This window comes from Centropristis striata, chromosome 9 (genome assembly GCF_030273125.1).
Source record: "Centropristis striata isolate RG_2023a ecotype Rhode Island chromosome 9, C.striata_1.0, whole genome shotgun sequence".
Taxonomy (NCBI): domain Eukaryota; kingdom Metazoa; phylum Chordata; class Actinopteri; order Perciformes; family Serranidae; genus Centropristis; species Centropristis striata.
The window spans coordinates 20,645,769-20,881,961 of NC_081525.1; the positions used below are offsets into that span (position 1 = coordinate 20,645,769).

At 39.0% G+C, this 236,193-nt stretch overlaps 14 protein-coding genes and 1 long non-coding RNA gene across 18 annotated transcripts in view; 6 read left to right on the top strand and 9 right to left on the bottom strand.

Moving 5' to 3' along the window:
- LOC131977156 (uncharacterized) overlaps window positions 1-1,255 on the top strand; it is a 25,413-nt gene extending 24,158 nt beyond the window's left edge. Inside the window, exons 30-31 of the mRNA XM_059340359.1 lie at window positions 1-11; window positions 414-1,255. The exon at window positions 1-11 is cut by the window's left edge and continues 55 nt beyond it. Coding sequence (XP_059196342.1) covers window positions 1-11; window positions 414-718 — 316 coding nt within the window. The 3' untranslated portion in view covers window positions 719-1,255. The remainder of the gene's footprint in view (window positions 12-413) is intronic.
- A 32,462-nt stretch (window positions 1,256-33,717) lies between these two features.
- Window positions 33,718-35,640, bottom strand: LOC131977157 (uncharacterized). The gene is made up of 2 exons (XM_059340361.1): window positions 34,621-35,640; window positions 33,718-33,986 (listed from the first exon to the last, which is right to left on the bottom strand). Exons 1-2 carry the CDS (start codon window positions 35,638-35,640, stop codon window positions 33,789-33,791), a joined length of 1,218 nt encoding a protein of 405 aa, XP_059196344.1. The 3' UTR covers window positions 33,718-33,788.
- Window positions 35,641-56,232: 20,592 nt separating this feature from the next.
- On the bottom strand, window positions 56,233-57,986 carry LOC131977158 (trace amine-associated receptor 13c-like). Its single transcript, XM_059340362.1, has 2 exons — window positions 57,817-57,986; window positions 56,233-57,354 (listed from the first exon to the last, which is right to left on the bottom strand). The coding sequence occupies exons 1-2, from the start codon at window positions 57,984-57,986 to the stop codon at window positions 56,550-56,552; spliced, it is 975 nt and encodes a 324-aa protein (XP_059196345.1). The 3' UTR covers window positions 56,233-56,549.
- Window positions 57,987-66,808: 8,822 nt separating this feature from the next.
- LOC131977159 (trace amine-associated receptor 1-like) lies at window positions 66,809-74,269 on the bottom strand. Its single transcript, XM_059340363.1, has 3 exons — window positions 74,036-74,269; window positions 72,800-73,607; window positions 66,809-66,991 (listed from the first exon to the last, which is right to left on the bottom strand). Exons 1-3 carry the CDS (start codon window positions 74,203-74,205, stop codon window positions 66,809-66,811), a joined length of 1,161 nt encoding a protein of 386 aa, XP_059196346.1. The 5' UTR covers window positions 74,206-74,269.
- Window positions 74,270-80,189: 5,920 nt separating this feature from the next.
- LOC131977160 (trace amine-associated receptor 13c-like) lies at window positions 80,190-82,704 on the bottom strand. The gene is made up of 2 exons (XM_059340364.1): window positions 82,535-82,704; window positions 80,190-82,098 (listed from the first exon to the last, which is right to left on the bottom strand). Exons 1-2 carry the CDS (start codon window positions 82,702-82,704, stop codon window positions 81,294-81,296), a joined length of 975 nt encoding a protein of 324 aa, XP_059196347.1. The 3' UTR covers window positions 80,190-81,293.
- A 13,556-nt stretch (window positions 82,705-96,260) lies between these two features.
- On the bottom strand, window positions 96,261-99,110 carry LOC131977161 (trace amine-associated receptor 1-like). Its single transcript, XM_059340365.1, has 4 exons — window positions 98,985-99,110; window positions 98,832-98,915; window positions 98,259-98,383; window positions 96,261-97,783 (listed from the first exon to the last, which is right to left on the bottom strand). The coding sequence occupies exons 1-4, from the start codon at window positions 99,108-99,110 to the stop codon at window positions 96,979-96,981; spliced, it is 1,140 nt and encodes a 379-aa protein (XP_059196348.1). The 3' UTR covers window positions 96,261-96,978.
- A 221-nt stretch (window positions 99,111-99,331) lies between these two features.
- Window positions 99,332-106,601, bottom strand: LOC131977517 (uncharacterized). Its single transcript, XR_009394896.1, has 3 exons — window positions 106,483-106,601; window positions 104,961-105,017; window positions 99,332-100,491 (listed from the first exon to the last, which is right to left on the bottom strand). It is a non-coding gene; the product is annotated as an uncharacterized LOC131977517 (long non-coding RNA).
- On the top strand, window positions 106,096-113,561 carry henmt1 (HEN methyltransferase 1). Of its 3 annotated transcripts, none has more exons than XM_059340856.1 (9): window positions 106,096-106,183; window positions 108,027-108,139; window positions 108,245-108,379; window positions 108,549-108,731; window positions 108,806-108,992; window positions 110,687-110,906; window positions 111,281-111,389; window positions 111,945-112,102; window positions 113,238-113,561. In XM_059340856.1, exons 1-9 carry the CDS (start codon window positions 106,100-106,102, stop codon window positions 113,348-113,350), a joined length of 1,302 nt encoding a protein of 433 aa, XP_059196839.1. In that variant the 5' UTR covers window positions 106,096-106,099; the 3' UTR covers window positions 113,351-113,561. The 3 variants fall into 3 exon arrangements, with proteins under 3 accessions (XP_059196839.1, XP_059196840.1, XP_059196841.1); XM_059340857.1 differs by lacking the exon at window positions 106,096-106,183 and adding an exon at window positions 106,333-106,383; XM_059340858.1 differs by lacking the exon at window positions 106,096-106,183 and adding an exon at window positions 107,341-107,359.
- Window positions 113,562-113,615: 54 nt separating this feature from the next.
- Window positions 113,616-136,936, bottom strand: fam102bb (family with sequence similarity 102 member Bb). Of its 2 annotated transcripts, none has more exons than XM_059340859.1 (11): window positions 136,679-136,936; window positions 131,723-131,843; window positions 130,754-130,783; window positions 130,201-130,317; window positions 129,798-129,844; window positions 127,969-128,063; window positions 124,694-124,795; window positions 123,092-123,323; window positions 121,563-121,699; window positions 118,805-118,874; window positions 113,616-116,598 (listed from the first exon to the last, which is right to left on the bottom strand). In XM_059340859.1, the coding sequence occupies exons 1-11, from the start codon at window positions 136,822-136,824 to the stop codon at window positions 116,556-116,558; spliced, it is 1,140 nt and encodes a 379-aa protein (XP_059196842.1). In that variant the 5' UTR covers window positions 136,825-136,936; the 3' UTR covers window positions 113,616-116,555. The 2 variants fall into 2 exon arrangements, with proteins under 2 accessions (XP_059196842.1, XP_059196843.1); XM_059340860.1 differs by having other exon boundaries at window positions 124,694-124,792; window positions 136,679-136,935.
- Window positions 136,937-139,971: 3,035 nt separating this feature from the next.
- slc25a24 (solute carrier family 25 member 24) lies at window positions 139,972-158,776 on the top strand. Its single transcript, XM_059341897.1, has 10 exons — window positions 139,972-140,435; window positions 142,508-142,634; window positions 142,739-142,826; window positions 146,491-146,602; window positions 151,800-151,958; window positions 153,019-153,171; window positions 153,310-153,417; window positions 155,569-155,736; window positions 155,868-156,018; window positions 157,278-158,776. Exons 1-10 carry the CDS (start codon window positions 140,259-140,261, stop codon window positions 157,457-157,459), a joined length of 1,425 nt encoding a protein of 474 aa, XP_059197880.1. The 5' UTR covers window positions 139,972-140,258; the 3' UTR covers window positions 157,460-158,776.
- Window positions 158,777-160,084: 1,308 nt separating this feature from the next.
- On the bottom strand, window positions 160,085-164,737 carry LOC131978438 (transmembrane protein 69-like). Its single transcript, XM_059342128.1, has 3 exons — window positions 164,468-164,737; window positions 162,441-162,485; window positions 160,085-161,631 (listed from the first exon to the last, which is right to left on the bottom strand). The coding sequence occupies exons 2-3, from the start codon at window positions 162,483-162,485 to the stop codon at window positions 160,867-160,869; spliced, it is 810 nt and encodes a 269-aa protein (XP_059198111.1). The 5' UTR covers window positions 164,468-164,737; the 3' UTR covers window positions 160,085-160,866.
- A 3,881-nt stretch (window positions 164,738-168,618) lies between these two features.
- On the bottom strand, window positions 168,619-174,446 carry tm4sf4 (transmembrane 4 L six family member 4). The gene is made up of 5 exons (XM_059341363.1): window positions 173,949-174,446; window positions 173,100-173,189; window positions 171,645-171,793; window positions 170,101-170,287; window positions 168,619-169,321 (listed from the first exon to the last, which is right to left on the bottom strand). Exons 1-5 carry the CDS (start codon window positions 174,117-174,119, stop codon window positions 169,304-169,306), a joined length of 615 nt encoding a protein of 204 aa, XP_059197346.1. The 5' UTR covers window positions 174,120-174,446; the 3' UTR covers window positions 168,619-169,303.
- A 2,126-nt stretch (window positions 174,447-176,572) lies between these two features.
- Window positions 176,573-188,031, top strand: LOC131977133 (glutathione hydrolase-like YwrD proenzyme). The gene is made up of 12 exons (XM_059340324.1): window positions 176,573-176,799; window positions 178,118-178,271; window positions 178,349-178,502; window positions 179,316-179,522; window positions 181,534-181,686; window positions 181,771-181,858; window positions 182,732-182,903; window positions 184,343-184,499; window positions 185,512-185,694; window positions 185,898-185,982; window positions 186,267-186,362; window positions 187,468-188,031. Exons 1-12 carry the CDS (start codon window positions 176,700-176,702, stop codon window positions 187,611-187,613), a joined length of 1,695 nt encoding a protein of 564 aa, XP_059196307.1. The 5' UTR covers window positions 176,573-176,699; the 3' UTR covers window positions 187,614-188,031.
- A 2,982-nt stretch (window positions 188,032-191,013) lies between these two features.
- tm4sf18 (transmembrane 4 L six family member 18) lies at window positions 191,014-198,489 on the top strand. Its single transcript, XM_059340348.1, has 4 exons — window positions 191,014-191,338; window positions 196,002-196,070; window positions 196,782-196,924; window positions 197,390-198,489. The coding sequence occupies exons 1-4, from the start codon at window positions 191,159-191,161 to the stop codon at window positions 197,586-197,588; spliced, it is 591 nt and encodes a 196-aa protein (XP_059196331.1). The 5' UTR covers window positions 191,014-191,158; the 3' UTR covers window positions 197,589-198,489.
- Window positions 198,490-199,912: 1,423 nt separating this feature from the next.
- Window positions 199,913-213,098, top strand: cp (ceruloplasmin). The gene is made up of 24 exons (XM_059341554.1): window positions 199,913-200,200; window positions 201,565-201,809; window positions 201,906-202,118; window positions 203,088-203,261; window positions 203,345-203,436; window positions 204,326-204,488; window positions 204,611-204,749; window positions 204,849-204,988; window positions 205,642-205,782; window positions 205,874-205,918; window positions 206,024-206,238; window positions 206,324-206,474; window positions 206,568-206,780; window positions 207,882-208,086; window positions 208,182-208,321; window positions 208,450-208,578; window positions 208,756-208,862; window positions 208,954-209,009; window positions 209,129-209,200; window positions 211,389-211,480; window positions 211,639-211,778; window positions 211,868-211,924; window positions 212,238-212,343; window positions 212,445-213,098. The coding sequence occupies exons 1-24, from the start codon at window positions 200,037-200,039 to the stop codon at window positions 212,468-212,470; spliced, it is 3,225 nt and encodes a 1,074-aa protein (XP_059197537.1). The 5' UTR covers window positions 199,913-200,036; the 3' UTR covers window positions 212,471-213,098.
- Window positions 213,099-236,193: the final 23,095 nt, after the last annotated feature.

Consider the following 236,193-nt stretch of genomic DNA (forward strand, 5'->3'; position numbering starts at 1 on the left):
TATTGGCAAAAGTAAGTGTAATTATATTGCATAACCAAGAAATAATGTGATACAAAGTAATGAATCATGAATCTGAGTGGGCTGCCCCTCTTCATCGATTAATCAACTAATCGTTTTGGTCTCAGTTGACTTAGATTTATTAAGTCAATTAGTTAATTTTTAATGATTTTTTCACAATGAGTGACTCATTTCCAAGAAATGTATGAGACATCTCTGGTAGACAAAGATTTAAAGGGGTGCTTTTGTAATTTGTGGGGAGGAATTCAGTTTTACAGATCTGTCGATTAAGCAACTAATTTATTGCATAAATGTTGACTAAGACTTTCTTTAGATCAGAACAGCCCTAGAATCTGAAATCATAATAGGCCTTTACAATGAAATAAATTCTAATTTATCACATATCTCTTTCTCAGATCTTGAAACCCCAAATAAGCCGAATGTCACAGTGTGTGGAGTTTCAATGCATGTGAGGTGGAACGCAGTAAAGGATGCAACTGGGTACATAGTTGTGATTGAGGAGAAAATGCAAGACCACCAGACCAATCCAACACCTATAGTGAGAACCGTGGAGAAAAATGTTTACTTCGAGACTCAACTCAAGGCGGGCACCACCTACTCCATCAGGGTGGCAGCCAGAAACAACATCAACCAAAGCAACTACTCCGAGCCAACAATAAAAGCCACCTTCAAATCATATGCCACAGATACACTTAAATAGACACTGGACTCAGCAGAAATACCATCATAAGAGTTATATTTTTGTTTTCTTCACTCTATAGCATCAATAACAGTTTTTAAGAGTTCAATCTCAAAGGACTTACGGGGGAAAACTGTAAAAAGCAACTAATTACAACTACAAAGCTACAGCAAATTTCTTCTTTTGGGGTATATCTTAATGTTTCAGAAAAACATGATCAAACCTGAGGAGAACCTTTAGATTCGAATGCTTATGAATCTTAGCAATAGCGTATATACATTTTTCAGAATTGTGGCTGGTATCATAGCATAACAAAGTATTGCTGAAATTCTATTTATCAAAATGGTTTCATTTTCAAGATAGGTTATCATATAATATTCTCTGGATGATTGTTAAACTAAAAAAGTAGTGTAAACAAATAAAGTGATAATTTATCATGCAATATTTTTTAAAACCATGCAGTATATTTTCTTTATGATGTACTATGTGACCTTTCATTTTGTGAACACTTTGACGGATCTTTTTTAACAATCCCAGAAATTAAGGAATAAAAGAATCTGTGAAACATAAACACCCTCTGTGTAAATATAAGTGTTGAAAATGTTTTGTTTAAAGCTGCAACTAATTATTGCTACCCTAGATAGATACACAGGTACTTAGTGGAAAAGGTTCTTTCAAAAGTACAATGGCAAGGTAAGTTTATTTCTATAGCACACTTAGGCCTAAGTTACTTTAATATTTAATATTTACTTCCACTCTTTTGGGCCATTTAATTAATTGATGTCTCATCATTCATACACATTCCTTATGTTGCAAATGTTATCAAATATTTAACACACTGACAGCTTTTCTACAGTAAATTATGGGTGTTGAAACTATTATCTATAGTAGCACCATTTATATAAAAAGGTCATTCAAAGTGCTTTACAGAGGCATAAAAATAAAAAATACAAGGGACATTAAAACATGTCAAAAGAATTAGAAGCTACATTAAAAACACAAATAAAATATAATGCTGAGACAGTAAACATATTTAGAAGGTTTTGAAAACAACTGAAACATGCTATTAAAATGATTAATTATGTATTGTATTGATGAGAAAGCAGAAAAATATTGTTTAAAGCTCTGCTTTAAATGAGCCGATAGTATGAGCAGACCTCAGGGACTCAGGGAGCTTGTTTCACAGGTGAGGAGTGTGGACACTAAATGCAACTTTACCTTGCTTAGTTTTGTTCCTGGGAACAGTGAGTAAACCTGTCTACGATGACCTTGTGTGGTTTACATCTTGAATATTACTTTTTGGTGTCCTACTTAGGGAAATGCAAAGGTCAAAACATTGTACTTTCACTCAAATGTATTTAAACATCAATTAGACTTACTTCATCTTGACAAAGTCAGTTTATATATAAATATATTTATCATCTCTACATGATATTGGCATTACAGGAATAATAATAATACATTTCATTTATAGAGCGCTTTACAAGTACTCAAAGAGGCTTTACAGTTAAAACACAGTAAAAATGCAATTACAAATAACAAACAATTAAAATCAGCAACATTGCTCATACATTAAAAGCAGTTTTGAACAGGTGGGTTTTGACAAGTTTTTTGAAGGTGAGTGGATGTGAGCAATATGTTTTTTGGGAGAGAGGAGTGGAGTTGTCAATGATGCTCGCTCGCGACACTTTATGTGACATTTTGCAAACATTCAAGTCAAGACAATTTAATTCACATAGCACCAAATCACAATACGTTATTCAGGCATTCAGGGCTGTGTGGTTTGTCCCGTTTGTCCTTGTGGTACTGCCTTACCTTGCTGTCTAATTGGGGAAGTTGCTCAACCAATTATATTCGGTACAATGGTAATTGGCACGCCCCCCCCAGGCCCGCCCATCCATTTCCGACTGTGAGTTTAGTTGCACACGGCCTCCACCCACAGGGTTTGTAACAAGAGTCTCCAGAAGAACTAAGTTGTGATCTGACCTACCAAGTGGTGGTAAGGCAGTAGCTCTGTAAGCTTCTTTGACATTAGCATACAGCAGATCAAGGGTTTCATTTTCTTTGGTGGGACAATTAACAAACTGTAAATCCAGTTTGAGGATTAGAGATAGGTAGAGAGGGAAACACGATTGAAGTCTCCTGATATTATCAAAAGTGCTTCAGGATGTTTAGTCTGTATCTTAGCAACAAGGTCATGTACACCTTCACATGGAACTTCAGCAGTTGCCTTGAGCGGAATGTACACAAGTATTGTTATGTTATGACTGAATTTTCTTGGTACATAATCTCATACTAACTGCCAATAACTCAATGTCTGGACAGCACATCTTCTCCTCTACAGAAACATGTGCAGGACTGAAGCATCTTTGGTACACAAATAAAGCCAAGCCCCCACCTTTTTCTTGCCACTAGCTTTAGCATCTTTCAACAGGTAGATCCACGTTGGAGTCTGATATGTTTTGATTCAACCACGCTAAACACATATGACTACACTCATGGTATTCTTTCTGAGTTTTCACCAAGATCTCCAGTTCATCAGTCTTGTTGGGCAGAGAATTGACATTCCCCATGATGACTGACGGCAGTAAGGGTTATATCTCCATTTCTGAGCCTTCACTTTAGCACCAGCCCGACAACCACGAAAACTGCTCTTCAACTCAGCTGGAAGAGGGTGATGTTGTCCTCCAGACTTGCTCCGTTTCAATGTAAAAAGCTCTTCTCTTGAATAAACTCTTCTCCCCACAGAAGTATCCATCAAAAATATGACAAAAAATATGATAAAAATACGTAAAAATTGTGCAAAATCAGAGAGCTACCAGACTATGCTGCTCCGAGATGAAGCGCATTCAGGGCAGAAAAAAGTCAGAACCACATCTACTGCCCCTGAAATGTAGCTTATGATAACAGCCCACTGTTGATAGCAGAGGTGAGCTGAGGTAATAAACCAAGTGAGAAGTTTTCTTATTTTGTATTGAAATTAATGGGCGCAAATGCTTCTGCATCCGCAGTCAGCACCCCCTGTTGGAATTTTTGCTAGAATGCAGCTTAAAGCACTTCCTGGTTTGCCTTTCTGCTCAGACCCAAAGATTGCCGCACATTCAAGACCCACAATCAAGTCAGACACAACCAGGGATAGAAGGATGACATTGATGGGAGTGTGGAGTTGTCTGTAGAGGAGATTAAGATGAGAGTCTCATATTCAGTGTAAAAGTGATTGAATTAAAGTAATTATTGAGAATTCAGACAGAATATAGACATTTTACATCTAGAGACCTAGTAATATGAGAAACAAATTCCCAAGCTGCAGAAGAAAAGTTGTATAATAGCTCTTGCTAATAGCTGCTGCTAATAGCTGCTTTTTAAAAGAGAAAAGAAAAAAGTAGTACAATAGATCCATATTATTTGAACAAATCATAACAGTGGCTTGGTTGTATAATTAAGTTAATATTTATCCTGATTAATGCCATAGAGACACATACAGAACAACATACTGAAAATGACTGTTTCATTTACATTGTGTTGAGATCTCTGAGCAGTCAAAACCTTGTATGAAGGGTAGACTAAAAGCTGAAATCTGTCTTTTTTTGCATAGAATAGCAGAGGATAAATAAAGCCTTCATCAATAAATAAAAGTCATACACACTATTATATTAACATTGATATTTCAAGAAAAGTGTCTGTGCCTGAAGTGGGAGATAGAGATGATGACCAATAAGTTGAGCGTCACAGTGAGCAGAGAGATGCAGCACAGCAGTGTTTGGATTAGCATAGCCTGGGGAGTAACAGACAACGACCAACAAGAGGTGTTCAGGGGAGGGATACAGAGGTCAGCTGCTTCCAATGTCTCCAACACTTTCTTTCACAAATTCCCATTACCACTTAATCAGCTGTACTTTGGCTCATTGCCAAACTTTCCACAAAATCTTGTGCAATTCTGAATTCATTTGGAAGTAAGGCATCTTTTTGTGATAGGGCACTCACATTACCACGCCCCTTTTAAGAAATTGGCTTAAAAAAATTATCACGAACCACCAACACATACTTGACCTTCACAACAAATTTTTGCACCCGAGGGCAACAAACTGTGCCCACTAAAGGATTTTGGAGATCTTTGCAGACCAACTGACCAATCGACTTAATATTCCATTGAGCTGAAGGTTGCAGCTAAAAAGCAAAGTAAAGAAACACTTTTCACAGTGAACACTGGCACCCCACTGTGTTAACGTGTTAATAACTGAAAACTGTGTGTTTATGTTGGTCGATGCCTATCTAGATCTGCAACTAATGATAATTTCTACCACCTAAATAACCACTGGCTGCATTACTTATCTCAGAAGTGGACACAACATGATTGAATATTTCTCTCAGGGAGGAATCATTTTGCTGTTCCTTCAACAACTCAGTTTGAGACACAGACAACAGAAAATCTGACAGTGACTGACGTCATCACACCTGTCAGGCAACACCTCCGACTTCGCCATTGCGCGTGTGACCGCACAGGCTGAAAGAACATCGGAGCTCTTGTCAGAGACAGCATCAACCGGACAGAGGGTAACCACAGGTGAGGGAGGAGTATCAGGCCACACCCAGCTACCAGCCAAGCCGTTGCCCAAAATTAAGTCAACGCCATCAATCTGCAACGCCGGCCGCACTCCTACAGCAACTTTACCCTTCACAAGCTCACAGTCAATAACCATTTTTTGTAAAGGAATAGGCAAAACTGTTAAACCCATCCCACAACTGAGTAAACTGTCACCAGTGTCTGTTTCAGACGATAACGGCAAAACAGAGTCCACAATATAAGAGTCATAAGCACCTGTATCCCTCAGTATTTTTTTTTTTAATGACTTTCTTTATTGGAAGCAATTCCACAGGTAATAACAGAGAGAAGACATAGAGAATACTTCCATTCTGTCCTTTTTCCCCATTTTTTATCCCACCCACAATCCCAACCCACTCAAAGGTGAACAGTTCTATGAATCCAATAACATGTAAACAGTACAGAGCACATACAACAAATACATGAATAAGGAAAATGATAAAGTAGACAAGCAAATGAAATACAAATATTAAAAAAAAATAATAAAAAAATAAAATTTAAATAAATAAACAAATAAATAAGGGGGGCTCAGTCGTCACAGTCAGGCAGAGATGTCAAAGATTCAATATAATTTAAGAGAGGTTTCCAAGTCTTTTCAAAATGACCTAAGGAACCATTGAGAAAACATCTAAGCTTTTCAAGTTTAATGGACAGTAACACTTCTTTCACCCATCTACTGTGAGATGGAGGTTGAGGGTGTTTCCAATTAAGAAGTACGAGTCGCCTAGCCAACAGGGTGGCAAAGGCAAGAACAGTGCGCAAAGCTTTAGAGGCAAGAGGCTGCAGGGGGGAACCAAGCAGGGCCAAGTGAGGGTCAGGAGATATATTAGTGTTATATGCTGTGCTAAGAGTATGAAAAATTTCAGACCAAAATGTGGCAAGCTTGGGACAGAACCAAAACATATGGGAATGGTCAGCTGGAGATTGTTTGCATCTATTACATGAATCAGTTACATTGGGATAAATCCGAGATAGCCTGAAATTGGTGTAGTGAACTTTGTGTACAACTTTACACTGTAGGAGGCCGTGCCTCGCACAGATTGAAGAGGAGTGAACCAACTGTAAAACTTGCTGCCAATAATCATCGGGCAGTGTGGTCCCAAGCTCTTGCTCCCAGGACTCTTTGGGACCGGAAGCCGGTGTGTCAATAGCAGAGTTAATGAGGCTGTAAATGTTAGAAATTAGCCGCTTTTGTTGAGGATCAAGAGCCAATAGTGAGTCAACCAAAGTTTCAGGGGGACGGCTAGGGAATTTGGGGTTCTGATTCTGAATAAAATGCCTTGCCTGGAAGAAACGAAAAAGGTGTGATTTAGGCAGGTCAAATTTTGTTGAGAGCTCAGAAAAAGACATAAGGGTCCCTTGGTTGTAAAGGTCCCTAAATTTAGTTATCCCTTTGTCGAACCAAGTTCTAAAAGCCAAATCGGTGCAGGAGGGCTGAAATAGGTGATTGTTTACAATGGGGGAGAGGTCTGAGGCTCTATGGAGGCCTAGGCTTTTCCTAAATTGGATCCAGATTCTAAAGGAGTTAGTTACTACTGGGTTTGAGGTAAAATTGGAGGCAGTCAAAGGGAGTTGGGAGCAAGCCAGGGAATGAAGGGAAAGTTTAGAGGATGCTAGTTCCATATCTACCCAAGCAGGGCGCTCTTCAAGTGCTGTGTTGGTAATCCAGTATAAGAGTTTATTAACATTACAGGACCAGTAATAGTGTAAGAAATTGGGCAACGCTAAGCCACCTAGAGCCTTTGAGAGCTGCAGGATTGATCTTCTAATGCGTGGATTTTTATTGCCCCAGAGGAATGAGCGAATTAATTGATCGAGCGATCTAAAAAAAGACTTTTTAATAAAGACAGGGATATGTGAAAATAAATATAAAAATTTGGGTAAAACAACCATTTTAACTAAACTAGCACGACCTACTAAGGATAGAGGGAGACCAGACCATCTTTCAAAGTCTTGTTTACACCTCTCAAGGAGAGGAGCAAAATTTTTGGAGAAAAGTTGATTGATTGTATTAGTAACATACACCCCCAAGTATTTAAATCCATCAGTAGTATATTTGAAAGGGAAAAAATTGGGGGGTATATTTCTGGCCAGATAGTTGATGGGGAGAAGCTCGCTCTTGTGGAGGTTAAGCTTATAACCTGAATAGGACCCAAATTTGTCTAAAATATTTAGCACCACAGGGAAAGAGGCAGCTGGATTGGACATGTACAAAAGGAGGTCATCGGCATACAATGATAATTTATGGACTGAACCGGCTCTGGTGATGCCCTCAAACCCACCCTCCTGACGCAGCCAGATGGCTAGGGGCTCAATAGCTATGCCCCCCTCAGTATTTTTATCGGTACTTTAGCATCACTTCCTTTCAAAGATACAAAACCATCTCTGATAAACGGAGCATATGCAGCCAAAACATCCGGCTCACAAGAATCAGTGGAAAGAGCATCAGGTAAACCAACAGGTGCAGCAAGCGCCACAGGTTTAACATATGATTTTATTCCCTTACCCTTCGAATGCAACACAGGACAATCGTTTTCCAGTGCCCTAACTCATGGCAATAGTTACAGGGTCCAGTTTTATCAAACTTGTTTCGTGGTGTTTTTTGATCAAACTTAAACACATTATTTTCCCACGGCCGTGTGTTTTCAAATGGAGCAGCAACAGATCTTTTATCCCAACAACCCGCGTCATCACCAGGTCATCACGCACAGTGCGCTCTCTGAAATTGCTCTTATGAAGCAGCACATATTCATTGGCTGACACCGCAGTGCGTTCAAACAAAAGAAAGAAGGTCTCTGGATCTCTTTCATTAAACGGTGGCAGTAACCGCAAATTACTCAAGTCAAAGTGATGCGCACTCGGTTCAGAATAAGACCCACTTTCCCCTCTACTTTTGGACAGACATGACGCTAACTTCGCCTTCTCAGTCTGCTGGCGGATCACATCTAATTCTAGTTGGTTTTTTTACCTCCATCTTGCTTCCACTTCTCATGATCCATCTGTAACATGAGAAGTTCTTTCCGCTGTTCAAAGGTCAGTCCTTATGTCTGAATAGATACTGCTGGGAGAAGCTCTTCCTAATGTTCTATCATAATCCCTTTTTCCACTGCTGATTTCAAAGTCAATTTAACATTTTCTTTGAGGCGTTTATCCCCCACTGCTACAGAATAGTGCTCAGCAATCTTAAGCAACTGGTCTTTAGTACATGTATCCAATATCTCCTCAGAAGGAGCAGCAATAAAGGCCTCAATTTCTGACATTTCGACTTACCATAAACACGCTGAAACAGGGCGAGGCAAGCAGTGATACGTCACTGTGCGTAATGTGAGGGAGGACCCTCAGCCGGCTTAGATTTTCCCACTATCTACACACAAAGAAACCCACTAACTAAGCTCCCACCTAGTCCCCCCTTCATGCAGCTACTTGCAGAGGGTAATTATGCACTGAAGCCCGATGGATCAGCTAAGCGACTAGCAAGCTAGCAGCCTATCTGGATTCCACGGATGTGCTCCCAAGCAAATGCTTCAACCGCTTTGGCCACAGCACTACACAGATCTCCCGACGAATCCACAGGAAACACAGCTACAGCCTACAAGGGAAAATCTGCACCACTGTATAACGAGTTACACACAAAAAAACACCTCAGTCCACTTTCCTACCTGTTTCCAGCACGAAACAGCGTCTGGCGTTTAACATTAAACTTGTCGGGGGTTTCCAGCAAATCTTAGTTATATTCACTTCATTTTGTTTTCATGCCATATCATTAACTCCCCTGTCATTTCAGATCCTGCCACTCCCACTTGCCAGGCAATCAGTTAATTCCCTTCACCTTGGTTTCCATGCTCATCTCCTCACCTGCAGGCCATTCCCTCGTTAGTTCCCCTGTATCTATACTGGTCCACTTCCACTTGTTCTCTGCCAGATGGTCTTGTGTTTTCACCAAGCCTTCCAGCATACCCTAGTCTGTTTTTTGCCTGATCTACCTGTTCTGAACCTGCCTGTTTATTGGATTTTGGATACCTGCCTGCCCCTTGTCGGATTTGTTTGCCTGTTTGGACTGATCTCCCGGTTTTGACCTTTTTGCCTGAACATTTAAGTAAGAGTTTTCCTGCTGATCTGCTGTCTCTGTGTCGTGCTTTTGGGTTCTACTCTGCCAGTACTGGTGATCTTTACAAAACTCACCATTCAGCCCCAATAACAAAACACAAAACTAATTTTTACAAACTCGAACCATCAAAGTGAATCCACTAACTCACACTGTTCAGTCAGCCCAAAGCATCGCCCTCTTCCCCTCAGTCACAACGTTAATGACTGAGCAAAACAATGTTTACCGCTGAAACAATCGAACAAAGAAACCGGATGCGTGCACCGGCGCGTAACGGCAACTTTACGCATCGGCTCACCAGCCGGTTACTGTGCCAATTCACTGAAAACCCGACAGTAAACAATTATAGCCAAGCAAATACATTCAAAAGATTGGTTAAGTTCAAATACTCACATTTACCAAAGGTTGCTATTAGAAACACCCCCCAAATGTTTGAATTAAATTTACATGGCACAAATGGGATCAAAAAGCCAAACGAGCCCCCACTTTGTCATAAACCTGGCTCTAGGTCATGACAAAAACTGGGAAGAGACACAAAATGCCAATAAGTTAGGTGGTTTATTGCCAAAAGTATAAAGTAAACTAAATACAAGTATGAGGTGTGAAAATCAGTAACATCAGTAGTGTAAATGTGGATGTGTGTAAATGTGTATGTGGTGTTGTGATGCACAAATAAACAGCAAACAAAACTACCATAAAATAGCAGGGCTTCTGGTGCAGGGCAGAGAGAGAGAGAGAGAGAGAGAGAGAGAGAGAGAGAGAGAGAGAGATCTGAAGGATCATACTAATACATAACAATAACTAACTAATACAAAACATAATAATAATATTAATAATACATAAATAAAATCATGTAAAATATCACATTTTTAATTTCATGTGGTTTGATTTTAATGCAGAGCATTAAAAGAGATCAGTCAGACGTATGATTTTGAATTCCCCTTTAAGATAAATCAAAGATATGTCCTACAGCAGACCTTGTTTGGGTTTGTCGTGGCAATTCTGGTCAATTGCACTACGTTAGTGGGTGAGCTGGCCAAAAACAAAGCACTCAATACTCTGTTCAGCAAGATTTATTAGCACATTCGTATTCCATACATCGCACAATTCCGAATGGCCATTTTACAATACAACAAAGTCCCATACACCGCTCGACTTATGACTGTTGCACTTTTCAGCATTGGCTTTTCAACAAGACTCAATGCGGCCCTATCTTCCTGCCCTAAACATCACATCAGGACAGAGCCCACTGGTCAACACGTTCCCCTCAGTCATGGTGTTAGAATTGTTAAGTTCACAGAGTCAGTTCCCACAATGCCTTGTGTCTTGAATACCAAGTAGGTCGACGCCTACTTCCCACCATGTGGGAACTGTCCCACCATGCAGGAGACCCCAAATTTCCTTCACACTTCCCTCCTTTTGACTAACATAGTCAATTTCAAAAGCTAAAAATTTGGTTGCAGGCCACGGGAGAACTATATCACTGATTGTTAACCTGGTTACAATATGACTGAGTGGAAACTGTGTGACAATGTTACATTTTCAAAAACATAGAATATAAAATTCAAAAAAACAGTGTACATAAGAAAATCTAAAAAATGCATTAAAGAAAAAAAAAAACACGAACACTTCTAAATAACACAATGAAATTTATCAATAAGATATGGGAATACTAAATGTAATGTGTACAGCGCATCATGCCAATGTTTGTGAAGCATACTGACCACCCCTCCTTTAGACACATGGTCAATACCATGTGCTAACTTAGCACAGTAAAAGATTTCCATTCATTCCATATCAAACCCCTCCTTTTATGAACACTTCCAGCGTTCTCGCTCTTGTGGCCTTGCTTATTGCTGGTTTTCATTGAATTCTGAAAAAGGAGACTGGTCTGGCTGGTGTTCCTGTCTCCTCCGTGAGTCAAAATTCATGAGGCTGTTGTGACCCCTGGACCTTGGGTTCCTGACAATTAATCCAGTAGGAGGGCTGTTTGACCATCCTGCAGTGTGCGAGCTGGCCTGCCATTGTCCATGGTGCTGTTCATCTGGGCAGTCAACTGCCCAGTGGTCAGGTGTCTCACAAGTGTGGCAGCCACCAACAGGATCGCGAAAGTCTCTTGCCCAGTGGCCTTGTTGTCCACAGACAAAACATGTGTCTATTGTATGTCCTCTACTGCTTGAAGTCTGACCTCGACCTCGAAAAACTCTTCTTTTATAGTTGTTTGCTGTTCTCTCATGGAAATTATTCCTTGAATAGGCCTGTAGCTGAGCCATCTGTAAGCGTTCCTGAAGTTTTTGTTTTTTATTTTGTTCATTCTGCTGGTCCTCACATGCCAATTTCTCAGCATGTCTGGCATATATCATCATGTCCTGTAAGGTGTTTGTGGCCAGAGCAATGCACAGTGTTTTCACTCTGGTTTTTACATCAGGTCTTAATCCTTGCACAATTGCATTTTTTAACTGTTGCCAATATGGAGAGTCGTTCTGGTTATCCGGTTCCTCTTGGCCACTATGATCTCTGAAGATTTCAGTCATCCTCATGGAAAAATCATTGACACTCTCATCTGGTTGCTGTCGTGTACTGTGGATTATTCCCCAATCCATTTTCTTTTGGAAATGGGTAGAGATGTGATCTGTCAGCTCAGTGATGGCAATCCTGTAGGGATGACCAACAGTCCAGTTGTATTCCACTTTGTTACCTCTCCAGTCACCCCTGATCATTCCCCATTTCAGGTGCAGTTTCCCTCGAATTATGGTTTCTAATTCTTGGGTATTGGGCCGGTATTGTTCAACCAGTTGGAGCAGGGCTTTTGAAAACTTTTGCCCCCCCTCTCTGGCTGGATCAGGGAGGTCTGCAATAATTCCATGCCGTTCTTCCGGACTCCATGTTCTGAATACATATGCCGGTTGGCCTTCATGGTTCAGCACCTGTACCATGGGTGCTTGTACTGTAATTCCCATGTCGTCATTAGGCTGCTCGCATGAAGTGCATCCATCAAGGGGTGTGTTTTGTGCCTGTGGCAACAGTGGTTCACAGCAAAGAGTAGGTGTGGGGGGAGTTGCAAATAAATCCTTTTGTGTGTGGCTGCGGGTGCTGTGGGCTGGTGCAGTCAGTGGAGGTGTGTTGAGGTCACGCAGTAGGACAGATTTTGGTGAGGTCGCATCCTTCTGGTCAGCCTGGCTGTTGTATGGTGGCGGGCATTCTGGGTCAGGGGTTGCAGCTGTATGACTGCTCGGGAGACGGTCTAGGTCTGTCTCCAGGCTTGTTGTCACTGGAACAGCTGTAACAGCTTGGAAAACATTAGATGTTCTCTCTTTCTTTTTCTGTTCATCCCTCATCTCTGCTTCATTTTCCCACAACTCAAAAGCCTCCCAGTCAATTCTAGCCCTTTTATGTTTCCTTTCATATTTTTGTAGTCGGAATTTTAGAATTGCCAGCTGATTGGTGCTTTAACTACCTTCAGTTGGAAATCCTAAATATTCCCACAGGTTAAGCTGTTTACAAGACCGCTCACCATTTTTTTCAATCATGATTTGTACCGGTCTTGTGAGTGGAAGTGATGGGGTTGTCTTTTTTGCCAATGCACAACCCATGTTTATAAAGTATTAAGTTAAAACTCACTAAAAAAGGATAAATGTTAACTTAAAGGAAAGGCAATTAAAAAGGATCACTAATAAAAGGAATGATGAGAACACAGGATCAATGGCAACAGCTTTCACACCTAAGATTGAGAACAATTGTGAACGGTTGACACCTCCCTTCCAGTCTGCTTCACCTCGTTCTATTGTATAAGGTGACAATGATTGAGTCACAGTTTATTCAATTGTGGCTAACTTTAACTTAATCATGAGTATTTAACTTAATCATGAGTTCCACTCCAGCCCTCTACCATGAATTATGAAAAAATAAATAGATAAACTATGAAAGCCAAATAAACGCCTTGGTGTTTTTCCCATGCACTAAGTCAGCACAACTACAATATTTTATGAGTCATTTGCGGCGGCTTGATAGAAACAACAGCTTCTTCTTTTTTTTTTTTTTTTATATTAACGAAGAAACAAAGAAAAGAACAGTGGATTACTTATTAGGAGCCACAATATGAAAACAAAACGCTAAAACACAATTCTAGACAACAAAGACTCAGGAACATATTTACAAATTAGACAATGTACACACAAATAACATACAAAGAATAATATAAAGGATAACCACAACAACAAAAAATGAAAACAACGATACACCAGTACAAAGCCACACGGCAAAAACAGACAGGCAACCAAAAAAAACAAAAAACAACACACACAACAACATAAATTTAGCCCAAACAGAAATACAGAGAGACTGGTAATATACACAAATTCCAGGATAAAAAGAGAATCATATGAAACGTTAATTAAATTCAAAGTAACCCTTGGACCACAGCGATAGCTTTAGACCAATTAATTATAGTTTCAGGTCTAGCATTATTAATCCTGGCTGTTGACCTCTCAAGAAGACAGACATCAAAAAACAATAAAAGCCAGGTTCTCTTGACATTCGTGACAGGTTCAAACCAGTTCTTTATAATGGTTTTCTTGGCAGCCGTAGAAGCTGCTAATATTATTCTTTTCTGCTGAAATGAAACTAAAATGTTGGGATTAGATCCAATAAGATATAGAATAGCACATAAGGGAAAAACTTTATCTATAATAGTGTTAGTAATATAATTTATATATTTCCAAAGAGGTTTGACAACTGAACAGGACCAAAACATATGTAGCAAGTCTCCCTTCAAAGCCTCGGTGCATTTAGTGCAACATTCACTGTCAGTTAGTTTCATTTTAAATCTGCGCTCTGGAGTGAAATAAAATCTATGTGCAAATTTATAATGAATGATCTGGTGGGCTAAATTTTTAGATGAAGAGAAAATTGTGTTCCAAATGATAGACCACCTCCACTCTATATTGTAGGATTAAAGGCATTTTCCCAGCTTTTGATTATTGGAAGTGGTTTTAAATTATGTAAGGAGAGTTTCTTATATGTTGAAGCCACCAGTTTGGTTCTGTTTGTAAGAATAGTTACCAAGGGATGCTGAATTAAAGGAGCAGTCCAAGGAACACCATATGTTTTGAGTACAGTGCGAAGCCGCAGATAAAAAAACCAAGAAGTGCCTGGAAGTGAGTAGCTATCCTTCAGATCCTGAAAGGAAAAAAGTCCTTGATGGTTAAAAATGTCGCCTAATACATGTATACCTTGTTTAGACCATTGTGGAAATTCCAAAGGTACAGACCCAGACAGCAAGGCATTATTATGCCAGATAGGTGAAAGTTCATGAAATTTACATTTTATTGAAAAATGTTTTTCTATGCAACGCCAGACATATAATGTGTTTGAGATAATAGGACCCATATAGCGATCTACATTTTTTTGTTTGATAACGGAGAATGGCAAGTCTTGAATTCTGATTGGGGCAGACAAAGCATTTTCTAACGTACGCCATGATGCATCTGATGAGGTATCCATCCACGTGTTAATGGCTCTTAATTGGAAGGACCAGTAATAATATTTAAAGTTAGGAAGGGAGAGGCCACCTAAAGATTTGGGACGAGAAAGAGTGGATAAGCTAATCCTGGGAGGTTTATCCCTCCATATAAATTTCCTGCATAAAAAATTAAGTTCTTTGAAAAAATGGGCGGGTGGGGAGTGGTAACATAGAGAATAAAAAAATTAATTTGTGGGAGTATGTTCATTTTTATAACTGAGACACGGCCATGTAGGCCGGCATTCAAAACAGACCAGGAACTGAGATCTTTCTTAACTTTGGAAAGAGCAGAATTGAAATTATCTTTAATTAATTGTGATACAGTAGGTCTGATATGGATACCCAGGTAAGTGAAGCCCAGAGGTTGCAAGGAAATTGGTATGTGGGATAAATCCAAAATTGTTCTTGGTTTAAACAATGGCATAAGTGTGGATTTTGACCAATTTATTTTATAACCAGAGAAGGAGCCAAACTTACTAAAGAGAGTAAAGACATTAGGGACCGAGCTAACAATGTCGGACAAGTACAATAAAATATCGTCCGCGTACAAAGAAATATGATGTGGTGTTCCTTTAATTGTAATAGGGAGGATGTCTTGACTTTCCCTGACTGCCTGGGCTAATGGTTCCAAAGCCAGGGCAAAAAGGCCCGGAGAAAGAGGGCAACCTTGCCTGGTTCCTCTTGATAGAGTGAAGTTAGAGGAGCCAGGGTGACCCGTTTGAACACGTGCAGAAGGAGAGGAGTAAAGTATACGAACCATCTTTATGAAGATGGGACCAAAACCAAAATGATGCAACACTGCCTGCAAATAGTTCCATTCTACGCGATCAAAGGCCTTCTCTGCGTCTAAAGATAATACAGCCCATGGGGGGTCGTCAGTTGATGCCTCGATTATGTGTAATAAACGGCGGATGTTGTCAGAAGCCAGACGGCTCTTAACAAACCCAGTCTGGTCTGGATGGATTAGAGATGTGATGCATGAATCTAACCTCCTTGAAAGCACTTTAGCAAATAATTTGAGATCACAGTTAAGAAGCGATAAAGGACGATAACTAGCACACTCCATTGGATCCTTATCCTTTTTTAAAAGAAGAGAAATTAAAGCTATTTTTTGATCTCTGTGAAAAGAGCCAACCAAGAAAGAATAGTTAATAGAGTCAAGGAGGATAGGACCTATTATATGCCAAAGCTCAGAAAGCAATTCAGGAGGAATTCCATCCAGGCCAGGCGATTTGTTTTTTGGCATCGCATCTAGAGCATCCTTGAGCTCTTTTTGAGTAATAGGAGCATCTAGATGACAAGCCTGCGTAGGTGAAAGAGACGGTAGGTTCAGAGAGTTAAGAAACTCTACCATTTCATGGCTCTCATTTGATGTCTCAGAAGAGTACAAAGTAGAGTAAAAAGAAGTAAAAGCATAATTTATATCAGATGGATGAGTGCACAACCTACCATTTCCATCTCTAACACACTCTATAGAGGCCAACTGTTCAGATTTTTTTTAATTTTAAAGCCAGGAGCCTACTGGGTCTTTCAGCATATTCATAATGCCTTTGTCGAGTTCTCATATGAAGAAATTCAGCCTGTGCAGTGGTAAGTGACTTATATGCTGATTTAGCTGAAGATAGCAATGTCTGCCTGTGCTCGCTATAGTTTGACTTTTGTTGGGATTCAAGAAAGGCTATTTCAGAGACACTTTTCTCAATTTTTTCATGACGACATTTATTCAGGTACGAAGAAAAAGAGGTGCACGCTCCTCTTATGTGACACTTAATTACTTCCCATAGGTCATGAGGATTTACATCTGAATCAGAGTTAAGAGACAAGAAATCACTCACACTCTGAGTAATATACGCTAAGAAATTCTTATTAAACAATAGAGTTGTATTGAATCGCCATCTCTTAACTTTAGCCGGTCCTAGGACGTTATCCAGAGAAAGTATGATTGGGGAGTGATCAGAAAGTAACATGGAAAGTATGGATACACAGGACGTGCACTTTAATAAAATGGGAGAAATAAAGAATTCGGGACGAGAAAGAGTGGATAAGCTAATCCTGGGAGGTTTGTCCCTCCATATAAATTTCCTGCATAAAAAATTAAGTTCTTTGAAAAAATGGGCGGGGGGGGAGTGGTAACATAGAGAATAAAAAAATTAATTCGTGGGAGTATGTTCATTTTATATGATTTTATTTTATATATTTTATATATTTATATATGAAATAAAGAAGTAATCGATACGAGAGAATGAATGATGTCGTGATGAAAAAAAAGTATAATCCTTGGCAGTTGGATTTAACATACGCCAGATATCAACTATGTTTAAATCTCTTAGAAAAGATGTTATATAGGCGGATGAGGCTCTTTATGAAGCTGATACAGAACTGGAAGAGTCCATATCAGGATCAACTAACAAATTAAAGTCGCCTGCCAGGATCAGAGTAGCATCAGGAAATGACAACAAAGTGGATTTTATGGAATCAAAAAAATCAGGATTCAAGACATTAGGAGCATAGATTGAGGCCAAACAAATTTTAGTATTGTTAAGGGTCACTATTGCATAACAAAATCTTCCTTCACGGTCATAACCAGAGGATTTTAAAGACAATTTTAATTTTCTTCTAGTCAATATTAGCACTCCCTTTGTCTTATTGAAGGCAGAGGAAGAAACTAACACTTTGAACTGTTTATTCTGTAATCGGTTGACATCAACAGACTTCAAGTGAGTTTCTTGCATTAAGGCGATATCCACATTTTTCTGCTTTAAATATTGCAGGCACTTCAGTCTTTTTACTGGAGAGTTTAACCCTCGCACATTTAAAGTCAAAAGATTAAGACCAGACATAATTCTCTTTAAGTAATGAAATTTGCCAGTGCAACACAATTTCTGAAGGGCATGTAGACAAGTAAGACAAGACAATACATTGAACACTGAGTGAGGCTCCTAAAATAAAGAAAAAAAACCTATAGGGTAGCGACCTAAGCACAGATAGATAATCCACTGAAGAAAGATGCAACAAACAAAACAAAAGGCAACATGAAGTTGCAGTAAAAAGTAATCCAAAGTAGAAAATTAGAGAGATACACAGAAATGGGCAAAATAAAATAAGTGCACATAAGTAGCTGATTATTAGCTGTGGAGAACAAACAAAAAAAGACCGGTATGCCAGGGGACAGCACTGAGAAACCCCTGTGAAGGCACCGGTAGATGAGAGCATATAAGAGCTTCTTTGGGGCTGCTGACACATCAATGAGGAGCCATCTACAAACCAATATAAAACAAATAATTTCTTTACAGTGTTTAATCTTAAATTTTATTTTATTTCATTTCATTTTTATTCCTTTATTTGATTATTAATAGTTATATATATACACATTTTTTTTAAACTTTAAATTAACATGCAAAAAAAAAACCAAAAAAAAAAAGGGAAAATATATAGCCAGTAAAGTATTAATTATTTTCCTTTTCCCCTTCTATTTCCTCCTTCTCCCCCCCCCCCCCCCCCCCCCCCTTTTTTCTTTTTTAAATACCATCTTGCAATTATAAATCAAATGACCAAGCAAAATTAAGTAAATAAGCATCAGAAGGAAACGGTCCCCCTTTTAATGGACCCATTAATACTTCATATGAGAAAAAAGAAAAGAAAAATCTATTCATGAATCAAAAATAAAATGAACACTTGATTCAAACAGATTAAGCCAAGATGAACGTAGATAGGGGAAGGGATAAATGTACAATATAAGCGTTAGTCCCACTGTGACAGCGCGGGCCTGGCCCATGTCCGTAACCGTCCGTGTGTGTGTGTGTGAGCGTGCGTGCGTGTGTGTGTGTCAATCTGTGCATGTTAGTTGTGAGGCTAGCACTTGTGAGAGGAGAAAAATTTAAAATAAGTTAAATAAAGTTCACCTCACATAGAAGGGATTCGAACTGCATGTTGTTCAGCTCATTCCAGTTCAGCCAGGAATTTCTCCGCATCCTCCGGAGTTTCATACAGGTACTGCTTGCTGTCATGGGTTACCTTCAGCTTCGCTGGATAGATGAGGAAGTGCTGGATGCCTTTCTTACGCAAACTGGACATTACTTGGGCGAAAGCTTTCCTCAGCCTGGAGGTGGAAGGAGAGTAGTCGGCAAATAAGAGTAGCTTGTGACCCCCATGTGAGAGAGACGATCCAGCAGCTCTGTAGGCGTCCATGATAGCGGAGAAGTTTGAAGATCAGTGTCCTATTGAGACTCTTGCCGTCCGACTTTGCAGCCGTATAGATCCGATGCGCTCTTTCAATCTCAATTTTCCCACGGGCTGAGAGACTGGGCAGCCAGACAGGTAACTGCCGCTGGAGAAATGCAATGGCATCACCCCTCTCCGCCCCCTCAGGTAAAAAAGTTAATCTCAAATTGGATCGGCGGTGTAATCCTCCATTTCTGCCAAGCGATCTGTAAGATTTTTTATTTTTTCCGTATTGGATCCAATTGTGTCCCTTTGTTTGCGCACGTCAGCCTGAATTAGATCAGTGCGGCTTGAAAGAGTTGTGATGAACTTGTTAAAGGTGATAAACTCCGTTTCAATCTGGGAAGTCTTAGTTTTCATGCACAACAAATCTGCTTGCATCACAGAAACTGTCGCGCTGGTGTTACTGACCTCCTTGCGGATGTTTTCCAGAGAGTGCTTGATTTCGGTTATTGACGTGGAGATTCCGAGAACAATAGATAATATTGAGAAGCCATCTGCGGCAGTTGAATCAGCTGTGTGCTGAGATACATTTGTTTGGAGGGCGCCGTCAAAAGCTGTTTTTGGCTTCTTATCCTCTTGGTAAGAGGTGGGCGATGGAGTTGAAGGCTCCATATTGTCGTTGTTTCTTTTGGTAGAGGTTGACATTGATTTGTGTGCCAGATAATAAAGTGAGGCACTGTAAAAGGCGTTGTAAAAGTTTGTAGCGGCAAGAGCTGCGCTCCTACACCACCATGCTGCTCAGCGACCCGGAAGCCCCATAACTTAAAATAATGAGGTTGACATTTGGTTTCACAGGGATACAAACAGTCAACAACAGCTTCTTCTATGCATAATTCCCAACTATACATATATCAAATTGCTTTAGTTGAATAGAGTATTGGCTCATCATTCGGTCCGATCGCGCATTGAGTAGTTCCAGGTCATCCAGCAGGCGCTCATGCGTCTCGCCCCCTTCGGCGTCCAAAAGCTTTTCCCCGGGGGGAGGTAAATGAGTTTCAGGGTCAGTTCCTCACCTGCAGATTTATCCTGGTCCAACTCAAGTGGTGATCCCGGACGAGCCCCCAAAACTGTCGTGGCAATTCTGGTCAATTGCACTAAGTTAGTGGGTGAGCTGGCCAAAAACAAAGCACTCAATACTCTGTTCAGCAAGATTTATTAGCACATTCGTATTCCATACATCGCACAATTCCGAATGGCCATTTTACAATACAACAAAGTCCCATACACCGCTCGACTTATGACTGTTGCACTTTTCAGCATTGGCTTTTCAACAAGACTCAATGCGGCCCTATCTTCCTGCCCTAAACATCACATCAGGACAGAGCCCACTGGTCAACACGTTCCCCTCAGTCATGGTGTTAGAATTGTTAAGTTCACAGAGTCAGTTCCCACAATGCCTTGTGTCTTGAATACCAAGTAGGTCGACGCCTACTTCCCACCATGTGGGAACTGTCCCACCATGCAGGAGACCCCAAATTTCCTTCACAGGTTACAATGAAGCTGTTATAGAACATGCCTGTGAGTCTTCCTATGTGTGGAAATGTGGCACCTAAATGTTTTGTTCTTGCTTAATATTGAACACAGGGTCTTTTTTGTAGTCATAGCTGAGGTTAAAAATCCAGATACAAAATGGATAGCACAGAGTCCACGATACATAAAGGTTAAAACACTCAAAAAGTATATATATAGTAAACAAAGAAAATAAAAAATAATAGAAAGTACCTCAAATACACAGGAAAAAAACCCAGTACTAATTATGGACATAAAGTTAGCAAAGAATGTATACCCTTGGCTCATTAAATTAGAGTAAAACAGTAAAACGAATTCCCAAAAATTAGAATTAAAAGACTGACACAATAATACATTATTATCTTCGGAAATCAGTCAGTGTAAATATACAATATATTTCTCATCTCTACATGACCTTGGCCTTACAGGAATCTGGCTGCAGTATCTGAAGGCTGACAATAACTTTAACTGCTTTTCTAAACCAGGGGTAGAAAAAGGCATAGATCAGAGGATTAAAAGTGGAGTTACAGTAATACAACCAACTTTGAGCTGATGAACCAGCAACTATCGTGTCCTGTCCTGTTATAGAGGGAATGTAATATGGACAGAGACAAAGTACAAACACAACAATGGTAATACCAAGAGTTCGAGCAGCTCTCATCTCAGATTTCTTAACAGTCACAGTATTTGATTCGGCAGCTGAAATTTGAGACCGCATGACACGTGCCTGTGACACAGCCACCACAAACACTCTCGTATAGAGAACTATGATCACAGTAACAGGACAGAAAAAAGTCAGAACCATGTCTACTGCCCCTGAAATGTAGCTTATAAAAACAACACACTCTTGACGAGTGCAGGAATTAGACAAATCTTTTAGTGAAAAGTTATCTTTCAGTAATATGACGTTGTAAACAACAGAACATAACCAACACAGAGACACACCAACTTTAACTCTGCTTAGTGTTACCATGGAAGAATAGCGCAGAGGGTCACAAATAGCCACATAACGGTCAACTGATATGAGAACCATGTTCCCAAAAGAGGCAGAGGTGATGATGAAGCCAATCAGGTAGAAAAAAACACATGTGATTTTACCCATAGACCTACAGGACTGCAAGCTGTGAATTGCAGCTGGCATCACTTCAAGACCCACAATCAAGTCAGACACAGCCAGGGAGAGGAGGATGACATTGGTTGGAGTGTGGAGTTGTCTGGAGAGGATATTAAGATGAGAGTGTCATATTCAGTGTAAAAGTGATTAAATTGAAGCAATTATACAGAATACAGACAGACATTTTAATTGGCTTACTAGACACCTAGTAATATGAAAACCAAATTCCCAATCTGCAGAAAAAAGTCGTACAATAGATCCATATTATTTGAACAAATCATAACAGCAGCTTGGTTGTATAATTAAGTTAATATTTATCCGGATTAATGCCACAGAGACACATACAGAACAACATACTAAAAATGAATGAAGGGTAGACTATGAAGGGTAGACTAAAAGCTGAAGTTTGTCTTTTTTGCATAGAATACCACAGGATAAACAAAGCCTAATAAAAGTCATACACACTATTATATTAACATTGATATTTCAAGAAAAGTGTCTGTGCCTGAAGTGGGAGATAGAGATGATGACCAATAAGTTGAGCAGAACAGTAAGCAGAGAGATGCAGCACTGCAGTGTTTCGATGAACATAACTTGGGGAGTAACAGACATCGACCTACAGGAGGTGTTCTGAGGAGGGACACAGAGGTCAGCTGCTTCCAATGTCTCCACCATCATCAAAGATGTGATTATGGACTGAGAGCTGCTGTTGTCTGAGCCCTCTGACTAACTTTTTCTTGAGATTATTTATCTCTTAACCTTAACCTCATCATTCCTGTTGCCCTCCCTCTCTCTCCTCCTCTTGTTGCTCTCCAGACACTTCCTCCCATCAACTTGTTTTTTCCCACAACTCCTTATCAACTCTTCCATTACATCATTCACACCCCCACTCCATTTTGTGCCGGCATACCTATTTCAAAGTACCACTGTGCACTGATCTTCATTCCACCTTGTTTTCCCTCCTTTTGATTTAGGCTTGGGTATATGATCGATGTAATTGACCAGCTTTGATGCTGTGAATCAATTGGCAACGGCCATCTAGCTTTTGATGCTTTGGCGATTTGTTTTTGACAGAAAATACACTGCCATGGTGAATTCCAAGGTGTACATACACCCTTAATTAGACCAAGACAGTTCAGGGGCTGGTTCGGAGCCAGTGCCTAATGTCGATCCAGATCTTTGTGTTTTGACAGCCAAAGAACCGGCTCTCGGGCAGGAAAACTGTTTCCAGAGGGGCGCTAACTCTTTGCTGGTCTCCAACCATGAATTGCTTTGGTCAGGGGCTGAGGCCGGAATTATCTTGATCAACCAGACTAACGAAAACATGTATAACTTATTTTATTTTATTTGTTTAACTGCAATGTAATCAATGCCAGGTAATCATTGCTAGGTAGCTAGTTAAGCCTAGCTGGCTGGTGTTAGCTAACAACAAAGATTAACATTAACATTTTACGTTCAGCTTTAACAAGAACGTAATCCCCCATCCATAGCAATCAAGACGTGCAGCACAAATTCGTTGTACAAGTCATTTTGATGCCAATGTAGGCTCACAAAGCCCAGGGCAAAATTTGCAGAGAGACGATGTAGTCTGCCATTGTTATTATGCTTGAAGTTGGCAAAAGCATTTCTGTGAAAGCAAAGACATATACATTCTGTACAGTCCCTCCCGCCACCTGTCAGAGAATAGAATCAACTATTGATGTTGCTTAGAGGGGTCGACGGGACGATGCAGTTATGCACGCAATGACCAGATCCTATTATAATTATTTATCTAGTTATTGTTTGTGTCGTATCTTCGGAACATCTTATCTTCGAGACATCTTATTGACCAAGATGAACATTTATCCATCGAATCATCTATCCATATATATAGTGCTTCAAATGTTGATGATTAGAAACCAGTCAGCTGGCAGAGTTCTGCTACCTGGAAGGCGGGGGATCAATCCAATAGATAGCATGCACACACACTGGTGTGAATGATGTTGAAATTCAGCAAAACAGCTCTTTCACAAGACAGGATTAAAACATTTCAAAAACTATGTTGAATACGGAAGTCAAGAAGGGTTTGGCTTTCAATTTTTTTTTTTCATGCCATAATGTTGAGATCACAAATTAATTAATTAATTTTGAGATAAATGTATTTTGTCACGATAACAGGTTACTGTATGTCAATTCTCAGGAATTCATAAGGTCAATATGTACAGAAAACTAAATAATTTATCATTATTAAATAACCTTTTCTCTCAAAATACCGTGTTAATTGTGAGAAAATGTATTTGATTGCATGTGGTTGGAGGCTTCAAGTTCACTATCATGAACAGAAGCCACAGGGCCTTCAACAGTTTTGCATTTATGTGATTGGATGTGTTATGTTCGATCAAAAATAGTCCTGTTCCACAGAGATAGGACCCCCAATAATATACTGAAGTGGACGGGACTACACAGGTGGTGGCTTTATACATCATCACGCCATCGAGGAACAACAGTGATGTGTCGCAAACACTTTGCATTCATGCCAACTCTTAGCCACCTTGGGTCAAAACTGGCCGTCAAAGGGTGCAGAAACCTTTAACAGACCAAATAACTGACAGTGTTCTATAGAGTTGGGGCTAACACATACCAACCAAAGAGGAACTCTCCGCTGAGTACAATAATGCAACACACCAGAGTTTACAAAACACTCTTTGTGAGTTTGACCATGCAACGTGGATCTGTTTAAAAGTAGTTTGACTTTTAGTTATTGACTACGCCCACTGCCACACCCCTGTTCACAAATTGCCATTAACAGTAAATCAGTTGAACTTTGGCTCATTGCAAAACTTTCCACAAAGACTTGTGCAATTCTGAATTCATATGGATGTAAGGCATCTTTTTGTGATAGGGCACTTCCGTTACGATGCCCCTTTTAGAATGTTGGGATGAAAAAATGTAAAAAAACAAAACAACCAACACATACTTGAACTTCATGCCATATTTCAGCTACCTAGGTAAAGAAAAAGGCGATCTTTGGGATTTGGACATTTTTTTGCAGACCAACTAACCAATTGACTTTGCTACCCATGGAGCTGATGGTTGCAGCTAAAAAAGTAACCTAGACAAACACTTTTGACAGTGAACACTGACACCCCAATCTGTTAAGGTGTTAATAACTGAAAACTGTGTGTTTGTGTTGGTCGATGTATATCTAGGTCTGCAACCAATTATCATTTTCATATCAGATTAATGTTCCAATTTTTTTGCTACATTACATGATATTACGAGGGCATGTAACAAGGGTTGTGTTGCCTGCTTATTCTAATCTTCCTAACAATGTATAGAGAAAATCAACACGCTCAGGCAACTGAATCAGGAATCAGCAGGAATCCATGGGATTCAGCCGCGGAGCTCGTCTTCGGCCACACTCCTCGCGGTCCGTTAAAGTCTCTCCTGGAGCAGTTTCTGGCATGTGAGTGTTCCGCAGAGGGAGGTGTGCTAGATTATTTTGTTAACTCCTTGAAAGATTGCATTGTACTAATAAATTGGCAAAAGAGACTCTGTCCTCCTCTCAGAATGTCATGAAGCGTCGATATGATCGTTCCGCTGTTCTCCGGCGATTCCTAGTGGGTGAAAAAGTTTTGGTTCTGTTGCCCGTGCCCCGTTCTGCTCTCTCTCCCAAATTCACCGGCCCTTATGAATTTCACCGGCCCTTATGAATTTTGTGAGTGTCTGAGTGACTGAGTGATTATGTTATTCGCACCCCAGAGAGGAAGGGTAAGACTCGCGTGTCACATCAATATGTGACACGTTCCATCAAAATGAGTCGGAAGTTGAGCCGCCCGTTCTTATAAAAACATGTTTTAACATGAAAAAAGTGATTTTGGGCTGTATTGGAGTTTTATGTGTTTCTGAATAAGTAAAGTCTCAGCTTTAAGACAATGTTAACATTAATATGAAATTCAAATGATAAGTACAGTTTTTAGGCTCTTAAACTTAACGTTGTTTGAACATGATCCTTTTTTTCTCTGTTAACAAGGGCTATTTAAAATCACGAGAGCAGGCTAAGAAAGCAGCTAGCATAATAATGCTGTGTGATAAGTCAGTGTGTGTAACGTTAGCCCAGGTGTTGGTGTGTCAGGTGTGTGTCTCAGGTGTCTCCTATAAATTACATTCATTAACATAATGAGGAAAAGCAGTGTTTCATTCACTCAAAAAAGTGTTGTCTCTGAACATAATCCAGGCAGTGATTACCTTATCACCACACAACCGAGGCTGATTATTAAACAGTAATATACAAACATAATTTTCAAAGGTGAAAAGATATTTAGGCTCTAACAAAATAAACAGCCAAATGTATGGTAAAAGTATAGTAAAAGTATTGTTAAAAAGATCTGATATGGTGAATCATAAACTGGATGGTGAATATGTTATGTTTTTGAATATGGGGCTGTATTAAACCCTGTGCAGTCTGCCTATTGGTGAATACTGCAGTGATCATATTGAAGCAATGAAAGTGAAATAATCAGGACTCATTCAACCATGATTCAATGTGATTTAGCCAGCCCAAAAGGTTTGTGATGACTGAATTTTTCATTTATACTATCTTATTTTGTAGATGAAAAACATTTGGTCCATCTTGGGAAGCTCCCATATGAGTGTCAGAGAATACAGTGTGAGAAGCAGCAGCACCAGAGGACTGCCTACTTCCTTGATGCAAGTGACAGTTTAATTATGAAATAATAATTATAAAAAAGAAATATAAAATATATTCTGTATTCATATTATATTAAAAGGGCCATTGTCTGTATATATATCTTTAATTGTAAGGATATGCACTTGTAAGTAAGTGTAAGTACCTGCACTGATAAAAATATTGAGCTCGATCTACTTAGAAAAGGTAAGGCAACTTTTTGCATCAGATTATTATGTAGATAAAACAAGGCCAGTCTTTGTATAGGCTAATTAATTTCTTGTGTGTAAGGAATGAGTTTTTCAAGTAAAGTCAATTTTAATTTATCAAGTAAAGTCAACTTAACTTTGCAAGTAAAGTCAATTTTAATTTATCAAGTAAAGTCAACTTAATTTTTATAAGTAAAGTCTATTTAATTAAGCTAAGTTGATTTTACTTGCAAAAATAAAATTGACTTTACTTGCAAAGTTAAGTAGACTTTACTTACTAAATCAAATAGACTTTACTTAATACATTAAATAGACTTTACTTACTAAATGAAATAGACTTTACTTAATACATTAAATAGACTTTACTTAATACATTAAATAGACTTTACTTAATACATTAAATAGACTTTACTTACTAAATTAAATAGACTTTACTTAGTAAACGAAGTAGACTTTACAAAGACTGACCTTGCTTTATCTACATAATAATCTGATGCAAAAAGTTGCCTTACCTTTTTTAAGTAGATAAGACACAATATTTTGTATCACGCTTGGTCTACTTAAAAAGTTAAGTAAGTGTCTCTATGTGTTGGAAATGACAATCCTGCTGCCATGGAGCCAAGTGTTGACCACACTGATAAATAGACAGGAGCTGCAATGATAAGTTGATTAATCAATTAGTTGCTAACAACTGAATTAGCTGTCAACAATTTTGATAATTTTCTGAGTCATTAAAAAAAAAGAAAAAGAAAAATCCCAGATTCTCTGATGTGAATGTTTTAAATTGTGGACTGTCGATCAGGACAAAACAAGACATACTAGGTTGCTTCTTGGATTTGGGAAACAGTGATGGATTTCTCAACAATTTCTTACGTTGTATAGACCAAACTACAAATCGAGTTATCACACTGTGTACTATGAACAACACCCACAAGACATGGAGGTCTTTTAGCTCAAATAAACAAATTTATTCGACAATAAAATATGAACTCCATTCTGCATAAGACATGCTATCAGAACCCCAATGACAGTCTTTCTTAGAGGTCAGAACACCATAAATAATTTAAATCCTGGCTGTCAAAACAGCTGCATTTAAATACATTGATAAGGCAAAAAATCAAACCAAAATCCAGCAGTGTTCAAAATGTAAAAATTGAGTAAAGACATTTCCACTTCTGCATGGTTTCTATGCCTCTTGTGGCAGTACATGAAAAGCTAATTGAAAAATAGCATTCAGGTTACTTTAAATGGCACACATAATTCAGCTCCAGCTCAAGTAAAGCATTTAAAGTGCAGAGATATATTTCCCAATACATTACAAAATAAAGCATGTGCCAGCATAATCAAATTCAAACAAATTCAAATTATTTTCCAGCAACCTGAGAGAGTGCATTGAAAGAACCTCAGAATGTGCCCTGTAAAACTAACTGTAAATCTTGATAAGAGTGAGCTCACTCAAATCCTTAAACGCCATCTGTATGGCTTTTAAGCATGCAAACAGACCTTGAGATCATGGACTTTGGAGGACATTTTTTTGCTCGCATCCTCCAGCTCTAGAAAGATCTTCTGAAAGACCTCAAATGTGTATTTCAGTTTATTAGGGTACCTTAGTTCCAAGGCATAGATAAGGCCCATCAGATAGGTGCAAGCATGTGCCACATCTGGGATACCAAAAAGGACTTCTGCTCCCTCGATGGCAATTCCAGCTTGCTTGGGGAGACCATCCTTGGCTTTGCTGACCACAAAGATGCCGAGGACAAACGTTGTAATGGCTTCTTGGACAGCTGCAGCGCCGTCGTCATCAAAAACCTGTGAAATACAACAGAGAGAATAATACTTATTTATTGTATAGTAATGTGAAGGATAAACAATAAACAAACATAGTTCAATTAAATGCCATTTAAGCCAATTTTAAGACCTTATTGTTGGAGAAATCATCTTTTGCTCATTCAATATAGAAATGCAGCGTTATATATTTAAAAAATCATATTTGGTTCTGTTAGCTACATAATTCTATAAGTGGCTATACATTAGTCATCAGTCACTTTCTTGTTCTTTTTTTAAAAATAATCATATAGCTAAGCAAAATCCTATTTCAATAGATTCCAATCTTCTAAATTCCATAAAATAATCAAATTGTTAGCAGCAGTATACCAATAATAATACCTGAATTATGGTGCTGAAAATCACTATCACAAATTTGTCTTAACGTGTGTTCTGAAGGCGTATTAGTACTCTGAAGGTAATTTCAGTTAACAATATATATATATTTTTTTATATATATACGTTTCCACTTTATGATGAGGCTGTATAATGACTCAGGTAGGCACATGAAAAAAACGCACACACTAAGATACGTTGGGCTTTTGAACATGCATGTTAAACGTAAAATACATTTGATTTGTGGGGCATGCTTAATAAATAAAAAAACCGTTTGTTGTAGATTAAAAATAAACACGCCACTTATGTTGCAGGCGAGTGTTAATTACTGTTATAATATAACGGCAGAGTTGTTGTTTTTTCTAGTTTATTTTTCGGCTAAGGATAATTGAGTGGTTTGACTGATCCTCATTAAGTGTGGAACAGACGACAGCGATATCGGGAGTCAAGATGCTTTCAGGGGGGCTCTCACGAAAGTGGGAAAGGGGAAGTAATACATGTTCAGTGTGTTGGATTCGTGTTCAAGAATCCGTGTTTGTTATGCTCCTCCGTAAGTTTTCTTTTATATTGCAAGGTAATCTATCATTGTCTCTTATTAAAGACGTCTCAAGGAGTAAACCTTAATTTTGTCTCTTGGAACTGCAGAGGTCTACAACAATTTAGAAAAGTTAAACAAGTCATAAATAAAATAAAGGAAATGGACTCCAAAATAGTGTTTCTACAAGAAACGCATCTCTTAGAAAAGGATACTATTAGGATACGGAGGAGATGGCAGGGTAGTGTATATACAGCATCATTCTCATCTCAGGCCAGAGGAGTTATGACCCTCATCCATAAGACTGTCCCATTTCAAGTTAAAAATGTTATTAAGGATACATTTGGAAGACATTTAATTATCCAGGGCTCTCTACTGTCAGAAAACTTAAACTTGGTAAATTTATATGGCCCTAATACTGACGATCCTAGTTATTTTGTAAACCTGTTCCTCACTCTCTCAACATTTGCAGGACATTATGTAATAGCAGGGGATTTTAACTGTGCTTTGAATCCTAGTATGGACAGGTCTACAGGAGTAGATCCATCTCACAATCGGTGTAGAGCAGTTATTCATCGCTTTATTAAAGAATATAGCCTGTTAGATATTTGGAAAGAACTGAAACCACATGCCAAAACGTACTCTTGTTACTCAAACACATTTAAATCATATTCTCGTATTGATTATTTTTTAGTGTCTTCACAATTGCGGCCCAAAATTCATGACAGCTTCTATGATAATATTGTGATCTCAGATCACGCCCCTTGTTGTATAGTATATGTTGATAAAAAATTGACAAAAGACCCAGCTAGATGGCACTTTCATCACAAATGGTTGCAAGATGAAGAATTTGTGAAATATATAGGAAAACAGATAGAAAAGTTTTTTGAACACAACACTACACAAACTTCTGCTAGTATAAAGTGGGAAGCATTTAAAGCTTTCCTAAGAGGACATATTATCAGTTATACAGGTTCAAAATCAAAAAAGGCACGTGAGGAGAGAGTACAATTGGAATATAAAATAAAGACTCTCCAGGAAAAAGTTTATGAGAAAAGTGACCCACAAACGGAAAGCGAATTACTGATTTTGAGGGCTGAATATGATAAGCTGTCTGCTTCCAGAGCTGCCTCTAGTCTTCTAAGACTAAAGCAATCCTTCTTTGAACACGGTGACAAATCGGGTAAACTATTGGCATGGCAGATTAGACAACTGGAAACCAAAACATCAATTACAACCATTATATCTAATGGGGAAGATATAGTGGACCCTATAGAAATAAATGATGCCTTTAGAGGTTACTATAAAGAATTATATGATACTAAAAACAAGATTAATGTGCAAAATCTGAATCGTTTTTTGGATGAACTATCTATACCTAATTTACCTAACGAAGATAAAGAAGATCTGGAGAGGGAAATTACTAAAGAGGAAATAGGGCATGCCATTGATAATATGAAGTCAGGAAAAAGTGCAGGACCAGATGGTCTCCCAATTGATCTATATAAAAAATTCAAAAATAAGTTGCTAATACCTCTTTTCGAAATGTTTCTGGAGGCATTTCAGAAAGGCAGTTTTCCACCCTCTATGAATAGTGCTTTGATTACTTTATTGCCAAAACCAGGTAAACCTTCTAACAAGTGTGAAAACATGAGACCAATAAGTTTGTTAAACTCTGACCTTAAGATATTATGTAAACTGTTGGCAACACGCTTACAAAAGTTATTGCCAAATATTATTAATAGAGATCAAAATGGTTTTATAACAGGAAGGCAAGGTTTTCATAATGTAAGAAGAGTATTGAACATTATTCATACAAACAAAGAAATGTCGGATGCAGCACTCTTATCATTAGATGCGGAAAAGGCCTTCGATAGGGTCGAATGGCCTTATCTTTTCAATGTTTTAGAAAGGTTTGGAATTGGAAGTAATTTCATAAAATGGGTTAGGGTGTTATATAAAAATTCTACTGCAGAAATCTTGACAAATAGAAATATTTCAAAACCAATAAAAATAAGTAATGGGTGCCGGCAAGGTTGCCCACTATCTCCTCTATTGTTCATACTAGCAATTGAACCTCTCGCAATCGGAGTGCGTTCACATCAGCAATTTTGTGGTATAACAGTGGGGCCGACAGAACATAGAATATCCTTATATGCTGATGATGTTATTTTATTCATATCAAATTTAAATCAATCGATACCGGCAGTGTTACAGCTAATCAAATCGTTTGGAGATGTTTCGGGATATAAGGTGAATAACACAAAATCTTCTATATTACTACTCAACTCAAATGAAAGAAAGAATCCAATTCCAAGCGTAATTCAATTTAATGTTGTAGATCAGTTTAAGTATCTGGGAGTACAGATTTTGCCAAGATTGGAAAACATGGTTGAAGCTAATTACGAACCTTTGATGATGGAAATTAATGAATCAATCGATAGATGGATGTCACTACCAGTATCTATGATTGGGAGAATTCATATTCTAAAAATGAATATACTGCCAAAGCTACTCTATTTATTTCAAAATATTCCTCTGCCACCTCCTCCAGATTTTTTCTCAAAAACTAAAAATATGTTTGTGAGATTTATATGGAAGAATAGGAGGGCAAGACTTCGTTTGTCTTTGTTATATTTGCCGTATGACAGAGGGGGCTTAAAGTGTCCAAACCTATTGTGGTATTACTGGGCTGCGCAGCTGAGGTCTGTTATGTTCTACTTTTCAACAAATGAGCCTCCACATTGGACTGAAATGGAGTCTCACGGTCTAGCATTGCCTCTTCCCTCATACATGTACTCAGATACAGTAAAAAGATTAAAGAAACAAACAAAAAACCCAATTGTAAAGCATATGTTAAAGATATGGTATGATGTTCAAAAATACTTAAAGGAACAGCATACATTATCTCAATATAGTCCAGTATGGGGTAATAGTTTTTTTGTACCAGGGAGAGCGGATGCAGCGTTTAAATTGTGGCACTCTAAGGGACTTAAAATGGTCCAAGATCTTTACTTGACAGACTCAGATAATATGATGTCATTCGAGGAGTTGTGCTTTAAATTTGGCCTCAACAGGAAACATTTTTTCAAGTACCTTCAGCTTAGAAGCTTTGTTAAAGTAAATCAAAATAATTCACTTACTAGACCCCCACATTCATCCTTGGAGAAAATTATGATAAAGAACAGTTTAAAAAAGGGTATCATATCAGAAATTTATAGGTTGCTGACATCTTATTCATCAGAAAATGCACAGTATAAATTGAATGCATGGAAGGAAGACTTGCAATTAGAAGTTTCGGATGGGGATTGGGAAGCAGCCTGTGCTAAGGCTCACACTGTGTCCATAAGTACACATCTTAAACTTATACAGTACAAATGGTTAATGCGGACATATGTGACACCGATGGATTTAAATAGATATAATAAAAATATACCAGATGTATGCACGAAATGTATGGAATCCAGAGGAACTTTGTTCCACTGCATTTGGCAATGCAGAAAGATTAAAATATTCTGGGAAGAGGTAAGAGCTATAGTCGAGAAGATTATTTCAAAACAAATTTTACTGGACCCTAAACTTTTTTTGTTTGGCTTATACCCAGAGAAACATAACTATAGTAGGAATGAGCGGACATTTATAGACCTCAGCTTGCTTTATGCTAAGAAATGTGTTGCATTATTGTGGATAAAGATTTATAGACCAAGTACAACTCAATGGATAAGACAGATGTTAGCAAGCCTTCCTTTAGAGAGAATAACTTACATATTAAAGGCTAAACGGCATGTATTTGAGGACATATGGGGCCCTTTCATTAACTACATTAAAGATTTAGATTTAACGGATGAAGAAGTGGATAACTAGTCTTTGTGGACAATGCAGATTCCGGTCTTGTCAGATTCATATTGCTTTTCTATATATGTGTTTTAATTCGCACCAATAACAAACGATACTCAATTGTATATAGATTGCCATTTTCTTTAACAGGAGGAGCAAACATGTTCGAAGTGTTATGTTTTGTTTGTTTTTATTTTTCTGTCTATGTAAATACAGCTATCTTAAAATATGGAAGCTGAATGACAATACATGAATGTAAAAGCTGTATGTCAAAGTGTTATAAACTGAAAATAAAATAAAAATATTGTGGAAAAAAAAAAAAAATTATCATCAGCAAAACAGCTATTTTACACAAACTTGTATCATATTGACAGGGCTTTGAATCAGAGTTATATATATATATATATATGTATTTTTTTTCTTTACCTGGTAGTCCTTAACTAACTCTCCAGTGTTTTCACCAAGGTAGAGAGTGAGGCCTCTGATCACAACTTCTCTTCGGGACTCAATGTTGCTGTCCTACAAAAACATGAAATGAGATTACTCATTAATATGAGAAATATGAGCTTAATTTAAAAAAAAAGAGATAACAGACGTCAGAAAAGCAACTACATATAACTAACTACTACTACACTGTTGTAAATACATGCCTCATTTAACATGTCAAGGGTCTCATCAAGTTTCTTCCCAACGGCTCCACCCTTCCTCCTGTACAGGCTCAACAGCTTGGGTGTGTATTGGTCCAACTTGCCCAGGAATGTGGACTGCAGTGGCTTCAGTGTGATCCTGCGGAATTCCTCCTGGATCTGAGAGAGACCAAGAGAGGAACATGCAGATGTAGAAACATAATGCGATACAGAGAGAAAAGAATTACAGACACACATGGGCAAGAGAAACAGAATAACACACATTAAAATTACTCTAAAGACTACACTGAAATTGACATTTAAGTGGGTAAGGGAAGCTTCACTGGAAGTGCAAGAATACTGCAAAATGTTTCCAAAGATAATCAGGTAACAATAACTTTGATTCCTGCAGCCCCATCAGGTAAATATATTGCTCACCCCCACAGTTAATCAGGTAAATTTAGCTTTTATTCTCAGAGCTTCAGGAGCTTAGCACTGTGGTCATTTGTGTTCACAGATGATGGAATAAGCAACGTTTTTGTTTTCAGCTTAACCTCTGACACAGAAGGAAGCCCTCACTGTTCAGCCAGGTATATGCTAAAACTCAGAATTAAAAGCACACCCAAAACACTGTGAAATCTTAAAAAACAGGAAGATTTGTGACTTTCACTTCAGAAAGTGTCACAAGGTTACATGAAAATGGCAGTGATACTGGCAAACAAGGAAATAATGATTAATTCAAAATATCGTTATTTGAAACTTTGACACAGAACACCCTGTATTGGAGAAGACATGATTGAAATGTTTAGCATACCTGGGAAAACTCAAATAAGGCCGGCCATCGAGCTTTGAAGTCAGTCACAGGTGGTTTGTTGAGGATCACATCATTTCGACGCAGTGAGAAGGTTTTTGCCATCTTCTCATTTATGAGTTTGTTATTGTCTCTCTTCTTGTACTCATAGAGAAGATCCACTCGCTCCTTCTCAAGCGTTACATCAGTTTCTCCTTGAGGATGCGGTGAAAGGTAGTTAACCTCAGATTTCTTCGCCTTTTTCAAGTTTCTATCTGGAGTGCTGGAGTCTGCAGCCGATTTTCTCTTTCGAGAGTTAACATTTAGCTCTGGGAGTCCAAGGTGTCTCACCTTTGCTCTGAAATTGCCAAGCTTATACTTCAAGCTGTTGTGCCAACTATATAAACCATTGAAGGACACTGGATCCCTCAAACATGGGTACTTCGCAACTAGGGCCTCAGCAACCTGCTCCCTTTGTGCTTGTGAAGGATAGGCAGTGTAGACAAAGATGCTATCTGCTAGTTTGTCCAGAATGTTGGATTTTACTGCAGGAATGTTGAGTAAGGTCCCGTCCTTTCTGTAAGCTTCATTTGCAGCTTGTAGAATGAGTTCAGTGTCAAAGGAGAAGGTAGGTATCTCAAACTGAGCTGGCCAGGACTCAGAACGAAGGGAGGAGGTGCTCTCTGGAGAAGACAGAATTATGGTGGATGCAGTGGAACAGGCATCTTCTGATGACTCTGCATAACTGCCATCAATGCTCTCTTGGAGTCCTTTAGCATTCAAAGAATCCTCAAATGTTAGTGTGATCACTGGTTCAATAAGAACCACCTTGATAGTGTCTTTGTCTTTTAGGTCCTTAGTTTCAAGAAGACTAAAAAACTGTCCATCAAATTCTTGGTCCTGGAAATGAATATTAAAATCTTGCTCAATTGCAAATGTCTCTTGTAAAACATCCTTCAATTCCCCCACAGTCTGAGGGATTCCTGAGGGCAAGGAAAGCTTGCGAACTTCTTCTTGCAGTATGACTCGAAGTCTGACAGACATGTTGACTCTGTAGTAGGAAAAAAAAAGACAAAAAGTCCAAAAAGTTATGTTGAATTTAGGCATGCAAACAATGAATTTACATCTTATAACATATATTTAGAGCATTTTAGAGCTGCAATCACAATAATTTTGCTTAAGGTTATCATACCATCAGAATTTCATACCGGCCCATGCCTACTTGTAATGTAAACAAAACTCATACAAGAAAGGCATGTACAGGAAAACAACTGGGGGTATTTTTAAAGTGGGACAATGCAGGAAATCTAAAAGTCTACTGGGTGACAATTTGGAATAGTTTTGCACATTTTCTCATGTCCTGGGAAATGTGAAAACCATTTGAAACAGTGACAGTACTGCAGATACAAGAACAATTTTAAACATGTCAATTAGGGGTGTGCCATATCATATCGTTCACGATTATACCGGTATATATTTTTTATGGGTAAAAAAATGCATATCATGATATCGGCAACATTCCTACTTCTTTAGGTAGTGGTGTAAGGATTTCCCACTAATTATCTAGACTGTGGTGGCCCGCTATAGTCTCATGTGCTGCGCTAACGTCACATTTCAAGCTACTGAAAGTATATCTACACTATTCATAATATCAAGTTATTTTGCGTTTTGTCTCTGCTCAACCCGCACATCTCCATCCTCCTTCGAGACATGCGCGCGCATTCACACATTTAAACACACGCACTGAATACAGCAAGCTGCCGTGCCTACCTAGTACCTACTCTCCGTGTATCTGCGTGTACCTGTCCGATCTTGTCAGAGGTCCAAACGGCCCAAACACACTGTTGCATTATGCCGTTCGTTAACCACAAGCTAACATTAGCTAACAATTAAAGTTGTTTTGGTTTTAATCACAAAAAGCTACTATTACTTCCTGTCGCTAAACAATGCCGCTTTCTAAATAAAAGCACAGAATCCACCTCTGAATTTACAAGAAGACTGTCAAAATAAGATGCCTTAAATAAATCATAGAAGAACCATTATTCTCCTTCCCAATAATTAATTAAAATAGGCAATGATTTCAAATTTCAAAATTGAAAAAGTAAACTAATAAGCATTTTTAGCATATGTAGTGTTTTTTAAACATTAATTAATAGCAAACTCTCCAGCTAGAGACACACACATGTTGCAAATACATTTAGAATAAAGTTCTAATAAATCACACTATTCTAGATACGGGTGAATTACACACATAAAATAGATATAACCAACGTTAATTAAGTAAATAGTGAATCTAATTTTTGCCCCACATTCGATACTACAATTAACCGAGTGTTTGTATAAACAAACCTTCATCAAGTGTAGTTGTAGAAACAGCTGGTAAAGATATGTCATAGTTAGTAACTGACCAAGGCAGTTAACCAAAATTACACAATAATAAACGTCCAAAATAAAATGCATGAACACTAGTAACTCAACTTTTTAGATTTGCTTTGTCCTAAACATCTTCATTTTACCTTGTTCACATCTATCATTTGTCTAATGTTCATTTTACCTCTTTGCAGATTATTTTTGTTTCTTGCATGCCTTCACATCTTTCCTGAAGCACATTGTATATTTATTCAGCTGTTACTTAATCAGCAGTTGTTAGAATAAATCAGCTCTTTAATAGGAGACGCACATTTAAAACAAAACACAAGTTATATCTTCCTTTATAGCTTTACACTCTTCATGAAACTGAGTCTGATGCTTGAATGTCTGATATGACAGCAGTGTTTCCACATTACTTTTAATGACATATGGCCACTGCTTGAACAAAATAACAGTTATCCTGGTCATACATTAATAAATGCAAGTCGCTTTTTGAGCAAGTTTTTTTTCTTTCTGCAACATTGGAATCTGGCGTCCCAACAGGCTGGCGCCGTCTAATTTCTGCCGATCTCGTTAGCGCACCGGTGACAGTCGCTCATTTCGGTCTTTCGTCATGCACTCCAGCCACACACTGTATATCTCCCGCATGATAATGTATTGTGTGACGTCAACCAAGCTACACCGCCGCCATATATGCAGTAGAACACGTAGCAAGACGCGATGAGCATCGTAGAGCTCAACTACCCGTCATAGACGAGTCCTTGTGTGTGACGTTAACTTGCAAGCCACTTGCTAACGCTCATCTTCAAATAAAAAAAAAAAGACTACTAAGTGATGAAAACTAGAAACTAGCGTCCTAACGGTCTGGCGCCGTCTAATTTCTCGCGGTCCTGTTGGCTGCCGTTCCGAACCACAACCAGGGCCGGGTCTAGGCAGGGGCAAGAGGGGGCCTGGCCCCCACAAATAAATGTTGTGCCCCCTCAAACTAAATCCCCCAAAATATATTATATTTCATATATTTTTATTATCTCATGCCTCTCTCCTCCGCTCCACTTCTTAATGTCTTAATGTCTTGCTTGCCCCCTCAAATATAAAATATATCAAGTTGTTTCTTGTGTCATGTTTCCCGCCTCCGCTCCATCTCCCCTTTTCGCTCTGCTCAGTGTATCGGCCTGCTGCCGGCTCGCTGTGAGGGATAGCTGTCTGCCCAACTTCCAATCACCCTTCAGTATGCAAATGAGACAGTGTAAGGTTTATAATAGCAGCTTGCAGCAGTAAACTGCGAATGCGAAGCAAAGGAGCTCTGTTAAACTCGTTCATAGTGTTTTGTGTAGTGACATACTTAACCCTTGTGTTCTGTTCATATTTTTGTTACTCAGCCAGTGTTTGCGGGTCTGGTGGACCCGCTGCATTTTTTGGTTTTTAATTCAACACAATCAAACAATTTTATGTTAAAATACTCTACAGATGTGTACTTCATCCCAATTACAAGCAATATAAACAGCATACATGATTAATATTTGCCCCTTACCTTTGTTAGATCACATTTATGTATTAAAGTGCTACTCGTTTTTTTTTTTTTTTTTTTAAGAAAAATATAATTTAAAAAAGAGAGTTGAAAACATTCAACAAATTTACAATTTTATTTGAGTTATATTACAGATTTAACCCTTTCAGGTCATGTCAAATGTCCTGCACGAGTAATTGCCATCTGTGTTGGCTGTTTTTGCATTCTTCTCACATTGGAAGCCATGCATGGTGGATCATTTCTTGGGCAAAAACCATTCCATTTTTTGACATCCAAATTTCTTCACTTGCTAGCTGCTGACTGGGGCTCACCACTGCTCACTGTTTGGTGCCGGGGTTGCTAGCCCTGTGGTTTGTCTTCATTTTGCAACTAGCTGATGCTAAATCTCATCATCTTCTTCAAAATCACTGTCCGACTCTGAATTTTCAGAAATGTGATCCTCATATTCTGTATCCTCTTCCTCTACATCATCATGAAAAGCTTCTCTGGCCTCCTGTACGGAGAATCTTTTGCCCATTTTGAGCAATTGTATTGTATCAGTTGTCACTGGCAAAGCTCCATTTATTGTGCCCCAGCCCAAATTTGCAGCTAGGATAGAGTAGCCTATGTGGAAAAAAGTAATGCAAGAAAGAGCGGGAAAAATGTGCGGGAATGTGAGTGCAGGTGCAAGTGCTTGAATGATGCTTTGACACACACACATGCAGACAGGCACGCACACGCACGCACGCATGCACACAGTACTGTGAATGAGAGGGATGTTGTGTTCACTCTGACTGGTTTCAACAACTGGAAAGTTGCACTGGAAAGTGACAAAGGGCTGCAGAGGCATGTGTCCTCCCACAACCATGTGCATGCTTCTACTCTCTGGGCTGAGCACCAGAAGAGAGAGACTACTGGGGGGAATGTTGACACATTATTGGTTGGCAAGACACAGGTAGAGAAAAACCGGTACTATGTCAAGAGTGTGGGCAACGCTGTAAAGTTCCTCTGTGTCAATGAGTTGGGTCTACGCGGAACAACGGAACACAGGCGTGATGCTTCTGGTCATGATGATGATGATATTGCTTCTGGGCTTTTTCTTAAGTTAATGGAATATACCCTTGAGAAAGATGAAAAACTAGCCAGCATCGCCAAGGGTATCCCAAGGAATGCATCATATACATCAAATCATATACAAAATGAAAAAATTGAAACACTGGCAAACATGGTGCTCGGAGAGATAAAAAACAAATATGAAAATGCTGATGCTGTGGGGTTTTGCCTCAAGAGTGATGGGAGCAGGGACAGGTGTAATGTAGAAAACCTGTCAGTTATGATAAGGTTTGTCAGTGCTTCCCTACCCGAGGAGCATCTCATTGGGTTGCTTGACCTCGACCAACTAGATGCACAGTACATAACCTCTGAGATCCTGAAGTGCCTCTCTGATGCTGGTTACAGTGCTGACAACATTCTGAGCCAGTGTTATGATGGGGCTTCAGCGATGAGTGGGGCGAGAGGAGGTGTTCAAGCTCTGCTCCAACAGAAGCTGGGAAAGTATATACCCTACATTCACTGCTACAACCACCAACTGCACCTGGTAGTTGTGCATGCCATGCAGAGCGAACAATGTACTAAAAGATTTTTTGATCTGTCTTCTTCCTTGTACAACTTTTTTCAGCACCACTACATCACTAGAAAATATGATGCTCCTAATCTTAGGAGGCTAATTCAAATCCGATGGACTAGCCACTATGAGGTGACAAGATGCATAACTGAGAATGAAGATCAAATAATCACTGTTCTGTCTGAGGTGACAAAGGATGATGATGCTGCAGTGGATCTGTGCACTGAAGCATCAGGCCTGCTCTGTCAGATTAAGAGGCAGCACTTCTTTGAAATTGGCAAGTTTCTGGTGCAAGTGCTTGGTCTACTGAAACCAGCAAATGCCAAACTACAGTCTCAGTCTGTGGATATGTGCAGAGCCTCAAACATGGTTGGTACAGCACTGGATTCTTTGAGGGCCATGAGGGATCACAGTGATGAGTGGGGATAGGGAGATCACACAGCAGCTGGGGATGACGTTCCTGCAAAGAGAAGGGGAACAATGAATAGGCACCTCAGTGACAGTGTTGTAATTACAACAGTGGGCCACACAGACAGAGATGACAGTGTCCCCCCCCCCCATCAGTCACTTAAAAGACCTCTGCTAAACATTCTGGACCGGGCAATTACCGAGTTGGAGACAAGATTCTGCCAGAAGAATTTGGAGCTGATGAAGGCCACGTCCAGCCTTGTGCCTACATCTGACACATTCCTCCACGGAGCTCTGTTGCATCCTTTGGTTGAGCTGGCTGGCACTGATGCAGGATGTCTGAAAAATGAAATCCTGGTGGCAAAGCCCATGTTGCTAAAGGAATGCCCCAATGAACCAGATCTATCTACTGTCTGCAAAACCGTACAGCACTACAAGGCAGCATTTCCCTCGCTGTACAAGTTGTACATTACAGCACTGGTCATTGGGGTTTCTTCAGCTGCATGTGAGAGCTCTTTCTCTACACTGTCCCGTGTCTTAACCCCCTTTCGCAGAACTATGCTGCATCACAGAAAGAGGAACCTGGTTATCTTGGCCCATGAAAAGTCCCTTACAAACAAGCTGGACATGGACGAATTTGTGAGAGAGTTTGCCAAGGGAAACAGGAGGCTGACGTTGACCTAGAGACCTAGGAGAACATAATTAAAATTAGTGGCCAGCAAAAATGCCGTAGTTAGCCAACGTTAAAATAACCGTCACCTTAAAAGACGTTGACGTTAAGCTTACACTAGCGAACGCTAACTGGTGAATTTCCCAGTAAAGTTTATATGGAAATTGTTATATAGCCTCTATGTAATTATTTTTATTACTTATTAATTATTCAATCTGATTAAAAATTGAAAGACGGTGTACTTACCATTTTAATAGCAGGAAGAAACACAACATCGCTGATAAAATCTGCCGAGTCACAGCTGGTCAAAGCCACAGCTTCTTCTTCTTCTTCTTCTTTGTTGTTTAATGGCAGTGGGCATCCTTAGTGTTGCAATTTACCGCCATCTGCTGGATTTTATTTCCTTCTCATTTTCCTTCTATTATAATCGTCGAATTAATCTCATTATCTCATTATCTCATTAATTAATTAATGAGATAATGACCCCCACAGTTACACTGACCCGTTGGATGTTTTCCTATTATACTAAGTGTATTATTCAGTTTACTATGTCCTATTCGTACTCTACTCATGATTACTTGCTCTGTTCTATTGTCTTATTATTTTCATCTTATAAAAAAATAATAATAAATATATATATATATATATATATATATATATATATATATAAAAACTTTACAAAAATGTTCACCAGCTATTCTAGCCTAGGCAATATCTGTTCTATTTGTTGGTGTTGACAAAATGCTGGGTATTTTTTCAGTTGATTACAGGATACCAGGATGCCTGGGCCTTTGTTTTGTTATGTTTTTGAAATGTCTAATGGTCTCATCCAGTAGGCCTAAGTAACTGTTAAGTTGTTTGTTTTTTCTAGGCTAATAGCCTTTGTTTTATTTCTTTAATTTTAATTAAAAAAAAAAAAAAAAAAACATCCTCCTAAGGGTATTGTAAAAATAAAAAAATACAAAAAAATACAAAAAAAATACAAAAACATCCTCCTGAGGGATTGCCACCTTATCGTGGTCAGGAGGTTTGAGTGCCTCAGTGACCCTAAGAGCTATAACAACAGAAGCTAGTCTTCATAGGGACACCCAAGTTGGGCAGGTCTTAGGGTAGAGGCCTGACAAAGTGCAGTCAGTTTAGGTTGAGGGTAGGACATACAACTAACAGCAACCCAAGTTCATATATGGTTAGTGTAACAACAATAACTACAATAAAATAAGTGTGTTAAGCATTTGAGACCACAGTACTTTACAAGGCACTTGTTCAGTGTACCTGCATCCGAGTGAGTGAATTTGTCAGTTAGACATGGTAAAAGGTGCTGGAGCACAATGCCCCCTCAAGATTTGTGGCTGCCCCCTCATACATGCCTGTCTAGACCCGGCCCTGACCACAACACAGAAAAACCACATTCATAACATTATGAAAACGGAGAATACAGTAATATCTAATCTAATCAACTAATTGGCAGAGTAGCCGTCTACTTGGCAAAAAACTTTATTCTTACCTTAAAGTTCAGTCGGTTCAACCCAGTTCAGCCTCTGTAAATGTGGCCCTCCGCTGTTTTCAGGCATGAATTACCCAGAATGCATGTCAGTTGACGGGTTTACAGAACAACGTAAATGAAACAAGTTTATTGTTTGTTGAGTGTTTGTACTTGAGGAGATCAATTGGGATAACTTAGTAAACGCTTGTAAATGAAAAAACCCACAATATATTGTATTTTGAACAAATGCATAATGATTTCAAACGATACTTTTTCATGTAAAGATACAAACTGAGATTTGTATTGTTAATTTTACAAATTCTGTTTATGTTACATCTACAAATGCTCAGAATCATTTTTATCAGTGTGTGTGCACGTGGCTCGATATTTAACATTTTGTTAATATTCTTTATATTATTATATTTAAAATATTATATTTAAATACCCCTGATATATTCTGTATATTCTGTATTACATCATATGTACAGTATATTTGTTCATATTTTATCATTATTTTTCCATGTTTGGATACTTGTCGACATGTGCTTCTAGGCCTGTACTGTATTGTGTATGTGCTCTTGCACAAGGTCACGTGCACGTGGTCACGTGCATGTGTATGTGTGACAGTATGAGTAGACTACACAGATGTGGGATATCACTTTTGACCCAAAAATATTATGAGTCTAGTCTTAATGTGTTTTAATCCATGTGAAACATGGCGGAATCTGTATCATTTTCTTTAAAGCCCTTTTTCTCAAAACTAACGTTTGATAACAGTCAAACTTTGGATGAGTGTATCTCATGGAATATTTAGCATAGAAACATAATGTCCCCTTTTTACAGACACATCAAAATCTCAAAATGTGTGGAGCAGGTCACATATGATCAAGAAGTATCACTCAAGAAACTAATCCGCGGACGTGAAAAAAACTGAGCCTGCCTTGGTACTCGGTCCGTGCGCCCTGATTGTGGCAGACTTCCAGAGTCCTCCCGAGCACTTAGTTATGCGTCATTCGGCACTTCACAGCCCTCGCTTGCCAAATTCTGAGATGTTACAACAGCTTCCTAGCCTGGGTATACCCATACTGCCTTGCACCTCGAATTTCATTTTGAACCTCCAGGCAGTCTGGCAACCAGGGCCATTTCTTAACCCTGTTTTAGGGATCCAATCACAGAACGGGGAGGGACGGCAAGACGATGACACGTACTACTCGGCAGACGGAAGCTTGTAGTTTTGTAGTTTTCTTACGGATCCAACATGGCTGCAGCAGACTCCTGTTTCACCACGAAAAAGGATGTTTTAGCCTTGCTTCCGACAGGATTTGGGAAAAGTCTAATCTACTAATCTACCAACTAGCGCCGCTACTAGCCCCGCTACCGTAACGCCGGTGATCTCGCTACGAGCCGGGGGACATCGGAGCCGCTGAGAGACCTGCAGCAGCTTGTTTATTGCCCATAAAATCAGTGGATGTGTGTGGCTGAATGTGAACATGCTGCAGAAAAACGTTGCAGAAGCAGAATTGAGCATTTTAGCCTCAAAGTAGAGATGGGTTGTAGTCTGGCTATGTAAACCATAGATGTAAGCATCAATTTCTGTCGCTCTACATACGTCATCTGGTATAACTGATACGATTGGCTAAGAGTTACCTACAGACGCTTTTGATAGACATTCTAAGCGCCCAATAAATGGCTCTGGAGGATCGTAAACCACGCCTCCTCTACAGAGAAATGAACGGTTGGTTTCCAGACTAATGTCATTTGTGATTAGTCTGGTGTTAGCCAGGCTAGCAGCTTCCCTCAGTGTTGAATCATCTGACGCCTGACCAGCTGCATGCAGGGCTTGAAGCAGAAAAAAAATCCTGTGCCTGAATTTTTTTTATGCATGGGGGGGGGCAATCAATCAATCAATCAATCAAAGGGTCTCAGAGGGTCGGAGACATGGACGACAAGAGTCGGATTGTTGAAGTGGAACAGCATCAATCATTTATGACATACAGTGGAGGACTCAAACTGTTAGAAGGGCAGGGGCGAAAAAATAAAAAGGGCCCATTCTGCACAACATGGCTCTGATGCATCATGTATGATGAAATATTAGCATTAAGTTAAAAGGAGATCCAGATCAAAGTAATTAATAATATGGTACTGACAATTAAAAGTATCGAACCAAACCATCTAGGGGGGTCCGGGGGCATGCCGCCCGGGAAAAAATTTGAACATTTTTAAGTGAAATGCATCTATTTTGTGCACTTTGAGAGCTAAATGAGAGCAAACATCTCACGTAACATTTTTCAGTTCAGTGATACTGTATTATAGAATCTCTAGAGAGCACATCATAATTTATTGTATAAAGGGGAACCCTAGAGGGCAATCAATAAGTTTTTTCATGTGTAAAGGGCAGCCAATAAGGCACTTTCTCTCATTTTCACCCCGAGTCCGCCACTGATGACATAACATATTCTTTCTATAAAGATAGATGGTCAGATCAACAGATCTTCCACGTCGGAGAAGCAAAGTAAGCTGTTTGTTATTGTTGTTTACCTTATACACAGTTTATCACGGGATCTCGCGGTCTCCGTATTGTCAGGATTATCGCGTGTTCTCGTTACCTCGCGTGTATACGGCTGGCTCCCTACGCTGCCGTTCCGCACCCGGTGGGAACTGACGCCGGGCAGAGGATGGAGCAAACCCGCGGCGGAGCCGTTCCGCGCCCGGTGGAAATCCCCAGTAAGGTTGACGTGTGGGAGGGCGCACGCACAGACCGTATAGCCGTGTTTCGACTACCACCGGGAAAGTCTCATGCCACACCCTCTCAAAAGTCCGGTCACTCTGCGTGCCTCCACTACAAGTTAGCCCCCAGAGCGATTTAGAGACTCTGGAGGTGACGTATGGTTTTCGCCGTTGTTAACTGTGCACAGCAAATGATCATAAACAAAGCAGCATGGCTAATTATTATGCGATATAGTATATATATATATATATATATAGTGATCGTGAATTAACGGTACGCGCTAACTGCGCAGAGTGTCTGGTGCTTGTTGTAAACAAACAGATCGCTGTTTCTCCTGCAGCAGCAGCATGTACACACTGTACTGCTACAGAGCTAACTGCCGCTAATGGCGGCTCTTCTTAACGAGCCGGCCTCCGGCTCGATAGCGGGTCATTAAAAAGAGAGTAAGAAGGAGTCGCTGGATTTGTCTCCAGTCACTTTCTTGACAAATAGTAATGACTTGGGTCTAAAGCACGCTCGCCGATGAGCCGCCTTCTTCTTCTCCGGCAGGCTGTACGTTATCCACCGTAATGCTGCCCTCCCCGGTCATATCCAGATCTAACTAACTAAGAGTTTTTGGTGGGTTTTTGTTTTTTTAAACATGATTAAAAAAAAAAAAAAAACACCAAAAAAAATCCCGAGCCGGATTTCCGGCACCGTGCTGGAGGTCTTCAAGCCCTGAGCATGATGTCAGCGGTCTAGTAAATGGTTTTCGCTGCTTGTTTAATGATGTGGCCACTAAAACCAACATACTTAATCATGATATAGACGTAAGAGATGCTCGGCCCATCAAACAACACCCTTACCGCGTAAAACCCAGTTAAACGTGAGATGATGAAGAAAGAGACAGAGTAACGGCTTAGCTAAGCCTAGTTCGAGTTTGTGGAGTTCTCCATGCCTTTTAGAGGCAAAATCAGACAGATCGGCACCATTTATTACTGACTTTAGAAAAGTAAATGCCGTCACTGTTCCGGACTCTTACCCTCTTCCTCAGGTGGACGATTGTGTGGATAATTTAGGGAGAGCGAAATTTGTGACGAAGCTAGATTTGCTTAAAGGCTACTGGCACGTGCCGTTGACCAAGCGTGCCTCAAAGATCTCTGCTTTTGTGACTCCTGACCAGTTTTTGGAGTACAACGTTATGGCGTTTGGCATGTGTAATACACTGGCAACATTTCAAAGGTTGGTAAATATTGTGTTGGCTGGGATTAATAATTGTAATGCCTATTTAGATGATCTCAGTGTGTACACCGTAACCTGGGAGGAACACATGCAGGTCCTTGAGAAAGTGTTTCACAGGCTCGCCGACGCAGTGCTCGATCTAAACTTGGCAAAATGTGAGTTTGGTAAAGCTACTGTGACCTATCTTCGCCGACAGGTAGACCAGGGCCAGGTACGACCCATAGAGGCAAAGATAGCTGCTCCTGATGTTGCTCGCCCGTTTAAGTTGGAGATTGATGCAAGCGCAGTCGGAGCCAGGGATGTCCTGCTGCAAGAGGATGTTTGTGGGATTGACCACCTGGTGTGCTACTTCTTCAGGAAATTTAACACCAGGTAAATTATTCCACCATCGAGAAAGGGACTCTTGCTCTGTTGTTGGCACTCCAACATTTTGAAGTGTATGTTGGGTCCCATCCTTTGCCAGTTGTTGTCTTCACAGACCATGACCCGCTCAGATTCCTTGTGCGCATGTATAACCATAACCAAAGGCTGATGTGGTGGGCGTTGATTGTGCAGGACTCCAACCTAGTAATCCTTAAGGGGAGGGATGTTACGGCCCCAGCTGTATAGTTTGCTGTGCATCGGTGTGTCTGGGTGAGTTTGTACGCATATGTGCGCGCATGTGTTTCCTCCCTCCCCTCAGGCTGCTGGTGAAGGAGAATTGGAGCTTCCGGCGACCATGGGAGCCAATCAGATTAAGCAATTAAGCAGCTGCAAGTTTGAAAAGGCTGGCTTGAGCTTCAGTCAAGCCAGCTAGATTTGATGTGAACCGTCGCCCAAACCTTTGTCTGTGCTCAGCCTATTTGTGATTAGTTATTGTTGTTCTTTTGTCTGTGTTAAACTGAACCTGGAAATTGTTATTTTATTTTGTTAAACCTTTAACTTGGAGAGTCTTTTGTTTGTAAATCTATCTTGCTATTTTCATTTCTTATTAAAACACCTCTGTTAAAATCCATTACATCTGCATTATGTTACCTCATTTCACCCCTTTAAGAGCTGGTGGACGTAACACATACCAATCAAAGAGGAACTATCCACTGAGTACAATAATGCAACACACCAGAGTTCACAAAACACTGTGAGTTTGACCATGTTACGTATTCTGTTTAAAAGTTGTTTGACTTTTTGTTATTGACTAGGACCACTACCATACCCCTTTTCAAAAATTCCCCTTAACACTTAATCAGCTGTACTTTTGCTCATTGCCAAACTTTCCACAAAATCTTGTGCAATTCTGAATTCATATGGAAATAAGGCATCTTTTTGTGATAGGGCACTCACATTACCACACCCCTTTTAGGAAATTGGCATGAAAAAAAAAAACACAAACCAAAACCAACTCAAACTGCCAAATTTTTGCACCCAAGGGCAATAAACTGTAACCACTAAAGGATTTTGGAGACTTTTACAGACAACTAACCAGTCGACTTAGCGACCTATGGAGCTGGTGGTTGCAGCTAAAAAAGTAACCTAGACAAATCCCCAATCCGTTAACATGTGTTAATAACTGAAAACTGTATGTTTGTGTTGGTCGATGCCTACATTGGTCTGCAACTAATGATAATTTCCACTTCAGATTGATCTTCCAATTTGTTGCTCAATTACGTGATAAAATGAGGGCATGTTCCAAGAGTTGTGTTGCATGCTTAGTCACATAGGGTCTAATCTTCCTGATGTTGTATAGAGAAAATCAACATAATGGGGAAATTGAGGCCACATTGGTCATCATCAAACATTAGACGGGTTTGATGATGCAAGGTTTGTGCAGAACTTGTGGGCACAAGTTGGGGTTGATCCAAGCTGAATATTAAGTATATTCTCAAATAATAATTTGGGCTTCAAAACACAAGTGAAAGATAGACAAATTCCAAAGAGAGTTAGTTTATTTCAAGACAAACCAGTTAATATTCAAATTTGAGAAGTATCACATTTTGGGCATTCTTACTTGAAAAAATACTTAACCAAATAATCAATGATCAAAGTAGTTAAGCCTTATTTTCAATTAAACCAATCAAATAATCAAATAATCAGAATTACTGCGTACACCAGTGTGACTACAAATACAAGCATGTAATATGTCAATTTTTTTTTTTTTTTTTAACTCTTTATTTATAGATCGTTTTCATTTTTCAGTACAGGAAAGTAAAACAAAAGACAAATACAAAACACTGAACAAAACCCATATTCAAGGTCCGGGGGTGATCAGTAAAATCCAGAAGATAGTAGTATAATACCCAATACACGCATACAGTCTCACTCATTAGCCAAATAGGCTTGCCATTTCTGCCAACGTTTTTCCCCTAAATCTTTTTGAAGTCTGACTGAGTAAGTCATTTGCTCTAATACATGTAATTGATTTACAATATTAACGAAGGAATCTATAGTGGGGGCATTTTTCTGGAGCCAACATTTTGTGATGGCCTTTTTACCTGCAGCCAGCAAGACCTTAAGTAGGTGCATGTCAGCTTTGCTCAGCCCATCTGGCATATTCCCAAGATAAAGAGTTGTAAATAATATATTCATATTAAAACATAAAACTTTTGAAATAATTTTTGCCACTTCCCTCCAGAAGAACTGAATGGAGGGGCAAGTCCAAAAAACATGAGCATGATCAACCAATACCTCTCCACATTCTCTCCAGCAGGCCAGTTGTGTACCAGTCTGTTTTGACTTCTGCTTGGGAGTTATAAAAAAACGAATTAAGTTTTTCCAACAAAAGTCTCTCCAAGACCAGGAGTTGGTGGAGGATGACTGAGTCTCCCAGGCGTTCAGCCACATGTCCTCTGAAATCACAATGTTCAACTCTTTTTCCCATCGTTGTTTCACATAGTCCGTAGAATCCTCCTTCAATGAAGTGATGCTGTGATATAACTTGCTTATAAGTCCTTTAATATTCCCAGAGTTGTATGCATCCATAAATATATGAATAATTGCTGGTGGCTCTGCTGGGTTACAACCTCTCAGCTTTTTACAAAAATAATCCCGGAGCTGTAAGTACCTGTAAAAGTCATGCCCACCTAGTCCATATATTTGACATAAATTGTCAAAGCTGTTTATCTCCCATTTTTTAACAATTTTGCATACAGCAGTTACACCATAATAGGTCCATTGTTTAAATCTATGATCTAGTAACGCTGGTGCGAATTCGGGGTCATATGCTGGCCATCGAAGTAGTTTTATCTGTTTTTGGAGTTCAAATTTTTTAACCACCTCCCCCCATACCTTCAATGAGCAGTTCACCCATTGGCTCTCCACATGTAATATTTTTTTCTTCATTCCCACACAACCAAGCAGTGATTGTATTGGTGCATCTGTTAATGATAACTCCATTGTTTTCCATTTAGCTACATAAAAGGGGTTACACCAATATATTAGGGGTCTCAGTTGGGCTGCCAAATAGTAGTCCCTTAAAGATGGGAGGGCCTTACCGCCCCTCTCCTCCGGGAGCTGAAGAGTGGAAAATTTAACCCTTGGTCTCTGTTTATTCCAGATGAATCATGAAATATGTTTATTCCACTCTCTAAATTGTTTCAGAGGGATTTCCACTGGCAGTGATAAAAAAAGATATAACAATCTAGGGAGGATATTCATTTTTATTGATCTAATTCTGCTACCAAAGTCAAGAGGCAGCAGGCTCCACCCATCAAGGTCATCATATATTTTTTTGTTAATACAGTTATAGTTAATATTGAATAATTGTGACATGTCTTTAGGTAAGCTTACTCCCAGATATTTAATAAAAGGTGTGTTCCAATTAAAACTATACATGACGTTGAGTTCTTCTGTAGGTGTGTAATTAAATGTCAAGACCTGTGTTTTATGTACATTTAGGGCATATCCTGAATATTCCCCATATGTCTTTAGCATTTTCATTAATAGAGGCAGGCCTGAATTAGGATTTTTTATTGTGATCAATACATCGTCCGCATACAGACTTATTTTATATTCCTCTCCTCCCATGGAAATACCTTCTATTTCTGTCTGCTGGCGAATTGCTTGGGCTAAAGGTTCGATGAATAAATTAAATAAGTTGGGGCTGAGAGGGCAGCCCTGCCTGCAACCACGTTGTTAAGTTATAGAATCAGACAGACTGCCATTAACTTTAATTCTCGCAGTGGGGGAGGTATAAAGTGCCTGGATACAGTGTATAAAATCCTTACTAAAGTTAAACCTCTTCATAACTAAATACAGAAATTCCCACACGACTGAATCAAAAGCTTTTTCAGCGTCTAAGCTGAGAAAGATGGCACTAATTTGGTTTTTGTTAATCTGTTCGATGGTATGTAAGGCTCTTCTTATGTTGTCCTGCGTCTGTCTATTCTTTATGAATCCTGTTTGGTCCTCATATTAGCAATGGCATTACAGGTTCCATTCTTTTTGCTAAAATGGTGGCATACAATTTATAATCTGAATTTAAAACACTAATAGGTCTGTACCCTTTACAGTCCATTCTGTTCTTACCTTCTTTTGGGATCACAGATATGAAGGCCTCTCTCCAGGAGGGAGGGAGGGAGCCTCCTTTTAGAATATAATTAAAACTGGACTCCAAATAAGGGAGCAGGTGATATTTCATTGACTTATACCATTCTGGAGGAAAGCCATCCGTGCCAGGTGATTTGTTAGTATTCAAACTTGAGATAGCTTTACTTATTTCCTCCTTTGTTATTGGTGAGATGAGTTTATCATTAGCTTCTTTACCCAGTATGGGGAGATCTAAGGAGCTCAGAAACTCAGCAGCTGAATGGTTATTACCCTGTTCTGATTGAGAGTATAAAGATTTATAATATCTTTCAAATGCTTTTTGTATGCCATCCAAATTGTTAGTAATTTTATTTGTAGTAGGGTCTCTAATCTTGTGGATAGTGTTTTCTGCCTGTTGTTTTTTGAGCCTCCAAGCCAACAATTTTGTAGCCTGGGTATACCCAGACTGCCTTGCGCGCTCAAATTTAATTTCGAACCTCCAGGCAGTCTGGCAACTAGGCGATTTTCGTAGCCCTGTTTTAGGGATCCAATCACAGAGCGGGGAGGGACGGTGAGACGATGACGCGTACTACTCGGCACTTGGAAGCTTTCCGGATCCAACATGGCTGCTGCAGACGCGAAACTCTCTTTAGCTGTAGATGGTGTTTTAAATAGTTTAGAGCGAAAGTTGAAAGGCGAAAGGTCTCTCGGCAGCTCCGCTGTCCCCCGGCTGGTAGCCAGATCACCGGTAGCGGGGCTATTAGCGCCGCACGGGCGGTTTCTGCGGCTCGTTGCGCCGAGCCGGTGAGACCGCCGGTCACCGCCGGTGATCTCGCTCCGAATCGGGGGACAGCAGTTTTTCCTGTAAACCAATTAATTTTTGGGTTTTCGCCTTTTTAAGTGCAGCTGTCCTGGCTATAATCTTCCCCCTGAGAACAGCTTTAGCTGCATCCCATAATATACTGGGGTTTACTTCTCCATTATTATTATCCTGCATGTATAATGCTAAGTCCTTCTCCATTGAATTTCTAAAGGTATGGTCATTTAGCAAACCAGTATTAAGTCGCCACAAAGTTTTTCGCTGTCTGCCACCTAAATGTAAATTTAGAAAAATCCCTGAGTGGTCTGAAAGATCCCTCTGACCTATTCTGCAATATTTCAGCCTATGTAGATCTTTGTTGTACATGAAAAAATAGTCAATCCTTGAGTAGGCTGTGTGTCTTGCAGAATAAAAAGTATATCCTGGAGTTGAACCATTCAGAGCCCGCCATACATCAATAAGTCCCAGGTCTTTAAGTACTTTGTTTATACGTTTTTCAATCAAATTCCTTCTTCTTATTCTATTAGTTGTATCTAAAGAAGGGTTCAGAAGTATATTAAAATCTCCTGCACAAATAAGAGTCCCATAGGTTTGTGATGTAATTAGTTCAAATATCCTTCTGAAAAAGGTTATATTGCTCCCAGGGGGAGCATAGACTTTAAATAATGTTACTTCTTTCTGGTCTATTTTTCCTTTTACCAAAACAAATCTACCTTCTCTATCATTAATTTGAGATATCAATTCGAATTTGACCGCATTTGAAATCAATATAGCTACCCCCCTTCTTTCTTCTTTCTTATATGATGAGAAGAAGGTATTTCTAAACCCCATCTTTTTAAGTTTTTCATGTTCAGCACCTGAAAGGTGCGTCTCCTGCCAAAATGCCACATTTATCTTTTCCCTTTTTATTTTTGCTATCATTTTGCTTCTTTTTATCGGGTTATTCAGCCCATTTACATTCAGAGACAGTATATTATAATGTTGATAATACATCAACCTTACATTTGAAACTTTATTGTAATAAACAGTACAAAATAGAACAGAACTTTGTAGAACAGTGAACTGAACTTCCATCAGAAAAGCTGTCGTGTCGCTTTAGACAGTGAGGGGGCTGGCCACAAGGTGGGGCCCTCAGTAGTGGAAAGAAAAGAGTTTGGTGGCTCTCTCTTTTGCCCGTGGGCATCAGCCTATGTTTTAACTAAACATCATTAAAATAAAATAATGGGGAAATTATGATTAAATGTCTCACTCATCCCTTACTGTGGCTCCTGGTTCCGTTTTGCGGTGCTACTTCAACTTCTCCCGAGCGTACTTCTGGGACCGGTGCTTTTCTCCGCCGGGTCGGGCCTCCGTTGTCTCCCAGGGTAGAAGTCGAGCCAGCGTCTCCTCCGAGATATCTTTGCTCTTGGTCCTGCCGCGGGGGATCTCGCCCACCGTGTATCCTCTCCTCCGCAGGTCTTCTGCTGCTTGTGCAGCGCTGTTGTACGTTACAGGGCCCGTTTAAAAAAAAGCACGCATTCTTGTTAGTGGGGTCTGGAAACGTACGCCATTATCCCGTAGTATTTTCTTGATGGGTATATATTCCTTCCTTTTGTTCTGCACCTCCGTTGCATAATCATGATCGAAATACACCCGTTTGTTTTGGACACGGAGCTCTTTTTTCCAGGTGGCGTGAAGGATCTTTTCTTTAACAGAAAACTGAAGGAAACGAACCACCATAGAGCGTGGCGGGGCACTCGGTGGCGGTTTCGGTGTCAAGGCGCGGTGTGCGCGCTCAATCCCCACTCCACGGCCGAGCTCGTCCCCCAGCTCCGTCCTGATGAGGTTTTCAATAAAAGTCACTGCTGACCAGTGTTGCCACAGTTACCTTGAAAAAGTAATCCGATTACTGATTACTCCTTTAAAAAGTAACTTAGTTACTTTACTGATTACTTGATTTTAAAAGTAACTAAGTTAGATTACAAGTTACTTTATTAGTTACATTCAGCAGCTGCCGACAACAACCCCTCGCCGCCTCAACATAAAAATGACAACCAATACAATTGCCAATACTCATTTTATTGGAAGTGTATTTTTAACAGTAACGTACAAACTTAAAAACAATTTCCTGAAAAAAATACATGTTTTTATAAAAAATAAAATAAAGACAGTCTTTCTTGACTTCACTTAAAAACAAATACTCTTTTTTAAATAAAAAATAAAATAAAGACAGTCTTTCTTGACTTTACTTAAAAATAAATACTCTCTTTTTTTTTTTAATAAAAAATAAAATAAAGACAGTCTTTCTTGACTTTACTTAAAAATAAATACTCTCTTTTTTTTAAATAAAAAATAAAATAAAGACAGTCTTTCTTGACTTCACTTAAAAATAAATACTCTTTTTTAAATAAAAAATAAAATAAAGACAGTCTTTCTTGACTAGTTTTGCCTTGTTTCTCATGTACACAGTGAACTAGAACGGCCAAGACAGTCTCACAGACCGTTTGGGTTTTTCTTTTATAAATAACTTTGTTTACATTAAAACTACATGTCTCTCAGTCGGCGACTTTTCCTAAATATATGTGTTTGATGGTTTCTGAAGCTTACAACTTATATATAATAATATATTAAAATGAAACAAACTCTGAGCATTTATACCCCGGACTGCCAATAGCGATCATATTGACTGCTGCATATAAACGGCAGTTATAGACCATTTTGTCCAGCTGTGCTGTGTGAATCGCAAGAGAGAAAGAGATGAGATACCGGGCGCGTACGGGCAAAAACTGAAAGAGGAGGATCGGATGGTGGCTCAGGTAGCGATGAGGAAACTGTCACTGTAAGCTGCACACCTGTCAGCTGCACACCTGTAAGCAGCTGTGCTCCATGCAGACATTTCTCAAACTTTATTTTGTAGGCTAAGGACAGACTAGATCATGATTGTGTTGGATATAAAGCGCCATATAGTCATCCTTACTGATTGACTTAACGTAGCCTGAAGGTAGTGGGAGTGTCTGTTGTGAGTTTAGGGGGCACGTCAGCCAGAGCTGTAGTGTGTGTGTGAGTGAATGAGTGAGTGAGACTGCTGCCTGCTGAACAGAGGGTCGCAGAAAAAGGATCTGAAGTGCCCGTGTTTCGGCTTCAAAAACCCGCAGAACTGATCCGAAAACAGCCCAATTTTATCCACCCACCCAAACCCATTTTTACCCGCAAAATAGATTGCAAAACCGCCGATCGACGTCGCTCCCCGAGTCGCAAGAAGAAAGCAAATATATCGTTTTACTAAGGAAAATGACAAAAAATAGTAACGCACACAGTGACTTGGATAAGTAACTTTAATCTGATTACTGGTTTGGAAATAGTAACGCGTTAGATTACTTGTTACTGAAAAAAGTGGTCATATTAGAGTAACGCGTTACTAATTAACGCGTTACCGGCATCACTGCTGCTGACGTGCCCTCGGCGTCCTCGGGGATAGCATAAATCCTGATATTATTATGCCTAGAGCGCCCCTCCAGATCGGTCACTTTTTCCTGTAGCGCCCGCTGTTTAGTGAGCAGCTGGGTGAGAGTATCTTTGACTCCGATGTCCCATCTTTCCATGTCGAGCATGTTTTCCTCCATCTGACTCACGCGTTTCTCTGCCCCGTCAATTTGGCCCGTCACGTCTTGTATTTTCCGGTTTACTTCTGATACAAATTCGTCCATTTGTTTTTTAATATCTTCTCTGAACCACGTGCGGAAGTCTGAGAGGTCTTTTTTCAATTCGGCCCGGAGCGCTGCCATTCCCGTAGTCATAACTTCACTCACCACTGTGCGTATTGAGTCCAAAGTTTCAGTCTCTCTGCGGCCGCCATGACCTTGTTTCGCAGTTTCGCTAGCTTCGGCCTCCGTCTCGAATTCTCTTTCCAAGTTACTACGTAGCTCATATCCTCCTTTCTTGACTCTGTCCCCTTCCATCGTCGAAGCAAAGTGTAATTTGTTTGTTTGTGTGTAGTATTAATGAGTAAAGAAGACTGAATTTAAGGCTGGTGCCCGGAGCTCAGTTACTATGCTGCCATGCCATGTAGCGCGCCACCGGAAGTCTCCATGTCAAATTTTTAATTCCATGTGGTTTCATTTTCATGCAGAGCACGAAAAGAAATCAGTCAGATGTATGATTTTTAATTCCCTTTTTTAGATGATTCAAAGATATGGACTACAGCAGAAAGTGTTTGGGTTACAATAAAGCTATTATAGAACATGTCTGTGATTCTTCCTGTGTGTGAAAATGTGGCACCAGAATGTTTTGCCCTTGCTTTAAATTGAACACTGGGTCTTTGTTGTATTCATAGCTGAGATTTAAATCCAGACACAAAATGGATAGAACAGAGTCTACTATATATAAAGGCTAAGAACACTAAAAAGTGATACATTTTACATTATACTTCAACTGGACAAGGAAAATAAAAAATAACAGAAAATACTCAAATATATAGAAAAAGCCCCAGTACTGATTATGGACATGAAATTGGCAAATAATTAATATCCCTGGCTCATAAATTAGAGTAAAACAATAAAACTAATTCCCAAAAGTTAGAGTATGTATGACTGACACAAAAATACATTGTTAGTTTCTGTTTCGTTACAATATATCTCTCATCTCTACATGACCTTGGCCTTACAGGAACCTGGCTGCAGTATCTGAAGACTGACAATAACTTTAACTGCTTTTCTAAACCAGGGGTAGAAAAGGGCATAGATCAGAGGATTAAAAGTGGAGTTACAATAAAACAAAAAAAGTTGAGCTGATGAAACACCACCTATTGTTTCCTGTCCTGTTATAGAGGGAATGTAATATGGACAGAGACAAAGTACAAACACAACAATGGTAATACCAAGAGTTCGAGCGGCCCTCAACTCAGATTTCTTAACAGTCACAGTATTTGATTTGACAGTTGAAATTTGAGACCGCATGACACGTGCCTGTGACACAGCCACCACAAACACTCTCGTATAGAGAACTATGATCACAGTAACAGGGCCAAAAAAAGTCAGAACCAAGTCTACTGCCCCTGAAGTGTAGCTTATGATAACAGCACACTCTTGATAGCAGGAATTAGATAAATCTATTTGTGAAAAGTAATCTTTCAATATTATGACGTTGTAAACAACAGAGGAGCACCAACACAGAGACACACCAACTTTAACTCTGCTTAGTGTTACCATGGGAGAATAGCGCAGAGGGTCACAAATAGCCACATAACGGTCCACTGATATGAGAACCATGTTCCCAACAGAGGCAGAGTTGATGGTGAAGCCTATCAGGTATATAAAAACACATGTGATTTTACTAATAAAACAACAAGACCTCCAACTGTGAATTGCATTTGGCATCACTTCAAGACCCATAATCAAGTCAGACACAGCCAGGGAGAGGAGGATGACATTGGTGGGAGTGTGGAGTTGTCTGTGGAGGAAATTAAGATGAGAGTCAGTGTTAAAGTGATTAAATTAAATCAATAATTGAGAATACAGACAAAATATAGACATTCTACATCTAGAGGCCTAGTAATATGAGAACCAAACTCCCAATCAGCAGAATAAAGCTGTATAATAGCTCCACATTATTTGAACAAATTATTACAGCGGCTTGATTGTATTATCACGTTCATATTTATCATGACTGCTATATAGACACATACAGAAAAACATACTGAAAATGACTGTTTCATTTACACTGTGCTGAGATCTCTGTCCTGTCTGAGCTTTTTAAAAACAAATATAAAAACCTTGTATGATGGGGAAACTAAAAGCTGAAGTATGTATGTTATTACATAGAATAGCACAGGATAAACAAAGCCTCCATCAATAAATAAAAGTCATACACGCTAATATATTAACTGTGACATTTCAAGAAAAGTGTCTGTGCCTGAAGTGGGAGATGGAGATGATGACCAATAAGTTGAGCAGCACCGTGAGCAGAGTGATGCAGCACAGCAGTGTTTTGATTAGCATAGTCTGGGGAGTAACAGACATCGACACACAGGAGGTGTTCAGAGGAGGGATACAGAGGTCAGCTGCTTCCAATGTCTCCACCATCATCAAAGATGGTGATTATGGAGAGCTGCTGCTGTCTGAGCCCTCTGACTAACTTTTTCTTGAGATGAATATTTATCTCTTAAATCTAACCTCATCATTCCTATTCCCCTCACTCTCTCCTCCTCTTGCTACTCTCCAGACACTATTGCCCATCAACTTGGGAAAAGAAAAAAGAAAAGGTTCAACTCCTTATCAACTCTTCCATTACACCATTCACTCCCCCACTCCATTTTGTGCTCCATACATATTTCAAACTTCCACTATCCACTAAGCATTGATCTTCATCCCACCTTGTTTTCCCTCCTTATAATGTAGTCTTGGGCTGATGATTCATTGACCAGCGATGATGGTTTGAATCAATTGGCAATTCCTATCTAGTGCATATATAAAATATATATATCTCTCCTCCACTTGTTACTCTCCAGACAGTTCCTCTCATCAACTACTTTTTTTCCCACAACTCTTTATCAATTCTTCCATTACATCATTCACTCACCCACTCCGTTTAGTGCTCCATACATATTTCAATCTACCACTATCCACTGTCCTCTCCAAAAATCGCTGTGCTGTCGGGGTCAATAGCTTCTGGTAAGGCCTCCCAAGGGTAAATGATCCAAGGGGAGGGGCCAGACTAAGTCTGATTCAAAGACTTCAATGTTGCGGACAATGAGAAATCAGTGTACCTCGTCCAGCACAGGTAAACCGGGGCCGCCAGACCCGGGAGGGGAGCATGCTGGCGAGCTTCTGGTGGCTTGGGTTCACCTCCACGCATGGCTTGGGTTCTGGAACCAAACTCCTGGAGAGGGGCTGGACTTCTTTTCCAGAGTTGCCCAGGGTGAGAGGTGCCGGACGGGTGTGAGGATACTCACATGCCCATCGCTAAGCACTGCTATGTTGAAGTTCTCCCCGAGGAACAAGAGGGTAGTCTCTATGCAACTGCAAGTCATGGAGAGTCATTTTTACTTCGAGGCTCAACTCAAGGCGGGTACCACCTACTCCATCAGGGTGGCAGCCAGAACATCAACCAAATAACTACGAGCCAACAACAAAAGCCACTGGAGACTTCAAATCATATGCCACAGATCCACTTAAATAGACACTGGACTCAGCAGAAATACCATTAACCAGAGTAATATTTTTGTTTTCTTCACTCTATAGCATCAATAACAGTTTTTAACAGTTCAATCTCTAATAACTTATGAAGGAAAACTGTAAAAAGTAACTAATTACAACTACAAAGGTACAGCAAATTTCTTCTATTTGGGGTATATCTTAAATGTCACAGGAAAAAAACATGATCAAACCTTAAGAGAACCTTTAGATTTGAATGCTTATGAATCTTAGAAATAGTGTATACATTTCCAGAGTTGTGGCTAGTATCATAGCATAACAAACTATTGCTGAAATTCTATTTATCAAAATGGTTTTATTTTCAAGATGGATTATCATATAAGATTAACTAGATGCTTGTTAAACTAAAGAAGTAGTGTAAACAAATAAAGTGACAATTTATCATGCAATATTTTTTCAAGCCATGTATATTTTCTACATGATGTACTATGTGACCTTTCATTTTGTGAACTCTTTGACGGATCTTTTTTAACACTTAAGTAACACAATTAAGGAATAAAAGAAATCTGTGAAACGTAAACGACCCCTCTATGTAAGTGTTTAAAATTTTGTTTTGTTTTTAAATCAACACGTGTTCGTCTAAGGCTGCAACTAATTATTGCTGCCCTAGATAGATACACAGGTACTTAGTGGCAAAGGTTCTTTCAAAAGTCTAGTGGCAAGGCAAGTTCATTTGTATAGCGTAGTGGACACTGGACATTGTGAAGGAAATTTGGTGCTTCCTGTCATGGTAGGACAAGAATTAGGCAGCAACCTACTTGATATTCGAGAACTCAAACTGTGAACCTAACTTTGATAACCGTACGAGAGAGGGGTACGTGTAAATGAGTGACCTCTGACCTTATATTATGTATGAACGCAGGAAGTTAGGGCCGCATTGACTCTTGCTGTAGAGCCAATGTTGAGAATCACAACAGTCACAAGTCGAGCGATGTATGGGACTTTTTTGTATTATGAATTGTGCAGTGTATGGAATACGAATGTGCTAATAGAACCTGCTGAACTGAGTATTGTGTGCTTTGTGTTCTGCCAGCTCACCCATTAACTTCACACTGGGGGAGATTAGCGCAGACACCACCAAATACTATTATGTAGTGTCGGCCCTCGGCAGCTCAACAGTGCCGAGAATGGTTAGTCTCCTGAAAAATCCCCCCCGCAGAGCATAAGTATGCAGTATGCATACATTTTAACTTTTTGATGCTAGCTGGCCATTTTCTCTGCATGGCTTGGGTGACAGCAAACCCTCTGAACTTATGGACAGGATGTTGGATCTGCTTGGGGAGCACAAGCCTGTTTTCCTTTTCCCAGCTCTTCTTGCGACAACTCCCTTCTCGGGTACGAGCTGCTCTGGCCTACTTCTCCCACACCACTGCCCTGCTCCTTGGGGAGGTCAATCAATTAATCAATCAAACTTTATTTGTATAGCACTTTTCAAAAAAGAGAGATGCAACACAAAGTGCTTTACATAAAAAAGGAGAAAGTAATAATAATAATAACTAGAAAATTTCCTCTGGGGAAATTCTGAAAGGGCCACGGGGGCTACTGCCGGTGTGTGTACACTATGATGAGATTTTTCAGAGATTTCAAACAATTAATACTAGTAATGTTATGATACTATATAATATACAAGGAGCACACCTACAACAAGCATTCCTCTTCAAGTATTTATTTATACAGCAACCTATGCCCTTTAACCTCAAAATGTGTGTGTGTGAAACATTTGTATCTGGAGGAGTGTGCGCGCTTACGCCCGCATGTGTGTGTGTGTGTGTGTGTGTATCTTTAACTGTTATTACATTAAATGACCAGTGTGTGTGTGCGTGCGTGTATCTTTAACTGTTATTACATTAAATGACCAGTGTGTGTGTGCGTGCCTGTATCTTTAACTGTTATTACATTAAATGACCAGTGTGTGTGTGTGTGTGTGTGTGTGTGTGTGTGTGTGTGTGTGTGTGCGTGCGTGTATCTGTAACTGTAACTGTAATCACATCAAAGCATCAAAGGCGTTGGGGTCGACCAATCAGAGCAGAGCAATCAATGGAATTAACAGCTGTGGAATCTTCTAGCACAGTGACAGCAGCCAGAGTGGAATTTCTGGCCTCGAACAGAAAGCATTTTTGGCAAAACCATAATACCTATCATTGATCCGACTTCACTTTGAGCGTCCTGAGTTCTTCCTGAACGTCTACATATGTTTGTTTTTTTTAAGAAAAATGAAAAAATAGCTTTGTTGGAGCGATCAAAAAAGCTGCTACATCTCCCCTTTTCCGAAATCTCCCTGCGTTTTTAATATGGGACCCAATGAGGCTGTTGGTGCGTGTTGGTGGCGCATCTGTGCGTCCTACGCCCAAACTATAACTCTGACAGCTTTACCAGAGGATTGTGAGTGAGAAGACAAATTTTCCTACGTTTCTATGTATAAATTATTTCTGTAGAGTGGAATTTGTGGCCTGGAGTGTAGCTTTCAAATTTATTTTTTGACAGTTTTTTCTCTCCCTCTACACTCTGACGATGATGTCACACACTGTGACACGAACATTCCGTGCAATACACTCCCATTATAATCTCAGAATTTCTCCAGAAATGATCATGGTCATTGAACAGGGATTGATAAAAAACGATATGACCTATCGAAACGTGGATTAATACACCGATACACAAGACTTGTGTCTACTGTTTAAAGTTTAAATGAAGTCTCTAGGTTAAATTATGCCAGAGAAGTGGACGTTTGAAAATCTCCAATTATTGTTCTTTTTCGCTCATTTTCTTTCGGCCGTCCCATTCATTTCAATGCAAAATTTAGAAGAGAGACAGACCATCATAACACTTAAAAATGTAGGTCTTTCCTACGGAGAAATAGTACAGTGAGTGCAGTTTCCTTTACCATCAAAAGGCACTCACAAACTGACAGGCAGAGGTCTGGCAGACCCAAAGCCACAACAGCATCAGAAGACAAGTTTCCGAGAGTCAACAGCTTGCGTGATAGGCGGCTCACAGGACAACAGCTTCAAGCACAGCTTAATAGTGGTCGCAGTAAGCAAGTCTCAGTTTCAACTGTGGTCTGGCAGACCCAAAGTCACAACAGCATCAGAAGACAAGTTTCCAAGAGTCAACAGCTTGCGTGATAGGCGGCTCACAGGACAACAGCTTCAAGCACAGCTTAATAGTGGTCGCAGTAAGCAAGTCTCAGTTTCAACTGTGAAGAGAAGACTTCACGTTGCAGGTTTGATGGGTCGAGTTGACGCAAGAAAGCCATTGCTGAGACTTCAGAATAAGAAAAAGAGGCTTGCCTGGGCCATGAAACACCACCAATGGACTACTGAGACTGGAAGAAGGTGTTATGGACTGATGAATCAAAATTTGAAATCTTCGGTTCATCACGCAGGATTTTTTGTACACCGTCGAGTAGGCGAAAGGATGGTTCCTCAGTGTGTGACATCAACTGTCAAACATGGAGGAGGAAGTGTGATGGTCTGGGGCTGTTTTACTGGATCCAGGGTCGGTGACTTGTACAGAGTGAAAGGCACCCTGAACCAAAACGGCTACCACAGCATTCTGCAGCGCCATGCAGTACCCTCTGGGATGCGCCTAGTTGGTCAGGGGTTCATCCTACAGCAAGATAATGACCCAAAACATAAGTCCAAGCTATGCCAGAACTACCTTAAGAAAAAAGAACAAGATGGTAAGCTTGAAAACTTGGAGTGGCCAGTACAGTCTCCTTAAAACCCATTGAGCTGGTTTGGGATGAACTGGACAGAAGAGTGAAAGCAAAGCAACCTACAAGTGCTACACATTAATGGGAACTTCTGCAACAGAGTTGGGAAGAACTTTCTGAAGAATATTTGATTTCCATTGTAGAAAGAATGCCACGAGTGTGTTCAGCTGTTATATCTGCCAAAGGTGGCTACTTTGATGAGTCAAAAGTTTAGAATATATTATACTGGACTCCCTGTACTCCCTCTGTGTCCCGGCGAGTGCTTTTGTGTGTGCGAGTGCAGTTTGTCTACTTTATTTGCCAACGATCTCACATTTCCAGTGATGACTGCAGGGATGTAGGGCTTAAACTTCCTCTTCCCCATCCTATGTTTAACCCCTGCTCTGCAGCCTCGCCTTCTCCTCTTAAGCTCCTCCGGTATGGTGTGTCTCTTTTCGGCCGTGCTGTGCCTCAGGGCCATCAGCTGGTCGTGGGCGTAAACAATGCTGACGAGTGGTGTCGGCGTTGGCTTCCAGTGATCCAGAGAGAGTGTGATTAAAAGCTTATTCCAATGGTATCAGAGCAGCCAGTCAAGAGCTTGGGGCAATGGTACAACCAAAATCTCAATGACCCAGCCCAGAGTAACCAACTGAGGGAGGAAACCATCGAAGGCCCTGGAACTGCCTGTTTCCAGTCTCGATGAAGAATACAAGTGCACAAAAGAGAGGCTGGACATGACTGTGACTGAGTCGCAAGATCCAACAATACGACCAGCTGTCCCGAAACTGGCAACTGGGAGGAAATGGACTCCATCAAAGGCTATACAGCAGGCAAAATCTGCTCTAGGGCATGGACACATAATGGGACATGTCCAACAGGGCAGAGCAGGGTTTGAATGCTCAACAACAGAGAGAAGGAAATTGGTAGTTGAGGAGGTTTTGCGCCAAGAGGAGTTGGAAACATGCACAAAGGCAGGCTCACAGTCCAAACAGGGACAGTGGACCAGCTGTGAAAACCTGAAACATCGCAAGTTCACCTGGAAGGATCTTTGGCAGATCAATCAGACTTCATTTGTCCAGCACTTTTCATACAAGATGCAAGGAAGCAGACTTAGCTTCATCGTCAGAGCCACCTACGATGTTCTCCCAACACTCAAAAACCTGCACCAGTGGATAGGAGAGGATCCCACATGTGCACTCTGCCAAACACTTGCAACGCTGAGGCACATCTTCGTCTCAAAGGCCGATACACCTGGAGGCACAGCCAGGTCCTTCGGCAGCTGGCGATCATCTTAGAAGAAAGAAGAAACACCACCAATGCCCCGAACTTCTCTCACTTTCTCTTTCCACCAGAGATAATAACAGCTACCCCAATCTCATCATGTGGTCAACTTCCCTGAGACTGCTTTAGGAGGCATACAAACGAAAAACCTGAAAGTACGTGGAAATAGCAGCCCAGGCTGAAAAATGCAGCTGGAGAACCAAGGTGTTCCCTGTCAAAGTTGGGTGCATAGGGTTTGTTGTCCAAGACTACAACCCGGCTACTGAAGATGATGGGAGTGAAAGGCCAGGCCTTCCAACAAGCAGTGAAGTCACTCTCAGAGGCTGCAGAGCCTAGGAAGGACACAAAATGGGCTTCAAAAGGACCACGGAGGGGTAAAAATGGAGGGGGGCACACCAGTGATGCCAGGTGTTGCCGTTGAGCCCCCCGACCGTGTTGTGGGCTTAAATCAATGAAACATTGATGATGGAAGGTGCCCACCTGATGACCCTGATGAAGTTTTTAACCCTCTCCCACTCAAGAAAGAAGCTGTGCTGATTATTCAAGGGATTGTACCACAAAGTTCGCTAAGCTCTACTGTGTTTAATAACTACATGTAATAAATAAAATAAAGCTAGAGATGGGGCTATAGGCCAAGCCTCTAATATGTAGTAAATCACACAGTTATAGCCAGAGGTATATGGGTAGCAATGGCGTTTTGAAGAGCGCACGATTAAAAATCAGACAAGGACTATGGCTAGGGCTGGGGTAGCGATTGTGTAAGGAAGCTGGAGTAAGAACTGGGCAATGATTCTCTGATGCTTCGCCAAGGAAGAACTGAGTGACAATCCTTTTGGGAAATAACACATGCAGGCCTCAGCAGAAATTTTGGTGTCGCTCTGTGAAGAGTTCGGGAGTTCAGTGGGGGGTTCAAGAGGAGAGTGTTATGACACAAGTAAAAATCATAGCCAGGCAACTGAATGGCCAATAGGGGGAAGATGAAATGACACCATTATTTCCGGAGAGTATAAGTTGTTCTTTTTTGGAAGAGTGAGCAAGAAGTAGTCCACCAATGAGGAATTGTGTAGGAGGAGTCTGTATGGTATATAAAGGGCTGCGCAACAGAGAATTCTCCAGTCAGCTTTGGACCGGACAATAGACTCAGGTTTATTGTCTTCTCTATGAGAATAAACTGAACTGCATCAAACTGATCATCTCCTGAGTACTTTTTACGCCTGCACTTTGTAAGTTTTCAGGGAAAAGAATTGGTCCATATGTTGCTGTAATCATGGTCCAGTGCCCTCATCTGGCCCAGGATTGGTCCACTAAAATTTTACATGACACTAGCTGTTGATGCTTTGGCGATTTTTTTTGCCAGAAAAAAACACTGCCACGGTGAATTCTAAGGTGTACATATAGCCCTTATTTGACCAAGACGGTTCGAGGGCCGGTTTGGAGCAGGTGCATAATCTCGAACAAGATCTTCCTGTTTCAACAGCCAAAGAACCAGCTCTTGGCGTCAACTCTTCGCTGGTCTCCAACCACGAATTGCTTACTTCAGTGGCTGGGGCCGAAATTATCTTGATCAACAAGACTACCTAAAACATGCATAACTAATGTTATTTTATTTGTGAAACTGCAATGTGATCAATACCAGGTAATCTTTGCTAGGTAGCTAGTTAAGCCTGGAGGGCTGGTGTTAGCTTACAACAAAGACATTAACATCTTACGGAAAACAAAATAATTTATTACTATTAAACACCGTTTTCTCTCAATATCACAGGATAATTGTGAAAAACATTCACTTGATTACATCTGGTTTCAGCCTCAAGTTCACTATCATGAACAGGAGCCTAATCGGCACCACAGGGCCTTCAACAGCTTTGCTTCAGTCTAACAAAGGTTAATATATTTATGGGTTAAATACTTTTGGCCGATACAGAGTATCAACCAAAAAACAGAAGGATAAACCCTTGCTTGTTATAAAAGAATATGATTACTTCTAGGGTAAATAATGATAATGAATAAATAAAATCTTTTCATGACTGATTTCAGTGTCTTACTTTTATGTGTTTGGATGTGTTATGCTTGATCAAGAAAAGTCCTGTTCCACAGAGATAGAACCCCCAATAATACTAAAGTGGACGTACTTCACAGGTGGTGGCTTTACACATCATCACGCTATCAAGGAACAACAGTTAGGTCTGCAAACACTTGACATCCATGCCAACTCTTAGCCTCCTTGGACCAAAACTGGCAGCAAAAAGGTGCAGAAAGCTTTTACGGACCAACCAACCGACAGTGTGCTATAGAGCTGGGGCTAACACATACCAATCAAAAAGGGACTCTCCGCTGAGTACAATAATGCAACACACCATACTTTACAAAACACTCTTTGTGAGTTTGACCATGTAACGTGTATCTGTTTAAAAGTTGTTTGACTTTTAGTTATTGACTACGCCCACTGCCACATCCCTTTTACATGCCATTAATAGTTAATCATCTGAACTTTGGCTCATTGCCAAACTTTCCACAAAAACTTGAGCAATTCTGAATTGAAGGTTAAAAATCCAGATACAAAATGGATAGCACAGAGTCTACTATACATGAAGGTTAAAACACTCAAAAAGTGTACATGAATAGAAAATAATAGAAAATATCTCAAATATACAGAAAACAACCCAGTACAAATTATGGACAAAAAGTCGGTAAAAAATGTATATCCCCAACTCATAAATTAGAGTAAAACTGTCAGGGCGGGGTTGGCGGACTCAGGAGCAGGGAAGGAGTCAGAGGCAGAGGTCAGGTAACAAGTCTTTATTGTAAAGAGTGGTAAGTCAGGGAGACTGGCGTCGGCAGATGGAGGATTGGCAGGCTGGCAGAGAATGTGATCAGGCTGGAGACCAGACGGAGGGTGTAGCTGGGGTGCAGAAGAGGGAAAAGGGTTAGGTTTCAAAAAGGCAGGACAAAAACTAGAATGCAGGCAGATAATGTGTAGAGAGCTAGAGACTAACTGGTAGTAGAGTGTATAATCCAGCGCTGACTGATTGTGGCCCAGGATCTTAAGTAGTGTGGTTGATGACCAGGGGCCGGTATTTCAAAATTTGTAATCTGGATCAGGATAATCCGGATAACGAAATCCTCCTTTTCTCAGTCATGGATCAAGGTGATCCCGCTGACTTTATCTGAGTATTTCAAAACATTGGCAGAGTAGATCACCGTGACATCGATGTGGGCGGATCTGGATTTCCAAATCTCGTCGTGTCTCAGCCTCTGGGATCGAAACATGGCAGACTACCTGACGAAAGGAGCAGGGAGCACGACTTTCACGTCAAAAGTGTAAGTTTACCGTTGTCTAATGTGTAGCGGTTTTAAGACCATACGAACGCCAACCAACATATCCCGCTAGCTAACTTCTTGAATTGTCACCTAATTAAAACCAGGCCGCAGCGACCTCTAATTGAGACGAGGCCATGCTAACAGTAGCTAACTCCGCTTCATTGACTTGTGTGTTAAGCAGCTAGCGAGGTAGCTGCTTGGTTGGTTAATTTTAGTCTATGGCTTAACTTATAAAGGAACTAATCGGACATACATCATACCTTAACTCTTTAAACTAACACCAACGTGTTCAATGTTTATTAGCGTTACATCATTGGCAACACAGCAGACTTAAAAAAAAATCTGCCACATGTGTACAGAGCAGACTGCTGCAGTACTTAGGAAACATAAGGTTACGAGTATGAACTATACGATTCATTCAGAAGTGTCAGAATGCTCCAGTAATGTTGGTGATGATGTCATGCTTTGTGTACATAAAGACATACTCATACACCTTCTCATTCTTTTCTTTCAGCCATGGACTTTCCATGGACCTCTCAGCTACTAATAACGACCGGGTCCCTGTGAGTGCTGGGAATCCTTGGAAACGTTTTAATTATATTGATCCATTCAAGGTTTAAGTTATTGGATTCTGAATAAAGTGGTTGAAACGGCTTGAAATTGTAATTCCATTACTTTCATGCTATATAGTTTATACATTTTACTATGCTTTAAATTTCTTTCAATTAGGCTACTTTAATTATCAAAAATAAAACACTGACACTTGATTAAGTGTAATGAACATCTTGAGTAAAAATATCTAGGAGAAGTGGAGCTGAGACTTTGTCAATCTAAGTGAAATCCACCTCTGAGGTGGGATCAAAATGATCCTGAAATTTTGGTATCAAGTTGATCCTGATATCTGCCTTAAGTTTTGAAATACCCAAATCCAGCCTTTTATCTGGATTCAAGGGAGGATTGGATTACCGGAGCGGAATCCTGATCTTCAGGATCAGGATAATATGGATCCTTGTTTGAAGTACCCAGTTTTCAGATCAGATCTAGATTTAATCCTATCCGACCAGGATAATCCTATCTGATCACTTTTGAAATACCGGCCCCAGATGAGCAGCAGCTGAGAGGCCCTGGCTCCAGCACAGCAGTCTCCCATCTGCAATCAGGCTTGAACACACAGACTAGGGAGCAGGGGGATGGGGCATGACAAAAACAATAAAAACCATTGCCGGAAAGTTAGATTACATATGACTGAAACAAAAATGCATCATTATCTTGGGTTTTGTATTGAGTCCATTAGGTCTTTGACTGATTTTTATAAAGGTGAAAACATAAAAGCATCCAGTGTATATATACAATATATTTCTCATCTCTACATGACCTTGGCCTTACAGGAACCTGGCTGCAGTATCTGAAGGCTGACAATAACTTTAACCGCTTTTCTAAACCAGGGGTAGAAAAAGGCATAGATAAGAGGATTAAAAGTGGAGTTACAATAAAACAGAAAAAGTTGAGCTGATGAAGGACCACCTATTGTGTCCTGTCCTGTTAAAGAATGAATGTAATATGGACAGAAACAAAGTACAAACACAACAATGGTAATACCAAGAGTTCGAGCGGCCCTCAACTCAGATTTCTTAACAGTCACAGTATTTGATTTGACAGTTGAAATTTGAGACCGCATGACATGTGCCTGTGACACAGCCACCACAAACACTCTCGTATAGAGAACTATGATCACAGTAACAGGGCAGAAAAAAGTCAGAACCAAGTCTACTGCCCCTGAAATGTAGCTTATGATAACAACACACTCTTGATAGCAGGAATTAGACAAATCTATTTGTGAAAAGTAATCTTTCAGTATTATGACGTTGTAAACAACAGAGCAGAACCAACACAGAGACACACCAACTTTAACTCTGCTTAGTGTTACCATGGGAGAATAGCGCAGAGGGTCACAAATAGCCACATAACGGTCAACTGATATGAGAACCATGTTCCCAACAGAGGCAGAGGTGATGATGAAGGCAATCAGGTATAAAAAAACACATGTGATTTTACTAATAAACCAACAGGACCTCAAACTGTGAATTGCAGTTGGCATCACTTCAAGACCCACAATCAAGTCAGACACAGCCAGGGAGAGGAGGATGACATTGGTGGGAGTGTGGAGTTGTCTGGGGAGGAAATTAAGATGAGAGTCAGTGTTAAAGTGATGAAATTAAATCAATAATTGAGAATACAGACAGAATACATCTAGAGACCTAGTAATATGAGAACCAAACTCCCAATCAGCAGAATAAAGTCAAATAATAGCTCCACATTATTTGAACAAAATATTACAGCGGCTTGATTGTATTATTACATTCATATTTATCATGACAAATGCCATATAGACACATACAGAAAAACATACTGAAAATGACTGTTTCATTTACATTGTGTTGAGATCTCTGTCCTGTCTGAGCTTTTTAAAAACAAATATAAAAACCTTGTATGAAGGGTAAACTAAAAGCTCAAGTCTGTCTTTATTGCATAGAATAGCACAGGATAAACAAAGCCTCCATCAATAAATAAAAGTCATACACACTAATATATTAACTGTGATATTTCAAGAAAAGTGTCTGTGCCTGAAGTGGGAGATGGAGATGATGACCAATAAGTTGAGCAGCACAGTGAGCAGAGAGATACAGTACAGCAGAGCTGCTGCTGTCTGAGCCCTCCGACTAACTTTTTCTTGAGATGAATATTTGTCTCTTAACCTTAACCTCATCATTCCTGTTGCCCTCCCTCTCTCTCCTCCTCTTTTTGCTCTCCAGACACTTCTTCCCATCAACTTGTTTTTTCCCACAACTCCTTATCAACTCTTCCATTACACCATTCACACCCCCACTCCGTTTAGTGCTCCATACATATTTCAATCTACCACTATCCACTGTCCACTCCAAAAATCGCCACCTTAACGTAGTGGAGGTGTGCCTCAGTGACCCTGGGAGCTGTGTTGTCAGGGGCAATAGCTTCTGGTAAGGCCTCCCAAGGGTAAGTGATCCAAGGGGAGGGGCCAGACTAAGTGTGATTCAAAGACTCCAATGTAGCGGACAATGAGAAATGAGTGTACCTTGTCCAGCACAGGTTAACCGGGGCCCCTTCCTTCCTTCCCATTTCGACCTTTAGGTGCAGCAACCACGATCTTGTGGTATTTACGACTCTTTGTCTTGGGACATGTAGCCACACACACACACACACACACACACACACACACACACACACACACACACACTTTTTCTCTCTTTTGTAAGCCTACACTGTAGATAATCTTAGATTAGACATTGGAGCTCTCTATACTCAATAGATTGTGATTTTTAGTTTGCTTTACTTGTTCATTTAGAATAAATACCTTTTTGAAATACACATGCTGTCTATTTAATTTTGTACACTGAGAACAATATGTCAACCTCTTCTATGAAAAAGATTACAAATTCCTTCAATCACTACTAAATATAAATATATAGTTTAATAACTTTATCAGACTGATTTAGGTGAATTGGCTATATTTTTCTCTGTTTTACAGAGTGGTGCCCCATTTCAAGGTGACTTAGAGTAAATCAAATCATATAATTTATTATAATTATTATTATCAAATATTCATGGTAATTATTAATAATTCTAATAGCCATCTAACCACACTTTTGTACCGTGAGATCCACGCAAGTGTTGTTCAGGTTCATCCTTACATATTTGATATCCATACGGGAGGGATAGCATTTATGATAGCACCCTTTTATTTTTTTTATACATATTTAATGCCCCGTGCAAGGCATCATTTATTCATGAAAGAGGCTTCCTAAATTCCCAACAAACATTACCACACCCCTTTTAGGAAATTGGTATGAAAGAAGAAACACAAACCACCAACACATACTAGAACTTCATGCCAAATTTTTGCACCCGAGGGCACTAAATTGACCGCTAAAGGATTTTGAAGATCTTTCGCAAACCAACTGACCGATCGACTTTCCTACCTGTAGAGCTGGTGGTTGCAGTTAAAAAAGTAACATGACCAAACATTTTTGACAGTGAACACTGACACCCCAATGTATAAACATGTGTTAATAACTGAAAACTGTGTGTTTTTGTTGGTAGATGTCTATCTCTGTCTGCAACTAATTATCATTTTCATTACAGATTAATCTTCCAATTTTTTGCTCAATTACGTGATATCACGAGGGCATGTACCAAGGATTGTGTTGCATGCTTGCAAAGGGTCTAATCTTCCTGATGTTGTATAGAGAAAATCAACACGCTCGGACAATTGAGGCAATGTTGGTAATCATCCAACATGAGACCCAAGGTTTGTGCAGAACAGATTAATCATTTGGCCTTTAAAATGATAAGAAAGATAGTCCAAATTCCAATGAGATTCAGTTTATTTTCAGATCAACCAGCAAATCTATAAATTTGAGAAGTATCACATTTTTGGCATTCTTGCATGAAAAAATAACCGAATAATCAATGATGAAAGTAGTTAAGCCTTATTTTTCCCTTTTTAAAACAAATTAATTAATCAAATACTCCAAATCATTGCGTACACCAGTGTATATAATATGAATAATAATAATAACAATGATAATATATGAATGCAATCATGTTACATGCCAAATTTTTAATTCCATGTGGTTTGTTTTTTATCCAGAGAACTAAAGCGATCAGTGAGATGTTTGATTTGGAATTCCCTTTTAAGAGAAATCAAAGCTATGGCCAACAGACCTTGTTTGGGTTACAATAAAGTTGTTATAGAGTAGAGAATTATTGCATATACATGTGTGTCTATAATAATAATAAAAATAATAGCGAAAATATATAAATGCAAAATTTCTAATTCCAGGTGGTTTGATTTTCATTAAGATAATTAAAGTGATCAGTGAGATGTATGATTTGGAATTCTTTTCATTCCTCTCAAAGCCATGGCCTACAGCAGACCTTGTTTGGGTTACAATAAAGCTGTTGTAGAACATGCCTGTAATTCTTCCTGTATGTGAAAATGTGGCACCTAAATGTTTTGTTCTTGATTTAAATTGAACACAGGGTCTTTGTTGTAGTCGCAGTTGAAGTTAAAAATCCAGATCCAAAATGGATAGCAATGAGTCTGCTATACAAAAAGGTTAAGAACACTCAAAAAGTATACATCAAGCAAAAATAAATCAATAAAAATAATAGAAAATACCTCAAATATAAACAACTAATCCCCCAACATAAGAAATATAAGACTGAGAAAAAATACATTATATTCTTCTGTTTTGTATTGAGCCAATTAGGTCTTTGGATGCTTTATGTTTTCACCTTTATAAAAAATAAGTCAATGTATATATTTATACAATATATTTCTCATCTCTACAGGACTTCTCATCTTAGCCTTAAAGGAACCTGGCTGCAGTATCTGAAGGCTGACAATAACTTTAACTGCTTTTCTAAACCAGGGGTAGAAAAAAGCATAGATAAGAGGATTAAAAGTGGAGTTACAATAATACAACCAATTTTGAGCTGATGAACCACCAACTATCGTGTCCTGTCCTGTTATAGAGGGAATGTAATATGGACAGAGACAAAGTACAAACACAACAATGGTAACACCAAGAGTTCGAGCAGCCCTCATCTCAGATTTCTTGACAGTCACAGTATTTGATTTGACAGTTGAAATTTGAGACCGCATGACACGTGCCTGTGACACAGCCACCACAAACACTCTCGTATAGAGAACTATGATCACAGTAACAGGGCAGAAAAAAGTCAGAACCATGTCTACTGCCCCTGAAATATAGCTTATGATAACAGCACACTCTTGATAGCAGGAATTAGATAAATCTATTTGTGAAAAGTAATCTTTCAGTATTATGACGTTGTAAACAACAGAGCAGCACCAACACAGAGACACACCAACTTTAACTCTGCTTAGTGTTACCATGGGAGAATAGCGCAGAGGGTCACAAATAGCCACATAACGGTAAACTGATATGAGAACCATGTTCCCAAAAGAGGCAGAGGTGATGATGAAGGCAATCAGGTATCCAATACCACATATGATTTTACCCATAAACCAACAGTACGGCCATCTGAGAATTGCAGCTGGCATCACTCCAAGACCCACAATCAAGTCAGAAACAGCCAGGGAGAGGAGGATGACATTGGTGGGAGTGTGGAGTTGTCTGGAGAGGAAATTAAGATGAGAGTCTCATATTCAGTGTAAAAGTTAATAAATTAAAGTAATTACTGGAAATACAGACAGACATTTTGCTTGACTGACTATTCACATGAAAACCAAACTCCCAATCTGCAGAATAGAGCCTTAAAATTGCTCCACATTATTTGAACAAATTATTACAGCGGCTTGGTTGTATTATTAAGTTCATATTTATCCTAATTAATGCTATATAGACAAATACAGAAGAACATACTGAAAATGACTGTTTCATTTACATTGTGCTGAGATCTCTGGCCTGTCTGAGCTTTTTAAAAACACAGTCAAAAACCTTGTATGAAGGCTAGACTAAAAGCAAAACAAAGCCTTCTTCAATAAATACAAGTCATACACACTATTATATTAGCTGTGATATTTCAAGAAAAGTGTCTGTGCCTGAAGTGGGAGATGGAGATGATGACCAATAAGTTGAGCAGCACAGTGAGCAGAGAGATGCAGTACAGCAGTGTTTCGATTAGCATAGTCTGGGGAGTAACAGACAACGACCTACAGGAGGTGTTCAGGGGAGGGATACAGAGGTCAACTGATTCCAATGTCTCCACCATTATCAAAGATGGTGATCACAGACTGAGAGTTGCTGCTGTCTGAGCCCTCTGACTAACTTTTTCTTGAGATGAATATTCATCTCTTAACCTTAACCTCATCATTCCTGTTGCCCTCCCTCTCTCTCCTCCTCTTGTTACTCTCCAGACACTTCCTCCCATCAACTTTTACCACAACTGCTTTTCAACTCTTCCGTTACATCATTCACACCCCCACTCCATTTTGTGCTCCATGCATATATTTCAAACTACCACTATTCACTGAGCATTGATCTTCATTCCACCTTGTTTTCCCTCCTTTTAATTTAGGCTTGGGCCGATGATCGATTTACTTGACCATCGATGATGGTTTGAATCATCTGGCAATGCCTATCTAGCTTTTGATGCCTTGGCGATTTGTTTTTGACAGAAAAAACACTGCTATGTTGACATCTAAGGTGTACATATACCCCTTATTAGACCAAGAAAGTTTGAGGGTCGGTTCCGAGCCGGCGCCTAATCTTGAAGCAGATCTTTGTGTTTTGACATCCAAAGAAGCAGGCAGGAAAGGTGTTCCCAGAGGGGCGCCAACTCTTTGCTGGTCTCGAACCACGAATTACTCACTTCAGGGGCTGGGGCCGGAATTATCTTGATCAACAAGACTAACTAAAACAACTAAACTCATTTCATTTTATTTGTTTAACTGTAATGTAATCAATACCAGGTTATCAGTGGTAAGTAGCTAGTTATGCCTGGCGGGCTGGTGTTAGCTTACAACAAAGACTAACGTTCAGCGTTAAGAATGCAATCCCCGTCCATAAGAATCAAGACGAGCACAACAAATGCGTTGTACAAGTCATGTTTGATGCCAATGTAGGCTCACAAAGCCCAGAGCAACATGTAGTCCGCCATTGTTATTATGCTTGAAGTTGGCACGAGCATTTCTGGTAAAGCGGAGACATATACAGTTGTATCTTCGAGACATCTTATTGCCCAAGACGAACATCTATCCATCTAATCATCTATCCATATCTATAGTGTGGCAAATGTTGATGATTGAAAACCCTTCAGCTAGTCGGAGTTCTGCTACCTGGAAGGCGTTGGGATCAAGACAATAGATAGCATCCACACTAGGGCTGTCAAAATGCTCCAAAATTATGTTTGAATATTCACTCTAAAAACACAAAGGTTTCAAACCAATCGAATACATGCGCATGCACATCATGTCAATAATAGGAGGACAAACTAATACAGCCCAAAACTGCGAGAATGCATGAAAAAACGCCTTGTTTCTCATGTACACAGTACACTCGAACGGCCAAGACAATCTCACAGATGTTTGGTTAGGGTTGTCACGATACTAAAATTTTCAACTCGATACCGATACTCAGGAAAATGTTCGATACTCGATTACATTTTCGATACCACAAGGATAAAAACAAAGACCCCAAAATTTAACAGAAATATTTTTATTAACATGAAAAATGCAACATGTAAAAATTTAACAGTGAATCAGGAGCGCGTCCAAGCAAACGAGAGAAAGAGAGGAGACACCGGGCATGGTCACGTCTCACTTTCAGCATTGAGTGACGCTGTGCAAGTGCAACTCCTGTTACCTGTAACTACAGTTCTATGAATTCTGGATGACTGCCAGAGCCGGTGCTTAAGCACTGGATATTTCTGTCTTGCACATCTTACACGAGTAGTTATACCAACAAAGTCACCTGTGACCCCTGAATGACCCAGGAACATCTAAGTTCGGGTGTCAGAGGATCTGTTTAAACTGGATCTTCTCGCAAAACTGAGAAACCCGAGTGACAGAGAACTCTGGTGGTTATTCAGAATTCATAGAACCATAGGTTCAAACGTAACTCTTCTATTTCATTCTTACAGAGCCCCAAGGCGGTGCTTAAGCACTGGATGACTTATACCAAAAAGGTCACGAGGATACTGACCAGCTAATGGTTGGAAGCTGTCGACAGGACAGTCGTCGCAACAGGATGAGGAACAGCAACACTGTAGCTTCAAGCAAATGTGCATGATGAAGACCAGGTAGCAGCAGCACAGATGTCTTGAAGAGGAAGCCACTGCAATGACGTCATGACATGATGCAGCAATACTCCTGGTTGAATGGAGAAGGATGGAGAAGGATGGATTGGGCCATAGAACAACTCCTGACCCATCTGCATGCAAGTGCATACACGTCTGGCTCACTGACAAGGCATGGAGTTCCCTCACACACTTTGCTGACACAATGGCAAGAAGAAATGCCGTCTTCACCAACAGCCACTTCAAGTACAACTCATTCAGTGGCTTGAATGGCAGTCAACACAAGGACCTCAGGACTATTTGCAAGGCACCATGGCACTCCATTGAGGAGCCTGAGCAACACTGGAAACCATGGCCTTCCCAGCCAATGTGGGGCCACCAGGAGTAGGCTGTGGCCACCATGTTGGACTCTGTCCAGCTTCGCCAGTAACAGGGGAATTGGAGGGAATGCATAAACCAGGCTGTCTGGCCAAGCATGGACCAGAGCGTCCTGACATAGGGGGCTGGTCCTCTCTATCAAGGAGAACCAAAGGCAACAGTGTGTCGTCTCTTCGGAAGCAAAGAGATCCACCACTGCCCTACTATACCTAGTCCCAAATCATGGCTACCACCTCCGGGTGGAGTCTCCACTCTCCTGGGGGCGGCCTCTAGCGAGAGAGGTTGTCTGCTGCATCGTTCCACACACATGGACAGCCCTGAGGCTCAGAAAGTGGTGGAATGCCCATGTCAGGAGCCTTTGCGACAAACGCAGACACTGCCTACCCCCCGGTGGTTTATTTGGTAAACTGTAGCGGTGTTGTCTGTTCAGATGAGACTGTGCTGGTCTCTCAACAATGAGAGAAAGTGCCTGAGTGCTCGGAACACTGCGAGGAGTTCCAGAACATTTGTATGCTCCAGTCTCTGCTGGGCATCCCACTGGCCTCTGACAGTTTTGTGCTGCCACACTGTGTCCCAGCCGGTAAGGGAGGCATCGATTTCTACAACTTCGCAACAGGAGGCTATCATCCTTAAGGGCATCCCCGTGATCAGATATGTCCTCTTTCTCCAGGGTCTGAGGGCCAGAAGACACTGCCCAGACACCCTGACCAGCTTGTGCAAATGCAACTTGGGGTCCAAATGGCGACCATTTGCCCAGATTTGAAGGGGACGCAAGGAGAGCAACTCTAGTGGAACTACGATGGATGCTGAAGTCAGTATACCTTTCAGTCAAAGGAAGAGGCTGTATTCCAGGAATGTGCCCCTTCGGAAAATCCTCAGAAGCTGCAGAATGGTAGCCACACGCTTTGTGGAGAAGCAGGCTCGCATTGCGTAAGAGTTGAGTATCAGCCCCAGGTAACACACAACCTGGCGGAGTAAGGTTGCTCTTGATGTAGTTGACTGTGAGGCCAAGCCGGCTCATATAACTGAAGACAACCTGTGTGTCCCTGACTGCCTGCTGCTGAGTTGGGGAAACAACAAAGTAGTCGTCCAAGTATGGCAGGATCTTCATTCCACTCGCCTGCAACGGTGACAGGGCTGCTGCAACACACTGTTTGAATATACATGGGGCCAGGGACAGCCCAAACTTAAGAACCTTGAACTGGTACACTTTGCCCAGAAAAGCGAAGCAGAGGAAACAGCTGTGATGCATGGTAATGGGGACATGAAAATATGCGTCTCTCAAGTCTACTGACACAAAGCAGTCCCCCTGTGCTACAGACTGGAGGACATCCGCCACACATAGCATGTGGAAGGGGAGAACCTTGAGGAACTGGTTCAGTCCTCTCTAATCCAGAAGGGGGCGAAACCCACCATCCTTCTTTGGTTTAGGAAGTGCGTTGAGTAGAATCCATCAAGTTGTTCTTGGGTTTCTACAGCCTCGATGGCACCTTTCCAAAGAAGGGTGGTGACCTCTTGTGTCAGGGATTAGCATAATCTTTGACCATGGTAAATTTGATCCCGCTAAAGGTTGGGGGCCGGTGTTGGAACTGGAGTGTGTAACCCCTGGACAACGTGGACACCACCCAAAGGTCTGATGTTTGCTCTTCCCAGTAGCTCAGTTGCAACCACTGCAAAATATAAATATGGTAATTTGATTATAATTATTAAGATCATTATTAATCAATGTTCCAAATTGATAGTTTATTCACTTTATGAGACTGGTTTAGGTGAATTGGATATATTTTTCTGTTTTACAGGTTGGTGCCCCATTTCGAGGTGATTTAGAGTAAATCAAGTCATATCATTTATAATAATTAATAATTATTTATGATAATTAATAATTCTGATAGCCATTAAACCACAATTTTGAACCGCGTGATCAACACAAGTGCTGCTCAGGTTCATCCTTACGTATTTGATATCCTTATGGGAGGGATAGCATTAATGATAACGCCCCCTTTTTACATTTTTTTTTTTACATATTTGACGCCCCTTGCAAGGTATCATTTATTCATAAAAAAGGTATCCTAAATTCCCAACATACATTACCACAACTCTCTTAGAAAATTGGCATGAAAAAAAGAAACACAAAGCACCAACACATACTTGAACTTCATGCCAAATTTTTGCAATGCTAACTTAACCCAGGCTATACAAGCCGGCATTGTGCGCGATGGCGGAGTATGTAGCCTGTATTAATCTATCGTGGAACAGCCAGGATCAGCCAATAAGATGTCGCAAAAAGTGGTGAAAAGCAGCGCTGGAGGAGCTTTATGAAGAATATCAAGTGACGGTCACAAAAAGAGGTGAAAAACAGCACAGATTTTACCTCGGTGGCCGAGCAAACGATGCTGTTGGAGCTTTATGAAGAATATAAAGTAACAGTCACAATAACAGACAATATTGCTCCCATTAACAGAGCCAGGGAGATGGCATGACAAAAAAATGCAGACTGATAAAATGCACGAGTAATTAAAGCCTACTTATTGTGTCACTTGTAGTTGTTAATAAATTACCAATTAGATCACTAGATACAATACGAGTGGTTATATTATCAGTAGGCTGGATAATAACAGCTGTATGTTCACAGTAAGGTGTAGGCTAAGTTCAGAGAACTCTACAACAACTAAAATGAATTTATTGTAAATTTTCCTAACTTGGCGAAGTAACCCTGTCCTATATTAATTATTCAGTTAAATCTCAACAGGATATATCTGAACAGCCAAAAAAGGACTTGGACAAGTGAAAACATAATAATGTTTGGGCTGTATCTTCATTTTACAGATTGTGTATAACCATGCACCTTGCTGCAGGACACAGCTGGAACAACTTCTGCAGCAAGCAATGATGAAACTGAGAAATTAAATAATAATTGGCAACTACATAATCAGCTAAGCCTACTCTTTGACACGTTTTCTTTTAGAGAATGTCAGTGCAATCTGCAAGCGTCATATGCTTATGGGAACTGAAAACCAAAAACTTGATATATAAGCCAAAAATGTAATAATTAAATTTAACTAGAGAATGATGTAGTCCTGGTTTAGACTGCATTTTATGTGGGGTTTGTTTTTGTCTTAACAGCGAGAACAAAATGAATGAAAGGACTACTAAAAAACTTTTGCACACTTTTCTTAAATTATACATGTTTAGCTTTCAAATAAAGGGTTCACTCCGAAACAAAAGTTGCATGAATTATACAACAGATTGACTGAAATACGTATATAAATTCATGCCTTGTCACATTGTGAAAAAAGGGTCTAAACCAGACTGTAACATTAAAAAAAACTAAGTCTAAACTTTCCACACGGTCATGACAGAAGTGCGCACGAACAGAAACGTGGCGGAACTGTCTTTTGGGATATTGTTTCTGCCCGTCGGGAATTTTTTGACACACAGCTAAAGTAAGCTCGACAGTCTGCCGCGGAGCAGAGTAGTTAAGTGGTGTAAGTTACCATGGTTACTGAGCGGGGAGTCACATAAGCCACTTTGATGGGAGGCATCTCTTACTTAAATTAGCGAGGCTTATCAAAATAAGACAGGCTTTTCCTTAATCTACGTTGATGGAACACCCCTCAGGTCTGCAACTAATTATCATTTTCATTACAGATGAATCTTCAAATTTTTCGCTCAATTACGTGATATCACGAGGGCATGTACCAATTGTTGTGTTGCATGTTCACAAAGGGTCTAATCTTTGTGATGTTGTATAAAGAAAATCAAGCCGCTCCGGAAATTAAGGCCACGTTGGTCATCATCAAACATGAGACCCAAGATTTGTGCAGAACTTGTGGGCACACGTTGGGGTTGATCCAAGCTCAATATGAATTATTTCCTCGATTAATGATTTGGGCTTTTAAACACAAGTGAAAGATAGTCCAAATTCCAATGAGATTCTGTTTATTTTCAGATAAACAAAACATTTGAGAAGTATCACATTTTTGGCATTCTTGCATGAAAAAATACTTAACCGATTAATCAATGATCAAAGTATTTAAGCCTAATTTTTCCCTTTTTAAAACTAATTAATTAATCAAATACTCCAAATCATTGCGTACACCAGTGTCTATAATATGAATAATAATAATAACAATGATAATATATAAATGCAATCATGTTACATGCCAAATTTTTAATTCCATGTGGTTTGTTTTTTATCCAGAGAACTAAAGCGATCAGTGAGATGTTTGATTTGGAATTCCCTTTTAAGAGAAATCAAAGCTATGGCCAACAGACCTTGTTTGGCTTACAATAAAGTTGTTATAGAACATGCCTGCAATTCTTCCTGTGTGTGAAAATGTGGCACCTAAATGTTTTGTTCTTGATTTAAATTGAACACAGGGTCTTTGTTGTAGTCGTAATTTAAGTAAAAAATCCAGATACAAAATGGATAGCAATGAGTCTACCATACATAAAGGTTAAGAGCACTCACAGGGGTATACATCAAGCAAAAAAAATAAATAAAAATAATAGAAAATACCTCAAATATAAAGAAAAACTAATTTCCAAAAATTAGAATTATAAGACTGACACAAAAATACATTATAATTTCCTGATTTGTATTGAGCCAATTAGGTCTTTGGATGCTTTGTGTTTTCACCTTTATAAAAATAAGTCAGTGTATATATACAATATATTTCTCATCTCTACATGATCTTGGCCTTACAGGAACCTGGCTGCAGTATCTGAAGGCTGACAATAACTTTAACTGCTTTTCTAAACCAGGGGTAGAAAAAAGCATAGATCAGAGGATTAAAAGTGGAGTTACAGTAATACAACCAATTTTGAGCTGATGAACCACCAACTATCGTGTCCTGTCCTGTTATAGAGGGAATGTAATATGGACAGAGACAAAGTACAAACACAACAATGGTAATACCAAGAGTTCGAGCAGCCCTCATCTCAGATTTCTTAACAGTCACAGTATTTGATTTGACAGTTGAAATTTGAGACCGCATGACACGTGCCTGTGACACAGCCACCACAAAAACTCTTGTATAAAGAACTATGATCACAGTAACAGGGCAGAAAAAAGTCAGAACCATGTCTACTGCCCCTGAAATATAGCTTATGATAACAGCACACTCTTGATAGCAGGAATTAGACAAATCTGTTTGTGAAAAGTAATCTTTCAGTATTATGACGTTGTAAACAACAGAGCAGAACCAACACAGAGACACACCAACTTTAACTCTGCTTAGTGTTACCATGGGAGAATAGCGCAGAGGGTCACAAATAGCCACATAACGGTCCACCGATATGAGAACCATGTTCCCAAAAGAGGCAGAGGTGATGATGAAGGCAATCAGGTATCCAATACCACATATGATTTTACCCATAAACCAACATGATGGCCATCTGTTAATTGCAGCTGGCATCACTACAAGACCCACAATCAAGTCAGACACAGCCAGGGAGAGGAGGATGACATTGGTGGGAGTGTGGAGTTGTCTGGAGAGGAAATTAAGACGAGAGTGTCATATTCAGTGTAAAAGTGATTAAATTAAAGCAAATATTGAGAATACAGACAGACATTTTACTTGATCCAATCTGCAGAATAAAGCCATATAATAGCTCCACATATTTGAACAAAGTATTCCAGCGGCTTGGTTGTATTATTAAGTTCATATTTATCCTAATTAATGCCATACAGACAAATACAGAAGAACTTACAGAAAATGACTGTTTCATTTACATTGTGCTAATATCTCTGTGCTGTCTAAGCTTTTTAAAAACACAGTCAAAAACCTTGTATGAAGGGTGGACTAAAAGCTGATGTCTGCCTTTTCTGCATAGAATAGCACAGGATAAATAAACCCACCATCAATAAATACAAGTCATACACACTATTATATTAGCTGTGATATTTCAAGAAAAGTGTCTGTGCCTGAAGTGGGAGATGGAGATGATGACCAATAAGTTGAGCAGCACAGTGAGCAGAGAGATGAAGTACAGCAGTGTTTCGATTAGCATAGCCTGGGGAGTTACAGACAACGACCTACAGGAGGTGTTCTGAGGAGGGACACAGAGGTCAGCTGCTTCCAATGTCTCCACCATCATCAAAGGTGGTGATCACAGACTGAGAGCTGCTGTTGTCTGAGCCCTCTGACTAACTTTTTCTTAAGATTATTTATCTCTTAACCTTAACCTCATCATTCCTGTTGCCCTCCCTCTCTCTCCTCCTCTTGTTGCTCTCCAGACACTTCCTCCCATTAACTTGCTTTTTTCCACAACTGCTTATCAACTCTTCATACACTCCCCCACTCCATTTTGTGCTCCATACATATATTTCCAACTACCACTATTCCCTGAGCATTGATCTTCTTCCCACTTTGTTTTCCCTCCTTATAATTTAGGAATGATCAATTTAATTGACCATTGATGATGCTTTGAATCGTGGAACCAAATCTTTGTGTTTCAACAGCCAAAGAACCAGCTCTCGGCCAGGAAAACTGTTTCCAAATGGGAGCTAACTCTTTGCGGGTCTCGAACCACAAATTGCTTACGTCAGGGGATGGACTTATCTTACCAATCAGAGCAACTAAAAAAATAAAATTAATTTTATTTTGTTTATTAAACTGCAATGTAATCAATACCAGGTAATCTGTGCTAGGTAGCTAGGTAAGTCTGGCGGGCTGGTGTTAGCTTCCAACAAAGACTAACATTAACATCTTATGTTCAGCGTTAACAAGAACGTAATCGCTGTCCATAGCAACCAAGATGTGCAGCACAAATCTGTTGTACAAGTCATGTTTGATGCCAATATTGGCTCACAAAGCAACATTTGTAGACAGACCATGTAGTCCACCATTGTTGTTATTTTGCTTGACGTTGGCACTAGCATATCTTGTAAAGCAGAGACACATACAGTGACATATACAGTCTGTACAGTCCCCCCCACCCCCGTCGGACGATTGAATCAACTATTGATGATGCAGTTATGCACACAATGACCCAACCAAGCGGCAACCTCCGGGTCTGAGCAGGGAGGCAAACCCAGAAGTGCCTTAAGCTACATTCTACTGAAAATTCCAGCAGGGGGTGCTAAGTGTGGCTGCAATATCATTTCTGTCCATTAACTTCAATGCAAAATAATAAAACTTCTCCTTTGATTTGTTACCTCAGAATTTTTTTTAAGCCAACACTATAGTCTCATTCGCTTGTAAAAAATCTTCTTCAAGAAGATTTTATGTTAATAGTGTAAATAATTGCCCTGTTTAGAAGAAAATAGAAGATAAAGAATTGTATGATTTGGGGCGTGGCTACCTTTGATTGACAGTTCACTAACAAGGGGAGCCGTCATCAGGAGAGAAGCAGAACAATGCATATCCACGGCAAAGTGTCAATAAAGTTATATGTTAAATACATATAAAAGGACGTTTATTGGTTTAGTCTCCTAACTCTTTCACACTGTATTTTCACTTAATGACAGTTTATTTGAAAATGTTGTTCATTAAAAATGTCTTGGTTGGACTAATAGACACTCCAAGCAGTCGCTATTCAGTTTTCTGAGGTAAGTAAGTTACATATTGTTTTTTTGCTAGCTGTAATGAACCTCCCAGTTAATGCTCCAGTTAATGCTAACATGAATCAGTCAGGTTGCCCATGTAGAGAGGAGCGTAGTCAATGTTGTCAGATTCCTCTCGCTCCTCCACAGTCCAAATATGGTCTGCTGTCCGTATCGGAAACAAAATGGTGACGAGTGAAATGCTGAACTCGATGCTTCCAACGGGCAGTCCACAAACCAGTGGGTGACGTCACGGTGACTACGTCCATTATTTATATACAGTCTATGGATGCAACCCTATTATAATTAGGGCCAAGGGGCAATCGCACCGAGCACTGGTCCCATACAGCAACAGCTGTAGGGAAGCCCCGAGCACTACTGTTATACTGTGGATTTCTTCTTCTTCCTCTTCCGGACGCAATTTCGTCCCACTACTAGTCCTACAACTTGAAGAGTTGCAGGACAAATTATATATCAAAACGTGCGCTTTGATCAGGATCGGCGTGCTATTACTTTTCTCTATGGAATATGAATTTGCCCAAAATTTTGCATTGAAATGAATGGGACGGCCGAAAGAAAATGAGCGAAAAAGAACAATAATTGGAGATTTTCAAACGTCTACTTCTCTGGCATAATTTCACTAAGAGACTCCATTTAAACTTTAAACAGTAGACACAAGTCTTGTGTATCGGTGTATTAATCCACGTTTCGATAGGTCATATAGTTTTTTATCAATCCGTGTTCAATGACCATGATCATTTTTGGAGAAAATATGAGATTATAATTGCACGGAATGTTCGTGTCACAGTGTGTGACATCATCGGTAGAGTGTCGAGGGAGAGAAAAAACTGTCAAAAAATACATTTGAAAACTGTGCTCCAGGCCACAAATTTCACTCTACAGAAATAATTTATACATAGAAACGTAGGAAAATTTGTCTTCTCACTCACAATCCTCTGGTAAAGCTGTCAGAGTTATAGTTTGGGCGTGGGACGCACAGATGCGCCACCAACATGCACCAACTGCCTCATTGGGTCCCATATTAAAAACGCAGGGAGATTTCGGAAAAAGGGAGATGTAACAGTTTTTTTTAGATCGCTCTAACAAAGCTATTTTTTTCAATTTTCTTTAAAAAAACCATATGTAGACGTTCAGGAAGAACTCAGGACGCTCAAAGTGAAGTCGGATCAATGATAGGTATTATGGTTTTGCCAAAAATGCTTTCTGTTCGAGGCCAGAAATTCCACTCTGCCCACCTCTGGCTGCTGTCACTGTGCCAGAAGATTCCACAGCTGTTAATTCCGTTGATTGCTCTTCTCTGATTGGTCGACCCCAACGCCTTTGATGCTTTGATGTGATTACAGTTACAGTTACAGATACACGCACGCACACACACACTGGTCATTTAATGTAATAACAGTTAAAGATACACACACACACACTGGTCATTTAATGTAATAACAGTTAAAGATACACGCACGCACACATACAATGGTCATTTAATGTAATAACAGTTAAAGATACACGCACGCACACACACACTGGACATTTAATGTAATAACAGTTAAAGATACACGCGCGCACACACACTGGTTATTTAATGTAAAAACAGTTAAAGATACACGCACGCACACACACTGGTCATTTAATGTGATAACAGTTAAAGATACACGCACGCACACACACACACTGGTCATTTAATGTGATAACAGTTAAAGATACACGCACGCACACACACACTGGTCATTTAATGTAATAACAGTTAAAGATACACGCACGCACACACACACTGGTCATTTAATGTAATAACAGTTAAAGATACACGCACGCACACACACACACACACACTGGTCATTTAATGTGATAACAGTTAAAGATACACGCACGCACACACACACACTGGTCATTTAATGTAATAACAGTAAAAGATACACGCACGTACACACACACACACACACACACACACACACACACACGCATGCGTAAGCGCGCACACTCCTCCAGATACAAATGTTTCACACACACACACACACACACACACACATTTTGAGGTTAAAGGTCATAGGTTGCTGTATAAATAAATACTTGAAAAGGAATGCTTGTTGTAGGTGTGCTCCTTGTATATTATGTAGTATTCATAATTTCCCCAGAGGAAATTTTCTAGTTATTTATATTAGTCAAAATCTCAAGGAAATGGGTTGAACCTGACATCATCTGTCATACTTTTTATTTGTGTTTTTTCTGTTAACTTTGACCCTGAGGACCAATAATTGGAGGGTCTGCTCAGCCGGAAATATTGCGAAAAAAAGTGGCCATTTTAGTGTCTTTTTTATCAGAAAAATGTTTTTTTTCCCTCAACTCCTCAGTGGGATGGGTAGGCTGTCAATAAATGCATTCCAGATGCACAGAACACATGTGCTGACAAAATACACTGAAAAAATAACTATTAAAACACATTTCTACATGATTTTGCATAAATTGAATGCAAAAAATGTAGGTGTTTTCTCACTTTTATTCCCAATATTTTCATCTTTACTTCATTGGCAATCAATTATTACCCCAAGTTATGACATTGGTCAATATGCCATTCTTTTCACCAAACCGTATACTCAGTCCACAGAAAAAAAAATTATAAAAATCCAACCAAAATCAATGGCTCTGTGATGATTTCACTACTAGTTGGCGATCAACAGGCTCAGAACCTTAAAGGTAATTCATGGTCTATGTACCGGCCGTACTCTCCATCTTAAATGTGGCCAAGTAGGATGTCCACGTTCTTTCGGTAGCTTTTTTGGCTTTAGAAAGCACCTGAACAAGTGCCACGCAAGTGGTTCATTTGATTCTGTAGGAGAAGGTAATTTTTCACCTGACCAAAGTGCTCTTGACACAAATAATGTCACTGATGTTGATGTGTTGTCTGACCATGTAGAGGCAGAGTCTACATTATCTGCAGAGAACCTTGTAAATAGTTGTGCAGCTGTAATTTCTGATTTAAAGGCAGCAGGTGTAGGCCAAAGTGTAGTAAACTCTGTCGTGATTTCCATGGAAGAAATTGTTTAAGATATCCAGCAGCATGCTAAAGAAACTGTTGTTAAGCATGTATTCAGTGATGAAAGAGAAAGAAACTTGCAAGAAAGTTGAAGCATGTTTTGATGGGTTGGAGAATCCTTTCACAATTCTTAATTCAGAATACAAGCGATCCAAATTTTTATCCAGCAAGTGGGAAACTGTAGAACCAGTTGAATGTGTAATTGGCTCCAGATTTGACACAATACGAAATAAAGAGACTGGGACCTATGATCAGATAGTTGTTCAAGATAAATTCATGTATGTTCCAATTTTATCTACACTGGAGTCGATATTTAAAAGTAAGTATGCTGCAGAAATGTTGAAAAAATCAGACACTGATGACTCGAGCCTAAGAGATATTTGTGATGGATCTTTGTTCAAAACTCACCCTCTGTTTTCAACTGAAAAGCAAACAGTGCAGATACAAATGTTCTATGATGACTTCGAGGTTGTAAATCCTCTCGGTTCCAAGCGAGGTATTCATAAACTGGGTGCAATATATTTTACCCTGAGAAACTTCTCTCCAAAATGGAATTCATTTTTGGCCAACATACAGTACACCTATGTGCCCTTTTTCATGCACAAGATCTTAAACAGTATGGTTTTAGTGAAGTTCTCTCTCCTGTTGTTCGGGACATAAAAGTTTTATAGAAAGATGCTATTGAGATTCCACTACACGGTGGACGTGTTCGTGGCAGTGTGGTACAGGTTACTGGTGATAATTTAGGCATACATAGCTTGTTTGGTCTGATGGAGTCATTCAGTGCAAGGTACTGTTGCAGATTTTGTTTAGCTGGAAAAGATGACTTTCAAATAGAAAATTCAACAGTGCTTCCAAAAATACTATAAAATATTATATTCCCAACCACAGACAAGCAACGACAACCAAATTGATGCCTTTCTGGCCCAGATAAATCTTCCAAAGATCACTGATGAACAAAACGGAAAATTAATATCTAAAGACAGACCCAAGATATCAGAAAAACACTGCACGTTATGAAACAAGTCACACAGCAATGAATGGAGACACTGATTTTAAGTTTAGATGCAAAGAAAGCATTTGATTCAGTGAGGTGGTATATATATATATATATATATATATATATATATATATATATATATATATATATAGGAAGTACTTTCAAAATTCGGCTTCCATACAACTATAGTCAACACATTTGCACTATACAACAAACCAACATCTAGAATTAAAATCAATGGAGATTTGACCAATTCATTCATTCTGGAAAGAGGAACGAGACAAGGGTGTTGTGCCTCGCCACTCCTCTTCGCCTTGTTTATAGAACCCATGAGTCAACTGATTAGGCAGAGGTCAGATATAAAGGGAGTAACGATGACATCTGGGGAGCAAAAACTGGCTCTATTTGCTGACGATTTATTGATAAGTATAACACAGCCTACACAGACGCTCCCAAAACTGATGAAATTGCTAGAGGAATTTGGTTTAATCTCTGATTATAAAATTAATATTAATAAAACTCAAGTATTAACATTTAATGATGACCCTCCACCTTCAATTAAGAGTATGTACAATTGGAATAGGGATGCTGAGTCCATTAAATATTTGAGTGTCTCATTACCTAGGGACTTCTCAAATCTGTATGACATCAATTACGGCCCATTAAATTCAAAGATTAAGACCGATATACATAGATGGAACGTCATTCCCTTTTTAAGTTTGTGCTCCCGGATAGAGTCAATCAGAATGAACATTCTTCCAGGGATGCTGTACCTTTTTCAGTGTTTACCAGTCAAAATACCATCTAAGCAATTTTTAGAATGGGACCGATTAATAGCGAGGTATTTGTGGCAAGGGAAAAGGGCCAGAATTAAATTTAAGACGCTGAAATTAAGAAAATAATAGGGTGGAATGGCCCTTCCCTGCTTACAGGAATACTACCGTGCAGCCCAACTGAGGCCTTTAGTCTGCTTGTGTTCACCAACATACACTGCAGCATGGAAGGAAATAGAAGGTACGATGATAAAGGGAATCCCAATAATAGCCCTACTAAGTGACAACAAACTACAAAGAGAACAGAAGACTCTATAACAGGCAATTTTCTAAAATCCTGGCAGGAAATCGTTAAAATTTGCAGATTAAAAGACACGTCTAAAATTGTGAGGTGGTGTGCCTATGATTCAGACTTAACAACAAATAGAATTGACGGCAGATTTAAGATTTGGATCACAAAAGGTTTAACTACCTATTATTCATTTGTCCACAAGGGGGCATTTCAGAGTTTTGAAGCCATACAGAAGGACCATGGTCTGGGAAGAGATGATTTTTTTAGGTACTTGCAAGTGAGAAATTATTTCAACAAAAATCTTAAAGAGGTGTTAGGAAAAAGTGGGTCAGGTTTCATGGAGGTATTTTTTTATCATTAACTAAGCCCAGATGATGCAACAAAATTATCTCAAAACTATATAATGCCATACAATTATCTAAACAAGAGAATACAGATCCACAAACATATTGAAAATGTATTTAATGTAAATATTCCATTTAAATGTGAAACTATGTACTTGGGCAATATATTGTGTGAAACATGGAACATCAAAGACAAAAAACTGCTGGCTATACTATTGGCAGCCAGTAAAAAAGCTGTAACGAGGAAATGGTTAAAAGTAGAACCTCCCACCATTAATGAGTGGATTGAAGTTCCATTCAATCCATCCATTCTCTTCCGCTTATCCGGGGCCGGGTCGCGGGGGCAGCAGGTTAAGCAGGGCATTCCAGGCGCCCCTCTCCCCAGCCACAACGTCCAGCTCCTCCCGAGACGTTCCCAGGCCAGGTGTGAGATATAATCCCTCCACCGTGTTCTGGGTCTTCCACGGGGCCTCCTACCAGTTGGACGTGCCCAGAACACCTCTAACGGGAGGCATCCTTACCAGATGCCCAAACCACCTCAACTGGCTCCTTTCGAAGCGAAGGAACAGCGGCTCTACTCCGAGCTCCCTCCGGATGTCTGAGCTCCTCACCCTCTCTTACCCCGGGATTCCACTGGATGCGTTACGACTCCGAAAGAGGTCCGTCCACAACGGCTGCGTATCTCCGCAGTCCGTCAACACACACCGGATCCGTCTGCGTCAAGCTGTTGCGGACAGCGGAATCCCGGGGACGCACGAGATCTCGCGAATTCACGCCTAATCAATTTGTAACGATGCTGTCATAATTCTGGGAACGCCCCGGACTCCAGCACGCCCTCTGCTCAGCCAATCACAGAAATGCCGGTAGGGGAATTCAAAATGGCCGCCCGCAGCTACTGAGGAGGAAGAGGTCTAGTTGTCCAGTGTGTCTGCTCCGTTAACTTGCCAATCCCTGGCAGCGAGTTTGCAGTCCGTGTATATTTTGTAGTGCTCGTTTCTCACCTGTGGATTTACCCCTGGCTCCCAAACTCCTGGTCTCCACCCGACGGTCTTTCTACGAAGTCTGCCGGCAACCGGGAGGTAAAGCCCCGGTCAAAGCTGGTGTATTAGACGCCGGAGGCGCCACTTAGTTTGAGTTTTGTTTGACCAACTTTTATTTTCAAAAAACTGACTCTTTTGTTTATTTATTGGGTACCTGAAAAGGACTATTTTTTTGGTTGGAAGGAAGAGACTAATTTTGGTGTTTTGGGCTGTGTGAAGTATGGGTTGTATTTTGGGGCACTGAATTGTATAATACACTGTGTTGAATTGCAATCTCTTGTGTGTGTGTGTTTTGTGATTAAGGGATCGACTTTGAAAAAGGTTGCTTAAGTCTTGTTGTTAGTAGGGTCCATGCATGGGTAGGCATGGGTCCTGTGTAAGGTTGACAACTCAAAAAATACAAAGAAAATTGTCAGATTAGCTCTGACTGGCACCTCGGCACTGTCAAACCGCTACAAATTGATAACTGGAAGAGAATCAACATCTCGTCATTAATGACTGGAGACAAATCCAGTGACTCCGTCTTAACGAGCGCTAACGAGTTCGGCCGGCTTGTTAACTTGTTAACAAGCCGGCCGACCTCGTTAGCGGCAGTTAGCTCTGTAGCAGTACAGTGTGTATGTGCTGCTGCTGCAGGAGGTGTTCATTTAGCGATCTCTGCTTGTTTACAACAAGCACCGGAGTGAGCGGTGTCTGTGGGGTGAAAAGACGAGCGAAAACCTCTAACCTGTTGACTTCAGGTCTGTCCCCGCCCATCATGACGTCTTCAAGTTGTGAAATATGAGCCGCCGTGAACCCGAGGTATTTTATTTTGAAAATATACCGGATGTTTTATTTTGTGTCTATGCACGACTTCCTGTCCCGAACGATCTGCTCTGTGCTGAATTTATGCGCCGTGCTCCGTCGTCCGACAAAAATAGAAGCTCTGCGCAAGTGTTGCGAGGGCTGTCGGATGGCCATGCGACGTCGGACTCATTACGCAGCGGATCTGGAGTTGGTGGAATCCCACACATTGATTATAATGAGTGCGTAACGGCTCCGACCACGGATCTGCAGCCGTTACGCATCCAGTGGAATCCAGGCATCAGGCTGAGCCCAGCCACCCTACGGAGGAAGCTCATTTCGGCCGCTTGTATCCGTGATCTTGTTCTTTCGGTCACTACCCAAAGCTCATGACCATAGGTGAGGGTTGGAACGTAGATGGACCGGTAAATCAAGAGCTTTGCCTTCCGGCTCAGCTCCTTCTTCACCACAACGGTCCGGTACAACGCCCGCATTACTGCTGACCCCGCCACCAAACCGCCTGTCCATATTACGCTCCATTCTACCCTCACTCGTGAACAAGACCCCGAGATACTTGAACTCTCTTGCTTGAGGCAGTATCTCTCTCCCCACCCAGAGGGGGCAATCCACTGTTTTCCTTTCCAGCACCCTGGAGTAGACTTTCCCGGGGAGGCTGAGAAGTGTAATTCCACGGTAATTGGAACACACCCTCCGGTCCCCCTTTTTGAAAATGGGAACCACCACCCCAGTCTGCCAATCCACAGGCACTGTCTCAGACCTCCATGCGACACTGAAGAGGCGTGCCAACCATGAGAGCCCAGCAATGTCCAGAGCCTTCAGCATCTCAGGGCGAATTTCATCCAACCCTGGCCCCTTGCCGCCGGGCAGCTTTTTAACTACAGTACAGGCCAAAAGTTTGGACACACCTTCTCATTCAATGTGTTTCCTTTATTTTCATGGCTATTTACATTGTAGATTCTCACTGAAGGCATCAAAACTATGAATGAACACATATGGAATTATGTTCTTAACAAAAAAGTGTGAAATAACTGAAAACATGTCTGGTATTTTAGATTCCTCAAAGTAACCACCCTTTGCTTTTTTGATAGCGCTGCAAACCCTGGGTGTTCTCTTGATGAGCTTCATGAGAAAGTCACTTGAAATGGTTTTTCACTTCACAGGTGTGCCTTGTCAGGGTTAATTAGTGGAATTTTTTTCCCCTTATTAATGGGGTTGGGACCATCAGTTGTGTTGTACAGAAGTCAGGTTGATACACAGCTGACAGCCCTATTGGACAACTGTTAGAATTCATATTATGGCAAGAACCAATCAGCTAAGTAAAGAGAAACGAGTGGCCATCATTACTTTAAGAAATTAATGTCAGTCAGTCTGGAAAATTGCGAAAACTTTGAATGTGTCCCCAAGTGCTGTCGCAAAAACCATCAAGCTCTACAACGAAACTGGCTCACATGAGGACCGCCCCAGGAAAGGAAGACCAAGAGTCACCTCTGCTGCTGAGGATAAGTTCATCCCAGTCACCAGCCTCAGAAATTGCAAGTTAACAGCAGCTCAGATTAGAGACCCGATGAATGCCACACAGAGTTCTAGCAGCAGACACAACTCTAGAACAACTGTTAAGAGGAGACTGCGCGAATCAGGCCTTCATGGTCAAGTTGTTGCTAGGAAACCACTGCTAAGGAGAGGCAACAAGCAGAGAAGATTTGTTTGGGCCAAGAAACACAAGGAATGGACATTAGACCAGTGGAAATCTGTGCTTTGGTCTGATGAGTCCAAATTTGAGATCTTTGGTTCCAACCGCCAAAAGGGCCAACAAGTGCTAAGGATCTCTGGGAACTCCTTCAAGACTGTTGGAAAACCATTTCAGGTGACTACCTCTTGAAGCTCATCAAGAGAATGCCAAGAGTGTGCAAAGTAGTAATCAGAGCAAAGGGTGGCTACTTTGAAGAAACTAGAATATAAGAAATGTTTTCAGTTATTTCACACTTTTTTGTTAAGTACACAATTCCACGTGTTCATTAATAGTTTTGATGAATCTACAATGTAAATAGTCATGAAAATAAAGGAAATGCTTCGAATGAGAAGGTGTGTCCAAACTTTTGGCCTGTACTGTACCTCGGCGACCTCTGCCAGGGATACTGATGAGTCTTCCCCTGAGTCTTCAGACTCTGCCTCCTCTGCGCAGGACGTTTTGGCTGGATTAAGGAGTTCCTCAAAGTGCTCTTTCCACCGTCTAAGGACATCCCCAGGTCGGGTCAGCAGGTCTTCTCCCCCACTGAACACAGCTTGGGCCAAGCCCTGCTTTCCCTTCCTGAGTCGCCTGACGGTTTTCCAGAACCTCTTTAGGCCGACTGAAAGTCCTCCTCCATGGCCTCCTCGAATTCCTCCCATACCCAAGTTTTTGCTTCAGCGACAGCCGCAGCTGCAGCCCTTCTGGCCAAACGGTACCTGCCCGCTGCTTCCAGAGACCCCTCGGCCAGCCAAGACCGAAAGGCCTCCTTCTTCAACTTGACGGCCTCCCTCCACCAGCTGGTTCTTGGGTTGCCGCCACGACAGGCACCGATGGCCTTCAGGCCACAGCTCCTACCAGCCACGTCAACAATTGAGTCTTTGAACATGGCCCATTCGGACTCCATGTCCCCAACCTCACCCGGGGTGCTGGAAAAATTCTTCCGGAGGTGTGAGTTAAACATCCCACAGACATTCCCAGTTCACCCTCACTCCACGTTTGGGGGAGGCTGTCCAGCATCCTCCCCCGCCACCTGATCCAACTCACCACCAGGTGGTGATCAGTTGACAGCTCTGCTCCTCTCTTCACCGGAGTGTCCAAAACATGCGGCCACAGATCTGACGATACGATTTCCAAGTACGCTTATGAACAACTCTATGTTCAAACATGGTGTCGTTATGGACAATCCATGACTAGCACAGAAGTCCAATAACAGAACACCACTCGGGTTTAGATCTTTACCCACGTGAGCGTTGAAGTCTCCCAGAAGAACAATAGAGTCCCCGAGTGGTATCCCTTCCAGGACACCACCCAGAGACTCCAAGAAGGCCGGGTACTCCGAACTGCTGTTTGGTGCATAAGCACAGACAACAGTTGGAGACCTGCGACTTGCAGCAGCAAGGAGGTGACCCTCTCGTTCCTCGGGGAGAACTCCAACACAGCAGCGCTCAGCCAGGGGCTTGTGAGTATCCCCACACCCACCCGGAGCCTCTCACCCTGGACAACTCCGGGAAAGGAGAGAGGTCCTTCCCCGCCAGCGAGGTGACGTTCCACGTCCCAAGAGCTAGCCGCTGGAGCTGGGGGTCAGCACGCCCAGGTCCCCGCCTTTGCCTGCCGCCCAACTCTCTGCGCACCCGACCCTGTTGCCTGACTTTGCGGGTGGTGGGCCCACAGGTCGGCGGGTCCACATGGTTCCTTCGGGCTGAGCCCGGCCGAGCCCCGTGGACAAAGGCCCGGCCACCAGACGCTCGCCTGCGTGCTCCCCTCCCGGGTCTGGCTCCAGGAAGGGGCCCGGTTTACCCGTGCTGGGCGAGGTACACCGATTTTTATGGTCCCGCTTCATAAGGGTCTTTGAATCGATCTTAGTCTGGCCCATCTTTGTCTTGGAGATTTATGTTATGGAGAAGATATTGTTTTTATAAGATCTGGACCAAATGGACTGAGTATGTAAAACCAATCACATCTGATTTCATTTGAATATATTTGTGCTTTTTTAAAATGTATTTTTATGTGTTTATGTTTCGATTGTCTCAAATGGTGCGCTCCCCGGATCTGTTTTTTTGTTTTTGTTTTGTTTTTTCTTTCATTTTTTATTCCCAACTGAAAATGAATGGTCTGTAAAAGAAACCCCGGAAGGGCAGTTTGGACAAATCACTTAAACTTTCTACACCCATCTTTTCCTATGTCCTTGAGTGACTAAGGCTGTAATTGATGTATGTGATGGAAATTTGCCTTTCTAAATAAAAAGAGAATTATAAAAAAAATAATGTTATATTTTTACAGCAAAAAAATAAAATAAAAAATAATAATGAATAAATAAACATGTTTTCATTATGATTAATGTCAGTGTCGTTTTACTGTTATGTGTTTGGATGTGTTATGCTTGATCGAGAATAGTTCTGTTCCACAGAGATAGGACCCCCAATAATATACTGAAGTCGACAAGACTACACAGGTGGTGGCTTTACACATCATCACACCATTGAGGAACAACAGTGATGTGTCGCAAACACTTGACACCCATGCCAACTCTTAGCCTCCTTGGGCCAAAACTGGCCGGCAAAGGGTGCAGAAACTGTTTACGGACCAACCAACTGACAGTGTGCTATAGAGAGAATACATACTAATCAAAGGAGAAACTCTCTGCTGAGTACAATAATGTCTCACACCAGAGTTTACAAAACACTGTGAGTTTGACAATGTAACGTGAATCTGTTTAAAAGTTATTTGACTTTTTGTTATCGACTATGCCCACTGACACACCCCTTTTCACAAAATCCTATTCAGTTAATCAGCTGTACTTTGGCTCAGTGAAAAAATTTCCACCAAATCTTGTGCAATTGGAATTAATATGGAAGTTTGCTAAATTATGTGATATCACAAGGGCAGGAACCAAGAGTTGCGTTGCATGCTTAGTCACTTAGTCACAAGTTGGGGTTGAGCTGAATATTAATGATTTTTCTCGAATAATCATTTGGGCTTTAAAACACAAGTGAAAGATAGCACAAATTCCAAGGAGAGTCAGTTTATTTTCAGATAAAACAGAAAATATTCAAATTTGAGAAGTATCACATTTTTAGCATTGTTACTTTAAAAAATACTCAACCGAATAATCAATGATCAAAGTAGTTAAGCCTTATTTTCCCTTTTTTGACTAATTAATGAATTAAATACTCAGAATTATTGGGTACACCAGTGTGACTATAAATACAAGCATGTAACATGTCAAATGTTGAATTCCATGTAGCTTAATTTTAGTGATATTGAAAACACTTTTATAATAAATCAAAGATATGGCCTACAGCAGCCCTTTTTTGGGGAACAATAAAGCTGTTATAGAACATAGAATGTCTCTAATTCTTCCTGTGTGTGAAAATGTGGCACCTAAATGTTTTTTTTCTGCTTTAAATTGAACACAGGGTCTTTGTTGTAGCCGTAGTTGATGTTATAAATCCAGATACAAAATGGATAGCAATGAGACTACTATACGTAAAAGTTAAGGTAAAAAATTATACATCAAGCAAAATATAAATAAATAAATAAAATAAAAAATACATCGAATATACAAAAAAAAGCCCCAGTATTAATTATGGACATAAAGTCAGCAAAGAATGTATACCCCTGACGCATTAGAGTAAAACAGTAATACTAATGCCCAAAGATAAGAATTATAAGACTCACACAAAAATACATGATTATCTTCTGTTTTGTACTGAGTCACTTAGGTCTTTGGATGCTTTATGTTTTCACCTTTATAAAAATAAGTCATTTTATATATACAATATATTTCTCATCTCTACATGATCTTGGCATTGCAGGAACCTGGCTGCAGTATCTGAAGGCTGACAATAACTTTAACTGCTTTTCTAAACCAGGGGTAGAAAAAGGCATAGATCAGAGGATTAAAAGTGGAGTTACAATAAAACAACCAATTTTGAACTGATGCACCACCACCTATTATGTCCTGTCCTGCTAAAGAGGGAATGTAATATGGACAGAGACAAAGTACAAACACAAAAAGGGTAATACCAAGAGTTCGAGCAGCTCTCATCTCAGATTTCTTAACAGTCACAGTATTTGATTTGACAGTTGAAATTTGAGACCGCATGACACGTGCCTGTGACACAGCCACCACAAACACTCTCGTATAGAGAACTATGATCACAGTAACAGGGCAGAAAAAAGTCAGAACCATGTCTACTGCCCCTGAAATATAGCTTATAAAAACAACACACTGTTGAAGGCAGGAAATAGAAAAATCTATTTGTGAAAAGAAATCTTTCAGTAATATGACGTTGTAAACAACAGAACAGAACCAACACAGAGACACACCAACTTTAACTCTGCTTAGTGTTACCATGGAAGAATAGCGCAGAGGGTCACAAATAGCCACATAACGGTCAACTGATATGAGAACCATGTTCCCAACAGAGGCAGAGTTGATGGTGAAGCCTATCAGGTATATAAAAACACATGTGATTTTACCCATAAACCAACAGGACTGCCATTCGCGAATTGAGGTTGGCATCATTTCAAGACCCACAATCAAGTCAGACACAGCCAGGGAGAGGAGGATGACATTGGTGGGAGTGTGGAGTTGTCTGGAGAGGAAATTAAGATGAGAGTCTCATATTCAGTGTAAAAGTGATTAAATTAAATAAATCAATGAGAATACAGACAGACATTTTACTTGACTGACTAGACACCTAGTAATATGAAAAGCAAATGCACAATATGCAGAATAAAGCCGTACAATAGCTCCACATTATTTGAACAAATTATTACAGCGGCTTGGTTGTATTATTAGGTTCATATCTATCCTGATTAATGCTATAGAGACACATATAGAACAACATACTGAAAATGACTGTTTCATTTACATTGTGATGAGATCTCTGGCCTGTCTGAGCTTTTTACAAACACAGTCAAAAACCTTGTATGAAGGGTAGACTAAAAGCAGAAGTCTGTTTTTTGTTGTTGCATAGAATAGAACAGGATAAACAAAGCCACCATCAATAAATAAAAGTCATACACACTATTATATTAACATTGATATTTCAAGAAAAGTGTCTGTGCCTGAAGTGGGAGATGGAGATGATGACCAATAAGTTGAGCAGCACCGTGAGCAGAGTGATGCAGCACAGCAGTGTTTCGATTAGCATAGCCTGGGGAGTAACAGACATCGACCTACAGGAGGTGTTCTGAGGAGGGACACAGAGGTCAGCTGCTTCCAATGTCTCCACCATCATCAAAGATGGTGATCACAGACTGAGAGTTGCTGCTGTCTGAGCCCTCTGACTAACTTTTTCTTGAGATGAATATTTATCTCTCAACCTTAACCTCATCATTCCTGTTGCCCTCCCTCTCTCCTCCTCTTGTTACTCTCCAGACACTTCCTCTCACCAAGTTGTTTTTTTCCCACAACTCTTTATCAACTCTTCCATTACATCATTCACTCCTCCACTCCACTTTGTGCTCCATACATATTTCAAACTACCACTATCCACTGTCCTCTCCAAGAATCGCCACCTTAACGTGGCAGGGTGACCCTGGGAGCCGTGTTGTTGGGGGCAGTAGCTCCTGGTAGGGTCCCCCAAGGCAAAGTGTAATTTAGAGACTCAGGAGGCGGACAATAAGAAATCAGTGTACCATGCCAGGCATGGGTAAACCAGGGCCCACTCCTTGAGCCAGACCCAGGAGGGGAGCACGCTGGCGAGTTTCTGGTGGCCGGGCCTGTGTCCATGGGGCCCAGTTGGGCTCAATCAGAAATAACTATGTGGATCTGCTGCCTTGTGGGCCCACCACCTGTAGGTGCTCTTGGCTGAGAGCTGCTATGTTGGAGTTCTCCCCAAGGAACGACAAGGTCGTCTCTATGCGACTGCATTGTCCTTCATTGTCCACCACACCAATAAACACTTTGTGTATCATTACCATCACAATTACTGTGACTTTAAATAAACTTTAGACACTCAGCTGCCATGACATATCGATACTGTATGCTACAAGCTAACGGTAGTTACCTGCAGTTTCAGCTGTTTATCAGCGATGCTGCTCCGGTTGCCCAGACAGAAAGCCCACAGAAAAGTTATAGTCTGGAGCTCTGAATATCACAACTGTGTGTTCCTCTTTTTCTGATGTGTTTGTTTTGTTTTTTAACATGTTCAAAAATGAAGATTTTTTTATTCCAAAATTCACCAGGCTGTATTTTTTTTCTTTAACAATGAATGTAATTGCTCATATGCAGTGTGAGTAGACAAACGTATTAAACTTTTAAAATGTACATGTTTAATGTTTCAGTTTTTAGTAACCATTTTTCAAAGGAAAACGACGGGTGGAAACATACAAAATTCATACTATTTAAACTACTAAATATACAAAATTCATACTTTTCATATTACTAAATATTCAAAACCCATACTATTCATACTGCTAAATATACAAAATCCATACTACTATATATACAAAATTCTTAGTACTAAATATACACAATTCATATCCAGAGCTTTATTACCTTTCCGGTATTGCACTGTTTGCAAAGCCATGTAGATGGCCTTCGTTTGATCTCAACACACTCATAGTTGAAACGACTTCTGCACTTGGCACAGTGAATCATCTTGCTATAGTCTGGCCTGTAACAGTGTAGACAGTACAGAGTGTGTTCTTCTAAGAGGCTGGAATCCATGCACGGGGTCAGCAGCTCTGGCGGAAGATGGTTCAGGAAGAGTTGTTCAGCCGTGGGCACAGCTCTTGGCAGGAAGTCTTCATATCTCACAATATGACATCCTCATCTGGGGATGCACCCAAATTGAAGAGGGCTGGGCAAACAACAAGCCCAGAAAGTTTAGCAGCGAAATTAGAGTGGCCTTTACTGATTTCTTCAATGTAGCATTTTCTAGCTGTATCCTCCATTTCAGAGTACGGCCACAACTTGTAGATCCTCTGTCTCATATCACATGTTGTTTTTAATGTCGGTGTCTGTAGGCTCTCCAGCTCTGCACAAATGGTGGAAGTTTGTGCTTGTTATTCGACCTTCTCTGTGTGTGTGCCAGGCCCTGCATTTTGACTGCTCCCTGGTAGTAAGCTCAAGGGTTTCACATTGATCAACAGTTTCTAAGCCTCTGAAACACCTTGACACAGCTTTAGAGCATGTAGTGGGAGGCCCTTTAAAGGTTTGTCATTAACAGATGTGATAGGGTTGATTCATTGTCCGATTCGGATGCAGAGTCTGTGTCACTGAGGTCCATACTGGTCAGGATAGCTGCATCAGGTGCAAGGTCTCTTAGCTCTCTGAGATCATCATTGGTGACCTCTATAATGTAACAAAAAATTGTAATCAGTCTCAGTTATAGCAGTTTGAAACTGCACATTTAAATCCTCAACAATCCCTATATGTCCACAAAGAATCCCTGATAGTGAGCAAAACTATATGCTATACATTTTTATTAATAATAAGTATGACTAAAAATGAAATCAATTATATTTATTCCTTTCAAAGTGAACTTGCTTTTCTGGGGCATAACTTTCAGCTGACTGGCTCTCCTCTTTGGATGCTGAAATTAATCTTATTGTGACATCTCTCCTGGACATGTCTTTCCACACGCAGCCTGCTGATGTGCTTGCTGCTTTGTCTGTCCTACCCAATCTGACATACAGCTCAACCTTTTAAAAGCATGCGGCTCCATGCTTGATGTAAACAATAGCTCTAGACCAGGGGTATCTCAAATACACAATGGGCCAAAATGTAAAACTTGAATAAAATCGCGGGCCAACATTGAACAAATAAACCTTTTAATATATACCAAACATGTTTTGCTTTAACATTAAATATGGAACCAGCAACGCTTATAAACATACAATATATAATAATATAACTAAAAAGTGCAGACATGCAAAATCAAATTTCAAATAAAAAACACATCAGTGTCATTAATTTATTAAATAAAAATTAAATAAAAATCGTATGCCCCTTTTCTATTTGCATCCTTCCGATTTAAATATCAAAACAAACTTTTTCAACAGGTTAATAAATTCTGCCTTTCTTTTCGCCATTTTAGGGAAGGGGTAGCTCGGAGATAGCTCTAGCTTGAGGTTGCTATGACAACTGTCACAGAGGAGCGCGTTTCTGGGTCCTGTCCTGATTGACGCGCCAAACAACAGCAGGGCATTGTGGGATTTGTAATATTAGCGGTAAATGCGGCGTATAATACCGGCGGGTCAGCTTTTATAGTACAATAATAATATAATAATTTGGTATTGCCTCGCGGGCCAAATAAAATTACACTGCGGGCCAAATTTGCCCGCGGGCCAGAGTTTGACACCCCTGCTCTAGACAATCACATGTGCAATTAATATAGGGGATACTAGATAAGCTCTACAGCTGCAACCAGTGGTGGAATGTAACTAATTTACTCGAGTACTGTACTTAAGTACAATTTTGAGCTACTTACTTGAGTATTTCCATTTTACTTCTTCTCCACCACATTTTGTGGCAAATATTGCACTTTTTACTCCACTACATTTAGATGACAGCTTTAGTTACTTTCCAGCTCAAGATTTAACATGAACAATATAATACGTTTAAGGTAATTGAACTTTACACTAACGTAGTAGTAGCAGCTAGCCTGGCTAACGACAGACTAATCACAAATGAGATTAGTCTGGAAACCAGCAATTAATTTCTCCGTAGAGGAGGGGTGGTTTACGATCCTCCAGAGCCGTTTATTGGGCGCTATGAATGTCTATCAAAATCGTCTGTACGTAGCTCTTAGCCAATTGTATCAGTTATACCAGATGACGTATGTAGGGCGACAGAAATTGATGTTGACCTAGCCAGACTAGCCCCTCTCTACTTTGAGACTAAAATGCTCAATTCTGCTTCTGCAACGCCTTATACCCCCCTCATGTCATTCAGCCACACACATCCACTGATTTTATGGTCAATAGACGAGCTGCTGCGGGTCTCTGGGCGGCTCCGCTGTCCCCCGGCTCGTAGCGAGATCACCGGCGTTACAGCAGCAAGCGGTAGCGGGGCTAGTTGGTAGATTAGGCTTTGGCCAAATCCTGTCGGAAGCAAGGCTAAAAACATCCTTTTTGGTGGTGAAACAGGAGTGTAAAGTCAAACGTTGTTCTTCTTTTAAAATAAACTTTCACTCTAAACTATTTAAAACGCCGTCTACAGCTAAAGAGAGTTTCGCGTCTGCTGCAGCCATGTTGGATCCGTTACAAAACTACAAGCTTCCGCCTGCCGAGTAGTACGCGTCATCGTCTTACCGTCCCTCCCCGTTCTGTGATTGGATCCCTAAAACAGGGCTAAGAAACGGCCTTTGTTTCCAGACTGGATGGAGGTTCGAAATGAAATTCGACCGCGCAAGGCAGTATGGGTATACCCAGGCTAAGTAGCAGCAATTACGTCAGATCTAATGATTTACATTTTTGTATCATACATGAAACAGAGTTAATACTCACCCAGCCATGCAACTGCAGTTTGCCGTCAGTATATACTTGCTAGATTTGTTAATGATGGCCCACGTTTGTACTTGCCACTGGCTAGGTAATACCTCCGTCCGTAACAGACAAAGCCCCTCTGACAAATCTTTGTATTGAAGGTCCTGGACATGACCACAAAGTACAAAATTGTATGCGTCAAGAGACTGATATGCCCTGAGTTTTTCGCTGGTATCGATGCTGGGTTTTTCCCACAAGATAAAAGAATATGTTTGGCCACTCTAACTTTCACCATTTTGTTGGGTCCTTTACCCATCCCAACAGTGAATACGGGGCAGGCAGTCTCATACCATTTGTAGAGGTAAGCTTACTCGTGTCAGATGATCGGTCTTCTGCTGACCGTGGAAATAATTGTTAAAAGCATCTGGACGATCCATATAATATTGACATTTGTACCGTTCACGCCGCTAGCTTGCTGTCACTTTCTGCCACCAGTTAGGCTGTGCCCACAAATGCGTCATCATTGTTTGTAAACAGTAAATTGGTCTATTCATTTGGAAGTAAGGCATCCTTTTGTGATAGGGCACTCTCATTACAAGTCCACTTTTAGTAAATTGGTATTAAAAAATAAAAACAAACCCCCAACACATTCTTGACCTTCATGCCAGCTACTCAGGGCAAACAACGGTGACCGCTAGAGGGTTTTTAAGATTTTTGCAAACCAACTGACCGATCGACTTAGTGACCTATAAAGCTGGTGGTTGCAAGTAACGTAAAAACAAACACTTGACAGTGAACACTAACACCCCACTGTGTAAATGTGTTAATATTTGAAAACTGTGTGTTTGTGTTGGTCGATGCCAACTACTGCAACTAATGACAATTTAATCAGAGATTAATCTTCCAATTTTTTGCTCAATTCTGGATATCAAGAGGGCATGTACTAAGAGTTGTGTTGCATGCTTAGTCACATAGGGTCTAATCTTCCTGATGTTGTACAGAGAAAATCAACGCGCTCAGGCAATTGAGGCCACGTTGGTCATCATCAAACATGAGACCCAAGATTTGTGCAGAACATGTTGGCACAAGTTGGGGTTGATCCTAGCTGAATATTAATTACTTTCTCTTGAAAACTTTCCTTGAAAAAATACTAATCCGAATAATCAATGATCAAAGTAGTTAAGCCATTTTTTTTTGACTAATTAATTAATCAAAAATCACTTACATGTCTGATTGATGTGTAAATAAGAAATTGTTTGTTATCATGTTTGCCTTATCAATTTTACATGGCCATCAAGGTCAAAAATTAGTACCCACTAATATTATCATTGGGCGATATGGACTAAATCTTCTTCCAATACAGGTAACTTCATATCTAGATAAAGATATATATCACAATATAGTATGTTTTCTGGTAATTCAATAAATAAATAGTCTATATGAAATAAGCATTTGTAAGCCTATTTTGTAAACTTGTAAATTAAATACTTGAAATATTAATAGTACTGTGAATTTTTTCATTTGATTAAATCTTTACCAATAGAGACCGATCAACAGGCAAACAAGTGAAAACATCTGTGCCAGGGTTTAAGAGTAATGTTAGATTTTTGTATGATTTATGCATGAAAGTGCAGTTCGTATTGGATATTGGTTACATAAACTGCTAAAGTCTTTGTAACCAATGTTGTGAGAAGGTAGTCAGTGCTGCTGTACATCAAATACAAGTTTCAAATACAAGTGTTCATATTGTGTGTACAGAAACTGACAAACTTATTCATATTATCCATCCTTCCACGGTCTGGACCTTGTGACACAACTTTGGAATAAGTGACACAAACACAAAACTGCCAATTCTGTTTTGGGGATACAACCTTTTCCCTTTTGCCAAATTATTGCATCATGTTTTGAAGAGGGGAGCTGTGGGATGTGTTTATGTTAAAAGTGTGTTTTCTTAACACCTTTGATTGGAGGCACACTCCTGAGGTTTGAGACATCATTATCTATCAAGAAGGTGTGAAGAGGCTGTGATGCAACATGGCCCATAATTTGTGGACTAATGACATGTTGTTTTTCAGTTGAGGGAATATCTTATTCTCTAAGGCATTTGTCTATTTTGACATTGAGAAGTAATTGTGAATGTGATGAGTGTATGGTTAGCTGATTACTAACTACTACAAGGAGATTAAACTGGTTATTAAATGGCCGCAATTTAATACTGATGCATCTTGATGACCTCCTGTAGCAAACAAGGTCATCAGTGAGAACATTGGCTATTCCTTTATAGTTTTAGTCGTATTTTATATCATAAAGGGGGGTTATTATCCTCCTTCATACCTGTACTTTCATAGATGTCCTCTCCAACACTGGTGTGCGCTCCTCTTCTCCATCATCCTGTAAGGTAAACAGGGCCTTGTATGACATCACCTTGAGCTTTAGTCTTTTGTCATTTTTATAGACAATACAATTAATTTATAAATCAAGAAATTGAATTACTTTTTGACCTCCTGCTGACGCTGAAGGAATTCACAGGGTCAGTCAGTCTTTTTAATTCGCTGTGAAACATTTTTCAATGTCTGGACAAAAAACCATAGTAAACATCTAGTATTAACTGTTTAGATCAGGGATGGGCAACTTAAATGCTGGAGGGGGCCACAATTTTTCATCGGCACTAGTACAGGGCCACATATAGGACCCTGCACTTAACCAGATATGATGAAACTGCAATTTAAATATGTTTGCAGTGCAGTAACTTAACATATTTCATGCTCAAATGCATGTACACTGCAAAAAAAGAGGTGTCTAAAAACAAGATAAAAACACTAAATCTGAGGGAAATGATCTTGCTGCATGGACAGATAATTTCACTTGACAAGATGTCTTGAATTAAGATCGTTAAATCTAGAAATAAGCATGTTGAACGCTTAAAATAAGAAATTAACTCTTAAAACAAGATAAATTATCTAACACTTCTAAATCTTAGTTTGTTTACTCTTAAGAACCAAATAATTTGCAGTGTATAACAGTATACATAGGAATACAAAAGGTTTGAAGCAAATAAAAAATAACCACTTACTGTGATTTCTTTTTTTCAGTGCAAGAACAGCAGACCAACATTAATTGCAAGAAGTAATTTTGTGCATTTTTACAGTGACCTTTTAAGATCTCATGCTCAAATGCATGTAGTTGTACTGAGGGCCACTTCAAGTGAGGTTGCGGGCCTCCAGTTGCCCATCCCTGGTTTAGATGCTTAGATTTTTCTGACCAACAGTAGAGTCTAAAATACTATTCTTTCAAATAAGAAAGAAGTAAGAAAATGGGTCTTTACCTCCATTAATCGATTTTGAGTTGACATGCATCATTGTCTTCCAAACAAACAAATAAAAAAATACCGCCTCAATACTCAATAATAACAGCGCCCTCTGGGGTCCGGCGGGGCCATGTGCGCAACAAAACAGCTACAGTTAATTAAAAAGATGGAGCCCATGTTCAGCCCGCCGCTTCACAGACAGAGACATCAGTTTGTCATCGATTTTGTCAAGAGGTACAAACCCAAAAAGGTAGCTAACCCTCTTAATGAGAAAAACACTGTACACAATGGCTCAAACGTTTCTTTGAGCAACGTTTGCTAACGATCAAAACGTTCACGCCAACCGTTAACTGTTTAACTTTTTCACCTAATCAATAACGTAATATAGTTTGCGTTAACTATAGTTCATAAATGTACTACATTCTTACACAAGTTACACAACTTAGACAAGTTAGTAGCATTAAATGCTCTTCATTATTATAGTTTGGGGTCTTTGCCATGATAACTTTTGATAACAATGTAAGCAGTAGCGAAGGGAAATACATTTACCTCTTCGTCTTCAGAGCCAACGTCTCTTGGACCTACGTTTGCTAACGTTGTTGCCGTAGCTAACGTTTTAAGCGAACCAATTAACGACTTTGGTCAAAACTAGCCGGTGTTATGTCCTTACTGGTTTCCAGACTAACTGGTTGCCGTACTCGTGTGCAGCTGTGTTTTGCCTCAGTTAGCAGATTCGTCACATATTTATTAAACATATAACTGGCGATTTCCAGGTTGCATCTCCTATCTACTGTGGATATTATTGTTGTTGTACATCACAGCCACCTATACATAAAAAGAAAGCATGAAAATGTAATGTTTGCAAGTTATGTTAGAGTTGGATTCCAATTCACTACGACACAATTTAATTGTTCATGAACCATCACCTGTACAGTCATTGAAAAAATGATTAGACCACCCTTGTTTTCTTCCATTTCTTGTTCAGTTTAGTGCCTGGTACAAATAAAGGTACATTTGTTTGGACAAATATAACGATCACAACAAAAATTGCTTATAAAAGTTAAATTGAAGAACTGATATCTAGACACTTTCCATATTTTTATTGATTATAACCAAAATCATTATCAAGAAAACCATGTTAAATGTATAGTTATCAGTTCTTAAATTAAGCTCTTATGAGCTATTTTTTGTTGTTTGTATCATTATATTTGTCCAAACAAGTGTACTTTTAGTTTTACCAGCCATTAAAATGAACAAGAAAGCAAGGAGAAAACAAGGGTGGTCTAATAATTATTTCCATGACTGTATTATGTTTATTCAATATGTGACGAATCTGCTAACTGAGGCAGAAAACAGCTGCACACACCAGTACGAGCACCGGCATAGGCTGGTATAGTCGGACTGCACCTGTGTTTTGACCTAAATGGTAAATGCATTGCAATGATAAGTGACTGATTCGCAAAGGAAGTGCAACGATACATGAGCAACGATGCGTCCCTTTTCAAAATAAGAAAAATTTAATTTTATTCACAGGAAGTATAAAACACATTACCAGTGCCTTTTAATTATGATGGAAATTACTTAAAACTTCTAAGCCTAAGAAAAAAATATATAGATATGTTTTTTAATGAAAAAAAATAGTCATATGGGTTTTCATCTTTCAGGGGCACTACCTTATTTATATACAGTCTATGGGCACTACATACATACTCAAAATCATGCAACTGTTTTTATACAGATATTTTTCAAATTAAAAGTACTTTGACTTGGCTTCCTTTCTGAGACTTAAGCTGCTGTGTAAAGACTTTGCTCCATAATTTGTGGCAATTAGTGATAAACTTGAGTTCTGGATATCTTTGACTACATGCATATCCCATCCCATATCATTTTAAGCTATGCCAAGGAGGTTGTGCTTTCCATTTGGTCTGTTTGTCAGCAATAATACAAGAAAAAAAACACTGACATTCATATTCATGAATTTTGGTGGAAGATTTAAGAATGGGCCATGATAGAACCCATTCAATTTTGGAGCAGATCTGAATCACAGGCCGGTTAAGTTAACATTCGTAATCTTATTCCTCCCTTCTCCTCAGGTGGTGGACTTGGGATGCAGTGAATGCAGCCTTCTCAAAAAACTGAAGTTTCACCGTGAAATTGAACTGCTGGTTGGAGTGGACATCAACGGTGCCAATGTAAAAAAAAAGATGTATGTGTTTATAAAATTTGATATTGTAAAGACTAAATTATGAATGATGATGATGATACTGTGTAAATTTATAATAATATACATTCTGCCTGTATGTTCCTTCAGGCATGGATTAGCTCCTATATCAACTGACTATCTGCAGCCAAGTTATGATCAGCTGCGTGTTGAGCTGTACCAGGGCTCAGTCACACAAAAAGATGCCCGCCTCAGAGGATTTGACCTGGTGACCAGTATAGAGCTGTAAGGGGCTGTTTGGCTGTTGAGGTTTAATGTCTTCAAGGTTTCATGTTTTGGCAGCTGTACGTATTAATATTAGTCTTTTTGTTAGATATTTTGTCATTTTAGTATTTTCTCTACCTTTCCCCATGTTTACCTGGTCGGCGTGGCTTTCATCTTTGGCTGTCTGCAGCATCGAGCACCTCACTCTGGCTGATGTGGAGTGCTTTTCTGAGGTGGTGTTTGGTTACATGACCCCAGGTTCAGTTATCATCAGTACCCCAAACTCTGAGTTCAACCCCCTTTTTCCAAGACTAGCAGGTTTCAGGCACAGTGACCACAAGTTTGAGTGGACCAGAGCCGAGTTCAAGTCCTGGTAGGCTGGTTTTCCATTTTCAGGTTCATTGGAGTGTAATAGACAGCATGAAGTTGATAGTGTTGCCTCCTTAGGGCTCTGAAGGTGTGTTTGGAGTACGGCTATGAGGTGACATTCACTGGTGTTGGACAGGCACCACCAGGCCAGCAGGAGGGAGTCGGCTTCTGCTCCCAGATTGGCGTGTTTCATCGGCGTGGGGGGAGAGAGTGCTGCAACATGTTGTTTTGTGATCATACTGAGAATGTGTTTTCATACACATTGGTGAGTAAACTCTTTTAGACATCAGTGGTTTCTGAGTCAAGCATCATATTGGCTTAGTCTTCTGAGTCTTCTGACTGATTTATGAGAATTGTCCCCTATTTCCCTTTCTCCATAATTCCTTCCTCCCTAGTTTAATGACAAATTAAAGGCGTAACTCTTTTACTGTACACCACCCTTTCTTTATTCACCAAATGTTCTCAGGTGTCTGAGGTTGTTTCCTTATATTTAGTAAGCTGATTTATAGATCATTATAGAGTCTAAGTACATACAACATTATCATCTTTAAGATATTTTTTTTTGCATTTTTTTAAACAAAAATTAAACATTTAAGACCATAATTACTATAAAAACGACCTTTTCAGAAAAAAAACCTTTAATAAAGGCAAATAAAGGCTTTCATCTTAACCTACCAATGGGTTAAAAAGTTGAATATCCATTTTTCCTTTCAGTGTTGCACTTTTTCAAACTCAGTACACTCATTTTTAGGTAACCCTAAATAACTTCAAACTGCAGTTGACGATAACACATGCATTCCTTAACAAAATTTCAAATTGTTTTCAAACATTTCCTGTTCTTTGAGAACAAATATGATCCAGTATACTATGAAAAATGTCAAAGTCTTCACTTAGCCCTCTGCGGCTTAATTAGAAATCTATAATGCCTCCTGCATCGTGAGCAAATTGTTAGAAAAATTAAGCGGTTTTCTGTTTATGTCTAAAAAAAAGGAAACTTAATATGACCATTTATTAATAAATAAGTGGACAGGTCCACTCTTACAAGCTGTGATGTTTCTAAGATCAAGAGTGAAGACAAAAACAGGAAACAGATTTCATAATTTCAGGCAGTTATTCATAAATTAATCTAATTTATTCAGTTTTCACCAGGCAACATCCGTGTGAAAATAAAGATTAAAAGAAGTAAAGCTTTTCTGGACAGGTAATACAAATGAATAAGCCCCAGAACATGATGACCACAGTCTGTGGCGTCTAGGGACATCTCTTGTCTTTGTCGGCCTCTGCTGGTGACAGTCAGCACCTACAACATCAGGCTTACAGTACATACAGTCATAGAAAAAAATATTAGACCACTCTTTTTCTCCAATTTCTTGTTCATTTTAATGCCTGGTACAACTAAAGGTATATTTGTTTGGACAAATATAATGATAACAACAACTTTAAGAGCTGAGATCTAGCCATTTTCCATGGTTTTCTTGATAATAACCAAAATCATTATCAAGAAAACCATGGAAAATAGCTAGATATCAGCTCTTAAATTAAACCCTTATGAGCTATTTATGTGGTTATCATTATATTTTTCCAAACAAATGAAGTTTAGTTAGTTGTACCAGGCATTAAAATGAACAATAAGAGCACACTCACTGCCCTCTTAAAAAAAGAAACCTGTAATACACAAAATTTGAAAGCAATCTTAATGATAGATGAGTTTAACAGACTGTGATCTCAGACTCGGAGTTCCATGTTATGAAATCGATACAGGCAGAATTTAAGTTAAGGCCAGATATATCTTTACCTAATATTTGACATATTGTTATTGATCAGCAACCATATCAGGCTCTTTAGATATACTATAACCCCTGTGTGCTGTGGGGGACTCAGAAGTTTCACAATCAGTAAAGTTTTCTGTTCTAATCTCATATTGTGTTTTTATTTATGCCGGGGGGGTTTCTACATCAGCTGTATAGTATAAACTACCCCAGCCTGCATGACAACAACATCAAGCGGAGGGTTCTGGTCAGTGAGGTGTTGTACTGGGCAGAAAAGCTGAAGAGAAGTTGGATGGCGAAGAAGACTGGGGAGAGAGATGACACTTTTACACTGTGCCAGGCTGAGGGTGAAGGGGAGGACTGTCTCAGAGCGTTGGAGCGAAACATGGAAATGGAAGAGAAACAGACAGGTGAACATACTGACAGTAAAGTTGGAATAAAATATTTCTTACCTCTTTCCATGAAATAATTGTGACAATGTGATTTATTCTTGACGGATAAAGTGAATGTCTTTCTCAAAACTTTATTAATAAATCTCTTCCAAACATATAAGAATGGAAATGAAACCACAGTTAACAGGACTGTGTCTCACAACAAAATTATTCCTTTGGGCGACAGTGTAGAAACAAATATTGGAGGCAATAGGGCAAGCAGAAAACGATTAGATATCATTGTGGGTTTTTTTTGCCAGGTTGTTTATGTTCAAATGTTCTTGGCCAGTTAAACCCATAACTTTACAGTATGTTTCTCTCTTTAAAAAAACAAAACACATCATACCTTACAGCAGCTTGTGGAGCAGCGATGAGAAATACGGTGGAGCCTCAGGATGGAGAGGATGGGGGACTGTTTTGGACAAATGACCGAGGAGAACAGGAGTCTTCTGCATTGCACAGGTGTGTTTCAGTGAGTGAGAAGGGACAGTATGGAAATGGCAAGTTAGAAGGCAGTTTGTGATAGATCACAATCACAGGCCTTGTTTCTTTCTCATCTGACATTTTGTGAATTTGTCTCTAATAAAATCTGGTCACCTGAACCACAAAGATTTTTTGTGCACAACTACAAAAAAAAGAAAACACAGTTACTTGTAAATTCTGCAAAGCAACGCTAACGGAGATGGCTCGGACTGGTCTTGGTCTTGAAAAACCCTGGTCTTGGTATTGACTTGGTGTCGGTTTAGGTGGTCTTGACTACAACACTGGTGTTAGCAACTGTTGAAAAGCATCATAGTACCACAGCAAACTGTTGTTGTTGTTGTCTTCTCAACTCCTATATACTTACATTTCAATAGATAGATAGATAGATAGATATACTTTATTTATCCCAAGCTGGGAAATTACAGCAATATTACAATATTTGTGCACAGCTCAGAAATATCGTTATTGATCCGTCATTTGAAAAATATTTCCCAAAATGTGGCATCACATGTCACCTTTTGTGTGTGCTGGCAGGTGTGTGTGTGTACCTCTGACTCTGCTGTGGTCCAGCTCCCAAAAAGTCAGTGCCCTGAGTGGAAGTCTCAGTAATCTCAGACATCTCCTGATGGATGACCCCGAAGTTAAATTGAGCCCGGACGGCTCTGCTGTGCTCCTAAATTACCAGGAACAAGGTATTAGTATTGTTAGTCATTTAATGTCTATTATATTACAAAAGTAAAATATAAGCATTCATAACGACAAGGGGAGGAATATATTACATAACACCTAAAAGTTAATAAGCAAGTTACTCTTCTAGTGGTGTGAATATTTCTTCTCCACTGGTAGTGTTCCTCTTAATGGTATGGTGCAGACTTTTTGAAGTGGGGTTGTATGATGTTCTAATCCATTGTCAAAGTACAACTTACAGTAAATGGTGGTTGGCTTGCCACCAGTTTAGAGAAGCATGCAGGAGTGATGGCATGAAAGCTAAGCAGGCAGGAGCAAAACATACTTAAGCCATGTAAAAAAGGTCAGTTTAAGCGTATGCTATATTAAGAATATTTTCACTGTTTTTCTTTGCCGTGTTCTGCTTGTAAAATTACTCTGGTGGCTTTGAAGAGTGCATAGATGGATACAATGGCTTTAGATGCCCATTGGAAAGAGCTGCATGACTGCAAAGTTAAGCAGGGAAAATACTCTAATCTTAGCATACTTAAACTGATTTTAAGTGGGTCTTTTTGTAGGTGGCTAAAATATGTTTTGCTGCAGCCTCTGTCCACAGCAGTGCATTGCTTAACTTCAGTGTTGGTACTCCTTCATGCATCTCCAAACTGGGGCATAGCGACCATCACTATGGATAAGTACCGCATACAGCCCCACTACATAGAAAAATTAAATCATAACAATCCCTGTGGCTACCATCCTCATCAACATGATCAACTGTGTGCTGTCCAATACATTTAAAAAAGCCTGAAAATAAGAAAATCAGCACACCAGAATAAAACTTGTAGTCTGAAACCTCCAGTCCAGGAAAAAGGGGGTTGAACAAAGAGTTTGATGAGTTGGTACTGATGATTACTGCCACTGGGGTTGTGTAACTAAAAACCACCTCAGAGGAGCAAGAGTGAGGTGCTTGATGCTGCAGACAGCCAGGGAGTAGAAAGTGATAAATAATGGCAAAGGGGAGCACTAAAAAACATTAAGATGAAAACAAAACCAATAGAGATAAAGACAAGATAAACTTTCAGCTGCTTATTCTGTAAATTTGAACACTGAAATGTTCTGTGGTTGTGACACTGGTAGTTTTCCATTTTTGTTTCTTTTTAGACCATGAAAATGAGGGAGAGGATCCAGACGATTTGGAGGACAGCGGGTACGCAGAGGCCAGGCAGTGCTCCCACACCGCTGAGCCAGAGGAAGATTGGGAGGCAAATGTTTGATCTGGAAGAAAAACAGCTTTGTTGTCAGGACCAGTAGGTGACTTGTTTCCTCGGTTAATTATGGACAGTGCAGTTATGTTATCAGTTCCCAACTGCACGGAAGAAAATAGGCTTTTGGGACAGCTATTTTGTGTTATACGTTAATATCCACTGGCCTCTACAATAAGAGTACATAAATGGTACAATAAAACTCTAAATGAGAGAAAATCTTCACATTGTGCCCGTTGTGCTTTCTACCCAAGTTGAAGCTTGATCTAAAACATACTCAAGGTTTTGAACTGTTTTATTCAACAGTGCAAGGTACACATTTGAAGCATCCAGTACACTTGTTAAGGAAGCAAATGTTGGTCGAAAGGACTAGTCTGTAACAGGAAACACTGGACAGTGTCAGAACAGCGCAGAACATCACTTTACAGGAGAATACATTTTACAGTTTTATATAGACAACAGCTTCACAGAAGAGAAGAAACCATGTTTGTAACAACATGTTAGGTACCAAGGTAATCATACCTGTATCACACAGGTAAAACAATTGTTATCCCCCAAAAATAAAACCCAACAAAAAATCAACACAAATCTCCAATAGTTGATATTTGGTAGCCATAAAACATACACTCAACACTGTCTTAACTACATAGTGAGAACACTTTTTTTCTCAACAATAAAATATTTAGCAAAAATATGGCACAATATCAGCAATGAAAGGTTCCAAAAACAAAGACAATGATCTCTTTATGGATGTGGTTTTCAACATAACACGTATACACCATGCCAAAAAATAAAAATGAATACGCTGATTTACAGTTACATCAAAAACTGTGCAGATATATGCTTTTGAAATATGAAATGAGGAAAAACATGTTTTTCTACAATAGGCAGGTGCAGTTGTTTCTTCAGTGTGATAATATTTAGATTAAAAGATGGCACGATATCAAATTAGGAGAAACATGAAGATGTGTCAAGTTCTGCAAGCTAACAAAATCATGCAGAACATACGAACATGGAAACAGAGAACACTGACGCATAGTTAACCACCAGACACTGATGACGCTTGTGCAGATATTGATAGAACACGTATAGTTAATCTAGAAGAGGAAGAATCCTACCTCTACTATGGCTTATGACAGGAGACAGAAGATTACAGATACTGTACAGTTATGTTTTCACTAGTTATAATGCTTGTACATTTCTTATTATGCATAGGCCTGACGGGGTCCCAGGTAACGACAGTGTGCTGTGTACTTTAGCGGACTTGCTAATAAATTGTGCACTTAATGTCCTATTAGGCTGGAAATGCAAATAGCGAACGTGCACAACACTATTAGAATTTTAAAACTTTCATCAGATTTATATTGTTGTATTGGATTTTGTCTGTTGCGCTAATCATTCATGTTTTGATTGTGTTTGATAATTAGACTGGTTTTTAAGATGTTATGAGGTATAGATACACACACAAAACTATTACTCTGGGTCTTTTTGAAAACAGGTGCTGTAGAATATTTTCTTCATGGCAGTGGATAACTTAACTAGTCCTTCTTTGTACAATCCTTAAGTGTAACAAATTACAGTATGTATCGGTTACACATCAATTCATTTGTAAATACGTCACAGGATCTTACATTTGTTCACTGGCTCCTGGTTAACAGGCCAGCTCAGAGAGATGTAGTTGAGTTGCAAAGCATAGGTATACAATAGATACATAGCTGAAATGCTGGGCATTAGATACAGTATATACCCTTCTATATTCATATTCATCATAGAAGCCCCTTTTTATAATCAGTTTTACTGCCCTACAAAGGCACTAAAGCACTATCTTGAGAAGAAAGGCAAACTGCGTAACAGACAGCAGTTGTAATACCTTCATTTTCACATTTTAGGCTATTTATTTTTAGGACAAACATAATACCCAAAAAAGGAAGGAAAAAAAGCAATTACTGCACTCTGCGTTGGGTTAACCTATTAGAGAATTTGAGAGGAAAACTGGATGCACCAACTTTCTTCTCCTTGCCTTTTAAACTACTTTGTTTAGGAAAATAAACTTTGTTTTGATTACTGATAGTCTAATAGTCTTTAGATAGTAGGATTTAAATGTTTTTGTCCTTCTGGGTGTCTGCCTGTACATCTATTATTAATATAGTTCATAAAATCAATGTCATAATTTACAATTTAAAAGATTTTAAAATCGGATTTGAAGGTAATCACACCAAAGCTGGAGAATTGGAGAAACTAGGTCACCAAGATGTCAGTCCTTATCAAGAAGCTAAATTTGAAAACTCTGTTTTAGACAAATATGCTGTTTTTGCGATTTGCATTTGTAGGGCAGATTAGTACTGTAGGATTTACTAAAACTGCTCAGCAAACAAATGACAACAAGGACCTCTTATGATTGCAAGTAAGTCAGTTGTCATGTTCTCCCATTTCCTCATTGCAAGTACCGATGTAGCAAGAGATCATGTCTCTCCACTCATCCAAGACAACAGGATAACGCTTACTATTAAGAAAAGTGGTCTTGCCACATACACATTCACACACAGTCCACGTTCACTCGTCAAATAGCTCAAGTCTGATGTCTCGTCTTTGTAGTAAAATATTCTCAAATTCAAAATACCAACAGAGTGCTGGCAACTACAACTTTTTAGCAGCTTATAGGCAAATATTAAATACAATGTCCTATTTGAACAGGAAGTTCAAAACAAACACGGAGGCTAAAGGAATGTATTGAAATAGCATTGCATACTCTTCTTCAGAGTTGATTTCAGTTTGTTCTGATGATGCACACACAAAGCCAGTCTTGGTGTCCTCCATTGCAAAAAGGCTTTCTTCAAGTTCCTAACAGTTTAAATTGATTTGGATTCTGGGTGATAAAGTTGGCCTCATAACCATGAGCCAAATCTACACCCAGAAAATGAGGAGTTTCAGTTACATATAGGTTAATGTTTTAAACATTCTTGGTTTCATTTATCTAATCTGTATGAATACACTACCTCTGGCTCTTAAAAATCTACCAGGGAGCTACAGTGTCATATGAGATATGAACAAAGGAGGGCACTGTTGCAATGTCGACCATTCACAGAGCGATCAGGTTAGACACAGTACTGATCAGGTAACGTGTGTGCTGCAGGAATGCAGGTTGGAATTGACACATTCTTGCCTCCAGTTTTTTTCTATGCAAGCAGTGTCAGTCCTCCTTTGAGAGGCTGCAGGTCTAGCGCTTTATCACCACCTGCTCGTACGCTCCAGCACCAACCCTGAAAAAAACAAAACAATTAGCAACCTGATGTAATATCTGGCTCACATATCACAACTTAGATTACATCATTGTATCAATAAGCCCCTCTTTTTCAAGTGTTAAATATTTCTGCACTATACAGACCAGTTACTGTAAACATGCCCAAAAGTTAGGTGAGGATTGCTATGGAAGTCTACCATCGAACTAAAATGGAAAGAAATCGGCCTGTATGTATGTCTGTCCCAAGAAAGTGCGGCTTTGGGTGTGAGCTCTTGAGATCTATGGCACATAATTATTTATAGTCCTTTATGTACACACTAGGGCTGGGCGATATAAAAAATATATCGATATATTTTTAAATATGATATGGAATTTGACCATATCGCATTTATCAATATAGTTCGATTTTTTTTCTTTCTTTATAAATAAATGCTACTATATTTAGTTATTTTGTAATGTCCGTTATTCTTTTCTCATATAAATATATTTATTTCAGAAAAAGATTGGCCTAATTAATTTCATAGGCTATTTTTATTCAAGATACTTTTTTTTACATAAACATGCACTTCATGGAGCTTTAATTTTTAAAAAAGGTACTTCTGTTTTTAAACAGTATTTATGTTCACTTAAATAAACGGCCTCAATAGAACTACTTGTGACATGTCATATTTGGCTTTGACTTTGACTGAACATTTGCTCTCACTTTACGATAAAAATATCGGGATATATATCGTATATCGATATTCAGCCTAAATAAATCGGGATATGACTTTTGGTCCATAATGCGCCGCCCTAGTACACACTGTGGAACCCTATAAAATGTAACACCTCCGAACATCATGTTGGGTCCAGCAGCACAGTCTAGAACAGATGAAGAGAGAGAAAGAGGGACCAGAAATGTTGCACTGTAACAAACAAATTTTGGAATTAACGATTTTGTTCCAGGAAGTAGCCCCGGTCTCAAACAGCCAATTATAATCAATGCATATACACAAGCATTGCTAGGGGATGCTATGGGGAGTGTCAACTGTGAAGTTTTTAGGATGAGCCTTTTTTATGAAGGCACTGCACTAGTTTATGTTGAATTATGTTTCAGTCTATCACTAGACCCTGTAGTGGGTATCAGGCTGTGCTGTTTTATCTACTGGGCACCATGACGGGTCTGACCAAACTTATTTTAAAGCTACCTTAACTCCCACTCCCACCCGAAAAAAGAGCAGATACTCTGCTGCTTGCTGTAGCTCCATTTGTCACATATCAGTCATGATTATCACCATTCCTTTAACTAGTACACCTTTAAACCGTCCTTGAATCCTGTCCTCACCCATGCAAAGAGCACTCTGCTGCATGTGCACTTAATGTCCTATTGCTGCATGCTGCATTTAACCTGATGGTGGGACACTGAAATTATTACAATTCACTCTGAGGGGGGTATAAATGTTCACACTTTGTCAGGGTAATCTATCCAATATTTTTGAGAGATTTTTTTTTTTTTTTAATGTCCACCTCTTGGTGGTGCTAGAGGCAAGGCTTACAATAAAGATATCAGGGCAACGTGTCAGTCTGAACTTGATATTGCTATCCCTAGAGCCATGTGGCAATAAAAGCTGTAACAGTAAAATAAAAATCTCTTAGACAGCAGTTATTGTACATATTGTATAAGTTGCAGGAATGGATGATGGTTAAAGCCTTTCACAAAATCAGTGGCGGAATGTAACTAAGTAGATTTACTCAAGTAATATACTTAAGTAAAATGTTGAGTTACATGTACTTTATTTGAGTATTTCCACTTATTTAACTTTATATTTCTACTCCACTAAATTTAGGTGACAGCTTTAGTTACATTTCAGGTTTAGACTTAACATGAAAAACATAATCAATTTTAAGTGATATGCATGCTTATAAATTAAACCACATAACAGTATATTAAGTAGTTAAAATGAGCCCTACCCTGACAAAACGTAAAATGCTGCATAAATGCATCAATAATAACAATAATAATAAACTAGTAATATACTATGAATATACAAAACAATCTGAGTGGGTCCATTCTGCTTAATGACTGATTTTACTTTTGATACATTAAGTACATTTGTATGCTGAACTTTTGTACTTTAACTTAGGTAAGGGATCTGAATACTAAATCAATCCACTTCAACTCTCCATCTACTACAAGGCGTAAATCACTTAATATGAGTAAAGTTGAGTGAATATCCCATGCTCACCTGGTGGGAAGGTGATGGCTTCCCAGGGCTGTGCTTCCCCCAGGGCCAACAAACAGACGCAAGCCTTCCTCTGAAACAGACAGAGTTGAAGTAACATTTGGTCAGTACAGAGAGCAAACACATCCAGCTGTATAATTCTTATCATGACGAGCAGCCAGTTGCTAGGCGATCTAAAAATAATCATGTATTGACAGCAGCTTTCTTTTCCTAGCTTTGAGCTGGATGAGACCTTGAAAGGAAAAACAATGCCTGCTCCTCAAAGTACACTGGATGACTCATGGGGTAACACAATACTGTCAAGTTAATTATTGTGTTATGCAAAGTAGCTGTGGATTTATTAAACGCAGACTACGGGTGCAACTAATGACTGATTAATCTAAATTGTAATGTTTTTGCGTGATCAGGGACTCAAATACAGTGGCAAGAAAAAGTATGTGAACCCTTTGAAATTACCTAGTTTTCTGCATTAATTTCTCATGAAACGTGATCTTATTTGCATCCAAGTCTCAAGTATAGACAAACAAAATGTGCTTAACCTAATACAACGCAAACAATTATAATATTTCATGTCATTATTGAACACATCCATTAACATTCAAAGTGATGGTGGAAAAAGTAAGCGAACCCTTTGGCTAATGACTATCTTAAGACTCTCTTAAGAGCTATTCGGAGTCAGGAATTAGCAAACTTGGAGTCCTTACAGTGAAATGAGATTTGAGTGAGGTGTAGAGGTACTTTGACCTGCAAAAAACACTCTTTGAGATTGCTATTCACAATAAGCATCTGCTCATGTGAATCAAGATCAAGAATTGTTTATTTGCATCAGACTGGAAGGGGTTTCAAAGTAATCTCAAAGACTTTAGGTATTCACCAGTCCACAGTTCGACAAATGGTCCACAAATGGAGATGATTTAGTGCTGTGGCTACTCTCCCTAGAAGTGGGTGCCCAGCCAAGTTGACTCCAAAGGCACAACGCAGAAAGCTCAGTGAGGTTAAAAAAAAAAAAAAAAAAAAAAAAAAAGAACTCCAGAGCAGGACACCACAGAGGAGGTCGCTGCTTTCCAAAGAAACATCACTGCATGCCTGAAGTTTGCCAAAGAGCACCTTGATACTCCACAACACTACTGGGAAAATTTTTAGTGGACTGATGAAACTATGGTGGACTTGTTTATGATGAACACGCAGCAATAGGAATGGTGTAAAAAGGGCCCTGCATTCCAACATGAGAACATCATCCCAACAGTGAAGTATGATGGAGGGAACGTCATGACTTGGGGCTGTTTTGCTGCCTCAGGGCCTGTACCACTTACTATCATTGAGGGGAAAATGTATTTCCAATTTTATCAAGGTATCCTACAGGCTAATGTCAGGGTGGCTGTTTGCCAGCTGAAGATCAGTAGAAGGTGGGTGATGCAGCAGGACAATGACCTTAAATATCAAAGTGAATCTACTACAGAATGACTTCAAAAAAGTAAATCTGCCTTTTAGAGTGGTCCAATCAGAGCCCAGACCTCAATCCAATAGAGATGCTGTGGAATGACCTCAAGAGAGCCATTCACACCAGACATCCTATCCATATGGCTGAGCTGAAGCAGTTCTGAAAGCAAGAATGGTCCAAAATTCCTCCTCAACATTGTTCAGGTCTGATCAGCAGCTATCACAAGTGTTTGGTTGAAGTTATAGCTGCCGAAGGAGATTCGACCAGTTATTAAATCAAGGGTTCACTTACTTTTTCCACCATAACTTTGAATGTTTAATGAATGTGTTCAATAAAAACATAATATATTATAATTGTTTGTGTGGTATGAGTTTAAGCACATTGGCCCTCATTTATCAAGCGAGCGTAGAAACCAGTGCAGATCTGAGTGTATATTTCATCTCACGACAGGGATCACGTGGGATTTATCAAACGATCGTATCTCTCCAATCACATCGTAAGAATGATCGGCTGTTGATAAATGTGGCGGCTCGAAACGAGCGTCATTTAAATGTCACGCCCTAATATATACCTGATTCAGAAGACTCGCTTTCAGAGTTTACGACACCTAAGGACGCAATACGGCCAAAAAGAGGATTATTTATTTTTGGATTATGTTTTAATGATAAATTATGTAGTCTAAACATGTTTTGCTTTGCCACCATTAAAAATCAAAACACCACAGAGTTTGATCAGCTCCAGGCATCGATACTAGTATAGTCTAAGATCAATTCTCAGACTCAGACGTGTGGACTTCACGCTGACTCAAAATTGCGTACACGAGCTGAGAGCAGACGTGAGATCTGGTCGTACCCTCCGCTCACGTCCATATTGATAAATGGCGAGGCTTGCGTAGAAATTATCTTACGCCCACTTTACGCTCACTTTCTGACGTACGCTCGTTTGATAAACGAGGGCCTTTGTGTTTGTCTATACTTGGGACTAAGATGCAGATCAGATCACATTTTATGACAAATTAATGCAGAAAACTAGGTTATTTCAAAGGGTTCACATACTTTTTCTTGCCACTGTATGTCATCTTATGATTGGTTTGCTTGCTCCTTGTGAAAGTCAGGCAGAGATAACTTTTTATGTACTCATCCCTGAAATGTTAGTGTGTTCTTTCACGACATAGCCGTATCAGCATTTTCCCTGAAATATTAGTAGGTCTTGAGGTGAGCAACTGGTGGTACAGACTTTCTGGAATATGGATCACTGCTCCGATTCACACGTGACCCCATAAAAAGACACTTTACAGTTTCTCTGGAGTGCATATAATACCTTCAGCACTGGAGTCCAGTAGGCTTGGTGTGAAGTCTTGACTTTGGAGAATCTTTTCCACAACATCGTCAGCATCCACCCGCGTGTCGTCCATTCTCTTCAGCTGAGACTCCATGGAGTCCTGCTTCACTGGGTGTCTAAGGGGAGGACATAAGAGAGTCATTTTATGTCTTTTTGACCACTGATGGCTTCCGCCGCAAACAGAAAATGCTGTTCATTTCTCAACTGAATCCATATTTCATTTAGCGCTAAGCAGGGATGTGGTTAACCCGTGAGTAGAGAGATTAGCCGGAAATGATAATTAGTCGAGTCATTATTACCACAGATTATGTTTTAGATAGAAGACACATGCTTGACAGTGCTTCGTACAGCTGCTAATGCAGTGGTACTACTGCAAACATTTGTGCCTTCTTTTATAATACTTCTTGCTCTATACTATCTACTGAAGCTGTTTTTTTCATTAGATTAGTTAAGATTAGATTAGATGTATTGTCCTCAGGGGGAAATTCATTTTTACAGCACTGTTAATCTGTACATTAACAAATAACACAGACGATCAGCAATAACATCACACAACACATGACAGATAAACATTACATGACATGGCATTACACCTGTCTTTTCACTAAAATTACAAAGTATTTTACAATTTTATGCATTTTATCTGAGCGTTCTTCTGACAAAACCCTGGATGTTTTAAAGGAACTGTCCAACATTTTTGGAAACATCCTTCTTCACTTTGTTGGTGAGAGTTAGATGAGAAGATTGATATCTCACTCATGTCTGTAAGGCAATATAAAGGTGTAGTCAAACAGCTTAGCTAAGCATAAAGACTGGAAGCAGCAAGTCGGTCTTAGTCTAAAAGTAACTAAATATACCTATCAACCTCCAAATCAAACACCAAAAACATTATATCTCATTTGTGGTGTCCATACAGGAGCTAAATTGTAAAACCAACATGTCACGGCAAAGTTGCCAGGCAGCCAGGACACAAGCTGCTAGTAGTAGCTTCATATTTGCATGTACAGATGTTGAACTAATTCTTCAAAAACCTTAAAATGAATATCTGATAAGGGAAAACATGCTGCAGTCTCTGAGGCAATCATAACATGAGAGCTGAATGACTAGATGCAGGCTACAAAAGGCTTTAAAGTTCACCTTAAACCATAAAGGTGCTAAAAACAATCCCCAGTCTCCTCAGTCAGTTGGACATTTTTAGACCAAACAGACACAATGACTAACTCCTATGAGCCCCTGTTGACACCACATAATGAAACCACAGATACTCTTCCGCTGCTCTGCCTCGCTGCTTTTTATTGCATGACAGCTGCTTCCTGAAATGTAAAAATGTCTCAGGTGTGATTATATCTAAAGTTCCTTCAAATAACTTTGTTTTTATTGGAGGTAATCAGCACAAAAAAGACTTTGAGTCGCTGACTGCTTCCTCTTCATTAAATAGGACTATGACAATGATTATTATCTGTATGTTTTTCTCATGATTTAAGTTTCTTTGCATGCCAAAGACTCACCTGTTGAGTCGTTCACAGGACGAAGCGCTCCGTACTGGAGTGCCTGGTGGGTTGCTAGTGGTGGTGGGGACTGGGTGTTCAGGTAGAGCAGGACAAGGTCTGGACTCTCTGTCCCGGTCCTCGCTGGGCTCTGGGATGCTGCCGATGCCTGTAGAGGCGCTGCCCACTGAGTGGTTTCTCCGGTGACTGAACTCTGACATGCTGGAGGAGCGGGAGTGACCTGTGCTGTATCCTGAGAGAGATTGTCAAAAAGACATAGCCAGCTCTAAAAAATCTGCAATAACTGGTTTTGGGCCACTTTTCCTCTTTTCTCTAACTTAGGCTAATACATTTTTGAACATAGGTGTTGTAGATTCCAATGTAAGGATGATGAATTTAATATAGTGTTAAGAATATGTTGATATTTTGATTCAGCTCTTTGTCTATAGTTATAATGCACTTTGCATAAAGGGTTTTATACAAGCAGCCATTTACCATTTCACCTGGTTAATGCATGCCATTTGACAGTAATATTCAGTACAGCTGTACACTCTGAGAAATCATGCAAAGGTGTTTTGTAGCATTGAAAGGATTGCAAACACCAGCTACCAAGATACATTCATTATAATGCATGTCTGCAGTAACAGCACCAGTGGTCTAATCTGCATTTAAACATTAATGAATGACGGTCTTTTTATGTATGCACATTAAAGTCAGATAATTGCCAATAAGGTACTGATCTACTGCCTAATATCTTAATTAAAACATGAATTCATAAATCCTTGGTCTGCCATCATATGAGGCATTGTACAGTGTTTCTGGCAAATCCAATTTTGCTGTGCTGTCGACTCGAGCAGATCTGCAACTTGCAGTGTGTTAAAAGATTTAGCAGTTCAGTGGAGTTGCAGCGACACTCACACACTCACATGTTCATGTCTGCAGGAACTGAGACATCTGCAGCTCCAAGAACATCTTTTAAATCACTTCTTAAAATTTATTTTTTTAATGTATTATTAATGCTAGCATACTGTTTTAAGTATTATTGTTTTATTTTAGATTACTGCGGGTATTGTATTAATCCTGGTTCAACCATCTAATGCACTTTGTGCCTTTTTTCAAAAAGTTCTGTATATAAAAAAAGGTATATTATGATTATCTCAGGGCATCAGTTCACAACAGCCATGGAAGAGCAAACATCCCACACACTAATACGAGGCAGGAAATATATATTTAAATTCAAAATTATAGGGCCATTAAAGCTGCTCTCAGTGCATCTCTCTACTTCCTCTGATCTTTTATTACAGTCATCTGACCCGCCTGTAATGGAAACCCAAGCCTCAGGTTTGAACTGCTCTGGTGGAGTCAGTGTCACTGGAAAATAATTTTATCACTTCCCTTCTCAGGTCGAAAGCTTTTCTCAGTTTGACCTTACACACACACTTTCCCCAGTAATAAATAATTGTATGATTTATGTGTTATGTAGTTGAGGCTGGTAGTAACTAGTATTCTGTACGCCTGTATGATTGCCTGCTATCCATGCTGTCAGGTCATTAACAACAGGATCCGAAAGAAACCTTTACTTTTATTTATTTTATTTTTTTTACAAATGTGGGGTGCCCCTACCTGAGAGTTTGGACTGTTGGCTGGCGTAGCTGGATGTTCGGGAGTGTCCGCAGCCCCCAAGGTCATCAGAAGCAACAGGACACTTCCCTTCTCGACTCTCTGCTGGATTGGAAAGAATAGAAGAAAGGACATACGTGGTGACGAAGGCCTGAAAGCTCTAGAAATAGTCCATTGCAAAAAAACCCTGCCATGATTTAAGTAAAAATGCTACACGTTCAGCTTTTCTTTTTTTTTTACACCTCCTCATAAAGTCAGAGAGGAACAGGCCAAGCAGTGTCAATATACTGTTCCCTTCTTCCATATTAGACAAACATAACCAGGCATTTCTGGCCTAACGTACATGATATTGTTCATGTGAACAATATCTCGTCTGCCGTCAGCCAGACAAGTATCGATTGAAACCACAGACATAAAACCAGTTTCTGTCTCTTTTCATGTAGACATAGTGATCTATATTCTATACAGGAGCTGGATTGTTTTAGTGGCTGTTGATTTGTAGCTCATTTCTACCAACAGGCAACAGGGAAAACTCCCTTCTGCCTCCCACACACTGTGCCTTACTTCAGCACCCCTGAAATAATGAGCAACTGCTCGCAATTATCTAAACACAGCTGTAACTCTGCTTGAGTGGTGGTAAAAATAAAACCATTATGGCTGCTTTCACACCTTACCTGTTTGGTTCGGTAAAAAAAAACAACCACAGAGTTTTATGATAGCAGATATGTGATTTTAGCCTGCATGTAAAAGCTAAACTAGAGTGCAAAAGTTGCAGGTATTTTATGTAAATAACAGATCAATGCTGTTAGAAAAAACAGCTACTGTGTACTTTGTCAGTTCAATAAGTCCCTTAAAAAGTGTGTGACAGCGATCCCATGCAATAATGCTCAATATGTTAACATCAGAAGCATTACATGCTCATAAGTTTCTTGTAAATAATAAATTCAGCAAGAAAAGATAATATAAAAAACGACTGAAGGAATCTTAGTCTACTAAGACCAAAATAACCAATAAGTCAATTAGTCGACTAAATGTGGGTAGACTTTGACAGTTTTGACAATTAAGATGGAGCGGTGTGTGCAAAAGTGTCTTAAATTTGAGCCTTTTTTAATGCAGCAACATGAACATGTGTGCCACAATTTTAATGTCAAGTAAGCAAACTGGCAAAAAAGCTGAGCTCTGGGAAAGCAGAACAGTTCAGAGTTCAAATGTCTGCAGGAAAGGAAGGAAAGGCCTCTGCCGCAGCAACACAACAAAAAACAGACACGATTTCAAGCCATATTAATCTTGAGATGAATAGGTGAGTCGAAAATGATTTCTCCTCAAAATATTTTGGTGATGTCGTTCAGCATGTCACACTCATCTCAACCCTGTTTTTGATATCCCTAAGTGAAAACAATAAAATATCACATCAAAATGAAACACACAAAATGATCATAAGTAGGTAGTCTGAAATGCATTTTTTTCATATTTCGTGTAGAATTTTAATTAATTCTAATTCTGCTACATGTCATTTTTGACCCACTTATGAAAGCATGCAAGTTCATAATATATCAGCAGATTATATGTCACACTCCAATTTGTCTTGGAGGATAAAAAGGAATATATTATAACAAAACAATAATTAATCCTAATCTACCAAACTGAATTCATACTGCTAACACATATGAAACACACCAGCACATACAATGCAAGCATGCACAGCCCAGACACCATGATGCTGATGGGAAAGAGCATTGTCTTCAGCAGACAAATACACACACAGTGTGACTGTGCACATGCAAACACACAACCCCCTTAGACAGAATTGCACACATTCCTATTTTTAACCACGTTAAGAGCCTAAAGGGTCAGAGCAGACTGTAGCTAATCTAAAAGAGAACTAGTTTAAATTATACATGAAAGAGCTGTGCTACACTCTGAAGCTTCCAGGAGGAACAACACTGCAATGTGTTCACACATGGAGAAACACATACAGAACAGGAGAGGGGGGGTGGAACTGGAGAGAGAAATGTAGCAGAAATGGGCAGCTGGAGGACAAATACTTTCATTGTGCTAGTTGGGAGATAAACAACACTTAACTATAAGTACATCATGCTGCAAATTGCACACGCAAATAAAAAGAATCGGATACGAGTAGCTTAATTGATACATTTGTCAATAGTAATGTATGTAAGAAATAAAGTAGAGGTTAACTTCCATAAAGTTGGAATAACTGCACTGTGATGCACAATCACTTTTCCATTAAACAGCACAGCTTAGTCATCATAAATGCCAATTAGGAGTGACATGACTCATGATCAATTAATTAATTAAACCTATTAAAAGGTGTATGAGGGTTCAGAAGAGTTCCATTTCCATTTCTCATAAGTTGTTGCAGCATTTTTTGGGTTAATACCATTTGTTATACACATTTGGTGACTTAGGCTATTTGTTTAATATCTAGAATGGATAAACATGGTCCAAAATATTATATAAATACACCAAGACCTTTGGGACAACACAGACAAATCCATGCTGTGATTTGGTTAAAGAAAAATTTATACATTTTGGAGATTTTTGTATTTTCTGTGATTGGAGGACGAGCACAATAAACGATAGTATCGTTATATCGATGTTGTTTTAGTTTTACAACAATATTAGAGCATAGTAAGTATACCCTTTTCCACAGCAATGAATTCTTAAATCTCGAGAATATTAAAAATTGAAATTGAAATGAGGAAAATAAATATTAAAATATCCTAGATAAACAAAACATAAATAAATAAACTACAACCAAAACAAATAAAATAGACTTTCAGGCTCTGTTAACAAAACATTGCAATAAGATAATCATTAAGTATCATATTATATTATTATTAAAATAGCATATAAACAGCTGGAATGGCTGCTTGGGAAATATGTTTTTTTGGGGGAAATTTGTACTGCCTGTCAAACATTTGCAGCTTTACTTTAAACACAACACAAAAAAACACAAAAGTCAATATATTGAGTCCAGAAAAAAACTATCGTGTCCATTTTTATGAATCGAACGATAAGACGACAATTATCTTGACAGGCCTAGTTTGGGAGGAATATTTTAGCTTTCCTGAAAGTTATAAGGGATGTGTCAATGTCATTCCAATGTAAATATATGTTGGTAAAAGTGGAACAAAACTCCAAACGGATGGCTCAGCACGCAATGGGATGGTGCTCTATCAGGTGCCTGTAAATGTTGGAAAAGCCAATGGGATGACTAAGCAGGGCAGAGGAGTGTAATGTGGTGTGATTTGTCTCACCAGAACAGCCTTTCTGTGAGTCCCCACCCCTCCTCTCCTCCAGCAGGCTCTCTCCATCACTCTGGATCCCGATCACTGTGGCTGTGGACGGAGGCCTAGTGACAGGAGAGACAATTAGGCTTTTTCTCCTGTCTTGCATATCAATGTGTGAAATGTTAAAAATACAAGGCAAGGTAGAAAGATAAAAAAACAGGGAGAAATGGGAAAGAAGGATGAAAACATCAGGATCGATGAAGGAAAAGGCCATTAAGTAAGGTCATAACATATTTAGCTTTGAGAATAGCATTCAGTTAAGGCAAAATAGTGAATATATTGTAGACGGTATTTAAATACATGCAGCAGTACAAGAAGATGCATCTTTTGGCAAAGACATACAGGCTACTGAATAATTTTTAGGTCAAATTTTGCCCTTGGGCAAAGCAGCGTTTCTCTCTATCTACTGACACATACTTCCACTGAAAATTGTATTTCTACTAGAACAACTAGTACGATGACTTACACTATATTACTTGCAGGATTAAATAAGTCAGTGCTGTTGACATGTGAAAATGTCCTTTAGGCTTGCGTAATTCTGAATCATCTGATTCCCATGAAACTTTCCCAACTCTGATGAAGCGAGCCGTCAGTACCACACCTACAGCAGCTTGGATCGGCTCCCGAACAAATTAGGTTTTCTGTCATAACTTTTACACAGACTACAGAATCTTTGTATTTTTGCCTTTATTTGGCTGTGGTAATAGAGATACAGACAGGAAGTGTGGGGAGGGAGAGAGGTTCTGATAACAGAGGTTCTGGTCCAGGTCAGTGGGTTGGTTTTGGATTCTCGAGGGGAAGAATATCTAAATCTGGAGAAGCTCATAGTTGAGCACAGTTATAAGAATAGTTTAATTAACAAGCATTTTTAGTCCAAAAATGTATGCAATTAAATGTTTTTACAATTGAAATGGTATGGATAAGGCTAGAATGAGAAGGAACATTTAAAATTTGGCTTCCTTTCCCTATTTAATGACACCAGGACAATCGCCCTGTCACTGCAGTTAAAACCAACCCCAGATTTACTCATTTTGGAACTGTATTTTGCCTTACTGTATTTGCACTTTTTGTAGCTGTGGCTGTCATTTTCATAGCTTCCTTTTGGATGTGTGCTTATGATCTGGCACCTAGTTGCTACATTTTCATAGAGTCCAGCCCTCACAACCTGCACATATTGGCTGGGAGCTACACATCAGTGCCTTTTAAAGGCTGACGCCCAGAAATGAAAAAAGAAAAGAAAATACAGACAGAAAGCAAATACAGACACCACCACGCTCTTCTAGTGGGTCATAAATGATGACTGAGAGGGATAACTTTAGTATGAGTTTTTACAGGAAAATTCTACTCTATCTGCCTTTAAGAATCCCAAATGACTGAACTACAAGAGAGCTGAGACCAACCCTGACTAGGGGGGTAAATCACAAGATTCATCAACATACGATATGGATTCATTCTATGAAGTCTCCATCGATACCATGTCAATTTGAAGAGGCCTCAGTTGCTATGAGACCACATCATATGCCTCTTTAACACAAACAGTTACATGTGTATCAGCTCACAAAAAAGCAACCAAAAATGTAATTGTAATTACAAGATTAAAAAGGCGAAATTTCTAAATAAAATTAATAAATACTATTTAAGGAATTAATCTAAAAATGACACTACATATCAATATTTTCACTTTGCATCAATGGTATTAAGTTGAAAAATCAAAAAAGGTCGATGTATCATTACACCCTTAACCTATGGACAGACCAAAGCATATACTAAAGAAGAAAAATATTATTTTAACTTACGTTTTAAAACAGGGATCCCCTGACATGAGCTGTGTACTGATGATGACCTACGAAAAGAAAGAGACTTGTTAAAGGATTCAGGTTTGACTTACATTCAAAGCTGGATTCCTCCTTTAAAGAAAAAACAAAACCAAAGATAATTTGAGTTTATTACTTTAGTTTTAATAACTTTAGATTGATTTAGATGATTGTTGTATTTGCATATTTTCACAGTTATCAGTAACATCTAATGGACTACCTGGATACCTAGCATTGTTGTTGTAAGCAATCCTTGACCTTTATGCAAAAGCTTTTCCTGTGCCTACTTCCTAGTTGAGAAAAACAATAGGCTTTTATTTATAACAACAAGGTAAATCAGTCAAATTAGACTGGTGTGGCTGTGTTATCGTAGCTTCAATGTTACCTTGAGAATGGAGTTATCCTGGCGAGTATTTTTGGTATCGTAGCCTTCCAGCAGACATCTGCGGGTTGTGTTCCCTGAGCCGGCAAACTCTGCTAAATTCAGATCTGCAAAACCGAGCTGAAGGAGAAATAATGACACTGGTTGAACTTCGTTTTCTCTCATGAGTCTGATGTTCTGCTCGGTCAGCACTGTGACACTCTCTGGATGTAAAATGACAGCAGTCCGGACATGAGAAAAACTTCAGGGAAAGTGAACATGTGAACTAGCTTTCTTCAGTGACATGCTTGTAATGTCAATGTAATATTTAGAGGGTAAAACGCTTATGTTTAGTCTAGAAGTTCACAAGAGGAGGTTAAGAATTCTCAGTAATTAATTACTTTCAAACAGTGTAAGCAGGAGCACATGACATAATGAGCCAACCTGCAGGCAGTGAAGGCCATCTGTTTGCTACAGGCTGACATGGCAATCTATGTAAATATGGCTGATTACTGTAAATCTAGGTGACCTGCAGGCTGGGTGAGGGGATGGGGGTTGGTTGATGTTGAGGAATTACCTTTGCATATGCCTTCCCACCTTTCAGCTCCTGGGAAAGAGAAGTACAAACATCTACATTAAACGTCTAAATACGTCTTATTATACTCTTATAAATACTCTTATTTAAGCAGGATTAAGCTAAAAATAAGAAAAAGAAGCAGATGTGTTTGAAATGTTCAGTTTGATGGACTGATTCATACTCTCCAGTCTTGGTATTGTAAATATATGTGTCATTTTAAGTTGATGATGTTTTTACACCATTAACTATAAACTATAATAATACAACATTGCAAATATGCTTCTTTCCATCAGAAAATGCTGCTGCTAGATCCAAATGGCAGTGAGAAGCAACTGCTTGACCTTTAAAAATTCAAAACCAAAATACTGGTAAGGGGAGCCACCAGTGAAGGCAAAATAACATTGTTTTCTCTGGGTACTTGACATGCTCTGTGTCCTAAAACAAAGAGGGCAGGGCACACCAGAAATAGCCTGCAGCTACAATGTGGAAACACATTTCACCAGGAAGGCTTGTTCTCGCATATCCATTTCTTCGTTTTTTATATATACGTTATAGCCTTATAAAACTGTAGCATAGTCGTGTTGAAGGTTAAATCTTAAAGGACAGCAAAAGCATGAGTGGCAAAAGATTTCCACAGTGATGAGTCTGTTTTCTTCAGAATGCTGTGCTTGCTATCTGCGTTTTTGAGTTCATATTTCACTCTCAAGTTTCCATTTGGCACATAAAAGTGAAGGTAACCAATATCGGACTTTAACCCAGGTGCAGCGATTCTGTTAGAGAGGAAGAGACACTCCTCTTTACTGCAGCCTTGTTTTATAGTGACAACTACAAAGCCTTTCATTTTGCATAAAACCCTCCTCTGATGCACCTGAACATTGTTAATTTGCATGAAAAGCATCAGATTATGGATCAACAACACAATCTATATCTAAGGTCTGAAAAGTGGAACTCAGTAGCCACATACTGTACCTTTCTGACAGACACACGGCACACACAAGGGTCCAGTACACCTGTTCCTGCACTGGCGCTCATCTTGCAGGGGAAAGAGAACCGTTTCCTCCATCGAACACAGTTGGCCTGCACTGGCTCCCTGTAAAGAGAAATCACAGAAACTTAAACCATCTTCAAGCGCTCTGGAGACAACAAGCATTTCTTGTGCATGGGGGCATGTTGGTGTCTCAAAGTCTAATTGACAATTGGATGTGACAGCATGAGTAGTGACTGGTACAAACACTTTTAATTTCATTCCTTATATAGCTCCATTATTTCAACACGTCTCTGTACAACTGAAAAGCTAGTTTATTTCTGAAAACATGCATTATAGCCTCTGATTAACTGCTTGGCTCAGAACCAAAAGTACAATGCATCTTATGCTATACAAGTGAAATATTGTTTATTGAACACAAAGATGAAAAAAGCTGGCATCAATTATCTGAACTGTTTCAAAGACTTCTTTATTCAAATTGTTTTCAGATATTAAATCTAAAGCTTTGCCAATTTTAGACTGTATTTAGAAAAATAATATATATGGCCGCTTTTGCTACATGTTTAACATTACTTGAACATTTTGTATTCATAAAAACAAGCTACTAAAAAAGAAATGCCTTGCATCCATACCTAAGCAAATGTATTGCATTGGCAGTCAAGACATTTCACACAACCCAACCACACTCATGCAGCATTATTCATTGTTCATAAAAACAATGATTTTTTACAAACATCATTTGTTTTTCTGACAGATTTTCTGGACAAGTACCACTCATCTCCTACCTTGCTACTTGTTTTTTTTTTGCAGCCCTGGTCACATCCCTAAACTGTGAAACTTCGTTTAATTAATTTTAATATCATTATTACATAACAATGAAAGCCACTTCGGTTGAATGATTACTGAATTAACAATCCTCACATCTCTTCACCGCTTGAGCCTACAGATTCAAGCCGCTAATACGAGTTTATGTGCTCAGCCCCTGATTTTTCTGGCCACTTAATAAGCGAGCAAATTAATTACGGTCCTGTTTTCACCTATTGATTAATCTGACAGCTGAATCCAAAGGTTACAGCAGCAGGTGTAGCTCGTATTGGCATGAGCGTAAAAGAGAGACACATGCTCACACATCACCGGCCAATAATGAGAGGGTAAAATGAGAGTGAGGTGTTGCCTACTCTCAGTGAGAGGATGAGATGAAGTAAAAGAGAAATGAGCGTGTATGCGTGGGCAGCATCACGATACCCCAGATGGCCTCTCTTTCACTGGCATCCTCTCCTCTCCCACTCACCTAACCAGCTCCCTTCTGTCAAGACAGCCGCGTGCCATTCATTTAGATCAGCTTTGCTAGATTTGAATACAAGCTGAGCTGATGGTTTTCCTCTTAAACACAGTACAAAATATAATTATGCAACAAGTCGAACATTGTGCAAAGTGTGCAGGGATACAAACAGAAATTGTAGTACGAGAAGAGTTGACGACATAAGGTTTACATTAGCAGGGTGTGCAGGTCCCTGGTAAAACAGTTGAGACTGGCTGAATATACAGGCCAGAGTCGAGCACTGCACCCCTGCCTCACTAAAAATAAAAAGCAGCAGATGCGTGACTAATGTTTTAAAAATGCTGACTTCATCCCGGGGTTGATACATTTCAGAGATTGAACTCCCAGAGTCGGGGAGAGGGAACTCCCAGCCAGCTGGACACTGTGTGCTTTGGGAATTCTGGCTTGAATGTACTGTAACTCACAGCAAAATCCTATTAGTGAGTGTGAGTAAGTCTGATTTTAAGCACAAGCCGAGGTCCTCTCTCTCATCCCTATGCATGGGTCAGATATTTGTTAAACTACAGCTGCTCTCCTTTTAAAAAGCAGCTGGGGTCAGGCTCCAGGCATAAACTCTCTCATGAACACAAAGTTCAACAAATAAGAAATGTTTACATGAATTTGGTGCACGGTTTCTAATGTCTAGCTGCAATGAAAAGTCCATAAAATGCTACATTTTCAAAAACTTATATAACAAGAAAAACTTGTTTGCGGCAGAAACAATGGTGCAGTCCTGATGATAAGCCACACCAAAGGAAAAGAAAGGCTCATAAAATAACAATCCTTACTTCCTTTACACTCACAGCTGGGATGACTCAAAGGAGTGTCAGAGGAAACATTGAAGTTTAGGGGGACTAACAAATCAAACTGCTGCAAAGAAAAATGTAATTTAACAACACTGAAGACTTGATGGAAAAACATTTCAGAGCCAGAACAGGATGTATAATTAGAATCTCAACCATATGAACTTCAGCGTCTGGGTGATGGGATTAAATAACCTCTTGCAGAGTTATTTTCATTCAGCTGCAGTGGGTCTTAGGTGACAATATGTTCTAAGAAAATTAAAAGGTATATTAAATTGACCTTAATGTCATGACCTTAGGAGACGCATCCTGGTTCACACTGGGCCTTTCTATCAAGCCTTTTCATAAGAGCTACTTACAGTAGAGCAAACACAGAGCTTGTTATATAATGTGAGTGAAGCCATCTAATCCCTACAGCCTCCCTCTGAAACAATGCTTTTCTTTTAGTCCAGATCTAGAAGCCGGCCTAATTTATGAGTGAAAACCCAAAACAGGTTACAGAGGAAGTGGGTGTCTTTGCTTGTCTCAACTTGACAACAATAATAGCATCAGCATAATGCTGCTGTGGACAGCAGGAGGACTCTGAATAATGGGCATAGGCTCACTTCCTTTCATCACTAGCTGTCCACCGTCTAGTTCCTTTCTAACAACCATTTCAGTTTCAGCATCAATCAGGTTTTGCAAACTACCACCAACATTATCACTTTGTCCATTCAGCTACACAGGACAACATTTCCAAATTTGAATATTTACTGGTTTCTTAGTCATCTGTGATGATAAATGCGTAGTCAACACTTAAAAAAACGCTTACAATTCTGCTGACTAATCGATTAGTCAATTTTTTCTGTGTGAATCTGAGTTTCTCCTCAAAGAAAAGCGCCACTTTAATACTTGTGTTTACAAGAGATGTGCTCATGACTTCTTTGTTATAAAGTCACTCAGCCTTAAAAAGGCATACAGAGGAGAGGAATGTCTCTGCTTGTCTGAGCTTAACAGTAATAATGACATTATCATGATAATACTGTGGACAGAGGGTTAACTCTGAGTAAAGGGCACAGGGTCAATTTCTGTCATGCAAAAGTATTTAAAGGTCACATATTGTAAAAAGTGAGACATTCATGTCTTTTCTTATTATAAAGCATGCCTAGGTGCTATTTAAATACTGTGAAAGTATCATAACACTTTAAAGAGAAATATATACACAACCTGTATTCAGAAATGGTGCTTTTAAATGAGCAGTATAAAGGTTGTCATATCAGAACTATTCACTCAAGTAGAAAGTGCCACAACAGTGCTGTTACAGTTCCCCTGTTGCAATGACAAGGCTCAGATGCACAGACACAGAAACACTGGCCAATCTAAACCTGGAAAATTGTGTTTTTGAACAATAAAGCATGTAAACATATTCTAGTAGAAACCCAAAATAAGTATGAACCTGAAAATTAGCATAAAATGTCTCCTTTAAGTATCCACTACTATTTTAACATACTGAGTTACAGTTGGCTGAGAAGGAGACATGGCACACACATAGAAGAACATGGTGTCCCCCTATTCCCATTCATTTAAAAGGAAGCATTATCTGCATGTGACTTTTAGGGGTTTATCGTTGAAACAATGCATTGTTTTGCATTTATAATCAATAACAGTCAGTAAGCCAGTCAGACACTTACTTCAATGACAGCTTTATGATTAAACAGGGACCAGAGACAGCCCAGGAGGGCATTAGTGACACTATTGATTAGGCAACAATAGACAGAGGAGTCATATTTAGCTTTGTGGCAGTTATTAGTTACTCACGGCTGAGAAATCAATTCCACAACCAGCGAGGAAGTTAGCCTGTGATATCATCACAATGTTAACATAATCGCCTAAGTCATTTTTTATCAAAATTGTTGTTTTTTTTGCCTAAATCATCTCCTCATGACGCCGGCCACCTATGGTAAAATTGCCTACATCCTCAGTTGATCAGATCATGTGATTTTACCCCTTTAAGATAATGGCCTACGTCAAGTGTGTGACTTAAGCGGATTTATTATGCCTAAGTCAAAATAAAATGTGACTTTGGCAATTTTTTGAACATGCCTTTGTGACTTAACCAAGATATGGTAACACTTTATTTTGAAGGTGTCTACATAAGAGTGACATGAGCGTGTCATTACCATGACATGGGATGCGTCATGAACATTAATGACACTTTGAAGTAACATTAATGCTCATCATACTTGTCATGTCATGTTTCTGACATGTCTATATCTTGTCCATATCTTGCTTAAGTCACTTATCATTTATTTCTCTTTAGTTACATAATTTACACACAGTGTTATTACTATTCCAACAGCAATCCTTTATCACATCCTTTTTGAGTGAAATTATCAATAAATGTCATATGCTACACTTTTGATGAAGTTTTTTGTGTTTCCTGCGAAACTTGAAAAAATGACTTAGGCGATTATTTTAACAGGGTGACGATATGTAACCCGAGGTCGCCTTAAAGAAAATGCCAACTATTTAGTGTTTTTCAGAGCATTCATTGTCACACATGCTAAAGTTTGATTCTTCCAGTCGATGCTAATGTGGCATTGACAATTCTGTAACGTGAAAATAGTCTCAAATGGAAGGTAACGTTCCATTTGTAAAAGCGAAAACCGGTTAAAGAGTGAGACAACTGGTTGACGTTAGCTTCATGTAGCATGTTAGCTTGTTAGCTAGTAATATAACATAGTGGGCTTTAGCTCCTCAGCAAGTAAAACCTGCGAGCTAGAGAAAGTAAGTGCAGTGAGTGTGTTAATGGTTGTATTAAGACCAAACATCCTCACCGAGAAGACTCCTCGGAGAACCCTCCGTCCAGCAGCCTGACTTTACAGAAGAGGACACCGTTCACAAAGGGGACAGACGAGAGCTCGTCCAGCTCAAAATCCACCTTGAACTTAAATTTCTTCTTTTTCATCATCATTAAATCCATACACAGATTCAGTACTCTTGAGAAGATGCTGCGATCTCGCCCGTCGCTGACATTACAGCCCCATTGTGTTGTTCCGCCACAGATACAGTGTTTGTGTTGTGGGAGGAGGATGGTGATAACAGTCACTTTAACTATGAAGTGACTGAGGCGACGAAGAAGACATACTTCCTGTTGTGGATTTTCAAAATAAAAGAACGCATGCGTTCCCTTAATACTTCAGTGGTGGGAAATAGTAATCAGCTATCTCAATATATTAGGTATGTATGAATTCATATTCCATGCACCCTTACCATTAAGTTTAACCAAGATACAAGTTACATTGGAATGTAACTAAGTACATAAACTCAAGTACTGTATTTAAGTACAAGCTTGAGGTACTTGTACTTTCCTTGAGTATATATATATATATATATAGCCAGCGTTACCTTTATACAACCTGTATAACAAGATTGAGTACTGATAGACTCTGCTGTATGTCCACCACTGCAGTCCATGTAAAAACAAAGCAATACATTCTTATAAGTGTTTCCACATAACCCCTGTATATTAATTGTATCACTTTATTTGTTGAGGAAATTCTTATTATGCAGCGTCTCACATGAAAGCAATCAAGCTTCCCTAAATCTATAAAATACACCATGTGGATAATTAATTACAAGAATTTTTGTATTTTAAGGATTTCTGATCATACCTGATCATCAGGACTAGCCTAAGTAAGGATAATTTTATTCAACAGTTTTCAGCTGTGCTAACATAATGCACAGGTGTTTAATGATCAATAAGCCACTGGAACACAGGAGTGATTGTTACAGACAATATATAATAGATATTTCAATAGAAAATCAGTGGTGTCAAACTTTAATAGCCATTTACCACATTAACAATGTCTAGGCTATTTTATTTTATTTTTTTTAAATGTGCCTTTTCTTTCAAAAATAAGGATACCAAATTTTTGAGCGGTAGTATATATACTTATCTGAGTGTGGCCATTCTGCATGATGAGTACTTTACTTTTCAAATGATCGTTTTCAGGAAAGGTTAGATATAGATTAAGGACATTAATTAACCAATCAACTTGCTCTTTAAGTAAAAGTGCGAAACTATTAGCATTAAACTTTACTTATCACAAAGAATGGCCCAGTGTACATTATTTTATTGGAAATATAAGTAGGTCTAGCCATGGTAGGGTTGGGTAGTACTGGGGATGTAATCACAATTATGTAATCCGATTACAAAACATAAGTAACTATAATCAGACCAGATTCGTTGAAAAAAAAAAAAGTATAACGAGATTAAAGTAACAGTAAATGCAAATATGTTCAAATATGTTCTCTCTCCATGTGTTGTAGAATACACACAGCACACTTGTAGTTTGTGCTAGTAATGTTTTTGTATTGGTAATTTGATTTTTCCAACAGTAAATGTTGTTGCATTAAATGGATAAACTCAAATACAAGTACCTCAAAACATATTTAAGTGCAGTTCTTGAGTAAATATAACTAATAAAATATTTCCCATCACTCGATTTATTTTATTTTGACTGAAGCGTCCGTATGTCTCTGCTTTTATTTTGAAATAAATAAGGATAAAACGGATGTACAGTAATGACTGTTATGAGCTTGATCGGAGTTCATTAACATTCTCCTCGTCCCTCCGTCGCCTCCTGGCGGTCAGTCAGAGTAACAGCAGCTCTGATTGAACAGATTACAACAACGAAGTGAACCCAGTGGTACAATCAAGGCACTACCACCAGACCAATGTCTTTCATTCATTATTTTAACTTTTTCTTTTTTTTTTCTTTTTAGAAAGAAAGCCCATCGCTTTTGTATTTCCATTATGACTTATAATAGGGTACTTATATTACTCTGGTATTTCACCTATTAGTGCAATCTTTATATACTCTGCTTTGTTTTATTGTTTTGATAGGCCTATATTCTAATTTAAATTACGACAGCTGCATTTCATTTATCGTACCACGCGGCAAGTAAATGTCACTAAAGCTACTATCCACACGATAAAAAACAGAAATATTCAACATGCATTTAATATGGCGTGGGTATATATTAAGCAGGGATGGGCAACTTAAATGCTGGAAGGGGCCACAATTTTTCATTGACACTACCACGGGGCCACATATAGGACTGTGTACTTAAACAGATATGATGAAACTGCAATTTTAAATATGTTAACAGTGCAGTAACTTAACATATTTCATGCTCAAATGCATGTATAACAGTATAAATAGGAATACAAAAAGGTTTGAAGCAAATAAAAAATAACCACTTACTGTGATTTCTCTTTTTTTTTGTCAGTACAAGAACAGCAGACCAACATTAATTGCAAGAAGTAATTTTCTGCATTTTTACACTGCACTTGCTCAAATGCATGTAGTTGTACTAAGGGCCACTTCAAGTAGGGTGCGGGCCGTATGCGGCCCCTGGGCCTCCAGTTGCCCATCCCTGATATAAAGTAATAACTAGGCTCATAAAGTCAGCTGGACATATTTGGCATTTAAGAAGTTATTTGGCGCACAGCATTAGTTTATAAACATACTCGATTAAAAAAAACCAGAATTCAATTCCTGTTTTCCTTAAACTTTACCAAAATGAAAGTCTTTCTAAAGTTGCTGCAGGATATCTAGCTCCCTTCACTCCCCCTCTCGATATTCATCTCTCCGCCTCTTTCGCCTTGTAAGAAATGGAGCCTCAATTAAAAAGTTTGGGGATGTTTTTTTGTCTGTACCAGCTGCAGATTCCTGTGGGTATGACTCACTGAACCAAACCAGACTGCATAGGCTATATCGACTGCACACTGAGGGGAATAAGACAGGACTATGTATGAATATGCATATTTGCGTGCGTGTGTGGTGGGACTGTTGCACCGCAAAACCACAACAACAACAAACAGACTACATTTAAGAAAAGCAGAAACTATTCGTTTGGGGAAACAAATGAGAAAAGAAGCTATTTGAAGGGAGGCAGCTTTATCACACTCATATATGAAAATATTCTATTCGCCATGAAATAATGTTGCTAGTGAGTGTTGAGCTGCTGAAGGGTGTGTCTCTATAGTGTGTATGCGCAGTAAAAAGAGGAGGTCTTCTCAGGCAAACTAACCCGAGTGTCCCCACCCTTCTGCTCAGCGCTGCCAGCCTACCTCATCCGCAGTCAGCCTTCTGTAAATCCACACCAGGGTTTTGTCACTTTTATATATTCCCGATTCGTCATTTCACCGACTTATGAGGACTTTTCTACGACTTTACTTGCAAGCTGCACTGCGGAAATCTCCTTAAAACCACACAGGACGATCCTGCTGCTTCAAACCAGAAGTGCCAACCGCAGGATTCGGGTTGTGTGTGTGTGTGTGTGTGTGTGTGTGTGTGCTTCCACAGCAGTTTAATTGCATAGGCTACTTGTTTTCCTCCGCTTTCAACAATGTATCAAGTCGTGAGGAAGCTGTTTTTTACGGACTGCCAGTGTGCAGATACGTCGAAATCGTACGATGACCTGTTCGCCAAACTGGACACAAACAAGGATGGAAAAGTGGATGTGTCCGAGCTGAAGGCGGGCCTGGCTGCCATGGGCATCAAAACGGGGAAAGAGGCAGCTCAGGTAGAGCCACTGATACAATGTAGAGCACATACTTTATGTAGGACTGCATTCCTGAAGGATCTGGGCAGGCTGCAGATATTCTACTAACCTTAAATAACCCAAATAAGAGAGTACAGGCCTCAAATGAACAGTTTAGATCTACTTTCTTGTCTGTTTTATGCCAGGACTGCATTTTTTTCAGATAGGTCAGTCAGTTGGTCATGTTTTAAATTAATTAAACCTCAATTTACCCTTTGTGTTGTCTTAGGCGTCAAAATGACCTGCTGCTATGTTTAACAGCATATAGGAAACCCCCTTTCAACTTGAAATTCCATAACTTGTCCTAGAATGACCTAAACATGAGAAAAAGTGACATTGATATTCATATTTCCATGAAAGCTGTACACAAACGGGTACAAATCTTGTCTAAGGGGGCATTTTTGACCACCACAAACAAAAAATAAAATATGTTTACACCTATGCAGTACCTTTAAAACATCAGAAATATGTTCTATGTGTTCCACTTATAGAACACATCCTTCAAGGACAACTGGGTCTGGGTTCTTATGGGTTAATAATAAAAATAAACAGTAAACCAGGTGTGTTATAATAAAACGAGTAGATTCCACTGATTAAATCCAGTTTTTCTGCACTGTATTAGGGAAAACCTTGATATCCACAAAGTTTTATGATAAAAGACAGGTTGTTTCTTCATGCAACATTTGGGTTTTAACATTCAATCAAGTTGCTTTATTGAAGGTTTAGTGAAGGACAAGTGGTGTATACAGAAAGTTAACACAATCCGAGGGTTAAGTCTAATTCCCTCTAGATTTTTCTCTTGTTAGAAACAAATCACCTGGAGCATACACTCCAGGTGATACACGTACAACAATGTGGTTTTTCTACAAAAACAACAGCAGTCTCAGGCCTGCGGATGAAGAAAATGTGCACCAGAATGTCTCAAACTGTCACAAAGTTCAAACTGTAGGTGCAGGTGAGCTTTTATTGTGGGCCGTGACTTAAAGAGGAAGGTCCCACCTTTACTGATCAAATAATCTCACATTCCTCCCACTCATCAGTGAGTCTGATAACTCAAAGTATGAGTCAGGAGAGGTCACTGCTGTGTGTTGCCAGGAGTTGTAAAACAGGAGCTTTCCCTATCGGTACAATTATGTGATAATTATATGATAAAGAGGCAAGGAGCATGCACACTGGCTGCTTTTCAGTCCACCTCAGATCTTTTGAAACTTGACTTTTCCTATAATATTGACAAAAATTGATACATTACAGTTAGCATCATGTTTTTTTCCCTTACCATGTGGATTGGACCTATCCACAAGGATTAGATCACCTTTTGACCCCTTGTAACCATTCAATAGTAACACTCAGGGTTCCTACGGGTGCTGCAAATCCATGAAAACAAAACACAGCATTCTTATGTGAAACTGCTTGAAATATAGTTTGTTTAAGATGCTATATCAGCTTACTAACAAGTGACACATTTTGAAACATGATACTTTATTGTGTTTTACTTTGTCACCTTTCTGTAGAATGCTTTCACAAAACACTTTCTATTGTTTATAGCACAATACCATCTAATTTAATGTGATGAATAAGTTAAATAACCATTACACTGTATATACTGCATGTGCTGTATATAAATGTGTAATTTACCACAGTTGTTAGGTGCTGGAAATGGTTAAAAATGCACCTTGGAAATGCTTGAAAAATGCTTGAATTTGATTTTGGAAAAGATAAAGGAACCATGAACTCTGAGGTCAAGGTTTCAGATTGTCCTCTGGGGAACTGATACTGAATCAGCACATTTTTTGTGCAACGTTGTTCACCTACAGTAGAGTGTAGGAACACAGTTGAATTCTCTCTTTAGCTCAGATAATCCCTCTGCAAACAAAGGTTGTCTTTATTTATATGGCACTTTTTCAATTTCATATGTGAATGAATAAAAGCAAAGCAGGGAGGTCAGAATAGAAAAGAGGGTGTCGCTGTGTTATTGTGCCACCAACTGGCCGAGTCAAGCAGCTGCATCACCAAAACCTCCCCCACCCATCTCTAATATGCTGTGTTTTCCTTAGAAAATAGTTTCCTCTGGGGACCAGGATAAAGATGATGGGCTCGACTTCAATGAGTTCTGCAAGTATCTAAAGGAGCACGAGAAGAAGTTACAACTCACCTTCAAGAGCTTGGACAAAAACAATGATGGTATGTGTGGTGGTATACTTAAACTTAAAGTTTATGAATGCTGAAAAAAATCTAAAACGTCCAATTGAATTCTTCAAATTCTACTTTGGTTTTATTTTCAACAGGCCGAATAGACTTCATGGAGATAAAGCAATCACTTTCTGACCTGGGAATGGACATCAGCAAAGAGGAAGCGCAGAAGATCCTCCAAAGGTATTCCTGCTTATTTTGTAGCTGCTGTAAGTTTAGGAAGGTCATTCTGCAGAACTGTGTTTGCTCTGAAGAGTCAGTTAAACATCCTAGGAAAAGGGTCATGAAAATGCTTTGCTCCTCTTAATTGCGGACCCAGACAAAAACCCTTATGAAAGCAAACTGAAATTGAAATAAAGATGTTAAAGGTTGGGCCCAGTGTGAGGGACTGATAACCAGTTCAGTCTGTAACTTGGCTGGGAGCTGACAACACATGATAAAGAACTGGCAGGATGAACGCCTCCAAACATGCAGGAACAAGATCATTGGTAGGAGAGTTTTCTTGAGGGTTTGATTAAAATTGGCCATTAAATTGAATTTTTTTCTGTGTAATATTCCAAATATTTCAAGTATAAATGAAACGAGTAAAAGAGAAAAAGATTGCTCTATAACATTGCTAAAGCCGAGGACACAAAAAGCACCAATATACAGTAAATGTACAGGAAGCTTACTCCTGTACGGATAGGGCTACTCACCAATTGGTGACCAAAACATGTCTTATCATTGATTTGCACTTTTTTGATGACTTTTAAAGGTCAAAAATTCACCGGCCTGCTTTTTTCACTTAAATAACATAGCTGTGCAAATATGGTGATGAAAGAACATCAGTTAAATGATCAGTTAAGTTTAAAAGTACTGTCTGTAATGCTTATTTTGTCTTAGCACACATTGGTATGGAATATGTATTTATAATAATAATAATTATCATTATTATTTTAAATGTTATATATTATGTGGATTTAATTATTTTATTTTAATATGAATCAATTAGTTAATATTGGTTAATATTTTAGTTTTTTTTCTACTTAAATTGATTAAACTTGAACTTGAATTAAAACCGTTGTTTTTTGTTGCAGTGGATGTAAAATAATAAATGTTGTAAAAATAGAACAGAAATGGAAAAAAACCCATTCATAATAAAATAGTGTGTGTTTTTGCAGTTTGATTAGACAACCTGGCCTTCTGTTTGATATAAAAGTCAAATTATAAAATAGAGACAGATGTTTTCTGTATTTTGTATAAAGTAGTGCTCACTATCTGTGGAGCAGGCACTGCTCTGAGCTTATAACTGTTGACCAGGTTGCCTGCTACTAAGATAAATATATGTATTTCATAATTAATTCAGCATTGTACTGCAACAAAAGCTGGGACACTGCAGCATTAGTAGGCTAAGTTAATTGTTTCAGTAATCTATTTTGGGACGCCATGTGTATAACTTGTTTAATATGAGTCATCAGTCTTCTGGCCAGAAGCCAAGTCATACTTGGAAGCACCCCAACAGCAAAACAGACATGAAATGTTCTGTGGCAACAAAGCAAGCAAAGAATGAAATGGTTCAACACTCCATATTGTTCTTTGCTCCAACAGTCTATGCAGTGAGCTGTACAGTATGCTCTGTATTTGCATAGACAAAGTAAGAAGCAGCAGATGTACAGGAGCAGCGCGCCTCACACTGAGAAGTAGAAAGAGAAGTTAAGCAGGATGTGCATGACTGTGAATCAGGCCGAAAGATTTGTTTGAAAACCACAGAGGGTAAATGATGAGTGTGTCAGTCAGACAAACTGACTTGGAGGAAGGAAATGAAGGAAATGTTTAGGGCAAGTGAGGACAGTAGAAGAGACCAAAGGAGAAATAAACCAATTATGCCATTTTTGTTTACTCACTTATTCTGGAATTGGACTTAATGTTTAAATTCTTGTTACTGTTAGAGTTAGTAGTGGTTTGAATTAGGGATGGCAATAATTAGTCAATGGTCGATTCATGGTCGTTAAGAATTTGGTCGATCACGTGGAATTTTTAATCAAATTAACTCACTTAACTGAAACAGCGTTCAGTTCTGCCGCCGTACGTCAATAAGTCAATGAGATGAGAATTAAGTTGGATAAAGCTACAGTTTGCAAACTGGAAGTTGGAATAACAATTATAAAACACGAAGAAATACAAGAGGATTAATTTGAGCAAAACTAGCTTACTGTATCAAACCTTGCTAGCATGAACTACTAGGTTTAATTTTATCCAAAACTTATTTAAACACAAAACACACTTAATTATGCAAGAATACTGTTAAAACTAACTTCATACCTCTTCGGGGGCTAAAACATTGAACTCCTTGAAGTAATCTTTATAGTTTAATCTCAGTTGATTTAGTTTTAGGATTGACAGGATCAAGTCACTTTTCGTCCTTTCAAAATAAAAGCATCTGTTATCAAACCAGGCTTTTGCATAGTACTCTATATATATCTTTTATTTTGCCAATGTATGCATGCAGCGATTGATCGATTAATTGATTGTTAACATTATAGATAATCAAGTTGGCAGGTTTCTTCCAAATGCCCATCTAGTTTGAATGACTTCAGTCTTCGTTAATCGACCTTATTCTTGTTTGCATGCTCCCTCACCACTATCTGCTGCCGCAAATCTATCTCTCACTCTCCCTGACTGAGCAGAAGTAAGGAGGAGCTTAATTGCTCCAAAAAGTGAATGGGACTTTGAATAGAGTAGTAGCATTGTTCTTAATACAGTGGTCTATTGTCTTCAGTGGAGGGCTCGATCATATGATGTGAATTTTACAAGATAAATTGCGACATTTATCTTGATAAATATGATGCTTATTCATTTTTATAGTGCCTGATATTTAATTTCTTGTGCTCTTATTTTTGTCCTGACTAATTACAATTCGACTAGTTAAAGATTTGCAACTGTTAATTGATTAGTTGGTTAAACTTCTAGTTAAATGTCACTGTCACGGTTGAAAAAATTCAAATTGTGCCTTTGGTGCTGATTGTGTAATCATGCGGTTTGAATCCATCTGAAGGTCTGTTTCATGTCATCCCAAGTCTCTCTCCCTCCCCTTTCTTCAACACTTTGTCTGATAAAAAAGATAAATATGGCCATACATATTTAGAAAAAAAGCTAAGTTAGTACATTGAGGTAAAAAAAACCCTTCATATTTTGCTTGTGTCCCCAGTTGTCTCCCTTCAACGTTAAAACACAATATGTCTGTTTAAAGTAAATTATAATTATAAGTAAACTGCCAGTTTTAAAGCATCTGTACTGAAAACTAAAGAAACTAGAGATTAGTTCAATATTTTGGTTACATATGTAGTAAATAACAAAGCATATTAAATAAGATGAACATAGAAAAATATAAAAACAATTTTTAATCAACAGTACAACAACGCACCATAGCCGTTCGTATGCTATTGAATGCACCATACCTATGTGTGAATTGCCGTGATGTGAATGTTATTTTTCTCTCAATACAGCAGCGGATAGATTATAATTTCCTTTGATCTTTCCCAACATTCACCTGTACCTCCCTGGTTTATTGCTCCAAGTCATGGCTGAGATCTATTTTGCTGCCCTCAGCTCCACGTTTAGCTCCACGTCTTTGTGTTTACTTCTTACAGTAGGAGAGCAGGAAAAGGTTGACTCTGATCACCGTAATCGACCTGAAATTTATCGCGATCACTAATTGCGACCATATAATCGCCCAGGCCTATTTTTAAACCATTATGACCCAGTGGACCCAGTTACTTGAGTCTTAACTTGACTGTAGGTTCAGATTTGAGATAAAAAACAGTTCATTAAATATAAAAAATGTTGTCTGTCTCTCCTTGCTGTACAGTATCGATGTGGATGGCACCATGACTTTGGACTGGAATGAATGGAGGGAGCATTTCCTGTTTAACCCAGCCACCAACCTGCAGGAGATTATCCGCTACTGGAAGCACTCCACGGTAAGGGGAGGGCGGGACTCAGTGACTGTACTGTCCGTGTTGTTAGTGTGTGCGTGCGTGTGTGTTGGGGAGACAACAGAGACCATAATGATGGATTTCTGTTATTCAACATAGTGCTATGGTCATAAAACACAGACCAAAATAAATGCCATGTACAACCAAAGATGGTGCTAAAATTGTGGTTCAACTTGGTTTATGAGTCAAGATTTGTTGTCATGTCACGTTTAAGGCTTAAAAATATTTTAAAGTTATTGTTAAATTGCTTTTCATTGATTGTGCTGGTAAATAGTTATGTGTTTGTTTTTCTGTAATAATTTCTTGCAAACAAGACTGAAATACTGCTTGTTGTACAGGTAGATTCACATTGCTATTACGATTTTTTCAATTTATGTTAATGGCTGCACAATTTCCTGTGAAAATTCTGTTAAAAATCTGGGAGCCCCTCTGTGGGGCCAACAGAAACTGCCTCACAATATTACATACAATATGATATTATTTTATCAATATTACATTATTTGCCACCTGGACTCCCTAATTCCCTCATGCCAAGCATATTTACAGCCAGGAAAAAAAAGTTACACAATCTAATTTTGCTCTGGCGCCAAGACCAGTCTGAGCAAGTCGAGGATGCTCTCACAAAAGCAGAAACTTTACTTTAATAAAAAATAGAAGAGACACTGAGGCCAAACAGTTAACCATCTTCATGTCCTTTGGCTGCCTCGGACATCACTTTAAGAACCTCTGAACTTAAAGGGAAAGTTGTGAAAGAGAGTCGTCAGCCAATACTGGATTTGGACGAGGATTTTGGCAGCAGATCAGACCCTGATTTCATCAGATTAGACTCATTGATTTCCAGAGCAGAGCAGAGGTGAGAAAGGGAGGGAGAGAGGTGGAGAAAGGTGCTGGGCTTCACTTCACACCCTATTTTTGGAAGAAAAAAAAACGGTGGTATAGAAGTCAGTTACTTGTGAAATACAACTGTTGCCACACAAACTGAGAGTCTTTGCTCCCAATGTAGAACTTGACATTGTGTGAATACTGGTTTTATAGAAATGTACCATGACCTTTAGTCTAATCCAATTTAAGGTTCTCCACAAAATTAATTTCACAAAAAATAGACTTAGTAGGCTATTTCCAGGCACAAATGATATCTGTGATAGATGTAGTCTATCTCCAGCGGACCATGTTCATATGTTTTTTTTCTTGTCCCAAACTAGTCAATTTCTGGTCATGCTTTTTTAACAAAGCCCTCAATACAACGTTAGAACCCTGCCCACTGATATCCATCTTTGGGGTACCTCGTACCCCAACTAGTCTCACTAAGAAAAACTCTGATGTTATCGCTTTTGCTTTGCTCATCGCCCGCAGACGTATTCTGTTACATTGGAAAAGCCTAAACACTCCTCCTGCTACTTCTTGGATGAGTAATTGAATGTCTTTTCTGTCTTTGGAAAAAGTTAAATATTCCTAAAGAGGCTCAGCAGCCATTTAAAAAAAATAAAAGATGGCAACCTCTCATCACATATGTAAACACCTTCACCTCTCTGGACCCCTACTGAATCGATTTGATGCATCCAAATTTTAAATATTTTATATTTTTTTTTAGTGAGCACACTGGGCATCCTGTATTTATTTATCTATTGTTATTATTACTATTCGTTTTTCTTCCTCTTCGCTTTCGCCTCCCTTTATATAACTATATATTTTATTTTATTGTATTTATTTCTGTTCTTTTTTATTTCTGTACCTTTTTATGTTCACCTACTAATTAATTATTTTATTATTATTTATTAAAAAAAAAAAATAATAATTATATATATATATATATATATATATATAATTTGTATTTTCTGTCCCTCTTTGTTCTTGGGGGTTTCCCTTTTTTTTCTGGTTCTTCGTTTTAATGTACTAATGTGCTAATGAATAACATATATATATATATATATATATATATATATATATATATATATATATATATATACCATGACTTGTACAATATTTGCGTGCCAGACACAGGCAGTTCTAGTCAATGGCTAATCTCTGACGTTTGCTGCCTCTGTTCACCGGCACAGCCTCAGAGGTTAAATAAACCTGTGGCTGCTAAACTGAGGCAGAGATAAGCTAATTTGAGGAGGATTATCTTGTCAATGGGATTGGGACAGGTCGCTGAGAGAGGAAGTGAGTCTAGAACAGGACAGGACAGGTGATGAGACATCAGTGAGTGAAGCAGTAACGTCTCCGGCAGTGAGAGCTTCCCACCATCTCTAGTATTCACGTCAATGGTTCACTTATTGGTCACTCTGGAGTCAGCGTTTCTCCCCTCAGGCTGGATAAGATCTTCAGACACTTTACAACTCACTGGTTGCTTTAATTAACGGATCCTGATCGGTCTGAGAAATAGAGTTTAGGTGGGAGCTTGTACGACTCTGGGACGATATTGAACTGGATCAGCAGCTTCATCAGAGTCTTGGGATGGCCATGGCTGTGCTGCACCCTCAGCAGCAGCAACAGGGAAACTGGTTTTACATCGACTTTGAAGATGATGGAGGGATCTATGAGGTAGGGGTGTGCCATATCGTATCGTTCTCGAAAAAAATATGCATATCATGATATTGGCAACATTCCCCACTTCTTGACGTAGTGGCGTAAGGATTTCCTATTAATTACCTAGACTGTGGCGGCCCGCCATAGTTTTATATGCTGCGCTAACGTCACATTTCAAGCTACTGAAAGTATACTATTTATAATATAAAGTTATTTTGCATTGTGTCTCTGCTCAGCAGAGTGTCTGTCAGCCGTCAGTCAAAACCCCGACCCACCTCTCTGTCCTCCTCCGAGACATGCGAGCATTCACACACACACACACACACACACACACACACACACACACGCACGCACACACACACACACACACACACACACACACACACTGAATATACCAAGCTGTCCTCTCACTGTATGAGGGGCATTTTATGCCAGCAAACTAAATCTAGATCTACACAGATCAGCCGTTACACAGAGTCTCAGGTTCTTACGGGATTGTTTATAAGAAAGCATAATTTAGGCTATAGATGAACCCCAAGAGACTATTAGGAGGCTTAATTAGGCTGTTTTGAGGGAAGTGCATAAATATATGTTTTACCTTATAAGTTAACTACAATTGTCTGTAAAACATAATGGGTTAAACAGTGCAGATATAAGTCTGATGGTATCATATTGTGAAGAGACTGCGTTGTCCACATGGCTACTTAATATTCAGCGGTGACGGCGATTATGGTGTCTGCAGGCAGCGTAATCCTAATAGCAAGTTAAGTACACACAGCATTGTTTGTACATCTCAGCTGATGCGTAATGAACTGTATGTCCGCGCGCATAAAATTACTCAGGAAGCTGGGAACTGGCTGTGAGCGTCCCACTTCACTACCTGCAGTTTAGTGAAGTTTAATTGCACTTATAGGCTATAATGTTAGTTGTGACGTTGACTTCATCGCTGTGTGTAGACTTGAAATAGCCTAAACTGTCTCATCGCTCTCTCTTGGTAATACATGGACTGCTTGAATTATGATGCGACGCAGCTATTAAACTCAAAATGTGTCATCATAAAGTAAATTATTTGTACATTGAGACGGGTGTCCTCTATGTTCGCTCGTAGCACGGCACGAATGACCCCTCGCTATTTGATTTCCACAAACACTACACAGCGTGTACAGTCACGCTGGTCTTCATGTCACGTATTTGAGGCATAGTTCACCTGTCAAGCAGCCTTCATTGTAGGCGTATGCGCAACAACGCGTGTGCAGCGTCTGCGTGACGCCAACGTGACGCTCGTCTGTCCATTAAAAGTGAAAGTGAATGGAATTTACACACGCACGTTAGAGGTTTGATGTCATATTTCTCTGTCCTGGCCGTCAGAGTCCAAACACACTGTTGCATTATGCCGTTCGTTAGCCGCGAGCTAACATTGGCTAACAATTAAAGTTGTTTTAATCACAAAAAGCTACTATTACTCCGTGTCGCTATACAAATGCAGCTTTCAAAATAAGAGCACAGACGGAAATGACAAGAAAATAAGATGCCTTAAATAAAACATAGAAGAACCCTTATTCTCCTTTACAATAATTAATTAAAAAAGGCAATGATTAAGATCAGTGTATATGATGGAATAGTGGCATTAGAATGTGTGAGAGGCACCAAATTTGGGCTTTTATGAAAAAAAATTCACCAGGGGGAATGCCCCCAGACCTCCCTAGCCAGCTGTTTTTCAACACTGGCTGTCCTAGTGGAAAGCCCTGTTGACTGTAAAATAACAAATACAAGAAGGAAGAGGCAAACAATAGTAACAGCAGCCTAGGCCAACATACTGGTTGTGGAAACAATAACATTGTGATGCACTCCGATACAACAACTTATGATTATATATTATATATAATTATATATTTGTTGTGACTATGAAATAATGTTCATCCTGTTCATCCAACTTGATGTTGAGGATGTATTTGATTTTGGTGTGGTTGTATTGAAATCAACTATATTGTTAATATTTTCTTGCCTTCATTAAATACCCAATCTCCAAAAGTGTGAATTAAAAATACACAACGCTTGTTTGGATGGTTTGCTAGAATGTTATTCACCGTTATTTTACATTGAACAGATATTCATGTTTTGTCTTGCATATCTATGAAGACATTATATTCAGCTTCCAGTCTCAGCTCAAGTGAAAGCTTATATTTTTAATATTGCATGAAAATGTTGAATTTGTGGTGTGAAAGAAGACTAGAAGTTGTCTTGAGTACTCCATGCACAAGACAATATGTTACTATAATCACTGATATCAATGCAAGCCTTCATATCACATTAAGATTTGTCCTCACGTTATTTTTAAAATTTCTGTTTAAAGTGTTGAGAAAGGAGCTACAGCCTAAAACAACATTTGATTTTTCTGTTACTGAAACAACCGGTTCTATAATGTGCCGTGCAATGATGTAATTGATGTCACAGCATGGACCTGTTGTTATATAAGACTGTTAATAAGGACGTTTGTCCGGTCCTGGCAGCATTAAGTTTCAGGGCGAAGCTGCTAATCGTGTGGTTGAAGTTGTGTGATTCACTTAAACAGAATCTCTAATACAGACTTCCAACAAGCTCTGGTTAAATTCACAGAGGTCTGTTTTGCCTAATTATATTTTGCTGTGTGCAGGTGCTGGACATAGGTGACAGCCTCTCCATCCCAGATGAGTTCACAGAGGAGGAGAAGACGACCGGTTTGTGGTGGAAGCAGCTGTCAGCGGGGGCCATGGCCGGCGCCGTGTCCCGCACAGGAACCGCCCCGCTGGACAGGATGAAGGTGTTCATGCAGGTCTGTCCAAACTTGTATTTTTTTATTTACTGTTTGTCGTGCCCACTCTGTAGGAAGTAGGGATGGGAATAATTAATCGATGATCGATTAATGGTCGATAAGAATTTGGTCGATCACGTGGAATTTTTAATCGATCTGTGCATTTTTAAATTTAATTAAGTTGGATAAAGCTACAGTTTGCAAACTGAAAATTGCAATAACAATTATAAAACACACAGAAATACAAGAGTATTCATTTGAGTAAAACTAACTTACTGTATCAAACCTTGCTAGCATGAATTATTAGGTTTATTTTATCCCAAACTTATTTAAACACAAAACACACTTAAATATGTAAGATTACTGTGAAAACTAACCTCATGCCTCTAAATGGGCTAAAACATAAAACTTTAAACTCCTTGACGTTATATTTACAGTTTAATCTCAGTTGAGTTACTTTTACGATAGACAGGAAGTCTCTTTTTGTTCTTTCAAAATAAAAGCGTCCATTATCAAAACAGGCTTTGTATACTACTGTATCTTTTATTTTGCTCAAATATGCATGTAGTGATTAATCGATCATTAACGTTATAGATGCTCGAGTTAGCAGGTTTCTTCCAAACGCCCATCCCTCAATAACATGTTGAATAATATTTATATTAATAATATTTAGATTGTAATATCTTCACTTATTTTCAAATGTTCTAAGATTTTTTGTGTGGCTGTGGTCATGAAATGTCTTAAGATTAAGATTTCCGTTATAAATCCCACAACAGGGAAATTTCAAGAATTACAGCAGCAAAGTGGACAGCAAAAAAACAATAAATAGTTAACCGCAGTATAAACTAAAAATATAAGAGTGTTAGCAAATAAACAAGTAAAAATAGTAGAAACATAAAAAAGTATTAATTAAAACAAAAGTAAATAAAAAGTGAATGTAAAGTAAAAATGATTCCCTTTTTAAGGTGGTTATTCTGTCACAGTTCCATTTTATGTGGCTTAAATGCTGCCTTGAATACTGAACAAATGTATTTACTTTTTTCAAACAATGGTTAATAATGTAAGGGCTTTTCATGTACAGGTGCATTCCTCCAAGACCAACAAAATCAGCCTGGTTGGTGGATTCAAGCAAATGTTAAAAGAAGGAGGCTTGACGTCTCTGTGGAGAGGAAACGGTATCAACGTCCTGAAGATTGCCCCCGAGACGGCTATTAAATTTATGGCCTATGAGAAGGTAATTCCAAACCTTGAGAAAAAAATTATAATTACACCCTGAGATGCAATAGCTGAAGGTCATTACTACTGACACTAAAGGTCTTCGATAGCAGTTGAGTTTTCATGTAATTGCTCTCTTGTCCCTGTGTTTCATTAGTTTAAGAAGATGCTGGCCAGTGACCCAGGGAAGATCCAGACACACGAGAGGTTCTTGGCCGGATCGCTGGCTGGAGCCACAGCACAAACTGCCATCTACCCCATGGAGGTGAGCAGAGGTGGAGCCATGTGCAGGTGTATTTGTGTTAACGGTTTATTTCATAACTTGAGAATAAGGAGTCGCAGTAGCTAACAGAAAATGTATTTTCATATACAGGGCTATACAAATTTATTAGACCACTTGTCATAAAAAGGAGAACACATAAATATTTTACAAATCGTTCAAAGGCTTGTTTAAAACTAAAATGTTAGAGTTGTTTATTTGGCAAATAAACTGAATTCACCTTTTAATGCCCAGATTTGAGCCGGCTCACTGGGCTTCTCTGAGGAGTCAGAAATTAATCAAGCATAACATTTGTCCATCTACCACATGGTCTGTAATTCAAAGTGAGAGGAAAAGAGTTTACAAGTCTCAGTCATGATGTAGCTATGCTCAAAAGCACTCTTTTGTCTATTTTCACTCTTAATAGCTCCATAATTCAGAAGATGAACATCATGCTGTATTCAAGAAGACTCTAAACTAGCGATTGAGACCACAAACCCATTAGAAAAATGTTTACTGAGGTAATAATTCAAGTGGAAAGTAGGGTAATTTTCTCATAGGCTTATATACAACTAGACTTCTATTTGCAACCAGTGGAGTCGCCAAATTTAAACCACTGGGCTTCAAGCATTCAACCACTTAAACTAATTTTTCTGTTCAGAAATGCAAGTAAATAACTTTAATTTGACATCTTAATCAAGAAGTAATACTGTGCTTTTTTTGTAAAACAGAACATTTTAAAAGTCATGGATGATATATTTTAGCATCAACGATATAATTTCGGTTAAAGAGCTTCTACATACTGGTGTATTAGCCATAACATTCATTCATTCATTACCATTAACCGCTTATCCGCAATCGAGTCGCGGAGGGCCGGAGCCTATCCCAGCTGACATTGGGCGAGAGGCAGGGCTAACACATAGAGACAGACAATCACACTCTCATTCACACCTACGGGCAATTTAGAGTCACCAATTAAACCTAAGTGCATGTTTTTGGACTGTGGGAGGAAGTCGGAGAACCCGGTGAACCCACGCTGACACGGGGAGAACATGCAAACTCCACACAGAAGAGCCACAGGCGGGAGGCGACCCTCTAGCTGTGAGGCGAGAGCGCTAACCACTACACCACCGTGTAGCCCTAGCCATGTCTATAACAGACACATTAAAATTATTTTGGTAATTACTAATGTTGTTAATTTAGGACATTGGAGCATAATCCGGTGGTCTAATAAATGTGATAAGCACTGTACTTTTGATGATGATGGTCATTTCTGTTGTAGTAGTTAAAGGTAAAAAGATATAAGTTTCTTCAAGGACGACAATGCAGGTTTTCTTCCTTTATTATTATTATTATGGTTAAAAGGATAACATAATGTATCAACTAGAATGACATCTGGAGAGCAAAGACCTCCGCCAAGACCAAGACCATGCATTCATTAGGATGCTGTTCTTTCGCTTTCGCTTATTGCATTTTGCGATATGGTGAGTATTGCGATACAATGTTGTGTGTGATGTTGAAAGACCCGAAACACCCGATGACTCCAGGAATCATCACTGAAGATGTGTCCAGAAGCATCAGTAGATGTACTTGCACAGCGATTTAACTGTTTAACTGCATTTTGTGTCCACAAAACTGAATTCAGTCACTAATTGTTTTGTCAAATAAGAGAGTCTATTCATGTCACTTCAGTCTTTTTATTTCTCCACAATGAGAGTCAAACCCACAGACTGACCAACAAAGTATTCAGTCAAACTGAACTGAACTGATATCAAACATGTACGGACGACAGCAACTGCAGCATTTTCTCAAACTTTCCTCAACTTTAAGTTTCACTGCTCTGAAATTTTTTGAATGAAACATAAAAAAAGCCTAACTTTGCAGCGTTATTTCGAAAACTTCACGACACGATATATTGACACACATGGTGCCTATAGGTTCCTTAGATCTTTTAGTTTCTTATAATAGTATCTTCAGTATATTTCTAAAAGTAAGTCCACTAAAAAAAACAAAACCCGGTGAATATACTGATGGCCGTATCGATACTTGTTGGCCTCGAATCAATATAATATTGCCACGCAAAATATCGCAATATGATGCTGTATCAATTTTTCCCCCCACCTCTAAGGTTCACTGATAATCTTTGTCCTTTTACAGGTGATGAAAACCCGTCTGACTCTGAGGAAGACTGGACAATACTCAGGAATGTTTGACTGTGCCAAGAAAATCCTGAAGAAGGAGGGAGTCAAGGCATTTTACAAGGGCTATGTTCCCAATCTTATAGGCATCATCCCCTACGCTGGTATTGATCTGGCAGTGTACGAGGTACAATGTAGATTCAAAGCTTTTTTTAATCCTCTGTCATTAAAACAGTGATGGACTGCACATTGCATGTTCTGTAGATTTGATTTTGTGAACTCCTTTCTCACACACAAACACTTTCTTATCCTCACCAGAGCTTGAAGAACCTCTGGTTGTCCCACTACGCCAAAGACTCAGCCAACCCTGGTATTCTGGTGCTGCTTGGCTGTGGGACTCTATCCAGCACATGTGGACAGCTGGCCAGCTACCCCCTGGCTCTGATCCGCACCAGGATGCAGGCTCAAGGTACAGAGAACCAAACCTCGTTCAAAATTCTGTCAACTTTTAATCAAGTGAGCAATAAATGTTGTTTAATTGGGACAGAAATAACCACTGTAGCTACAGCAAAGCTTGAGTAAATGTTAGGTTAAAGAACCTTTGTAGCATTGTGTTGTTTTTCCGGCAACTTTTGTGTTTTGGTTCACTCTCACTGCTTTCATAGTGCTGTTTCAAATGAAAAAAACCTCTAAAAAACCCATTGTATGCTTCCTGCCAAGCAACAAACAATGAGCAAACGAAATTATCAACAAGTTGGTGAACACTGCACAACATTTAGCAGCTAAAGAGACAGTTATTTACCTCAGGAGTTGTGGGAGACTAAAAACAGAGCCAGAAGTGGAGTAAATATGGAACTTCTATTCATCAGGTTGACACAAACTTAACTCCATATTATTGTAAAGTTGATTTGTCTCTCCTGGATGTTTAAAAAGGCAACTGTTGGCTTATAAGTTTGAAATTTCAGCTTTATTACGTGATCATGTATTAAGCCTCCTGTTATTATTATTGTTAAATATTAAAAAAAAAAAAAATGGTAAAAAGTAATTTTTCATAAAAAAAACAACAAAAACAAATGTTAAATAAAATTTTGAAAAAATAAATGTCATGTCAAACCCTTGTACTTTATATGTAGGTCTTTTCAATGTACATAAAAAAAAGTTTTAACATGCATTGTTTATGAAAAAAGAATGAATTATCCTTATTGAACCATGATCTGTGAGACTAAATGTTGCACTAAATATTGATTGAAATGCTTAGTAATGGAGTTATTAATGAAATATAAACAATGTTTAGTGGAATTTTTTAGTTTCTGATGCTTTTTGATAATTAAACATGCCCCGGGTATTGCTGTTCCTGAAAGAGCGAACATAACAGGAGGGTTAATGTGTGTACATCTTGTTTATACTGCCCTCCAGTGGTAATGACCAGTTATTGCGGTTTTAATTCAAAGGCTCAAACATTTTCTTCTGCTGTTGTTTATGACAGCAGTCTGGGATGTATTGGGTTCAAAGATGACTCATAAATGTTGTGAAACTGTAGTTATTAAATCAGGGAAAGGTATATAGATATAAAAAAAAACCCTTTGGCATTATGTGGGTGGTTACTCAATGACAAATGAAATCACTGACACCATTATCCGACACTGTCACATGTCTGCTTTGGTCAAGAAGTTTTTCAATGTTTTTAGTTTTTTACATTATATTTAAAGTTTTTTTTCTCTCCCTCAGCTTCTCTCGAGGGCTCAGAGCAGCTGCCCATGAACCTGATGGTGAAGAAGATTGTGCAAAAGGAAGGTTTCTTTGGACTTTACCGTGGCATCCTGCCTAATTTCATGAAGGTCATACCAGCTGTCAGCATCAGCTATGTGGTGTATGAGCACATGAGGTCTGGCTTGGGTATTCAAAAGTAGGCAGCAGAATCATCTGTGACCATGAGAGTGTAAAAGGATGTGCACCAATTATTTTTACAAACCCTGTCCCTTTTCACATATTAGGACTGTCGTCTAAAGAACTTGTTTACCTGTAGGGCACAAAAGTCTCAAACTGCTGCAGATGGAGTCATTGTAGAGGTTTTTAAAGAGATTGCAGGACTTTGGCTAAACTCTGGAGCCATTATGAAAAATGAATATAGTTTAGAAAATCCTGCAGTTCTCACACAGGGCTTATACAAGACTTCTACAATGCTTCCAACTGTATGTTTATTACACCCACGATTTAAGTGCACTGTTGAGTCTCAGGGTCCAGTTTGGATCAACTGACTTTCAATTTAATCAACCAAAGAGGTGGGTATTAGGAATCTGAAAACACTTGGAGAGGCTTATTCTGATTTCAAGACATTTTGTTTTAATTGTTGACTTAGGTATAAATGGACTTGTTTTTGTATCCAACATTTAAAGTATGGGTCCTGTTATTGTCACATTCTTCTAATGTTTCACCAAAAGGTTCTGAACAGTGAACATACAGTCATGGAAAAAATGATTAGACCACCCTTGTTTTCTTCAATTTATTGTTAATTTTAATGCCGGGTACAACTAAAGGTACATTTGTTTGGACACATATAATGATAACAACAGAAATAGATCATAAGAGTTTAATTTAAGAGCTGATATCTAGCCATTTTCCATGTTTTTCTTGCTAATGATTTTAGTTTTTATCAAAAAAACGGCATTAAAATGAACAAGAAATTGATGAAGAGGGGTGGTCTAATAATTTTTTCCATGACTGTATGCTGAAGTGGGATACCACAATTTTTCTTCTTTCTTTTGCTTTCTTTATCTTAAGAAGTAGACACCAAAAGTTGACACACGACATCTTAAATCCATTACCAGACACTCGTCCAGCTTTATTAACCGTTTCCCCTAAATATTGTGTTATATTGTGTGAGTGGGGAGCTGTTTCACCGAGAAATCTGAGGGAACTTTTGAAGTGCAATACTGTATTTACACTTTGGTGATACATGTCACCAAATGCATGGTTTGTTTGATGCAGGTTTGTATGGGAATGGATTTCACCCCAATGTTGTTGGTCTCTTATGTTGGATGTTATTATTGCACCTTTTCTGTGAGTTTGGGTGAACAGGGGAGTTATGTGCCTTATGTGGATTTTTCTCAAATATCAGTGGACACCCTCCATTTATTATTATTATTTTATTATTATTTTTCTTGCCTTTCTTTCCAATATTTGGTTCATTAGATGCTGGTGTTTACAATAAAAACATTTGAATACAAATGATTTGAGTGCATTTATTTTCAGCTTACTGTTTGAATTTGAATAAAGACTTTGGATGTTAGTTATAAACACAACATAATGAGTCAGTTGTGATCTGATCTATAAACCCAGATGTATTCTAAACTGAGTACAAGCTTTCACTGGAGTGTTGTGCCGAGTGACGATGTGTATTTGACCCCAGAGGCTTTAAGTACAGATTACTCCACTTAAGTCATTATGTAACACCTTTTCAGTCAGTACTCCTGACTTTCTCTGTCTAATCCTGGCCACGTAAAAGGACACAAGAACAGAGGCTCTGCTAATTTGTAGCATTGCACTGAAGAAGGGACTTAAAGAAAACTGCTTTCTACCTGTAAAATGTCCCTTTCACATTTACATACACTTTTCTCTCAAATTCAAGAGTGCAACACAGCATAGTTAGAGACTCGGATCAAGGATAATCATCAGGAGCTTACAGACAACTTTTAAAAAGTTCTCATTTGTACTGTTATGTACGTGCATGTGACTGTTGCACTTTGGAGGCCGGAGGCACATAATGAAACAGTAATGCTCTGGGAGACGCATTTGGAAACAACAGAACGTAGCCTATTTTATGGAGCTGCAACAATTATTCAATTGATCGAACAACAATCGATTATTGAATTAATCGTCAACTATTTTGGTTTGAGCAGTTTTTTAAAGACCGTAAGTCCAAATTCTCTGATTTCAGCTTCTTAGATGTGAATATTTCAGGTTTCTTTGTTCCTTTGACAATAAACTGAATATCTCTTTGGTTTGTGGACAAAACAAGAGATTTGAGGACGTCATCTTGTGGTTTGGGAAACACTGATTGATATTTTTCAACATTTTATTGACCAAACAACTAATCGATTAATCGTTTAAATAATAAGACAGATTAATCGATAATGAACAATCGTTAGTTGCAGCCCTACTATTTTATTTATGTAAATTTTTAAAATTGTTACTTTGGACTAAATATTTACATCATACAGTACTTTAAATTTTTTTTACATTAAAGAATAATTTTTTTCCCTCCTTAAATTCAAAAGCTTTCAAGGATTTGAAGGAACTATTAGGACCATGCTGCTTAAAATCTCATATTATACTTTTTTTTGTGTGATTTGTGAATAATTACTTAAGTCTACCAAAAATGACAGACGATTTCTTGGTTACACCTTCTAAATTAGTTTTCATGTCATAAATGGAAGATCTCTGGATTATTGTAAAAAACAAAACAAAACAAAAAAAAAAAACCCAACAACAAACAGCTTAAGACAACAGAACATGAATGACAAAAAGTGTGTTTATTTGACATTGAGCAAAAACATTTTTTTTGCTCAAACCACATTTTCTGTCTATTTTGCTTAGTTTTTTTTTTTTTTTATATTTTGGCGACTCCTAGTGTTAGCTTTGAAAATGACTGAGAAAAAACTTGAAAGCTGGCACAATACAACTTCCATGCAAAATCTTTTCACAGGGCCTGATGAGGAAACAGATCATACAGGTGAATCTCAATGAATTAGAATATCATAGACACGTTTATTTGTCAGTAATTAAATTCAAAAAGTGGAAATAACACATTCTATAGATCCATGATACACAGAATGAAACACTTCATGTCTAATTTCCTCTCATTATAACGATTATGGCTTACATTTAATGAAGACCTCAAATTCAGTGTCTCAAAAAATTTGAATTTTACGAAAGATCAATTTAAAAAAGTATGTTTAATATGGAAATGTTGGCCTCTGAAAAGTATGTCCATCTATATGCACTCAATACTTGGTTGGGGCCATTTGACTTCAACTAGAAATGGGCTTTTCCACAATATTCTAATTTACTGAGATGCACCTGTATGTCCTTCTGTGGAAACAAGATTATCCTTTCATTGCATCCTGCTTATGAGAGATGCACATTAGTTGTTACTTTCTATTCTGTTATACTTTTACAGAGTTACAATATACTCATTTTATAGATCAAGGCCAAGTTTTGGCATGATCTATAAAAAACAACACACAGATCATGAGCAGACATGGCTGTTGGAACAGAAGAGGGGGAGAAAACTCCAATATTCATTATTTTATACTATTTAACCTGAGAAAAGCTTCTTTTCTGGGTATACTTCTTTGATTATGAGGGTACCAAGAAGAGAAAAAAATGCCACGATGGTCAGGACGGCGCGCAGAGCTTTCAACCAGCTGGGGTAAGTGGGCAGCAGAGACAGGTCATAATGTAGCGCGACCCCGAGTGATATGATCACCATGGTGCCTGCAGTATGAATTTCACTCATCAGCATGCACACCCAGGCGAACAGGGAGGGAACCACACTGTTGCCCAGGTTGATCCAGTCAGGTTTGGCCGGGCTGCTCTCAGGAAGAGCGAACCCCCAGCGAGCTCCGCCCAGGAAGGAAACGATGGAGGCGCCGTAAGCTAACTGAGCGTAGGCCAAATCTGAGAAGTAGATCTCGGTCATAGCCATGAGCAGAGTGGGGACGGCAAAAGGGATCAGCCCTGCAAACCCCAGATACAGGGCAGGTTTGGGACCTGTAAACAAGTACTTCATGTCGTAGCGCAGCAGATCCAGCTCCCTCGGTGCTTCAATCTTTACTCGCTTCTTCAGCCGTGCAGCAGAAGAGTGGAATTGTTGGTTCCTCACTAAAAAAGGAGAGGCTTGGGTTTTCTGGAAGAGCTCAATCCTCCTGACACCGAGGACAGCAGGAGGTTTTACTCGTCCGTCGTCCTTTTCTGAAAATGGCAGTCCTGCTGTTGAAGCCCAGCAGGTCTGCAGGGAGCTGGATCCACCACCAGGAGCTGACGTCCAGCATCTTTGTGGAGTGCCTGCCCAATGGCACACCTCAACACAAGACAATCATATTAATAAGATAAGATAAGCATTTATTTATCCCGCAGTGGGGAAATTTAGTTCAGCTCAAGGTACAGACATATAGGTATTGAAGACAGAACAAAGAATATAAAAAATATGACATATACATTCTATACATACACTTCTGCTATTTGACATTCATTACTAATATATATTTTTTGTGTTTGTTTGTTTCCTAAAAGTACTAAAAAGTAGGTAGCATTTTTACAGATATTGCTCATTGGAGAAAATATATTTTAGCATGTTAAATACGTTGTTGCATTTAGTGGTATGAACATCATGTCAGTAATTCAATTCAAAAAGTGGAAATAACACATTCTATAGATCCATTACACACAGAGTGAAACACTTCATGTCTTAATTTATTTAATTTCTTCTAATTATAATGATTATGGCTTACATTTAATGAAGACCTAAAATTCAGTGTCTCAAAAAATGTGAATATTACAAAAGACCAATTTTATTGGTTTAAATAATTTTATTTAAGTATGTTTAATATGGAATTGTTGGCCTCTGAAAAGTAAGTCCATCTATATGCACTCAATACTTGGTTGGGGCTAATTAACCTGAACTACTGGAAATGGACTTTTTCCATGATATTCTAATGTGCTGAGATGCACCTGTATAATATAGAAAAAATACAGAAGGGCTTATATAGGCCTAATGTGGTCGGATGTTATAATGTATTAATGTTTCAAATGCATTTTTAATTTGAAAATGACATGACAAATATGAGTAACAGAGCTTTGGGAGCAAGGAAATCACAAATGGTCCATTACCTTCTGGGCTGCAAAGGTGCTTCTTCTAAATATCACAGAGAACATCTGATAAAAAAAAAAGTAAACATAGATCCAGTTAGAAAGAGAAAGAAAACACAATAAAGACGGATTCTCTTAAAGGTTAAAGAAAAGCATTTTCAAGTCAAACTGAATAAAATAAATGTAAAATGGATTAGGGCTACAAAGTATGATTAGTTGGATTACCCATCAAGCAAATGATCATTTGGTCGATCAATTAAAATAAGAAATACTGAAAAATTGGCAACAGTTTCCCAAAGTTGAGTTGGCTGTTTTGTTCAGTCTGTACATATTTGGTTTACTATCATAAAAGACAAATCAAAGGGGGGAAAAAAGGTTGCGGATTAAACCGACTTTCTGTTGTGTAATCAATAGATCAGTTGCTCATTTCAGCTCTGAAATTTAAAAAAAGTGAATTTAATAACACTTTTTAAAAATACAGACAAATACATATATTTTTTCTGCCAGCCTACAAAACGGACCAAATGTAACACAAACGACGTGAATATAAATGAAGCTACAGAAACCAGTCAAACCAGATTCCTCTCTCAGCTGCAATGGTGAAATGTAACTAGTAAATTATATTTAAGTGCTGCACTTAAGTGAAAAATTTGAAGTATTTGTGCTTCACTTGAGTCTTTTCTTTTCATCATTTATACTTTTCAACTACATTTCAAAGAGAAATATTGCACTTTTTTTACTCTATTAGATTTATAAGACAGTCTTTGTGACTGAAACATACTGAGAGTTTAGGAAATATGATGCTTTAAAAAAAAATGTAAATTAAGCTACACTACCTGAAATATATATACAAGTAGAGCTGAAACAATTAGTTTGTTAATCGACTGGCAACAATATTTGACCTCTTGAAGTGATATTTCCAATGCAGGACATTAACTACCCTTTAGGGGTATTTTACAGTGTAGCGCTTTTACTAGAGCGCAAGATGTGAATATTTTCTATATATCCTGTTAGAAATAATCTCTTAATGGGTCACTATCTATGCATGCATAATTCACTTACTGTGTGTGTGCCCTCTCTCTATGCATTTATAGATTAATCATGTAAGATGCTTTTGATACAATGATCATGTACTAATATTGTTTTAAAACTATGATTACTCTAAATAGGACACAGAAAGTTTAGGCAGATCAAATAAATGTATGTAGAGTAAGATTCTATAACCACAAAAATATATTTTACGTTTTATATCGTATGAGAACATCTCCACTATCATCTCTGCAAGTCATAACAAGGCAGGAGGTTGTGTTTAATGTTTTGGGAACAGGTCAGGTCACGGACATGGTGTGCTGAGCATAAGAGATAACTCTCATTCTGCTTGGTGACATGTCCTGATATTGACTAAAACTAACGAATCAACGGTTCGAGAGGGACGCACCTTCTGGAGAGTTCAACCCACATTTTTTTTTAATTAAACCTCTTTTAGGTTATAAAAAAAGGGTTCGAGGGACAGAAGGGGGATCCAGGTTTCATGAACTGATCCGCCTTAATCATGTAAACAAGTTTAGTAGTTTGTAGTTTGAACCCAGAGACTCTGTAACTGCATATCTCTTGACGTATTGTAATAAAAGTATGTTAAACTGAGAACTTGGACATCTCCTGCTCATCGTTCCCCATCAAACGATCTGCGCAGAGAAATAGGTGAGAGGATTTACTGTTGGAGTCAGACAATTTAATTTTAACGGTTTCCTCAATGCATTACTCACCATAGTATTTTACAGAGTAGCACTTTTACTAGATTGCAGGATGTGAATATTTCCAATATATCCCATAGACTGTGTATAAATAAGATATATCCCTAGCTGAACAGACGCATGGAAGTGACTGCGGCTCAAACAGATAAACATGATAAATTATAAGGAAAATCAAAATGTATCGATAAACACCATTACTGCAGACACAACAACACAACTGAGGCCTGTGTTAGCACTTAGCGTCAGGGCTTGCAATATGAAACTATATTCCTGTAAGACAGTAACAATAATTACCTCTGTTTCAGGTCGAACACTTCATACTTTTAACCAAATTTATGCCTGGGGTCAAGAAGGTAAATGGGTAAACACGTTGGTACGCGGTTTATTCCTTCCGTGTTCGCCAAGCGTCTTCAAACTATAGTTCCACTCGACTATAATGTTGTAAAAACAAAGCAAAAAAAAAAAGGTAAATATTAATTGGACAATAAAAAGCTGCTACAAATGTAGATGTGGACGCTATACTACTTGTTTTTAAGTGAGTGTGCTTTAATTCTTTAAAAGAATAACTGAAGGCGCTCAGTAATCGATTAAAATGTCTGATCAAAGAATGCATCGTTCAGTTGGCGAGGTTTCAATTTAATGTTGATTTATTGCTCGATTTATTAACTTATATTATGTTTTTAGTGAATTGTGGGGCAAAAATCACCATGAAGTCTGAACGCCAATTCAGTCAAAGTTCATATTTTGACAAAAACGAAGGAAGAAATTGTTTGTTTTAAAAAAACAAACAACTAAAAATAAAACTGAGGTCATAAAATTGAAAAATCATTCATTGATTCTTCATATTTAGTCTATATAATGGAAAACCCCTTTATTAAAATAAAGTTAAATCCTCTTTTCAACACAACTCAACTTAAGTAGCTGTCATAGAACTGCATCTCTGATTTCATTGTAATTAATACCACATTAGGGCATATAGCTATTTTATTTATTTTAATGCTTCATGACTTCCAAAGCTATTTAAAGTGTTTGATTTTCTTACATAAATAAAACACTGGGGGATAAATAATGTTCGACTTATTCATAGTTTCAGTCTAAAACAAATACCAGAATATATAAATTCCAGAGTAAAAGTGACCCTGAACCATATGCAGTGCATTCACAAAGCATTCAGACAGATCTTTTTTCTCTCTCTCTCAACCCTTTCCTCCAGTCACCTGGAGAAATGCATTGAGGAAACCTTTAAAATTAAATTATCTGACTCCAACAGTAAATCCTCTCACCTATTTCTCTGCGCAGATCGTTTGATGGGGAATGATGAGCAGGAGACGTCCCAGTTCTCAGTTTAACATAATTTTATTACAATACGTCAAGAAATATGCAGTTACAGAGTCTCTGGGTTCAAACATCACTTCCCTGATTTACATGATTAAGGCGGAGCAGTTCATGAAGTCTGGACCCCCCTTCTGTCCCTTGAACCCTTATTTATAACCTAACAATGTTTTACTAATCATGTGGGTAGAACTCTCCAGAAGGTGCGTCCCTCTCGAACCGTTGATTCGTCAATTTTAATCAATATTGTGGACACGTAATGATGTCACCAAGCAGAGAAGACCGTTATCTTTCTGCTCAGCACCCCATGTCCGTGACCTGACCTGTTACCAAAACATTCAACACAACCTCCTGCCTTGTTATGACTTGCAGAGATATTAGTGGAGACACAGATTTTGCAATGTCCACATATAATATATATTTTTGTGATGATAGAATCTTACTAAGTTTAAGCAGTTGGAATAAATGTATTTAGAGTAATCATAGTTTTAAAACAATATTAGTACATGATCATTGCATCAAAAACATCTTACATTAATCTATAAATGAATAGAGAGAGGGCACACACACAGTAAGTGAATTATGCAAGCACAGACAGTGACCTAGTCAATCACATAGTGATCCCTGTGCACAGAGACAGAAAGCATAGACAGAATAACTGCTCTCTGGATGAAACCTTATAGAGAAAGGCGTGTGTCTCTTCAAATTATGTCAAATCAATTTGATTTACCCCAGGTGGACTCAAACCAAGGTGTAGAAGCATCTGAGATTATCAAGAGAAACAGAATGCACCTGAGCTAAAATGTAATACTTACGAAAATTTATTTTGAAAGTTTATGGTAATCAAACCAAGACAAACTGCATTATCCCATCAGGGGAAATTTGGTTGCAGGCAGGTATACAAACACATTCATTATGCAGTAATCTAGACAGATCATAGCGACGAACAGCACAAATGTGACATCACTGAATATGAAGACAGCACATTTAACGAACAACTGAATGCTGAATACATAAAGTGCTTTTCTTGTCTAAAGGAGAAATCCTGCATCTGCAGCCTGCAGGTTTAAGATACAGATGCATTGTGACATAATCTGTAACTGCTTTGTATGTAAAATATGGATCTGCAAAGTAACTAGCAGCTACATTTGTCAATTAAATTACATTATCTTGGAAAATTGCCTCTTAATGATCGTCTAGACAGGAAAGACTTCTGACAGTGGTGCTGTAAACTGTAATTGGAAGCAACTACAATTACACGGTACTCCTTTTTAGGAAAAAAGTAGTTGTAAATGCACAAAATGGCTCTAGACATAACAGAGTGGAGCTTCACTATTCAAGCCTAAAGATTCAAAGCCTAAAGGCCCTTGAACCAGTCAGCCTACGTTCCAGCCCTCATTTATGGTTGACAGCTCTCGGCAGTGACAATGATGCAGAAGATGTCTCAGTTCAAGGAGTCAAAATGATAGCTCACCATTAGAGCCAGGGTTAAGACCTTAGACATATTGAAGCTCAGAGAAGAACCACTTCTCCTACAAGTAAAAATATTTTGACTAAGGCAGGTACCTCCCTGTTGAGGAATTCTTGAAACGTCCAACTAAAAATAACCAAAGGGTAAAGATAATGTTAGAAGGATTATGTAATCTTAATTAGCCATCATCTAAAGTAATATTGTTTCATATACATTATATGACTTATTTTAAATATATAGATATTTTTAAAGAGGAGATCATGACTAACAGGATTATATATGACAGTAGAAGTCCACTTAGATTAATGCTTTCTTCATTCCTAAGCCAACTGATAATTTAGATATTTTCCCCTATGAATGCTTTTCTCTTCTTGAAAGGGTAAATTATTTTTTTTGGACAGAAAAATTCAATTTCCAGAGGGCCAAGTCAATACAGCCGTTGCTTCAGCCGCAACTAGAGAATCAGCCTGCTGTTTGTAGAAGAGAAGTGAAAAAGGTTACAATAGCTTGTATTCCCAGGATATTTACTGGCATTGTCCTGCACCAGATAAACATAACCGTGTATAGTAGGGTGTGTAGTGTTTGTAACAGAGAACAGGAGAATCTAGAGTACTTGCTGCTTTACTGTCCTGAGATCACTGCATATTGGGCGAGAGTGGAACAACTCCTAGAGGACAATAGTGGTTTTAAAAAATCAAACTTTGTGGTATTAATGATAAAGTTAAAATTCTAAAAGTTAATCTTGTGAACATAGTGCTGGTTTTTGCCAGACATACAGTGATCTTGGGGAGAAACTTTACGCTGCACAAAGCCAAACTTGTTAAAAGCACACACGAGAATGTTGTTTTGTACAGATAAAGAGCAATTTGAGTTAAGGTTTGTTGATAAAGCTAGATCATGTAAAATTGTGAACGATGAGAATCTATTTTTTCTGTTCCAAATTATGCCTAAAGGGGACAGTCATATGGTGTCTCTAAATGTGTATTTTCTGTGTCTTTATCTGATTTTTTTCTTTGTCTTTTAGGTATTCTATGGCATGGGCACGTTTTTTATATTGATTGGTTAATAATTTTAGTGAATATTGTTTGTTTAATTTGGATTCATTTATGTATGTTTTTCTTTTGTTTTCATACCTGCTGGGAGTTTCCCGTTCTTTTCCTGACTATTTGTGAATTTGCTTTGCTTTTTGATGTATATGGTGTGTTTTCCCTTTAAAATGTAAATACAGTTCTTATTTTTTGGATATTGGAATTATGTTTTTGTCTTGTCTGTTATGTGAAAAGTCTTTATTTCCTTTGTAGTATAAGAATATATATGTATGCTCATATTTTTGTACTTTTGATAATAAAAAACAAAACAAAAACTGACCAGGTTGGATGGGAGACCGCCTTGGAAAACCAGGTGGTGTAAGCTTTTTCACTTTTACAAACAGCAGGGGGCGCTGCTGCTTCTCTAGTAGAGGCTGAAGCATAGACTGTATCGACTTAGCCCTCTGGAAATATGGAAATATATATTTCTTTTCTGTTTCTTCTGTATTCAAATCTGACAATGCTGTAATAAATAGTGGCAGAGTTTAGTAAAAATAACATATTTTTTAGTAAACCATTACATCACATGGAGTCAGATCAGTCACTCACAAAGAAAGCGAGACAAAAGATATTTTAATAACACATCTGCGGGTTAGTGACCCATGAGCAGGCCAGCATACAGTATGTCATGTCTCAAAAGAGAAAAAGAGAGCCCAGATACAAAAAAGCATTACATATTTGCAGAAAAAGCATTTTGAATGAACACTTTCTACTAAAGTACTTTTGATTCTTTTAGCACAGTTTGTCAGTGAGAAGTAAACCATGCATGATTTTATTGATGCTGTAGTCTATAGTCTCCATGACCTTTTAACCCCCAACAGACTCATGCAACACCAAAAATACCCAGCAGGGGGCAGTCATGTGAACTCTTTTTTGTGAACTAATTTTTCTAACATGTTGCTTCATTTGTTTAAGTTTGATGAGATACAAAATACTTAAAGAAACTGATACAAAATATATAAAAGGAGGGAAATTGATTAACTACAGTGGTTAGTGTTATTTAGAGCACTCAGATTTAATAATGAGAAGTCATGGTGTTCGCCATAGAGTAAATGGGAAACTCTTTAAATTAGAGCTCTGTCATTTCACCAGTGTTGTTAGATACACACAATGTAATCAATGAGCTCTGATGCAAAAACTTATAGCCACAGCTTGAAACGAGAAAAAACGGTCACCCTCTAGAAACAGAATAAATACAGGACACAGCCACCTGCAGACTCTCGCAGCTGTAGGAAGTGCTCAGACGGCCCCATCGCTCTGAAAGACAAACATGAGTTAATTTGCTTTACTCTGAAAATATAATCCATTCTGTTAACACTAGTCCCCAAGCTGTAAACATTAAAAAAAAAACAAAAAAAAAACTGGAGCCCAGTTATTGAGTTATTGTCTTCTAACCTCCATTCAGCAACCAAGTATCAAATTAGGATTAATTAATTTGAATAATTAGAAAGTATTTGTCTAAGTGTTTGAGGAAATTGTGCTTAAAAAACCCCCATTTCCTCTCAGGTCCTCACACATCAACAAGCTTACAGCTATTTTTTATGCTCTGTATTCATAAATCCTTATCGTTTTTGCTTTATCATACTATTATTTACTACTACTATAAATTTCCTTTCCCTAAGCAGGATAAGGTATACTCGACTTCAGAATGTCTTATTCCGGCAATGACACCAGCAGACAATATCTTTTAGAACAATAAAACTTATGTCACAAGCATTTCTACTACTTTTACAGAAATAATTAAACAAATAAATGAATAAATAGGAAGTAGTTATAATAATAACAATTATTAAAAAATTAAATAATTATAATAATGATTATAATAATAAATCAGTTTTACAGACATAAATAAATTGGAAGTAGTTATAATAATATAAATTCCGTTTTACAGACATATAAATAAATAAATAAATAAATAAATAAATAAATAAATTTAGATTAACACAGAAATGTGGGTATACTATCCTTCCAATGCATCCTATTCTTCTCACAGATAAATTCAAGTGAAGTTATCTTATCTCAGACTAGATACTGACCCCTCCACAGCAGCCACAGCAGTCCCCACACAGGCATCCCAGCAGGCCGTTCACCACCTGCACAGCACACAGCGCCATCTGGATCAAACCCATGACCAGCAGCACGGCGAACAGCGAGACATGCCAGGACACCACGCCGCTTGGCTCTAAACAAGCTGTCCAGGAGCTTTTGTTGGACAGGTAGTCACTGGAGAGGAAGGATGAAGAACAGACAGCAGGTTTTCATCTGTAGACACTTTAAAGAGCAGGTAAATTAGTGAGCGAGCTGAGTGCTTTACAGCCACTTAAACAGGAGGTATTTTAAATGATTTTCTGCAGCAAATAGGTTTGATTCTTAAAGTAAGCCTGTTCAGATTCCCCGACCAATCCGCTGCATATAACTTTTCTCGGATGTTTAGACAAATGATTACTGTCATCTGACTCCTTCCTAATCAACAAATGTATCTGATTAAATGTCTATAATTGAATCACAGTGTTTCACATCATCTAAAGTGGACTGCAGGAAAGCCACACCCTCTTTTTCAGCAAAGATGGCCGACGTTTGAGGTTGCCATATTGGCACATTTTTTGTGGAATGTCAAACTTTTCTTTTCACAAAAACTAGGCCTGATTCTGAAAAGTAGAATCACAAACTGAGATTAGCTCATAACTGAAAATGTGCTTTCCTTTTCTTTTTAAAGTATTTTTTGGGCCTTTTTCTTTTATATTCGATAACGGCCAGATTTGAACGCAGACACACTGTGTTGCAATGACTAAGTCTTAATGATATGCTTCTACGAGCCACTGGGACACCCCGTGACTTGCACATGCCCGTCTTTACATGATAGTTATCAGTGGTGGAAAGTAACTAAGTACACTTACTGTACTTATGTACAATTTTGAGGCATTTGTACTTTACTAGAGTATTTCCATTTTATTTAACTTCATACTTCTACTCCCCTACATTGAGAGGCAAATATTGTTCTTTTTACTCAACCACATTTAGCCGACAGCTTTAGTTACTTTTCAGGTCGAGATTTAACATAAAAAATACATTTAAAGTGATTCAACTTTTTTTTTTTTTTTTTAAATTAAACCTCATAACAGTATATTAAGTAGTTAAAATGAGCCCTATCTTGAAATAAATAAATGCTGCTTATATAAATGCATCATAACATTACATAAAAATATATGTTATGATGTTGTTGTTTCCTGGCCATATGTGAAGTTACATGTTCTTGTGCTTTTTTTTTCTATCAACTCTATATTGTACTGCATTTTATCCCTGTTGTAAAGCACTTTGTGATTGTATCTATGAAAAGTGCTCTATAAATAAACTTTACTTACTTACTTACTTACTTACTTATATAAAACAGTCTGAGTGGGGACATTCTGCATAACAAGTACTTTTACTTTTGATACTTTAAGTACACTTGGATGCTGATACTTTTGTACTTTTACTAAAGTTAGTTTTGAATTCAGGACTTTTACTTGTAGTGGAGTAATTTCACAGTGTGGTATTAGTACTTTTACTTAAGTTACTTGATATGGGCTGTGTGTCTTACCCATTTGAGAAGGGAGTGCCCCACTCTTTGACTGTGCCATTAATGTTAGTCACACACATAGGTCCATGGTTTATGGCCACAGCAGAAACTGTAACTGAGTAACCAGCTCCCACAACACCCACAGCTGCAAACAGAATGGAGCTCAGCATCTACAGAGAGAGAGAAACAGTTACTCATATTGGGAATCAATACCCTGAACAGTCTCGCTTTTACTTTTGTGACAATGAAGTTATTCTCTCAGTGTGAAGAAAACAGGCTGAGGGTCACCAACAGAACACGACCAACACAGAGCTACTGGTGTGTGTGTGTGTGTGTGTGTGTGTGTGTGTGTGTGTGTGCGTGCATGCACAATTATCTGACAGACAGACTTTTGTTTGCCGACTATTTCCTGGACCCCACACACGCTCACACACCTACACATTCCTGAGGTATCGATCAGTATGTGTGTCTGTGCTGGAACAATACCAGCTCTGTGTGATAAAGAGATGGTATCAGAGGGACTTCTGGCTACTGTACAGTGATGGAAATCTCATCAATTTGTATGTGAATATGTCCATGTGTGTTCTTTTGGCGTTTATTGCTGTTTAAATCATAGAGGGCGTATACACGGTGCCATTGTGTTTGTTTTACAGGTGATGAGACACTAGCCTGCAGTTAACAGCTGCAATATGGTAGATAAGGAGGTAGAAGTGGTCAAAATAAAAACAACACCCTGCAAGCATTAAATGTTATTTCATAACCCAATCAACACAGATTTGATTTTTTTTTTTTTTTTAAATCAAACTTTTACTAGTTATTTTCTAAAATTCTAATTGAACACTCTGGAAGAAGTCGCAGGACAAACATGGGATTCCATTGACTAAAAATACTCCTAAAGCTGTTTATTGAGCAACACAGTTTGTAAAAATGCTCCGTTGTGTCTTTATCTTGCTGGTTTTCTCAAGAAAAAGTGATTCTTTGATGCCATGTTTTGATGTTTTCAAACTTCTTCCCATGGCTGGTGATGCATTTACTTGACGTTAATTCAGTTGCTATTTTAAATTTCATGTTACCATAAATGTACAGATGCAAACTTTTTTAAAATCCATGTCAGTTTCTGGTTTGCTGATTTTGGGGTGTTCTGTCTGGGATTTTGGATGAATACAAAAAAGTTAATTTCTGGTGCCACATGCATGCACTTGTGATTTTAGCCCATAGACTCCAGGCTATAAGAGAAGAGGACGTCACCACCTCGATCATCATCGGTTTGTGGACTAAAGCCGCGAGCAACCTGGCAACCAGACTGTACCTGGTTCCTGTCTACACTGGCCAGGTTTATGCAAAATTATTTTGGGATCCATTGCAATTTTGTCCTATAATTTTGTCCTTTTTTGGAACTTCGCCCCACTTTTGAAAGCAACAGCTGAGAATTATGATTTAATTTTGATGAAGTTAAAGAGTGAAACATCTCCTCACCGCAAATCTGCGCCCACAGCTCTCGTTGCCACAGCAACCGCAGCAGTCATTGTTCTTCAGACCCAGAAAGACCAGAGCCGGGAAGATCATCTGTCGCCCAAACACACCCCAAGTGCACACACACACACACACACACACAGATATAAAACAGTCAAAAGCAGATGATAAATTGTTTGTTCCTTTGCTGTGTGCTGGAGGAAATTGAACCACCTAATGTCCCACCATAATCATTAAGATATAAAGTATTATAACTAGTTCCTAAATCTGCCCTTTTATTAGTGCTGCACCACCAGGACTAAAATCACATTAGTAATTCTACATAGTGACTTCAAACTGATTCATAGATTCTGCAACAAAATAAAAAAATCCTATTATAATTTGTCATTGTATTTCCCATATTTCTAATGTGGAACAGTGTGGTACAAGATCTAATAAGATAATTAAATCTTTTAGATGAAGCACAACTGTATTTATGCAGTTTAGTCTTGAAACAATCGTCGTAAATGGCAATTTTATTGAATAAAAATTGAATTTAGTAATCAGGGAAATAATAACTAAATACAATAATTGTTAGTTGCAGCCCAAATTATTTTTTTTATTGCGTTATCTATAATCTACTGTATTCATGAGTCTACAGAGACACTCGGATACCCTTCGGATGACAAAAAAACCCTTTGTATCATGTGTGTAACAGTATATTCAGTTTCAAAAACTATATTTAAAACATCTGAAGAATCCAGAAATCTTCACAGATGATAAAAACAGCTGATATTGCACAGTATGCATCCTCTACACCATCCTGGATTTTAACAGCTATTACTATCAGTGTTATGTTTTTACCATACTCACCAGAACTCCAGATCCCAGGATGCCTCCAAAGTACCAGACTTGCTGTGTGATGTGATCGCTGTCCACAGATTTCCCCCCGGGGAAGAAGAGCAGGATGTTACACAGCACACACACAATCGCCAGAGGCATCAGAGTGATCCCCAGGCACTTGGCAAAGCTGCCTGAACACATTTTGACACTGATGCTTCAACCTCCTTTACTACTAAGAATTTTTAAAAAGATCTCAAAACTCCACTGCGGTTGATCTTTTCAATTTAATTATCAGAAACTGACAAAGCGAAGATGTCTTGATTCTAAATTCTAGAATAATAGCGCCCAACCTGTTGGCTTTTCTGGCCTATTTTTACATCCAACTACAGCTTTCCAACAACTCCTAATAGTTTCTTCCTACACCTATAAAGCGTTTTTTTTCTTCTTCAAAAAGCTCTGTCCACTCTCCTGAGTCTTCTGATTGAGCCTGTCCGCCTCACCTGCCAGGTTTCTGATTCAGCTGATGCTATATTTGAGTCTTTATAGCCCACCCCACCCTCACTGCTTCACTTTTTATAGCAGCCAGCTGTAACATGGCAGGATCTCACACACACACACACACACACACACACACACACACACACACACACACACACGCACACACACGCACACACACATTAATGTGGGATTACATACACCCGTGTGCACACGGACACACCAGTGAAGACACAGTGGTTAATGTTCTACCATGTGTTTTGTGTACATGGAGACAGAAGAGGAAGGGAGAGACAGTTGGTCGATACGGCAGAGCCCTCATGGCTGATCTGCATCTACCACTGGTTTAGTGAGTAAGAAGACAGACTTCTTCATTAGTTCGGACTGTTTAATCCAGTTTAACTCTGACAGATGTGAGAGTAAATCATTATCATTTTGAGTAACGCCTTCATTTTAGGGCCGAGGTGTTGGGCTAATAAAGTGGTAATATCAGCGGTATATCCTGTTAACTTGAGTTAACATCTTAAAATAATTTATTTTGAAAGGTTAATCATTCTATTTTCTGTATATGCGGTGAAAAGGGCAAACATATGCACACAAATGAGTCATTAAGCTGTGAACATTTTAACTTAGTGTGCTTTGGATCAGATCCTAGCCTCTGGTCTCATTTTCTCAGTCAATTATTAGTGTAGTATTTAGTGATGATCAGGTTTTTCACTTATATTTTCGAATAGAAAAAAGAGAGAAAAAAAAAGGGGTTTGGCATCATAACAAAATTCATAAAATCTTTTCCCACCCTTCTTAGAGACAGTTCTATGCCCTCCTGTCTGCCCTTTCATCTGTTTTTTTGTGTCCTTGTCCTGTAGAAATAATCAGAAATCTAATTTTACCTGCACCCTGTGTGGATTGGAGTGACAAACTTAAACTGAAAGGGAATTAAAAGTTTGCAAATGTGAGTTCAGGTAAGTGTCCCAGGAATTACTGCTATCCATCCCAAACTTAGATTGTCTTGTTCTCAGCAGTTGGATTTTAATCTTAGGGATGGAAGATAATTCTTAATGTACCACTTCTAGGCCTATAGGGTCAGTGGTTGACAGTGTTTTAAAACAAATACCATCAAGAGTAACAGATGACAAACTGCAAATGTGTCTGGTGGCAAATATAACATCCAGCGTTAACTTTTACTTTTAAAATGAATCTTATTCCATCATGATCCTCATAAATTATTTATGGCCTGGTGAGGGAATATGTGTCGAGAATTATTATTCTAGACCGAAAATATGTTTTTTTTTTTGTATAATCATTATAATAAAAACAGGCTGCAAGATTGAGGTTATTTCAGTTTGTCAACTGTAGCTGTAGCCCCCTGGAGTCCATGAAAGCAGCAGTGTATTACTTCTTCATGATGTCACGATGTAAAAACGAAACGTCGAGCCTACTGTCAGATTCCCTTTAAAGTACTGGGTTGAAACTCCATACCAGTTTTCGTTTGATGATGACAGGCCAAGTAAAACTGGAGATATCCATCCATCCATCCATCCATTTTCTTCCGCTTATCCGGGGCCGGGTCGCGGGGGCAGCAGGTTAGCAGGGCATTCCAGACGTCCCTCTCCCCAGCCACAACGTCCAGCTCCTCCTGGGGGACCCCGAGGCGTTCCCAGGCCAGGAGAGAGATATAATCCCTCCACCGTGTTCTGGGTCTTCCCCGGGGCCTCCTACCAGTTAAAACTGGAGATAAAGTCAATATATTTAGTATAAAAACATAGAACTAGATGTTATCTTCATTTTGCCTCTTATATGTTGTATTTGAAGCCTGGGTTCACATTTGCAACATTTGAAATTCTTCATTGAGCACGATTGTGCTTTGAAATGTAAAAAAACGAATTTTCTAAATCGGATTTTGTGTTGTTTTCTGTGTTTCTTTTGGGTTAAAAATATTGATTCAATAAGTCAAAGTAAAAAAAATTATTATCAGGTCATATATGTTGGAGGAGGTTGTGCTGATAACAATAATAACAACAACATGGCATGGTAAACATTTTTTAAGTGGCAGAATAAAAAGGGCCAAAAAGCCCAAGACTCCAAAAGGTTAACATTCATTTCTGATTTCGATTTAGAAGTGTCCTCAGTATCCATCGATGTAATCTGTCATCTATTTCTCTCTCCTCGTTGAGCCAAACCCAATCGAGTACAGAGTAACCGATCAGAAGTTGAAAGTCCAATACGGTTTAATTTTTGTACCGTAATTTAATGTGGGTGCAAACAGTCGCTGGTAGTTGAAGCGGGATGGGCACCGACTTGACTTTCTCCTCTCGGCGGTCTCCTGTGGTGTGTTTACATGGCTGTGTGGCCTCCAGCCAGCCGCTGGCTTCAGGTGTAGGACTCGGTAAGTGGAAAACAGTTGTTGCCATGGAGATCTAAAATGTTAGGCAGCAAAATCAATCTGTTGAGAAAGTTTCACATCGCTTCGTGTTTTTACACACTAGAACCTCAAGGTATAACATCGGGAAACAAAGAGCATCATTTTGTGATCACTGCCGACAAAATCCACTAATTTGCAACATAAGGAACAGGTAGTTTATCCATTGAGAGCTAACGTTAAACGCTATATGCTAACGATTTAGCTAAGTTATACCAAACTGCTAACACACTGTAAGCACACGTGCAACCAAGCAACTATTCATCTGTCTATTTATTGTATTATTCTACTGTTTTAGTCTGGCTTTTAATAGAGCTTTATTTATTTATTTGTATATCTGTGTAATTAGGCACTGTATTTTACTTTTAGTGTAGTCTTCAACTAGGCTTTGTAATAATAATAATAATAATAATAATAATAATAATAATAATAACACATTACTTTTTTTTATTGAAAATGCTCTATAAATAAAGAGAGAGAGAGTTTTAACCTCACTAAAGTTCAAGAAAACACTGACAGTTTATGAATAATTTATTGTTTTCATTCTTTCAGACCCCATTCTACATGTGACACAGTGGCCTATGCATTCATATGCAATCTCCCTAAATAATCTCCCTAAACCCAAAACACTTGGAGTTTGGTGGTCCTTTCCAACCAACTGCCTTTAACACAAGTGTAGTCAGTTTACCATCATATTAAATAAATGAAAGCAGCAAATCCTCATATTTGAGAGCCTGAGGAACATTATGGCAATTTTACTTGTGACAATAATTTTAATAATTTAATTTATTCATGGCAGCCAATGGTACTATTTCATGACAGAATGGAATAAAAAATAAACAAGGCATACATTATACTCATTCTTAGTTAATGCAATTGCTGATTGGTGTAAAGGGGCTCCATGGCTTTAGCAGGTAGTGCATTTCATATCCATAATCCTATATCAGGCTGTACATCCTCAGATGCACAGATGTGCCGGATTAAATGGCTAGTCTGCTATTCTGTCTGTTGTCTCTGATGAAGGGAATTAAATTTTTGCGGCTCAAAGTAAACATGAGATGTGAGATATATTGAGCGGAGGCAAGAATCTCAGAGTTGGATATCTCAAAAACTTTGAAAATAAAACTAAAAACAGTTTGAAAAGATGAATACCACTAGTGGAAAATGAGAACTTTATTCGTAATGTACCCAAATTTCTTGTAAATTCAGCTTAAACACACTCTAGTAAGGAGCTTTTCAGTTCTAGGGTTATATTAATCACACATGGATATGTGTTTATTTCCAGACATCCTGAAGCGTGGTGGTAATGCAGCAGATGCTGCAGTTGCCATAGCAGCAGCACTAGCAGTAACAGAGCCGTGCAGCACCGGTCCTGGTGGAGACGCCTTCTGCTTGTTTTACAATGGAAACACTGGAAAGATCAGAGGAATTAACGGCAGGTGGATATTCTTCTTTTATTGCTGCTATTGTTTTCTTACTACAGTAGAATTATCTAAGCCTCTCTCTGTGTCCTCAGTGGTCGTACGCCCAGAGCTCAGACTCTGGACTTCATGGAAGGACGTGGTTACACTGCGGAGGCCCCTCCTTCACCCTCTGATGCATTGAATGTCACAGTACCAGGGGCACCTGCCTGCTGGTGTGATACCATACAGATGTTTGGTAGTCAAAAGGTTTGACTGTGTTTGTGTATCCATCTGTGTAGAACTGTGTGTGCTGGAATGTGTTTTATGCAACACACAGGTATCCATATATATAATATATATATCATTTACATGACATGGACCACCCCGCCATAAACACTGCAAAAGGAGCCATACTGACATACTCCACAACAAACAGAAACACACTTGGAACTAGGTCTCTTGACTCTTGTGTGTTCTCAACAGTGGCGTTGACGGTGAATCAGGGAGATGGATCAAGGAAACAAGCAGTGGACAAACTAGCTCTGTGGATATTAACAGGAGTAACTTAGCCATCTATTGTAGGGGGCCACAGGTCCATGAAAATGTGGGCAAACTTTCAAAATCGGGGTATCAAACTGAAATTATTTGGAGCCACTGATCTGGTTGTTTCATCAGAACTTACTATCTTTTTCTTCATTTTAAATACTTGCAATACACTACTATCACAACAGCTTTTTTCCTACTCATAAATAGCTAAAGAAATATTATACATGCTACATACATGTTTCACTACTGTTTGATTACATTCCCCAAGACACATTCTGACAACAAAAAACAGTTACTAACAAACACTTGATCATAAAGTAATCCTTGATTTATCCTCTCCTCTCATTTGCACAAATTGATTACAATTAGAGGGTTTTTGTAACTGGAAAACCCTCTAATTGTAAATTAGGAAAGGAAATTACAAACTAGTTTTAGTGTCCGCATTTTTCTTCTCCAAACAATGACTCACACTTCCTGGGCTGTGAGGCTTCCTGTGAGGTAATAACCATGTGTTTCCTCTCCCTGTTTCCCTAGCTGTCCTTGCAGGAGGTGCTGAGCGGGGCGGCGGAGCTTGCAGAGGTGGGGTTTCCTGTTGCCGAGGTAACAGCTCACCACTGGGCAAAATGGGTGTCTGCTCTGAGAGATGCTGGGAAGGAACTAGGTGGAGAACTGCTGATTGATGGTCATGCGCCCAAATGTGGACAAGTATTCAGAAACCCTACCCTTGCCCAGACCCTGAAGGTAAATCCTTGAAACTAAAACACACATTTTAATAGTTTTATATGCGAGGAACACTGGAACACGAGCTTGTGTTATTTAGGACAAAAGGAAACAGAACAATGTAGAACTTCAGAGAAACCGCTGAGCTGGTTCCACCCTGTCCCAGAGGGAGAAGGACCTCGGATTAACCCAGGGACATTGTGGATAATTAATTCTGAACCCATTAGCGTGTTTGATTCAATATGGAAGGAAAACAAAATATTTGGAGGGAGGGAGGAATACAAAAATAGTAAGGACATTAAATGAAGCAAATAGAGAGAGACGGGTGGAGTAGAGGGAGCCTGTAAACCTGGCCAAAAACAGAATTCATATTTTAATGCACTTGAAGATAGTATCCAGTACACCTAGAAAACAATGTCTCTGTACCTTGCATTGGTAACTGCTATGACAACAACCTATGACAAACAAACACAAGCTAAAGAATTAGCTTGAATTTTCACCAATCCCAAATGATTCCCCAATCTAGCACCACCAACAGGTAAAATTTCTCGGCCTAGGACACAGGAAGCATCTTTTACTTTGTGGAAAATGCAAGGTGGGCACTCAATATTTATTGATATTGAATGATATTTACGGAGGAAGGAAAGATATCTGCCGGCTGTGATAGTTTATTCCTTGTCATCTGTTGTGGTGCGGGCTGCTGCACTCTAAAAGTTTATTTATGAGCCTATAATTCGTGTCCTGTAAAACAGATTTGGGAATTTTGTGCAAATTGTGCATTAGTTTGTGCATTAGTCCTCCATTTGTCCAATACTTTGGTTTATGACAGAAAACCTGCAAAACGAATGACATTCCCGTCAGCTATACTTTGTGTTAAGTGCTGATTTGCAAATGTTAGCATTGTCACTGTGAGCTTATTAGCCAGCGGATGCTAGCATTAAGCTTTATATCATCAATGTCTTAGGAAGCTGAACCTTTCTGTGTGGGACTTTTATTCATTTGTGTTAGCTGTCAGGGTGATGAGATATGGATCACAGATGCAGACATGAGGTATCTTAAAGTTATCCCTGAGAGATCACCACAAAAATCGCAAGAGATTGGATGGGTTATGGGGTAACATTGAAATAAGCCAATATGAGAACAAATAAGAAGCTCCTTTAAATAAAAAGCCTTGGATAAGGAGGAGGGAGAAAAAGAACCACTGCTACCGAGCAGCTGATTTAAGAAACAAACTCAGGGAGATATCTCTTATGAATGAAAACAAAAATGGCTGTCAAGGAAGCCTTTAAATAACACAAAGAGCTGGGTGTAATAATGATCCATAGCAAAGCAGAGTTTAACACCTTTAACATTTTCCTGAAGTGCTTTAGAATATTCTTGCATTTCTTTCCCTTATGGGAATGTGCGACCATGGTATGTGTGTGTGTGTGTGTGTGTGTGTGTGTGTGTGTGGGCAATTTAACATTCATAAAACCCACACACTTGGTAGTTTCCTGTCAGTGGGCCTTCTCTAAAAACGTTCGCTGACCCCACTACTCGTGTGTGTTTGTCTGCTTGTGCGTCACCATCAAAGCATGCACTGATCGATGCTCTGCTGTATTACCACATCAAACACTCAGCCTTTAGCAATTCAATAATGCAGGAACACCGCCAAGTACGCCCATGATAACCCCCCTACACACACGTACACACACTCACACTCGTGTTCCTGAGACAGTGGAAGACAATAGCACTGACCTCAGCCTCATTGATGGATAGTTTCCATGGCATCATAAAGGTCATTCCTGAGCGATGACGATGTGTGTTACTTTCTTGTGGTGAATAACCACACATTCACACACACCATTCTGTTCATTCACTAACATTGATTGGATTTGTAGATATACACAATAGTGGACACGTCACCCGCATATCTTTCGAGTCAGATTTGTGTTGCATGACATCATGTGTTAATGTTGTGGCTTAAAACATGTAGCTGGACAGCCAGAATACGCTGATTGATTGAACAGTTGATTGACCGATGTATCCATAGGAGCTGGGTGAGCGTGGCAAACCAGCCTTCTACCAGGGCAGAGTGGCCCAAGCCATCGTCGATGTCCTCAACCAAAACGGAGAGGTCATGACCCTGGAGGACCTCAGCAGCCATGACAGTGAGGTTTTCACCCCCATAAGCACAGAATACAAGGTGATGTCACCGTCCATTAATGCCTATTCTGTCTGTATTTTGATAACACGGTCAGCACAAGCAATGATTCCATTGTGTGTTCAGGGTGTGCGTCTGTGGGAGCCTCCTCCCAACAGTCAGGGATTGGCTGCCCTCATGTTACTCAACATCCTGGAGAACTTCCCTCTCAAAGGTATTCATGCACCATGCCAGGACCAAGAAAGTGACGAAGCTAAACAGAATTCAGCCATTGCTCATTTTATTATTTACATCTGTGTTTTTCCTCCTGTGACGATGATATGTTGATTTTGGAAATGACACTAGATGAGAGGTAGGCAACCTGCGGCTCCAGAGCCACATGTAGCTCTTCAGGCCATCTGCTGTGGTTCCCTGTGGCTATGACCAAAACATTTATACGAAATGAAACGGTTATTTGTTTACATTTTAACTTTTATTTAACATTGGGGTAGACCCAAAGCAATTTATATTATTGGATTGTAAAAATATGCAGCTTATATACGGCATTGAAACATTTTTTTTTTTAAACGCTTTGGTCAACTTAAATATGCATCATAGCTTAGGAAAGTCTACAGCTCGCCACCTTAACCTCTACATTTTGCCAACTTCAGGTCTAGTTTTAAGTTTCCATAGCTAGGCTAGATTTCGATTCCAAATCTCCTGAGATATTTTAGATAAGTGTCAAGCCTCTCATTTGCACTTTGGTTCTCACTGCTCTCTGACAAAATCATATTGATAAATGCTCATTATTACCTGTTAGTAAAGGTGGTAGACTAGTTTAGACTTAGTAGGCTGTTTTATCATCATTGTAAGGCTTAAAATAAGATTTGCGGCTCCATTCCGACATTTTTTCCCTTTTTTCGGCCAACAATGGCTCTTTTACCCATAAATGTTGCCAACCCTGCACTAGATTAAGTCCACTCAGTATTTGTCTTCTGTCAACCTTCCCTTTGCTCCTTTAAGGGGATAATCAAGTCACATAAAAAATGAAAAGTTATGAAACCATATAATTTGATCTAAGCATCTTTCTGTGGTTGATTGTGTGTAGCTGCAGGCCATAACAGCTCTGAATACATCCACGTGCTGGTGGAAGCTGTGCGCTTGGCACTATCAGACGCTCTGCATTACCTGGGTGACCCAGACCATGTGACCATACCTCTTGAATCCTTATTGGACAAGAGCTACAGCCACCAGCGAGCACAGCGCATCAGCATGGACAGGTGTGGGTTTCTGTGTAAGTGTGTGTGTGTCTGTTAGTACCAGTGTGTACCAGTCGTGCTCTGTTGATTTTAGATAGGACTGTAGACTTTAACTTCCCCCCCTCCCCGACCTTAACGTCCATCCTTTCATGCTGCAGTCCCTCCTCCACTGCTCTGTCTGATTTGTGTGTCTGTGTGTTTTGGCAACAGTATGTATTTACTGGTCAGTACTGTAGACTTTGAACTTTATGCTTTTATCAGTTCTAAGACAAATATGCAGACAGACTATTAAAGTATAACAGCATAATGTTATCTTAACATGCACACACATATTATTTTGTACTAAACCGTGCTGTTCTTTCTGTCTTTTAATATCTAATAACCTTTAATTACTGAGGGTGCGTTACTGCATCAGGCACTCATAGGATCCCACATCTGTCAATCATTTACTGTCACCTTAACTCAAACTTTAATGATTCAACCAAACCTAAATTAAATTTGAATTAGAACACAAACAGTCAGAAAAGCGTCTTCACAGTCCTTATGTTAACATGCACATAATAAACCAGTTAACTGGGAGAAACCAGGTGAAAGCAGGAAATTACAGTTCATCTTCATGGTTACTGTAAAACCTGTGTTTACATGCAGCTGGCAATCTGGTTTCTCAGCCAACACCCTATGATAATTTAAAACCAAGGCTGGCATATAGTTTTTGAGTGATGTATGACGCTAGTGGCTGAAGAGCTTTTTCTATTCTAGTTGGACCATTTGAACTGCACAGGACAGGTAGTGAGAAAGCACACAATTATAAAGATTATTTTAGTGATAGCCAACCTTCCACTGTGTGAGGTTGGCAGTTGGGGTTGTATGGTTATATTTAGAATCTTTATTTTCCTAATAAATATATTTGATAAGCATTGCATTCATTCTTTCTATATTTGCTGCTAAATGAAGTGGATTGCTGCCAAACCAAATGTCATTGTGTTTATCATGCAGCGACAATAAGTATTATCTTATCTAAGCACATCATTATTTATCTTTCAATGCATTTTAAAACTCCACTGAATTCTTAAGGTGCATTTACATCCAACTGGTTCAGTCAAAACAAACTCAAGTCCATTTGCTCAGTAAGTGTGGTTTATTTGCTGTCAATGAAACACTGGTGCAGAACAAAACGACAGAACCAAGACTGCTTGAAAGAGTGGGTCTCAGTCCGACTCTGGTGAAGTTCACTGGATTTTTGTTGATCAGATGTGTAATTTTAAAAGCTAAACTACTAATACATCCATCTGCTGCTTCTGATATCTGTTCAGGAAGCGATCTTATAATAGATGTGTATAAGGCCATGTGTTTAACCTATTTATGCAAATCATTGCATGGATGATAACATGTGCACGTCAGTGTGGGTATTTTTTTATGGTTCATGTGTGTTTGTAATTGTTGCTTGTGTTTATCTGTAGGGCCATAGAAGAAGTGGAGCCTGGTATGACAACAGGAAGTGACACAGTCTATTTCTGTGTGATTGACAGTCAAGGCAATGCCTGTTCATTTGTTAACAGCACCTATATGGGATTTGGAAGCGGGCTGGTCCCTAAGGAATGCGGATTCTCACTACAGGTCAGAATGAGGGTATGAGTTATTGTGTATGTGATGTAGTGACAGGTAGATGTGGGAATCAGCAGAGGCCCCATACACAATACGATATTATTTTAAGCATTTTGCGATATGGTGAGTATTGCGATACAATATATTGCGATTTAACTGCATTTTGTGTCCAAAAAATTAAATTCAATCAAGAATTGTTTTGTCAAATAAGAGAAAATTCTTGGTCTATTCATCTCATTCAGTCTTTTTATTTCTCCACAATGAGAGTCAAACCCACAGACAAAGTATTCATTCAGACTGAACTGAACTGATATCAAACATGCATGGACGACAACAACTGCAGCATTTTCTTAAACTTTCCTCAACTTTAAGCTTGACGAAACATCAAAATAGTGCCTAAATTTGCAGCGTTATTTTGACAACTTCCCGACATGATATCCTGACGCACATGATGCCTATAGATTCCTTAGATCTTCTAGTTTCATAAGATATCAGTATAGTAGAGTACCAGTATATTCTAAAAGTAAGCCCGCTACGGCCTCCGAAAAGGCAAAATATTAATACTTGGCGGCCATGAATCAATACAATATCGCCACGCAAAATATCGCAATACTATGCTGTATCGATTTTTCCCCCCACCTCTAGTGACAGGTGTGTAACACTGACTGTTGTCTAGCCAGTACAGAGTAGATGGCAACATCAGTGGATTTGATGGATAACAAGTTAAACTACAGAGTGACAGTTAAGCACAGCTGTTTTGCATGGTATCTTTACCTTCTCTAAATCTAGTATGTGTGTAATGCTAACTTCCTGGAGCAGACCTGAAGATATATTGCTGCAGTAACATCCTAATATGCAATAAATAAACTTAAATTCCATAGAGCTTATCCACTGTAAAATAAAGACTTTCCAGATTGCTTTTGAGAAAATTAAACTAAATCAAACTAAATAAGAAAAGAGTAAAAGCAGATTTCTGGTCTTTATCATTGTAGTGTGTCATAAGATCTCCTTTTCCTGCTCACAGAATCGTGGTGCCAGCTTTTCTCTGCACCGTAACCATGTTAACTGTGTTGCTGGAGGAAAGCGTCCATATCACACCATAATACCTGCACTTCTTACTGACTCTGCAACAATATCACAAAAACCCCGACTCCTCGCTGCACTGGGGGTGATGGGGGCTTTTATGCAACCTCAAGGACATGTCCAGGTATGATCAGCAACAGAGTTAGTTAACTACTAACATTAAGTTTGAAGAAATTGTATTTGGAAACTATATTTTTTGTGTGCACATTGGTTTTTTTTTTTAGTCTTAGTCAAGATGACTTGGACATACCTGACTTTAATTATGGTTACAAATGTGGAGTAAAATGTGATGAATAAATAACTAATGTAATGTGCTCTTGTGTTTAGGTGTTGTTGAACATGTTGGAGTTTGGGATGAATCCTCAACAAGCTCTGGATGCACCAAGAGTCTATATACAGTATGACCACACAGGTATGCCCCGCCTCCCTAAAACGCACACACAGGCTTTTGATCCAGTAATAAAATACCAAAGTTAATATTTTAATAGCCATAAAAGATGACTAATGTATGTACAGGGTGGTGGTTTTCTCTTCTGTTAGATGGCATTGAAAACTGTAACTTCATTTGTATATGAGATCAGAATTATGGAAATTTTGTGAAAGAAGACGTATGATGCAAAGTGTCTTTTGCTTATGTAAAGTTTTTATTTATTTTTTTATGAAAATGATATTCTGATTAAACATTTGTGTGTCTAGCTGATCAGTGGTTGGTTAATCTGGAGGAGGGGATCGGCCAGGAGGTAGCTGAGGAGCTGAGAAGACGTGGCCACAAAGTCAGCTGGCCAGTCACCGGTACCTCTTTTATTTGTATAATTACTGTTTGTAGTAGCTGCATGTTATTTTTTACATGATGAATATGCCATGGTTCCAGAAAGATGACCATTCTCTAATTAATGTATTCATAAAAACACAAAACAAACAACAAAAACTGGGGGAAAAAGACCTTCACACTGCAACTGTCGAGTTTTTATTTTTATTTATATTGTATGTTTTATTGATGAAGTGTTTTAACCCAATTCTAACCTATACCACCTTTATTCAAACAGCACCTTTAATACAAGCATGCAGCCTAAAGTGCTTCACTTAGCAAAATTGATACAATAAATAGAACAATAAATAAAAAACAATACAATTTTGCTGGACTGAAGATAATAACAATAAAGCAATAAAATAAGTAAAAATAAAAGTCAGTGGAATAAAATGAAATAAACAAGAATAATGTAAAAAACAATGATTAAAATTTAAGGCCTAAGGCTTTAAAATGACTCCAAATTTAAAGCCCGATTAAAAAGATCTTTTTTCATTTCCTTTTAAAAACACTGCGAGCGTGCCATTCTAATATCCTCTAATATCCAGAGGCAGTGAGTTACACAGTTTATTATAAACGGAAGGCACTCTCAGTGGTACTTTTATATGACCCATTAAAAACATTTAATAGAAAAGAGGTAGAGGACTGAAGTGATCTGACTGTAACATAAAATAACATAAAATCTTTGATGATATTTTAAAATGAAAAAATGATGTTTCAATGACCTTGTTAAAATGAGATTTATAATACACAAGTACTTCATGTGTCCCACTTAAAAGTTAATATGTTACTTTAACGGTTATATTGATTTATAGTAACGGCCATAAACAAGACCAATGGCTGGAACAACTGGTTGTCTCAAATCAGTAGTATTAGACCACAGAACCCATAAACCCTGTAGCTTCCTGTTGGAAACAGGATCTTTTTATTCGTTCCTCTTCCCTGTACTGGCATCATCCTGTTAGCTGGTTGCCCTTTGGCTTTCTGAAGAGTGATGTTTTATGTGATACTGCCAGCAGAAGATGTGACAGTTTAACGGCCTCAATCTATTTTTTCTTCTTCCACTTGTCATTTCACTTAAACACACAGGCCACAAGAGGTCTCAGTTTGGGCGGGGACAAATCATCACAGTGGGGGATTGGTGGAACCCATCTGTCAATCAAGCTGATTGTTTATCCAGGGTGCTGTGGGCGGGATCAGACCCCAGAGGAGATGGATGTGCTCAGGGATACTAGACAAACATGACCTCTACATGTGGAAGGCAGAATATAAGTGCTGTTGAATTTAATGTTAATTATGTTGCTGCCAAATATTTCAACTTTTTAAAATTTACTTTCTTTAATGAGCACTTGAATCATAACACAACATCTTGTCTTTTCTCATCAGATATCCCTCCACATCCTCTTTAGCTCAAGCTTTGTTTATAAGCTAGGGCACAGTTTTGTTTGCTCTTAAATATAGAACAACATTTAAAAAAAAAATCTTTGTGTGACATTAAATGACATACTTAAGATGCCCTTCCTCAACCCTGTCTTTTGGTTTAGATAATTATCTGCTTCAATGTCTTTAATTAGTTGTTGCTGCTCTGGAAATGAATTGTTACATATATAATCCTCCTTCCTCAATAATGACAGCTGCATCTTTTCTCACAAAGTAAGTGTAGATGATGTGATGTGAATCAACTGAAGTGAAGTATATTTCCTGAGTTAACTGTCTATTTCAATGATCTGTGAAATATGTTGGATCTATTCATGATTTTGTACATTTTTAGAGATGAACAATAAATCTAATTTAATTTTAAAGTGATTCTTAGTTGAGATTGTTTCTCTGTTCATGGGCTCATAATCCTCCACAGATTCCTCTGATTGGGGCTCAAAATATTTCCATTACATAATGAAAAGTACAGTGCTTTGAAAGGAGTAGTTTATACTTTTGGAAGTCCAGAGGTTATTTTATTAACATTACAGGTCAATTAATTACAGGACAAATAAGGACTCTAAGAGAGCTACTAACTCAGCCAAAACAATTCTAGCAAAGAGTCTTAGTTTAAGAGTGATTTAGCAAAATTTTAAGAGCACTCTGAGCAAGGAAAATACTTTGTTTTTGGTTGATTCCATTGTGATATATGACACTTATTTTAAAATGTGAGATTGGTTAATCAAAAACAAAAAGCTAAACAAAAAAAACACTCCAAATGATAATGTGAACTCTTTTTGCACTGGGTTTTAGTCAAGTCAGGTTTATATACATAGCACATTTAATACGACAGGCCGAGACTCAATGTGCTTCAATATTTTAAAAACAAAAGAAAATAAGCAAATATCACATATTATGACAAAAAACACAAAAATACAAATCTAAAAGTATACAGTATAAAGTAAGACAACATGAAGTAGGTTATAACATATATAAAACATTAAAATTAACAAACATGTAGGTTGCAAATGTATTACAATTAAAAGGATATACAATTTAAGGAAAATTAAAAACCTAATTAAAAGCTAATGAAAACAGATGTTTTTTTAGTCTGCTTTTAAAAAAAGACACATATGTAGCAGACCTTATTTCAGGTGGTTTACCCCCACTACTATTCAAATTTGTTAATCTGGTATTTTGTTTTACAAATTGTGGCTTTACTCTGTTAAGAACAAGGCCTAATGAAGATGTTGATTTGTCATATGATTAGTTGGTCGGTCCAACTATAGTTTGCTGTAATTCTGCTGACAAACAGACAGACGAAACAAACCAAAAACATAACCTCTTTGGGGTAACTAGTTGCTAAATTGAACAGTTTGCTCTGTATATTCACAGTCCCTGTGGGCGGATATGTTATTTTATTTTATTGCCTGACCTTTCCTCTTACACCGCCATCAAAAAGCAGTGTGGGAGTCTAATGGGCACATGCCATTAAATTTACTGAGCAAACTTACGTAGCCCACTGAACAAACAATTTCTATTTTGGACACTCCATGAGCTGTTATATTGCACCTCCAAACCAAAATGTGCCCAAAAGATATCTCCGAGATTATTCTGAAAATTACGATAAAATTTGCAGAATCAAAACCAACACCAAGTGTTTAAATGATGACATGGCCTTTTATGCTTTCACAACTCTTACACATATGATAATGATCTGGAACATGTAATATGATGCATCTGTTATTGCATTGTTTCCAAGCAGGACAGATAAAGTGGGTGCCTTTGTTCATGAGCTTTATCTTTTTGTGAATTTTTAGCCGTTGGGAGACGCCCTGTTGCCCCTCAACATATCACACAGACAGGATAAATACAGAGACAGACAGACAGTATAAATTATACAACAGTATAAGCAGTGACTTGAATTGTGTGAAAAAGGATGTTGCAAATAAGAGTAAGTGGTAAACAGCTTGTAAACCACTTGTACTCAGCAGCAGGAAGCTCTAACACGATTCCACCTCAACACAAATCTCTCCATGTAGAAACATAATGTTAGACTTTGGTTCATTGTTGAGCTCCTTTAAGATCCAAACCGTACCTGGTACCAACCATTTCCTTCTATAAAGAGCCATGTGTTCTGTCACCTAAACACACTCTGTTTTACATAATCTGTCTTAATCAACACTGGTTGAAACAGCTCGTTAGAGCAGGTCGTTAGTGGCCAGTTCCAGATTACAGGGCAGTTTATCTGGATGTGGTGCATTCCAGATGGATTATAAAGCTGCTCACAACATGCGGGGCCCCCGAAACACACATGTGGACACACTCAGTCTTTGTGGCTTTCTGACACAGCACTATTAGACGTTGTGTTGTGTCCTATTGCCCCACATAGACCTGCTGAGCTGTTGTATGATTTTGACCTAGAAAGAGGCGGCCTTGCCTTAATTATGAATTTGTGAAGATCTGTGAATCATTTTGGATTGGATCGATCCTTGTTCAAAAGATCTACAGTATTTCAGTCTGGTGAAAACCTCAACTTCTACCATAAAAAAAAGTTTTTTCAAATGCGTTTTTCACTTAGAATAGATTAATCACCATCTAGTTAATACATCAGCAATTTTCTTTCAATTGTAAAAAAAAAAGTCACTGATTATTGAGGTGCCCCATTTATTTCAATATAAATTTGTCAATAAAAAGTCAATAAATAATGCATATTTTGTTTATTTATTTATTAAACTATATTGAAATAATAATTTTCTGACATCTTGTAGACAAAATGATCAAAAGTTGATAATGTGAATAATGCAGTGTAGTGTGTATATTATGTGAAAAACAGGATCAGGGAAAAACTCACTGTTGTAGTGACTCAGTTATTCTAAGGGAAATGAATACTTCAGAGTGCTGTGTGAGCCCCGGCTGACTAAGAGGCTGTAGGAGACACAGACACACAGACACAGACACACAGACACAGACACAGACACAGACACACAGACACACACACACACACACACACACACACACACACACACACACACACGTGAAACTTTCATATTTCTGGCTGAACTCTGTGCAGCCATTGGTCAGCACCCTTCCTGTGAGTGTGTTTCCTTACGCACGTTGTGTGATGGCAGGACTCCCTCTGTGAAGAAGGAGAATCTGTTCAACACACACACACACATACATACGCACACACACACACACACACACACACACAAAGCAGGCTCTCGTCACTTGTTTTTGTTTCCTGGCTCCCCAGCTGCTCCGACCCTTCCCGCCCCTCTTTCTCTCTTTCTCCTGCTCTCCTCGGACCATTCCAGTTCTCTCTTCTCCTCCCTGCGGTTGTGAGTGTGTTCTTGGGTGAGCGATGTGTTGTTCGGTGGGTTTCGCCCGGTCTTTGGGTCTGGCCCTGCTGCCTCTGGCCCTCTGCTGTATCATGACCAACCTGCTGCTGCTGTTTCCCATGGGAGAAACCATCTACATCAAGGAGGGTCGCCTGGCCAGCTACATCTGGTACTTTGGTGGACTAGGAGGAGGGGGAGGGCTGGTGAGTAAAAAACTGCACTTGTGTTCTAATTAGTTGATGAATTTCAAGGGTCATACTGTAGATTTTTGTAGGGTCAAAATATTCTGATCCAAGTTTTCTGGAGGTCAACTTAAGTTGCCTGGTAACCGTACAGCAAACATTAGGTGCTGATTATTTCAGTGACATATTTTGAAGACACTATGATCCCATTATTTTTACTTGGCCCAAACGTGGTTTGCTTCCAAAGCTCAAATTTAGCTTCTTGTAGTGTAAAAGTACTTTTAGAATTTTGCTTTAAATTAAGTTAAAATGTCTTTACTTTCACTACAAATACAGAAATTCTGAGTAAATATAGTATTAAAATATCTGTAAAGGCCTGTCTGTACACCCAGTTCACACTGCCAGCAGAAAATGGATAGAAGATTTGTACCACATGGAAAAAGAGCTATTGTGTTTTCACGTTTTGAACAATAAATTGAAACTCTCAGCAGTCTCAAAATTAACCAAAACAAAAAGTAATAGGATTCTTTGAAACCATGTCTTGAGCACTGTGAAACTAAAATCAGTGAGATTCTTTCACAGCATTTCAGCCATGTGACAATAAAACTTACCACAGAGTAATTTTAAAAGCATCACAGCCAAGCTGCATCCACTGAAGGCTACTATCTCTTATTCATTGGTAGTACAGACACACACTGATAGATACAGTATGCTCTGTTCTGCAGACTGAAAGCTTTTTTTCTCACTACTGCTGATGCTGTTTCGGACTTGTTTAATTCTATTCTTGTCCATTATCATTTATTGAATTGTTAAGTTGCACTTATCTGTATACAGGGTGCACCTTTAACTCATTAAAACATGATTTTTAGACAAAAAATATTATCAAATGTCAATTGTTTCCCCTTTAGCACCATTCAGTCCATTCAGAGTGTTTTTGCAGTTGCTCATTGGGAACAATGGAGTTTTGTGTGAATTTGCAGTTAATCCGTCTGCTACATGCTGCTGATCTGATGAGTTTATGCTCCGACTGAGCAGAAAGGAGCTGTTCTTTTAGTTTGGTGTTAAGGAGGAACAGAGCAGAGATTGTATTTTCCCAAACAAGATTAACCTTGTCGACCAGCAGTGCACTTGTGTTGGGTACAGAAAGCTTCACTTTTGTAAAAAATTCAGTCAGAGCATGTTAACAAATAACTGTAATAGATATATTCTACATAAAAACAGACTCTGCAAAAATGGTAAATGTTAATATATATACACTGTCGCCCATAAAGTTGGAATAATTTTGTTTTCAGGCACAATCCTAAGTTAATTGTGGTTTCATTTTCATTGATATGTTTTGAAGAGGTTGACTGATAAAGTTTGAGAAGATATACACTTTATATCTCTCAATAATAAATCACATTGTCACAATCAACTTCATGAGCAACAGTGTCCATGACCAAGCATGTGTCCATTTCCAAAACAACAGCATGTCTAATAGTATGTTTAACCATTTAAAAGCAGGCATTGCTCAGCTTCTCATATTTGATTGGACATCAGGATTTCTGCAGAGCTTACGTTTAAAGCTGTCAAAACAAGTAAAAGGGTACAATAGGTTTCGAACATTTCTGTGCTGCAGTATCTTCTTGTTAGAAAACTTTGTTCATAGAGGTGATCAGGCATTTCAATACCGGAAGAGGATGCAGAACAATGCACAATAAATTATTAGTCCAGGCAAGTTATGAGAGAGAAAGGTCTGAACCTTTAAATGTCCCTTTCACATGCGAATGTGAATGACACTTCCTGCAGATGTTTCACAGTAAAGGTGAGGGGATTATGTCCCTTGAACTGCAGGAAGGAAGTGTGTATTAACATCAAACTGCAGCAAATGGAAACGGACCACAAAACAGAGTAATTACTAAAACCTGATGAAACATTTAAATCAGGGGAATTTTGACATAAAGGCCTCTAGTACGAACTTAACCCAAATAATGGCCTGGATCTGACTTCAGATGAGGTGAATAAAAGTTTTCCTTAATACTTTAGGAATACACAGTAGTTAATTTGTTTTTGGGTAAGTGTTGTTGCAGCGATTATTAAAAGAGTGTTACTTCTGGATATTTTCATATATGTCTTTATCTTCATTTGTGTTTTCTTTTCTTTGTCTGAGATTACTTTTGCCGTGCTGTGTTTATTTTTTCCTCTTCGGGCTTTTCCTTTCTTTGTGGAAATGACAGAACGCTAAAGAGTCAAAGAACAAACTTAACCCCCCTGAGAGAAAACTATCTTTAGCTCCCTCCCTTCCTCCCCTCCCTCATTTTTGTCCTTCTCTTTCTTTCCCTCTGTATTGTTAGCCTCTTGCTCTGCCTCTTCTAAGGGACAGTGTTTTAGGGGGACATCCAGGATGTGTATGTTACGATGCTTATGATCTCTGGGACCTTGGGAACTTCCCTCCCTCTGTTAGGATGTGATTTAAAGTCCTTGACCACTGGGAGAGAGACAGCAGTGCAGGAAAGAGGAGGAGAGGAAAAAAGGGAGGATTGGAAAGTAAAACAGTAGAATCTTGAAACAAACAGATGGATTCAGGAGAAGGATTCACTTTATTTCTCTCCACACTATCCCATTGATTCTCATTAAATTTGGTACTGATGTACATCTGGTCTGAAGAGGATGAATCCTAATGACTTTAGTGATCCCACAGCTTATTATGTAGCAGCAACAAAAATGTCCTTTATGTTATGTTTGGGATACCTTTTAATCTCCTTTCTGTGTTCATGCTAGTGCACCATATTTATCCTCTGACATGTCATTTGACATGCTACAGACTTTGTTAGAATGTGCTAGCATTCTGTTAAAAGAGCTAGAGAACAGCTACGTCTAAGTCCAGCTGATACTGATAAAGGACTTCTTAGTATGCTGAAAGTTGAGTCTAAAACGGCCCCCAAACATTTGATTATTGTGAGTAATCAGCATTACAATCTCATGTTGTTATTGCCCCTTGTTTACTTCCTAGCTGATGGGTCTTTTAGATAATATCCATATTATTATTATTATAATTATTATTATTATTTGTCTATGTACAAAAATATTTTCTGCTGTTACACTTTGTGCAATATGTGCAATATAAATATTCTATTTTTTACAGTTTTATATTTATACTTTGTTTATGACATTTCAGAGTACAATCACTGTGAGCCAATGCAACGGAATTTCGTTCAATGTGCATATTTTTTATGTATAACTGAGTGACAATAAAGTCTGTCTAAGTCTAACAATACTGCATTTAACAAGGAAGGTGATTGACAGGCTAGAAGGTGTTGTATGTGTATGTATGTGCCGTATAAATACATTTGACTTGAATGTACTTGACTTAGGGCTGTAGTAAAATCAACATGTCACTTGTCAGTGACTCTCAAAACATGTATGACATAACGAACATGCAAAGTAGTGTTTTCCCCGTGTGGAACATAGACTTTACATTGTGATGATGTCACAGAATTTTTAAAATTACTTTTATCTGCTTAAGAAAAGTTTTACCAATATAAAAAAAACACATGGATTATAATTTGTTAATAGAGAGAGTCTCAATTGACCTTTTTTCAGTTTGAGGTATCCTGTCAACATTTCACAGAGGTCTTCGATTGTGTCTTTATAATTGTGGTCTATGGATGTAATGCTTTTTTGGCTGCAAGGAGATTTTTCTTCCATGAGTGGCCACCTGGAAAATTGACTGCAAGGCAGAGTGACAATGCAATATTTACTTCTATAAACATCCATGGGTGAAAGTCCTAACTTTGTCGCTCTTTATACTACACCACCTGAAATCCTCATGGTCTCCTGTCATAATTACTACGACCACTTGATGTCGGCGCCTAACAACAAACGTAAATACAGGTCGTATCAGACTGGTCTCCCCTCAAAAATGTCAATATAAGGCGTTTTTACAGGCAGCAAAATACGACATTGTCGACTGACATCTGCCGTCATCTTGCAGACGTAGTAGTAATGATAGACGCCGATGCTGAGTTTAATTGGCGGATATCTCACTCAGGGCGTGCAGGAGGGGTTGAAGAAACGGCAAACTTTCACCCAGGAGAATGGGGTTTGTGTCCCGTGTGAAAACAAAAGTAAATTATTTTTTTTCGTAACTTTTACGTGGCTCATGGTTTGTGAATCACTTTTTTAAAATGTATTTTATTTATGTTTATGTAACCTCATAACTACTTCACTTCTGGCATTTACCTAAATTTATTTACTGTTTAAACTGTCTTTTATAATGCCTTACTAGGAAGTTTTCTGCCCTAAACTTGGTCAGTGGTTTTGTTGCCTAAATTCACAGAAACTGCCGCCTTTTTTACAACCGCGAACCGTACGTGTATCCATAATGACATGTGTGCTATAAACAGTCTATTCTGTCATTTAGGGTGGAGATCTTGTTGGTTGTATTTACAGTCTTAGTAATAGAGGTGGTGGTACAGTGGTATTGCTATGAAATGCTCCTTGTAACTGCAAGCCAAGAAAAGCAGGATCAATAATCTTTCCTTGTAGTAAGATATGGTTATTATCTTAACTGATGTAGCTTTAGCATCTATATATTTACCATAATGCTATACTACTTTATTTCAAACATTTCAATGTGTCAGTTCTTTAAAAGACAAAAAAATGTGAAATGTGATACTCAGAAATGTAACTCTTGTGTTTCCAGATGCTGATTCCAGCTGTGGTCTTCATCACTCTGGGGAAATGTAGCTGCTGCTGGAATGAGAGCTTAATGGTAAGGGACATAACTAACTCTCAATAACACTCACTCACTCTACAGCAGATACACTATGCTTGTTTGCACCAAAACTCCACCGACATTGATGCTAAGCTAACGCTGTCGCAGACGCCCTTTAATGTGTTTATACTGATTGTTATTGAGTAATAAACAGATTTTTGTACTTAAGAAAATCCAGATTTTCAAAACTGTTTCTCTCTAAATAAATAACCAAAACATAATTTTTTGTTCATATATTTCTGTTTGCTACACACAGATGGTTATTAATTAACTGTTTTCCCTTTTCTTAAATCAAAATATCAGGCTTTTTGGTTTTTCAACACTTGTAATTCCTCACAGTGTTCCTTTTTTTTTTTTTTTTTTTGCTGTTTTACGGTTTCTGTCCCACCATTTGGAGAATAATACTGTACAGTTGTCATTAAGCCAGCCAACACTGTGTCCTTATGAGGTGGAATGCTAATGCTAATCCAGCTATGATGATTCAACAAGGGTCCCATTGTTGGGTAACACTCAACAAAGTAAGCTTGGCTCACACCACTCGAGCCACATGCACAGCTGTGGAGTGTGTGTGTGTGGGTGTGTGTGTGTGTGTCACAGCTGCTTCTGTATCTGATAGAGAAAATTGATAAATACAACTCTCACACACATTCACAAAGGCCCACATGCACCTTCTTTAAAATGACCTTGTCTTCTTGTGTTTCTCTCCAGATGTGCGGGTCAGTGTTGGCAGCTGTGGTCGGCCTCGTGGGGTCTGGCTACTGTTTTGTCATGTCAGGATTTGCATTGGTGCAGGGTCCGCAGTGCTACACCTCTTATGGTTGGACGTACCCGTTTGCAGGCCAGGGGGGCAGGTAGGGAGAGGCTGTGCTGTGTGTGTGTGTGTGTGTGTGTATGTGTGTGTGGGATGGTTTATTCATTCAGTTTATTCATTTATCAAATACTTAGTCAGAAATATAGGGAAAAATCTCTCACAATTTTCACAAATATATTGTTTTGACTGTTCCAGAAGTTATTAAATTTACAATTATATGAAAAAGAGAAAAGATGGAAATCCTTACTTTTGAGAAGGTGAAACCAGCGAAGTTTGGGCATTGTTAAATAAATGACAAATAACTTATCAACTATATTGGTTTTATTGGTTGATTGAACTTTTAATCAATCATTTCAGCTCAAAATCTTGCAAAATAAAATGATTTTCATAACTCACTAAATGTGTTGATGTAAATGTAAATGTGACATACAAAAATGTTAGTAGAAATGCAGCTGCAGCTGTCTTTGATTGATTGCCTACTAAACTGTCTCTCTCTACGTCCCAGGTATCTTTTACAACCTGAGACTTGGTCGCGGTGTCTTCAGCCGGTCAACATTGTAGAGTGGAACGTGACTCTGCTGTGTGTGTTACTGGGCCTGGCTGTGCTGGAGTTCATCATCTGTCTCTTACAGCTGGGAAGCGGCTTAGTTAACGCCGTCTGTCGGCCCTGTTGCTATAAGCAAGAATATAGTCTTAATGCTTAGATTAACACACACGTGTGTATATAGACTCACCTACTGAGACACAAGTGCATGTGCACATATAAGAAAAAATCACACACTCAACATTTATGCACACATGCGGATTAATGAACACGGAAGTCATCACACAGCCTCATTGTCTTTACTTAGACACACCTAGAGTACACATACAGTGTCACCTGACTGCCACCTCAGTATCATCACTTTGTTTTAAGTTTTTAATTTGACACTTGGTAAAGTAAATTACTAAGCATTCATTGATGATGTTAATGTGTGTGCATCCAGAATACTCAATAGAAATATAAAAAGAGGATGCAATTGACTTAAAATAGATTAAGTAGAGCATGTTTCACTTCATGAAATCTCTATTCTTAATGTAAAGGTTACCCCCTTTCTTTATTATTACTGACTGTATACCTTTGTATACAATCCCAACAACTACACTACCATTTTTATTGCATAAACAATTCAAATCAATGTCATTTACCGAGTATAATTAAGATGACAGCCATATATTTTTTGATATTGTTGGAAATGACATGAGCTCTTTGTCACTGTTGACAATGTCCTTGCAAGAAGAGATGCACATTTCCATGATTTAGTTGTTTATCAGCATCTTGGCTGACATGATTATCTTGATGCACCAGAAAGTGTCTTTTCCATCCAGTTTGATTCTTGTGGTTCCAAGGTTTATTCACTGTGTTGGATCACGAGCAGATTTATGTGTGTATGTGTGTGTTTGTACATTTGTTTTAATTTTCAGAGCATTTTGTTGTAAATGTTTTTTCTTTACCTCTTTCAGATGCTAGATCAGTGTTAACGGACATTTTATATAAATATTTTAGTGACATATTTTTATAATGTAATGTAATGTATAATATGTTTGTTTGTGCAGCCTTGAATAAAAAAAGACTATTTCCATTTTCAGTTTCCAGTGAGTAATTAAGCTGATCTTTGTCATACTTTTCCTGCACTCGGCCAATGCACTTTACCCTTAAATCCCTGCAGATGTCAGTGGTAAACAGCACAGTTATCTGCATGTGTATCTGGATGCTTGACTCCCCTCCTGCACCTCCTCCAAACTGTTACTTCCTCCGTTAGTTCAACCTTATATTTCTGACCCCACTTACGGTAACACAGGAGGAGGGTCCCTGACACAGATACAGTGTTAGCTTATGTGTGATCATGTGCGTTTTTGCATGTGTGTTGTAATCCTGGACTAAAATTTCTGTCCTGGAGTTTCCAGAGTTACCTGTTATTGATCCAAACTGCCAAACTGAGTAAATTTGGCCTCTGATATGGAGAGTCAAGCCTGTTAAGTGTTTTTTTTCTCCAGCAAATAAAACTAAATATTACAAGCCTCTACAACAAGGTGACTGCTGGGAGAATATTTCCATTTCTGTCCAGAGAACACTATGGATACATTGCTTTATTAACCTTAAAACAATAACAAACCAGTCTTGAAAGAAACATTAATCTTTATTGATTTAAAGGCAGGTGGAAGTAATTCAAATGAGTAATAAAAGTGAGAGAAAAAAAGTAGTAACCAATTTTTATCAAAATTCACAATATGGACAAGTGCATTATCCAAATTACAGGAGGCTCACTATTTGTTAAAGGCAAAGTATTTGTCAAAATCCTATTCTGAATTAAGTAGTGTATTGCTGCAAGATCCAAATCTTATTCTACAAAAAAAATATTTATTCTGTACAGATTGTATGAATATGTTTTTCAGTAAAAATGAGAATAATGGTTCAGAAACGAACATTCCCTCCAATATTGTGAATCATTTGGTAATTGCAAGATCAGTAAAAAATGTTACAACTAGACATTTTTTTTCTAAATTGTGCAGCCTTACTACTTAGGTTGGTAAGACTGTTTTAGTTGTCTAATACAAGCACACATTTAAGCCAGAAAATCTGATTTTTGGGAATCTTTTTCAACACTTGACGTCAGTATTGACAGGATCAAAAGTCAGAGTGTTTTTCAATTGGCTAATCATGACGTTACTTGATGTTTGGCTGCATTGCAAAGAACAAAAATGATGTGATACATATCTGTTTTTCTAGATTCTGACAAAAAGGAGATCAACTATATGATGTTTAATGTAAATATAACTTGAATCTGATCTATTTGTGTCTTGATCGTTTGTGCATGCTATATCAAATGTTGAGACTGCACTGAAAAACGTTTTCTGTTGTTATGCAAGTCTGAGGGGCACCCTTTGTTATCTCTGTGGTTGAGACACTGTCTGTTGGTCAGTGACCCCTCTACCTGTTTTTTTTTTCAGCAGTCAGCTGAGGGAGTATAAAGACAAACACAGGGCGTCAAGTCTCTCAGACTGACTAACAGCTGTCAGTCGTTTGTCTTCATTATTATCATCCTCTGGATCACTGAACAGAAATAAAGACTTGTCTTCCTCCCTGGAAGTTTCACTTTGGACTCTTCAGAATGCATCAGCTGGGGTTGTTAAGGGGAGTGTTGCTGTTTTGTTGTGCAGCAGCATGTGAGTCTGCTATGGTGAGAGAGTACTTCCTCAGGATAGAGGAGGTGTCTTGGAACTATGCTCCAACTGGGAAGAACGTTATTCAAAACCGCACTCTGCAGGAGGATGAGTAAGTACATGCACAGCACATTGTCTTGATAATGTCGGAGTCCTCAATCAGCCCTGAGCCTACTGGAGTTCAACCAAAATGCAGCAGCAAGATTTCTTATTGGTACCAAGAAGCGGACATATCTGCTCTTTATTGGCCTCCTTTCCTTTTATTCACATTTTAAGATGTGCTCTTATGGATTAGCAACTGGTTATAATCTCCAATTTATCATTAACTCCTACACCTACTTTACCTCATTTAAAATTTTTGTACCAGACTGTTCAACGATTTACCCCTAAATTTCAGGTCCTCCTTATCTATTGCTTATTACAATGTTTAAGTCCCACGTGTTTACATTTGCTTTTTAGTCCACACTTAGGACTACAATAATCACTGCTGTATGACAACCTGGTATCTTCCACACACACCCCAAAAAGAAATTAAAAATTAACTTTTAATGATATAAAATTACTGAAGAGCATTATTTATTTATTTTATTTTCAAAATAAATTACACTCCCATGCAACACAATTGCATTGGGAATTGTAATTGCAGATCTCCACACTGGATGAGGTCCGGGTGGATAGATGGGTCAATAAACACAGGACTTTCAACCAGGAGATCTCTTAATTTATGTAACAAACATACTCATTTTAATCCAGACCATTATCTTTCACACAACTTAACCAGTAACTCGTCGTGCTTAACCAAACTACAAGCATTTCAGCCACATGTTAAAACTGCTGTTTTTAATTTAAAAAAGTGTTTTTGTTTAAAAAAAAAAAAACTGCCGTAATTGTTAAAAAAAGAGAAGAGAATGCAGTTTGCTACCTATATGGAAATTACATTTTAGGATGGTTGTATTGTTTATCTGTAACAACTTCACCCCCCAGATAATCCAGTGGATTTTCAAATGGTTTATGCAGCTTTAGACATAAAGGAATAATAAAGTAATATTTTTTTCTTCAGTTTATCTCAGAAAAAATCAGTACCATCAAATTTAGAGATACATTTATGTTCTATTCAATGTACTATCTGTGCAAAAAGACTTTTTTTCATTTTTACGTGGACCTGTTCAACTAATTACTCATGTTTCATTTGAGTTACTTATTTGTACCTTTAAACCTCTCTGGTCAGCATGATTTAAAAATAGTGGATACATGCAGAAACATCCTGATATACAAGGACCTACAAAAACAGCAGCTATACTATACAGACACATCCCTTCATTCACACATATACTGTACATCAGAGTTAGGAATTATGCCATGTAATGACTAAATGACTACATTTATCTAAATAACTGTGGAAGACCAATTTTGGTCAAAATTTTCTGACTCACTTGCTTTTCCTTCAGTCACAAATGAAAATGTTTCATTTTTCAGAGAGGCTGCAGTGTTTTTACAGCGAGGCCCCCAGCGTATCGGCTCCACCTACAAGAAGGCTGTGTATAAACAGTACAGCGACGCCACCTACAGGACAGAGGTGGTTAAGGCGGCCTGGCTGGGCTACCTGGGACCCCTGTTGATGGCTGAGGAGGGAGACACATTGATCATCCACCTGAAGAATGCAGCATCCAGACCTTACAGCATCCACCCACATGGACTGAACTACAGCAAGGGCAATGAGGGTGAGGAATTAATGAATTAAAAATGTGCAAAGCAGTGCATTAGCGTGCAGAGACTGATAGATGTGTGATTTTCTGTGCTTGTTTTTGACTCTTCAGGAGCTATGTACCCAGACGGTACTGGTCCAGAGCTGAAACGTGACGACTCGGTTGCGGCTGGTGCAAGTGTGACATATATGTGGACCCTCCCAGAGAGCCACAGCCCAACAGCAGAGGACAGAAACTGCATGACCAGATTCTACCACTCCCACCTCAACACGCCAAAAGACATCAACACAGGACTGTTAGGGCCGCTCATCGTCTGTAAGAAAGGTACTGGAACCTTTTTGATCTTATATTATCCAGTGGTGGAACTAAGTACTCCAGTGCTGTTCTTTAAGAACTTTTTTTTTTTTTAGATACTTTTACTTTTATTATCAACTGCTATATACTTCTACTCCACAAAATTTCAGAGGTAAATCTTGTACTTTCTAACAATAATAAGAACACTGATGATGCCATTCTAATTTTATTCTACCGTAAACACATGTTGTGGATAACACGTCTCTACTGTTACTTAAAGATATAATATGTACATTTTCCTCAATAAAATGTTTTTCCTAAAATGCATACTTAGATTATTCCAAACCTTTAGCAGTCCATAAAATGGGATTGTGGTTGTCTGCCAGAAACTCTCATTAATTTAATTTAATCCAGTTTTAAACCAGATCTACTTTTTTTTTTTTTTTTTTTAGATCTTGGTCATTTTATACTATATATACCAGAAGAAGGATTTTTTGTTTTTGGATGTCTGAATCTTAAGTTATCGGCGAAACAAGCTGAACAAATGTAGTTGCAGCTTTGCTAGCATTCCCCCCACAGCAACTGAGAAACACTCATTTTTTAACACAAAACTGTTTTATACTGTGTTTTACTGATTTGAACCACCGGCACCCAGCTTCGTATGGTAATGCTAAAACCCAGCAACTCATGGTAGTTGTTGAAGACAACAACTCCCATGATCCCATGCTACGTCACAATGCCAAACTCATAATTTCATAAAATGGCATTTAAGTATTATTGTGAATGCTGCTTTGTTGTACTGTAACTGCTGATCTCACAGATTTGATGGAAGTTCAGCAATATATTTGGTAGTTGTATTAGTGTTGAAACAATTGGTCTAATAATGGATAAGTTGAAAGCAAGAAGTTAATTGAGAAAGTCATTTTTAGGGCATTTAAGTAGGTTTACCCTTCAGAATAATGCATATTTTCCTTAAATGTGCTTTCCTTCAATCTCCAGGAGCTCTGGACTTACATGGAGACAGGTCAGGGGACTATCTGTATGCTCTGCTGTTCATGGTGTCAGATGAAAACTTCAGCTGGTACCTGGATGACAACATCAGGACACACATTACAAGTCCTGCCAAAGGCCTGAAGGAGGATGAGGATTTCATTGAGAGCAACAAAATGCATGGTGAGGGGGAGCATCCTCGTCCACTTACATGCACACTATACACACAAATACAAAACATCTCTAACTGTGAGTGTGAATTGCAGGTATAAACGGTTTTCTGTATGGCAACCTTCCTGGATTGAGCATGTGCCAAGGCAACACAATCCACTGGCATATGTTTGCCTTAGGCAATGAGGTAAATGTTGTATTTTTTTATTTTTATTATTGTGACTAACCAGAATTTTTCTTATTCGCTAACATGCATTGGTCCAAACTTAAGTCATATTGACAAAACTCAAAACAGTCAGAGAGTGAAACTGAAGTCTATGAGGACCAAACTGTGAATCATTTGTCATTGCTTTTACAGAAAATACATTCAGTGGCCACATTTTCCAAATTCCAAGCACTCCCTTTACTCATTCAATGATACCCCGGTTTTAAAAATTGGTAGAAACACATTCAGAACGGAATGATGGCAAATGTTTCTCCATATACAAAAATCCTTAGCAGAATATTTAGAATAAAATGAAATAATAATAATTTAAACACAACTGATTGCAATTTCAGCTGAAAGTCAAACCAGGTATCCTGTTTTTGTCTCGATACCAAACAGATAAAAACGGAATGGCTTCAGAATGACCTTTTCATGTAATGATCGATGCTTGTTCCTTTTAAAAAACAACAACTGTAAAACTGATCTTGTAATGTTCAGGTTTCATGTCTCATTTTTCAGTTTTACGAACCATTGCTCATTGAAATCATAGTGCAACATTTCTTGTCCAAGTTAAGGAACATAACTCACCAAAATTCACAATATAACTTGCTCTTTATCCTGAAAAGAGGCTAATTATTCACCTCTTGTGTCATCAATGATCTTTTGTAATTTGAGGTCAAAATGTCAAAAAGATACTCCCTCTATAATAAGAATATTGCCTATGCTGATATTTTGTTGAAAAAAATAATTTGTGACCATGTGATTATTGAAAATTTAAATTGTTCAGGAACAAGTTTATTGCTTGTATTTTAGTAGAGCACCTGGTTTCAACGCAGATTAAATGTAATTTAATTGAATTTAATTACAACAGGTGGATATGCATTCAGTTCATTTCCACGGCCAGATCCTGACTGTTCAGAACCACCACACAGACACAGTGAGTCTTTTCCCTGCCTCCAGCACTACAGCTGAAATGGTAGCAGATAACCCCGGACACTGGCTGCTGAGCTGCTCTGTCAATGACCATTTTATGGGTGAGCTCACTTCACCCGTTCCTAATATGATGCAAGGAAGACAATATGTCACCCAACTGCATAATTGTGTTGTTTGTTTAGTATTTGTTGAGTTTTTTTCTTTCTTTCATGGGTCCATCCAGCTGGAATGCAGGCTATATTTGAGATCAAGAAGTGTTTTCCTAATGTCCACAAGCCACGGCCACATGGTGAGCTTAGACCGTACTTCATTGCTGCTGAAGAAGAAGTCTGGGACTACGCTCCTACGCTTCCTTCTGATGGGTTAGTTACTGTGCACACACACATTCACTGAAAATGTCCAGGGCCATCTTGATGTTTCTGTAAGACCCCTGTTACTAATTTTTGCTTGTGTGTGTGTAGTGAAGCAGAGAAGTTTGTAACCAAAAGTCAGAGCCGTATTGGAAGCCGTTATAAGAAGGTTCGCTATGTGGAGTATACTGACAACACCTTCACAACAAAGATGCTCCGCAGCCCAGAGGAGCAACACCTTGGAATTCTGGGTAATCCAGGCTGGGCTGGGGTTGATAGCATGTCTTCAGGGTCAAAGATGCTGTTATCACACGATAGAATCAGTGGTTATCATTCCCACAAATATGGGCGGGTTGGTGTTATGAAAAAATCACTTCTCAGTGCTTGTGCACATAAATTTGGGTATCTGTAAAGCCTAACAACAAAGTGTTCAATAAGACACAATACGATCAGGGAACTTGGGATTCAACAAGCCATTCAAGTCTAGCTCCCCTTCCGAAGTATGTCAAATGTAGATTCATTTAGAGTTTACTGCCCATCTGATATATAGATATATATAAAATACAATATACAAAGAAAACCATGGGAAATGGCTAAATATCAACTCTTAAATTGAACAATAAATTGAAGAAAACAAAGAAGGTCTAATATTTTTTTTCATGACTATATATACATATTTATACAAGACAAGACAAGGCTTTTTACAGGATGAGGGCTTTTCAGACAGAGGGTGGACACATGTATATTGGTGTTTTTTGTCTATTAGAAACCCAAAATACAAAAATGAACCTGAAAATGAGCATGAAGTGTCACATTCATTAACAATTTTAACACAAATGTTGTTCTCCAAACAAAATGTCCTCTAATTGTGTGTGTGTGTGTTTGTATCCGTCCATGTCTCCAGGTCCTGTGCTGCGAGCTGAAGAGAAGGACACTATCACAGTGGTGTTTAAGAACAAAGCCAGCCGGCCTTATAGTATGCAACCACATGGTGTTCAGTACAGTATAGAGCATGACGGGACGCTCTATCACAATGAACTGGAAGGTTAACACAAGCATTTACACGACCATTTTATTAGTGGACTAGATTTTACATGAAACAATTTCTCATACTTTTATGCTTTCTTTCTCCTCAGAGTCACATACAGCAAAGAAATTGAGGGAGCTAAAAAGGGAACCAAGTGAGTAAAAACTTAAATTATTACAGTTTCAGTCTAAGTCAGCATGTATTAACATTATCACATTTATAATAACTCACTTTCTTCTTACAAATCTGTTTTTTTCAGGGGTGGTGACGCCTCTTCCAGCTGCTCTGGTCAAACCTGGGACGATGCACACCTATGAGTGGACGGTGCCAGTGGGTGCTGGTCCCGTACAAGGGGAGGCTGACTGTCTGACGTATCTGTACTACTCTGGAGTGGACCCAGTTAAAGACACCCACTCTGGACTGGTTGGACCTCTCCTCATCTGCCGTCCTCGATCACTGAAGAAAGGAGTACAGGTGTGAAGAGAGCGTCCCTGGCTAAACTTCGGAACCACTGAATCTTTTATTTTCTGTTCTGATTGTCTCTCTTCTTCTCACGTAGAAAAACTATAACAAAGAGTTTCACCTCCTGGCCACAATATTTGATGAGAACCTGAGCTGGTACCTGGATGACAACATTAACTCCATCAACCCTCGTCCAATTGCTCTTAACAAGGAGGATGAAGGCTTTATAGAAAGCAACAAGATGCACGGTGTGTAAGACACACACATACATTTACACACTGGTAGCTAAATTATTCATGCTTAGAAATAGTTTTACACAAATTTTTGTGCCTCTCTTTTAGCCATCAATGGCTATATTTATAGGAACCTCCCCGGCCTGACCATGTGTAAGGGGGATAAAGTGACGTGGCACGTGTCAGGACTGGGTTCAGAGACTGACATCATCAGCCTTTACTTCCAAGGAAACCGATTCATCTACCGCCAGAACAGACGAGACACCATCAGTGTCTTTCCTCACATCTCACACACTGTCACTATGGAGCCAGACAGCATGGGTAAACATCTCTCTCTCTTTCTCTTTCTGTCTCTTTTCAAATACTTACAAAAGGGTTTGTTTTAATCCAAAGAATGTATAAAAAAAAGTTGAAGCTGCCTCCAGGTCTGAAAAGTGAAGCCAATGCAGAAGTGCCTTAAACCTGCATTCTTTCTATTGGCCAGCAGGTGGCGACTCTACTAGTTGCAAAAATAAAAAGTGTATGAAAAAAGGATTAGACTTGACCTGATTTATTACCCCCGTAAACATTCTCATAATGAGTTTATGGTCTCAATCCCTAATCTCAAGTCTTCTTTGATACGGCACATTTTGGAAGATGGTCCCATTTGGAGGAAAACAGAAGATGAGGAAAACAATGTATGCTTTAGGGCTTGGCTACCTCGTGATTGACAAGTTGCTACAATGGTGACCTGTCAGTCAGGATAGAGGAGTAGCAATGGGTAACCATGGCACTGTGTACATTTAAATTGGATGGATTTGATATTGTGTGTTGTCTTTGATTTCATCTTTGAACTTTCACCCTTTCACAGTGTGTTTTCAGTTTATGAAGGTAAATTGTAACATTATGATCGCCTAAAATGTATTCGATTGTGCAATAAATTTTATTTCAATGGCCCAATACCAAAAAACAAAAAATCGTCATTCTGTGGTATACCACACCCTTTGTAATTTGACACTTGCTTCAGACAAGGAAAAATGTATCCATAAACCCCTTTAAACAGGAAAAATGGATGACACCTCAGTGAGAGCAACGGACGACCAGTAGACATAATCTGAACAGACCATCTTAAAGTAAATACATTGAAGACAATTGCCGATTTTGTTTTTTCCAAGCCAAAATTAGCATCCCAAATTGTAGTATCACAGTTAATGTTTACAGATGCACCTTGCGAACCAAGCTCAGTCAGATCCAAATATGGTCACTTCTGACTCCAAAGATCCAAGATGGCTTTGGGCAAAATGGTAAACTTGAGGCTTCAAAATGGTCTAAAAATGAATGAGACATCATCATCACGGTGGCTACATCTACTTCTTTTTTATAGGCAATGTTTTAATCACACAATTCACCACAGGTGTTTGCACTTATGTTTTTGTGTTTCAGGTCAGTTTGAAGTGGTGTCAGCTACAGTGAACCATTATCGTAGTGGGATGAGAGCCAACTACACGGTACAAAAGTGCAGCTTGTTACAGCGTCAGGGTGAGATTATGCTCCACTCAAAAACCTACTACATCGCTGCAATGGAAATGGACTGGGACTACTCTCCAAACCGCACCTGGGAGACGGAGATGTTCCGCGGTCAGGAGAGGTACAGTACCACCTCCAAATGTACAGCATGGAAGCAGTAATTTGAGAAATAATTGGTTCAGAATGCAAAATAAGCCTGTATCTCTCCCTCTGCAGCCCTGCTACTGTCTTCCTGGACAAGCAGGGTGGGTTTATAGGTTCCCGTTATAAAAAGGTGGTCTACCGCCAGTTCACCAATAACAAGTTCACCAAGCAGGTGGATAGAGCAGCCGACATGGAACACCTCGGCATTATGGGTAAGCTTTCAGGACTGCGAAAAAAAGCCCAAACTGTGATTGGAAAATAAAAGTCACAAATATGAAACAGTATGTATTTATGTTCCTACATGATTGGTCCTGTATGAGAACATTTTCCCTTACTGCAGGTCCAATGATTCATGCTGATGTGGGAGACAAGGTGACGGTGGTTTTTAAAAACATGGCGTCCAGACCTTATTCTATTCACGCCCATGGAGTCAAGACAGAAAACCCACAAGTACATGTCACCCAACCAGGTAGAGACAGAAAATCTTAAAATGCTTCGTTTTGATTGTAGATATATTTAGGATATCATTGTGTTGTTAAATTGATGCATGCAAAGACTCTGTGTTTTCCTGTGGATCAGTTGGCTTCTTGGTCTGTCTGTCTGTCTGTCTGTGTCACCTGTTCATAACTTCAGTTTTCTTTCCCAGGTGAGACTCACTCCTACCAGTGGTATGTTAACAGTAACACAGGACCGACTGCAGAACAGGAGACGTGCTCTGTGTCAGCATACTACTCCACTGCTGATGTTACTAAGGTACACTAACGCACAATAGTTATTTCTTTTTATTTGAGGCTAGAATGACCAACATACATTCACATACTCATGTTGTCTCCCTGCCTAAAAGGACCTGTACAGCGGTCTGATTGGTCCGTTGGTAATCTGTGGTCGGAGCTGGGGCAGGTGAGTGTTTCTGCATCTGTAAATTAATCATTAATATAGAACTAACCAAACAAATGCCTAAATAATACTTACTTATTTCATTCAGTATATAGGAGTTTTATAAAATGTGTTGCTTCCAGGACTCTTGGTGTGAAGAAGGAAGCAGAAGAGTTTGCGCTTCTGTTCCTGGTATTTGATGAGAATGAAAGCTGGTAAGTAGAGTCTGACATTAATGGTGTTAGTTTTGTTAATTTTGCTACCCACTAATGTGAAAAACTGAATTCCTCTCAGGAATATTTAATCAGTCCACCATGGACTGCATTTATGTAGCACTTTTTAAGTCCAGTCAAGTGTCAGCATTCACCCAGGAGCCACCTGCTCATCAGGGGCCGGTATTTCAAAAGTGATCAGATAGGGTTATCCTGGTCAGATAGGATTAAATCTAGATCTGATCTGAAAACTGGGTACTTCAAACAAGGATCCATATTATCCTGATCCTGAAGATCAGGATTTTGCTCCGGTAATCCAATCCTCCCTTGAATCCAGATAAAAGGCTGGATTTGGGTATTTCAAAACTAAAGGCAGATATCAGGGTCAACTTGATACCAAAATTTCAGGATCATTTCGATCCCACCTCAGAGGTGGATTTCACTTAGATTGACAAAGTCTCAGCTCCACTTCTCCTAGAAATTTTTACTCAAGATGTTCATTACACTTAATCAAGTGTCAGTGTTTTATTTTTGATAATTAAAGTAGCCTACTTGAAAGAAATTTAAAGCATAGTAAAATATCCCACTTTCTGAAACTGCTGTAAATATATAATGCTGCACATTGGAGCACTTTCCAAGCATTTTCAAGATATATTTTCATGCTTCTGATTATTGAAGACAAATTCTGTCAGAACCTTAAAAATGCACTTTTAAAATGTCTGGAAATAGCTTGAATGTGATTCTTAAAACATACAGTAAGGTGTTTGTGTACAAACTGATTATTTTACTTATGATGTATTATTTTACATCAAATCAGATGCTATTTTGCTATAAATGACCATAATTATGTTTAGTGAGAGCCTTCTAATATAAGGGAGACAAATTAGAATGAAAAATGTTTCTAATTGTGTCACTGACCAAACTATATAGCATGAAAGTAATCCAATTACAATTTCAAGCAGTTTCAATCACTTTATTCAGAATCCAATAACTCCAATAACCTTGAATGGATCAATATAATTAAAGCGTTTCCAAGGATTTCCAGCACTCATAGGGACCCGGTTGTCCTTAGTAGCTGAGAGGTCCATGGCTGTGAGTGGACTCTGAAAGTAAAGAAAGAGAAGAAGTATATCTTTATGTACACAAAGCATGACATCATCACCAACATTACTGGAGCGTTCTGACACTTCTGAATGAACCGTATAGTTAATACTCGTAACCTTATGTTGCTCTGTACACATGTGGCAGATTTTTTTTTTAAGTCTGCTGTGTTGCCAATGATGTAACGCTAATAAACACTGAACACGTTGGTGTTAGTTTAAAGAGTTAAGGTATGATGTATGTCCGATTAGTTCCTTTATAAGTTAAACCGTAGACTAAAATTAATCAACAAAGCAGCTACCTCGCTAGCTGCTTAACACACAAGTCAATGAAGCGGAGTTAGCAACTGTTAGCACGGCCTCGTCTCAATTAGAAATCGCTGTGGCCTGTTTTTAATTAGGTGACAATTCAAGACGTTGGCTAGTGTGATATGTTGGTTGGCGTTTGTATGGTCTTAAAACCGCTACACGTTAGACAACGGTAAATTTACACTTTTGACGTGAAAGTCCTTTCGTCAGGTAGTCCGCCATGTTTCGATCCCAGAGGTGGAGACACGATGAGATTTGGAGCGGTGATCCGTCCTGCCAATGTTTTGAAATACTCAGATAAAGTCAGCGGGATCACCTTGATCCATGACTGAGAAAAGGAGGATTTTGTTATCCGGATTATCCTGATCAAATTTTGAAATACCGGCCCCAGGAGCCATGAACACTCAGCACACTCACACACTGATGGCACAGCTACCAGGAGCAATTTGGGCATTTTGGGTTCAGCATTTTGTCCAAGGACACTCCAACATGGCTGCAATGGTCAGGGATTGAACCACTGCTGACAGCTATGCCTCCCGAGCTGCCCAAAATTGAAGTTTATTGCCATTTAAACATGTTTCAGTTATTATGTCGTCCTCCTAGCTCTCACTTATTCTATTTGGCCACATGAAACACACATGCTATTCATACAACTGTCTGGATTTGCTGTACATCACTACCTGTTGTGTTTATATCGTTCTTATTGTGCAGGGATGTGAAAACGATAAACTGTGCAATATTGTGCAATATTTGGCAATTTATTTCTCTTATTATTATTCCAGGTATCTGGATGAAAATATCCGGACCCACATCAGAAACCCTCGCACAAACTTGAAGGATGATGAAACCTTTATAGAGAGCAACAAGATGCACTGTGAGATAAACACACACACACACACACACACACACACACACACAATATACTGCATCATATTCGACAGATTGAAGATATTTTTGTTGCTTCGTGTAGATGAAATGTCCATAATGTCTTTCCACCATAATGTGTGTTTGTGTGCTTTTCTGTGTCTGCAGCCATTAATGGTTATATGTATGCCAATCTGATTGGTCTGAACATGGAGGTGGGTGATAAGGTGTACTGGTACCTGATGGGAATGGGCAATGAGGTGGACATACACACGGCACACTGGCATGGGCACAGTGTAGAATATAAGGTATATGAAACAATACAGGATACACAATTACAACAATTACACATTATACAAACTGGTACACAGAAATACCAACTCTTCTTTCCCTACAGCTGGGTGGAGGACCTCATCGTACTGATGTGTATGAGCTGTTTCCAGCCACCTTCCAGGTAAAAGCTCAAAACATCCCAACATAGTCAAGGTTTCATTTTAATATGATTAAATACTCATTGGTCTTTGTTCTAGGGATTAATTTAAGAGATTGCATTTGGATATTTATACATCATTGTTGCTGCATTTTTATTGAAGTAAATGATCTGAATACTTCTTCCACCTCTGGCAATCTGAGAAAACCTTGCATCAGTAATTTACAATAAAATAGATAAGTCTCTCTGTTGGCTCTACAATGCTGTCAAATCTTAAAAATGAAACTTGTGGCTATTGAATGTGAATACTGGTGTTCCCATCTTTCTTCCTCTTCAGACAGTAAAAATGCGTCCTCAGTATCCTGGTACCTGGCTGCTCCACTGTCACGTCACTGACCACATTAAAGCAGGCATGGAGGCAATGTATACCGTTACTGAGAAAGGTAAGGACACAAACTGAGCAGGGAGACAAATTCAGAGAAATTATAATACAGAATAATGTGAATGCTCCGTGGGCAATGACATGTTTGTTTCTCTCTAACAGCAAAGAAGAGAGGAATCTTTGGCTGAACAGTTGACAAAAATGGATTCAGAGAGAAAACAGCAGAGACAAGCAAAATTTTCATTTCAGTACCCAATTCACTAAATGCTGTTTGTAAAATCTGCTTAATATGAACAGCTACTGAGATAATTACAGCTCAGAAGAAAAACATCAGAATCCAAGTCTTTTATATTTAAAATGTACATTTTTAATATGATCTTACTGCTAATGATATTAATATTTTCCAAATGACAAAGAAGACTGAAAAATGCTGAAATTAAAACCTGAAAGATAATAACAGTTTTATAGCTCTCTATGTGTGTCCTGAAAGGACAGAAGTCAGACAGCAGGGGGCACTATAGTCTGACAGTACATTGTCATTGCATTGTTAGCGGGAACAATATAATTTGTCTCACTAGTGAACATTGTTGTTTGCAGCAAAGTGACAATGACTTAAACTCATCTATAGGGAAAATCTGTGTCCTGTGGAAGAGCCTTTGACTGTTTACAGACAGGAGGTAGGGATGAACTGAATTTTGAGCACAGAAAAAAACTGTTTTTTGGCTGTGGTCCTCGTAAAAGCTTATTCATCCATGATTTGCTGGACTGCGTCTCTTTCATGTAATGTGATGGTCTGACCTCCTAAAAACATGGTACAAAATAAAACGTTTGGTGCACTATATTGATATTCTGCTTGTCAGTGGCAAAGGTCGAAACGATGAATGAGTGCTTCAAGTGACTTCAGTGAGATCTGCCACTTTCAAATAACAACAGTTAATTCATGTGTAGCATCATTCATAACTGAAAACCCCCTGCAGGCTGATCAACATGTTACTGAAATGGTCAGTTGTAATTGTTCCCCAGAGCAGTGGTTTTTCAACGTGGGGGACGTAAGGCATTAATAATAATTAAATTATTATTAATATAAGTATTATTACTGTATATACAAGTATGTGGATTATTGTAAAGTTCTTTGTAATAATATATTACGTATTGAAATCTTAATTCCCATGATCAACTTCAAATTGCATCATTCATAATGTCACAAGCTGTCAGTGTTGACTTGGTAATGGTCCTGTAAAAGGGGGGCCATGGCCATAAGATAATGCTATTTGGAGGGTTGGTCATTTGTCAATTAGGATTCAGATTCCTGTTCTCACGTTAACGTAACAACCAGGCCATCCGATCTGGATATGCTAAGCTGACTTGACGAATGAGTTTCCCTTTCCCATGAAAACTGATGTACTACTTGTTTCCAAATCATGCATTAACTATACTACAAATATACATTTTCAACGGAAATCTCCTACAATGGTTGAGTTTCAGGGGCCGGTAAATGGTCATATATGCCAGCAGGGAACCAGCTGTCAGGGATTTAGGTTGATCATATTCTAACACGGTTTCAGTCTAAGCCACCAGCGGGTGGCTGTATCACCACTTTAATAGACTAATAGCAGAGGTAGCAGTCTGTGACCTGCAAGACTCAATCACTACAGTCATAGACCAGTGTCTGCTGGACTGTGTCTGTTTAATGCAAAGTTATGGTCTGACTTTTCTCCAAACATGGTACACAATAACACTCTGAGTGCACTGTATGCATGTTCTGCTTGTCTTGACCAACATTTTTGGTGAAATCCAAGGACCAAGTTAGAAAAGGAACTTTGGTTTGAAAGCGGAGGTCATGCTGTGATACGGCAAGAAAGTTGAGGACTTTCTAATGCTGCCACAGAGCTGACAACTCCTCTTCTCATCCAGCTGATGTCACTGCGAACAAGGCTGTCTGGATCCACAATCACCTGCACTGACTTGTAGGGCTTCGAGGTGATGCAACTATGAGTCTTTGAGCCTGTCAGTGTCCCACAGAGCAACCCTTGGGGGGAGTCAGGGTTTGTTCCACTAGGAGCAGAAAGTCCATAAGTACTGAGGAGAATTGAACCACTTCAATCACTCACACCACTTGTCTGAAGGTTGCTACATATCCTACAAGTCATGTGAACTGTGTCTGGGAGTCTAGTGCCACGTTGAAAGTGTTCAACTTCACAGTTCGGTATTCTAGAAATAATTCCATAAATAGGAGACGCGACAAGACACTTTAGATTGTCCCAGACTCCGATAGAAGCCTCAGATACATTTTAAAAATAAATATGCTGTTTGACAGGCTTTTGAGGAGCCTCTTTATTCTGATTTTGCCCTTTTTCATTGTTCAAAGGGATCTGAGGTTGTGAGGATTAGCTATCATCACCAAGCACACACATAAAACTTAGAGGCACACACACACACACACACTGCGAACTGAGCGCAGATCAGTGTCTAAGCAGCCACCTGCAATCCTCCATTAGCTGGCAAGGAAATGGAATTTAAAAGATTCAGACCATGAAATGTGGCCAATAATGCCAGCTCTGATCTAAACCTGTACTGAATCTCAATGATGCACTAACAGCTCTGTCACATTCAACTAATGAAACTTTGCCTGACACTCTCTCTCACTCTCATCAACTATGGTGGCTTTGCTCCTAGCCTTAATATTGTGTATCTGTTCTTAGTTGCTGTTGAAGCCAGCTGAATGAGGCACAACTGTCTGATTGATGGAGCCAATTTAAAGCTGCAGGTCAGATTTAACCAAATAAAAAGTCTGTAAGCTATGTGAGAAACGTGGTGCTGTGATGTTTAAACAAACCAGAAAACAAAACTTCATCTTATTATTATCTTATTATGTTAGGACATCTCAGGTCCTTTAGGCAGATCTTTTTAGACACAAGCCTCAGTGTTGAGTAAGGATCGAAAAAGTCAATCAGTAAAAGTTTTAGGAAGCTTTTGGCAACACTATGAGAAAAATAGCCCAGAACCTTGCTTCATAATGCTTTTTTGTAGTATTTGGCTGCTTGATTAATTAATTAAAAGCAGTCAAGTTCCATACAGTTGTCTCACTTTACAATGTTCATTTAACTCAAGAACACCATATTCAAGCAACAGTAAGCTGACAGAAAAAAGAAAATACAAAACAAAAAAAAAAGTCCCTCCAGTCCAGATTACCAACACCTGGTGGAGAATGTGATGCACCTGTGCAAGAGTTAATGAAAGGAATTGGACCTTGAAAAAAGGATTTAGATAGCAAAGCAAACATGATATCAAACACATAATATAATAAACTTATCCCAAATGTATTAATGTGCTATAGGAGCCAGAAATGTGCTGCTTTATTATATTGCCAATCGACAGATATGATATTAAGCTTTAAAGTGAAGCTCTGTCACACTCAGTGTTTGATTCAGGTTAAAATAAAAGCTAAAAGTATCTGTTGTAATGTTAGTTAAGATGAACTGCTGGTGTCACAGAAGTCCTGTAAAGACTCATGGGATATGTTAATGACAACATCTTGCTTGCAGTGTTGTGTGTTTGTGCCAATAAGATAGTAAAAAATATAGAATCTTATGAGAAGCTACTGCAGCCCTCATAACATATGTTCACACAGGTGCATTTTGTTTTTCTTTGAATTAAAAGTTTTTCCATACGGAAGTTGACCTTTACTAGTACTACAAAGTCCATTAAATACAAGTTAATTTGTTTCGCCACACATATATTTTATTGCACAAGCACTGAGAGGTTTTACTAGTTGTACATCAATGTGCCTTCAGAGTCCCAGATTCTACCTTTGACACATTGACTTTGTTCATTAAAGCAATAATCCAACCAAAATTGACGATTTACTTGGATGTATACTATGCAGGATTGTCCTCTATAACACCAACCCAATTCCTGCAACCTGAGTGACAACCTATAAATCAGGCTGAATTGGTACAAATTGCAACGTTAACTATGTTGTATGAGAGACTAGTCTTACCTTTATTTAGGGTTTATGCAGTCAGCTCCCATGAGGGCTCATTATGTGCATGTTGGGGTACACCTGTACAAGTGCTCGTCATTTGTGCATCTACTTTTGTGTGGGTAATTATATTTCATGGAGGGGTCTCTGTGGTCTTTTATACTGGGATGCTTTCTGATGCAGACGGCCCAGTATCAGGTCCTGATAAAGCCCTGTTAGTGTGCTGCTGAGACAAAAAGCTTGTTCTGGCTCTGCCTGGACAGAGGGCCTATTAGGACTGATCGCCTGCGACATCAGCATGTTGGAAGCAGATGGCTGGTGGTGCCTGCAGTCGTATCTCTCTCCCACACCAGGCTCTCTGGGCAGATTCGACATAAGCTTAATTAATGATTTGATAACTGCAGAGGCGTTAAAAGGAGCATGGAGACAAGCGTGAATTCCAAATGTAAGAGCTAAACTGGTTGGTAATACGATGTGAAGGGATTTCTTACCACATGCTTTCCCACATGCTCTCCCATTCTCTCTCTGTCTCTCACACTTACTCAGATCGGCCCAGTGTGAGCCCTCCAGCATGCTGTGTGGAAGAAATAAGTTGCAGATCTAAGAACTAAACAAAGCAGATGTTTTCTGAAGGCTTTGCTCCCTGTGAGCTTTCACACTACAGGGAGCAGCTGGTTGGTCTGAAATCTATAAGTAATCACCCATGTGTAAAATAAGTCAATTTGGATGATTTCAGTATTTTGGAGTTTGTATATGTGTCGATTGTGGAATTGTTTTGTTATACTAGCATTACTATCTATCAAAGCACACCCCCAGAGTCACTATTAAAGCAGATTAACCTTGATTAAACAGTCTTTGAGTGTTAAAATGATCAATAATTACACTTAAATTAAAGTTGACATATTATGCTTATTTTCAGGTTGACACTAGTTTAGAACATGTTAACATGCTTTAATGATCAAAAAACACATTTTTGTCTGAGACGCTCCGTTGTAGCACCTGTCTCTTTAAGCCCCCCCCCCCCCCCCCCCACACCCCCACACACACACATTTATTATAAACATATGACATTGTACAAGGTCCCCTTTCATTTTTTGATTTAGTCCAATGAAGTCATGATTATGTGCTGTTTTCTAAAACCTCTGAAGTTTAACCACCAACATATTACAGTGTGTATGCAGTACACCCAACTACCCACAAAACTTCTGCAACAAGTTTGCTGTGTCAGGGTCAGTGAGTCAACCATAACGATGATGGTGAATCACCTCTGAACAGCCTTCCAAACGAACACCTTCTTGCCTTTTTGCACCACAGAAGATAAAAAGAGTCCTGCTTCCCACCGCCAGGCTGGAAGAAAACATACTTATGCACTTGTTTCTATAGAAACAGAGCAGGTCTGGTGTCAGGGGACAACATGTGTGATCTCTGTGACTCTCACGCTGAATATATAAACCCTATAAAACACATCACATTAATCCTGGCTTGAAAAAACACCAAACAGCCACCTGTCAGCAAAATAAAAAATCCCCTCAGGCCAGGTATGACTCTGGGTCGTCCATGAGTGAAACCACACACCATATACTAGCAGCAGATGTGTTCATTAATACCAACCCTGACAAAACACTATGTACTGCTTAAAGGTTTTGCCAAATCTTTTTTTGGAAGACATGTAATTACAGCTTATTATGACCCATTATCGTCCAACCTCTTGTGGCTGCAGTAATTATGATGGGAGCAAAGAAGGAAGTAAGGCAACCTTGTATAAAGACAGACTAAGTCCACAAAGTGAAGAGGTCAGGGTGGATTGGTAGGTCACTAATCACAGGACTTTCACCAAAAAGATACATGCATAATGCCTTTCACAATGTCTTCACAGGAAGGGGTTAGGTTCAAGCAATAAAACTACTATAATAATTAAAGCTTATTATGACCCATTATGGAATTTGCATGTTCTCCCCGTGTCAGCGTGGGTTCTCACTGGGTCCTCTGGCTTTCTCCCAAAGTCCAAAAACATTCATTTAGGTTTAATTGGTGACTCTAATTTGCTAGTAGGTGTGACTGAGAGTGTGAATGTCTGTCTCTATGTGTCAGCCCTGCGATAGTCTAGCAACCTGTCAAGGGCCTCTCATACAGTGGCCCTGAAGCGCAAACCACACCAGCAATTCGCCACAACACACCAGCAATTCACACAACCCACCAGCAATTCGCCACAACACACCAGCAATTCACACAACACACCAGCAATTCGCCACAACACACCAGCACCCGTATTGTGATATTTATGGTAAATTCATTGAGCCTGTTCAGAGCGAGCTGACATGAAGGATAAACACTTTACTCTCATTCTTTCTCACTTTGCAGTATAAAACTCTTACCTGCAGAGAGGAGATGAAGTATTAACTTTACATGGACACTCCACATGACATAATCAAATAGCGTTGCGCCGAAAATGTATTTGTTGTATCGACGAAATTCAAAATAAAATGCGCTTGGATAATTACTGTACAATAAATATCAAAGGGTATTTTATTCTGATAGGACTGCACGGTGGTGTAGTGGTTAGCACTCTCGCCTCACAGCAAGAGGGTCGCCAGTTTGCCTCCTGCCTGCAGCTCTTCTGTGTGGAGTCCGCAGTTCAAAAACATGCACTTAGGTTTAATTGGTGACTCTAAATTGTCCGTAGGTGTGAATGAGAGCGTGACTGTCTGTCTCTATATGTCGGCCTTGCGATAGTCTAGCGACCTGTCCAGGGTGTGCCCCGCCACTCGCCCAATGACAGCTGGGATAGGCTCCAGCCCTCCGCGACCCGATTGCGGATAAGCGGTTAACGATAATGGATGGATGGATGGATTTTATTCTGATATTCCACAGTGACACATTCTGTGAGTTTGTGAGTAAGAAGATGCCCGAGGTCCTCCTGTATTAGACTGGAATTATTGATTGAAACAGATTATTTTTAATATAATGTAATATTTACTGGGCTACACGGTGGTGTAGTGGTTGGCACTCTTGACTCACAGCAAGAGGGTCGCCAGTTCAGCGGCTCCTGCTCAGGGTGTACCCCGCTTCTGGCCCAACGTCAGCTGGGATCGGCTCCAGCCCCCCGCGGCCCGAGTCCGGATAAGCGGAGAAGGATAATGAATGAATATACAAGGGCATTGTATTGGGAATTTCGCAGACACAACAAATGCTTTTTCCGCGCAACGCAATTTGATTGTATCACGTGGAGTGTCCATGTAAAGTTAATACTTCATCTCCTCTCAGCAGGTAAGAATTTTATACTGCAAAGTGAGAAAGAATGACAGTAAAGTGTTTATCCTTCATGTCAGCTCGCTCTGAACAGGCTCATGAATTTACCATAAATATCACAAAACGGGCGCGCTACATATATAGGGGCGACTGGTTTGACTATGGAGAAGCGAATGAAGGCAGGAACCAATCAAGAGGAGGATCAGTGTCCGATATGTACCTACCCTTTCAGTTTTGATGAATTGCTGGTGTGTTGTGGCGAATTGCTGGCGTGTTGTAGCAAATTGCTGGCGCGTTGTGGCAAACTGCTGGCGCGTTGTGGTGAATTGCTGGCGAGTTGTGATGAATTGCTGGCGTGTTGTATGAATTGCTGGCGTGTTGTGTGAATTGCTGGCATGTTGTGTGAATTGCTGGCGTGTTGTGGCGAATTGCTGGCGAGTTGTGATGAATTGCTGGCGTGTTGTATGAATTGCTGGCGTGTTGTGTGAATTGCTGGTGTGGTTTGCACTTCAGTTCCAATGTCAGCTGGGATAGGCTCCAGCCCCCGTGACCCAAGTGTGGATAAGCGGTTAAGGATAATGAATGAAGGAATGACCCATTATCAGGGCTGTACTGGCCATCTGGCTTACCGGGCAAATGCCCGGTGGACCGGCAAGACTTTTGGGCCGAACAACTTGAAAAAACAAAACAAAAAAATATATTTTTTGGTTGACTGATTGCCCAATGGCCACTAGAACAGGTAGAGGGAGGGCAGAAGGCCAAGGCCCCCTCCTCCTTGGCCCCTTCTGCTGTCAATCAGCCAGTTATGTCACAGGGAGGGCAGAGAGCCCTCCTCCTTGGGCCCATCGGCTGTCAATCAATCAATCAGTCATGGAATTATCAGTTGTGGTGAGGCCGGTCGGGGCAAAAATGCCAGGGCTGATTTTTTTGTCCCAGTCCAGCCCTGCCCATTATTGTCCAACCTCTAGTGGCTGCAGTAATTATGATGGGAGCAAAGCAGGAAGTTAGGCGACGTAGTACAAAGGCAGACAAAGTCCACAAAGTAAGGCGGTCAGGGTGGATTGGTAGGTCACCAACACTGACTTTCACCAAAAGACACATGCATAATGCCTTTCACAACAAACTTCTGTCTTCACAGGAAAGGCTTTAGGTTAAGGCAATAAAAATACTATTTAAGGTATGAATAAAAAGCAGGTCAGCGGTTAACAACTGCTATTTCTTGACAACGGCCTTCTGATGCCACAAGAAGGTGGAGCTGGTCCATTCTAAGTTAATAACCACCCAAACAATCCAGTGATAACATTCAAGTTTTAAGTGTTTAGCCACATTTAACAGAACGCTTATGTTACTTAAGATATCATATGAGGATATGTTGACTTTTTCATGTAGTAAAGGGATGTGTGTACATGTAAGCGTACGATGCATGTGGTGAGTCACCTTGTTCATGCTGAGTGCTCTGATAATTGCAAGATGATAACAGATCATGTGAGAGTAATTAGAAGAAATATTGGCCAAACACTCTGGCAGTGAAGCAGATTGGTGAAGTTGTACTCAAACCAGTGTAATTAAAAGATTTAATTTTAGATAAAGACAAGAGTGGTACTTGTATCAACAAACATTTGCAGATACAGTGGAGAGATGAGTTATTTTTCATTCGGTAGCTGATGCCAGATCATTTCCATGAGACTACATCTTAAAAGTGCTCAAATATTGATTAATTTGCCTGTTAGGATTTTGTTCTTGTTATTCAGTTATTCAGAGTTTAACACAAAACAAAAAGGAAAGGCAAAGTGAGAGTCTGGGGAATTTGAAGTCCAGCTGGAATTTCAAAGCTTGTTTTTTCTTTCTTTTTTGGTGCCAGCTGGTCAACTTTTCTTAAATAAGACAGTTCGAATGGAGTTTAGCCAAGGACATCTATGCGCTCTGACATTTCTATTCTCTATAGTCGACTCTCTTGGTGACAGAAACTGAGAAAAACACCTCTTGTGTGTTGTTGTGATTGAATGACCTTGGGTTTGTTTGTTGCTGTCACACTCTGAAACAATGTGTTGTTGAATCTGGGGACTTTGATTCTTAAGACTCAAGTTTTTCAGCAACATTCAACAAGAGCAGATTAAGACTCCCTGGAGGACTTGAACATCCAGTGCTGTCAGATGTCCCGCTTGTCTTTTGTCTTGCCTCTAAAAAGCTACACATGCTGGATATTGTTCAGCCAATTTGAAACGCACAGGCTTCATTAGCGACTATCAATTTCACTAACTACATGTTTAATAGACTGCTATTACTGTAGGCTCTACTTGGCACAAGGACCACCTGATACGCACTAAGCCCATCAGCTTCAGCCAGTTTCTGCTGGAATGGTCACTGTGTTTCGGGTCACTGACAGCCTTTCTGCCACCTTAAAAGTAATTATGAATTCATTGTTGTGTGCCGCTTAAAGTCACAAAGTCATAAATCATTTTTGTCCTCTGCACTAAGCCTGATCAAACTGAATGGAAACTATTTAGTGCAGAGGATTTCCCTCTTTAAATCCAGTGATTTAAAAGGATTGAACGAACAATGAGGTGAAGAATTGACTATACAGCTGATTTGGTCAGACTGGAGGTGCAGACTGTGTGGGTGGCAGAGAGGCCTGTCCGCAAGAGAGACTGTCTCATAACTGATTTCACCCATAGATTGTGTGTCCATTAACACCTGTGTGTCTCTGACCACCTAATTTTAAGTAGCTGAAAGCACAATATGAGCCTCAACTAGACAGAGCAGTGCAGCATTAGTGCCCATGCTTAAGCTTTGGTGAAAGTTTTCTCATGTTCTACTTTTATTGCTTCATTTCTGCCATTTCTCTCAGTGAGAAAACAGAAGTCACAGAGAAAAATTTAAAAAACAGTCATTTACAATTCGATTGTCATCATATCTGACCAATGATCCTGCTTCCGGCTTCCATCAAATTTTCCCCAGATGCCATTCTTTTAAAACGATTGAAATACTGTAAGTTCAGACTTACTATTGTATAGGGGTGCAACGGTAAAGGTAACCTACGGTACGGTCTGTACCTTGGTTTTTGGGCCGCGGTTTTCGGTACTGTTTTGGTACATGTTTAACTCTTTTTTCCTCACAAAATGATTTTTTCATTTTGCTTGTCAGCAAAAACTGCATATCGCAGTAAACAAATTCCAGTATCACTGGTGTACTGAATAATAACTTTCCACAGGCTAGAGAGCTACGTCATTACGTCACTGTTTACTTGCCGACTGCCCTCTCGGCAGTTGGCAAGTAAATAACAACAACAGCAGACTACATCTGCTCTTTACAAATGTTGCTCCTGGCTTTGTGAGTCTACATAGGCATCCAAACAGGACATGTACAACACATCTGTGCTGCTCACCTTAATTGCTATGGACGGCAATTACATTCTAATTAAGACTGAACGGAAGATGTTAATTTTGGACTTTTTTGTAAGCTAACGCTAGCATGCTAATGTTAGCTCACTAGCCCGTATCAATTACATTGCAGTTAAAAAAATCAAATGAATGAGTGATACACATTTTAGTTGGTCTCTCTTCATAGCACTGAGTTGGTCTTGTTGGTCATGATAATCAAGCTCAAGTCAAGTCAAGATAATTCACCCTACCTCATGGTGTCTAGATTCTAGCAGGGATTCTGTACCATCTCCTATTTGTGTATGGGCTGGACTTAATAACGATGTTTAAAATGTTAACAGACTATTGAATGGACGTTATCAGCGGTTACTATCCCAAAGTATGGGCGAGTAGGGGCCTGGTGGGGCCAGCAGGACATTATCAGCCCATTCAATGTGTGTATTTTCGAGGCACCCTAGTAATTATTAATGGTAAAAAACAGAGAAGCAAGGAAATGGAACACAAAGTGCAAAAAGTTGCCCATAGTGTGGATGGGTCCCACAATCCCAGGACATTCTGTCGGGAGCCTTAACAACAAGGTTATTTAAAGTAAGGCCAGTTTATGTCCTTTTACGTGTCAAACATAAATGTGTCACTTTTAACCTGTAGCACTTTCAGATTTCCTCTAATGTAAAGTGCATTACAAATAAAATGTATTATCATTATTATTACTTTTACCTTCTGGCATTTACGTGCATTTATTTAATTATTTTAACTATGCATTGAACCCCTAATTAGGTCTTTTTTTTTACCCAAAACTTAAGTGTAATGAAACTGGAGCCTTTTAACTAAGTGTAACAGCTTTGTTTTCAGTGACTGGCCATTAAATTAGTCGATTTTAAACATTAAACAACCTCCTCTACCTGCCAGCAGGTGAAGCAGGCCACCAACCCCCCTGTTTTTTATGGGCTAATAACTGCTTATACTCTATATCTAACCTAAATAAATGGGTTTTATGATGGTATCACAGAACACGATACAGCGCTGCTGCTCAGCCATGCAGCCAATTTGTCCAGTGGCCACTTGTGGTATTACAAAAAAAATAAAAAAAATAAAAAAGAATTCACCTGCAGCCCAAAAAGTATTCTCCCTAAAGACCAAAAGAGATGTCTGTAAAATTGTTGTCAGGACACCTCAAACTGCAAGCAAGGTCAAAAATTATAAAATAAATGTGCGTTCTATAAATGTTTTGCATATGAATAACTTTCCTTGAGCTGAGAAAAGCAATTTAAAATCGTGGGCTAAGCAGGACCTTGTGGCCGAGCTCAGCGGGAGAAATGCTACTGCACAAATTCAGTTGGCCGCATAACCTACAGGTAAATCTGGAAGACAGAAAACTTATTTTTATCCAGCTCTTACAATACATATAATATATCCATAGGTGATAGAAACAGGAAAATGACAATATGAACTTAACAGTTAACATTGGTTTTAACCATGACCACGGTCGTTCCATGAACCTAACCAAACTTATTTCATTTTAAGTGAAAACAATGTTCTTTCTCATTTAATCTAGAGGACTTGTTGAAGGAGACCATATCATACATTTAAGCAACATCAGTTCCACAGTTTCTAACAGCTTCTCCATTAGAGACACATAAAGCACCAGTGCTTTACAGCCCATTTATTACAAAGCAGATATAATTTAAAGTGTGCATTAATTTTGTGAGTGCATTTCCCTTTTTCCAGGTAGCCATTGTTTGGATGGAAATCGACACAGAGACTTGAAATGCATATTATATTATCATTACATAGTAATACAAGCATAAGTGCAAATTGATTTGACAAGATTACCATTCAACAGTGACACGTGATAAAGTAAATGCAGACATGATATTCACTGTAATGATTGCTATTTTAAAGGCTGCAGGTAAAATTGCCAACCATTTGGGGCAAATCAATGGCCTCCTGGAAGGAAGGAAAATACATAAAGCGCTCTTTGGAAAGTAGTTATACTAAATCAGTCCACAAGATTTGTAGTTACGAGGCTAAAACATGGGAAAACAGCAGTCTGGCCCTTTAAGAACAAAGCATAAATGGGCTTTTAGTCGAGCAAGAGCAGCCAAGCTGAGATATTGTTCTGTCTCTGTGAATGCTTGTTTCATATATCATGTTGTCTTTTTATTAATTTATTTCTTTGACTAAGGACATGTACATTATTTTGCAGCCTAGATCATGGTGAGATACAGTACAGAGAAATACTTACAGTACAGCAGTCTGCTTTCTGGTAGAGTGCTTCATCTTAATGTTTACCAGAAGCAAAAAGCAACTAAAACTTCAGGGTACAATGGGATTTGGGTAAATTGAATTTAACTGCACCACTTTTGTTGAGGTTTAAAATTGCCTAGCCCAACTCCAATAAAGACCCTAATTATTTTATTCTATGTTGGAACCACTTTATTTTTTAACTTCAGAGTTTAAACTTTAAACATAACAGCCAGCTTGTACAGTATTTTGCACCTGACCACCTGAAACTCTAACTTTCCTTGACGATTTGTGGTGAAGAAGCCATTTGGAGAGAATGGAAATGCTCCCTTTCTGGAAATCACAGCCTTCTCCGCTTGACCTTGGTTCATCCCTCAAGGCTCTCCTTTCATTAAAAACATCTCATCCTTTATAGTAGAGTTGTCCTTGACTCCAGAAAATCTATACTAGAGGATTGAAGGGAATAATAGAGAAGTTAATTTGATCTACAAATCTCTGTATTTGCTTATCCTCTGGGTTTTTTTTTCTGGGTGAGCAAAAAAGTGACCTGACATAATTATTTTTGATTTAGTTTGAATCTAAAACACCACACTAATGCAAACACATATACACATTACTCTGATGCAATTCCTAAATTTGATACATTATTGTTGTTGACCTTATTATTCATTGCTTTATGGCTTTGTTGAATACTAATTTTGACATATGTAGAAACATCATCCTGAACCAATCAGAATTTAGGTGTTTCCGAAGATCATACATGGTAACAAAGGTATGACCATCCCTCTTGATACACTACCTCCGTAAACGATTTCCTAATGAGTGTATGGACTCAATTGCTAGTTTTAAGGATCCTTCATTACAGCATGATGTTCATTTTGAAAAGTATAGTCACATTAACAGTAAAAATCAATGAAAAATGAAAGTATATTCATCCCCATATTCATTGTATAAGGTAATAATATATTTGTTGTGTTTACAGCACACACACACACACACACACACACATACACACACGTCATGTATCGATCGAGCTAAATGTGGAAATATATCAGTGTTTTTTATTGTCGATCAACAGAATGGCCTTTCTGGATCACTCTCATTAACTCAGCGAGACACCAATCCGCTGTCAGTCACCACGCCAGAATATCAGAGAAAATTGCCGCCTTTGGCCCCGATGCAGAGAGAATTAAAATGAGGTGATCAAACATTTAGAGACCAGACACATTTTGTTCATTGTTATGTGTAGCGGGAGTTTACTTTCCATTCCTTTTCCTCAACCCGGCTCAATCACAAAGGCTGTGAATTTAAAAAAACACAGGATAATTTGTCAACAGATCATATTCAGATCATAAACAAATCAAACCATTGTCAAGATATTAGCCTTTGTCTCACAGTAGTGTAATAGCTAGTGCCTGAAAATGAAAAAAGAGGTTTTTAAATTAATACGAACGATGAATTGTAGTTATTAATGCGAAGATGTAGTCATACTCGTATATTATGTGGTAAAAAAAACAAAGTTAAAAATAAAAGGACTACTATTCTTAATTCAGATGTGAGAAAAAAAATTCAGTATGCACTTTGAGTTGAAAATATGAGAATAAGATCAACTTTTTGTCTAAAAGATTTCACATAAATTACATAAAAGCAGATTTTCCCAAAACAATAGTTGTAGTAAGCTACTGCCAAGAATATCTCATTTATGTGTAGGAGGATTTTAGTACAACTACACCCTTAAATATTGTGGTTATTGCTCATTTTATGACATTGATGAATCAGGTTGTAGCGTTCAGATTACCTAACTGTTCCGATAGACGCCGTTTCCCTAAAACAATGTTCCTCTGATGACTTACTGACACAGGAACAATCAATCTGTGAATATCTTTCCAGCTTTACCGAACACAAAATTTGACTTTATTACGTGATTTCAACCTTTTTCTTGAACTGCATAATGAACTTCCGTATAAGGCAGTTTCAAAGTACATGACAGATATTTAAGCTTTAAAGCAAATTGGAAACAAAGAAGAAGACACCAAACATTCGCTCAGGACATTGGTGTTTATTTCCTATTCATGTCTAGTGTGAAACTGAAGTTAATGCTGTGTTACTTTTATTTAGTTTCTAGTTACTTAAGTTTTGAATAACCTGTAAAATAGGTTCCCTTGGTAAATACAGATGTCACGCTCCATGCAACCTACCAAACAGTTTCCAGGAGTTTCTTTGTTTTTTAACCTAAACCTTGATTTAAGGTCCGTCAAGCTTTGAGCTCTGAGCAACAAGGTGAAACGGTCTGACACCAGGGACCCTCAGAGTTTAGCGGCTGCAGTAAATAAAAAAAGTAAGTTAGTAAAAAAAACAAGAGGAGCGTTGCTGACTGTGGATTAAACAGTGTGGGAGACCCCTCTCCCAACTTAATATCTCGAAGATCAAAAGATACACAAATGTCTTCTCCAAGTTAAGCTGCTAGCTAGCAAACATAAGCTAGCTAACGATTGTCTAGCTGTGAGATGAGATAACCCAAACTGGATTTAACAGTTATGGTTCCTGTCAACTAGTATTCTTACCACTACTAGTTCAGAACTAGTCCAACAAACTTGTGTTAAAGACACCGTCTGTAAAATTGGCATGCTAAGCTAGCTTAACATAATACAGGGCTGTGCAGTGCTAATAGCTAGCATCACTGTATCCTACGTCGGCCAGCTATTGGCTAACATTCTATCAAACTTTCACATTAAAGACTCATGATCATATTAAGCTTGTCGGACATAGCAACAGCAACTAAGGGGGCGGAGCTTTTACGAATGGTCAGTTCATTTTTATTCCGTTCACAATGTTAACCATGTGTTTCAACATGGGAGGGAATGAGAATGGGTAGCAGTGGTTCAGAAATGTTTCAACACATCTGTGGTTTGCAGAAATGTACAATGCCAGCATTTAATTCCAACTGGGTTGTGGTATCACACACGAAAGCATAGCTCCCCAAAGCTTTACCTTCACTAGAGCAATTATTGAAAACACCTGTGGGTGTATGAGGGATTTTTCTCGGAAGGTAATTTGATCTTGTGTTAGCTGTTTCCTGTTTAGTGTCCCTGAACACAGTACATTTCCAAACCCAAACTACAATATTTTGTTTTATCTTTAACACATTTTTTGCATTCAAGTTTAAAATAAGATAAATATAAAGCAGAAGACTTTGTGTCTCTCTGCTTGATACATCTTGATTATATTCAGCAGTTTGCTAAGTAGTGGTTACATTCAGGCACCGTTTCTTCACACAACAGCAGCCAAGTCAGTTGATTTTTGCAGCCACTCGACAGTGACAATTCTATAGATCTTGCTCTGTTTGGTAAACAGAAAGCAGAGTTTATGTATTAAATGCCAGACAACCTTAGAGTCTGTTCCTTTCAGGGTATTTGACTACAAAGTGAGTCCAAATGGAACAAAAGATACCAAAACAAACTGATTTTACATATTTAAAAGAAACCAGTTTTACATAATGACAAAGCGTCTTTTAAAGTGTGTTTGGGTTTAGAGGTAAATGTCCTGTGCGTAAGTAGCCTATATATAAATTCAACTCAGCAATAATCAACAGATATTAAGAGCTGTATTTGGGATAATGAAGATCACAGCTGGAAGCTAGAATTGCTCCTTTGATTACAGAACAACACCCTGAAAAACCATTTACCTCTTTAGATGTTTATTGATATGCTCAGCAGTCCCCCCAACTACAGCTTCTAAATAGAGATCTCCGTAGTGGTTGAATAACATGTTAATTATGCCTCCTGTGGTCCGACTTTTAATGAAAAGCAAATATCAACATTCTCTATCCTACTTAATTAAGACACAGTCAAAAAATACATGTTTTTAGTCTTCAGAGTAATCAATACAACTCTGTTTTGATTCGTACCATGTGTCAATCTTATAGTCTCATACTTTAACTGTGATGTCTTTATTTAAACTGCTACACAATAAAAGTAATGGGGTTACTTTCAACGTTTGGCAGTAATGTCATTTGATGTAGATACTGTTAGAAACTCAGTTCCCAGAACTGGTGTAGGAGATGAGACAAACCATTTTTGGATTTTTTTTTTATTTCGTAGTACGTTGGCAAGTTATAGGTGGAGAATGAGCAGCTTTTTTTTCTTGAGAAAATAGTATTTTCTTACGTTATATTTTGTGGTTGTGGTTAGATGGCGAAAACAAAGTGTACTTTGTTTCACAATCATCATATTACAGTTATTAGGAGCCACAAATAGATTACCTCATCAATATGCATCGTGCAAACTGTGGTGTTTAGTCAAAAAAAAAAATAAATGATATTAAAAGTAATTTGTGCCTTTTTTTCCCCCCCAAAACAAAATGAGCTAGCCAGACCAAGATCTTTACAACATGAGGCAGTGGTGTTTATGGAAACATTATCGCTTTTGTCCACAGGAGCCGCCAAAAGCAGCAGAAAAAAAGTTTCTCGCTGCTTTTTAGTACAAAACTGTAAATATACTAATATATAAGTGGTTCTCTATGGGTTGAGACTAACTTTGTTTATTAGTTTACCAGTCTGGCTTCAGTGTGTGCCTTTTCATTACCTGGCTTACCCAGACTTGTCAGCTAACACTTTGACACAATTGACGTTTTGCAGCAGACCGTGAACATAACAAAGGTCTAACGAAGTCATGAGCCAGATGCAGGTAAGGCAAAAAATATCTGGTTTTTCATTACAACAACTTGAAGCCCTTTCCAACAATGATGCTGCGGCGTACATCTAAAAGCAACCCTGTTGAGATAAGACAGAAGCACTGGGATGTTTGACGGTAACCCATGGTTGACATGAACTAAAGGCCTGTCTGTTCTCAGCTTGTCTCCTCAATGTTATGAACCCCCCTGTTGGACTTAACTGCATGTCAACACATTCAACCCATCTGGCTATTGGCATTTCCCACTGGGTTAAGAGCAAGGAGGTGTGCTGGTGAGCGCCACATAAATCACTGCAGAGGATGTAATCATCATGCAAAGCTGATCGCAAGAGTCAGAGGGGAGGCCTTGTTTGACTGTTGAGACAGTATGTGAGTGTCAGGTTTTCTTGGGGTGGGTCCAGACCACACACACAAACACACACAGTCATCTGACTATCAATGTCTGCTCCTTTATTATTGATGCTCTTCATATCCCCTCATCCATCGTCGGCCCGCACTGTATATTATAAAGCTGTTTAATGAAACATAAATGGATGCGGAGGAATTACAATAACATGCCTCTCTGACTTTGTCTCTGACAGTGAATCCTGATGGTTTGAGGGCCGAGCTGCTGCAGCTGAATGGGCGGTAATAACTTATAACTAATATAACACAATATCTGTCAGAGATCTCCAAAAGCTTCTTTAGCGTTGAAGGTATTAAGATGTGAATCATTCATTTCCCCCCAATATAAAAACCTAATTGAGACTCCTTTAGGACTTCCATTATTCATGTTTTGGTGAGATGTGGTCAGATTTAAGATACGCTGGGAATCCACAGGTCTGTGTAATTACAGTCTGAGGAATGGGCAACCGATGCATCAGACAGAAGTGATTTTCTCCCCAAGGTTCTGTGTATTATTTTGCTCTTTCATTCTTCAGCCTCCCCTCCATACCTGGTACCTCGTAGATCACACAGCTACAGTATTACTCTGCTATTACAGAGCCTTACCAATAGGTTTCATTTTCCGAATAACAATAGACTCGAGGCTAGATCCCAGTTTCCATTGCACAGATGGAGTAGAGGTAAGAATAAAGTGTGTTTATTATCTCCCATGCAGGCAGTGGCTTCCGCAGATATTAGTCTACTCTTATCAGTGGGAGACACAAAGAGCTGGAGCTCTGGGGTTTAGGAGGGGAGCAACCCTTAGGGGAGTAAATGGGACCGGTCCCATCCTGACAGTGGATGTGGGCAAGGACGGCTGATAGACATACAGACAGTGTGATCTTTAAATGTAATTTGTCAGCACACGACTTTCAAAACTACCCATATAACAGTTCTTACTAGAATTACCGCTTTGTAGTGATAGGACGTTCTGTGCCAAAGCTTCAAAGTGTATGTCAAAAAATCCAGGAAGTCTTTTATGAAGCGCGTATCAAGGCATGTTTCTTCAAGGGTGAGTGGTTCAGCTGGTTCAGGGAGTGGTTCGAGTGTTGGCGTGATTTATGAACATATAAGCATAAAGTATTGTTTCTTAATAAAAATGAATATAGTCATCATCATCACCCCAGTATTCATAAGCATAATCAATGTCCCATCTTTGGAAAACACCTCAACAGTTTTAACAAACATCTCATGTCCTATTGGATTTATTTAAACATTGACTGAAATCACACTGACACGTTCTTTTTAATTAATAGACCTCTATTATCAATACCCACACATTAATCAAAAACAGCTAAATGAATGAATGCATGACACACAATCAAAATTATATTGTTCTTGGCAGTGATTATTCCCATGCCGACACTGTTGCAAGACAGCCAAGAGGCCATCACAAATAGTTGAAATGACAATAAAGGTTTTGACCAGCAGGGGGGTTTGTGAGCACATGAAGCCTCAAGAAATTAACCTTTTTTTTTTTTTCCAGTCAGTCGGCTGGAAAGCTTTAAGGCTTCATGAGGCTTCATCTGGCCATCACTACTGCTTTGCATTAGGTAATGTGTTATGCGTTTCGAGGATGCTTTAAATTCTAAAATCCGAAGCTTCACACGAAGATCCACACGATCACCACAGTTTTAAGGTGAGCACCTAAGATTTGTGTCAACAATTCAGTATCTGACCATATATCTCCTCTCCTGAGTTGTGGTGTTGAAAAATTATGATGTCACAAGTTGACGGTTGATCTTTTGGATATAAAATTGCATCACTTCATCCTATTCGACATTTTATGCAAAGTTTGTTAAATTTAGCAAATTATTACTTAAGTTATAGCCAAAAATGTCACTGTGACCTTGACCTTTAAACTCCAAAATCAAATCAGATCAACTGTGAGTCCAAGAGAATGTTTGTACAAAGATTGCAGAGAATCCTTCCAGACGTTCCTGGGATATCTTGTTCACTCGAATGAGACGTGTGTGATGGCACAGTGACCTTTGACCTCTAAAATTTAGTCAATTCATGATTGAGTCTCAGTGGATGTTTCTGCCAAATTTGTGGAAAATCCCTTGAGGCAGATATTGTGTTCACAAGAATGGGACGGATGGTCAACCTGAAAACATAATGCCTCTTGCAGTTCTCTTGGAAAGTTGTTCTTCCGACAGTGTGTTCATAAGCTTTATTTTGTTTTGTGGGAACACATGGATGCTACAAAGAAGATGTGTTGTGTGTTCGTTTGTGTGACAATGAATAGCAGGAAGGAAATGGATCAGGTGAGCCATGGAATGTGCACAACATTTTCATTAACTTTAACGAGGTGGTGTTTCGACTTGAGGGTGTATAGGTGTATATTTACTACCATGCATAGAAGTAAATTGAACTCTCAAACTGTAGGTGCCGTAAATAGCAAAAAATAACAATTCTACGTAATGTTGCTTTAATGAATGGGATTTTATGACTTAAGAATAGAAATGCAGCAATTAAATCTAGCAATCCTCAATTCCTCTCTAGCAGGAAGCATGCTGCATAACAAACCTCACCTCAGTGGGTTTGCGACTTGCTAATTGCTGCAGTTGGGCGCTACAACAGTATTTTCAATGGCATCAGTAGAAATGAAAAGGCTGCTGCTCTGACCAGTCTGCTATGTTGTTTTGGAAGGATATATCCCTTTTATCCATAATTCTAATTATTTGAGTGCCAGTCAGCTGGTAATGTGTTTGCCTCGCCAATTGCCGACCAATCAGCTGATCCACTTCATCACTATGCAGTTGTTGTTGCTGCCACTACCATTTGAATGTACGGGCCCAACGTTACACTTCAACAACCCACCACTTCAATGTTACCACATTGCAACTCAGGAATTCACATTTCAGCCATAAATGCTGGCTACCCCTGTATTAATTTGGTCACAATTAAGCACATGGATAGGCTCCGGCCTTACACTAGGTTTTGATCAAGTCTTGTTCAGAGACTTCTCTTTTCTCAGACTGATGGTCGATTCATCATAATCTGTTACTTTCCGCTCAAAGGCACAGACAGTAGGAAATATTGTCAACGTCATCCAAAAAACTGTCCCGAGTTTCACTGTCTATGTGATGAATGGGCCAATTTAATGGCCTGCTTATGTATCAGTTTCTCTTTGGCTGCTGTCTGTCTGTGTGTTTACATGTATGTCTCCATCCTGCCTTACTGTCTTTCTGGTTTCCTGCCTGTCGAGCTGCTTCTGTGCATGTCTGCCCATGAGTCTGTCTTAGTCTCCCAAAAGAACAAGATCCCATGTCAAAGGAAATCACGTTGACAGCCAGACGCCTCTGAAATTCTCCTAACGACCCTCCTCTGCTCCTCTATACTGCTGACCTTTCACATCTACAGTATCAGCATTTATTCTGTCAGAGCAGCATTTTTACCCTGCATCCTGTTTGGTCTTGTGTCAGAAAGAAGAGATGGACGGAAAGAGACAAAGGCTACAGAGTCATCCTCTAAACAGGGTGGCTGCTGTTGGTTGATTAAAAAAAAAGGAGACCTGAGAGAAATAAGCCTCAAAATCAAGGACACAGGATAAAGTTGACCTCGGGAGGGGGCTCCAGCATAATACCTGTGCTTTGTCCGGCTAATCTGTGTCTGAAAGACACCTCTAGACACCTCTAACTAAACTAGCCTAGCTGTCTAAAGATACCTGATCACAGCTATTTTTTTTGTATTTGATCAGATTGTCTCATTTCATTCTTGTCCCGCACCATGAGCCCTCTAATAGGAAGTGTCACACATGTCCTACACCTGAATGGGTCTATCCTTTTCTTCCTCAGAACTACTGTCATTCGCAGTTTTGAACCACAAAAGTAATTTCCATTTGGAAATGTTCACAATCAGAGAGTTGCCTTGGGTCTAATATGAGAAAACAAGTTATCAAATAGACTTTAAGAAAGCATTATTGAGCCACAAATCTTTAACAAAACAGCACACAAGTCATGAAAGCTGAAAAAACCCCAGAAAGAAACAGAAGAGAAAGTGTCAGAGAGATACCTTTAAGTGGGCATCGTCTTAAACCTTTCCACTGAAAAAAGTAATAACTTTGTCCTGAACTTCCTTCTCAACAGGAGGCCCTTTATGATGCTTCAGGGTTTACTTATCTAACGTCCACAGTATTAACAAACGTCAGCTGTCTATGTTTATTACTGGCCACCCACATTGTTATTTTTACATTTCAAGTGAGAAAGTGAGAAACTCCACAAGAACTAAAAAGAAAAAAAAACTTTCAACATCTCCAATGGGTGGTTAAACCTCTTCAAAAAATAAATAAATAAATAAATACATACACAAAATACAATACATTTCTAAAGTATTTACAGTACAATTTCACTTTATATTAGATAAAACAAAAATAAAATTGGAATATTAGAACATATAAAATGCTTCTTTCAGATAATCATGATAGTGACTTTTGAGCTCTTTTAACGCCTTCAAGTATATTTAAGGTTTATGCAAAAAGTTTACTTAAAGAGCCTCTGATGTTGTATCCACAATTTTTTGGCCATTTTCTTGTAAAAAGCATGACAGGGAAACACAATTTGATTTTTCAAAATTTGAAAAAAAAAGGTGATGTTCCTTTTACTCATCCATAGAGTTGACATTTTAGAAAATGCTCATAAGGGTTAAAGGCCGACTCCAGCTGGGTTTTTTTTATTTTTACAATGGATATGGCCACTCAGCCTTAACTAAAAGCAGTGACGTAGGTTACTACATTTAGCTGTTGGTGGCAGCACCAATTGAGTCAACGTTAGCTGTGCTAAGTTTGGAAATCACGGCACAGAATATAACTCTATGTTAGTTATACACAAAAAAACTGAACGAGGTGGTGGTAACATTTTGAGAATTGTCTCCCCTCAAAAAACGTCAATATAAGGCGTTTTTACAGGCAGCAAAATACGACTCACATTTACATTGTCGACTGTCCTCTGGCGCCATCTTGCAGATGTAGTACTTACTCGGGGCGGGAATCGAGGTGGATGGGTATTGGTTTGTGAATCACGTTTTTTAAGTACCTTTAAACATAGATCAGAGGTTTTGGAGCCTAAATTCAAAGAAACTGCAGCCTTTTATTACAACTGTGAACTGAAGTGTATGTATAATGACGTGTGTGCTATTTTTAGAACGCTCTGTGGTACCATGAGCCGCAAAACGCTCATATATTGAGCGACGCCTCAAGCTAGTTCAGACAGGCAACTCGAGCGTGCTGCCATACACATACCATACCTCACTCCTTATACATCCTCCACCAAAACACACCCTCTATCCAATCTGCCGGTCTATTTATGATGAGAATAATCCTGAGCTCTCCCTCTGCCTGCCAATGCTGCTGCTGCTGCTCCAACACCACCCCAGCATCCACCTGTAGGCTCAGACAGGGGCATTTTACTACATAACTCCTCAATACCTCATGTAACTGCCTGAGGAGTGATGAGGTCGGAGCCTAGTCGCCAAATCTAATATGTTCTGCTGTTGCAATAAACATATACTGCATAATGTGAGTTGTCTGACTGAAGTGTTGTTGGCAAATGGTCTATTCTGTCGTTTAGGTTCTTGTTGAACATTAGACCAGCCAAAGAAAAAAAACTTTTAGATTTGGTTAGGGAATTATCATGGTTATGGTTAAATAAAAACAATGAGGACACTGGTAGGATATAGGATACCAACAACAGTCTCTGACGGCAAACCAATAACAGTCATGCTATGTCCGCCTTTGCTACTTAGACAACAATCATTATTCACACAGGGCACATCAGGGCGATGGAAACCTATTGTAGGCTGTTTTAAGTGCAGTCTGGATTATACAGCAAAGCAGATGTCAAGGTGGCGTGATTGCCACTCGGAACTGTCTTCTTTTAGTCCTCCAAGGCAAGCAAGAGACATTTTGAAGGTTTTATCTATATTTAAAGCAGCAAATTTTA

Excerpts from the sequence above, each read along its gene's own strand:
- LOC131977161 (XM_059340365.1), bottom strand. The coding sequence starts at position 99,110 with ATGATACACAAAGTGTTTATTGGTGTGGTGGACAATGAAGGACAATGC. Across the intron at positions 98,916-98,984 it reads GCCAAGAGCACCTACAGGTG|GCCCGGCCACCAGAAACTCG; the intron begins GTGGGCCCACAA and ends CCATGGACACAG. Across the intron at positions 97,784-98,258 it reads ATCTCCATCTCCCACTTCAG|ACAACTCCACACTCCCACCA; the intron begins GCACAGACACTT and ends TTTCCTCTCCAG.
- LOC131978438 (XM_059342128.1), bottom strand. The coding sequence starts at position 162,485 with ATGTTCTCTGTGATATTTAGAAGAAGCACCTTTGCAGCCCAGAAG. Across the intron at positions 161,632-162,440 it reads GCACCTTTGCAGCCCAGAAG|GTGTGCCATTGGGCAGGCAC; the intron begins GTAATGGACCAT and ends TCTTGTGTTGAG.
- slc25a24 (XM_059341897.1), top strand. The coding sequence starts at position 140,259 with ATGTATCAAGTCGTGAGGAAGCTGTTTTTTACGGACTGCCAGTGTGCA. Across the intron at positions 151,959-153,018 it reads GGATGAAGGTGTTCATGCAG|GTGCATTCCTCCAAGACCAA; the intron begins GTCTGTCCAAAC and ends TTTCATGTACAG. Across the intron at positions 153,172-153,309 it reads AATTTATGGCCTATGAGAAG|TTTAAGAAGATGCTGGCCAG; the intron begins GTAATTCCAAAC and ends GTGTTTCATTAG.
- LOC131977133 (XM_059340324.1), top strand. The coding sequence starts at position 176,700 with ATGGGCACCGACTTGACTTTCTCCTCTCGGCGGTCTCCTGTGGTGTGT. Across the intron at positions 181,687-181,770 it reads CCATAAGCACAGAATACAAG|GGTGTGCGTCTGTGGGAGCC; the intron begins GTGATGTCACCG and ends TTGTGTGTTCAG. Across the intron at positions 184,500-185,511 it reads AATGCGGATTCTCACTACAG|AATCGTGGTGCCAGCTTTTC; the intron begins GTCAGAATGAGG and ends TCCTGCTCACAG.
- LOC131977157 (XM_059340361.1), bottom strand. The coding sequence starts at position 35,640 with ATGTCTGTCAGACTTCGAGTCATACTGCAAGAAGAAGTTCGCAAGCTT. Across the intron at positions 33,987-34,620 it reads CCTTATTTGAGTTTTCCCAG|ATCCAGGAGGAATTCCGCAG; the intron begins GTATGCTAAACA and ends GGTCTCTCTCAG.
- LOC131977160 (XM_059340364.1), bottom strand. The coding sequence starts at position 82,704 with ATGGTGGAGACATTGGAAGCAGCTGACCTCTGTGTCCCTCCTCAGAAC. Across the intron at positions 82,099-82,534 it reads ATCTCCATCTCCCACTTCAG|ACAACTCCACACTCCCACCA; the intron begins GCACAGACACTT and ends TTTCCTCTCCAG.
- fam102bb (XM_059340859.1), bottom strand. The coding sequence starts at position 136,824 with ATGGATTTAATGATGATGAAAAAGAAGAAATTTAAGTTCAAGGTGGAT. Across the intron at positions 124,796-127,968 it reads CTCACAGAAAGGCTGTTCTG|CAGAGAGTCGAGAAGGGAAG; the intron begins GTGAGACAAATC and ends TTTCCAATCCAG. Across the intron at positions 118,875-121,562 it reads ACTGGACTCCAGTGCTGAAG|AGGAAGGCTTGCGTCTGTTT; the intron begins GTATTATATGCA and ends TGTCTGTTTCAG.
- tm4sf18 (XM_059340348.1), top strand. The coding sequence starts at position 191,159 with ATGTGTTGTTCGGTGGGTTTCGCCCGGTCTTTGGGTCTGGCCCTGCTG. Across the intron at positions 196,071-196,781 it reads GCTGGAATGAGAGCTTAATG|ATGTGCGGGTCAGTGTTGGC; the intron begins GTAAGGGACATA and ends GTTTCTCTCCAG. Across the intron at positions 196,925-197,389 it reads TTTGCAGGCCAGGGGGGCAG|GTATCTTTTACAACCTGAGA; the intron begins GTAGGGAGAGGC and ends TCTACGTCCCAG.
- cp (XM_059341554.1), top strand. The coding sequence starts at position 200,037 with ATGCATCAGCTGGGGTTGTTAAGGGGAGTGTTGCTGTTTTGTTGTGCA. Across the intron at positions 204,989-205,641 it reads GCAACACCTTGGAATTCTGG|GTCCTGTGCTGCGAGCTGAA; the intron begins GTAATCCAGGCT and ends CCATGTCTCCAG. Across the intron at positions 205,919-206,023 it reads GGAGCTAAAAAGGGAACCAA|GGGTGGTGACGCCTCTTCCA; the intron begins GTGAGTAAAAAC and ends TGTTTTTTTCAG.
- LOC131977158 (XM_059340362.1), bottom strand. The coding sequence starts at position 57,986 with ATGGTGGAGACATTGGAAGCAGCTGACCTCTGTATCCCTCCTCTGAAC. Across the intron at positions 57,355-57,816 it reads ATCTCCATCTCCCACTTCAG|ACAACTCCACACTCCCACCA; the intron begins GCACAGACACTT and ends TTTCCTCCACAG.
- tm4sf4 (XM_059341363.1), bottom strand. The coding sequence starts at position 174,119 with ATGTGTTCAGGCAGCTTTGCCAAGTGCCTGGGGATCACTCTGATGCCT. Across the intron at positions 173,190-173,948 it reads TCCTGGGATCTGGAGTTCTG|ATGATCTTCCCGGCTCTGGT; the intron begins GTGAGTATGGTA and ends TTTGGGCGACAG. Across the intron at positions 170,288-171,644 it reads GGCACTCCCTTCTCAAATGG|TGACTACCTGTCCAACAAAA; the intron begins GTAAGACACACA and ends CTTCCTCTCCAG.
- LOC131977159 (XM_059340363.1), bottom strand. The coding sequence starts at position 74,205 with ATGGTGGAGACATTGGAATCAGTTGACCTCTGTATCCCTCCCCTGAAC. Across the intron at positions 73,608-74,035 it reads ATCTCCATCTCCCACTTCAG|ACAACTCCACACTCCCACCA; the intron begins GCACAGACACTT and ends TTTCCTCTCCAG. Across the intron at positions 66,992-72,799 it reads AGGCTAAGATGAGAAGTCCT|CTACACCCTCCGTCTGGTCT; the intron begins GTAGAGATGAGA and ends TCTGCACCCCAG.
- henmt1 (XM_059340856.1), top strand. The coding sequence starts at position 106,100 with ATGGAGCCCATGTTCAGCCCGCCGCTTCACAGACAGAGACATCAGTTT. Across the intron at positions 108,380-108,548 it reads CTGGTGACCAGTATAGAGCT|CATCGAGCACCTCACTCTGG; the intron begins GTAAGGGGCTGT and ends GGCTGTCTGCAG. Across the intron at positions 110,907-111,280 it reads AATGGAAGAGAAACAGACAG|CAGCTTGTGGAGCAGCGATG; the intron begins GTGAACATACTG and ends CATACCTTACAG.